This window comes from Aptenodytes patagonicus, chromosome 7, assembly GCF_965638725.1.
Source record: "Aptenodytes patagonicus chromosome 7, bAptPat1.pri.cur, whole genome shotgun sequence".
Taxonomy (NCBI): domain Eukaryota; kingdom Metazoa; phylum Chordata; class Aves; order Sphenisciformes; family Spheniscidae; genus Aptenodytes; species Aptenodytes patagonicus.
Genome location: NC_134955.1, coordinates 27,562,237 through 27,850,530, shown reverse-complemented (window position 1 = coordinate 27,850,530; position 288,294 = coordinate 27,562,237). Strand labels below are relative to the sequence as shown.

The 288,294-nt window shown below is 38.5% G+C and overlaps 2 protein-coding genes across 7 annotated transcripts; one reads left to right on the top strand and one right to left on the bottom strand.

The window, feature by feature from the left end:
* Positions 1–1,302: 1,302 nt before the first annotated feature.
* On the bottom strand, positions 1,303–20,771 carry C1QTNF4 (C1q and TNF related 4). 2 transcript variants are annotated; one of them, XM_076343407.1, is made up of 3 exons: positions 20,697–20,756; positions 6,940–7,017; positions 1,303–2,834 (listed from the first exon to the last, which is right to left on the bottom strand). In XM_076343407.1, exon 3 carries the CDS (start codon positions 2,827–2,829, stop codon positions 1,726–1,728), a length of 1,104 nt encoding a protein of 367 aa, XP_076199522.1. In that variant the 5' UTR covers positions 2,830–2,834; positions 6,940–7,017; positions 20,697–20,756; the 3' UTR covers positions 1,303–1,725. The 2 variants fall into 2 exon arrangements, with proteins under 2 accessions (XP_076199522.1, XP_076199523.1); XM_076343408.1 differs by lacking the exon at positions 6,940–7,017 and having other exon boundaries at positions 20,697–20,771.
* An 87,259-nt stretch (positions 20,772–108,030) lies between these two features.
* On the top strand, positions 108,031–255,429 carry FUT8 (fucosyltransferase 8). 5 transcript variants are annotated; one of them, XM_076344444.1, is made up of 12 exons: positions 108,031–108,100; positions 135,635–135,711; positions 162,229–162,322; positions 176,728–177,157; positions 189,750–189,865; positions 189,993–190,158; positions 196,831–196,945; positions 209,991–210,228; positions 239,775–240,021; positions 241,252–241,428; positions 248,547–248,697; positions 253,012–255,429. In XM_076344444.1, exons 4-12 carry the CDS (start codon positions 176,955–176,957, stop codon positions 253,327–253,329), a joined length of 1,731 nt encoding a protein of 576 aa, XP_076200559.1. In that variant the 5' UTR covers positions 108,031–108,100; positions 135,635–135,711; positions 162,229–162,322; positions 176,728–176,954; the 3' UTR covers positions 253,330–255,429. The 5 variants fall into 5 exon arrangements, with proteins under 5 accessions (XP_076200559.1, XP_076200557.1, XP_076200558.1 ...); XM_076344442.1 differs by having other exon boundaries at positions 189,990–190,158; XM_076344443.1 differs by lacking the exon at positions 162,229–162,322 and having other exon boundaries at positions 189,990–190,158.
* The last annotated feature ends 32,865 nt before the right edge of the window (positions 255,430–288,294 follow it).

Here is a 288,294-nt window from a genome sequence, read left to right as displayed (position 1 = left end):
TAACTTCTAGTAAACTAGTGTCCCACCTAATGTTCTTCTAATCTTCTGCTGTTTTTTTACATACCTCCAATCTCTACCCCTCACCCTTTTCCCAAATATGCCCCCAGTCTCTAATGTCTATGATATTTATGGAGTGGCGGGGGCAGGGAGTGGCTGCTGACAAGTTCCATTTGAGCAGAGAACATCATCAAAAGTCTGAGCTGGGATGGCCCTAGTGCATGAAAATACTGTCTTGCTGGAGAATATATGGTCTGAGCTGTATGAATGTCTGGATAAAGGTGGAGGGGGTTGGCTTGGTGACTCAGGTGCAAATGCACTGTTTTGAACCCAGGATTTTGTTAGGATCAGTTTAAAAGCATTGCCATCTGTTGAGCAGATTATAAACTAAACTCAAGTGATGTCACAAATTTCCGTGCATGCTCAGGATGATGCACATTTGCAGTTTATGTAGTTTGGGAGACAAACCAGAGTTTAGCTCAACTGAAACAGCACCAATCGCACTACGATGAAGCCTCCAGCCTCCTGGTTTCTTCCTACCCGCCTGTGTGGATCCTGCCGCCGGTACCGATTGCCCCATAGGAACACACCAGTGCCCTCTGCAGCCACACCAGTTCTCCCTACAGCAGTGCCACGGCTCGGCGGTACACAGCGCGTGAGAAACCACTGGAACACAGACGCTGAAAATATCACTTAATGGTACCTTTGATCCCGCTTGCACTAGGTTACCGATACAGCATATGGCAGGTTAGCCATACCCTTGTATTCAAGGAGCTAATTTCTGCAGAATCTAATGCCCCTGCAGTCAACACTACCATCACACGGCATGATACTACTCGCACTTCCAAGTTATGAGCCTGCTCCTGACCCAAGTATTAAGAGATTTAAAAATACATGTTTTATTCTTCTTACTTACCTTGCTTCTGAGCTTTTAGATGATGGTCCATTTATAGATTTGAGCCCTCATCCTTTACTACAAGGGCTAGAAGCCTACTTTTTTGTTTATTTCTAAACGTATTATTTTCATTAAATGGAAGCTGAGATTCTCAAACGCAGCTTCTTGACTTCAGCAACTTCAGATTAAGAAAAGCACCAAATATTGTGAAACTTGCAATAAAATCATAAGAGGTACTAACACTTCACACACACAAATGATAAAGAAGAGTGTACACAGACTGGCTTCTGTAGTACAGTAACACATACTGCAGCTCGTAGGATCACCGTGCTTCTTTCTCTCCTGAGCTGGCACCTCAGGCAGTGACAAGCACACAAGTCTCACAAGTAACAACGAATTCCAATCTGAGAAAATTTTACATCATTGTATTTTTATTACATTCATTTTCATTACATTTATTCCCTCCCCAGATATGCAAGGAAAGTCACCACATCCTTTGCTTTCTGGATGCTGGGGATCTGCAGTAACATTACCGCAGCGGTTCTCTGATCCTCAGCATCTCACTATGCAGCCCCACCCCTGCCCCAAAACTACCTCATGCTTTATCCTTAAATCAAACACCAACACAGGACACAGACATACAACCTGTAAAGGCCTTTCTATGCACGAATGGCAGACACAGCAGTGGCCCTGCAGACAGGGCACAAGCGTGCAGCTTAAGGAAAGCACTGGACACATGATAGCATGCTCAAAGTAGAGGATGATATCCGAAGAGGAGCTATACCCAAGTTCATGGCACCTTGGCTTTTCTTATGCTCCTTTCACATCTGCATTTAATTGTTTGACCCTTGGGGTGAGCTGGCACCTGGAAGCCACTTTGGCTGAGCCTCTGAATAGATCAGGAAGCCCGTGAACGTGATGTACTTGCCATGGTTGCTGTAGGCACCATAGCCATCGTGCTGATGGCTGTAGAGCCAAACAGTGTCCCCATATTGCAGAGGCAGCATGATACTCTGGCTCTGCATCTCCCGCCTCTTGGAGTGGTTGTCATCATAGATCATGGCCTGCACCTCATTGTGGTTCTTCATAAGTTTCACTGACATAGTCTTAAAGGGCATTTTGCCAATGGTGAAGGAGAAATAGTATGCACCAGGTATACGGCATGAGAAGACGCCAGTGGAGGAATTGAAATCTTTTCCAATGTTCACAAACTCTGTGTCAAATGTGATTGGCTCATGCTGGTTTTGCTTGTCATCTGTCCCCAGGAGACTTTGTGAGCGGGCAACCGAAAATGCAGAGCGAGGATCTTGTTCTCTGTTTCGCTGATCAGATAACACGTGTCGCTGTGAAGCTTCATTCTGTTCTCCGGGAAGTTGCTGAATAGTGTGATGATGTGGCCCCAGCTCTTGAGAGCTAAGAGCATTCTGGAAGAAGGCAGAAGTGTCTGGATAGATTAGGTAGCCATTGAAAGTTGTATAGGGGCCCACGTTGCTGTAAAGAGCATACTTGGGGTCTCCATGTAAACGGAGCCAAACTGTGTCACCATAGTCAAGCTGCAGCATGGCACTCTGGCTGGCTACCTTCCGCTCCTTGCGGTGATGTTCATCGTACACAATCACTTGCACCTCATTCTTGTTTCTCATCAGCATGACAGACAAGTTTTTCTTTGGGTACTTCCCAACAGTGAAGGAGAAATAGTAGGCTCCAGGGATCCGACAGCGGAACAATCCAGTCTTGGGATCAAAGTCATTGCCAATGTTCACATACACTTTGTCAAAGGTAATGACCATCTCAGAGCTCCCTTCCATGCTGCTGGTTCTGGCCACAGAGAAAGCAGAGCGAAATTCAGTACTGGTGTCTGCTGGGAAGCCATCTGTAGGCAGAAAAATCATGCAGCAAAGGAATCCAAACAGGATCTGAACCTTCAGTGTCATCATTGTATCTGAAAGGAAAAAGAAGCGTATTTTAGCAGGCATCCCATTAATTTCCAGCTCATACTCCAGTTGAAACCCAGATCTGAATCTTGCTAAATAGACACAAAGGTCTACGTCCAAATATTGAGAAGTTTCCAGTGCATTCTCTGATCAGTGTATGGGACCATACCTCAGTTCAGATCCCAGCACTGTTTTGGTATTTTCCTAGCAAGAGCTGGACCTTTTTTCCCTGTACTTGTAGGAAGAAAAAGAATCTTCTCTTTTGAAAGCCTGGTTGTCCTACAGTGTGTCTGCAAAACACTCTGTTGCTTACACTGCAGAGGGATCTCAGAGCTTGCTGGGGCTTTGCCAGAGCTCCCTTTTGTAGTGCTTTTATTCATAAGACCAAGGATGAAACAAAGCCCTACACAGACCCTGTATTATACAACTGAGATACAGCTGAAGGGCAGGGAGAAGAGGACATATGCTCTAGAGATTCCTATGCAGATGCCATTGCCTAGCACTGCACTAGCTGTATCACAGGATGTGGAAGCTGGAAGCCAAGTAAGTTGGTAGACCCCTGTCATGGTTTAATCTCAGTCGGCAACTGAGCACCACGCAGCCGCTCGCTCACTCACCCCCAGTGGGATGGGGGAGAGAATCAGAAGGGTAAAAGTGAGAAAAACTCGTGGGTTGAGATAAAGACAGTTTAATAGGTAAAGCAAAAGCCACGCATGCAAGCAAAGCAAAACAAGGAATTCATTCACTACGTCCCATCGGCAGGCAGGTGTTCAGCCATCCCCAGGAAAGCAGGGCTCCATCACGCGTAACGGTTACTTGGGAAGACAAACGCCATCACTCCAAACGTCCCCCCCTTCCTTCTTCTTCCCCCAGCTTTATATACTGAGCATGACGTCACATGGTATGGAATATCCCTTTGGCCAGTTTGGGTCAGCTGTCCTGGCTCTGCCCCCTCCCAGCTTCTTGTGCACCTCCAGCCTTCTCAGTCGGTAGAGCATGGGAAGCTGAAAAGTCCTTGACTAGTGTAAGCATTACCTAGCACCAACTAAAACATCAGTGTGTTATCAACATTGTTCTCACCCTAAATCCAAAACACAGCACTGTACCAGCTACTAGGAAGGAAATTAACTCTATCCCTGCCGAAACCAGGACAACCCCATTATTCAGACAGAGTTCACCATGAATCTGTGAAAAGTGTGAAGAAACTAGAAGAAGGATTTTTTAGGGAAGGAAGGAAGGAAGGAAGAAAATGGGGAAAATGAATGAAATGAAAAAAAGAAGGAAAACAAAAGGTAAATAAAAGGCAAGTCTCCCAAAGCATGAGAGAGAACTGAAATACCAAAACCAGGGAAACAACTCCCTATCTGGATAACAGACCAGAGAGAAAAAACTTATTTGATCCTTAAAAAAGAGGGAGAAGTTAGGAGCTAATGCGATTTTCTGTTTCCAGTTTCTGTGATTTTTTTTTTTGGACTGGGGCCAAAAATCATCTATTAGTGCTTTCAGGCTGAAAACAAAACTGCCAGTCATTCCAATGAGAAGCTTCTCTCCCTGTCACCTCTCTGTGCTTATTAAAATATCATTCAGGCTGGGAGGCAACTGCCCTGTTTGCAGTCTGCCCCATCTGTCACCCCAGAACTGGTGCCTTGCCAGCCTGCAAACAATGAATTCACAGACCAGCAGAACAGGAGCAAAACATGCTACTCACTGGGGGGAGGGGTGAAGACAAATCCTGAATTAAAAAGGATAAAGGGGTAAATATTTGAATCAACTGGGATGACCTAGTAATAGAAGTAAAGCAGATGAAATCCACATAGAGTGTGAGGTGGCAATGGGATCCTGTTTTGGCAAGGTGTGATACCTAGAATCACTCACCAACAGGAATTCAGCTTGACCTACAGTTCCTGCTCTTTCACACTTGACAATAAAACCGAAATCTGAAATGCAGCTCTAATAGATATGAAGCCAAGAATGAATTATATTCTCACTTAATTACATGAAAGTGACACACTAGCAAAGTCAAAAAGAAATATCCATCCATGTCCTAATTTTACATTAGATCGCTTCTCTTGCAAACATCTCAGTATTTTCCTCCATGCCCCTGAATTCAGAATGTTCTTCCTGACTTAGCCTGCTTCTCCCGAGCACATCCATGGGACCCCATGGGCTGTACTGAAGGGTGTTGAGAAAGCTGACTGATGTCATATTGAGACCACTCTCTATGATGTTTGGAAGGTCATGGAGATCAAAGGAGGTCCCTGGTGACTGGAGAAAGGCAAATGTTGCACCCATCTTCAGAAAGGACAAGTGAGACAACCTGAGGAACTACAGGCCAGTTGGCGAGTTAGCCACTCACTTTGGTCCCTGGGAAAATCATGGAGTGTTCCTCCTGGAACACATTTCTAGGCAAAGGACATGACATTTAGCATGTGTTGATCAATTGAGGGTAGATCATGTCTAACCAAACTGATTGCCTTCTTGTGAGAAGACACCAGTAGATGTCACCTACCTTTTAGCAAGGCTTTTATTACAGTGTCCCAGAGCTGTATCCAAGTTGTGATGTTGCAATCTAGATAAGTGGACTACTAGATGGGTGAAAAACTGGCTGGGTTGTCAGGCTCAAGGGCTAGTGTTTAACATTTAATTTCAGATGTCCTCTTTAATATTTTTTATCAATGAACTGGAGAAGGAGACAGAATGCCCACTCATCAAGGTTGCAGATGACACGAAAACAGGGGGTTTGTCAATACACTTGGAGGCACAGCTGCTATTCAGAGGGACCTAGAGAGGCTGGAGGAATGGATTGAAAAGAAATTCAGCAAGGGTGAATGCAAATTCCTGTACCTGGGAGGGACTAACCCTGTGTGGTGACTAACTGGCTAGGGAGCAGTGCTGCTGAAAAGGATCTAGAAGTCCTGGAGAACAATAATTTATGCCTGAGATAGTGCTGTGCCCTGCAGGTAATGAAGACTAACAGCACACTGGGGTGCATCAACAGAATGTAGCCAGTAACCACAGGCAGTAATTATTCCCCTTTAGTTGACAACTGAGTGACTCCAGAAGAGGGCAGCCAAGATGGTTGGGGTCTGGAGCATTTGCCCTACGAGGAGAGGCTGAGGCAACTGGCCTCATTGGAGAAGAGAAAGCTTCGGGGGGTCTAGTAGCAGCCTTCCAGTACCTATGAAGAGGTTACTGAGATGACAGAGCTAGGTGCTTCACTGATGTGCATGGTGGGAGAATAAGAGACAAAGGTCATAAATCCAAAGGGGAAGGTTCAGACTAGATATAAGCAAAATAATTTAACGCTGAGGGCAATTAAGAATGGAACAGTTTTCCCAGAGAGATTGTGAAATCTCCATCCTTGGAAGTTTTCAAGACCAGACTGGATTAAGCTGTCTGCATTCAGTGTTGGCCCTGCTTTCAGCAGGAGGTAGGCCTAGAGACCTCCTAAGCCATGATTCCTGATTCTGTAACTGATTCCCATAGCTACTGCTTTCTCACAGTTGAAAATTAACTCCTACTAACCCTAGCCATGATGCTTACATGGAACTAACAGCTAACGGCAGGTCTGACAGACAGACTATCTTTCATCCAGCAAATTAATTTAAGAAAGCATTTTCAATGGAACTATTAAGCCATAGCTAATTGCCATGCACATGCTTCTATGCTGTCTTTATTTTTCCTCACTTGGCCATTTAGTTTGTGAGCTCCTCAGGGCAAAGAGTCTCTCTCTTCCCATGTCTGTACAGCATTTGGCCATTGCTACCATTTAAACAATACTAATAGGCCCTAACATCCCATCAAGAACTAAACCCCAAAGTGTCACACTGTGAGCTCAGCCTCTGGTTCAGCAGTATTATTTTTGCAGAGTGGGAAGTGCTACATCTAGCACGGCAGGCTCATTTCAGCTTCCAGCTTAGAAAACCTAGCCCCAAAGGCAAACTTATAAGGGCTATTAGATATTTCTGATTTATTCTCATCCGTTGTTATTCCAATGATCACCATGGTGTGGCCGCAGGAGAACCAGGATGACTGTGACACGGCTGCATGCTCTTGAGACAAGAAATGACAGGAAAGGATTTGGCATTTGCATTTTTAGGCACACTGACCAACCTGGTTCTAAAGCACTGTCTGTGCTCCAGAGCTTCCTCAGTGTATCCGGGAGTCAGGGAATATACTGCAAGCAAGTCACTGCTGGCCAAAAAACCACAAAAAGACAAAACAGTTTAATAAACTCTGTAGTGAATCTGACCTTATGTTCCTTCAAATGACCACTATCCTTGTTTCTGTCCCAAAGCTAATTTCTCTGTAGTAAGGTCACTTTGAAAAAGGTTGGATCACTCAGTTACAGTTGCAAAGACTCTCTGCTGCTGCAGTCCCTTATTTATCAGCTCTTCCCAATAACTTACTGGCAAGCCATTTAAATAAGGCAAGGCAGTTAATTATGCTGTGTTTCCATTAGCAAGTTGTTTCCTTGACAGCTCCCACTCACCACTTTCAGGACTATTTAGGTTCTTTATCTTTTAAAAATAATTTAGAAAGTATCTAATAACTGCTTCTCACACTAATCCAGTCTAAGAATAATTTGCCAATCATTAGGAAGACTCAGCTAGCTACAGGGCTGCCATAAACAGAGGCAACTCATGACAACTCCTGGACTTGAGTATTAGCGTAGTAAGTCTGAAAGATAAGTTTCCAAAATGCTCTGTTGCTCCCCCAGCAAATGCTTCTGGTGCCCAAGTCTTTTACTGGGATAGCTTTCTTCCAGCAGGGAAGAGACACCACCAGGGATGTGACGCTGGCCATGGACACTATGGTACCCACCTTAAGTTCATGCTATGGCGTAAGTTTTAAAACTGCAGTGAGGTAAAAGACCCAGGCCAGAGGTGAAAAGTGGGTCTTCAGCATGGGCCATGCATGTGTCATACATAGCAGCTGTGCTATTCTCATGACATTTATATATGAATCGGGGCCCTTTGTCCCCTACCCTACCATTCTTTATTGTGGTAACACCACAGAAGTATGCAATGAAGCTAAGCAGCCCCAAGGGATAAACAAGGTATGCTACTGCCTTTACACTAGGCAGTACCAACAGGGACAGCAGCCCACAGGGAAGAAGTCAAGAAACTAATTTTGGAATAGGAGGCACAAAACACATGATGGAGCTAAACAGTTCTCAAAGGCACTGACATTAAATTAATGACCTGAAAAGAAGGGGCTAAAATGGTAGTGACTCACATAGCAGAACAGGAGTTGCAAATCTTTTTTGAAAAAAAAGAGACAGAATTCGCCATTTGCATGACCCAGGAAACTTGAATAGCTCTGCTTGTTGGAGGTGATTTTTCTGCTCTGGAACAGAATCAATCCACCAGTGGAAAGACAATTAGCTTTACTCTTTCATTGAAATCCATGGATTTAGAAAAGGACTTTCAATAATAGAAAGGTCACCCCATTTCTAGACTTGCAGGCCAGATCTTCTTGTAAAACTCACACGGGTTTTCTTTTTATTCCAGAATACTAATAAGCTAGATTCCCCAGTTCTACCTCAGGCAAGAGTCCTTTAATTTCAGTGGGAGTTTTACCCAGAAGATCACTGAAGCATGAGATATGAAACAAAAGTGAAGCAGTGCAGTTGGATTAACTGTTAGTAAAAGTTCTTAAAATCCTGTAAGCGGCAAGAGCAAAGCCCTGTTCTTCCTAGGTCTCACTCTAATATTTAAGGACAGCTGCAAATGTTTCAATTATTTGAATCAGTGAAAGCCTGTGTAATGAACAGCCTTCTTGGACTACAGTTAGCAAGATTTTCTCCCCAGATACCACATATTGTCTGCTCCACTCATCCAATACAGATTAAGAGCATCAGATAATGATGCAAATGCATCACTTCTTCCAACATTAAGGAGAAATTAATTGCAGCAGATCCTCAAAAGCAAAATCTGTATAAAGAGTACTGTGTGACAAAATCAGGGATTCACTTACAGCTTTGGCCTTTCCCTGCTTTTTATGAATGTGATTTTCTGAACTCTGGAACAATCCTGAGAGGTAAAATATTGTCTGAAGCATTCAGGATGCTTTTTGGACAATATAAGCCACGCTTTGAATGACAGAACTGTATGGCATTAATATAGAAAGTACTTAATTTTAAATGTTTCCTTTAAACAAGGAGTCAAGGGAGTCCTTTAACATAATAAACCAGCTTCTGTGTACTGAAAGATCTGTGGAGAGAGAAAAATCCTTCTGAAGTGCCTCAACTCCAGGAAAAGGAAATGGAGAGACTGTATTTTGGCATAAGCCTCTAATGTTAGCCTGCACTTCAGAATATTAATTAAACCTGCTATATTTCAGCTGAAGCCCTAGCAACTCTGTTTAAGCAAAAATGATGATATATAAGATGATGTATATTCACTGATCAAAATGGAAACACGATAGTTCTGACATTAAGATTTTTCTTCCTATAACAGCATTCAAAGAAATTTGTTACACACATTTGAAGTGCCAGGGTGACACACTGTGTCTTCTGTTTTGGCTACTAGGTATATTTAAAAATATATTCATTCTGACAGACAAAGTGGTGTTTTAGGAGTGAAGATGGCTGAATAAACCCTAGGTGGGAGCAAGGAGTTATTCTAACAAACCAATGCTTTAAAATGTAATATAATGGTTTTTTTAATATTCTTTTCTAAATGAACAAATTATACAAATCCAACTCTCCACCACATACACACTCCTCAAGCAAACAAGACTAAAAACTGTAAAGCAAATAAACACACTCTAGCACTGATGAGAAGTGGAAGAACAGAAAACATTGTTAGAACATCTGAGTTTAAACTGTAGTTCACAAAATGTGTTGAATACTATAAAGTTGTTCTGTACATGCAGTTAAACTGTTGATAAGCTGTCATTGAAATCACACCAGCAGTAAGTAGTGAAAAAAACTAGCCATTGCTGGGAATGAGTTCAGTGATAAATGGTTTCTGTGAAAGCATAGGTCACAGAAGACTGGAAACCCCAGCTTGAGAAAGCCAGAAGTCTGTTGCTGTACAGTGTTTATTTAACACTGCTACCTTTAGACATAAAACACTGAGACCATTTCAACAGTAGGAATTTTTGCATGGATCCAGTTACAATTACAGTAATGCCAAAGTTAAACCATCTCTTTTCCCACCTCCAAACCTAATTTCCTTTTTTAGCCTGGTTTATGTGTGCATTTCTTTCTCCTGGTGTGCTCAAGAGATGCTGAGCCTGTGGAACAAGGCTTTGTTGAAGCATCCTGTCTCTCCAGGAGGAACTGGATTGCTACCCCAGAAGGCAGATCACACTGGCATGAAGGATTAACAGAGACAGTCTGGCCTGGAATACCAGGAGGTATTTTGATAGGTAAAAGAAAGTAACTAACTGACACTTTGGCAGCATATACCATAAAGGTCTCAGTTAAGACAGAGAGAGAGGAAGGCCCCAAAAGGCAGACTGGCCAGTGCAAAAGCTAGCTCTAAAGAGAGAGAAAGGCACAGAGACCTCAGAGAATGGAGTAGAGGGCAATTTCATTGTTCCAGGTGGCTGGGCTGGAAGCCATGTAGCAGGAGGACTTTTTCACAGAAATCCTGTTTTTTTTGCTTTGGCTGTAGAGGTAAAACCATATGAAGCACAGGGACGCTGCCAGACAGACTGCCCCAGTGACAGACCTACTGGAGTGACAGACTCCTTATGAGGAAGAATGCTGAGAACAAGCAGAACAATTCAGACTATTCCAAAGGCAAATGGGAAATTATTATTTAAAAATGAACACGACAGTTACAGGGATGATTTTATTTTAAACTTCTCACCTGGCTTAAGATACTTAAACTATGGTAATCTGCAAAGAAGTTGATAGCCTGCTGAACTGCACATTGCCAGACTCTGTAGAAGAGCTTTTAAAAGATGCTTACAGTCTAGAAGACATAGGGTAGGGGACATGCATAATAACAAGCAAATGTAGCATAAGATTTCTTACTTTTACTATGCTATTATAATATTATGAAGTCTGGGAAAAAAAAAAACCAACCAAACCCTGCAGGATTAAAGGTGCTAAAATGAAACAGTCAGCAAATAAGACGGTTCCATTTCATCATCTGACCAGCTGGAATCAACAAGCAAGATGCAGTTAGTGCCACAGCAGTGCTAAAGGAGAATGTGAAGAGGAAGGTAATGGCTATACAGACCATGAGAGACTCTCTTAAGAGGCAATGAGGGAGAATGTTCAGAAGTGTTTGCAGAAGACATTTCTGGGTTGGAGACAAAAACTGGGAACCTAAGGAAGACGCAGATGGGTTCAGCATCACAGACTACTCTTGTAATTTTTCTCTTTTAGTAAGAGTTTGGGTAGGAAAAAGATGACCATTTTTCCCAAGAACTAATGAAGCATGGGGACTTTAAAGGGTTGATAAAGAATGAAAAGGCTGTTTAGACACCCCCACTGAATACAAGCTTGTTCTTAGGTTTTCCTGAAGTGGTGGTGTAGCTCACATCCTTAGGGATATTTTGGAAAAAAAAAAAAAAAAATCTCTGCATTATAATCAATAGGGTAAACTGAGCTGTGAGTGACAAAGTGGAAAGACTAGGTGGGCAGAATGACACTAGAATCAGTACTCTGGAATCAACTCAGATTCTAACCCTTTTATGCTTTCTGTTTTATTGTTACATACCATGGCTCAGTTTTTCTATGCCACTTCCTTCTAGTGAAGGAAAGATTAGCTCTCGGGATAATCCCCACTCCTGTTAACAAATGAAAGTCTAGCAACGGTTCAGAGACTATAGGCAAGTGTTTACAGTATTTACTATAGGTAGGTATCTACAGTATAGGTAGTTATTGTTTGATTTTTTTAAACCACACTTTCCTCTATGCATCTAAGCAGCAGTTTCCTTCAATGCAGATGAATGAGTATTTTCATCCTCCAATCATGCAGATCAGAAGAGGATGTTCCTATGCTGTTCTCAGAGTTGATGCCCATTTTGACTGTCTATACATTATGGGAATCGCAACTTTTGTGTTATACCTTCCTGTTGAAGACTGTTGTACATGAGATTGTGGAGATATTATAAGAGATATTAGAACATGTGGTGTACTCTCAAGGTTTGTTCATTGTCCTCTCTGTAATGGTTTTATGTCCTCAATTTTCTTTCTGTGAGTCTGTGCTCCTGCACTTTGTATCAGCTAACATATGATTTTAATTTAACTGCTATGTAAGGTCCTAATCAAAAAAAAGAAGAAGTTTTAGATTTTTTTTGTGTGTTTTCGTCTCTAGCTGCATAGCCACACCTTCTCTTTCTCTCTCTCACTTGAGTGGGCACATAGTTCCCATTTTTCCTGGAACTCTGTGCCTGCAGTTGTTGCTTCCAACCCGTTCCCCCACTCACTGGAATGCTGCCCTCCAGTCATTGCTCTAAGACCTGCCACATCACCCACCTGGGTAAAAGCTAGAGGGAATATGCTGGTTCTTGCTGGTTGATCATCAAATCACAAGTTAGGATGAGCCTGTGGGGTCCAGTAGTTGTCCCCTAAGGGAATTAATGGATAGCTGAGTGCCAGCTGGGATTACATGCAACGACAACAAAAAGCATTTTTGTTTCCTAGTCATGTCTGAGCTCACTGACTGCTAAGAGTTGATTTAGCAATACAACCAAAGATGTTCACAAGTTGGGTAACTCTGGTCCCCCTCTTGATTACCTGCAGCTAATAAAAAACTTTCAGAACGGATGAGATTCAGTTCCCTTTGCTCGATAGATCAACTTGTAACACTATGTTTCATCACTGGAAACATAATTGCTTTGGTCTTTTTATCCATCAAAGGCTGCACTATAACATACTTTGAGAAAATGTCACATGCTATTGACTGGTATTTTCTGACAGTAAGCTTTGCAAATCCATCTGAAAAAACTATCTGTACTGGGGCATTTGCCTACAGGAATACTGCTTTTCTTGGGAGTTTTTTTTTCTTGTCTTGACAGGTAAGGCAGGAAAGCATGCTGTCTTTTAACATCTGCCATCACACTCAGCCAAAAAATCACATTCATTTCTTTTCATGCCCTGCTGTTTCATTACTGTAAAGATACTCAGAGAACACCGTGAATTGCACTGCAGTGCTGCTCTTCACTGCCAACATGCTGCAACATCTCAATTTGGAAATTCACTGAGCTCTATTTTAGTGAAGAAAGTGATAAAAGGCATTAAGATCTGTGTATCTTCCACCTCTGCTCTGGTATCTTCCTTTCTGCTCCTCCTCCTGCTGGGTCAGGACACAGGCCTGGAGCTGGAGAACTGGGAAGAAACAAGCATCATGCACTCAGCACCAAAGCAGAGCCCAGTATTATTCCAGAATGAAAACTCTGCTCTGCCAAACTCTGTTTGGGGAAAGGGAGGTGTCAGTCAAAGTCCACATAAGCTAATGAGTTATTTTTCTGGTCCTGTTGTTTAATTGTCCGACATGACAATCCTGTTGCTTTCATACCCAGTGAATTGGTAGACAGATCAAGAAACAATCATTTAAAGAATAATCATTGCATGTGACTACCCCCATTTTTGTCACCGGCCAGTCTCTTGAGACTCAGACTTCCTTTGGGTGCTACAGAAGTTCTTGATTAACAATGAAAATCCACGATACACATAGTGCTCTTCAGTATCAGTTGCTTTTCATGAATCAGGTGTATCAAATTCTCAGCCCAGTAGCATTCTTTCTTTTATGTCTACAGATCCACAGTTAAAGTAAGTTAGCAAAGTTAGTCATTGTCATGTTTGTTAATACTAACCCTTCACAATCAGCAATGTGCAGTTCCCCATTTCCAGTGGTCTTTCCTGCCAAATCCCTTGTAATGACATCTCTCTGAGGAATGCCTATAGACAGCTGGAACATGGGCCCTTTCAATTTTTTAGCCATTTTACTAACAACTATTTCTCAGAAGGCTATTAGCTGGTGCAAATGAGACATCCCAAGGCTGTGAATTGATAGCCGGTATCTTCAGGAAAACCCCAGTTTCTGCTTCTACTTTTTAAACTCTCAGTATATTTTGGTCCATGAATTTAATCAGTTTGTCATCTTCTTCAACAGGGAGCTATGAAGTTCCTCCCTTAAACCCTGTACAAGTCAAGTCTTCACAGTTGTGCTTTTGAACTTGGATTTTTCTGTGACAATCTGACACAGAGGTACTGCTGCCCACAAGTCAGAGTCTACTGCCCTGGCTGGAGGGACAGAGAGAAGCATTTGCTGAACAATCTCCTCAATACACACATAGTTTTACAAAGTTTTCCCATATCTGCTTTCTGGCTTTATATTGTTTCCAGTGTTTAAAAAATGCCAGTCCCCTCATAATGGCAGTAGAAATGCTTGTGTGACTATTTCTGTAAAACCCCATCTGCAATGGGAAGCTGCTGGTAAAAGGCTTTGGCATTACCATCAAAAAGCGCTGCTGGACACTGCTGTTCACTCATCAGTTCCTCATTCACAGTGAGAAAGCGCTCAGAGCCTGTCAAGTATTCACAGATTCCAGGCTCATCTGTGTGACCAGCCAGTTTCCTCCTAGGCAAAATTGCCTTTAACAGCTTGAAGCTGCTGCCTCTGATTTTTGCTTATAGGAAAAGAATTTTGCTAAAATGCTGAAATAATGACTGCAGCAACTCACTGGCAGGTTTTACATAACTTTTAGACCCTAACTGGACATAATATAAAAGAAAAAAAAAAGAATTAACAGGAAGGATATGGCTGCTCTGAACACTGTTATGCAGATGCTTTATTTAAAGCAGGCTTGGATATCGTTACATTGCATTAAATATGCAGCTCTTTCATACTGACAGAAGTGCCATTTGCAATGGCTTACCCAATTTCCTCACAACCACACTGAGAAATTTCAGCCATGCACCCTAAAACCAAATGTTCACATTCAGTTGATATTTCAAGCCAGTGCTCCCTCTACTCAAATTCTTTCAGCCCCCTACCTTCCTTCTAGCTACTTCTGTCTAACACCTTTCCTTTTCAAGATGATTATCAACAGCTTCCAACAGATTACTGTCTGCAGAACCCCCTCCAGCATGTTCAGTAGTTTTCTGCCCAGCCTGTCTCAGATTTCATCCCAAGTTTCCTAGAGTACAAGCCCTTCGCCTTGTTGCCTCCTCCTACTTGTAAAAAGGAGATTTTTTACATTAGCTATCCTTTGCTTTATCTCCTTCCAGAATCACCTTGTTCCAAAGCTGAACCTCCTTTAGCATCGGGTCACAGTAAGCCTTCTTTTGGATACCCTTTCTGTCTCCCAAATAAAGACTGGGTTTTGTATACTCATATGAGAAGTAAAGAAAGCAAAGGGAAAGATGGGAGAAGGAGCGATGAAATAAACTCAGGCAAAGCAATACAAGCTAATGTGAAGCACTGGTCAGTTCTTGGGTGGAAGGGATGTGAATTTACTTTGAAATATCTGGAGCATCAAGTGACTGGCTTTCTAAGCAAATCATTGTTTTTCCCAAAGTGCTCAAGCAACGATGGAAGATGGGGGCAGGCGGAAAAGCAATCAGAGCTTATACAGTGTCGTAGTTTGTGCTCATATGTCCCAGAGTAAATCAAAATATGAGGATTTCCATCAATTTATGGATAATTCCAGTGTAAGAGTGTTTAAATGACACCAGATTATAATGCTAATATGCTACAGTTCACTGAGCTCCATGAAAACAGTCTGCTAAAAAGCGCAGCCTAGTTCTTCATTTTCTCCTTGTCTTGTTCATTAAACACAGATTGTTTCCAGCAGTTGCTTTGCAGCCTTTCAGTCCCAGAGAGTACCTGTTTTCATAGAAAAAATTCCCTATTGTCTGGTCTTTATAAAAAACACTTCCACTTCTCCCAGTATGTCTTTAACTTCTCTAAGAGCTTTTCTTTTTTTCTGAGTGGAGGGGTCTAAAGCCTGGGGAGAGAGAAAAATCCATCTCCCTTTAGAGGATTAAAAAATTCTTTGGTTGGACTCAAAACGTGTTCTATTCAGGATCTTATGTGCAGCTCTCCACTGCAGCATCCAAAAGTGATGATCGTTGCTCTCTTATTTCTTTCTACCTGTCTCCTCACAGAGATCCAGCATTTTTTCACCAATGCACAGGGGACTGTCCCATTTATATTAAACAATATATGTTAAACCATGAATACTACAGGACCTAGATTTTCTCTCCCTGGAGAAATGCCTAAAAACATCAATTGTAGAATTCTGCTTTATTTTATTCCTATTCTGAATTCCATTATTTTATTTCATTTTATCTCTAAAAAAGCATTTTTGGACTATGGTCTTTCATTCAAGGAGTAAAATACTAGAAGAGTTTGTATTTTCAGTTCAGATCCTTTTGCTAACTGCCAATCCTCATTCATTTTTCTTCTTCCATATCATTGTTTTCAACATTCATTGACGCAGTCAAGCCTCTGCTCCAGGGAAATCAGAATGTCCCATTCCCTATGTCTTCTCCAAAAAGAGAGACCTCTTTTAACCATCTTCTAGCAAGCTCTTACTTTTCTTTCAGGCCCTTTTCAGAAAGAGCTGCACTGTGTTCTTGGTGCTGTGCTACCCTTGGATATCAGACAAACATCAGACCAGGGCCAGCAGACAGCTTTTATTTCATTTATATGAAATGAGCATGTTGCCTTCATAAAATGATAGAAGAATGGTCTAGAAGAGACCTTAAGATGTCAAATAGTCCAAGGTACTTTCCCATGATAGGATCACTAGCCTAATTTCATTCTTCACAAGTAATTGTCTAACTTGTTCTTAAAATGATGGAGTCTTTGCAACCTCCCCAGACCAAATATTCAACAGTTTTTATTATCCTAGGTCCTAGAAAATTATTCCTGCAGTCTAAAATAGTCTGTCTTTCTGCTACTTCTTGCTTTCTGCTCCATCCACCATGAGCCCAAGGAAAAGATCATTCCCTCCCCTATTTTGTATCTGAAGACTCTAATATTCTCCTGCCAGTTTTCTGGCCTTTGGGCTAAATAATTTCAGTTCTTTCAAATCATCTTGCAGGTCACATTTTTCAGACCTCTGATGAGTCCTGCTGCCCTTCTCTGGACTCTCTTTGGTTGAATCTCACCTGTCTCAAAGTGTAATAACCAAAACTTCACACAGCCTCCAAGCTGAGGCTTCAGCAATGCTGAACAGAGCAGGAGGATTGCTTCACATGTCTTCCAGGCTATGTCTTTTATATATCCTGGCAAGATGTTTGCCTTCATTTGCAACAGCATGACATTGACTCATGTTCAGCTTGTGATCTATCATAACACTCAGATTCTTTTCTGCAGAGTTGCATCCTAGTCATTTGCTTCTCACTTGTGCTTATGCAGTTGATTATTCCTGCCTTATTTTAGTACCTTCCATTTATCCCTACCGAATTTCATCCAGTTCTTTTCCTAGCAGTTCTTCCAATTTGTTGGAATAACTAATCTTTCCCTCCAGCATATTTCAAGTCTCACAGTTTTATGTCCCTGGCAAATGTGATACACCCACTCTTTATATTACCATCCAGGTCATCTAAGAAAACACTGAACAGAAGCAGATCCAGGACACACCGACACAGCTATCGTATCAGTTTTAAGCAGCTTGTGGCCTGTCTGAAGGACTGGCACAGACTAAAAGCACACAGATTATGAGCTCTGAATCTTCTGGTATTATTTAAAGAAGATCTTCCTGTTCAGAAAATCATGTTTACCCTGTTTATAGCCTTCTTCGCCTGCTATGCCCTGTGCCTCACCAAAGCAAATATTTAAAATTAATGTACAACCATGATCAAGAATCTCAACTTTTACTTAAAAAACCCAAATTAAGTCTCTCATTCTTGTGCCACAAAAAAAATCTTTTAATATGTAAAATGAAGAAAAGCCAATTCTGTTAGAATCTGTTGGAATACTGAAACAATGAATGGGAAAGGTGTGACCAGCTCTCTTCATAGACTTAAGGGATATATTAGAAATGTCAGCATTTATTACATTCACTGTAGTTACACCAGCAACACACACTGGAAGGGATGCACTGAGGCAGCTAGTTGATTTCAATGGACTAAACGTTTTCTTTGCCCTTGACCAAAGAACTGCAGGTTCCTTTCCTCAGAGCTCAAATGCCAGCCGTGGTGGTCACAATCAGGCACTAACAGATAGTAAGCCTTTGTGTACATAGCAATAAAGATGATCTGGTATTCCTCCTGATAACAGTGGCTTGACTCTCTCATCTGGCTCTGGCTCTCATTCCAGTAACCACTTCCATAGTCTCCCCAGATTACTTAACCCAATATGGACAGTTTTCCTGGCACTGTGGCTGAGGCGCTGGCACAGCAGAAAACATGCATGGGATGAATTAACCAGCTGGATGGTGAAAAGGGAGAAATAGGACTTCATGAATTTGTACTGTTTCCCAATGGGGGCCTAGTAATCAAATATTAGCCTCTGGAGTAGCCACTTACTGCTTGCTTTGTGATCATCTCCTGATTCTGGCTGTGTTACCTCTGCTGGAAACCTCAGATCTTTGATTAGGTGCAGCAGGAATTCCCCCTTTGTTCTCTAACCCATCTGGAGGAAGTATGCAACTAGAGAGAGGCTTTACACGGACAAGAAAGCACTCAGGGGTGGGGGGGAGACAAGGGATTGAGAAGAGAGCCAGCAGCACAGCAGTTGTGTATTACCGGTTTATCTCATTTGAGCATCAGGCAAATTTCCTTTCCTGGGATAGGGGCAAAGGAAAAGGTAAAGGAAAGCTGAAAGCAAAAAAGAAGTCCTGACTTTACTTCAGCTTAGATCTGCTGGGCAATAGGACCTACACCAAATTTCTGGGTGTCAATCAAAAAGCAAGAGCTGAAGCTTTTAATCTCTACTGGGTGAAAATCAGTCAAGTCAGGTAGCTTCTTTCAAATAACGTATGATGAACTATCAAATTGCCAAGCCTTACTGTGTCTTCCGAGACAGTACAAAGATCCTCGCCCCTACAGACTAGTCAGTAAGTTGTAATTCTAAGGCAAGTGGAACATCATTTCCCTTAACTGTGCACCTTGGAGTAGAACATACACTTCATACTTTGGGCATTTAAAAGGATAGGTGAATGGAAGAGTTGAGGAGTAAAACCCACCAAATCCTAACATCTGACCTCAGATGCTGGTAACAAAGCTCTAGACTTCAGCATTTTTACGACTCCAGATTTTTAAGCCCTATTTTTCGCTCTATTCTCATGCCTTTGAGTCAGTGTAGAGATGAGTATCTCTTGGAGGGAGATGCTTCTCAGCTGAGAATATTATATTCTCAGAGGTCCTCTCCACCTTGGAAATCTACCTTCACTATCAGATTAGTTCATTTCAATGCTGTCTACCTATAACTAACCATAAGAATGTGGAAATTTTGGCAGAACGACAGTGACCACTTGGAGGCTCACTGCATGCTCACTTTCCACTAGCACTGGCCTCTTTTTCTTTTGGTCTTCATATTATTGGGTGCTATGCACAGAAGGTTCAAATTATCTTGGCTCTTCACACCTTAGACATACAGTATTTCTCTGTGTGTCTGTGTTCATCTAGATTACTATTTGATACAAGAGCGGGTATTCCAAGAACTGGGGATCAACAATCGGCCTTGCTGCTGTTTGGAAATACGTCTATTATTAAATATAATAGCTATCATACACCTACTTGACTACAGGTCACAGTATAGTTATCCTGTATTTCCTTAAGTATAGCTGCTGCTAACCAATGCTGCTAATGGTTAGCTCCACCAACCATTCAGTACTCTGGTCTCAGCATTTTAGGAATGTAGAGGGTAATGCTGCCCCACTGGGAATCCTTATTCCTCCTTGACATAGCTTTTACTGCTATAAATTAACCCTTAAGAATGGCTAGACAAGCAAACAGCTGCCATATGCCTAGATAGGATTGCAGCCTCACTGGCAAAGTATTTCAAAGTCTTGTTACACATCATGTCCCTGGAGAAGAGAAACTGCAGAAGGTTGCAATAGCATCAGAATGAATAATTGAAGCATGGCTCATTCAGCATGTGCATAAACTGAAGGGTCACAATGCTGCCTTCTAGTCAGCCAGCAGTGCAGAAACTCACCGAGTGTCTGATAGAAACATCATCTGGAGATGCTGACCCACTTCCCTGGGATCTTTTAGGGAGTGGGTTGAGGAGATGACAGTGGGATTGCCAAATACACAGAGAAGGATTAAGCCAGATTATCTGACGGAAAATTGTACATTGCAGAATCAGCAATGTATGCGAGTCTCAGGAAAACCCCTGGGAGTCAGTTCCCCCAGGAAACTAAAGTAGACACCCATGCAAGCTTAACGCTATTTCCCACCTGAGAAACTGCCCCTGTGGGAATTTTCCAGGATGCCCTTCTCCATGGCCGGCTCCTGGGAGGTTCTCCAACCTCGGCTCCATGCTAAGCAGGGCCAAAATTTCATACCCTTTCCTTTCCCACATAAACTCTACCCATTTAATATTGGAAATAAAATGCGTGTGTGTGTGTGTTTGTGTGTAACTCACGCATTTCCCGCTATTGTTCAGCCTCTCAGTGGGGACGGAGAGGGAGCGCAGCCCGCCCGGGCGGCCGTCCGCGACCCACCCGCCGCCCCCGAGGGCCACGGGCTCGGACACCGCAGCGTGTCCCGACCGACCGCCTTCGCAGGAGCCACGGCCGCCGCCGTGAGAGCCCCGACGGCCCCTCTGCCGCCGCCCGGACACCTCTCCGTACCGACGGCCTCCCCACAGGCGCCGCCGCGGGGCAGGCCCGCCCTCGGCCCCCCTCCCACAGCCCCTGTCCGGCCGGGGGATCCCGGTCCCAATCCCTTCCCCTTCAGGTGCAGCCCGGCCCCGCCAGCAGCGGCTCCCCCGGCACGGTACCTGCTGCCGCCCCGCGGTGGCGGCTCCGCGGCGGCGGTTGGCGGCCGTTGGCGGCGGTTGGCGGCCGTTGGCGGCGGTTGGCGGCGCGGGGCTGTGCGCGGGGCCGCGGCGTTGCCTGCGCACTGACAGCTCGGGAGCCGCGGCGGCGGCGGGGGCCGGGGCTGGGGAGGGGGGCTTGGGCACCCGGGGCTCCGGCGCCGAATCAGTGACGGGAGGAGGGCCCGCGGGCGGGCGGGAGAGGGGAAGGGGAGGGGGGCGGCGGGGCGAAGGGGCTTGGCGCCCCTGTCACAGCCGGCAGCAGGTCGGCCTCCGGGAGGCGACGACGCCCGCGGGAGCTGCGGCGGGGGAGGAGTGCGAGCGCCGACACGGGAAGGGGCGGCGGGGCGATGCGGCGGTGTGAGAAAGCCGGGCTGGGCTCGCCGCTGCCTTCCCGGGAGAAGAGAGCGCTGGAAACCGGCGCCGTGGGATTATGCACCAGCCATTCACCACAGCGGCGTCTGCGGTGACAGATGGAGGCGGGGGGAGCGCCCTGCGCTGTTCCCCTCCCGGGGCAGGCCGCCGGCGGGGGCACCGGCCGGGGGACCGGGCGGTGAGGGGGCGACGGCAGCGGTGTGGGGGCGGCCGGGCCGCGGTGGGGTGGCGGGGCGAGAGCGCAGCAGTCCCGGGCGAAACCACTCGCGGAGCAGCGCTCCCACCCCGGCGGTCCTCGGGCAGGTTGATGAGGGAGAGGTAATAGCGTTAGACTAAACGATGTAACTGGGGGAAACGACGTGCTTTTGGCTGCGCAGGGCCATGTCCATGTCTGACCTTCTGCTCTGGAGATTTGCGAGTCCAAAAGCTTGTCTATAGACCAGCTGCGTTATTTGGTCCAACAAAAGCTCGTCTCTCTCTCTAGAAAGCTTGGCTTGCCTTAGATCATCACCTAACAACAACAAGGCTACTACCTGTTCCTTTGAAGGTTGGCACTGATTTTTGCTGACAGCAAAATAGCAGGCTTTTCACATTACTGTTCTATGTTGAAGAGCAAATTTGGGGTTTTGTAAAGCATGTTTATTGTTAGCCCTGTAAAATCTAACGTTGACTTCCAGAAAGAAGATGTAAAAATTTGAATGTTTAAAAAAAGTTCTAGCTCTCCAACACCAAAGGTTTTTCACTCTCCTACACCCACCTGCTTTGGGAGAAATTTAGATGCCAGTGTACTCATCTCAGAGTACAGATTGGGCACCTAGCAATGCTTCTCCTAGGGGATGGTCCAACCTTTGTTGCCCTGTGTTGACATGCTCTGCTTTCCAACCTGTATCTCCACTTACCCATCTTGTGGCAGGCACCAGGACTTCCCCCTGTTGCAGCAAGTGCTGGACTTGTGCACGGACACATTTGAATCAGTTTTCACATAACCCCTTTCCACTCCCCTACCTTCCTCACGGGGTGTCAGAGGACATGTCAGGGTGCACCCATGTAGCAGTCAGGAGGCTGAACCCCACAACAGACAGAGAATGAAAAAAAAAAAAAGAAAAAGGAATAGCTTTCCTCACAGAGGAAGAGGACTGACAGATGGAATGACCAGAAAGTAATTTCCTTTTTAGTGCAAGGATGCAATTTTTGGCATAACAAGAACTTCCTTCCGCTCTTTTCCCCAATAGCATGTCTAACGTGGTGTGCACATCATATTAAATACCTGCCACCATGCAAATCCTCCCTAGCCCTCTACCCACCAGCAGCTGCATCCATCCCTATGTTATATCTTTCTCCTTCTCCCCTCCTACAGAGCAAAACAAAGGGGACGATGACAAGCAGAATGAGACATGAGAGAGTTAGAGACTAACCCTCATGTGGTTCTGGCAGCAGCTGTCAGCTGAACGGAGTATCCTGGATGGGCTCACATCCAGCTGGTACTGCTGGCTAAACATATCTTGTGCTCTCTTAACAGCTTCTTTACACATTTCAAAGGACAGATTACTCAACACCCCATTTACTGCTCCTAGAGGAATGAATGGACCACTGACTCCCAGGAGATGAGAATGCTCATCTTGAGCATAGCCCAGACAAATGCATTCCTTTTAATCATCTAGCAATGATAACAGTGATGAGTAATTTATCAACAGTATGATAGAATTGCCTTTCTAAATACATATGTTGCCACTGGGGTCAAAATGATTGAGTACTAAGATACTACAGTATTATAAACTAGGCATAAAAACCATATATTTTGCATTGTCCTGTGTAATCCAGATGAGCTGTGCTCTGCTCTGCCTCTGCCAGTTGTGCCTATGCCTCCGCCGGTTTTTCTTTCTCACTGGGGCAATACTGCTGCATGCCTTCTCTGCCCCAGCTGAGGGGAGGCAGAGGGCTGAGAAGTGGACTGTGCTTCTACCCAGTAGCAGCCAGTGGACTGACTCCTTTTCCCTGGAAAAGTGTTGAAATAGAGCAGAGCTGCCTTATCTGTAGGTCCCTAGGAATAAGGCAGGAGAAGGTAGAGGTTTTGTGAGGGGAAAGGAATGCACTTCCCAAAAATGGAGCAGGGAAGAAGGAAAAGTGCTAGACCTCCTAGTGCCATCTCATACTGTTGCCTTCACTGCAGGTGAAAGTCTTCCCCACAAGGACATATCCCTTGAAGCTCCATGGGTGTACTGGAATGCTTTTTTGGTGTTAGTATCATGAAATTTCTCCTGGCATAACTCATTAATAAATGGCAGCCTTAGAAGTGTAAGAATCAGTTCAAGACTCCATGGAAGAGGATGCTCATATTTATTTTAAATAAAACTGATTTCAGTCATTTCCACTCATTCACTCCTATTTTACTCACTCATTCACTCATACTCACAAGCACCAAGAGGTGTGTCTAAGTGGTCTGCTCAGGACCATGTGTGTGTGTGTGTGTGTATGCGTGTGACGCAAAGGACAGGGGACACTAGCTATTGAGTCCTTGGTATGTCTCTTAGGTTTTTCTTGATCAGGCACAACAAACTATAATTTGGACAAGCTCTTTATATCCTCTGGGAGTCAAGCAATCATTATGACATGATTATGGCCTCAGTTTTGCGTTCTTCATCCTCCCTAATTCTTAGGCAAGGCTGCTGCTCCTCATCTTTGTTTTCTCATTCTGGGTATCTTTATTGTCGCCTTCCTGTTGAGAGAACAGGAATGGCCCATGTGACATATGAAACCTTGTTCCCATCCTCCTGTTATCAGACCCCAGGCTTTCTGCTGCTAAGTCATCTTTGATGTGGCCTTACTGGAGCGCAGACCTTCTGGTCTTAATGTATGCATATTCCTTATCACCAGTTTTATTGCTGTTGATTGTACCCTTAGTAATCAATATGTGCCATATTTTTAATCCTTGATCTGTATTGTATTGCTATAGAGATAAGAAATGTCAAAGTAAGTAGTGATTCAAACCAGCCTAAGGATTACAAAGAATACCCCAAGAATATGTAAAGACTCACTAATAGGCAAACCAACTTATAGTGGGACAGTATAAGGCTAAAAGAAATAAACCTATATGGTCCATTTTTGATGTGGTAACAGTTAACAGTGAGGTGCCTCAAAATTCTGTATTAGGCTGCTGCTGGTTTGTATATTTATTACCAACCTGGAAATGGAACGATCAGCTGTTAGCAGATGGCATCACTTGACTTACAATGAAATCTCAACAGCAAAGAAAAGATATCATCAATGACTATCATGGGTGAATAACTAACAGGATTTTTTGAGAGCCCACCTGCAAATCCTGTTCTTCAAAATGAAGGGATTTGGTGAGCTTTTGTTTGTTTTTTTTCTTTTCATGGTCTGGGGCCCTGTGATTCTGAATAGTCTACTTTAGAGAGATATGCATGTTGTTTCCTTTAGAAGAATTCAAAGCTTGAGCCTTGGGGTCATTGATCATACCAGGTATCTGGAGCATGTTGTAATGGCAGAAAGCCAAGAAGGGAGATATTCTGGGTTTGCTGAAATCTGGAGTAGGTCTATCTAGAAAGGTAGGGTAAAGGGAAACTATGATTCCTTCTGTAGAGGAGTAGCTCTATGCCATGTGCATGAATGAGGAGGGAACTACAGTTTTGACCAGTGTTGGATGTACTGTGTTTTCGTTTTTTGCTAATTGAAAGAGATTTTGGGTGCATGTGGTGCAAGCCAGTAGAAATGCAGCGTAAGTTATCTTCATGTGATTGAAGTGTAATCCTGGGTACAGTAGGAGCAAATTAATATTCCTTGGATGACTAGATTGGGAATCATTGGCAGGGGTCACAGAGAAAATGGTCAGCAGCGGGAAACCACAGAAAAGCAGAAACCCATGTAGCTGACTGGCAACTTATGACACGAGGTAGAAAAACATCTGGAAAACACTCAATTTATTGAATAGGTGTTAGACTCTCAGCAAGTCACCTACTGAGGAATTTGTCTGGCAAAATGTAACAGAAAATTGCCGGAGATATCTGATGGGAGTTCTTGCAAGAAGGTGAGCAATAGCTGCTGGTGACTCCATGACAAAAAAGGCAGATGAAGCCCACAGCACAGTGGTAACAGGGCAGCATGCTGCAATTTTGCTGTACTTGATAGACACGAATGCTGATCTTTTTCATTGGAGAAGCAGCCAGGAAGACACAAAATTGACAACAGAAGAAGAAGGTAGAAAAAATATTGTTTGAACTCAGTGTATGGCACACATAGGGTGTTAAAGAGTTTAAAGAGAAGAAATATTTCACTTCTTTATCTCCTAATGCTACAGCCTGAGAAACAAGGATAAAAAAATTTACAGTTCTCGATGATAAAAAGAAATTTGATATAACTGACAACACTGAAATGTCAGAACGATTCTCATGACTGCAATGTTGAGGGCTCACATAACCTGTGTAGGAAGGAAGGTGTGGTATAATTCCATGAAATGTAAAGTTCTGCCAAGCATTTCACTATGATCAAATGGGAAAAGAATGTCAAAAATCCTCCTGAAAGAAACTAAGAATTTTCCCTTACATTTGAAGAAGTTAACATATGTCAGAAAGGCGTACAGCTCTGAACTCCACTGGGACACCTACAGGCAAGTATACAGGCCTTGCATGTACTCAACAACAGATTAACTGAGACCACAATCAAATCTATCTAACTCAGGAGAAACAAGCAAGCAAGCAAGCAAACAAACAAACAAATAACAATTGCTTTAAAACAGTTTGCCTAACAACTAATTCTTATGCAACTACCAAAGAAGAAAACAACACCTTTCCAGGTATTGGCTTTCCACTTTCTCTTTCAGTCTTTGTCCCTTTTCCTTACAAATATTCTGGAAAATTTAATCCTTTCACATATCAACAGGATACAAGTGAATATCATAACCAAGTCTTAAATGGTTATATTCTATAGTATTGTCCCAGTATCAGCTTCTAAAGATAAAGATCAGTTAGCATATGCAGGTAGGAAATATTAACAATACCATTGTACTTGCATCCATTCAGAAGCCCAAACAAAACCCCACAATTTGTAGATGTTAACTCTATAAACAGAGAGGTAATTATTTCCTTAATGCACAAATATCTTAACTAAAACGGTATCCACTGACAGCTAAGTTCAGAGTTTTTTTAGTGTTAATAAAATTTGCCTGAAATTATTAAGAACTCATAGATCTTTTTATGAAACTATCTTTTATATCCAAATGAAGATAGTATAATTATAAATTTTAGGCACACAATCAAACCATGCTGAAGTCATCCTGTCCTCAGTGCATACCTATATATATGTACCTTTGGTTTTCCTACAAGTGTCTTGAATTAAATTCTGAATTATGTGGGCATTTACCCACAACAGCTAAAATTACTTTTTAACTCTGAGCTGTTTTCCTGAAAATCCTAATATTAAACACTTCATCCTCAGTCCAAGAGACTAACCAGAACAGAAGAGTCAAAGAAGCTGAGAAAAGCCTTTATAGGATCGATCAACCTTTTCAGTAACTAAGTTCTTCAATATTTCAGTTTGACAACCTGCATATTATCAGAACCCAATCATATTCCTCACACCTACATAGGTTTAAGATTTGATTCTTCTCATTTTTTAAATTCTGTAAATTGACAAATTTTTATTACTATCAACTCTCCTTTAGGCATCCTTGGGATTCAAGATCTCTCCTTATTAGTTGAAACTATAAAACAAACACCCTGCCAAGCTACTTTTACTGATAACAATACACCTGGGAATTTCTGAACCTCTGTGAATATAACTGAACAAAGGTAAGCAGTGCTGGTCTAAGCAGTAACCTTTAACCTTTTGCAATTTTTTCTTGTCCTTCAAATGTATTCTTAAATGTTTCAGGATGAGTATTTAAGCTGTCATGTGGTAACCCACATTAGGAAATGGATTTGTCTGGAAAATAGTCCAAGAAAAAAAAAGAGCACAATTCATCACCTGGCTGAGTTCCCTGTTCCTTGTGCATTTCCACAAACTGTTGTCCTGGCATCTGTCAGAAATCAGGCATGGGCAAGGACAGCCTGAGGCAGCATTGCCAATAGAAGAAATGTTTGTCAACTGGCATCCTCTAACACAAACAGCCTCCTGCAAATATCATGTTAGGTCTCTTCATAAGGCTTATATAAACCTTCTGGATGTGCTAAGGTAGTTTCTTCAGCTGTCTCACATGGCTGCAAAACTCCCCTTTCTCTAAATCTGGTCCCAGGCCAATGATCAGCATGCATAAACACTCCAGCTCTTCAAGATAGCCTTTTTCACTTCCATTCTCAATTTAGCACCTAACTGTGTCTGTTGAAATAAGCTACCAGTCTGCATGTGTGATAAGTCACATTATTTTGAGTGAATAATGACACAACAGAAGTGTCTGCAATAAATCACCCCTCTACACTACCCTGCCCACTCAACAGAACACAGCCATAAAGTCTCATTTCCTGAGTGATGATTTCTTCACTATTTTTGATTTCAAACTGTGCTGTGAAATAGCAGACTTCTCTTTCCCTTCCCTGTTAAAGCTAACTTCAGTTGAACCCCAGATCTCCATAACAAAGTCCAAGGCATTCGCTATATGTATGTTTCTGAAAAGAATTGGCGATCAGAGGGCAGCATCGTCCTCAACTCATTTTTCAAAAAAAATGAACAGCATATTTCTTGAAGACATCTACATTTGGAAACCACCTTCTCTCTCATTCTTGAGACTTTGGTGCTATGGAAGATGGCTCCAAGTCAGTTTTATCACTCAAAAAATAATTTTCCTTCAAAAAATTTCCTACACAACTGCTATCTGTGGTAAGTTATACGTATTTAACTCAAGAGGCAAAAGAAGGTACTTTTGTCTTTCCATCTGTGCCAGTTCCTTTGTCTGCAAACAAAGAACTTCACTATTTGAATCAAAATATTTTACTGATAATCAGATCTCTAATTGAAATCGTAGGGTGAACTTAACACGCATTCCATTCATTATAATTTATGAATAACTTTCTTTTCTTGTTACTCATTGAAGCAAAAATATTGAAGTACAAACTGTATTGCATTTTCTTCTAAATACCCTACATAACTGGACAGAAACTGTCATCATGCCCTACTTTCCTTGCAATTCTGCCCCACCCTCTACCCCTCCCCCCGCTGCCCCCCGCAAAAGAGTACAATGGTTTTTATTTGCTTCTCCATAGGAAAAGGAAGCTTGATCAGATTTCTTCTATTTGGTAGGTTCTAACTCTGTACATAATATTTCCTTGCATTAAGCTGTTTAGAACATTTACAGTTCTTCTCAAGATCCCAAACCTTCACATTCAAATGTTTAATTCCTTACCCAGTATGCTCCAACCCCCCTGAAATCTCACATGTGAATCATGCAGTCTCAGATTGTTAGCTATATTATTTTTTAAGCAATTTAGAGAGGCAGAGATTGCATACAAAGAAATAATAGAAATTATAGTGTGTATACTTTTACTGTGCGCTGCTTAAAATGACAAAGAACCCGATATTCCTTCAGAATGCTAAGTGCTTAATATTGCATGAACTGGATGTTTATTGCAAACCTTTTTCTCAGTAAAAATTCAGTTCCTCTTAAAGAAATAACTAATACCTTGAGAGAAATGTCTTTGCTATTATGGCCATTCTAGATGACATCTCTTGGACATCTGCACTCCTGTTAATTGTTTGGAAATTAATTTCATTTCCCACCATCTATCTTCTTTGGTTGTATCTTTATTATACATAAAGGTTTCTCCAGATCCAAGCATTCAGCCCACAAATTCATGCTTGTATACCCTAAAGGTAAACCATTTTAAGGCAAATCTGTTCTACTAAACTAAAAAATACCCATCTCAATGTATACAATGAAGTGTACATGCAAAGCTACGCATACTACTCCGACCAAAGCTTTATACAGGCTGACTTCAACTATTCTTCCTGATTATCAACATGCTCTAAACCTAGCTTCCCCTATAATACTTCAAACTATTGTTCCAAATTACTTATATACAATGGCCCATAAAGCTCAGCCTCCCAACCCAAATGTCTCCAATGAATTAAAAACAGCCCCCACAGTAGCAGTCAAATGTCTCCTGTGCCTACTCATCGCAGCAAGCAGTCATTCTTGATGAATTCTATCAAGTTAAGCTATAGCAATCAGCAGCTTCTTTCTCATCATCCAGCTGTACTTCTATCTTAAAACCCCTGCCAATTACATAAAAAGTCTGCCCCTCTCCAGGGTGTATCAAAGTTCAAAATAAAACAAAACACATCCAGTTCTTCAATATTTGTCTCTCCAGTTCAATGGCTCTTTTGCCTGCCAGGGCCGAAGGCAACCTCCCTCTAAGGTCTGTGTTTTCTCAATCATTTTCCTTTATTTTAGATTTCTGTAAAATGTTTTTCCCTTTCTTGCTTCACAGAGACAATTGCTGAGCAGAGGAACCCAGGTACTTCTTCTGTTATGCTCTCCAGTTCTCTATATAACAGGACATTGTGGAGAAAAGCAGGTATTTCATGTGGTAGGACCTTACTTGGATTGTGAGAGATAAGTGTTCAACACTTATCAATACAAATTATTATGTACTTCAGTGATTTATCTCTAACATTAATATAGTGTCTTCTGATACACTTGCATGAAATTCACGTCCAAAGGGACTCACACATCACAAAACCAGGTTTGAGGCAGAGTTCCGGCCAGGCAAGTGGTTGCTGTTCAAGAGAAACCACATGTATTGTTGGCTGACGTGTGGTTCTTTCTCTTTCCCGCTCTTACTGTCCCCCCCTTCTCCTTGCACATGGTGACAAAGGTGTGTTTGTTGGTGACTGATGCCAGGGAAACAGAAGAGGTGACTCCTGTGTGTTCTCTGTTCAAACAATTTGCCCACCCACTGACTTCCTGTTTTTCTTTGCTTTAATGACTACACGACAACTAACCACACAACTAAGCCTATATGACTTACATGAGTAAATATGCTTCTGCTGAAGTGTTTTGTGCTGATTTACTTGTAAGTTCTGGAACATTTTCCCCAGCTGTTAGCTTAAGGCACACAAGCTCTAAGGCCTACACCTTGAATCCTGCATGTCCTATCTACTTCACGTTCCAGGTGCTGGTTGGGCAGCCTATTCTTAGATCTCCTCTATGCTGCCAACTCTTGCAACACAATTATCAGTAATGGGTTTTGCCTGTCCTTGAGCCTGCTGCAGAGTGACACAAGAAGCTTCAACTTTCTCATATAACTCAGCCCTCCTGGGGGAAAAAAGTATAAGAAAAGCCAAATGGCCTAATTAGCCTCAGCCTCACAGTCTGGAAAGGACAGACATCAGACCTACTTGCTGCAGGAAGCAAGAAGGTTCTTTCTCCATCTCCTCAGGGGCCCATACTTTTCCCAAGGGAGCAGAGTTTAAAAAAAGAGACAGAGAAAGAAATAAAGGACAAAGAAAGGCAGCTCAATTCCCTCTTTTGTACTTTTTCTTTTCTCCTCAGAAGTTGGGATTTGTTCCTCTTGGCTCGTCTCCTTCTAGTGGTGCAGCAATTCAGCAAGCAGGTAACAGCTGCAACAGGATCCAATGACTGGAAGGACCACAAGTGCTACTCTGCTAGCACAGCAGAAATAGTCACTAGCTGCCTAGCTTCTGGAAAGGGCTGGCTACGATCCCACCACTTCAGAGAATGAGGTCAAGACTGAGGCAAGCCAAGAAAAACTCAGTTTTTTTCTGCATCCACCTTGGCAAACCTGTTCTTTATACCCTACTTTCCTTTCAGCAGCAAAATATAAACAATGTCTATAAATGCCATGCAGGCACTGTCACTCTGTTTGAAAAATCTTGGACTCTGATATATGATTAGTAACATGCTCATTCTGCAAGTAATTCCAAAGGCCTCTGCGGAGGCTTCTTGTGAAATTAGGAGCAAGTCTCCCCGAGTATGAAAATCAGAATCCCTTGCAAAGTAGAAGTGATTATAAAACTTCCTTTCATAGTCTATAATTAAGGTATGCTTACACTAGAGAAAGAGATTAGAAAGCTGAGGATCCTGGAAGATTCATGGAAACTCAGTTCTGTCTTTTTCTTTATATATGTGAATAGTATATTTTATTTCCCCTTCTAGCTTTTGTCATTTTAGTGCAAGGATTTGGCCTCACATATTTACTGCAGACTGGAAACAGGAATAAATGCTTGACATGGCACAAAACCTAATGCTGTATGTCACAAAATATGAGTAAATAGATGGTAAATATAGCCAAGGGACTTCTGAAAATGGTCAAACTTACATGGGTTATGAAAGATCGGTAGGTAGGTACTCGAAAGGGTCAACCTTTAGTAACAAAACTGCTTCAGAAAAACAACACATTCTGAGACTCAGAATTACACATATTAGAAAAGAGAAGAATTAAAGAGGGCAATTGAAAATTTTTTAAAATGTCTGGAATGTGACAAACTACATCTTTTAGCTGGTCATCTTTCCTCTGACTAAAATTGAAGAGAGAACAGTTTGTAATACATTAGCATCATCTGCTGGATAGTGCAGGGAATACAGTTTGGAAACTGCAATACTAAATATGATATATAGCATATTCTATTTGGCAAGCCATCCAGAATAGGCAGAACAGTTCAAACTCCTTTTTTTAATAACATCTCACATTTTCTTTTCTTTCTGGAACTTTGATGTTTCTCTGGTAAAACACGGGGATTAAATAGGGATTTTCTGCCTAAAAAGTCCTAGCTTCATGTAGCAGAAAGTGCTGTGTGATAACTGGAGGAACAGAAGACATTCTGAAATTACAATATTGGCATTTAATTACAAATGTAACATTTACTAAAAGGGGTTTAATTACTTTAGCTGTAGAACAATTTGAGCATCTTTACAAAGAAACCCAGAAAAATAATTCACAGTCAGAAGGCAGCAGTCCAAGTGACCTCAGAGAGGAAAAAGGAAATTGGTTTGTGTCAGAAAAACATAAAGTGTGGTGGGAAATAGAAGTCTTGAATGCCTTGGCTGTAAGGGATGTCAGACGTTAATTTAGCAGATTGAAAGAGGGATGCACTTCATGTGCATGGAAAAGACCGTTGAAAAATAACATCAGCAGAACTCTACAGGGATTGTTCTAAATCTCTCCAAAACTGAACAGATGTTGAGAATCATGAACAGCTATAGCAGACCCAGATCCGTTACTACATTATTACTGGATATGTTTTTTTGCAAGGGCAATGCTGTGTTCTCAGCAGAAGGCCCTGTGCCTCGCAGAAGGGCAGCCGTGCTGTGGACTGAACAAGAGTTACCACCCTGTGGTGCTGCCTGCCCCACTAGAGCACAGCAGGCCCTTCACAAGCTGAGCCTGCTGCAACATGAGGGTCTTCTGACACTACAGAGGAGCCAGTGGAGCCCCTGTACTGCTGACCCTTGTGAGAGGAACTCTCATTCTTTGGGTTTTGCATTAATCACCTGTCTAAAATTGGGTAATTCTGAGGGATGGGGCATTTCCTTCTTCCTCATGCACAGAGTGTCGCTCAGAACTGGGAAGCTTTTCCTTCGACTTTTCCTTATGCCCATATTGCCATGGTTATGGGGGTTCAGGGGGAAGAAAAATGTAATTTCAGGAACACAGGGATGTTACCACAGAACAGATGAGGACATCTTTAGCCTACTACCCTCTGTGACAGAAGACAATTAGTATTGTTATATTTTATACTGTGATTGCATCTAGTATGTCCTACATGGTGTAAAAAAACCATAAAGTGACAATTTATTTGAAATATTTTACTTTCTAAATACAGAAAAAAGAAAACCCATAAATGCTGGAAAGGAAAATGATGTCTTACAAGGTCATAAACTTTCATTATATAACACTGCACCACAGCCCCAGCTACTGATCAGCTGTGTCTTGAGATGAAGCACTGTGGTCCTTTTAAATGCTTATCAATATACATAAGCAAATACATAACCTTTTTCTGAATCTTACAGCAGGAAGTTTGACTATATAAATATATCATGCTTTAATAAAATGTTTTTAACTTTTAATTTCTAGGAATATTTTCTTATTTTTTCTGTGTTTATTTGTATTTATGTATGCTGATATTAGCGGCTAAGACTAAAATCTGTAGGAGTAGAGAATGGTGGGTATCCAAGTTCTGGTCCTTTATTAAGTCCTCCAGAGATCCTTGTAAGCCTTCCCAGCCTTGACTGACTTAAAGAATTTGCTCTTTTTCAGCATTTTTGCCACTCCTTCCATTTATGCCTTCCTCCCAAAGTTCATAGAGGCTTCACAGAGCCTCATTTCTTTTGAGCTGTTTATATACAGCAATATAGCAGGCAGACAGTCCCAGCCTTAAAATACTTAGAGCCCTATTGACAATACAGAAGTGAATTCACCAAACAAATGGTTAGAGGTGAAGAGTGAGGAAGGTCAAGTAATAATAGCACGAGCATGTTCTGGTGACTGCCTGTGATTCTATGTCATTTTCTAGTTGCCTAAATGTACTTAGATGCTGCTGTTTCATATAGGGTGGCAGAGATGAATTGCAAAAAGGGAGCTAAAGGAGATATTCTTTACTTTTTCCATGACCCATCTATCATGTATCAAGGTCAATGTAACAAAGCACCGAGATACCAGTGCAAGTTGTGGAATAAAATAACAAAAGTTGGAGACAATGGTAAAGTGAAGGGGTTGATCAGTGATAGTATATGATAAAAGCACCATTATAGAGAAGGGCACTTAGTTTTAAGTTCATGCAGCTGAGAAACAGAAGTAGAACCTGGCGTAGCAGAGGAAGAATAGCACAAAGGAGTTTAGCAGTTGAAGAAGCAAACAGGGAAGATCATGAAGTCATCAGCATTTTGAATGACTCTGAGCATGTGTGGCCGAGGAGCAGAGACTCTAGTTGTAGTGGAACAAGAGAAGGACTTGTATGACACGTTTTGACATTTGGTCAAAGAATAGGAGGCCAGATCTTAGAGATATTGTGAGGGTAAACAAAGCATGACAGCTTGCATGTCAGAGCCATATAAAAAGCATGGTATATATATAAAATCATGATTGTGTATCTAAATGGCTAGGAAAGTGACTGAATCAGTGTGACTGACAATGAAGGAACACTGAGTCTTGATCAGCTCAGGTTATGAGCAAGCCACAGAGAGGCCAAAGAGAGGACTGCACAGAGGGACGTGGGTGAGGACATGGGAGCTAGATTTTTGAGTCCCTGAGTTGAAACCATGTCACAAAGAAAAGAGGTTGTGTTATGGAAAAGAATCATGTTGGATAATAGCTGAAAAAGAAGGAAAGGAGAAACATTATTCATATGGTTCAGACTGTGAACTAATGGGGAGAAGCATTAGAGAAGGAAATTAAGGTGAACAAGGGATGGAAGGATTTCAAGAAGCAAGGAACAGTGATCTTAAAGGCTCAAGACAAGATGAAGGGGGGAGGAGTTGAGACCCTAAGACTTCCTTAGGATGGTTGATCATTTGAGGCTAGAACACAAAGGGTCCCCTTAAGCACCAACCGACACCTCTCTATCTTTTCTGAGGGCATGACCTAACCATTCAGTCCTTCCTTTTCTTCAGAAAGGCAATTAGCATGAGAGAAAAAAAAGAAAAATAGCTAAAAATATACAGTGAATCATGGAAAATTATATCTACTAAATTTCACAGTGTACTGCTATTGCCATAGAAACCCTGGTCGCTAGATTACTGCAAGCTGTTTCTTTGCTAAATTTTCCTGGAAGCTTTGCCAATTTTCAGTTTGGTTTCAACATGAAGTTTAATAAAGAGTAACTCTGAGAACTCACATCACCTCCTTCTATTTCTTTTTTGCCACCTCCGCCTTTTATTCCCCTTTCTAAGAGAGAAGTCCTTTAGGGAAGAGTTTTCAAAGGCATCTTTTGCCAAAGGTGCAAATGGACTTACAGTAGGATTTGCACAATCTGTTAGGTTTGGATCCTTAGGATCCTTAGGAAATCAAGGACTCCTGATTTCCAGTTCAGTGAAATGTAATCCTTTGTTGGAAAATGAGGTATTACTTACAGCTGCTTGCTTTGTTTGTTTTCCTCATTCCATCTAATAAAAAAGTCTAGCTTGTCAGTGGTACAGCACCATATATCACAAAGTAAGAAAGTAAAAAATAGCATGAGAGGGAACATGAAAAGAGACTTTACCTCTTTGTCCTTCACTACTTTCCAAAACTAACAGCTTCCAACCCTGATAACAATCCCCAACCTGAGAAGGGTAGAAACGATAAAGAAAGAAGGGGACTCAACCGATGGACTTATTTGGTGACAATTTCTTTCTCAGACATTGCAGAGCTGCATTTCATGTGTGCTTTGAGGAACAGAGCTTTGTATTCTGCCTCCAGGTATGTATAACTACTCCTCTTTTTTTTCGTCTTACCTTGTGGAAATTTCAGAAAACTAGCATAAGTAATAGGGCCACAACAGAAGATGATCTGACTAAAAAAGTTGGGAAAACTTTGTGAGTTAAGTTCACCATTGCTGTTGATGCCTGCTTGGTAATGCATAATGAAACACATGCAGTGTCACTCTTGCAGAGCAATGCTGTTTGCCTTTTCCATCCAGAAGTGGAAACATGTCGAAAAGAATGGTATCCTTCTGGCAGATGTACAGGATCACGAGCTAAGTGGCATCCTCTGTTTGGCATCCTTTGGCCAATGAGTCATGAAACCATGATGGTCAGAACCAGACCATACTTTAGATTTTGGAAATAGGCAGATGATAATTTTGCCCATCTGACATAGCTCATTAGAATGTAAAAACCAAATGCCTCTAATTTTTCTTTTAAGAGGAGAAATAGGATGATTGTGGACATCTAGAAGGACCAATAATGTACTCATGTGGAAGATTAAAACCATTCAGGGGAGAACTCTTGTGACAATTGAAATGCCAGCTTGTTGGAGACCAGGGAAAAAAACCTGGGTGTAAAACCAGGAAGTTACTGTTTGGCTTGATTCTTGAGCATCTCAAGCCAAAGGCTGACCAGTCAAAGAAACAACTTTATGAGTCATCAGATGCAGAAGGAAACTTTAATGCTTGCCATGAGCACACACAGAAATGCAAAAAGGATGTACAATGGATACGTAATCTCTTTTGCTTTGAGAGAAAAAAAATAAGTTAAAAATAGAGCTGAAGGCAGTGCTTCTGGTACAAAGAGCTTTTGGAGCCAAAGCTCTTAACCTCTTAAAATATGACTCAGTCATCTACATAAACTTATCTTGGGTAATACAAATTTAATTCTTGCTGCTACCTCATACTTTCAACGAACCTGTGGTTAAATCATAAACTACTGTGTTTCATCTACCAAACGGGTCAGCAATTTCCTTTTGTCGCTGCTCCCTCCTTCTGGATGGTAAAGAGCAACTCAGTAAGTTCTCTGAAAGTGAAGATGTATTTTCTCCTTAACAAATGAACACACAAACATGTACCAGAAATGAGTATCAGGGAAGACCTTGTAGGAATCAAATAGTGTGCAATAAAACAGGAAGAGAGAGCAGCTGTACAAAATATATGTATAGTGTCCCTTGAAAGATTCTCTATACGAGTGCTTCTTTTGGTGAGGGAATTTGGTATCACCATACAGGTGTACAGTTGTAGACTGAGAGAAACTATGGAGAGCAGGAGTGTGACCAGAGACTGACTGAGCTCTGGGATAGGTTACAAAAATTCATAAAATACTGGAAAGGTTTAAAAAAGAAAGATCTCAAAAGTTGTAAGCAAGAAGCATATTCAAATGTGAGCTCTTTCAAAGGAAAATTATGGTATACACCCACAAGTAGGTCAGCTCTGAATCACTAAATTAATTTTCAGTATGGGGTTAGGAAAAAATATTTCATATCTTTTATATTTACAAATATCTCTCTAAACATATTTACACAAGTCAGTTTGGGGTAAGCTATCTCAAATTTCCTCACATCTACTCTCAAAGAAAGTTCAGGTACCCTTGAGCAGCTGATATACAGCAGCTTATTGTTCCAGTGCCTACACACATGCCGTTTCCTAGGAATAAAGTCTAAGAAACATCTCCTTAACACAGAAGTCTAAAATGAGCATTGGATTCAGGTTCCTAAAAGGTGAGGGAGAGGTCATCTTGCATTAAATTCATGTTTCCAACTCCCCTGCACAGAAAGCATCCATTAATGCTGCAAGGCAAAATTAAAAATCCCCCAATCCCTCCCAGGCTTACAGTATGCGATGCAAGACCTGTCCAGGACTACCAGGAAGGCATCCTGAGGTTAAACTTGCAGTTGTGGCCATCTTTTCATAATGAAACATATAAGGAAATTGGAGAAACACATCAGATGTTAATATTTCAAAGTGTGTTAGAAGACACCACTGAAGGCTAAGACTTCAGGAAAGTAGACTTTGGCCTCTTCAGGGATCTGCTTGGCACAGTACCATGGGATAAAGCCCTGGAGGGAAGAGGGGCCCAAGAAAGCTGGGTAATATTCAAGGATCACCTCCTCCAAGCTCAGGAGTGATGCATCCCAACAAAGAGGAAGTCAGGCAAAAAAGCCAGGAGGCCTGCATGGATGAACAAGGAGCTCCTGGACAAACTCAAACACAAAAAGGAAACCTACAGAGGGTGGAAGCAAGGACAGGTAGCCTGGGAGGAATACAGAGAAATTGTCCGAGCAGCCAGGGATCAGGTTAGGAAAGCTAAAGCCCTGATAGAATTAAATCTGGCCAGGGACATCAAGGGCAACAAGAAAAGATTCTATAGGTACGTTGGGGATAAAAGGAAGACGAGGGAAATGTGGGCCCTCTCCAGAAGGAAACGGGAGACCTGGTTACCCGGGATACAGAGAAGGAGGAGGTACTCAATCACTTTTTTGCCTCGGTCTTCACCAGCAAGTGCTCAAGCCACGCCGCCCAAGCCGCAGAAGGCAAAGGCAGGGACTGGGAGAATGAAGAGCCGCCCACTGTAGGAAAAGATCAGGTTCGAGACCATCTAAGGAACCTGAAGGTGCACAAGTCCATGGGACCAGATGAGATCCATCTGCGGGTCCTGAGGGACCTGGCAGATGAAGTTGCTAAGCCACTATCCATTGTATTTGAGAAGTCATGGCAGTCCGGTGAAGTTCCCACTGACTGGAAAAGGGGAAACATAACCCCCATTTTTGAAAAGGGAAAAAAGGAAGACCTGGGGAATGCTCACAGCCCAGAAGGCTGATGGTATCCTGGGCTGCATCAAAAGAAGCGTGGCCAGTAGGTTGAGGGAGGTGATTCTGCCCCTCTACTCTGCTCTGGTGAGACCCCACCTGGAGTATTGTGTCCAGCTCTGGAGTCCTCAGCGCAGGAAAGACATGGACCTGTTGGAGCGGGTCTAGAAGAGGGCCACGAAAATGATCAGGGGGATGGAACACCTCTCCTATGAAGAAAGGCTGAGAGAGTTGGGGTTGTTCAGCCTGGAGAGGAGAAGGCTTCGGGGAGACCTTATTGCAGCCTTTCAATACTTAGAGGGCACACACACTCTATTGCAGCACTAACACATATATACTGTTTTGAAGTTGTTCTCATTTGAATTTCATACACCGAATCAAATCAGTAGCTGACTTCTGAGTTATATTACTTTTTTTATCATGGTGGTGGGTGTTAAATTGATTTTCCTAGTAGTGACCAGTTCCCAATTATATAAAGTTAGTCAATAGGTCTGAAGACAAGCTCCAACAATGCTTCTTGAATTGCTATTAATTTTAAGCAGTTACAGAATTTACAAGGTTTATAGTCTGATTAAATACTTGAAATGCTGACATTTTAAGATCAGTATACAAAAAGGAGCTTATAATTACTACAACTTCAGCTAACAAATTTTAACCTGGAGAGGGCCTTGTAAGTTTGGATGTTAGAAATGATTCAGTATTGGATTGCTCATTTAGAAACTCACCTAACTAGCAAAAGTGTGCTATTAATCAGCTACTTAAAATTTAGTCTGAAATGCCATTTCATGGCAAAGAGAATTCAAATTATAGAGGAAATCAGGAGGTAAGAAATTCTACTCTCTTCCTCTTCCTTAGTCTTGAGAGAACTGTAGTTTATTGGTAGGATTTTCTGACAAGGCTATGTGCAGTAGCAAAGACTTGATGAGCGATTAAGTCCTTTTTTGTCCTATGCTTTTTGCCAGAGCCAGGGGACAACATGGAGCCTTCAACAGAGTCTCATCTCTGCCTGAGGAGAACCACATCTGTAGTTGTTTCCAGACCATAACTCTTTAACTGAATATGTTCTCTAGGGGATGTAGTCAGTCAAAATATTTTAAAATTTCATCCACAGACTTAGGGCAAGTTTTTAGAGGAGGCACCTATGGCAGAGCAGTTAATACTAATAGGCGGTATCATCCCAGAATATTTCCATCATGCATAACATAATTTAACAAAAGGTTAGGTGAGCATCTTCTGAGCTCCAAGTTGAAGAAATCAAGCTTTATTTCTTTCTTTGAACTTTAAAAGGGAGATGCTGGTTTCTCTCATCCCTGTAACTGCTTCCTGACAGGAATGGGAAGCAGGGCGCAGCACAGCAGTTTCTGAGGTCTTGTGCGACCTGCGCTGCACAGCACAGCAAAGCGAGGTGGCCCTTGACCCAGTGGAGCAGTCAGGGCCGCCCGCTTGCCATGGGACAGGGGGAGAGGCACAAACCCACAAGTGGCCCATGGGGCAGAGGCCTCACCAGCCAGGGCCCAGCCCCACAGCACCCAAGCCAAGCAAGCAGGGCAGAGCTAGGGAAAACAGCCAGGGTCAGAGTCAGACCCTGACTGATGGCTGAGAGCCCAGAGCACTGGGCAAACTCACAGTGACAAGATGGGCCCAAAGTTGAGCTGGAAAGTCAGTCTGCCACGTCAGGGCCTTGAACAACAATGCCCATAGGCATAGCTGTGGCAAAACTGGGAAGAGACACACCTACAGCATGGCCCAGGCCAGGACTGAAAGCCCAGGCCTGAGATTAAATGCAGATCCTGGGCCCAGGGCAGGGCTGTGGGTGGAGGCCCCAGGTGAAGCCTGTCAGAGCCATTAAGGCCTATTGGTGCACTAGGCCTAATAGTGCACTGGCCCTGACAGACCAAAACTAACCTCGTCAACACAGGAGACACCTGGATCATAGAATCATAGAATCATAGAATCATTAAGGTTGGAAAAGACCTCTAAGATCATCGAGTCCAACCGTCAACCCAACACCACCATGCCCACTAAACCATGTCCCTAAGTGCCACATCTACACGTCTTTTAAATACATCCAGGGATGGGGACTCCACCACTTCCCTGGGCAGCCTGCTCCAATGTTTAACCACTCTTTCAGTAAAGCAATTTTTCCTCCTGTCCAATCTAAACCTCCCCTGGCGCAACTTGCGGCCATTTCCTCTCGTCCTATCACTAGTTACTTGGGAGAAGAGACCGACACGCACCTCGCTACAACCGTAGTATGGGAATCTAACAAAGATAAGTCTGATCAACTTATTTCCTTCTACCAAAATTGCGGTGAAATTTTTTTGATTGGCTCCTTCCAATCAAAAACCTCGATTTGTAGAGAGGTACAACCTCGCTACAATTATATAGCGTATTTCCCTGGAAACAGATGTCCTTCTATCAGCACTGTGCATACAGGCAACAGAGGTTCTATTGCGTCCTTCTGCGTGTCTGGGTGGTTATCAGTCTACCAGCCTTGGAAACTATCTTGTGTCTTTCACAATCACTATCGGTCAAAGCTGGTTGAAGGTGAGCGGGTGTCACGTAAGGACAGTTATGGAAAGGCTGCTCACAAGAATATGAAAATCTGCTGAGGGGTAGGGTATTAGGCTGGATCACCATTAACTAGATTACAAAAAATTGTTAAAATGAGTCCTGGATGCCTAAGGAGAACACCATTTGTTTTGATAGTGTGGGTCTAAACAGCACACGGATGTTGCCTTCTTTCCTAAAAATAGAATTCACCAGGGCAATGGTTTCCTGAACAAAAAAAAAATTAACTGATCTTACAGGTGCTTCCCTTAATAGTTGACGCATTTCTGAGACAGATAATGTGCAACATGAGAGCTTGCTTAAAGCAAGATCTCTGGAATTAAACTTCATCAGATTGCTGAACAAAAGAAGCGGACTCCTCCCCCTGCATGCTCTGTCTCCAGTGCCAAAAAGAAAAGACATAGCTCCAAGCGGCCTCACTACACCAAAGGCTTCCTATATTCTGCCCTCAAGACAGCTTTGTCCAGACTACACTGCTAATTCACAGTGAGAAGCAGATCAGGTGCAGTCGGTCTGCAAAGCTTTGCACCACGAGCATAATCTGAGACTATTGCTGTTCTCCCTAGGACTTGCGCAGCCTTAAAGACTGCAGACAGTTTCTTACCCTTCCTCAGCCTTTACATGGTTTCACTGAGCTGCACCTCACATCATGGTACCAGAGTGACTCTGATGCACCGAATGGACGAGACACTGGAAAACTATTTTCTGAATCCACAGAGATGGGGAAAGCGTGTCATGAAGGGTATTTAAGATTTGGAAGTGTTAGAAAATAGAGACTATTTCTGTTATGAGGAACCGTCAGCAAATACACTTCGCATGGTTTTCACAGTTCTATGCTGCATTTCCTACACCATGCAGTAGATGGCAGGAGCCAATCAAAAAAATTTCACTGCAATTTTCGTAGAAGGAAATAAGTTGATCAGACTTATCTTTGTTAGATTCTCATGTTTAATTTAAAATAATTTTACAGCAGCCTTTTTACATTTTTGGACATTCTTAATGCACATAATATTTCTCCTGTTGTAAGGTTTATTTCTTTTTAATGTAACTTGTATTATTAAAAGATTAGTCTTTCAAAATTGTGTTGATATTTCAGATTTTTTTGATGAGAGCTGAGATTTGCTAGACAAGTTTCCTAAATTTCTTGACTTAAACTACACTTAAGGTTCTGGTTCTACGACACGTGAAATATTTACTTCTATGTTATTTGCATTTGATTCCATCAGTCATACTACAAACAACAGAAGAGAAACATGCTTAAGACACTAAAAAGAGAGAAATAAAAAACATATCAGAACTAATCATAGCAAGCATAGGTCCAAATAGTCAGCTGCAAAGGATGAACTCCCCCTAAATTAACCCCTCCAAGTTTAATAAAAAAGAAAATATTTTACTTTCTGACTATCAATCCAGATTCCTAATGAAATATTTAATAATTTTTTTAAAAAGTGATGAGCAAACTTGTAACTACGAGGAGTATAACAGTCTATTCTCAGAATTAGTTGCTCATTATGTCTTGCAATCCAAAGGGATCTAGCAGAGAAACATAAACAGGGATTATGAGAACTTCTTTGAATTCAGTATGGTCCAGCTGGCAGTACAGGGATTATGCAATACACTCAGCCCATCTCTGCTTCCTGAGAGGAGACAAGTGTGTTTGATAGCGTGTGCTGTTTGCCCAATCAGGTGAACATACCAGCTTGTGCTTGCAGAAGGTGGGGGCTTCAAAACTGAATTTGCATGGGAGAAGAGAGTGAGGCTGCAGTCATGCCTTCTCTCATACAGGAGCATGGCCCAGCACTTACAACCCCCAAGTGGCCTGTAAAACTGCCATCTGCCCTGTGTTGCTGGAGGAATTGAACCGTGTCGCTTTAAGAATCAGAGAACAGGCGGTTAATTGTGCAAATGTGAAACAAAGCAAGGATTAAAATTAGTGTTACTTTAACTGAACCTGAAAGTCCTGTAATGCCATTATTTCCAGCTATCACTGTCTGGATCATCAATTATCTCAGGTGTGACTCACATAAACACCTGTCTAAAAGAAAGAGCTACCACCACCCCTTTTTTCTGTGAATAAAAAGAAGTTCCCATCAAAGTGGATTACCTGGGGACTGACTGTTACTGTAAATTTGCCAATGCAAGCTTAACTGATAAATCTGGTTTAATGTGAATGAGGAGTTCAAAAGAAACGATTTCCACGTCTAACAATGTGCTTGCTGTTAAACATACTTGCACCCTTGTAGATAAGCAAGCCCACTCTATCAGCCCTCCTGGACTTCAGTTGTCAGGGCCCTGGACACAGCCTTTGCCCCCCACAAGGGCTTTGGCTGCCTGTGCCCATGCCAGCTCTGATACATGCAGCTGTAACCTGGGGTTCGGCTGCTGTGCAAGGAGCTCTGTGAGACAGAGCTGCGAGGAGTCTCACTGGAGGCATCCTCTTAGGCTCAGGCCCTTCCTCGCTCCTTGCCTGAGCTGTGTTGCAGCTATGTAGCCTGGCCGCGTACCTTCCTTAGCCAGATCCACTGGTCTGAATCCCTGGGTTACCTTTGATCTGCTACATCCCTGAAGACTTGTCTGGCAACCACCGGATCGTCGGCTGACCCTGCGTGGTGTCACCGGACCTGCTCGGGTAGGGTGGGACTACACCCTTGTTGGTGAGGGTACTGCCTTGCCTGCCCTGCTGTCACCCTTGGCTCCCAGCTCACCTTCCCTTGTGGAGCAGCCCTCTTCTGCTGCTCCCTCACACCAGGTCACTGTAGCCAATTCTTAAGGGTCTTTTCTAGTAAGACAGTGAAATGTAAATATAATCCCTATTACAGAAGGTGTAGTTACTTATATCTAATAACTGACATAGGTTCAACAATGTACCAGAGCAAACTGGTGTTAATAAAACACTTGGGAAGCTGCTAGAAGTGCTCATCTTAGACTGAGTCTGCTAAACCTTCATCATAAACTGAATAATCCTGGACTGCATTGGTTTCCAACCAGGATCCCAGTACTGTTTTGGTTATTTTGTTGCTCAACTGCTGAAGGCAGAAATTTATTTCATTTACATTCTCTCTGGCATATGAAGGTACCTGTTCTCATTCATATGCTATAAAGAGGCTGTAATATATTTCATCTAGGCAAAGACGAACAAAAGATGAATGTTTAAAGCCATGATTACTCTTCCTCTAACCTTTTCTGGGGGGGAAAGAGGCATTTTGTTTAAATCCCATATGATAAATTTATTAGAGCTTCAATGTATTATTAGCATAATTAGCTTTAGCAAGAGAATGTAGGAGTTTTTGGAAGAGGAGAGAATGATTTGAGGAACAGTTGATAACAACATGATACAGTGGAGTAGAACTGAAGGCAGACCTCAAAAGCCTCTGATACATAGCGATGGTATTTCTCCTGGGATATGTAATCAGTGACAGTCACGTTTATCATACTATCGAATTTCTATTAATTTTTGAATGACTTGTAAGCTCAGGAAGCTATGGGCTACTGCCTGGTACACTGAGTCGTACAGGCAGGCACTGGTTAAAATTTACTTCTCTCAGCTCTGCAGCTCCTCTGTTCTAATGAAGCTGTACAGATCTCGATGGCCATAGTACTTTCAAACTCTAAAGCTTGTCCCTCAAAATCAAGCAAACACATGCAGATTCCCTCGCAGTCTGTTCAAACATGGGAGCCGTCTCCCCAAAAGCCTCACAATTCCTCGCACTGAATCTGTTGCAACTGTAAACATGTACTTGGGGCCACTATGATGGGAGCACCTGTGAGACTGAGGGACCATGGAGTCCCAAAACTCCAACTAGGCAGGTCATCTGTTAACAACTAAAGTTCAAGCACTTATCGAACCTGTTAGATAAGTCTTCAGAATACAATACTGTGCATCTGATGCCATTTTGGCTTGGAGGCCACTGTCTTGGTCGTTATTTTCCAAGATTAAGATAGCCTGGACTGAGACCTGTTTAATGAGGAAGGCTGGAAATGAAGTGGACATCTTGTCCTGACCTCTAGCCCCGGGTGTATCACTGCTGTTTGTAGGCTCTTCAGCATGGGCCAGGACAAGCATGGTCCAAAGGGTTACTTCTTCTTCTCAGAGGTGAAAGCCAGCCCCTTTTGGCCTGACCAGATGGATGTTACCTATTTGCAGACTTGGTGCCAGTCATCTGATTCCTTCTAATAATTGCAGACTGGGTACCATTATCTCAGTTTTACTATTTTTATGCAACTGTTTCAAGCAACCAGGTATTACAAAACCTTTTGTTTCCTGGGCTAAACCAAGCAGTCTTGTGGTATGACTGGGTGTGAGGCAAATAAAATGTTCCACAAATAGGCCTTCACGCTACAGATCCTCCCCAAAACCCTTACATACATATTTAATTTCCTTCCTTTGGCACTCTGTGAAATACCCTTTACTCCACAGTTTCTTCTTCTGCTACTTTCTCAAAACTACAGTTTGCCCGGATACCAGATGTATTTTTAAAAAGCTTTTTCAAATCACTTAGCTTCCTAAAGCCCTAGCGGAAGTGGGGAAAACTGGTTTTTAATGAGTTCTGAAGGCAGCCTAGAGGCTGCGCTGACCAAAACATCACATTTTTAACAGAACTTACTTCCTTAGTTTAGCTGTGATCTCTCTTTCCACCCTGAACCTTCCTCACCTATACTCAGGCTCTCTCCCTGTCTCTCCACCTTGATCTGCCTACATAATTCCACCAATTTCAATTGCAAAACAATACTTACTAATTTAGCCAGATAGGTACAATTTTGTATTGAACAGCCTATGATAACAGCTTTGTGTCAGACTGACAGCATTTCTAACCTTACATCATGAGGAAAATCTTAAAAATTTAGGAAGACATTATTTTGGGGGTTTATGAGTCATTAGGTAGGGCTCAGATCATGTGAACTTGAGAGAAAAAAACAGACAAAAGCAGGGCCATGTGCAATGTATTTGTATCATTGGTTATAGACAGATCTTTGTAGAAGCAAAACTCGAACTCACTACATTCTTTTCAGATAAAAATTATTTCTGATTTAAAATAGTTTCTTAAATCTATGTCTACAAAACTGAAAGGCTAGTGGATGAATTTCACCTTATGCTTCCATCAGGACTGCTATTCACACAGAAGGAGAATGAATAGAAGACTGACTATCTCCACTTCAGACATTTTTTGTATTTCTAAACTATCATTAAAATGTCACAATCCCACTGCAGTCCTGTTCACTTCAGGATTTTCTCTCTTATCACAGCAGTCGGTAGGTTTGGGATCTTTGCTTTTCTTGCCATTGTGCACAATTTAACACCACCATCAGAGGAGGATAATGATTGCACATTACAGAAAGTTTTTGTGTTTTCAGCTTCACATGCCAGAGTGTAACTGAGTCTGTCGGTGATTTAAATTATTCCCTTAACTTTTCGAGGTTTCAAAAAGCTGTCTGCTCTTCCTCCAGTAATAATTACAGACTGTGGCAAATCATCCCACTTTCTCTGAGGGGACCGGAAAGGCCGTATTTACAGACAAATGCAAGAGAGAAAGAATTGATAAATTTCTGTTAAATTTCCACATCTCAATGCTCTGACAGGTCACTGCCCAATTTCTAAATTGAAATCCATCAATCATCAAAGTTGGTATTAATTAGTCATATATCAGCCCCTGGCAGAGGCCAGAAGCTTAACAGATCTTGGAGAACAAAATTCTTTCATGCTCTTACAGGTGATCTCTCCAGATGAGTGCAAAGGCTGAAGAAGACTGGATGTGGGGCCCTGCCATCCTGAGGGCCAAACAGAATAACCTGGGGGAGAGCTGGGCAGGCATATTCAGTGAAACTACATGCACCGAGCTGAGATTCAAGCTAGCTTCCTTGGGGGCAGCTGGAGGAGCAGCCAGAATAATTGTAGGGAACTGGGAGGTATTTGCTTAAATGTTCCCTATGCCATTATCTCGCCTCTGAACTCAGAAGACATTAGACACCCTTCTCAACCCCAGGGTGGCAGGGAGGATCCCGAACACATCAGTACTCCTTCTTACAAGAGTTGTAGGTGCTGTCTTGACACTGTGAGACAGGAACCTCCCAGTTGCTTCTCTGCCCTTCGGAGGAAATGGGAAGTCCTCCTTACCTTGCATAAGTATGGTAGGGAGGCAGCAGCTCAAAAATCCTATTTTCTATTTCAGTGGCAGGGAAAGCCTGGGGCTTTCCTGGTGGGGCATCCTGGAGATGCCATTCCCTCTTCTGTCCTTTTCAAAGCCCTGAAACACTTCCGCCTTTGTCTGTGGTGGACAAACACAGGAGAGCAGCAGCGTGTGAACAGTTTGCAGGACCATACTGTTCTGCAACTTGCTGTCGTAGCTGTACAAAGGCAGCAAAGTGCACCAGAGACCAGAAGTATGTGTATATTGGGGCAAAAGAATGCCACAGTGCATCTGAGAGCTTTTGGATCAGTAAAGGGACTTTTTGTGTCTGTGCTCATGTGCGGTTTCCCATCTCTGAGACAAGGAAGCATGCTGTGACATTTCTTGTCTTGTATCTACACTGTAGATACCTGAAAAACAAAGAACTCCAAGGATTTCTAGCTGCAGCCTTTTTTGGCACCAACTTAATCCTAAATGTCTTGACACTGTGATAGTGTCACAGTGACAAGTCTTGAAATATCACAAATAGTGATATTATTTGTGAAAATAGTGGTATTATCTGTGAAATATCATAAATAGTGATAGTCTTGAAATCATTGGGAATTATTTTTAGAAGTTTAACAGGAATGAGAAGCATTATCTCTGGACCTGAGTTTGGACAGAGACTCCTGATTCTGGACTCAGCTGTGGCCTAGTCTGGATCCACGAGCTCATAATTTTTTCTAACTCTGTGTTTTGCTAGTAAATTTATGTTTCTTTGTGAGTGTAAGGAATACTACTTAGCTAGTGCTTGAAAGCTTTGTTCCTGTGTTGTCAGGTTATCTTCCCTCCACCTCTGAAACTGTCCCATCTATTTGCTTCCCAAGATTTCTTCTCCTGTAAGCCTCTCTGTTCTCCCCAACAGACAGGTCATTTCTGTAGCCAAACTCACTGTTGTCAGAAGACCTTTTCAGAGCTCATCTCCAGTTCTGTTATGATGAATTTATGGTGCAGGTTTACTTTCATTTATGTTTTCTTTCCAATTCCAAGCCCTAACCGATCTCACACAAAACCTTTAGATGCCTAGTTATATGCAAACCACCTCTGTTTGCTTGCTGATACAAAGCTATGCATTATCACTTAGATTATTCTTGGGGTTCTGGTTAATGGAAGGAACCCTCCATTCCTTTACAGCAGTCACTGTCCACAGCTTAGACTGTGACTCCTCCGCAATGAATGCCTGTCATATGGAGGTGAAGTGACCTCTAACAAGTTGACATTTGTTTCCTGTGAGCTTAAACCCTGATTACTCAAAAAGCCCTTGCATTCTTCCGCCCTCATCAAACATTCCTCTCACGTCAGATGAGTTCATTTATTTCCATTAAAGATGAAGCCCCAGCTATATGAGGATCTGGTTCAACAAACTCTTTTACTAATATTTTTTTATCCAATGGGTTTGATATAAATGCACGCACTACAATAGATGCTGTCCCCTTTCGTCTTCCTCCACCTTGTAGCAACTTATCAAAATGGTACAAACCAACCTCTTACTGCACTTTTTTTCTCCCTACTTCCTACTCACACAGAAACATGGGGCCATTTAATTTTTTGTGCATATATTTATGGACACATTTACTTTCTTAATTAAACTATTATTTTATTTTAAGAGGATACCATCACTATAAAAATCATACTAAAATGTTAAAGTTACCAAAGTACTGAAAGAATGAAAATTATTTACTTCTCATCATTAGCAGTGTTTGGTTTTTCACTCATCTTGGGGTATGCATGCTGAAAATAGACCAGTAAGTTTCACTTCTGCTTAAGACTTCACTTTTTTATTCTTTTGCATTAGAACAAGGCCACTTTGAATAGGCTGCAAACACAGCAGAAAATTATATTCGCATTAGATTCTCCATGGAATTACAGAGTAAAAGCTAGTTCCCAACGACTGTTCTGTATATTTTGGGTTTTACGGAACCAAAGACTTGGCGTTCTACCAGAACACTGAGTTTTAAATTATCATCCAAAAGGTGCAGCCAGCTGCCTGTAGCTATTTTATTTCATTGTACCAGAGGAAAGAAAACAAAGGTAAAGTGAAATATATTTTAAAATTCTGTCTGACTTCTTGTATGTGTCTGAGTTGTGAGATTGAGTGTCTACACGAGAAGTTCCACTTCCCTTGGATGCTACTGAGTACAAGCTTGTACCTCATTCAGAATAGTCTATGCCTCAATCCAGGTTGGTATTAATTGTATCTTCAATCTGGCTTGCAAATGATAAACCTTGGGTAGCAACTTGGCTGTGTAGTAGGGGCTTATCCAGCCAAGTAAACCAAAATGGCAATAACACCTGCGAGTTTTGGGCTGTTACAAATGGCTCACCAAATCTCTGTGTTGAAATGCATTTCAGATCTTAAGAAAAAGATGGGACACAGGCTGGTGTTGCAGATATAGATTTGATCTAAACCTAACTATGTCAGGGGCTGCCTGGAGCAGCATCTCTTCTCTTAGGTCTGCTGGCTGCTCTCTGCACGCTGTGAAGGAAAAATAATAGAGAGCTGCAGGTAAGAGAGGGTGATTACTCTTGAAATCTTTTTCTCTGATTTGTTAGTTCAGCACATCTTTTCACTTTCTTCCCTGCTTGTCCTGCAGCTGACCTTGACTTCTTTGTAACTGAGTTGGTTCCCACCACAAGGACAGCACCACAGAAACTATTTTGAATCATCTCCATTCCATGATAGTCACTCTGCCCATGGAATCCAAGGAGCCAAAGTAGCTTTAGAAGCATCTGCGTAGTTGAGCAGCAACTAAATGCCCTGGTGCTCAAAAACTTTTGCTTGTGAAAATAAAAATAACAATCCCCTCACAAAAGTAATATTGAAACAGATTTGTCTGTGCAGTGTCAGTCTTTAATCTTAGCAAGAGTGACAATCTCACATGGCATGTAAACCAATGATGGAAGTGCTGGAACACTTTGCAATTTTTTTTTTTTCCTGGTAAGAATATATATTTGCCCTTCCGTATAGGCTACTGGAAGGGTAAGCTTCACTTATCTGATCCATCTTATGAACTATATGTTCATAAGCACATTTAATAAATTAATTCTTCACATTCTTGCATAGAATGGAGGCATCACATGCCATATTAGGAACTTTGTTGACATTGGGAAGACAGATGGAAGATTTACTTAACACACTAGCAAACAGCAAATGCAAAGGATCTGCCCCTGTCAGGTATATTTTCAGCAAAGGCATCTTCCAGAAACACAGATCTGAGTGTTCTCAAGAACAGTCAATTGTATATCCCTGAGACCTCTTTTGCTGTGGAAGAAACTATTTCAAGTTTGAAAAGGAATTAGTAAGAACTGGTTCCAGTTTCGTTGTTTGAAATGTACCTACCAAGACCTGCAAGAATTCCAGATTTGCTCACATTGAAGAAACTTTTCCATTTACCACCAGCTAAAGTTGTACATATGATGCTGAAGCTACAGGGACATGATTTTTCTGTAGAATATAAATAAGGGAGGAAATATGGATTTCTTGAGTAGGGTGATAAACAGATCAATACTACATGAAAGAAATATTGATGGGTATGAAATTTATGTAGTGAAGCATGTTCCTTTTATAATTTCAAAATTAACAGAATTTCACACTGGAACTTACATAGAGAGATCTTATTTAGCATAAACTGAAATTTTACAAGGATGGTCAAAAGAAAGCAGAGATTTAGAGCATAAACTGGTACGATGTCAGCACTTTAAGGAAGAAATTATTAAAGTGGGCATTTTACTAACAGAAGAGTGAGTGATTATCCTGGTAGCACAGAGAAAAGAAGTAGCTGCTGACATATAAACTAGCCATCTAGGAAAAGAAAAATGTAATCAAATGAGAAGTAGTATTTCATTCCACTTGGAAGGAGCATTCAGATAAGATACAGGGCAATTCAGTATGATACACATAATTGCTTCTGAAGAGAATAAACAAAGAACTGATCTATAGTAATGAATACCTGCACAAATCATAGCAAAAGCTGGAGAGGGGGGCTTATTTTGAGTATGACAGAGAAATGTATTTATGGCTAATTGAATTATATTCTAAAGTCGTGAAGCCGTCAGAACTATTGAATGCTGATTTCTGAGGTAAAATCAGAGTTTGCAAGGCAGGAATACTGGCAGGTTCTGAGGACTGACAGAGAGCACCAACTCACAGGCAGAGTTTCAGATATCCAGTAAGATCTGCCGGTTCCAGCACAGCCTTTCCTTGTCAAGGTGTCCTCAGAATAATCAGAAAGCTGAGAGAAACATCACTGAAAGAAAACTAAGCATGACAATACAAAATTCAGATTTACTACTGTGTAGATCTGCAAGATGAATATGGATTTTACTTTGCAAGACACCTCCAAATATTAGACATGCACATAAAAATGGAGGAAAAAGAAGACACAGAAATCTTATCCTGGCAGATACCAAACATTTTAGTAAAACTCAGAACAAGTTTTTCTGAGAGCTACAGAATAAATAAAGTCTGATTTCTCATGTTTCTATATACTTTGTACCCCTAAGCAAGTACTGCCTCTTCCCTCCAGCAATAGCCCTAGCTGTCACCAGGCTCGGTGTCTGGTCCAGAGACTGGCTGGCTTTGAGCCATTTGCTGACAAACAGAATATATAATGGTTCAGTTCTTCCTGCCTCTCCCTTGGGTTTCTTCTGCCTAGCACAAGACATGTAGAAACATAATTATCCTTGATACTTCCACCATTCTTTTAAATTTAGATGATACCAAACCTGGGTCCCAGTTTATATAATAATTGGTGGAAGATGAGTTAAAAGGCAAACAAACAGCTTAGGGAAGGAGTTGGAAAAAATCTTGGATCATTGTAAATATTGTAACATCAGCTGTTGTTCCTGTTGTTAATAGAGAATGTCAAGGATTATTAGGTACTCAGGGAATAAGAATTGATTCCTCAGATTCCTGACTGTAGGAAAAAAACCCAACAGCCTACTTTGCAAATTCCTGAGATTCTTGGAACAGATTGTAGGAACAGCAGTGAAAATGCTTACTATATAACTGCATAACTGTATGAAAAGCTATAATAAGTGCCAATGGTTTGTGTTTGTCTTTTCACATTCTTGCCAAAGATCATTTTTCACTCCAAGGACATTACTGAAAAAAAGCTGACTACGAATGTTAAGTCCCTACAGCTACTGCTCAGAGGAACAAGCAGAGTAGGAAAGAAAGAGTTTAACATAATCAGTTGATGCCTTGACTGTTACTCCTACAGAAATTTAAAAAATTTTGTAGTGGGATGCATGCATCATCCTACCACCCTTTCATAAAATTGCTTGACTGACCACGTACTTGTTCCAATAAGTAGATTTTATGTTGTTTACCTTCCAGTTATACTGAGGACTCTCATGACTTACATGAATTTTCTGGATGTCAAATATCATGTTAATAAATTACTATTCTACTGCCCACAGGTCAGTAATTGTGAATTTTTTACAGCTGATTCAGTTTCTTACTTTAAAGAATATTTAACTGAAGAAGTCTTTTCTACTAGTCCTGAATTCCCCAAAAAGAAAAAGATTCAGGATTTACCAGATGAGTCACCAGTGAAAATAAAGGAAGTTCACGACTGGTTGACATTATACAACGGAGAGCGATCTGTATTTAAAACTTCAGCCATTAGTAGTTTGTATAAGTGAAGGACCTTGATACCTGAGTTGATAAAGGATTGGTCCCAGGTAGATTTTGTAGAGGTGGTATATGTACTTTTAGATGTCTTGCCGTATATCACAGAGCTAAGCCTTGTATTTCAAGAGCTGGAATTTGACATTGCAATTGTACAGGTGTTAGTAAATCATTGCTTGTCATCTCCAGAGAGAAATAAAGATGACAGCCACCATGGGATGGGGAACAGCCTACCTTACGTTATACATAGTGAATGCACACTGCATTGAAAACTGATTAAGTGGTGCAGGGGTTACTTTTCATTCTCCTTTTTTACAAAGAGTGGTAAATCAATAGGAGAGATGTCATGAGATGTTCAATTCTATAATATCGGCAATTAGAGCAGGGTACCCATGTACCCTGTATAACAAAGCTAAAAAGCTGTTTGGAGCATCCTGAGCCTGCATAGAAGGATACCAGGGTGACATGACAGCTAGGGCTGGCTGGGGGAGAGACTCCCCATGGAAATGAAGGCCATTGTGTTGCTCAGAGCCTGAAAATGGGATTCCCCACCCATGGGAAATACCTGAATAGCTAAAAAAACCCCCAACAATAAATCTCAAATAGTGATAAAGAGTTGCTATTGTATTTTTTGTGCAACAGAAAATTCTGAAAAGTCTCTACACACAAACACTGAAACATTCTGGTGTGGCTTGGCCTGACAGTGAAATACATCTTTTTGGAGTTTAACTCATGCCTCCTTGGTGAAATACAGGACAGGGATCCTCTTCTGCGAACATCACCTTCATACTCATGTGATCAGTTCAGTGCAAAACCCGTAGGCAGCCAAATCAGGGAAGCCAACCCACAGGGGAATGTAAAGGTGTGAGACATGCCACAGGCGCCACGACAGCTCAGGCAGGCGCAGAAGAGACCCAACAGGGAATATTTTCACTGGAACAGTGCAATCCGGGACATGCTGGTGAGGGATGAGGGTAGCAGGGTGCTACTCTCAGAAGAGCACAGCAACTAACGTAACATCAGCCCCTGCCATGAACCGACCTGAGACCAAGTTGTGCCGATCTCTTTATGGTACTGCCTTATAGTGGCCCTTTCATGCTCCTCCCAGCTCTCAAAATTAATTTAGCTTATGCTATGCTGTCCCCACGTCCGCTCAGCTCACGGCACAGCCATTCCTGCTGTGCTGCCAACCCAAACCGCATTTTTGCCTCTCTCCTCCCCATCGGCTGCTTCAGTGTCCGTGGTGCACCTGGAGTGCCCTGTCCCACTCACTTGCCACTGCTGTGGCGGGGCTTCATCCTCCCCAGGACCGGCTGCAGGGCTGGGCTGGGCTGGGCTAGGCTGGGGTGGGAGGGAGGGAGGGAGGAAGGGGAGTGCAGATGCTCCGGGAAGGCCCCTCTTCTCTCAGTCATGTGGCGGTGTGAGGGAAGGAAGAGGCAAGGATGAGGAGGCAGTGAGAGGGAGAGAAGAGCCCAGCCCTTTTCACCAAAGGAGAGAGAGGAAAGCGCTCCCCTGAGCAACAGGGCAGTTTCTGCTTCCCTTCCCTCACCACTGCAGGGCTGGAGCAGGGCGAGATCCCTGTGGAAATGGTAAGACCGCTGTCTAGTTTATAGGGAGATCTGGCAAAGCAGGTGCGTGCACTCTGCACCCCTTCCCTCTGGGGACAGGGGTGGTGGGAGGGGAGAGGGCACCTCCCGGACCCTCCATCCAGCCCCTCTGCCTTGCTGAGCCTCCTGACCCCTTTCCTTCCTGACGGATCTGAAACCACCCTTTTCCTTTGCAAAAATCACAGAGGAAGACAGGGACAGACGTAATTAAAGCCACAGAAGAAGTTTCATTGCTGTACCTCCCCTCGTTGCGATGCTCCTGGAGCAGGTTTCTCTGAGGAAAGCCTGAAACAAGATGTGCCTGGCCACCCTCCTGCCTTTCCGAGTGGCTTGTAGATTACTTCTGGGCACTAGGATTTTCACTTCACAAATTCTGAGGATGTGTCTTTTCATTGCTAACCCTGCAACAATGCAACCGAAATAGTGCCACTGCTCCTGCTGCACTTGTAGCAGGCTAGCAGCATCTGATTGAAACAGGTCACCCTCTCCTGGCTGCTGCTGCGTGCGCTGGGCCAGCATTAAATGAGCTCTGTTGATTCCGTGTGGCACGCATCTTTCCCCAGCTGTGAGGAAAATAGGAGTATATTTTGAAAGACACTACAGAAGTGTGCTATAATAATTTGTGCTAAGAAAGAAATGCTTTGAACGGCCAAAAGTGGGTAGATATTTTGAAGTGGACTTGGTTAGGCTATTGCAAATCTGTGAATAAAACCAGGCCCAGCAAGAAAGTAGTACCGAATAATGTGAGATTAGGAGAGGTAGCTGCTTCTTACTAAATGAGTTTCTATAAAAAAGTAATTGTCATCTGTTTTCTGCTGCTTTACTACAGAGAGGAAAACGTGGCAGTGTTATGGTACAAAGCAAAAAACATTTCTAGACCAAGTTGAAGGTTTGATTGCAAGCTTTGTGCAGCTGATTGGCACAGAAAAGCAAAAACATGTTCAGTGCTGTGTTGGCAAAAAACATGCAATTGATGATTTACAATCCAGATTCAGCCTCTCAGCACAATTTACTTGGCTTGCAACCTCATCCCTAACATTTCCTTCCTGAGGACGCCTTGGATATTGGCATGTGCCCCACCTTATGCTATGGAGAGGTGTACCCACTTGGCAAAAACACATAAGGATATGGGCGTGAATGTTGGTCATGTGAACGGGGTATGTCTGGACTGCGTTCAGTGTGCTGGAGACGCCCATGCTGTGGGAAGACTGGCTTTTAGCTAACGGCGGGAGAGCTTTATATTGATTTCCATTGGTAGAGGCTAGTAATTTCACTATCTGTTTTAGCAAAAAGACCTGATACTGTTAAGGCATCTTGAGTCTGGATGTATAGTGTGAGTCTACATTTGTCTTTGGGTTTCAGCTCTCCTGTCAGCCCAGCTGCAGACACGTATTTAGTTATTTGTGGGGGAGAAGGAGAAATCAAAGGTGACTGGACAAGCTGGTAGCTAAAACGGTCCCTTCTGTGCTGCTGGCTGTAAAAACTAGTGTGTCTCAACTATTGCACTGCTTGGGCACAAGACGTGCCTCCGAAGAACAAGAACAAGTAGATTATGACCTCATTTGAGCCTCAACTGATGGACATTCATGTCTTACACATATGACAACTTAGTCCAATTTTTAGAATTATCTCAAAAAATCCAAAGTCTTTGAGGCACTGTGGAGAGTGAATTGCTGTCTTGCCTCTGAAGCTAGTTATATCAAATGACAGGTGAAGTTCTCTGTGGGGGGCAAACTTAGACTCTTGTAGTTCCTGCTGTGTCTAGAAGCCTGCAATCTCAATTATTTTTTTTCCTGTGTTGTTGATGGTGATGAGGGTGCTCTGTGTGGGTGCAGGAAGACTTCAGTTGCCTTTACCTCCATAGATATAAATAAGCACTACTTTGGGGCTGCTGTCACCCACACTGAGCTTCCTGCAGGCCTGCAGGAACAGGGAATTACTGTAATACCACCTCCTCTCACCTTGGCCACGTTCTGCCTCCCAACCTAGGTCACGGAAGCTGGTGAAGATTTAGCAGGCCAGGCTTACACTGGTTATGGGGACTTTTTACGCAGAAAGAATTTTTGTGGGTTCCTTTTCCACCAATCATTGTGGTCCTACCAAAGATGAGCTGCAGCTGTCAGCAGGTCCCAAAGCTGTGAGTGTAACACTTTCTACCCATTCCAAGTCTCAGCATGGAAAAGTTTAGAGAAGCAGTGTGGTATCCTAGACTTACCATGGTATCTGAGAGACATGGATTAATCTTCTGACTTTGTTTTCAATTAGGGCAAAATCTGTCTGTGAGATTTTGATCCTACTCCATGTGTCAAAGACTTTTTTTTACAACACTTGAAGAGCTGGCACCAGTGTAATGGAATGTCTAACTGAAAAGGAGCTGTATTTCTGTTCTGCTTTTTGTATTTTTAGGCATATATGATTGTTTGCCTAATCTGTATGAAGAGACCCCTGCACGCTCAGCTGAAGGACACGCGAGCACACATTTGCCTGGTCATGCCCACTTGGCAGTAGGAAGTTCAGCTTCCTCAGCTGGGCACTGCCGTGCCACCTGCCTGCCTGCTGTCAGAGTGGCACTCAGGGTGCGGTGCCTCCGACCCTGGTGCCTGGTGGCCAGTGAGGCAGCACGTACAGCAAAAAGATGGCTCGTGGGACCCTGCTGACATGGCGATTTAGTGCAGTGGAGATACAGGGTGTAATTTTGCAACATTTACTTTCCATCCAGTGAATGCGGCAACAGGAGTGTGATCATTGTTCTTTGCCTGACTAATTCTCATCTCTGTGTGCCAACAGCCTATCTTTTACCCATTCTGACAAAAAACTGAATCATTATTTCCAGAACTTTGTCAAATGTGTTTCTTAAAGGTGAATAACTTTGTCATTCGCCCTTCCGATACCTGCCTGTTGCATGACTAAAAAAAAAAAAAGTATCCAGACATTTGTGCTAGAAAATAATACGTTGAGCAAATAAGAGTTCACCTGGACTGACACATATTGCTTGGGAAATCTCTGCTGATGGAGTTTTCCATGTATATATCAGGCATTTTAGCTTCCCACCCCAGTACCGCCTCTTTTGTATCAGTCCCTTGCCCTGACTTTTCAAGGTAAAGGACACAGAAGATGCTAAGGCTAAGCAGTCTAGAAGATAGTAGAGGGTAGAACAGTCTAGAAGTGCTAGCCAAGTAATTGTAAAAAATCTCAATATATTTTATTGAAAATCCACATCAAATTCATATTCCTTGTCTTTGCCTTCAAGGCTGTAAACAACTCTGCCCACACATCTTTCTGCCCGCAAGTCCACATGCTGTTTTTGCCAATCTTGTGTCTCAACTGCTCCTTTTGTGTCTCTCCCACACAGGACTGTGTGCTGGGATTCCTCCCCACCCCGGGGCTTCCAACATCTGTGATAATATATGTATACATATATTCCATATTGTTATATTTTATATATTTATGTATTATCATATGCATATATAAAATGTGATCTCCCTTTCAATTGTTCCTTAAAATTGACATCTTTTCCCAAAGGTGAAGGCTCCGCTTCCCTTCACTTCCTTTGTGATTCATGAATTTATCCCTGAACGAGAACTTGCATGTGTGCTTTGTAACTCTGGAGAAAGGATTGCATTTATTTTTTCTAAAATATCAATCACGTATGCTTAAAGTGACATGTATATGATAAGGCATAATAACAGATGCAAGTGAGTTGCTCACAGTCCCTGAACTTGGAAGGACAACTAGCAGTAGCCTGAAGCTAAAAACCAAACTGCTTAGGCTACCTGTCAGGGAAAGTCCTTAACAGATGTTTCAAAGCTGTATGTAACATTTTGGTAGTACAGAGAACACACTGGCAAGTGCTCCAGGAGGAATTTATAGAATAAGAAACTTGAGTGCAAGAATCTGTGGAGTGCTTTGCCAGTGACATGCTGATGATGCCAATCCTGACGGGGCATACTGGCAGGGAGACTACCACGAGGTGGTCTATATGATACCAGCATTTCCCCACATACACCTCTGGTATGAAACTGGAAGAACTGCTGACTGCTCATTAGTTTTTTTTCTGTTGTGTGGAAGCAAAGTGATCTGGCGTTTCCCACTGCAAGAACATCTGGTTATTGTCCTGGTTTCGGCTGCGATAGAGTTCATTTTCCTCCTAGTAGCTGGTACAGTGCTGTGTTTTGGATTTAGGGGGAGAATAATGTTGATAACACACTGATGTTTTAGTTGTTGCTAAGCATATACTAAGTCAAGGACTTTTCAGCTTCTCATACTCTGCAAGCGAGGAGGTGCACAAGAGCTGGGAGGGAGCACAGCCAGGACAGCTGACCCAAACTGGCCAAAGGGCTATTCCATACCATATGACGTCATGCTCAGTATATGAACTGGGGGGAGTTGGCTGGGGGGTGGTGACCACTGCTCGGGGATGGGCTGGGCATCGGTCGGCAGGTGGTGAACAATTTCATCACTTGTTTTTCCTGGGTTTTGTTCCTCGCTCTCTGTTGTTGTTTTCCTTTTCATGACAATTTATTATTATTAATATTATCTTTTTTTATTTTTATTTCAATTATTAAACTGTTCTTATCTCAACCCACGAGTTTTGTTACTTTTGCTCTTCTGATTCTTTCCCCCATCCCACCGGTGATGAGCGGCTGTGTAGTGCTTGGTTGCTGACTGGGGTTAGACCACGACAGTTATACAATTCTACCTGAACGCTTTCACCTGATGCTAAAACTAATGCACAAACTGACTGAGAGATTATTACTAAAAAGTACTTCCTCTCACTAATCTTTTCCTCTTCCAGTTTGGTAACACTTGAAATATAATTATCCTTACTCTTTGACCTGTACAGTCATTTGTCTTTATGACTCAAAAAAGCCAGTGCTTTTTCATTTGTGTGAGCCTCTTAAAGGTAGTGAGAAAAATGACAGTAAGTCAGACAAGGAGACTGAGGAACCAGTGAAATAGCTGAAATGTATCTGGTCTTGCAACATGAAGTTCACTGGGGGTCAGGATGACAGTTTCCCTTTAAGGGCATTGAGAAATACTCCAAACACTTTGTGTTAGGGAGGATATTGTGGTTTTGGCTTTTGCAGAACTGTAATCGGTTTTATTTTTTGTGAAATGAAAACCACATGAAACTTTAGAGCTGAGCTCCTTTGCATCAGTGCCCTCAAAATTTTTGGTATACTATTTTAAAATTATAGCTTGGTTTTGTTCCCTTTAATTTACATTTCTCCCCTGCTATCACGCTTTACTACAGTTTCATGAGGAGATCTGTGCATATGCAAGCTTTGTTTTAATGTCAATTTTCCATGAAAAATAATTTTAGAGTTGCAAAGCTAAGCATCCAGAATTAGAAAACATAAGATTAAATAAAGAAATTCTTTTTCCAGAATATGAGTCTCCTTCTGCTGTCCCTATTTACTCTCAAGGTCTCTTGCTTTTAAATTATGTGTGAAGTATGCTCTGACTCCGTGGGGAAATATGTGCATCCCTGTGGAGCTGCAGTAAGTCATTGTCAAGAAAAACTGCGCACAGGTCTCCCAAAAACTTGACATCTATTTTTGTATAGGGTAGAGAAATTAGAATGAACTGAAAATGTTAATGTGAGAAAGTACATCACGAAAGTTGTGTCCTTCTTTTTGGGAAGTTAGAGGAAATTCTGGGATAGGTAAAACGATCCTCTGCAGTGTTTGCAGAGGATATTATGCAGCAGTGCATGCTGCGTTTCTGGCACGGGGTGGTTGCTGTAGCGATGTAACATGCTGCAGCTTGGCTCAGTCCAGTCACAGCGGTGCACATTGCAGTAGCTGTGTTATGTAGCAAGGCAAAGGCTCAGTTTTGTACCTGTTGGTTCTCTGCCCCCTGCATTCAACTGTGATGTTTCATGTTCCGCTGTGGCTTAAGGACAGTTTCACTTAAAGAAGCTCTCACGTGTACCGAAAGGCAGTAAGGTAGGAAATGTAAAGAATAGTTATCTAACAGTAGCCAAGCTGTTGAACTGGCATGTTGGGAAGGTTGGTTCCCTTGCATGTGCCAAAAAGGAGAATAGATAAACCTTCAAAGTACTAATCAGTATTATTAAATGATTTGAAAGGACTTAAATTTCCTGCAGACCCAGGCAATGGAAAAAAGGAAACCCACAACCCACCTGATCAGAGCCATCAGGCGTATCAGTTTCTGCAAGGGTAGTCAGGAGAGACTGAAATTTGACTTCTTCCTGGGGGTTTCCACTATCTCTTAATGTATAAATTTATCTCCATCTGGCAGGTGGAAACAGACTACAGGAGCTAAGCTTCAGTACTCTCACCAAGAGGTTTCCACAATTTAAAAAGCTGATACCTTAGGAGCAGATACTAATGTACATATTTCACTGTGGTGCAAAGCAGAAGGCAGTCTGCCAGAGGATGCGTGGCTTGTCGTACTGTTCTGAGAGTAGTAAAGGAAAAATATACAGGTTCTCATAAGAACAATTGTTTTCTTTTTGTCTTGTTTCCTGAGCTAATCAGCGATTGCCTGGAAGGCCCCGTATTTCAGTGACATTTCTGTAGCTAACCAAATATCTCTTCAGGGCCTGCCTTTTGGGGAAAGCATAAGCATCAAATCATAAAGTTACTTTGTATACCTCATAGATAATGCTTTCTTGCCAGTATTTGAAATGTTAGACTGAGAGGTGGCAGATGGAGTGAGACATTTCAGAGTGGCATGAAGTCTGTCCATCTAAAAACTGCAACAGCCAGTAGTGGTAACTGCCACTATGATCGCTGCTGGTGCTGAATCTGACTTCAAAGATTTTACATTTTGATATAGATGATGCTACTACTTTACTATGTGGTTACAGACAGTAACACTCTGTGCCTCTGTTCTCCAACTGTGCAATAGGGTTGTTTTGTACTTTATCAGCTTGTTGTGAACCGTAATTCATTCTTTGTGTGAAGAACTTCGAGAGTTTCTTGGAATAACTGAAGAAATGCCAGGTATTAGAAATACTTCTGTGAAATACTTTATCACACCATTGCACTGCCAGTTTGGTCATTAGCTGTGGTCTATGCCTAATGCTTTGGAGAGAAAAATATAATGTCCCTGTTAAATGGGAATGGAGAACGGTGTGAGATCTGCATGCTTCTGTTGCACAAAATATGCCTGGAAATTATTTAGTTAGTTGATGAATGGTATTGTCAGCTTGCCTTTACGGTGACGTACCTTAAAGCATTCGTTTTCAGTACTCCTTCCTCTCTTTCATCAGGTTTTTCTATAATCAACACTGTCTTAAATGTATTTCTTGCTTCTTACTTGAAATGTCAGTCCATTTGCCTACTCCTTTCTGACCCTGAGGTAAAGGGGAGGTGTCTCAGCTATGAAGTCAGGATGCTCCTGTGTAGTGGGTTTGCTGACTTGGTCAGAAAGCCTGGACTTTTGTGACTTATGAGCTGTGGTTATGCAGTCAGTTCAAGCTAGCACAGGCCCATGCTTGTCATGGAGAGTGGTAGTCCCCCCATCTTCTCTGCTTCTGGAAATGTTTCTCTGCCACCCTTGACAAGGCACTAGCATTTGTGTGGCCACATAAACTAAATCAGGAAAGTCATCTAGTTAAAGTCTTTTCCCTCTCCACCCTCTTCCAATCTCCCCTCTCTCTTCTCTTCTGTCTCCTTTCCCTCTTCCCTTGTTTTGCCTTGCCATGACTTTCTTTGTCCTTCCTTTTTCTGCCAGACCAGGTACGTGATCTAGCTCACCGTGTACCTGCGTGGGCTCCTATACCAAGACAAGGGACATAGTGGGAGTAAGTGTTTAGTGATGTGGAGGTGGGCAGGACCTTCCCATTTAGCACTGGCATGGATTTAGGTTACATTAACGTGACTGTGTAATCACACACAGAATCGTTATAGGACTAATGCTTTTCCATCCCTGATCTCTGTAGAAGAAGCAGAAAGCTGTAGGAAGTGCTGCCACTGGGGACAGGAATCAAGAGGTTCTTGCTTTTGAAACCTGGGAGATCCAGGAGTTTCCACGATGCTGTGGAATATACATATTGATTTAGCCCTGACTTTTGTCGAACTGCAAAAGCAAGCCTGAAAGGAGGGTTTCTAGACTCACCTAGGATGATTGTGACCGTGTGAGGGTGAGCAGCCATTTTAAAACATGATAATTCGATGCATTCAATGTGCATCAACAGGCTTCTTCAAACTTCCAGCTTGAAAGGCAAAGTTGCCTCCTTCCGGGACAAGACAATGACAAAGGCACGTGTTGCACAGGAGAACATTAAATAGCACGTAGAAGAATGTGTTGGAGTCTAATCGTAGCTTTGAAGGATGACACTGAGGATCTGAACCTTCTCATTCCCTTTTATTGCTTCAGGATTATTTATTAAATTTTCAGTGCAGTGTGGTTAAGTATGCATATATTTGCCAAAGGAGTCAAGGACTGAGGAAAAATGAGGGGACTACCACAACAGTCATTAAGGAAAACTGTGAATAATTACAGATCTTCTTGCCCATGAAATGCTGAAACATTTCATGCCCCTAAACTGGAGCACCCAGGATTATAGTGAAACTAATGGAGTAATTAAGAGCTAAGCATGTTGAGGGTGTTTACATACTAGAATGTTATGTATATACAGCTCAAAAGACTAGAACTATTTCCAGAGCGGGAGAGACGTACAGGAGAAGCTAGACTCAATTAAAAAGAGTAATACTTGGGCTGTCTGTCTTTCCTGATGAGCTCTGCTGTGTTGTAAGGAGCCTTTGAAGGGAAGCATTGTTGCTTATACATAGGACTTAAAAAGCTTCAGTGGTCTGGAGGGATCAATTGGAAATGTGCAATAGAGAACAATCTCACAGTAGCAGGGAGCTGGAACGCATCAGCAAGTGAATGTTTTATCACTCTGAAATTACAAGCTGCCCACAAATTTTGGGAGAGATTGTTAAACGATCCCTAATAGAGTAGTTGCTTCTGTAGCTAGTCAGTTTGCTCACCTAATCATGATAAAGGCATGCAGAAATTAAATCCCCAGTTACCCGTCTTAATTTTTCTCAGCTAGCACACAGCAGCATAGGTTTTTGCCTCAGAACTACCGTTGCTACAAGAACTGTAGTGACAGGGAAAAGTCTAACACTTGGGGTACTAATCCCCAATTATTTAAGTGTATTTTAAAAAAAGGAATATCTCTAACTTACCTCACTTTCTCTTGTTCCCCAATCATAATATTTATACCCTGTAATTGGAAAGAAATACTTGAAATTCTACATAATGCTTAAACAACTAATTGACCTGACACTCTGGACTTCCCGTGTGCTTTGCCGAACTATGGTTTTGAATAATTTACCAAAAGAATGGTAATAAACCATAAAATATTAATCAGGCTTTCTACAGAACATAAGTTGAAGGGTTTTATTTAAGTTGCAAGTGTGTTAATTTCTCAGACAATCAGTGTCAACATGACCAAATCTGGTTTGCGAGTCTGCCGTCTTTCATCTCAAAGAGGCTTTTTGCTGATGTAGCGTACTACAGCATGCCAGCATTAATGTTGCTCCTGCTCCACTGGGATGGTGCCTGCCGTGTCTGAATATAAAGTGTTGAGTCTTAATAATGTAAATATAAGAACATAAAACCAGCCATACCTGGTTAGACCAATAGTCCATATAGGTCAATATCCTGTCTTCAACACTGGTCACAAGTAAGTGCTACTTAGGCCAAAAGACAAGGCCAGTGAGCTTGGAGGCAGTAGGTGACTGAACAACATAAATGGCTTACAGCAATAAATTTAAAAAATTATTTCCTCTATTTAAAGAACTATGTTTGGTAGAGGAGCTGGGCATCTTTTAATGTATTTTCCTATTAGGGAAAAAACTGTTTTAATTGTGATCCCAAATGAATTGATCATTGAAAACCTGTACAAATGGTAGATTACCAGAATGTCCCCCTTCAATTCTTGAATGCATGTATACCTCCCATCTTATAGAGAGATAGTAGTCAACTTCCGTGGTTTGAAATAGAGGCTGGATGCTAAGAGCATTTTTGGAGAAATCAGTGAATACTGACTGTTGGAAAAAAGTGCCTTGCAATCCCAACCTCAGCAGTCTGGTTTTGTCCAAAAGTATTAAAGATAGATCCTCTTTATGAATTTACTTTTTGTGTGAATTCCCAAGAACAACAACTGTGAGAAGAATGCTTGTATGTGTTTAGCTAAAAGATAATACTATCAAAAGAAGTCTGACCAACCTTTTGGCTTCCCCTTATCTTGTGAAATTTTGAGAAGGGCACTTGTTTATTCTCTTTCTCAGCGAGATAACTGATCTTATGGGTGGCAGGCATCATAACCTCAAAAATTACTACTCTGATTAGGAGGCTGAATCAGCAATCCTTAGTAGGCATTTCCTAGGACTCTTAAAATTGAATGATACTGAAGAATGTTGAAAGTAATTCTGCTTTTATTTAGTTGGTTTATTATCCATGTCCTTTATGTATGTTTGCTTTCACGTTTCATTTTTGGGTAGTCAGATACATCACCCATGTTCTGTTCCCTGCCCATTCTTTCTCAGACCCCATAGGAACAGAGCTACAGTAGCAACACTATACTAATTCTGAGCTTAGAACTTATAACCAATAAAAATTTTCTCTCTTTTCATACATGTAGCCTGAAAGCTCAGCTTCTCTATCAGTATGTGTATGGAGACATCAGGAAAGGTGGTGAGAGTTTGAAGTCCCAGCATTCTGTGGATGACACCTCATTCTAGGCTACCTAATATTAACTGAAACCATCATGATCTCATAGCTTTCAGTTGCCCTGAAGACATGAGCAGCCGGCTCTGGCTGAAGTTAGATAAGACAGTAATGAAGCTACAGAGAAGAAGTGCTCAGATGGAAACGCTCTTCCCCAATAACAATCACTCCTATTGAATGCAAGCCTTAGGGTCCTCTTAGCCTGTACTGCACAATCAATAGCTGTGGAGGTGAAAAATGTTAATTATCATCTGTGGCTGGCAAGGAGTTTGTGCTGGATCCTATTAATGTAAAACTGGCCAGTATGACTGATGTAGTTCTAAGATACAGACTGGAACTATTGTAAGTGTTAATATATAGGAGTAATTCATCATGGAATGAAACGGAAAGACTGAAAAGGGCACAAATCTTTGAATATGCAAAAATTTGCAAGAGGGGGAGACTGATTAACTGGACTTTATATCCATTAAAATTGGGATAAAAAGTTATTGTGATGGAAGAACCAGCTTAGAGGGAAATTAGTGATGGAGCTTCCGAAGGATCAGTTCTGGGACCAATCCAATTTATAGTTTTCCTTATGATATTGACACAAAACCAAAATTATGCTGATGAAATTACTGGTGGCCCAAAGTAGGGAGATACCGTCAGATGGCAAACTGGGATATGGTACAGAAAAAAACAAATGACCTTAAGGATCTGAGTCTGAGGAACAGGTTGATTTTTAATATTTCAAAGTATTAAGATCATGTATAGAATTAATAACCAGAAATTTTGGGACATGCTTGGAGTTCATGAGTTGGAAATGACAAAGGGGGAGAAAAACGCAGGATATCTGTGAGCTGTCAGTGCTCATGCATGACGATGGGAATGGAGAGTTTATAATGCAAAGGGGATTAACAGTTTGTCTGGTTTAGCCTCGGTAAGCCAAGGGTGAGAGGGCAGAGGTTCTGGAAACCCACAGTGGAGTCTGGGGAAGGCAGACATCAGAGAAGAAGAGGTCTTCCAGCTAAAGGGCAATGTAGGCTTTAGAGCAGAAAATACAAACTCGCCAAGAACAACTGAACTTCCTTCTAATTTCCCGTCTGCTGACAATCAGAGCAGTGACATTCTGGGACAGCCTTTCAAATGGACTTGTGGGACAAGAAACACAAATGGTTTTACGATGGACTGTGATCAGTTTAGGAGAAGGCTGTATTATATGCTTCTTGCAATAACAGGGATCATTAACAGCCTTTTTATCTCTCACCTGACATTAAAAGGTCAAATAAGTCAATACTGCTGGAAACCAGCAGTAGTGGAACCAATGAAATCTGGTTTCCCAGAGGTTTTTGTCTTGGGGTAGGACTCTCCTGTAGACCCTTTGATGTCTGAAAAGAGGCTACTTGCTGCCTATCCCCCAGTAGGGATAGTGCCTAGTTTCACAACACTAGGAAGAAATCCATACCCTCTGGTTGAAACTGGCTAACAGGTTTTTGGAAGGATGTGTAACAGTATGAGGACATTGACTCATTTCCTTTGAAAAACAGGCCAAGAAACCAAAGCTGTTGGGGGAATAGATTTCTTATGTTAGGGGTGATTCAGCTGGAAGGCTTAAGCATCACCAGACCCAATGTGCTTTCCAGTAGAATAAACACCTCACTGCTCTGACAGACTCTCTGGTAATGGGAAATTGTGTAAGCAGCCTACTTGTACTGTCAGCCTGGACTGCAGTTTCAAAGCCTCTATCCATACGACCTGCTCCTGCTCCCACTATAGCTGTGGTAAAAACTCCACTGACTTCATTGCTGTAGGATCAAGGAATAACAATTTCTTTCTGAGGACAATGAGAATTATCAGTAAATTTGCACTCAAACCAATATAACCAGATACTGTTAATGTTTAATTCTGCATGTCCTGTTTACACAGTAGTCCAAACTATTTTGAGATGCTAAGCAGCAACAACAAGCCTTTTAATTATTCTTTTCTGTCATTCACTTAGAATCATGCTGGAGTGCAGCAGTCTAGTTGTGGAAGGCTTTCTAGGAGATACTGAAAAATACTTTACAGACACAACAGACTACACTGGTTCCAGTTGGTGTCAGAGTCTGATGCTGTCTGAATGCCTCTAGCTAAGGCCTTCTCAAGCTCCTTAATTCTAGTACCTTTAATAACAGTTCCAGCTCTTGAATCAGTTTTATTTCCACATTCCGTCCTTGCATATCAGCTCCCCCAGAAATGTGTTTTAATCAAAGTCTCTTCTCAAAAAAAAAAAACCCAAACAAAAAAAATGGTCATTTTTCTTTCAAAGATAATTGCCTACATGTAGGCTGTAAAATGTCACATTACCATACAAAGACCCTTTAAGAAAACACTGAGCCCTGTTGGAAGCACATTCTGTTAAGGAATTCAGCTGTCTTCTGTATTTAATAACATTTAAACCTAGTTCTGGGAGTCTGAAAATGCTTTAGCAGTGCCTAAGTTATAAGCCCTGTCTTGAGATGGAAACAGAACACCCTTGTCAGGAGTACTTCATCCCCGCTTTGCAGCTGAGAAGCCTGAGATACGGCGATGTCAAATGGCTTGGTCAAAGCGCTGTGACAGAGCTGGGTAGACGATATGGGATACTGACTGCAAATTCTGTGGTTTTATTGAAAACACATTCCTTCCCACTGATTTCTCAGCATTCCTCCATCTTTCTAGAAGGACTCTGCATGGAAATAAACTATTCTTTTCAAGTTCATTCATTCCTGCCACTGGGCACTAACCGCTGCCAGAACCTTCCTGGTCATATAATTATCCCCGCAACTGCCAGCAGTGTGTTGCAGAGGATTATCCAGCAGGAGCAGATGAACTGCTAAACAGATCCTGTTTTCCTATAGATGATATCAGAAAGGAAGAAGGACAAGGAGTAAAACGGGAATATCACAGAAAGAGGTGTAGCTGCTCCTGAGCTCAAATGTCTTTCGCTGGTTTTGAGTTGATGGCTACAATGCTGTAGATGCAGCTCAGAATTAGAATTAACTCTCCAGAGCTGTAAATGAACATTAATTAGAGCTCCTTTGCAATAAAATGGGATCTCCTCATCCATTTTAAAACTGGATGAGTCAAACCCCAGAAAAAGGAATGAAGAAAATAATCCCTTCTTTGGCAGACATATAGGCAGGATGTTAATTAATAGGGCTTGCAATTTTTATGATTCTTTGACAGTGTCCTTCAAACGCCTGCAGGATTAATCAGTAAAAGGCCTGTAGTCCTATTGCTTAGGAGTCTTACAGGATACTTTTACTGGGTATGCAGTAGCCAGGAGGAAATATCCAGATGTGAATACTTCATCAGCAAGATGTGAATACTGAACTTTGGTTTTGATTCTGCCTCTGAGTTTTCAATCTGAGGTCAATATTTTTCAAGTCAGAAACTAATGTTAAGCAACCTACATTCATATTCTGAGAAGTCCGCTGCATGGAAATCTTACTTTTGTGTAGAAGCCCTTCACATAGATTTAAAGACCAACAGTAGGTACCTAGGTTTTGTTATTATTGGCACAAATAATTTTTTCCTCACTGTCCACTCAGATTAATGATGACATTACTTGAATAATTGCCATTTGGCCAGATTTCGGGTTGGAGAAATAACCTGCTACCCTGGCTCAGACAACTCAAGGGCATTAGGGGCTTCCACACATTAGGGTCTTCTTCCCCTCTCAAAGATGACCCTCCTTGAATGAATAAACAACCTGCCAGGGATAATGGTACCCCGTGTGCTGTGTGAGGTCCCCTTTAATAAGCTTCTAAGGGTATGTACATACTTCTCAACAGACTGTGATGCAGAAATTCCATTTCATAACAACAACTGTGCTAACCCTGGAACTGGAAGTGGTATAGGTCTGTGCCTCGCCTAATAAAACCTCCTAAGGTAAAAAAAACCTGCAAGGCTCCCCAGTCCCAGAGAGACCTCTCTGCAAACATATGAGGAAAACTTGATTTTCTAGACATACTTGTACCAGACCTCTATCTTGTGGGGCGAGTGGTGTGGAGTGACCCAGGAGGAGCTGTGGAAGGAAGATGGAAATTTCTCAAATCACTTGTGCGTCTGTGTGTGAGAGGGGTGAGGAAGTGAAGTCTCTTTGTCCATTGGGTGTACCCCAGCCAGGATATGTCTACTTTGCGCTCAAACTAGTGACATGTTCAGAGATCCATCCTAGCTAGATTTAAACTGTCTCATTTTGCCATTGGTTCAGTGCAGCACAGAGCCCAGCATAAGCTCATTTTCTTCAGCTCCTTAGCTGGGTTTCACTCGCATTCTGGCCTCCACTCTGTGAGATCAATATTGCAGGCTGTACCCTGCGTAGCTAATTTTAAACCTGGACATATCTCTGTGCTACACAGTAGTCAGTGGGATGGCTGTATACGCAGCATGGCAAGAATACCTTCCTGTTGTCACTCGTTGTGCTCAGACCTCTCCATAAGAACAGAATCTGCCACAAACAGGAGGCAACCCGAGCTCTGTTGTGGTTCATTAGGAACAATGAGCCCCACCGTGCCCACATCCCATCTGATGTGTTGCTGTTGTACTCTTGTTGTTTCCTGCCTTATTTCCTCCCCACTGCTTCCTGCCTCTTTGCTGTACCTAGTGTGGTGTACAGCTGAAATCTCTGGTGCACAGGGTCGGTACTGTAAGATGCCCAGCACAGTCTGGGGCATGATCAGATACTGTGCTTGAGCTAAGCCCTTCTTATGGTAAGAAGCTCTTCTTCTGATCCCTGTTTGTTTGATCCTAGCAGCGTGAACGTTGATCTAGGTAAGAAATCTTTCCACTGGGAAATACTGTATTTCAAAAGTGAATTACACCTGAAAACGAAAAGCCAGATTTTCAGTCCCCAACAAGATCCCTTTGAACAAGAGTAGTGACATGGAAGTGCTCTCCACATCAGCCTCACAGCCAGCTGTGGTTCCTGTGCCATCATTGCTTGCGTAAGCACAATAGACTTGATTTCTGGTTGCTGCCTTTGGCTTGAGGAAAATATTGAAGATAGTAGTGGGGGAGCTAGGACACAATGCACTCTAGCAGTCCCAGGTTAGAAGAATGGTTTGAAAGGAATCTGTGGACAGAGTGCCCTGAAGCTTTTCAGACAGGAGCTGACCCCTGCTCACTCCAGGGTTAAAAGCTAGAAAGGAGATTATTTGCCTTTGATTCCCCTGCCAAAGTGAAAGCTCATGCACTCAGACAGGGCCTTTAATTTCAGAACCAGATCCTATTTTGTGCAGAAGAGCACCTGCAGAGTCAATAGTTTGGCTAAAATGGCAGAGGCTCTCATTGCCTGTACTTGGCTATAAATGTATCATCAACTAGACCCAGGTTATTTCCTAAATGGTATTTTCCTATTACGGGATTGTAAGGGCCCAGTGGGTGGAAGTGATTGTTTAAAAAATGATTCTGATAGGGGGTAGCTCATTGTTTTATATGCTTTAAAAACATCAGGTTGAATGAAAACTGGCATCTGCTACCAATGAAACAAACCCACAAACCTCTTCTCCAGATCTCTTTCTCTCTAATAGAAGCCAGTGTATTCTTTTGTGTACAGCATTTCTGCAGTGAGATAATTCCTAGTTGTTTTCCTTTCTTTGGATCTGGACTGACAGCTGAGATGAAGGTACCTGACTAAGTTATACTAAAAGAGAGAGAAAATCCCTCAAAGGTGATGGTAAAGATGAAGGAGATAGAATAAATCTTTCCTCATAAAGGATTGCACGTATTCTCAAAGAGTTGTGCTAGTGTCTTCTACAAACTAGATTCAGCAATGAATGGGAATAGCATCCTGAAGAGAACAGTACTTTCAGAAACAGCGTATCTGTTACATTGCTATCAGGGAGCTGCAAAAGAGTTGGGATTTTTGTTAAGGTGGATGCTGGAGATAGTTTTGCCTTGACAGTTATACAGTTTAAATGAACATGGAAATCTTGGTCTCACTTTACAGGTGGAGATCATTCAGACATACATGAGGATGAATGCAGATATAGTAACTCTTTGCGTGATAGTACCATGCCATTTGAAGACTCCAAAAAGATGACAGTGTGGTAAGCTACTGTCTGAGAACTTCCCTCTTTTCTACCTTTTCACAGACTGGCAGACAGCATATGCACTAACATTTAACTTTGCAAGAATTAGTGCTTTTAAAAAAAATAAAGCAGATGGCAACATCCACTGTGTTTATGAAGTGCAGTTTGCGAAGACTACAGTTTCCAGTATGCGGTATTACATACATGTTCAAGCGGAGGATCCTTAGAGTATAACAGAGCAGGAGCAGCCACATACGCCACACATTAAGTACAGATGCACTTTTTCAATAACCCCAATGGAAACTTACAAGTTGGTTTCCGAACTGCTGTGTGAGATCTAAATATTGCGTGTGCCAATAGCTTGATGTATTATTGGTAAAGCAGAATTCCCCTGTCCTGCCCTGTCCTGTCCCCGACCTGTTCTGACAGCTTAGCGGTTAAGGCCCATATCTAAATGGGGTTTATATAATATAAGCTAGAAATAACAACATTTATTTTGCTAGAAATAACAAAATAAATCTAGGACTCCAATAGGAAGTCTAAAAGAAACACCTGATGGAGAAAGAGGTTTTCAGCCAAAGAGATTTGCTAAGAGTTTTTCTTTGCAGACAGCTTTCATTGAGGGGGAAAAAAGCAAACAGTTGAACATTTTTTTCAAACAATAAAATGGATTTAGAAAGTTATTTTCAGTCCCTGGATTTGTCTGTCAAACTTGACGGTACCTGCACTATGGAAAAGAGCAAGAAGGGAGGTCACCATGCCTCACAGGAGGTGTAGGCTGATGGAGAGCTCTGCCTCCAGAGGAGAATGTGGGTATGAAGCATGTGCTAGTTTAGGGAGTTATGGTTTGATATTGTGCTGAGACAAAGCAAAATACTCTGCTTCAGCTTCGTGTTTTGAACCTGAGATTTCACTTTGGGAACACTGAAACTTTTAATATTTTCATCTTTAAGGATAAAAAAGCAGGAATATTCTTAGTCTGGCAATTCTGAAAGTCTGAGTTCTCCATGAAAAAAAAAACCCAAACCCCAGTATGTTTGTAGAAAATTATTGAAAGAGGAAACAATTTTCTGTCCAGCCATTCCAGTAGGAGACTGTTATGTTAGCTTGTGTTCAAGTGAGTAAGAAATGAGCTGAAGGTCTTTCAACCATCAGAAAGTGTTTCTGCAACTTGGACAAAAGCACTATGGGGAAACCTCTAGAACTAATAGGCAGGTCTTAGAAAAAAGTCTGGCAACTTTGCATCCCCCCCCCCCCCAAAAAAAAAAAAAAAAAAGGTAAAAGGAAAAAGGAGGCCTGTAATCAGGTTTTGTCTGCATGGGATCAAATCTTGTAGATACTGATGGAGCGCCAGCATAGTAACCCAAACCCAGTGGGGCTGTTTTCCTCAGAACAAAGCTTCTTTCAGAGAGCTATTATTTCTGTTTGAGAATATTGTGCTCTGGCAAAGAAATCTTCATGTGTTTTATGCATTCTGCTGTTTGTCACTGAAAGTGCTTTACCACACGTTTGTCACCTGGCAGGACTCAGGCCCAGCTCTCCTCTAAGTGGCTAATGCTATCACCTTTCAGTCATCTGCGACTGACAAACTCACAATCCCGTATTACTGTCAGCATTGTGGGTATGCTGAAGTATTAAAAGCTCTTTCTTGTTCCATCAAAGGAAGAATTAACCTTTTGATCTACTTTGCAGCATTCTGAACCCTGGGTTGTTTGTTTCATGTTAATGGAATTCAATCTTTGTGCAACAGCAGAGGCTTCTTAAGTCTTACAATTCTTCAGAAGAGGCTGGCAATGGAAACCTGATCTCACAAGTATGGCCTGGAGCCTTGTTGTCAAGGTCATTCAGCCTTTCCTAAACAGAAGGAAACTGCAGGAAAAAGAATATAAACTGTTTTCTATTTTATTTTTGACCGTTTATTGGATAGAAGGGATTTTGTTCCCCCTCATCTTTAATATTAGGTCTACAGCAGCCCTATAAACAGCCTCTTGCCAAACAGTTGTCTTGAAGCAATCCTGTGAAAAGGTCTTCTATTCTTAACTCTGCATTGGAGAATAGCTGGGAGGTCTGTGCTGAATTAATTATATTAGAGATTATCCTAGATATTTCTAAGCTGTGTATGAATTTGGTTTAGCTCTGTATATCAAGAATGTGTGTAGAATAGGATAACTGGTAGCTTTCTTGAAAGATACTGATGGATGGTCTTTAGTGCAAGAGTTGAGGATAACACGGTAGAAGACTGACAATGACATTAGATTCCTTCACTGATCATTAAAATAGTAGAGCTGGGCAGGAAAGATGCTGGCACACTCCAGTTGGTAGTGCAGGGTTGTTTTCCAAAGCATAGTTTGCAGTGTTGTGCCATGCAATATGACATATGAAGTAAAGACACTGGTTTGCTGTTTGCAGCAATTTTCCACAGCCATTTTACTTGTTTCGATCCCTTGCATGGGAGACACGCAACTTCCATGATGTCGGAGCATGTGTCTCATTGCTTGAAGCAGATCAGTTCTGTGCTTAGGTGGGGAATGCAGTACACTTGCAGGATGGTGATCTCATAAACCTTTTAGATGCCTTTTTTATTTTTGATAGGCCATACAGTAGGCAACTTGCAGTTTATGCATTCATAAATCCTTGTGCTTGTAATAAAACTACTGAAATTAAGCTTTCAGAAGATATGGTTCTGATAATCCCAGAAGAATTTGGAAGCTTTTCTGGAACTTCCTTTGGCTGTCAGACTGGTGCAGACAGGTGGCTTAGTGTGCATGCATGTGAGAGGGAGAGAAAGAAAGAGAGGGACAGAGTTTTTAATATGATGCTAGGTATCGCCTAGTTCTAGACAGGCTGGCAGTGCTGAGAGATTTGCTTTCATCCCGGTACATTGGCACTTGCAGTTCAGGCTCTAAGCACAAATACGGAGGCACAGCAGACAACAAAATTCTTTGAATAGCAGCAAGACAAAAATAGGATTGTTTTTGTGTCTACATGAACAAGCAGCAAGACTCAGTCTCTGCCTTACAATTTAAAATGTAATAAATTGTATGAGGTTGGGTATGACTGTCATATTACCCCTTGTGTACAGACGGAAATTGGGGCCACAAAGAGGGAAAGTGATTTGCTCAAGATGATAGAGCAGTTCTTCAGCAGAAGCTGGGAATGGAAACCTGATCTCACAAATACAGTTTGGAGTCTTAATGTCAAGGTCATTTGGCCTTGTCTGAACAGAAAGAAACTGCAGAAAAGAGAACATAAACTATTTCCCATTTAATTTTGAACTGTTTATTGAACAGAACTGCATTTTTTGCCTTATCATTAATACTGCTCCTTCAGCAGTGCTTTGAAACACAAAATACTTCAAGGCATGGAAACTGTCTGAAATTGATAAATATTTTGTTGCCTAGTCCCACACTGCATCACTATCTTTTTCTTCTTCTTGTTTTCTTTCGGTGTGAAAAGAGACATTTAAAAGCTGGTATCGATGCTTAATTTGTAGACTGTAAAAGCAGGAGATATTTGGAAGGTTACATCAATACTGTGTGGGATTGTGTTATTCCCAGTGCAGTTCGTTCTTGTATAGAAAAACTAAACTCCAAATGTGCAGAGGATACCAATTCCTGGTTTCACTGATGACAAGATTTTGCAGCCAGACTAATAGCACAGCATTTAGCCTGCATGGACCAGAGCTACAGAGCAGAGGTGCCTCACCTGTTTTAATTCCTCTTCATGCCTCTGGGAAGCAAATTCACAGGTAGAGAAGCTGGACGTGGTACAAAAGGCTTCCACTCATCTCTGCTCTCATTCCAACCCAGGTCCAGACTTCTGGCTCTCTTGGCTCAAACAAGGCAAGGTCACAGCTGGGAAAGGTTAGTCCTTAAGTGAGAATTTCAACAAAAATTAACAAAAGTTTCTGTCAAATGTGCTTTCTAATGACAGAAATTAGTCTTCTTTCTCCTGGCACGTGTCTAGCTTTTTGGCCAGGCTGTGTTTACTTCCTTATTTTCATCCAACATCACAGAATCACAGAATCACAGAATGGCTTGTGTTGGAAGGCACCTTAAAGATCATCTCCATTTCTTAAATCATTACAGAACTTTTACTGACTTGACTTGTACTAGCTACTTTGAAAGCTTATATACAGCTGCATTTTACACCTACAAATCTCAGAATAAATAAGGATGTTGTGCCTCTGAACAGTTTCACCCATGCGACAATGTAGTCCTAAATTAATCCAAGTAGCCAAGGTGCTGAAGGAAGGAAGCTGGTTTTGATCTGCCCCGCTAAACTCATTTGTCTTTGCATCTCTTTGCATATTAACTGTCTATTGGTCCTCTGTAAATTGAAGCACTTGAGTAGGAAAAAGAAACAGAGAAACCAAGAAAAGAATGCTTTAGTTGAGAAATTAAAAGAAAATGTTTTCAAAATAGAAAGTATATATTTTTAGCCATTTGCAATAAAACATTTCTGTTGTAGTTACTGTGGCAGGCATTAAGACAACTTTCTACATGATTAAGAATAGATAACTGTATGTTGAGTGTAGCTGTCCTCTGTTTTCAAATTATATGAATACTACCATAACTTGGTATGAATATTTCACCTTTTCCATTAGCTTTCTGAGACCTTTATTGTGGAGCTGACTGTTTGCTAGTATGGAGGAGGTGAAAATGCTTTGGAAGAGAGGCAGTATAGAAGATTAGAGAAAGAGGACTCTCCAATTCAACTATTTTTCCCTTGGAATGTTCTTTGCTTCTTTTCATTTCACAGGATTATACTATCTGTATCAAAGCTTCTCCATAAGCTTAGTATTTCTGCTGTGTCGTCTTTTCTTTGCAAGGTATACCACCACTTTTGTCCATTCTGGAGAGTTTGCTTGGCACTATTCTCACAGAATATGTCAAGTCTTCCATTATTAGATACTGTACTAATAGTTTTTTCCAGCAATATATAGGGGGAGCTGTTGCCTGGGTCCATGATTTTAAGATTTTTTTTTCCTACGAAGAGCAACAACAAGAGTATCTTCCTCATGCCCATCTTAAATCTTCTGAATGGACCAAATCCCAATACACATAAGTCCTGTTCAAGTTCTGTCTCTAGCAAATTTTATTGCTTTCAAGATGGAGTTTCAAAATATTTTTACTGTCTAGTATTCCCATATTGTATGTACAAAGGAAAACCAGACTGTTTTGCATTTCATATAGACATCTGGGGCAATATTATGCCTTTTGTGAGATAACGATGGAGAAATACACGTTCTGTAAACTAGATAGTACTGAATCCTGTGTGGCAGTTAGTTTGGGAGCAAGTATTTATCATCTGCTGACCTCCTCTCAGTCTTTTGCTGTTATTTCATATTTATAGTCTAGACTAAATAACTTAATAGTTTTTATGCAGTTTGTCTTTTAAAAACAGCTATGAATCATATATTCTAGACATAATCTTGATCATTGAAACTTCAGCCTTTGCATTATACTTTCTAATGAAGTTAGCCTAGTTTGTTTCTTGCCTGGAAATATTATAAATAACATAAGCAAACAGTATACATTTATATTGAACCTCCCCCTTTCTCCTTCCCTTGCCTTTCCCCTTCCTCCTGGTAAGAAATCATCTATTTACTACCGTTTCTTTCAATCAAGATATGAAAGTATTTTTATTTTCCTTCTGATTAAGACAAATTTCTGAGATCTGATTTTTTTTACTCAATGGCTTGTCTCTTCTGTGACCAATTAGTAAATACAGTTTTAATTACCAGGTGATATTACATGGGTGCCAGAATTTTGGAGGAAAAGTCTTGTAATTGCTATAATGAGAATTAGTTTGCCATTTTATGGTCCAGTCATAATTGCCTCTTAATGCCTCATCCCACAGAGGATCTCATACGCATGGCCCTAACATATTTTTTGAAATATGCTACCACTGGGTTTTCTATCCTATCCCCTCTCCTTTTACGTGTTCTAGGTTACTGTGGTTTATTCTTGGCCATTGGGATCTTTCTGAAAAATGTCTTTTTACTTTTTGGCTTGGTTGGTTTGTTTTGACCAGAAAGGGGCAAGAAGTTCATTTTGAAGTTTCTGGATTTTACCAGATAATTCCACCTGCTTGAGCTACCGTACAGGGTTCTAATTAATGGCTTAATATTTCATTTAACTTATTCTTCACTATAAACAGTGAATTACTGCTTAAATATTCCATTTTATTATCGACTACATTCAGCAAGTGTTCACGCTTTTTTAATTGTTTCATGGACCCAAGATTAGAGTACTGTAATATACATCTGCTGAGGGTTTTTTGTTCAACTATTACTTACAACCTTTTAAGAATGATTTCTGTTCTCATTATGCTTATTTCATAATTTTACTCAGTATCTCTGAATGTTAATGATAATGGTTTGGTAACCAAATCAAACCATGGAGATAATAAGGGTAATTTTTTTCTTCTTCTTCCGTACAATGATTTTTGTTTAGTTTTTCAGCTTTTTTCCCCTCCAGGATAAGCCAGAGGATTTTTATAGATAATTTTGATCCTCATTTGAAAATGTGTCCCAAAATAATTTCTCCAAAATATGAAACACAGCATTGATAGCTAAACTGTTAAAGTTTTCTTCTTCATACTCTAGGTGTACTGTTCCATATAGAGAAATCCCCTTTTATATTAACCAAAGAGCTTCTTTCTTTTATAAAGCTGTTCGGGTGCCGTTTCACCCATTTAAGTATTACTATGTACAATCCTCAACAGCAGCATTTTAGACTCTCTCATTTACATTAAAGAAGGAGGTCTATAAGACTGTGGAATTTAAAAAAATCCATGTTTGGTTTAAGTTTTAAAATTGCATCTTTGTGACAAGTTGATGATCAACAAACCTTCTGTCACCGAAGAGTGAAGTGTTCTTACAACCAGGGAGCTGATTGTATCTCAAACATTTTACAGCATTTACCAGCATATCCATTTATTCAAGAGTCTCCTCTGTTTTTAACAATTTCATTGTCTTCCTGAGGTCACCTAGTACCTCTTTCATTATACTAGAATCAGGACATTTTGAAATCTGTTTCATAGTAGCTCTTGCAGCATAACAAACCTTCTTGATTTGCTTGTTCATTAGAGTTTATTTCCTAAAATGCTCTAGAGTTGTGAATAGCCTTGCTTTTTTAATATCCCATTTTTGTCTTTAAAGTATAGTGTGGTTGGCTGGAGACATTTCTTTGAAATCACTCAAACTCATAACCCCTGTGACTTCTTCCCCACTTACAGAGTCTTTCTTTGCCAAATGGGTGAGCTGTCCGGGATTTTCCTGACATCAGTGTTTTTGATGCTATCTTCACGTTCTTAATCTCTTGGAATAAGTCCGCATCATTCTGTAGTCATCTTGCATTTTTATGCAACCCACAGAGAGGTACTGGGAGGTCCTCAGAGAGCACCCCTCCCCCAGCTAGAGAGACAAAATGGGACAAGATCAAGAAAAGCAATACAAAATGCTAGTATATGTGAGGTTAAAATTAAGCCTTACTGTTTACCTGAGAAATTATTGAGCTTTCTTGAGTACAGACAATGAAATCGCTTTTGTGAATCATTATGCATGATACAGTGGTGAAGCTTTATTTAAGTAGAATTTGTGAGCACCGACAGGGGAAAAAAGTGTTTATGAACAGGAAGCACTCGAGTTCATTGGTGTCTAGTATTTTGGAACAAATATCTGGTTAATCACAATTGACAAAGACCATCAAAAGTATCCAGAAGGCTGAAATGAAAATATTTAGCATTAATCAGTAATCACTGTAGTGGTAATTAAACATGATTCTGTCTTCAAGTGACAGTTAAATGGATATGTGGCAAAAGCTATCCATGATTTTCTTTGTATTAGCTTACCTATGCCTCTTTAGGATAGCTCATATGAATGAAAAATTTGCTTTTCTTAACTAAATATGATTTCAAATGAAAAGTGCAAGCTGCTTTGTTATGCAGCTGTGGGCTTGTCAGTCAGTTACTGTCAGATTTCTTTGGGAAGTTCAAATATGAAGCGCATATTAAGCTTCTAGTAAAGACCAAATCTGAGTAATCAGTTTGGGTAAATCAGCAGAGGTCATTTGACTTCAGTTAAAAATCTTGCTCTCTAGGCCTGATTCCCAGCGATGCCCTTGTATTTACATATTTAAAAACTGGGAGTTGCAGAATCCTACCTTATCATGATAGTAGCATTTTTTCCATGTTAAATGCAAAGCAGTGGAGAATTAGGTCCCAGCTTCCAGTCAAATTTGGAAAATGGCAACAGCAGTGGGAGACAGCTTTTAAATATATTACAAAGTAAAATAACTATAATGCACTCTTCATTTATTTTTCATCACCTTCCTTGTATGTGTGAATAGTCACACTGAGGCACAACTATATTTAATCCTTGTTTAAATAAGTCAGCTTCTGTCAACATAAGCTGTAGAGCAAGGCCAAGGCAGTAAAACCTCACCCAGGAGCGGAAGCGATTGTTGCATGAATTACATCAACCCCCTGCCTTTCAGGGCACAAAAAGAAGACCATTGCTGCAGTGCCTGGGACCTGACCAGGGCCAGGGCTAGGGCAACCAAGGAGGGCATTCTTCAGTGGGCTTTCGGTTCATAAGACAATGTCCTCTCCCAGCAGAGAGTCAGGTAACAAAGCAACCTCTCACTCTTGTGAGGGCAAAACCCTGTGGTAAATCCAGTAAACTGGAATACCGACAGGGTGACTCTGGAGTTGTATTACTGCTGTTCCTACCACAGCAAAGACTCAAAGTGTTGGGAACTGTCGGTCCATCTAGGTCTTAGTAACATTTTCATCATCGTACAGTGGTAAATGCAATAGAGATGTTACGAACTGAAAGTCAGTTAATTCTTGACCCAAATAAGTAAATGATAAATTATGTTGGTATGGAAGCAGTGTAATAGATTCTTAATCTGATGTACAGTTATTATGAGATATATAAAGAATAATTGACTGTCTTAAATTTGTGGCTCTGTTCTTCATGTTCTCCTACATGAAATAGCATGGAAAACAATTACTTGGTGAATGAGAAATTAGCAAAAAAGAAAATTTCATAGGCCTGAGAGAGATGTTTGAATTGCTGGTATAATGCTGCTGCATTTATACAGAGCCTCTCACAAATCCTGAGTGATGTCATTAAGTGACATCATAGTGGAACATTATACAATGTTATTTTAAATGTTGCAAAGTCCCAAACTAGTAGTGCACTAGCTGAGAATAAAACCTCAGGACATCCAGGACACCCAGTCATTTTTTTCCACAGGCTTCCTGTGGAAAGGGTCCCTTCAGCTCTGTTTGTGACTCTCTTTCTAGTTTCCTCTTCTCATAGTGAGGATAATGTTTTCCCTAGCCCACCATGAGTTGGCAAAAACACTACTTAGTGTATTAACATAGTTTTGAGGACACAGAACGGTGAATGTTATTATGCTAATATTACTTTGCATCATCTTGCTCTTTTATTTTTCAGATTGGTGTTTGTCTATTGCAAGACTCTCCCAAAATGGTTAAAGGCAAGAATGCCTCTGTGCCCTTCTGCAATTCTGCCATTGTTTCTGTAAAGGTCATTACATTAAATAGAAGCTGCAGTGATCTTTATGAAGGCAAGAGAACCTGCCTAAAAATGATAAAGGAGCAGCCACACGCACAGCCTTTGGTAACTCTGTCATCCAGTGAATGGGTTCCTTGACCTCTTGGGATTACTTCAGTATATTTTTGCCTTGGAGTGAGGCTTGGTTTAAACCATAAACTAGTTTTGTCAGTGTAGTTACTCAAAATGTAGAAAAACTCAGACAGACATATCCCAGTCGAAGGAGCTGGGCTACTGAAAACCTTCATAGTGGTACACTTTTCTGTAAGGGACAAGGTTGTCAATTCTACTCAGCTGCTGCTAAGGCTGCTGAGATTGTGGTTGTCTTCCCTGAAAATAGCCCAAGGCTTAAAACCACTGGGCTGCCTTACTCCTTGTTCATACGCCTCTCCAGATAGACCAGGAGTCTGCAGGACTGGGTATCTCCCATCTGCCCTGTGAGACTGCTGTGAAATCTAGGACCCTGACCCATGGCTTCAGGCTTTTCAGGCTATGCCAAGCTCTGGCACAGCTTGCTGCTTCCATACCTATGAATCTGGGAGCACTGAGGCTACTTGAAGACCTCCAGGAGTCCAGACATTGATTGGTGCACATCTGTAGATCCTAAAATGTTTACAAGTAACTATTCAGAGATCAATGAATGATAATTTTTCAATTTAAACGTTGTTTTGTAAAGAAAATTCTTCCCTGCTCAAGGGACAGTCAGTCAGACTGCCAGTGTTAGGAGCCTGAGTTGTCCCATGCTGGAGACAGTGCCTAGAGCTCAGACATGTCTGGAGCTTGCTTGCTTTCCTGACATCCCACATTGACCAGGTATTAAGGGGCAGGAAGATAGATACAAGTAGGCAGGAGTAGGTCTCATGAATCCCATCTTGTCTGCCACATGTCCTGACATTTAGACTCTTGTTGACTGTTTGGTCAGCTTGTGTGCACTTTTTAGAGAAGATATGAAGACTGCATCTCTATTCCAGCTGCAAGAGATGCCAAATTTGGAAATCTTCTTCCAAAGAGAACACTAATATTGTTAGAGTTCTGGAATTCGGGGTATTGTTTACCACCTCAGAAGGGTAACAACTTCATGCCTCAGTTTACCTCCAGTACAGGTCGCCTACCTCTAAGATGGGTGCTAACGGGAGTATTGAGGCATACTTCAAATGTAGCAGAGCTGCTACAGAACCAAGGGCTGGGAGCTTCACCATCCTCAGAGACATGTCTGTAGGTGGTAGATGCTCCCCAGTACCTGGATTTGAACTTGGCATGATCATTTGCCTTTAAGAGGCAAAAATGTTATTGAGCTTCTAGTGACATGCCTAACCTCTAAGTTTGGAACAGCTGATTTCAATACAACTAGAAAGCTGAATGGGGATTTCTCCACTTCCATCCAGGATGTGACACTTCACATAAGGATCTGCGAAGTAAAATACCAGAGAAGTCTATAGAAGTATAGAATTGGCCAGAAACTGTAATTAAAACAGCTTGGCAGAAAAACTTTTCAAAAGAACATTTTTTGTGAACTTACTTACAAATTTCAGTAAATACTCCTCAGGAAATTGAATAAAATGAAAACTAGTTTTGAATAAGTTCATTTCAGAATTTTGACATTTCACTTAGAATAGGATGTTTTTACTTTAATACTTTTGTTGTTTCCTAAACTTTAACTACTAGTGAACATTTTATGTTACTACTGCCATGTGTCATGATCTGATAAAAAAGCTGTATTTATTTCAAAAGTAATGAATTGAGGTTGCTACTTCATAATGGTTGAAATATTTTATCTGCTTTCTAGATCAGAGTATCTTCTGTTTGCATCATAATGAAAGTAGTAATAAAAATAGACAGCAGTTTGATCTAGAAAAAGTACTTGTTCCAACGAGTAAGAACTTACTGTTCTTACAGTACAGATCTTACAGATTTTTAAAATGAAGGAGTATCTGTGCTTCTTCAGGAAACATTTCCTGCCTTCTTTTAGAATTAAACTGTAAAATAAATATAATATTTTTCTAGCACGGCATAATGTCAATGAGACAAAAGTTAAGAAGAATTTTGCACCAGTACAAATGCTGCATTTGCAGCTCACTTCAGCATTTCTGCAGGAGGCAGATAGCAGGGAGATGAAATGCCATTGTCTTTGCCTGATCAGATGCATGTGACAAAAGCCCAGGTGTCCTGTGCTTTGACGACCTACCTGCTGTTGTGAGAGACCGCGTGTGCTACACGTCTGACTCTAATGTACTGCCAGCTTTCCTCGGCCCCACAGATGGGTTGTGGAGGGGTGGGGGTTGTTCCATTTGTGACTGCGCACAACCTGGCTGACCACTGCTTTGGGTAAAAAAGGCTTTCTTCTAAGGCTGCTGCAGAGTGCTGCAGGCCAAGAGTTGCTTGCCCCGTACTACTGGATTCTGAATGCAGCCTGCTGCAATATTGGAAAGAGAGCAAGAGGGCTGAACAGGGTAGGAAGGAGAAAGGGAGGACGGATTTCTGAACTGCCCCAAATTGGGGTAAGAGGCAAATGTTACTGTTCTTTTGATGAAGGAGAAAGTCATTCCTGAAGCATGAGCTAGCTGAAATGCAAACCAAGCATCTTGTATGATTCTGGGAAAGAGAATAATATTGCTAAGGAGAAACTTAGCCTTAAAGAGGTTCATGGCTTCTGACGGTGGCTATCAGAGAATGATTAGGTGATATTGTGTGGAGCTGAATGAGATCCAACTAAGCAGAAGAATCACAGAAAGTGCTGATAGAGAAGGTATGTGCAAGATTAAAAGTAAACACTGCTTTTTCTCTGAGTGATTTTCGCCAACTGCTGGGAGTGGCTCCCTATCCCTGCTGGAAAATATTTCACTACATTCTCATCAGCTTCATCTTCTTCCAGCAGGCTAGATTACTTGAGGGCATGTATTTGTCTTGGTATATGATTATGCAATGCATTTTCTAGTGACTAGAAACTAGAAGTAGTAGTATCAAGATCACATGTGGTAACCAAGGAAAGAAGATGGCAAGGTTTATATGTGTATCTTTCACCTGCAGAATTATCTCATGCAGATCAATGTAGAAGAACAATAATGGCAAAGTCTGGAGAGAAGCTTGTACCATTGCTGTCACAGGTTTGTGGTTATGTGGAAGATTTCAGCCTCAGCAACCACCAACTGTCACCACCATCCTCTCTACCATTACACAATACATCTTTTCTTTTGTTCAGACTGGTGTGAGCAAGGTGCTTTCTGCAGAACTGTGTGTGCTATTTGTAGGTGAAGGAATTCTACAGTTTAATCTATTTATAGATAACACAGTCAATGTCATCTCAAAAACAAGGAGAAAAGCAATATAGACAGTAGCAGGTGTGACACTAATATATTTAGCAATCGCATTCTCTTCTAACGTGCTGTTTATTAAATGTCATGGTTGCACACAATTACTCACTTTTTTTTGCTACTGGCTTGTGCGGTCATCTATTCCCTGTTTAATTTTGCAGACTTGTTAATAGTTACTTGTGACTTTCTTCAGGGAGCTTAACCCAGTTTATCCAAATGTCCACAGTCCTAGCTGTATTTAGTTGGGGTTTTTATATTGTTCCACATCTATTTCCTGCACAGCTGTGCGTGCTTCTTGCAGACGAAAGATCTGTACAGTCCTATCTCTTTTATTGATTACACGATTCACACTGCTTGGGAACAGGAAGAAAAACAGCAGTCAGTGGCAGGTGGAACACCTTTGTCCAATTACAGTTGAAAAGTCTTTGTCATTACTGCAGTTATACCCATCCCATATCTCCTTCTCTTAGAGCATTCTGGACTGACCTGCCAGTATAGCTTCCTTGGAAAGTTATCCCATCCAAGGCTGTGTACTGAACAAGATCGTCAAGACTGCCTCCAGCATTGTATGTTTCTCTGAGCTATCTAACCTCTGGTAAATACTGTTTTTTTCTATGATGTTAAACACCTGTCTCCTATATGTATGAAATCCAGAGCTGCAGATTCATTACTAGAATTGACCATGAAACCCATAAGAGAAAGCAGAAGTGGTTATTTCAGCAAACTGATCTCTTTCAGATGGTCCTTTCTGAGCAAGGGACTGTATGCTTGGTCATTATTTCTGTTTTGTCATAGACCAGAAACTTGCTATAAAACTCTTGTCCCAAAGCTCATCTATATATAACACTATACACATAAATAATAAAGGTAAAATGTTTATATCTAGAAGAATGATTATATCTTATAGATAACTGAAATGTGGGATAATAATGGTAGGCACGAGATGGTACTAGTAAAGATAAGCTTACAGTTACATAGTACTCAGTTAAGAGTTGCATATTTTTTCTATATTTTCCATTTTGTGCTTACATCCTAAAAACAGATAAAGAGGGCCATTTTTTCTTGTAATAGAAATATTTCTTTCTAAACTACAACATGTGACATGATAAGATGACATTTTAGACTTGGTCTATGTCAGAAAGATACTGAAAGAACAGTTAAGACAACAGCAAGGAGAGATTGTGTTAAAAGCAGCTAACTTCTTTCTGATAAGTAACAAGGAGAGGAGCTCCTGCCAGCTTGTCGCTACAAGAAACAAACCCTATGATCTTAAACAGTTTTCAACATCTGTGTTTCAGCGGTGGCTGACAAAGAAGCAAATCTGGTTTTTATTGTCCTTGTGCAGACTGCTGTAACGTCACTGTGGCTAACCTCTGATTGTGTCAAGGACAGGACATTCCAGTAACCTCAGGACAGAGAAATATGACAGAGAAAGTCGAGCAATAGGATACTATAAATAGGGAGAGGGAGGACAAATTAGCTGAAGAAAGCTTTTAGAAGAAAAGTAACTTTCATTTTGCGTTGTCTTTTGCATGTTCAGAAAGTTTGTTTTTTAGTGAAGCTGTGTCCAAAAAAGAAGGATTATTTTGCTCCTCCATGCTGTCTCCAAGAAAAGACCCATAAGCATTTTTTGACCTATGTATACATTAAAATTATTGGCATTGCCTCTTGGAGTATAGACTCCTGTTCCCCGTTTACAGATGGTGAAATGGCAGTGCAGTAAGTTGTAGGTTGAAATTTTCAAAACTTCTCTTGAATTGAGGAACAAATATTCACTCACTAAACATCAGTGATGAATGTTTGCAGCTTATTGACGCAGTTTGTAGTTCTGTCTGTTCTGCACTTTTGCTGATATGGCCCAGAGTCAGGCAGTGGGTCTTTTCCCCTTTACATGATCTTCACTTCAGAAGACTCAAGTCATGGCAGAAAGATTTTATGTCCATTATCAAATCAGTGATATGTGTGGGAGGATGATGCACAAATTGCCAAGTGCAAAAACCTTTTAATGATTCAACATGACTAGGAAACCTATGATCCTGCAAGTAGCAAATTTATGTGGCAAGAAAAGTTGGCCAAATCTTAGAAATACAGATAAGTTTTGTTCAGATTGGGAAAGACACCATTTTCTGATGTTTCCTGTAAGCTGGAATTTCTGTTGAAAAGATAGTCTGCAAATACCAACACATGGGATTTCTGAAATGAAGTATGATCCCTGGCAGCTGCTGGCTGAAATTGGTATGGTGCTCATTGGGCTCAGTGCTGCCCACTTCCTGAACAGCAGCTGTGACTTTCACAATCATGTTAATTTTGCTCAGCGTCTGCTCCCTTCCCAGGTCTGGATCGCTGGGATGGGTCTGCCCTCTGGGTTGCCCTGAGGTTTCAGAGTTTCTAGGCCCCTGAGCCAGCTGGCTCCCTTGCTTGCAGGGGCTGGATGCCTGGCTGTCCCCTGGAATCCCGCCCCATGATTCATCAAAGATGCTGATCCCGGTGCTGATACCAGCCTGCTCTGATGAAGCCACGTCTTGTTGGAGAGTCCACAACCAGCTTTGACTGGTACGATGATTAATCAATACTCCTAGAGACACTGATGCACAGACACATCATTATCTTTAGTTCCTTTGCTGTATAATTACCAGACATAATTTAATATTTCTCTCATGAACAAAGCATTTACCAGTTATGCTCCACCTGCCCCTTTGGCAGTGTCCACAACACAAAATAGCTGAGCAGGCCTGCCAGCCCCTTCCAGCCTTCCTCCTCAAGCCCTGGCACGCAGTTGCAAGGCAGAAGTGATCTAATGCCCATTACTCAATTTTCTTCACACAGTTCACCCTTATGTCAGCTTATCCTTTCCCTGTATCCACATCTCTGTCCTTGGCTGCCTGTGCCCGCTGCCTTCTGTCCCTTCAGTCAGATGGCACTACTGTATTTCCCACTGCTGCATATGCTCACTTTTCTTCTCATGTCATTATCTCCTCCTTCAGTTTACTGAGCTCTCTCCTGCCTTCAAACCTCTTTTTCCGTATTGCCTTTGTCAATTGTCATTGGGGAGCCACAGTTTCCTCTTTCCCTTCTTCAGAACGTGCCAGCCACAGCCTTTTCACATCCTATCCCTTCCTCTCCTGCTTTTCAATAAATCACTCTCTTCTGCCTTCTTCCCAGTTCTCTTTCCATTAAATGCTGCCTCAATATATCTTACCTTCTCTTTAACCATTTGTCCTGAAGCCATGACAAAGCCAGCTTTCTCTTTGTCTGCCTCATTCATCTCCTTTCCACTTAATAACCATAGCTCTTCTTCCTCTGGGATTTGTTCCACCCAATTTGTCTTATTTCTTAAGGCTTATTTGATTCAGCTATGTGTATGTTTATGTGAGCATCTAAATCTAATGACCCATTTTTGAACCCATTGGTAAGCTGAAACCTCAGTGATAACAGAGTGAAGGTCTTAAAAATACCAACTTCCTGCAGTTTTCATGAAGATTGATTACTGGGTGAAGAAGAAAGATCTGCACTTGCCTTTACTGCTGGAAAGGCTGCAGCACATGCTCCCTCCAGTGAACGCACAATTATTAGCTATTATTGATGCTCAACACCAGGAAAAACTTCAGTCAGAGTTCACATTTTCCTGGACAACAGAAAATGAAATCACAAGACACAAATTTGTAAGAAACCAGACATCAGGAATTCTGCTGCTCACAGAACTGCTCCTTTTTCACTCTTTCGCGTGTTCTAATACTCAGCATTTCATTATTTAACTTTGAGGTCTCTCTTTTCTATTTCAAATTTACTTTTATCTTGGTTGACTTCCTTAATCAAAATGTCTCATACAAATTTTTAGTCACTCAGGTTTCTGGTTTGACCTCCATTTGTGAACCCATTCTTTCTGCATCTTGACTTCATCTTCTTCAAGGTATCACTCCTCATGTCTCCACGTTCTCCTTTATACAATGTCTTCTCCCTTAATGTTTCTTCCCTTTCTCTCATTTTCTGTCTGAGCACTCTTCTCATGAATGTCAGTTCTTTAGTTTTGTGGCTGCTGGTGACTGCCATCGCCCCTGAGCACTCTGCTTATAAGCTGGCCCTCTGTACTTGAGAAAATTACCTTTTAAATGCAGAACTAAAAAAAAAAGAAAAAAGACTTGATTTTTCTAGAAGGGAAGGGAAGAATATAGTATCTTTCTGAAACTTCATAAAATTAATTCATAGAAACAGTGAAAATTCAGCTGCCCTTTTATCAGCCTTGACAAATTTTCATATAAATGTTCACATTTCTGTCACATACTCAAGAAATCTTTCTCTTGTTACAGGTTGAGATGAAAATTTATTTCTGAGCCACGTAAAGTTATTCTGCACTAGAGTTCATGCAATGAAAAGGCTGGATGGCTTACAAGTCATACAAATCTTATTTTGCTTATTTTATTCTCAATGACCTTTCATTAGTAGCTAATATTTAAAAAAAATAGTGGGCAATGACGCTGGGACCTTCTGAATAGAAGAATACCAACACTTGGCATGGAAATACTTCTAGTAAAAAATAACAAGAACAGAAATGAAAGAAAAAAGCAGGATAAATTGTTCTTTCACCCTAGGCTTTCAGCCGAATTGTTTCAGAAATACCAACAATGAATTAAAGTCAGCATTTCAGAAGTAAGATCCTAAATCACATACTTGCAGAGAGAATTTCTTACATCCCTAAATAAAAATACAACTGATGCAAGAAATCAAGGATGGAAGTCTTTTATAATTGAGTGACAGATAATGAGAGGCAGCAGAGAAGAAAAGTGCTCTCTAGCGGGCCTGATTATGAGGGATGCTCCTCATTTTCAATCCAGGAGCATATAAAGCCATCTCTCCGGCAGAGTTTTCGATCACTGTATTTCATAAATCCCAGAGACCACACACAACTGCCTGCATAGGAGTGAAATTAAGATCCTGTACTAAGTGAGAATTTGATTTTGCCCTGAGCAATTTCTGCAGAAAACTTTGTTAGTAATTTTCAGCCTGTAAAGTATTACAGGTATAGCACTACAACAGACAGCTTCATTTCCACAACCAGTAACAGCTCCTGAGTGACAAGAGGTACAGCTCCCAGTTTCAGACCTAAATCGAGCAAAAAGAAATCAAGCAAATAGGAGTAAGGAAATTGCAGCTTACTTGTATACTATCAGATCAGATCATGACTCTTACACTAACATGAGATAAATGGACACATCATACTTGACAGGCAATAACCTCAGTTCTGACCAATAGGTGGAGAGTTTTGAAATATTATTTTTGTTACCTGGATTTTAGTCTTTATGTCATGCCTAGGCTAGCACAAGAAAGCTTCTCAAAAAATGTTATTTAACATGTGTCAAAACCTATTGTGCAGATAGCAGTTTATGCTTCAAATTTGTAATAGCTGGCTGCCTTGTAGTGTACTACTGTTCATGTAATTGCCATCAAACTTTAGTGTTTTGGTTGAATAGTTATCTGCTGTTAAGTCACAATCTGCTTCTTATGCGTTGCTCAGGGAACTATGAAATTATCGGTCTATGATAAAGTAGCTTAAGGAAGTGGATTGCAGTTGAGGCTAATAGTAATGGTTATATAATTACAGTGATGTCTAGAGAGCTTCACCAGGTCACTATTTTTCTAGATACTACTTCTAGACAAGTAGTTAAAAAGTGCCTACTTCAGTTACAAGAAACATTAAGTATATGAAACATGCAGGAGAAAGGGAAAGCAATAATGGGTACATTTAAACATAGTCCAAAAAAAAAAAAAGTCTACCTATTTTGTCAATGACAATCTTCCACATACGAACATCTCAAGTGAAATCCACCAGACATTGCAGACAGCCTGAATCAACTACTGAGAGAAAAGTGTAAATTGCTTCATATCATCTCAATAGCATTGATTTTGTACCTCAGTTATCACAATGTTCATCCTTTCCTCCAGACCTTTTAGTGAAAACACTTCAGAAGCACACTTGCCCTATTACCTTAAATTCTTAGGTCTCCCCAAAACCTCCCTTGCCCACGGATTAAATGCCAAACCTTCCCTCACTTCATTTATTTTGCTTTTCTTCAGTTGTCTGTTGTTGATTCCCATTTGCTAACATTTCTTTTTAAATATGTGGGATTTTATTCAATAAAAGATCTCCAGGAAATCAAGTGAAATGCGACCACTTAGGTGGAATATTTTCCCCCAGATCTTCAGTAGCAGAAAATAAAAGCAGTGTAAAACTCTGCCATTATCTCATTAAAATCTGTTTCTACTTTCAGCTTATAACCTCACTAAATTAGCATTAGAGGAACAGACCTTTATGTTAAATTCATTGCAGAGTTGTGCCAGCAGGACTAGTTGCATTTTAGTGGTCCCTCATTGCCTGTTTGCACAAAATTATAGCAAAACCCAGAACAATAAATTAAAATGGAACACAGCCTTTTTATGTTGAACTTAGAGTAGTTGAAAGCTTAAGCTTCTGTAGAGCTCCGTTATTATTGCATAAAGCATGTTTTCCAGATTTAAAATTCTGAATGATTGAGTAATTAAAAACACTTGCAATAATTAACATGTATGCTAGAGGAAGCCAGAAATTATTTATACAAAATTGCTTATGGTTTATTTTAGTGTATATACAAGAAAACTTGATATACTGACTCTCTTCCAGGACTTCCGACTCCACAAACTAACACTCTCTGGGTGCCTGATTTTAAATTATTCCCTGCAGTAGGTTTTTCTCTTACAGGCAGCTCTGTCCTGTCTCTTCAAGTAGAGTTCTGCCTTGTGTGTATTTCATCTCTCCTATTTGTGACCCAGCAGTTTGTGACCATGTTCTCCTCTTGCTTACTACCTCTATCATTTTTTGGCAGAGCCCTTCGTCTTCTTCATGTGTATGAATGTATTAATATAACATAATACATGAAGGCACTGTGGGAAACATAATCTCTGTCTAACAACTATTGCTACAAACTACAGTGTAACCCAGTGTCCTGGTTTCGGGACACCACGACACCCAGGTTGTTGAAAGATGTTGCCAAATGTGATGAATTCAACGGCACTTAACAGTATTTAAGCCACAGCGTTTTGCCCTCATCTCTTTGCATGTCATGTACTTCTTTCACAACAAGGGTTCTCTGGGCCATAATCCTACAAAGGGCCATAATACGATGAAGTGTCTATATGTAATTTAGGACTACAAATTGCTAAAAGGGTATATTAAAAAATCAGTTTTATAGCACTGCATCCCTGTCAGCTCCTGTTTTACCTGACAGTCCAAGCAAGAGCAAGGGTTACCCAAGCCCATTTGAATAGTAAAGATATAGTGCTGGTTTGCAGAGTCTTTTAACAAAATCTGCTCTGTAAAACTGATTTTATTTGACAGCTAACCTGCAAATGGACACTGACTGGAAGGTAAAATGACTGAAATGGCTTTAATTTTTTTTATAATTATAAATAATATTATGGACCATATCAGCTTGTACCAGAAGAATGGCAAAGATTTTAATTCACAGTTTCTTTTGTTCTTACTTGTGTCTGGACTGTTCAGGAACACAGGATTGTGTGGGGACCAGGCAGACCACTGAATCTGCTTCAGCATCATCACAAAATCTCTTTGTGTAATCTCCATTTTGAGCTGATCAGTTGATTTTGATGATACCTGCAAGAAACACCGTAGAGTCTGTGGGAGATCTCTTTATTCAGAGTGCACGTGTGTCCGAGCACACATGCTGAATGGAAATTGTCCATCTCATGAAACTGGCAGAAGGCAGATCCTGAGTCTGCAGCTCCCCTGAAAACTCGCCCAGAGTTGCAGAGGCAAGTTCACCCACGAACACTGACTTCGTGGATCTGGTCTTTCTACCTATTCCTAGTGAGGTAAATTCAGTGTGGTGCTGTTGCTAGATGTTCTTGTTATTCTTCTCCCCCAGATTACTAACTAAGGAACCACTGTGTTTGTGCATGGATATGCTACTTGTGGAAGAACGGTCTACAGAAGGCAAGCTCAATGCTTTTAAAGACGTATGCATTCTTCCAGTTAAACCCAGCACAGCCCCCTGGACTTTACAATTAATAGTTGCATATGCATTTCAAAGAAAAATGCTGCTTCTTTACATGCGGAATTTCCTCTTAAAATTACCTCTGCCCAGTGCCTCATATAGGCAACTACAATCTCTTCTGTGCGTGAAGATGGAAAGACTTTATGTGACTAAACATGATTTTTAGGCAATAGAGACAAGGTCTTTAGCAGTTGGAAAGGAGAAATCATGATGTTTCTTGCAGTGTCTGTCATTTACTTATAACTTTGGCAAAGTCTAAGTTGTCAGGTATAAGATACTGTGACATTAGTTTTTTCCTGCATGTGGAAATAGACCATAATAGTTATTGCAAGCTGGCTAGCACATTTTGAATTTATCTCCTGCTTTATTGTGCAGTGATTACCCCTTGTGGACAAGCCCATTAGTCTCCGTTAGTGTGTTTATGGTTTCCCCAGAACACTCTGCAGCCGGACTTGTGATAATGGAGTCACCTCACTTTACAAGTGAAGCAATTTGAAAAATCAGTCCCAGTGTATTTAAACAAAACAAAAAACCCCCAGACCAAAATAAAACAAAACAAAACTTTCCTAGAATAACTATTTATCCCTCCTCACTCTTTTCTCCTGGCAGCACATGAAGACTTACACCACCATGTAAGTTTTTGTCAGTTTGCGTAATTGCATAACTCATAATAATGTAACCAAGATAAACTCAAGGAGATGACACCTTTTAATACTGAACTGTTATGTATTCTGTGTATCATATAAAGTATGATTAACTCTTTGGGGTTACGCAGAAATCAGTTAGCCAGACTGTAAAGGTGTGAGACTACTAGGCTAGGTATTTGCTGGTATTTCAAATTGGCAATTGAAGGTAATTTATTTGAATAAAAAATCAGCATTTCCAAGCTTTGCCATGCTGTGATTGTGAGGGCTGATTTAGCAACAAATTGAAAAACAGGTTTATTTGGTAGTGTGCTGCTCTAGAATAGGCAGGGAGAGATGGTTATGCTTAATATTACACGGAGTGCAGGAGGTAAGGCTTCATTTACTCTGAAATGCATCACTGATGTTTTTCTGTCACCTAAGAACCTGTATTGGGTGTAGTGGGTCAGAAGAAAGGCCCAGCTAGTCCAGTGCTCCATGTCCAGCGCTGGCCGTACAGAGATGCCTAGGGAAGAATAAGAACAAGGCAAGCAGGAATGATACTTCCCCCTAGTACATTCCTGCACTCCAGCTGTTTTCAGCTCCGGCACTCCTTGGGCTGGATGTGGTTTTGAGGTGTTTAGTAACCCTTAGAAGACCTCTCCTTGAGCTCACGTGAACTTTATTATCTACAGCGTCTTTGTGGCAAGAAGTTGCACAGGTCCACCACCTGTCACATGAAGAACCACCTTTCTTGTTTGCTTTGAACCTGGCTGCTGCCAGCTTCTTATCTTTTCCAGACCGAAGAGTCCTAGCTAACTTAAATCATTCTCCGAATGGAAATCTTTCCTTTCACCTTTCAACATTACGGTTAAATTAGACACTTTTGCCCTTTGATAATAGAAAATACTTAGTAGCTTTCCAAACAGTTAACCCCACAACTTCTATTGCATGGAAACATTTAATTTCTGTATATTCCTGTATATTCCTGTATACCTGTCTGTCAGATTCTGAACTGGTGCAAATCTGTAAGTTTGCTGATTTCCAAGAAGCTCTATCTGTTTAGACCAAATGAAGCTGTGATCCAGGATTTGTCTTTCTGTTTATTGCCGGTGGTGTAAATTTAATAGGTATTTGAATTGTAGCCTGCCTTAAAAATAATCAATGATTTAAATGTTCAAAATAATCTCTTTACAGAATTAAATGATAAAGAGAAGTCTGTAAAACAAAGTAGAGCCGTGTTTTTTTCCTTTTTGTATTTAGGCCTACTTCCCAATTGAATTTGGTTCAATACTACTGCTTTAGTGAGAATTGGGATTATGAAAACAGTATATGCCCTAGAAGTGCCTTATATAGCTTATTCCGTGGATAGTATAAGAACACTGAATATTTCAACAGTGAATACTTCAATGCGAGTATGACAGCAATGGCTAGGGTAGACAAGTAACCTCTATAAATAAAAAGTCCTTTAAATTGTGCGCATTTAGGAGGACCATTCAGTAGCATTCAAAGTAAATGTGAACTTTTATGAACTGAAACAAAAAAAGATTGTAAAATAAGCAAAGTGAAGCTAACTAAATGCTTTATACAAGGAGTCTGTGGAAGAAACAGGAAAAGGCGTAGGCGCAGCCTGCCTTTTTAACTACCATGTTAAAAATCAACATGCAAATTGTTTATGCAGAAGTCAAAACCAAACCAAGCAAACTACCTCAGAGCTGGGCAGCATTCCACCCAGGCAAGACTTGTTACACCATGCCTTAAAACTGCCAGCGAGAGCTTCAGGGAATATTAGCTTTGCAGTCAATGTTGCAATAATCCAACTGCCACCTAATGAACCAACTCATGGAGCATGTAGCTGGGCTTACTTTGCTTTGTAGGGTTGGTCACACTCTCATTGCATGCATTCAGTATATAAATATTAACTCTGATCTACACGTGTGCACTTTTTCAATAGTTTGATGAGTCATCTGAGGCAATCATGCAATCGTTTGTTTACAAATTCCGAGCAAGATAGCATTTAACAGGAAGCAAGTCACATACATAGCTGACTTTTACCCTCAAACCTGCCACATGACAAACTGTATTTCACATTTAAGATATTAAACAACTCTACCATTCCTGGTTGCCTCTTGAGTCAAATTTTGTGCCTTTATGAGAGTGGATTCTAGCTTCTTTTTGGCCTAGTAAACTTGGGGCAGAAGGCCTGAAGAATTTGCTGACGTACTGTAGTTTCCTCTCCTTCAGAGATCCAGAGGTCCAGTTTCAACCAGCTGATTTTGTTAAAGCAATAAAATTAAAGGTTGATCAGGGATATAGACTCTCATACTTCACTAATTAAATGCCTTTAATTACTGAAAATTGAATGGAGACACTTGCTGTGGGAGGCAGGTTATTTGGTAACTGCTAGTTGCAGAACCTTCTTAGGCTTTTCTATGAAGTATCTAGTGTACAGTTCCTGTGCTCCTTAGAAATATGAAATATATTTCTGTGTTGGAGAAGTGGAACAAGTATGTTTCTTTACAATACCTCTATTAGTCTCAGCTTACAGGGAACTGTAGAGCCTCCAGCACTGTTTTCAGCAAACACAAGGAATGCCGAGAGGCTACGGCAAGTCACAGTACAGGCAGAGCACTGGATGCTGGATGACACGCTTCCAGAATAGTTGCACTGCTTCTGTGCTATTTGACAGTGCCAGCTTTGGACATTGGTGCCTATGCTGCTGTCCACTAGTTACTTAGACAATCAGCTGATTTATCAAATAATATTATTTTCTACCGGTTTCCCTCAATTCTGCATGGGCACAGGGTGCAAAACTTTTCTAAACTATTTGTCACTCAAACCCCTCAGTGTTTGAGCGTATGGCCCTCTGGGCCATATCTTCCTCTTGAAGTCAAGGAATAGGACTGATTCTTTACGGAAGTACTGCCAATAGCATACCATTAGCTGGAAGTAAGCTGGGTGGCCTCCTGCAATGAACTGCCTTCTGTGCTACCTGACCTTTTAATTTGTGAGACCTTATTTTAAATCGTGCATGGTGTGCCAGGTGAAAACAGCTGCATGGAGCTCAGCGCCTTTCACACTTATATGAACACTGGGATTACACTTACATTGTTCTGCGTCCACATTTTTGCCATTTTCCTTAAGAAAGCTGGTAGCCAGGGAGTTTTCCCTTGGTGTCAACACAGCAGCGTTTTGGGAAGTGTAGCCTTGTATTCTCTTTCAACTTCTAAACCAACCCTGTAGTACCTGAGGTCTATTACGCAATGCCCTCTGTGTAACAGCTAATATTTTCAACTGTTCACCCTGCAGGATCCCAGAGCATTTTCCAAAATAATATACAAGTGTCATTTACTGAGCACTGTATGAGGCTTATTAAATAAGTAACATCTGAATCTTCCAGCTAGGTAAATATTCCACACATTCAATAAAACCTAAAGTCAGTAAGAGTTGAAGAGAGTTGGCATTACCAGAGAATATAAAATCTACTGAAATGAAATTTGAACCAACAGGGCTGTTAACAGTCAGAAAGAGCCCCCAGGAATAGGGTGTGATATGAAATCTTATGATAAAAAAGCAGCTCACCTGTATTCACTGAAGGTTTAAATGTTAAAACAAAAAACTTCAATGCAGTTAACCCCCCCAAGATACCAATAAAAGAAAAAGTTTGTCATGCCAAGAGAGAAATAAAACTTTACAATAACTTCTGACACAAATCCAGTGTCCAATATTATTTAAAAAGAAACTATACCATCAGTACTTGTTACATCCCATTGCCGTCCTCCGAGCACCACCATCTAATGATCTCAGAGCTCTTTTGCAAATGTTGGCTTGCTCCCTTTGAGACAGTGGTTATCCCACCATTCTGCAGGTGAGAGTGGGAAAGGTAGTGATGAACAGACTAAGAAAGCTGATCAAAGTTCACACGACAAATTGACAGCAGAGCTGATAGGAGAAACACCTTCATTCCAGTTCATCTACTGTAGGCATCTTCATCTACATTTGTAAGGTATATCTAACACCGAGTTTATCCTGCCAGGTTAATATGTACAAAATGCGTTGGGTTTTGTGCAGCTGCCCTGCCGGAGATATGGGTTAATCCAGCACAGCTACACTTCTATAGCATAGCATTGTGCACTTCTTCTTCAGAGTAATGAAGTTGAATTTCACTATTTACTTTGTACAAAATTTCAACAGTAGCCAAAAAACGGATTTAAAATCTGGACAGAATAGTTGGAGAAGAACGGATTGAAAAAAAGTATCAGGACAGGAAATCCAGATCAGTTTTACAGTGCTGGTGGAGCTGATAGGCACTCCGGCCGAAGGGAGCAGTGGCTCTTACTGAAAGACAGATTGCGTGAGTATTCCACCAAACTAGCAAAAGCCACTTTATATGTTTATCTTTCAGCCACTTCACATATTTCTCTTTCTTGTAGGAAGGAGACTACTGACACTTAGAGTAACAAAATAGCATGAAGGTTTCTCTCCACTGGCCACCAATCATCAATTGTGGCAATAGTAGCTATTTGGTTCATGTCAGTGGACATTCTGAAACATGTAAAACTATTACAGTAGAGATTTAAAATGTTCTTTTACATGTGCATGTTCTGATTAAGAATATTTAGAAAGTTGCCTGTTCATGACAACAGCCCTACCATTTCAAGAGGTGAAATGCTCAAATGTTTTGTCTATATTTTTATAGCTGTATTGATGTTGAGAGAGTGAGGTACAGCTGGCTGCCACGCAGAACTCAGAGGAAGTCATTGGCAGATGAGACATGACCTGCATCAGTTGTTTAGGTGGGAACAGAAGCTGCTTCGCTCTTCCTGGACATGTAGAATATTCTGTCAGTCCAATGGGCACACGCATTTCTTTCCAAGAGGTGCTGTTGGTCAGCTTCTAAGATGCTGCCTCTAGAAAATACTCCTTAGTTGCTTATGCCTCCAAATCTTTTTTGGGTTTTGACTGATTGATATGTTTGCAGTATGTAGAAATACATGTATATGTACTTCGTAACAATGCAATTTATTATTTAATTCTCTAATTGCATTATTTTATCTGTGTAAAGTTTTGTGTTACACAAGTGTGAAAGAGAGAATAAAAAAATAAAGCTTATAATAATTATTACAGGTTTGAAGCCATCCTGGATAGTGACTATCCTTTATGGAGTGGCTATAGAGGAACCCTGGAATGATTAAAACTTGCTTTATAAATCCTGCTGCTCCAAGATCTGTGTTGCCATTAACACACTTCTGACTTCTCAGTGGTTAAGCTGTATCTACATATGTCAGTTTTCACCAGTTCCCTCTCATGGCACTCCTATTTCTGTTTCACATATGAAATTGGCTGTAGGATCAACAGGAAATAGAAACATCAAAAGGAAATAATGATTTGTTTTAAAATATGTTTGTAAAAGATTATGTAAACTTTTCATCCTTGATGTCTCCAATGACAGAGGAGCTAAACTGTCTTCAACCCTTCCCTGGAGGCAACTCTTAGAGTTCAAACAAATAGCAAGTCTCATTTGAACATGATATAAATATATACCATGTAGACCGTGTAAAATTGCTTTGCTGCACTAACCATGATAGAGGGTAGTGTGAAATATGTTGCCACCTATCAGCTGTTCTGTGGCCACCCCACAAAGGTCAATTCAGTTAGGTGGAATTGGTAAAGCATTTTGGTTTACCTTTGCTAATATAAGACTAGATAAATTATATATGTGTTTCTAGTTCAGTCTACCTACCACCTGCAGTATACATGGGAAGAGAAGAGCACAAAAAGAGCCTCACCCATTTTGAGTCCTTATGAGGTAGGAATCCTTGCTTACATACTGCATGCTTTTGGGCATAACTCTCAAATTAATAAAGCACGTCTCCCTAGATTCCCTGTGCAAATGGAAATTTTGTGCTACCATTTTAGATAAGATGAATTTTAATCTCACATGTGCACCAGCTTCCTATCCAAATTTTACTTCGGAATTGAAAAAAGCTTGCATACAGTAGATAGCTTATTAAATAAAACACTACTACAGTAGTCAAATACAGATTTGCTTAGAAAGCAAAAGTGCGTCTTTTAGCCCTCTTTCAGCAATGGCCAGATCAGTAACTGCCTTTGGCAGTAACCAGGTCCTAAACTGGACAGTACTCTGCTGCTTTTCGTGTTGCTAAAAGGCATTGCAGCAAGTCAGCTTTATCTGGCACAACTGGCAGAAGAGAAAGCCGCCTTAAACAACGGTTAAATACTTCATCTAAGAACTATCAGACTTTTCCAAAACAGTAACTGCACATTATCAATGTTGAAAAAAAATCTGGCTGATTGTCAGAGATGCTATGAAGTCATCACTTGAATATCAATTCAAGAAAGGTGAATGGTTAGTGATGAAAGTCAGTTTCAGTCCTTCATATTATGCAACAAATCATTTTTCAAAATTACTAGAGAAGTCTGAATAATTCAGCTTTTCTAACTATACTGACTCTTATTTTCCTTCTTTAAGGTTAGAAGTAATTGATTATTGAAAGAATCCAGAGAAAATTAAGAATTGAGATAGCCAGTTCCGAAACCCGGTAACAGTGCAGTGGCTCTGAGCCTTACTGACAAAAGCTTTGTTTCTCCCTGCTGGCTGACAGTTTCCTGGTTACAGTGGGACACCAAGGGAGCTCCCACCAAGTGGGAATGGTGGGTGTTAGAAGCAAAACCTTGAACAGCCTTGGCGTTTGGAACACAGACGGGCATACCAGAGTAGCGTGCTCACAACAGCCCTTCGTTCCCAACAGCCCTTCATTCCCAGCAAAGAGCCTGGTATGTTTTGAACCAGCTGGAGTTTTTTCCAGCGATAATGGAGTTTAAGAAGTAAGAAAGTAAGTCCTGAGCACATCTGTCACTGTAGCAAGACCCATTTCCAGAGCTGCAAGTAGATGTTTTCCCTCAATTGCAGGAGAAGGGCTTGTTCCAGTTCCTGCTGGTCGAAGTGAAGGCTGTATTTCTTTCCTGGTAGATACTTTATGACTGCGGGAAGGTTATTTTATTTTATGAGATACAAAGTCATGCTTTATACTTGTTTGTTAGCCACTGTCTTTGCTTTGTGCCAATGCTGCTAGAAACAGGAATGAAATTCAGCTGAAGGCCCTGCATATAACTTTTTAATTTCCAGGTAGGATACAGTATCTGGTTTATCTGGCACTTGCTAGGAGGTAGATCCTTTTTCTTAATGTACTTGCTAATGGAAGGAAAAACTGGTCGTTCAAGTTACATGTGGGACGTGATTTGAGAATGGGCTAAGTAAATGGTACTGATAAATTGATTTTGCTTGCTTATTAGCTGTTTTTCCGTTTGTGCCAAATACTAGTAGATGCAATTACAATTAAACGCCCTTGGGACATTTAAGAACTATTTCAATTGTAGCTACTGATGTAATAATAAATTCACAGAAATTAGTCAAAAGCAAAATAAAATAATTAAGCTTAATGAAAGCCTAATTGAATAAAATGTGTTTGTCTAGTCTAGTTTTGGTTTACGGAAGTATTTATGTCCAGAACTCAGCAGAGTTTCATGTGACATGCCAGGCCGGTGCTACAGACTGTCTTTCTCTGGCAGATCTTTTATTAGCTGATCATCCTTTGAAAGTGTGTGCGTATACCATTTGCCAAGACAATGCTGAGAAAGAAGACAGCTGGGGTCATTATTTGAAGAGGCGATAGTATTTTCCCTATAAGCCACAGATAAGGTGTTCCACATTTCTATTTCAGGCTGTAAACCACAGCAGGCTGTTCTTGAGAGTAAGTTTACCTTCACAGGAAATCCATTGTTTGGAAAGCTAATGGAGCCACCACACCCCTGTGTGCACACAGATGGGGCTCTCCGATAAGTTCTTGTTCTCCAACGGACATGAACACCTAGAAATTATCTGATAATGTTATTGTTAAAGTTCCAATGTTGAAAATCCTACAAGAAATGATAAATTTATTTACATTAATTTATTGGGGTAGGGAACTTGATCTGAGAGAGGAAGCAAATTAGCAAGTAGCAATTGTAATGTCCAGACCAATGCAAAGACAAATCATCAATCTGGAATAAATTACTGGAAGTTAGCAAGAATCCCAAATCCAAGGGCCAAGTTCTTCTTCTTTCCTTCTTCTTAAAGGAAAAGAGTGACCTGGTGTACAAAAATACTGACAAACCAGTAGCTTTACTTATTTGCCTGTGGGTGTATACAAACAAAAAACTACTCCGAAGAAACACTGTTGCACAGTTAAGCATTCAATAATAATCACCACTTTCCCCTTCCCTCTGGTGGCAGAAATAGGAGCTGAGTAAAGCTAGGAAATTTTCATGCAAAAATGTGTTGATGATGAACAAGCACATCTCCTTCGTAGGGGGAAATAGCATCTAGAAGAGAGAATTAATACAGCTTTAATGTACTCCGCAAATAATGTAGATGCCAGAACTCCTTTCAGTGTCATGCATTCGGTCACTATAAAATAAATCTGAACAAGGAAACCTTCAAATATTGTAGCAAGTAACATCTTAGTAATACCACATTAACATATTTATATGTTTGTAATCACTAGTCAGCTCTAGAAATGCTGCCTCTCCTAGTCTTTTACAGTTGAAAAATGATGAGTTTGTCTGTCTGTAAGGTTGTGTTAGCTTTTCCAGGAGTAAGAGAGGCATGGAGACGATCTGAAACATGAGAGAGAAGACTTCCTTCTTTTAGTCTCCATATACACCTAGACCAGAAATTCAGTTTCAGATTAGGTCCTACTGAAAGATCGTATGCAATACCTTGAGCATCTCTGGGAAATTCAGTTGGAAAACATAGCTGCAAGACTCAATTTGTTTATATGACAGTTCTGAGGATGTGAGAAGTCTGATTTTTAAAGTTATATACTCGCCTTGCTCCTTATAAAAATAGCCTGGCTAAATACAAGTAGATTTTTAGAGGAAAAGCTAAAGGCACATTCTTATCACCAGAGTAATCCTGACAAATTTGAAACTCTTACTCCAAAACTTAAGGCACTTGAAAGAAAAGGGATGGAGCTTTGAAAATGCTGGTCAAAATGGCTGACAGTTTATGAAACTAAGTATTTCTGGTACAAGCAACTGACACGGGATCTTGAAGTGGGAAGTGCTGGGCTGACTTCAGGTGGCAGCATCCACACTGCTGCTAGCCTGGCTTGCAATGCAAGTTGCATTGTTGGATTTTAATCTTGAAGCAGCTTTTACTGTGCCTAGTTTTGGATGATCCAAAACACACTTTTTGGATAATTTGTATTTTACTTACTCATCTGCAGGGACAAATGATTGTATTTACATAGCTGTACTACTTGTGGCTCAATTTTAAAAAATATACATGGAGAAGCTCCTTTTGTCTTTGCATTTACAGTACTGTCCAATATGATGAAGGCATCGCCTCTGTTCTGCTGAGATGCCCAGGCTGCTGCTGTGATAGAGGAGCTGTCCCTGCTTCATTCACCCAGCAGACATACCACGGTGCAGCAGTATTTTCCACATAACCACAGGCATCTCTGACGTTTATTGAATAACCACATTGTGACTTTTTGATTACGTGACCTGCCCAGCTCATTTTAATAGTGTTTGCACTTCGCTCCTTTTGACCTTTAAGTCTTTGCTTGCTATAAAACCAGTGTGTGGACAGAAACAAAACCATATGCCACATCAAACCCTGTCAGAATTCAAAAAGTGAAGCATCGTAAAAGTGGCAGTGTCAAGAAAGAATAAATTTACACTGATTTATATAAACACTTTATTCAAATGCTTTGGATACAGATAAACAGTCCTTGTGCAATATTTGTTATGGTTTTGCCTGCTTTAAGCTGGAACTGAAAGTGTTTTGATAAATGGGACAGAAAAGTTTGTTGAGTTGCTTGCAGCTGCAGGTACTTCTGTATGTTATGCTGAAGCGCTATCTTACATCTTGTAACAGCAGTACGTCTCAATAATTAATTTCCCCCCCGCCCCAGAGGAGGAACTGTTACCTTGTACTGCACTTACAGTGACTGGCTGTACCTGCTGGCGTTTCCTGGAAAATGAAAAATACGGGTCTTGATGATATTCTTTAATGGACATAGATGTAAGTCTTAGTTAAAATGTTTTTAAAAGTTTCTTATAATATTACTAACTTGTGTTTTTTTCAATTGTTTGAAATTCTGTTTTACCTGAAACTGTGACTTAAGTGCAAGATCAGAGTTCAAACCAGTGGAAAAAGCAGGAAAAATTCTGCAGGCTAGAAAAGAAATATTTGATGGACCCTTTAAAACATTCTTTAGAATTTAAGAAATTTGGTTTTATATTAAATGATTGATAATATTCTCAGGCATTTTTTAAGAAGTTGTGTTTAACATTGGCAGTTTCTGTAATCTCCCTGCTGACGGTGGCTTGATTTTCCTTTAACCCTAGTGACATGTTTTCTTTAATTCTTATGTTTTGGTTGCACTTCTGCAGATAAAGGCATACAGCTTTCCTGACTGGTACAGTGTCTGGGTACTCATAACAAGTCGACTTCTAAATGGAGGATTAATAAACTGATTTAGATGTCTATATTCTTTCCCAACTCATCCTCCTCCCCAATATATACAGTCTTTATTTACGAGGGAAAAAGGTGTAACACCCCTCCCACCCTGGTTCCATTTTTTCAAATGTAATTTCTACATTTGTTTCTTAAATATACTGGATCTAGAGCTGTTCCTACCCATGCCTTATTCCTACTTTATATGAGAAAATAAAGCTTGGATAAATTATGCTAGAAACTGTATTATTCTTTGTAGCCAGCACAGAAGAAAATGCCCGTAACCCTCTCCTGTTCTGATTTTGGTTGTGGTGGTACTTGAGTTCTACTGTTTTATAGTGATCTGCAATAGATAATACAGAATAGCTGGCATGAAGTAAGCCAGTTTGCACCCCAGAGCTGCATAAGGAGGAATTCAGATGAGTGTGTGGTTTAACTCTGGTGTCACCTGTAGAACTGGACATCTTTATAAGTGAAGTATTTGCAAGGTACAGTTATACTGCAATGAATAAAAAGTGTTCAGAAAACCTAAGGTAACCGAAACCCAAAAGTGACGCTTAATAAAAATCCCCAAATAAATTCCAGAAGTATTTTTTTAAATTTTCCAGCTCTAGTGATTCTTCCTTTCAAGCTTACTATGATAGCTAAAAACTGAATTTGCTTCTAAGTTTTTGAGGCTATCATACAACTCAAAGCGATAAGGATTTAAGAAGTCAGGTATTTTTATAGGAGTTGGCGGTATCCATTAAGACTGCTTTGTAACACTGGGGTTTGGAGCTAGTGAAGAACAGGAGACAACTAACATTGCGTAGAGAAAGAGGCAGTTCACAAAAGCAGAATTTTGTATCCTGTGAGGGTTAAATGTGGACTCCAGTATGTGTTCATGTATTTGGGGGTCAAAGTTAAAACATCTTTACATTTCATTTTAACTCAAGTTGCTACTCAGAGTAACTTCTGAGACAGGTTGTCTCATCAAAGTGAAACTAGAGTTGCCCTGCTGAGATTCCACCTGCTATGTGAAAGTGCTACCACCTTCTTGCCAACTGGTAAGAATTACTGACTCCAGCAGATTTTGAGTCTGTATCAGTTAAAAGTGATTCATTAGGGTTGTGAGATTAAGCACTAGAAAACGTACACTGGACAACTAGAACTAGAAGCCTCCACCTTGAAACTGCAGAATTGTTTAACATAATTTGTTTCCTAATCATAGGAGTGAAAAACCGTCCCATGTTCTAGTGTAAATTTCCCTTCTCAAGGGTTGCAGAGCATCCACAAAACCAAGGCTCCGACCCTTGGTCACTTGATGAAGGAGTTCTTGTTGAAGTCACAGGTGAGGTCCTACACTTACAATGAGCTTTTTGTGGTGAAAAAAAAAAAAGCTACTGGCCTTTTAGTCTGGTTTGGGAAATGTACTTCTAAATGTACGTACCTGCTGCATTTAGCATTTGTAAAAAGTTAGCGCTCTATAAGAGGACTTCCCTCAGTAGCTTTTCATCTCTCACTAGTCATTAAATTTTCTTTCTCCCATTATGTCACGGCTTAGCACTGCTCAGGTCACCAATTCCTCAAAATAAAAATGAGGCCGATAGCAGCAGCTGCTATAGCATGGTTAAAACTGGAACACAAATAAAAATAACTCATAACTGTGCAAGTTATGTGCAGATTGATCACATCTCATCCACCAGTATCTCCAGTGGATGCTGGGTCAATCCTAGTACTATATAGTTTTCTTTGGTTTAAGATAATATGCCTATAGCACATAATATCATGGACTTAAAAGCAAATAAACCAGCAGTAGTATCCTCATTGCATTAAGCAATCACTTGAAATGCATTTAATTTCACACCATAGTAAGTACAACTGAAATCACCACAAGCGTATTAATGAAATAGCCCATTTATTTGAGCCCTGAATTTTGGTCCAGTTTGCGGAGATTGTATCTCAGAACTGTTTGCATTGAAAGTACCCTAATATTTTGAGGGTTAGTAGCCAGATTTATGTCTATAAAACAGTGTTTTGCCACTAGACAGGGAAGATCTATCAGAAGCAGCTCTTCAGTTTTCAGATGTCTCCCTGGACAATTTATTTTCTTTCAGAATCTTTCTTTAGGTGAGATCCTCCAAGCAAAGGCAACATGCAGTTAAACGTGTCATTTGGAAAGCTGTGCCTTAGTTTCTGGATCATCTTGATGCAGCTTAGAATCATAGAATGGTTCAGGTTGGAAGGGACTTTTAAAGGTTCTCTAGTCCTACCCCGCTGCAATGAGCAGGGACATCTTCAGCTAGATCAGGTTGCTCAAAGCCCCGTCCAACCTGACCTTGAATGCTTCCAGGGATGGGGGCTTCCTTCCCTTACCTGCACTGTGTGCACTTTGGGCCTTTTTGCATATATTTAGACTTTTCAAATGTTTTTGATTTGTGGCACTGTTTTTTTCATTTTGGAGGGTTTTTTCTATGAAGGGATGGTAGGATAGCAAGTTTAAGGTTATTAATGATAGTTTAGTTTTTCTTACCTTTTTATTATGCATGCCTTAGCAATAATTCATAGTTAATTTATATCACAAATGGAAAATGTCTCTAAGCTCTTTTGAAACAACAACTGTTTTGTTCTTTTACCTGTGTAAACATTTACCTAACCCAATGGGTTTTGGAATCAAAATGCTTGACTAAATTTGTAGGCATGACCGCAACATAATTCTTAGTAATTATAACAACTATCACAGTAATAGGGGCTACAGCAGCAACTCAATACCAGCCATTGGCAATCTGCTTACGATTTCAATTTCTAAACTAATCTCTAGTGTTGACAGTTCGGAATTAAAACCTTAGGGAAAACAGATATATTCATTATTTTTGCATTTCCAGATCTCTCTGGAAGGTTGCTATGGGCACAGAATATTATAATTCTTCTTTCTGTCCCCCAGACAATACTTGCAGCAGCTGTGCCCCAAGCTCCATGTTAGCAGGCAGCTGACCCATAACATATGAAGTCAAAAGAGAAAAAACAAGAGATACTTCCATAGACCTTATAAGCACATTTGCGAATGTTTACTAGTTCTGGGGAAGGAAAAAAAAAAGAAGGGAAAAAAGAAAGAAGGGAAAAAAGAAAGAAGGGAAAAAAGAAAGAAGGGAAAAAAGAAAGAAGGGAAAAAAGAAAGAAGGGAAAAAAGAAAGAAGGGAAAAAATAAGAAGAAAAAAGAAGAAAAAAGAAGAAGAAAAAAAAAAAAAGGAAGGAAAAAAAAGAAGAGGGCTTGTTGAACAAGCTGGAGAAGACAAGTGTGAACAAATGCATGACAGAGCAGCGATACACAGGACAGCTCTTCTGAAACTGCGAAGTGGTCTAAGAAGGATGTGATATTTACAAAAATTCCATCCCTACCAGCTCTGGCTTTTACACAAATCATGGGATACTGAAACATACGCCTACTGTAATTCCCACTCCACATGCTACCTTCCCATCTCTGCCATTTCATCTCCCAAGAACACCGAAACATTCCCAGTGCATGTTACAAACTTTGAAAATGTGTATAGCTTTCCCATGCGAATGCTTAGGAAATTATATTTACATTAAACGCTCTGAAATTCTGCATCTACCTGAGTTCACCCGTGTTTACGTGCATTTTCAGGAAGCATTTTGATACGCCACAGAAGCAGAACAAGTCATATGTGCCAAAATAGCAGTCAGACTAGTCAGGAGTGCTTAGACAGAGCAGGCCTCCCCCAAGTCCTGCTCTCACTCAGCAGACACAGAGCACTTCTTTTACTCTCTTATCACAAAATCTTGTGAGATTTCCGTCCCCTACAGGGATCATTATTTTAAAAAAATCGAACAAACCATACTGAGCTTCTTGCTCGGGTAAGAGGCAATAGCATTGCAGGCGGGGATCCGCCTGTTGCAGACAGCAGCCCTGGCGGGGGCTGCGGGGCAGCGCCTGCCAGCTCCTCCGGCTCTCGCCGTGCGCCGACCGGCGGCTGCGGCCGACCCTGCCCGCCGACACGGCATCGCTGCCCGGGAGCTAAAGCCGACCCTGGCGGAGGGGTGTCTCCCCAGAGGGCCTAAACGGCAGTTAAGGACTGCCCTGCAACCCCCCTCCCAGCGCCTCATCTCCTCGGAAGTCCCTCTCAGGAAGGACCGCAGCGGCGGCGGTTAAGCCGGGCGCTGCTCCCCGCACACGCCCGCCGCCGGGGCGAACGCTGCCGCTGCCGCTGCCGCTGCCGCTGCCGCTGCCGCTGCCGCTGCCGCTGCCGCTGCCGCTGCCGCCCCCCCCCGCGGGCCCTCGCCGCCGCCCTGCAGCCCCACGCCCGGCAGGGAAAGCGCGGCGCAGCGCGGCGGGCTCTCCCACCCCGCGCCCGCGGCCCCCGCCGCGCAGAGAGGGGGGGATGCCGCCGCCCCCCGTCCCGCAGGCCCCGGGGCGGCTGCTCTCGCCCGGCTGTTGGGGTGGGGGTACGCGGCAGAAGGCGGCGGGGGGGTGTGTGTGTGTGTGTGTGTGTGTGTGTGGGGGGGGGGGGGTGGGGGTGTGTGGGGGGGTAAGCGTTCCCCGACGCGCATGCGCGCCGCGCGCTCGAGCGTTCCATGACGAGAGCGCTCCAGCAGCAGCAGCAGGAGCCCGACTCGCGCTCTCATAGGCTGCCTTCCCCCGGCAGGCGCGCGCCCGCGGCGGAGCTCTTCCTAGTGCGCTCGCGGGGGCGCGCGCGCCGTCGCTGGCACCGTCGGTTGCTCTCGCCGCGCGCTGCCCGGCGTACGCCGCTCCTCGCTGTCAGCTGCTCGCGCGGCGCTCCCCGCCCTCGGCGCGCGCGCTGTCCGCATCTCGCGCTCCGTCTCCTCAGTCCGCCGGCGGCTCCGTTAAGCGGCGGCGGGTTCCTGCTTCCGTCTCCTCACCGCGGTGTCCCCCCCGCCCTCCCCTCCCCCTCGCCACCCCTCCGTTCGTCCCGGCGTCTCCCCGCGCCCGGCACCCTCGGCGACGGCAGCGCGGGCCCCGCCAGCGGCGCCGGCACTCGGGTAAGGGGATGCGGGGGCTGAGCGGGAGCCGCGGCGGCGGGGAAGCGGGTACCGAGTCGAGACCGGGCTGCTCCAGCCAGCGCTCCCCATCCCTCCCCCGGGCCTGGCGCCGCCGCTGTTGCGATTCCGGCGGTGCTCAGCAACCGCCGCCGCCGGGGTGGTGGTGGCGGGGAGGGGGCCGGTCCCCCGCCGTGTGCCGGGGTCCCCGTGGGCTCCCTCACCTGAGGCGCGCTGGTGGGGCCTGAAGCCGCCGGAGAGCGCGGCGGGGGCCCTGCGCCCGGCGGGGGAAGGGGAGGGCCGGGGCTTGGCGGGCGGCTGGGGCATCACCGTCGGCAGCGAGGCCGGGCCGGGCCCAGGAGGGAGGCGCGTGCGAGCCCCGGGCGGCGGCGTTGCCCCGGGGAGCGGCGCGGGCAGCGGGGTTCCCGCGGAGGGGAGCGCGGCTGCCGCCGTCCCGTGCGTCGCGGCCGCAGGGCGCGGGGAGCGGCCTCCAACTTTCCTTGTCCCAGGAACTGTGGCCGCCCGAGGGGACGTCTGGTTTTGGCAGAGAGAAGTACACGGGAAACTTGGGCTTTATGGACGGACCTTCCGCTCTAGGGCCGCCTGGTAGCTCGAGGAAGTGCTTGTCTTACAAGGGTGCAGAGCCATCGGTTGTTGCCTGGGGCTTTTCCCACGGCGACCTTTACCGTATTTCGGCACATTTAACTGCTTTGGTCTTGGATTCTGTTACTGATAAGGCTCCGGCGATTTTTCCTCTAGTCAAGTTTGTGCTTAATGTATGCTCAGGTCTTTCACATCTGTGTGCGGGTGTGTACCCACTGTGTTCTAGATGCTCTCCAAAGACCAGGCTGTGACCCTCTGCTTTCAGAAGCTCGTGACTGAGGGTACAAAAATAGGTAGAGACTATAATGCCGTGGTGCAGGTTGTACCAAAAAGCCTATGGCCATAGACATCAGCTGAAAAATTGCTTGTTGAAAGACTGTAAGTTCCTTGGGGCAGTACCTGCCGTCCTTGCGTCCTCAATGCATGCATGGTACACTGTGATCCACGTGCTGTGCGTACACGGATGGGGAAAACAACCATGTGTTCAGAACATTCTTCACTTTGTGATCTTGTATTAGCACTTTGTGCCTTTTTTGTGTGTGTGTGTGTGTATACTGAAACATACGCATCAGCTGAAACGTGTATGTTTCAGTATACACATGTACATTTATAAACATATATACGCATACTCCCTCTACCCCAAAATGCAGTATTTTAATGTCTAGGCATTAACTGAAAGCTAATGGAGTAAATACTTAAGAAAGAGTGTTTAAGCATGAAAAGGTTCTTTGATTTTATAGTATTAATCTTTTTTCTTTTTCTAAGTCATTCTCCATTGTAAATTGTCAAAAACTTTAGAAAAGTCTGAACTGCAAAAGCAAATAAATGGCCAACATTGCCTGTGCTGCTGCTGCTGGGGTGGTTTTACAGAAGGCTCTGTTACAATTTCTTCCATTATTAAAGAAAGCTAGTTATTAGGAGTTGGTGACTATGCTTTGATGTATTTCCAGTAACGTCTGTTTCTCTGGTTATTACAGGTATGTTTACTGCCAAGTTTTTATTGATACTTGTTAGGGTTTCATATGTATATGTACCTTAAACTGGCAAACTAGCATATTGCAAAGTTTGCATATTTTCCCAACAAGACATAATGAGACAACCTAACCTTTTTTCAGTGTTGAAAGTATAATTAATTATTCATATTTTCTGAGCAAAGCAGCTCAATAATGAGGGAAGGGTAGGAATCAACCTGGAGTGTTGAATCATGCAAATGCACTCTTTTAGTGATGTAGCTGCCAGGACATTTGACAACTGGGAAATACAGAGGGTCAGATTGGAAGTTGTAGTTTTCTTTCTCTTTTACTCTTGTGTCTTCGTTTGTTTAAAATTTTGGCAGTTTCATTAGCTAAGCAAATGAAAAGTTACTAGTTCTAGCTAATATTAGAACAAGAAAAAAATGTTAGCTGTACTTGCTGGAGTAGAAATGGAGCTGATTCACCTTAAGTGAATTAGTAAAGGCAGTACTAAACCACATAGGGGCTTCCTTTTGTTTTGGCATCTGTGGTTTATGATCACTTTATTGGGACTGCAAACAGAGGCTTGATTGTATAATGGAATGTTTATATGTTACAAAAATTGCAGACCATTCATAGGATTAATATGAAAAATTGTATTTTTGGTCCATTCCTGTCTCTCTGTAGCTGTACAGAATTGCTGATTTATCTGTCAGATCTGTTCTAAACCGAATTATTTTCCCAGTTGTGGAATTTATGTACAGTAAAAAATAATAAACTATAATTTTACATATACATTATCTCATCAGTCTGTTCATTGACATTTAAGGGGATAAAGATGAAGAAGATTTGGACTTGAGTATTTAAATCTTGATGCAGAGTCAGAATTTAAAATAAAAAGTAATTACTATAATCTTAGGCTGGTCTGGAGGGGGAGCTAGTGTCAAAACAAAATGTGACTTAATTTTTTTCTAGACTCATTCAAAAGCTTGCTGTTTGGTCACAGAATATGCTTCTAATACAATAAGGAAAACAAATGTAGATGATGCATGCTAGGTATGATTGCATTAATATGCATCTCATATGATGAATATAATCTGCAAGTGAAGTGATGTGTGTGTTTTTTAGGGAAATTGCGCATATGTTTTGCTATTATGCAACAAAAACTATCTTCAAAGAACTTTGAAGTTGCAAGATCAAGCTCTCATAAATCATGAAATGCCAGAATTAGGGATTCTTGTAAGAACTGTAATTTGGCCTGTAAATATATGGTTAAATGTTACACTTTTCCCTACAATGTTTCTTTCAGTATATAGCACAGAATGGCATAGATTGTGTTCAGTGAGCAATATTGAATCTTTTTCTTGGTATGGAGTAACGGGTGGCCTCACTATTTGTTATGTGCTGTTCAGACTGTACCTTCTTAATTTCCTCTTCTGCTGTTTCATTACCTTCAGTTTCCAATGCCTGCATGTTTCACTAGTAATATTTTCACAGAAGTCTCTGGAGATGTGTTATGTGTCCCTTTGTGTTGAATATCCAATTTAGGGCCTTTATGATATGATTTTTCAAAATAATCTTATCAGTGTGTTAATGATTTGCATGTTCTAAAATGTTTCCTCATAAAGGTCTGTTTCCTTATGTAATTTACTAACAATAACCTACCTTTTCTTCGTTATTTTTTATAGATCCCTTAACAGGGATCCATGAATGCATATGCTAGAAAAGACCTCACTGCTTGATTTGTAGTATGGTGTCTGTTGATTTAGACTGCAAGTATAAATACTTAGATCTGCCGCAATGTTAACCCCAAGATACTAAGTCCAAAATTTTGATGAAGAGTGGATTGCCCATTGAAAGCCTTTTTTTTTTTTTTTTTTTTTTTAAAGATGATTTGCTTGCAAGGAACAAGAAGAAAATCTAATTCTCCATGACAATATTAATTCCCCCTCTTTTCCTGCAATACCTATCTTATTAACAGCACACTTGCCAACATTTGCAGTGCATATGGCAAGGTCCTTATATAATATAGTGTCGTTATTTAAATTTTTTTAAACATCTTGTTCAGTAATACAGCAAGAGTACCTTGCACATAAGGGCACAGAGAACAAGATCAAATAATCTTTAATTTTTGTGATGTGACTATAATTTTTTTTTTAAACTGAGGGTTAGGTTTTTTGTACTCATCTGTTTAAAAAAAAGATAATTTTGCACATAAACAAAATGTTCAACATGCTAGATTAGAAAAGGCAGCAACCCTGATGGACAGAAGGGAACCTTCTATCATGTGGGATTGCATTATAGCATATAAGTCTTTAGAAAGGCTGAAATTTGTATATTTTGCCATGAGACTTCTGCCACTTGAGCTAGCAGAGAATATGATACTAGTAATTTGTAATTCATCTGTGGTCCAAATGATATGGTCTGTGAATGGTTTTCTGAGATTTTTAAGTGTTTCAAAGTAGTGACGAAACTCTGGAATCTTGGGTTCTGTTCCAGGCTCTGGGAGTGAGCATGTCCTGGTGGATGCTGATTTTTTTCTGCTTATTCCTTCTGTGGTATCTACTTAAATACCTTCCTGTCCCAATCTTTTTTGCCCTATTCTGAAATTTTTATCACAATCCTACTTTCCCCATGTAAACCGTTTGTTTCTTGCTAAAGGGCTTCTTATATGAGATCCAGAACTGCTGTGCAGGGAGATTCTAACTAAATTGTTATAAAAATTGTTTATCCCAGTGTTCTTTCACTGTTTGAATCCTATCCAGCTATTTGCACTCCTGTCTGCTGGTCTCAGGCTTTTGTCCACTATCCTCAGCTTCACATCCAGTTCTCTATCATGGCTAGGATCTGTCCTCTCTCTGTTCTGCATTTCCACTGGCTCCTGTTCTATCTTCTGAAGTTTTCCAGCTGCAGTGTTGTATTTCAGTCTGGTCTTCCTGCCTAGCTGGTGTCTCATCTGAATTTGTTTTTTTCCTTTCTTACCAGTCTTCTCACCCATCTCAGACTTGGTCTGTATCCCAAATTCGACATTCTGTTCACCGTGTCAATTGTATCAGCTTTTTCCCCCACTGCAGTTCTTTCTTCAGTCAAGTCCTATTGGTCCCCCTCTTTTCTGCCCTTTTGTTCATGTGGATAGCTCACCTTTTCATGCTTGCTGGGTCCAGCAAGATATCACTGAGAAGCAATTTAGATGCCAGTGGTCCATCCTGATACTCAGGAAAACAAGCAGGCCTATCAAGATGAGCTTGGCTCATGCCTGAGCTCCAGTGCAAAAATGGAATATACAAGCAGTGGAAGCTGATACAGGCTACAAAGGAGAAATTTAGAAACATTGTCCTGGTATGTAGGGATGACATCAAGAGAGCCAATGCTCACCTAGAGATGACACTTGCAAGGGAGGTCAAGGGCAGCAAGAAGAGTTTCTTCTAGTACTTTAGTAGTAAAAAGCTGGACAAGTAAAATATGGGCTTCCTTCTGAATGTGATGTGTCATTTAGTGGCAGCCGACACGGATAAGGCTGAGGTACGCAATGCCCTCTTTTCCTTAGTGAGTCTTCACCAATAAGGTCTCCCAGGCCTCTGTGCTCAGTGGCAGGGTTTGAGGAGAGTAGCTACCAGCAGTGGATGAGGATTGAGTCCGGGGTTTATTGAGAGAACTCGAATCATACATGTCCATGTGGCCAAATGGACTGTGTCTGAGGATGTTGATAGAGCTGGCCAGAGTCACAGTGAGGTCCCTCCCCATCATCTTTGAAACATCTTGGCTGTCAGGAGAGCTTCACGATGACTAGAGAAAGGCGTATGTTGTACCCTTCAAAAAAGGCCAAAATACAGTCCAAGGAGCTACAAAGCTGGCTAGCTTCCTTTTCGTCCTTGGGAAAATAAGGGCATGGGTGTTCTTGGAACATGTTTCTGGGCACAAGAAGAAGGAAGTGATTGGGAACAATCAGCATGGTTTTATCAAAGGTAAATCATGCGTGACTAGCCTGATTGTCTTCTATGGTAAAATAGCTGAATTTTTGGATGAGGGAAGAACTGTGGATTTCATTTACCTTGACTTTAGCAAGGCTTTCAACTCTGTCTCCAACAATATTCTTGTATCCAGATTTGGACACTACAGTCTGAGTGCATGGAGAACTAGATGAGTAAAAGACTGGTTGGATGGATGGACTCAGAAAGTAGTGGTTAATGTGTGATATAAGGAGGTTGGTAACACGTGGGGTACTGCAGGGGTTCATCCTGAGAAGGTGGTAGAGTGTGCTCTTGTGCTTGCAGATGACACCAAATTGGGGGGAATAGTTGATATGCATGAGGATGGGACTGCCATTCAGAGGGACTTTGGCATTGTGAACACAAGGCCCATCTGGAGCCTTATGAAATTCAAGGACAAATGCAAAGCCCTGCATCTGGGCAGGAGGAGCACCTTGCAGCGATACAGCCTGGGGACTGACTGGCTGGGAAGCAGCTCTGCTGGAGAAACCTGGGGTCCTGGTAGACAGCACTGGGGTCCTGGTAGACAGCACTCTGATCATGCGCCAGCAGCAGCATGCCCCTGCAGAAAAGAAGGGCAACAACATCCTGGGCTGTATTAACAGGAACATAGCTAGTAGATGGAGAGAAGTGATTATCCCTCTCTACTTAGTGCTCATTAGACTGCATCTAGAGTACTGCACCCAGTTTTGGGACCCTCAATACAGGAAAGACATCGATAAACAGCAGTTAATTCAGTGGAGGGCTACCAAGATGGTTAGGAAGCTGGAGCACTTGCCCTGTGAGGAGACGCTGAGAAGAGGTGGCTTCAGGGGGATCTAATAACAACCTGCTGGTGTCTTTGAGAAGATGGAGTAAGGCTATTTACTGAGGTGTGTGGTGGGAGGACATGAGGCAATGGTCGTAAATTGAAACAAAGAAGGTTCAGACTGGATACAAGGAAAAACTTTCTCTCCATGACCGTAGTCAAGCTGTGGAAGAGGTTGCCCAGAGAAGCTGTGTAGCCTCTGTCTTAGAGGTTTTCAAGACACAAATGGATAAAGCTGAGCAACCTGGTCTGATCTCATAGTTGACTTTGAGCAGGAGGTTGGACTAGGGACATCTGGAGGTCCCTTCCAACCTGTATTATCCTATGATTCTACAACTGCAGATGCTTAGCTCCCAGAAGCCTTATACTGGAATGCAGTCAGTACAGACAGAATGTGTAGGTGACTCAGCTGTAACATATGAAAAAAAAATCAATAACAGTAACGTTACAGTGAGCTTGACAAAAGCATCATTTGTGTGTCAGGATATGCATTTTGCTGTCTCTTAGGAAGATGCATGTGGAGCTTAAAGCATGCAAGTAATTAAACTTTTTAAAGAAAAAATAGCCTTTTGTAATGGGGCAAAAATGTATTTTTCTGTAGCTTTCCTTGGAAAGGGGAAAAAATATGTTTTGCATACAATGAAAACATTGAAATAGCCCAGCTTTGACATGGATGGATACCTGGCACAGAATGGGTCATCTTGGAAAGCCTTTGTCAACTTAAAAGAAACTGAAAAATGAATCTTCTACAAGGAAGCATCTGGCAGCTTTAAAAATAGGTGATTTTTCTGGGTCATTTGTCATGATATGTATGTAAATTCATATTATGTAGCTCATAATGCATCATTTCAAGGTGGTGATTTTCTGACTATCTGTTAAATCAGTTGAAATCAATTCTGATTTCCCCCCCGCCCCGCCCCAAATACATGATATAATAGTTCCCTCACATGATTATTGTTTCTTCGTGTTCTTTTCTCTCCCTCCCTCCCCCTCCACATTTCCAGAGGGGGGAAGGGGAATGGGAAAGGAGGATAAGCAGTCCTAAGATACGAGGAGCCCAGTAACTGTTTTGGAAGACTTTTGGCTACAAGTCTTCAAATCAGAAGAGTTGCCTGTAGCAAGGAGCTACTGTTAAATGACAGGCGGGGGATTTTTTTTTTTAATTAGTTTTTATTTTTGTTATTCAAGTATGAGATGCTACATGAGGAAATCTTTGAATGACCCTTTTCTGAGGTTTTTGCCCCTTTATTTGTATTTGCTAACCTGTAGTCTTTAGGGATCCTCCCTAAGACAAGTGGTGATTTCTATAGCAAAGCATAGTTTCCAGTGAATCAACCATTTTACTTAGTTCCTTCAAATACAGGTATTAATAAAGCATAATTTATATAATTTATTTTCAGGTATAATACATTCAAAATAAAATGAAACACTTCAGGTATTGGTCATTCTAGACTTTGGTGAAGTTTGTGCTGCTACAATTGCGTTACGGTAGCAATATTAATTCTGAATGTAAATGCTTTTTAGGAGTCTGCTTTCATTATATGTTTGCCTCATAACCTTATAGTGGTAAGGTGAATAATTTTCTGTAATATTAGAGAGTTTCTTTTGTGAGACAGTTAATAGTAATGAATATCACCATGGCACTATTAATTCTGTAAAGACTGTTTTTAGAAGCTTGTGGAACATTGCTGTGAAAATCTTATGGAAGTTAATTCTGACTTGCTGTGTGTTAAACTCTTTCTTCAAAGCATTGCTCTTCCAAAAGGTTTTGTAAAAGAACAGTAAGAATTCTGTTCCAACAACATCCCAATGTTCATCTTTAGTTTATTAAATTACTTATGTTGAACTTTACCATAATTTGGTTAGAACTTGCACAGTGTCATAATAACTTTTTATGGTAAGTTTGATTTGCATGGGTACAAATACATTTGTCAAGCTTTTTGGAGGGTTTTTTTTTTTTTGAGGTGTTCATGTGCACGTATGTAATAAATATTACAGTAAGTATCTGATATGCTGTTTATTAAACATAAAACTTATTTTTGAAAAAAAAAATTCTTTAGATTATTAGTGTATTCAGTTACATAAATTTCTTCTTTAAACTCTTTGCCTTTAAGGAGGTTTCTGTTGACCAAGTGACCTGTTTCAAAATGTGAGCTTTCAGATTGTCTGAAACCTTTGTCTTTAGCTCCATGCCTCTATTTATGATGATAAAATATGTAATATACCTGAAACACATACAGGTTTCTGATATGCTGTACTTAGCTGACATCTTGTCTCTTTTTGGGTGTTTGCTAAGCAACTTGCTCTGTTTGACACTCAGTATGGATATTCACACGTTAGATGATAGTGTTCTTGAGACTGAACAGTTTTTGCTGTTGCAGTGTATGTAGTGTGTTGATGGTCTGTTTTCTCTCTCTCTCCTGTTTTTCTCCCACCCCAAGTTGTATAAGACCATTCATGGCAGGGCACATTATGTCTTTAGTTTCTCTCAGATGCCTAGGCAAGCATTTGTTCCCTATTTAGGGCAAGGTTTGAATTCACAGAAGAAAATATTTTTTAAAAAAATATATATTAATTGTTTCCCCTACTTATGGTTTTGTTTCACTGAGACACCTTTGTGGTGTTGTACCATGCCTTGGTATGCTTAGGTAGTCTCTGCACTTCCTTTTTCTATGGTCTGGGATTTTTTAGCTTTTTAAAAGGTTTGGAAAGATTTGCTCACAGTTTACAATCTTCTGGATGCATGTCTTAACATTTCTGTTTGTTAAATAAGTCTGTTTCACAGTTCTGTTGGGATTTTTTTTTTTAACAGTACAACAACTTGCTTTTTGATCTGTCCATTGCTTGGGGTGTTTTCAAGTTATAGCAGTTCGGACAGTATGAATTACACCTTTTTCCTGATGTGGCCCACTGTTTAGGACACAGTGGCACTGAAAGATGTTCTCCTTGAGTTGTTCTTCATTGCAGATGCCTATTCAGCACTCTGGATTCTGGGTTGCACTGCTAGACGTTCTCTCTGCAACTTTTGTTGTCTTTTAACTTCAGTGAGGTGGTGCTGGACTAGTTATCAATACCCTCAAGATTGCCCCACCAGGCTGTAAAGATGGATGGGAATTTGGGTAATATGACAGCTTACATTACACCCTATGCCAACATCTTCAAACTCTGCAGATGTGAGTGTGCTTTGTGTACTTCCTAGGGAGCAGGGGATGCTGTCCCTTAGCAGGTTGTTGATGGTTTCTTCTGATGTAATTTTTTTCCTTCAGTAGCAGCAAGACCCTTGGAATGCATGTGAGAAAGCCCTTTTATCCTTCTCCACTTGATTACAATGGATAGTGTTCTTACAGGATTAGGTATTCAGTACAACCTAGAGCAAAGAAATGTTGGTCTCTCGAGGAGCTAGACATACATATAAGATACAGAGAGTTCAGCATAATTTAAAATGCTTCCTTGATTTTTCTGCACAACATATTGCAGTTTCATGCATAGGTAATGACAGATAATAATTCTGCAGATTCTGTGTCTACAGAAGTGCTGAGAGAACATTGTCTCTATTTAGTTGATTGCTCTTCAGACCTCTCTATGTGTGTGCACAAAATCACTTGCTTGCAGTTTATCCTCAGGCACTCTGAACACGTCTCTGGTATACCCCTAGTTGCTTCAAGCTATTGGGCCAAGAATAGGAAATATCCCTAGTACTGAAATCTGACAGTAAGGTAAAACCATGCCTTGAGATGTAACAGGATATGCTGGTATCTCTCAGCCAGAGACGTTTTGATCCTAGACTGTCCACAGAATGAGTTCGAGATACCATTTTACAGAACATTGATTTTTGCTTACTTCCAAGTCCACTGTTTTCTGAAGTCCTATAGGAGATAAGATCCTGCTGTCCCTGCTTCACAGAGACAGTTCAATTTTGTGACCAACTATATTTTCAGTTAGGACTTCCAGGACTCTGCCTTTCATGGGGCATTTTCTTATGTAGGTTGTGAATATATCTACTATTCCAACTGTATCAATCTTGGGTTCACTGTTTGAATGCTGTGGCTGTTTAGGGTGGGCTTGCTCATTCTTCACAAGTATAGAGGGGGAACTGTCAAATTTGTATGCCTACCTAAGAGGATTAGTTAGCCAGATGCATGTCTCCAGTGTTGGTCCATTCACAGTTACAGTTGATTCCCTGCTGAAACAAACTCAAACAATTTTTTTTTTTTTTTTTTTTTTTTTTTTTTGCTATGTGGCAATTTTTTCTTATTGGTCTTACTCTTAAGGCTGAGGTACTCAATGCCTTCTTTGCCTCAGTCTTTAACAGGCAGACCAGTTATCCTCAGGGTACTCAGCCCCCTGAGCTGGAAGACAGGGATGGCAAGCAGGATAAACCCCCCATAATCCAAGAGGAAGCAGTCAACAACCTGCTACGCCACCTGGACACTCACAAGTCTATGGGGCCGGATGGGATCCACCCGACAGTGCTGAGGGAGCTGGCGGAGGAGCTCGCCAAGCCACTCTCCATCATTTATCAGCAGTCCTGGTTAACGGGGGAGGTTCCGGACGACTGGAGGCTTGCCAATGTGACGCCCATCTACGAGAAGGGCCGGAAGGAGGATCCAGGAAACTACAGGCCTGTCAGCCTGACCTCGGTGCCGGGGAAGATTATGGAGCGGTTCATCTTGAGGGCGCTCACAAGGCATGAGCGGGACAACCAGGGGATCAGGCCCAGCCAGCACGGGTTCATGAGAGGCAGGTCCTGCTTGACCAACCTGATCTCCTTCTATGACCAGGTGACCCGCCTAGTGGATGAGGGAAAGGCTGCGGATGTGGTCTACCTGGGCTTCAGTGAGGCCTTTGACACTGTCTCCCACAGCATTCTCCTAGAGAAGCTGGCAGCTCACGGCTTAGACAGGTGGACTCTGCGCTGGGTAAAAAACTGGCTGGACGGCCGGGCCCAGAGAGTTGTGGTGAATGGAGTTACATCCAGTTGGCGGCCGGTCACGAGCGGTGTTCCCCAGGGCTCAGTTTTGGGGACGGTCTTGTTCAATATCTTTACCAATGATCTGGATGAGGGGATCGAGTGCTCCCTCAGTAAGTTTGCAGATGACACCAAGTTGGGCGGGAGTGTTGATCTGCTCGAGGGTAGGAAGGCTCTGCAGAGGGACCTGGACAGGCTGGATCGATGGGCCGAGGCCAATTGTATGAGGTTCAACAAGGCCAAGTGCCGGGTCCTGCACTTCGGCCACAACAACCCCATGCAGCGCTACAGGCTTGGGGAAGAGTGGCTGGAAAGCTGCCTGTCGGAAAAGGACCTGGGGGTGCTGGTTGACAGCTGGCTGAACATGAGCCAGCAGTGTGCCCAGGCGGCCAAGAAGGCCAATGGCATCCTGGCCTGTATCAGAACTAGTGTGGCCAGCAGGAGGAGGGAAGTGATCGTGCCCCTGTACTCGGCACTGGTGAGGCCGCACCTTGAATACTGTGTTCAGTTTTGGGCCCCTCACTACAAGAAGGACATCGAGGTGCTGGAGCGTGTCCAGAGAAGGGCAACGAAGCTGGTGAAGGGTCTGGAGAACAAGTCTTATGAGGAGCAGCTGAGGGAACTAGGGTTGTTTAGCCTGGAGAAAAGGAGGCTGAGGGGAGACCTCATCGCTCTCTACAACTGCCTGAAAGGAGGCTGAAGTGAGGTGGGTGTCGGTCTTTTCTCCCAAGTAACTAGCGATAGGACGAGAGGAAATGGCCTCAAGTTGCGCCAGGGGAGGTTTAGATTGGACATGAGGAAAAATGTCTTTATTGAAAGAGTGGTTAAACATTGGAACAGGCTGCCCAGGGAAGTGGTTGAGTCACTGGAAGTATTTAAAAGACATGTAGATGAGCTGCTTAGGGACATGGTTTAGTGGGCATGGTGGTGTTGGGTTGACGGTTGGACTTGATGATCTTAGAGGTCTTTTCCAACCTTAATGATTCTATGATTCTGCTTTGAGGGTTTGTCTGTGCTCTCTCACGCTACAGTTCTGATATTTAAGCAGGGAACACTCATGCCGTTTTTCCCAGAAAATGTTCCATATTATGGGTATACGTGAGTCCACTGCCCTTTTATAAAGGCATTTTTTGTGTTTTGGCAACCTGCTCTCTTTCTTTCCTTACATAAGTTATTTTCTTGGCTATATCTAGACAGTATATGGAGGGTCAACCATTGTGAGGCCACTCTCATGAAGTTCAACAGAGGGAAATGCCATGTCCTGCACCTGGGGAGGAACAACCCCATTTGCTGGGCACTGACTGGCTGGAAAGCAGCTTTGCAGAAAAGGACCTGGGTTTCCTGGTGGACATGAACTTGAACATGAGCCATCAATGTGGCCTTGCAGCTAAAAAGGCTAACAGTATCCTGGGCTGCATTGGGAGGAGTGTTGCCAGCAGTTTGAGGGAGGTGATCCTTCCCTTCTGCTTAGCACTGGTGTGGCCACATCTGGAGCAATGTGTCCAGTTTTGGGCTCCTCAGTGCAAGAGAGACATGAACATACCGGAGAGAGTCCAGTGAAGGGCTATGAAGATGATTAAGGAACTGGAGCGTCTCTCCTATGAGGAAAGACTGAGAGACTTGGGGACTGCTTAGCCTAGAGAAGAGAAAGCTCAGGGGAATCTTATCAATGTATATAGATACCTGAAGGGGGGTACCGGAGTGGGGGTTGATGTAAGAGAGAGACAGTGCAGCATACTTTCTGGATCTCAGTAAGAAAGGCCTGACAACAAATGGCTTAATAAGATAACTGCTTTTGTAAGGCAGACTAAGAGGAGAAATACAGATAGTGAGTAAATCTTACATCCCTCCAGGTGCTGGGCACCCTGTGTTTATGCAGCACCAGACGGAGCCTGGATGGATTTTCCCCTGGTGCACTGTGCAGAGCAGAGCAGATCCTGTTTGTGGAGGGAAGCTCTCCCTTCTGGTCATTCAAGCTATTATATAATTCATTCACAAGAAAACAACTCTATTCCTAAAGGATGTTCTCGTGAGAAATTCTTGCTGCACTTTTAGATAAAGGCAAGACCATGCAGGTAGCGTAATCACTGGTACCAAGGGGGAAACTGCTTGCAGGGTCTTCTGTTAACAGTTAGCTGGCTGAGTTTAACTTGCAGCCAAGGACTTTGTGCAGCGCAGCACAGGCCTGTGCCCACTCAGGTTAACTGTTATGTTTATCACTAACTCCTAAACATGCAACTGTCTCTCGGTCAGGGTCAATACAGGAGGGTACAAAGAGGACAGAGCCAGGCTCTTTTCAGTGGTGCCCAGTGACAGGACAAGAGGCAATAGGTCCAAACTGGAACACAGGCAGTTCTGTCTGAGCATATGGAAACACTTTTTTACTGTGAGGGTGACCGAGCACTAGCACAGGTTGTCCAGACAGGTTGTGGAGTCACCATCTTTGGAGACACTCAAAAGCTGTCTGGACATGTTCCTGGTCAACTGTCTCTAGGTGGCCCTGCTTGAGCAGGGGGTTGGACAAGATGACCTCCAGAGGTCCCTTCCAGCCTCACCTATTCTATGATTCATTGCAGTGTTGTGGTTTGATGTTTGTTTTCTCAAGGGAGGATGCTCTTCTGTTGGCATTGAACACTTTTCCCTGTAGTTGAGACTGGATTCCAAAAAGATAGAGTTGTGCCAAAACCAATATTGAGACTACTCATCTCATGAGCGTGCAGGTCACTAGAGTTTAAGCTGTGTATGGGTCTTAATTGCAAAATGGCTTCCTGGGTTTCGGTTATGCTTTCTACAAACATTTTGTTATTTATTGCGTCAGTACTAGGAATGATTCTGTATTTAATTGAATGCTCTTCTGATACCTATCAACTTCTTTCCATTGTCCTGTCTCTGTCATAGCCCTGCCTTTTTTTTTTTTTTTTAAATTTACAGAAAGAATCTGAGGATGTATAATGTTCTTCACCTTATGTCAGATGCAGGATGGAAAGCAGTAGACCTAAGAAAGGGTTAAATGAGTCATGAAGACAGAGGGAGCACAAAACTATTAGTTGAAATGCCTGAGGCATGTAATTGCTGGAGGTCTGAATGTATAACAGAATTCTGATTATTGGTTGGCAATTTTTGCAACTATGGTTAGCTCTTGTTGAAATAATGTTTGATAAATACATTAACATGTAATAGGACTTGATTTTCCTATGCTTTTGTCATCAACTGTAATAACTGTAAAGGAATTTTTATGCTAGGTTAGAAGCCAAGTGAACTGTTCAAGAGTAGTGATAGCTTTGCAAAAAGTAGGGAACTGGTAGGTAGCAGTACAGCATTTCTACAGGGATGATGTCATCTTGTTCAGGTAAGTAGAATGATTGAAATTAATTTTTTAAATGAGGGTGTCTCATTAGTTTACCTGGAGACGTAATTGCAGTGTTTTCTATATTTTCACTTGAGAGTTGTTTATTTTTTAAGGGAGTTTTAACTGAATTCTCAGGTTAAGTGCCTGTGGGTTTATGCTGAATTGTTGAAATTAACTTGCACTCAGTACTTAAGGATTCCATTCCTTCTGGACAGTAATTTAGGCGAGTAAATATTTTGAGTTTCACCTGTCATTAAGATACCCTTTTATCCAACTTTTTATGTCAAGTTGACATCAGTTGTCATTTGGAAAAGATTAAATATAAATACTTTTTATCTGCAGTTTTTGTTGATGTGACATGTATTTTTTTTTTCTTTTCCCCCCCCGAAACTGATCTTTGATTGGTCCTTTAATATAACGTAAATTTTAGTGGTTTGTTAACTTTGGGGATCCCTTCTGTAGTACTTTGACCTGGCAGATTCCAGGTTTGCTCCTGGTTAAATAACATCCTGCTTTCTCCGGCAGAGAGCCCTCTCCTTAAAGTAGAGATTTGTGAAAGAATGATGTATTTTAGAAGACAAACATAAAATTGGCTATGAAACAAAGTAGTAAAGATTTTCAGATGTTGTCAAGGCATGTCATGTTGGTTAAGGCATCCGTATGATATTTTGAATGTGTTTTGCTATGGATTGTTTAGGAAAATAAATGATTAGTTGATGGCTTTTTGTTTTTATAGACTTATATGACTAATCTTTTATGTTTCTAAAAATCTGAGATGGAGATACGGTTTAGTGTCCCATCAGAAATGTTAATGAAGGTATCAATTACATGGTTATTTTTGAAAATAAATGTGAAAAATAGTAAGCAGAATTGTTTCTTGTTAATTTCAGAGTGCTATCTCAAAAGTGCATACAGATTCTGAACAGCCCTCCTCTGACTTTCTCAATGTTTATGTAGCTAATGTAAACACGGAAACACTTTTTCACAGCCTTTAAATGTTTATTTAAATATACTTTCTCATGACACTGATGTGAAAGGTTGCAATATGCTCACACTGTGTTAGACAGCAAAGGTGCATCCTTGGAGTTCATGCAGATTATTGTTTCCTGCTGAGAAGTTTGTAAATAGTGGGTGTAATTCAGTGGCACCTGCAAGTCAAACATATTTAGCCAATACAGTTTTTCATTTATTGAGGGGGTTTCCATTGATCTGACTTCTAGGACAGTAAAGAACTGCTTGTGTACTTAATGTTTCTCTGTGCCATTTCTGTTACTCAAGTGCTCCTCAAAGTCCTAAACAAACAGGGAATCTTTAGATTGATAACCTTTGTTAGTGGCTTTTCTCCTAAAGTCTCTTACAAATATGTAGTATTGTTGTTGCTTAAACATCTTACCTTCCCTGGCAGAAGCAACCACAAGGAGATTGATTATTTCTTTGTCTGGCTTAGACATATCAAAAGAGGTGATAGCTTTAACTGTGCTTTTTGAAATCATAAGTGCTTTGGAATAGAAGCATATGGAATGCTCCTTTGGACAGTTCTTTTCTTGGTTGTTGCTTGAAAATGTTGCATCAATGTGGTGTTTATTAACTGCCATCAGCTGATGTTGAAGGGTATCTAGAGCTCAGAGTCCTTAGATTATGGCATTTTTTAATTTATATGTTAGGTCAAATGTGATTATAGAGAAAAAAGTGCTGTGAACTGTGGATTCCCATCTGAGAATTCTTCAGCTGTGTTTGGATGTGCTATGTGAAGACTTACTGTTATTTTGAGGGTGGATAGTCCCAGGTGTGCACAGTTAGTATGTACTACCATTAAAAATACCCCAAAATACAGTGTGACAGTATTTAAGAATAATCAGTGTAAATACTTTTTGTGGTGTATTAGTAGTACATCTATCACTCTGAAAAGTTTCTGCTGGAATCTGGTAAACCAAAATGGAATATTGTCTTTCGAACTGTGATTTCTAATGTCATTTATACTATTGCAGGGGCCTGTCTTCCCTAAGCTGCACTTATCACATATGTGTAATTGGTGACAGTTACTCGGTCAGCATGTGTAGTGTGTGGAGAAAAGGTATTTGGAAAGAAGAGTCATCAGTTCTTGAGGATGCAGTTTGAGCCTCAACAAAACATTTTGTCTCTCAGCTATCTTTTATCTTGCTCTTTTTCAGCTTTAGGCTTTCTATTTCCTGATGGAGATGTATGAAGTGTAGTGACAAGTTTGTCCTTCTTTATTCAGTAGGCTCTCTAATGAGTTCAATGATGGACAGCACTGATGTCAAACTGTATCTCTGTAAAACTATGCGTACAGTGAAAGCTACTACAAAATGTGCTTTTACATCAGGCTTAAGATTACATCTCAATGTTTTTTAACATTGTCTCAATGTTTTTTCTTTCATGCTTCCCGGCGTTCTTCCATATACTGCCTTTTCCTTTCCTACTGTCCTCTTACTTGGATCAGGATTTAGCAGAAGACCCAATTTCATGATTCCGTATCCCTTGGTGTTTGAGTACCACCTTGTCTTCTTTGCATGGTGTCTGTCAGCACCTCTTGACTGCTGTGGGAAAGGGTGATCTATGGCTAAGTGAAGCTGTTGTTATGAAGGAAAACAGAAGTGGCGCTTGGTGTAATTTATGAAGTTCTTTGCTGTATGAAAACTAGCTTCTACATACAGTATAGATTATACAGATCCATATATAGACATACATATATACAAAACTATATAATTATACTAGATGATACCTGATACTGGTCACATAGGGTAGCTTGTACCACGGTCATTGGATAGTGTAGGGAAACCTGAATTACCACCAATATATACTTGTTTTGGGAATGAATGAAGAACTCTCAGTTGTGGAGCCTTTAACCCACAGTAAATTCATTGCAGTGAGTCTGTTTGCTTTCTTTCATACGTTATAGACTGAAAGAGATAAAAAGATGAAATTCAGCTTGATTAAACTCAACATGTAACTTTAAAAATGATATTTGCTTTTTATCCCTAAGTAGGGAAGACATGCATAATTTCCTAAAAATTTCCTTCATAAATTAAGCATCAGAGGAATAAAAGAGGAATGCAAGATTGCCTAATGGATTGTAAAAGTGGGAGACAGGAAAATAACAGAACCCCTTCAGGAGGAACCTTTGTGTATACATTTAGCCATAGTCTCTTCTTAATATCACAATATTTTAGTCTAATTGTGGTGAAGCACGGTCCAGGAAAAGATGTGTCAAAGGTTATTCAAATACAAGCAACTTAAAAGACCTGAAACCTCTCTGAAATGAAATGTACCATAGTATTAGTACCTGTTTTTTTCCTAACTTTTAGGCTCTATAGAGCTTGGTGTGTAGTATCGAGGAATAGTTTCAAAGGCATTTTCTGGTGTTGTGAAATATATAAATTGCATATTTTTTGTGTAATATTCATGCTAATGGAATTATATTGAATACAAATTTTCAGCTTCCTTCATTATCAGACACCATCAGCCACTTAACAGACAAATTTCAAAAAGGTCTTTCCGATATTTCTTGTTGAAAATCCCTGACCACTTCTTTGATCTTAATTGCTAGAATCTCAGCTTTGATAGTCTTCTTGACCTTTGTTTGAAGATCTACCTTTGATTAGCCTGTGTCTGATAAACATGAAGCTGCAGCGCTGTTTCGCCTCAAGGGAAGCAGTGTTGTATCTTCCTTTTTTCTCGGCTTCCTGGATGCAGAATGCTGCTTGCATCTGTTCATAGCCTTCCCACGGAGCAGCAATGGCAGCAGTATGAAATTGATACCGTCTTTGAAATCTGCACAGCTGCTGGTATGGTTCTGAATCACAGCAGTGAAGTTGACCACAGTCTTATTAATGTCACCTTACTGCTATTTGACCAATCAGTTAATAAAAGCAGAGTCACTCAAGCTGTTTGACGATAGACTTTGGAATAAAATGCTGTGATTTTTATTTGGTTCTTGTTTGAAAAGCTTAAAATGAAAGATGAAATTATGTATGAATTCCTAGTATAATTTCCATAGCAATATCAAACTCTGTGCTCACTGTGGGCAGGTTTGAAGAACTTACCTTTTAAGAAGGAGGAAAAAAAAGAAAGAAGAAGGAACAGGGTAGGCATCTAAGGAAGATGCTGTTTCTTTCTTTTAATCTGCTACTACATGAATTGTTTAAAAACATACATAAAGGATTCTTAGTAATTCTGTTGGTGTTGGTATTTCTCTTGTGTGTTCACTTCTCTTTCAATGAAAATTTCTCTGACTCTAAAAGACTGAGTAATGATATTTGTAGTGGGTAGTAAGGTGTATATTTTTAAAATTTTTTTAAAAACTTTATCTCCTTTATATCTGAAGTTTGATAGGCTGAATTAAATCCCACAGTTTAAAATAATGCCTCATCATTTATAGCCAGGCCCTCTAGTTTTTTTAAATAAGTATGAAATAGAAATAAAATAGATTTTTTTTTTTTTGGCTTACAGCCATGTTCCTTTTTGTTGTGTTTTCAAAATCACAATTGTTTTTCAGTGACATGCATGGTACTGTCTGTCTTGTTCTGTGAAGCTTGCTGATTTAGATCTTACTTTTTTTTGCTGGGACTGTCAAACATTGGTATTCATAGCCTTGTCTTTTGATAGGATAAGCTTTCTCTTTTGAACTAATTACTGTAGCCGATAACAAATAATCATGAGGCTGTACTGCACAAACGATTTTCTTCCTCAAATTCAAACACAGGTTTGTTTCTTATTGAGTTTCTTGACCTCATTTCAAGAGAATAGGTTTTGCCAGCAATTCAGCCTTTATTTCTTCTTCATGTTGTCTGTGTTCTCACTTAACAACTTTCTTAATTGGGCTTTCCTGACAGCTTTTTTCAGTCCTTCCTTTCAGTAGCCTGTGTCTAGAGAGAGTGTTCTCTCTGTGTGATTTCCTTGCCTCTAAATTTCCTCATTCTTTTGGTTAAACTTCTAAAGATGGTTACTACTTTCCCCTTTTCTTAGTTTTGTGTACTCTTCCAGACTTTATCTGCACTCAGTTTTTGTTTTTCCTTAAACTGGTTTGATTTCAAAACCCTTTTGGCTGCATCAACACTAATAAAGTGGACCATTGTCTGGTACTGAGGAAAGCTAGCATGGATTGAGATTTGTCCTTTCTGTTAATCTGTCAGCCTTCAAAACGGGTAGCTGCATGCGCGGTACCATTTGGAAGTTTTCCTGTCCGTGTGATAACCCTCAGACTGTTCCCAGCGGTTGGAAGAGTGCAGTTGGCCTTCATCAAAAGTATTTCAGGGCTTGTTCTAACCTGATGATTTGCATTTCAGTGTCTGGGAAAGTTTCAGGCATTAGTATATTGATGTAACCTTTTAGGTTAACTTTCGTAAATCCAATAGTCAAGCCAGTTACCAACTAGAGGTTAACTCAGTTATATCTATGGTCTGCTTCCTGAAAGGCCTATCCTGTGAATCGTTAATATTAAAACTTGTGCTTTGAATGATTCTGCTAGCTGTCTAGAAAAACAAAACAAAATGAAAGAACCAAAAAGAAACAAACAGTCTCTCTCAGCAGTCCCTCCAAAGCCTCATCCACTTAAATTTTCTTGTTTGGTAATTTATAGGAGATCTACACTTTCCTTCTCACTGTAACTTTCTCATTTTAATGCTATGTGGAGTGTTTGGCTTTTGTTGCATTCTGGATTTGAGAACAAGTATACAAACCTTAGATATTCAGGACAAGATTTCTTGCTCCACCATCTGTATCTGTCCTTCCTGAGCCAAGTATGCCCTCTAACTTTATGTAGCATCCCACTAAATGTGTTGTGTCAGTTGAGTCATATTTTTGTTTATTTTCTGAGACTTCCAGCTACTCTTGTTTTATTGCCCATAGTTTTTGTGTTAGTTTACAGAGATCAAGGAAGCTCTGAAGATAGTCTACTGTTTGCCACCTTTTCCTCCATATGACCCTTTAACTAACCATGCTCACCACTCATCACTTCGGAGCCGTGATCTAGATTGCCATTTGTAAGTCTTGTTGTTTTATTAAAGAGGACAGTCTTTGCCTTTAATTTGATCACTGCTGATGTGAATGACAGCAGATTTTTAGCTTGCCAGGCTGGGAAGCACAGATGGCAGTTCACGTGGCTGAGAAGAAGTGGGACTCTGGGGAAAAGAAACATAACATATGTTTTCCTGGATTTGAGAGAGCTAAGAAAGGTCCAGTGCTTGCAATGTTTTCCCAAATTTTCCCCAAATTTGCGCTATGCATGCAAGTGTGTAATGTATTAGCAATGTCACTGTGGCATACATGAAACTTTGTAAAGTGAAAAATGTAGAACTGGGGGCACTGAACAACAGTGACCTGTCTTCTGGGAATATTTGCATGTGTCACCTAGGGTCACGTATTTTTTAAATAAAAGGGAAAAATGAGTCAAGTGGTTGGGCCAATGTGTCTTGAAGGAGGGGAGCAGGAAAGAACTTAAGAACTGCACAGTGTCACATTGGTTTATTACATTCTGGGTGACCTACCTCCTAGCAAGCGAATAGGTTAAAAATGTGTTTATATTTGGGATGTTATTTAATAACTTAATTCTTAGTTTGACCCTTTAATATGTCCATGAAAGAAATCAGCGGATTATGTACTGTTCTGTGTACTGTATCAGTTTTGTAGACTGTTCTTGATTTATGCCTTGAGAAACCATTATGTGTGAAAATTTCAATACCATGAAGGGACTTTATGCCGTATAGCAACTGTTTTATGTTTTCTTCTGGTAAGGATAAGCACTTAATGATACTGAATTTTACTCCTAATTATTATTTGTGCCATTAAAAATGGTGTACTCTTAGAACAAGGTCAAAGTGGCAAAGTCCTATCTGATAAGGAAAAACAAGTGTGAGGAAATCTCTGTCTTTTAGGCTTGTTTTGAGGAATTTTGAGGAATAATGCTTCCAAATCTGTATCTTGTTTGATTAAAGTAGAATTTCATTGAACAATTGTATGTCCTTCTCAAACCTGCGGTAGTCAAAGCGTGTTTGAAGGGGAACCTTCTCTACAAAACTGAATTGCAGAAAGAATCCTGTGCACTTCACTGCAAAACAGCTGATACCTGAGAGCCCTTCTTCTGTGTGCAGTAGAAGTTAGATGATTTGGCTTTGATCCTTGCATATTATGGATTGAGTATATTCCAGCTTTTCTTTAACTTGTAGCAGTAAGGAATCTTAAACTCAAAAAAAAAAAAGAAAATTTTAAAAAATATATTATATATTGTTGTGGTTTAACCCCAGCCAGCAACTAAACACCACACAGCCGCTCGCTCACTCCCCCCTGGTGGGACGGGGGAGAGAATCAGAAGAGTAAAAGTGAGAGAACTCATGGGTTGAGATAAAGATAGTTTAATAAGTAAAGCAAAAGCCGTTTGCGCAAACAAAGCAAAACAAAGAATTCATTTACTATTTCCCATCGGCAGGCCGGTGTTTAGCCATTGCCAGGAAAGCAGGGCTCCATAGAATCATTTAGGTTTGAAAAGACCTTCAAGATCATCAAGTCCAGCCGTTAACCTAGCACTGCCAAGTCCACCACTAAACCATGTCCTTAAGCGCCACATCTACATGTCTTTCAAATACCTCCAGGGATGGTGACTCAACCACTTCCCTGGGCAGCCTGTTCCAAGGCTTGACAACCCTTTCGGTGAAGAAATTTTTCCTAATATCCAATCTAAACCTCCCCTGGCGCAACTTGAGGCCATTTTCTCTTGTCCTATTGCTTGTTACTTGGGAGAAGAGGCTGACACCCACCTCGCTACAGCCTCCTTTCAGGTAGTTGTAGGGAGCTATAAGGTCTCCATCACGCGTAACGGTTACTTTGGAAGATAAATGCCGTAACTCCAAACATTCCCCCACTTCCTCCTTCTTCCCCCAGCTTTATATGCTGAGCATGATGTCATATGGTATAGAATATCCCTTTGGTCAGTTGGGGTCAGCTGTCCCAGCTGTGTCACCTCCCAACTTCTTGTGCACCCCCAGCCTACTCGCTGGTGGGGTGGTGTGAGAAGCAGTGCTCTGTCAGCACTGCTCAGCAGTAACGAAAACATCCCCATATTATCAACACTGTTTTCAGCACAAATCCAGAACATAGCCCCATACCAGCTACTATGAAGAAAATTAACTCTCTCCCAGCCAAAACCAGCACATATATATAAAATATATATAATATAGATAATCTTATATATATTTTTCTTTTTAATATATGTATTAAAAAGATTACCTTTCCCTCTGTTCCCCTGGATGTTCTTTCTTTCCATATTTGTTTAAGGAAACTTGCTTAGTATCAGCAACTAACAATGATACCAGACAGATGGATTGATGGGTATAAGAGAAATGAAGTTCAGTTTTTCAGCTAAATAACTGTTTCTCCATTAGAAAGCCGCATTCTCTCTTGTCTTAAAGCTGGAAAACACATGTTCTGAGCTTCACTTGGCTTACAAAACGAATAATTTTTCATTTGTTTTTCTTTACCAAACATGAAAAAACAGTCAGTGTAACATTTTAGTTGATTTCGTTGTTTGTTTTAAGCAGTTTTGGTGTTTAAATTGATTCTTTTCTCATAATATTTTCCCTAACATAGGTTCAGTCACTTCTCTGCCAGCTCCTTGAAACTGTAGAGCCAACACTGAAATAAGCAAGTGACTTCACTAAAAACCTGGTCTGTGTGCTTCTGAAATTGCTAATACTAGAGAAGGCAGGATTATCACAATTAGCAGTAGAGGATGTTTTATGTGTTTGGAGTAATAGAAAATGATTTAAGTTTAATTTAAAAAAAAATACATTGCAAATTCACATACTTGAGTGCTGACAAGAACTCCTAGTATAACTAGGCTGGTTGTCAGAGGTAGATTGTTGTATGACCCAGATCCTGATCTGTTTCCTTCTCAGATGACGTGGCTTTGTGAGGGTAACATGATTCTAAGACACACCAGTTGGTTTCCTGCTTTTAAAAAAGTTCGTTAGGACCAGCCAATAAAGCATTGGTTGATTTGCATTTAGGACGGTATATAGCTCTGATCACAGTCACACTACAAAAAGATCGAGTCATTTGGAAAAGAAAGAACTGTTAGTGTGATTATGCTGAAGTTGAACTTGCCTTCTTAAAGGAGAATGAAAGAACTTGGCAAGTAAAGCCTAGAAAGAAATAAGAACAGTCTTTATTGGGTGTGAGGGTGTATATGAAACTGAAAATAAATCTGAGGGATAAATGTAATAACAAATCTTGTTTTAAAATCAGAGGGTGAGATCTAGTCTTACAAAATCAGTAATGGGGAGAAAGAAACTCAGTGGTTCAAGATGATGTTTTATATACTTACGTAAAAAGGCTGTGTAAGGTGATAAGGTTGATCCTGGAGTCAGAAATTAAAAATGAGCATATGAGATTTCTTGGTATTGGAATAACAGAAATCTCTGAGAAAGAGGATAAAGCAGCCAAGAAAATATTTGATTGTTATTTGTCATAAAGTTTCCAATGTTACAAATTCTGTTCTTTAGGGCTACCACTGGTATCCTGTAGAGATCAGAAGGGAATATTTATTTTTTTATTTTTCTCTTCTTGGTGCATAATTTCTCTTCTTCTGAAGCAGAAGCAATTTGCCATTGACTGAAGGTGGGATTTTGAGTGAGGTGTCTGATTCTTCCTGTGGCATTGGGAAAGTCATCCTGGCCTGGCATATGGGTCTAGTGTCTGTGTTCAAAGTTAAATCAGTTTGCCACAGTCAAATGGGGAAGGGAGGGGGGAAGTGCTTCCTTTTTTCTCCCCCTTGCCTCACCCCTCTGTATTCCTGAGTGATGTAAGTATTTTCATCTAACACTTCTGTAGTTGCAGGCACTTTCAGTGTGGCTGGCATCCTTGAATTCTCTTCTCTTGCTGTTGTGCATTCAAGTTTTGCGTCTTTTTAAAACTCGACTTAAATTACATGAAAAGTGTTGATGAAATGTTTTGGACTTTATTTTGAATGGGTTCTTGTAATGCAGGAGACTGGATTAAACACTCCAGGTGGTATTGAACCCTTTATAAGGATATCTTTTTTTAATAAATAGATTAATTTTTCTAAAAATAAAAGGTAGTGACTAGTCCATGTTCACCTAGCAATTCAAAGTCAGAATCGGGCATATAACTAAAATTTCCTATCTGCAAGGTCATTTCATGACCTTTATCTCCAAAAAAATCTCTGCAAGAGGGACAGACTTATCTGGAAGGCACCACTGTCTAATTAATCTAGTGATATTTGTAAATACTGTTGAGGTGATTGAACAATAAATGCAAGGATTTTTTTAAATAGCTGTAGTTTTTACATTATAAATAGAATTCTGTTTTCAGGGGTATATTAGCAATATTAGGCTGGAAAATTGTAAGCTTTTTGGTAGTTTTAAAGTTTGGAATGACTCAGAGTAGGTTGACTATTTTTTCCACAGTTCCATAAAAAGATCCTGGAATAGACAGTCACTTTACATTAGTTGCGATGATCTTAAAACAAAGGGCTTTATTTGTTTCCTCTTAGTAATGGATTTATGGATGGAAAAAAAAAATTGCTGGTCTCCTGCATCTTGATTTCAGTACACCATTTGTTACTACTTTGTGAGTTACTCTGAGCAGACTATGGGCTACAAGAAAATACTCTAAAACCAGTGCATAGTTGGTTGCAAATCAATACTTGGAACTCAGATTAAAATTTCGTTGTCATACAGGTAGAATCTGTTAAGTGGAGCTACAAGTGATTTGACCAGGCTAGGCTGGACTGTTTTATGTTAAACCACTTATCCTATTTCACTGTTTTGTAATTTTTTTTTTTTTTAATCATTCGTGTTGTGGACAAATTTTCCTGGAGCAGAGGTATAAACTACATTGGAACTTTGTTTCTTTCCCCTCTACTTTGTCAACTGTTAAGTAGCTACTTCACTCTGATGGTATGTTAGTGTGGAAAAAAAGACCCAAATATTCATGCTTTCTTTTTATTCTGTGTGTTTTTATATATTTTAGGATACCACAGTTTAAAATTTTTGGGGAGCTTTTTGTAGGGCATGGTGAATTGCGCAGCCTGGTAGGACTCTGGCCTTTTGGTACTGCCTGTAATTCCATTGCTTACAGATAAATCAGCTTGTAAATTTAGGAATAGTTCTTTTCATTACATGAAATGTAAACATTTCCACTTCATGTTTACTATGAGCCAATCTGTCTAAATCTATTTTTCCATACATATGGCTCACGTAATATGCTACCTTCTACCTGTTATTGGGATTGCAAATACGGACTTGTAAGAAGATAGAGCATAATGCTTCATATAAAATTAAAAAACCCCATCATTCTAGATTGTGCTCTAATGGGTTCACTGTAGGGCTAGTTCTTGGAACAGGTGGGCTCCATATTCAGTTTTGCTTAGCTTCCTGACTCACCTTCAGCTGATAGTTTCACCTCTCCATTTTTGTGAAACAGGTACTGTAACTGACTTGATGAGAGGTACAATAAAAGAATTAGTTTAGTTTTTCTGGAAAGCTAAACCCCTGATGTTACTTTTTATACATGGGGTAACAGTGCTGAATTTTTTTGGTTGGATTTCTGAGATCCTTTATCACAGGAAAAGCTGTATCCTTTTTATTGAGTGCTGCCTTAGCTGAAATATACCCAAACTATCAATCGCAAATGGAAATGAAAATAGGCTATCTCACTCTTTCACCTAGGCGTTCCATTTTTCGAAGTTCATGGGCTCTGACCTTTTAGGTGTTGATTATTTTAAATAATTTATTACATGAAAAAGAAACTACAGAATTCAGTCTTTTTTAAATCACTGTTGCTGCTTTTGAGATTTTTGGACTTGCCATTTCACCTTGTTAATTTAACAGTACAGCTGCTGAAGCTTCTCTTCAAAATACAAAATCACTTGATTTTCGTTAAAAATAAGACTAATTTGGCAGAATTCTTATTGCAGTAAAAGAACAATTATCTGAAGCATTTATCATTTTCTCTTCACTCCTATTCTTGGTACTACTGTTGCTTTAATTGGTTTCCTATTTATTTTTCTTCCCCACTTTTATCCCTTTCCTTGAAGTCAGGTTCACAAATTAGCTTTTTCAACATCCAATTTATTGCTGTTTCAGAGTCTGATATGTGCAGCTTTTGATTGCTTTTCTGTTAAATGTCCAAGAATCAACACTTAGTTCAGTAGTATACAGCCATTCTGAATTAGTGAGACCACTGTTATAAAATGATGTAACTCCATGCCTTGATAACCCAAAAGTAAGATGTTGTTTAAAACAATCTACTATGTTATATATGGTCTACTATGTATGTTATGTACAAACATAAATAAACAAGTGGTACAAACCAATTTAATTTGCTTACATCTGTTTTAAAGGTAGAGCCTATTCTTTTCCATGTGGCAACTATTTCAGTTTGAGTTTACTATTTTGATTTTTGGCATCTGGTTTTAGGATCTTGATGCTATGATTTTTCTCCGTGTTTTTTTTCCTAAAGCCTGGCTATATATTTCCCAAGAATGAATCCACTGCTTTTTTCCCCCCTCGCTTTCTTAATTTGTTTTCACAGATGCCTTGAGGGTCTATACTTAACCTTTGTTGGTTTTTTTTGGCAATGAAGCAGACAGTTTCTGTTTTTTTGGACCTCAGTATAAATAGAAGTTATTCTTACGTATAAATTTCTGTTTTCATAAGAGTTTTGCTACAAGTCATCTAATGACAAATCATTTAAAATTCTAAGCAATATTTTTAATAAGAGTGTTTGCATGCATCTCTTGAATGCTGCATATAATAGTCAAAGGATGAAAACATGGATAAAGGTAAAAAAGGATAAAAACTAATGATCTTCTTTTCCTCTTCTACTTTCAGAGAATTACCTAGGCTTCAAAATGAAAGTGAGGAAGAAGAGTCTCCGAAAGTATTAATTGGAACAATAATTGTTGCTGGTAAGTAAGTACTTATCTTCCTCTGTGATGTTGCCTCCACTGGGACAAAAACTAGATGTAAAGAAACTACATGAAGACCCACACTACTTAAAACATCAACTCAAAACTGCCCTTCTGTTGATGAATCCTTGTCAGCTGGAAAAAGCAAACTTTGCAAAAGAGAGGTCAGGTCTTTTGCTTTTATGTCAGATCACTGACAAAATTGAGTCAATCAGAAACACCCGTTTCACTTTTCTCCTTACACCCATTTCTCTCCCTTCTCCTCTTTGCCTCTCACCTCTAAAAAGAGAAATACTTTGACAGCTTCATTACGTATCCTCTGTCTTATGTACAAAGCCCTTACTCTTTGGCAGTATTTTTGGGCCCTTTCATCTGTATTGCAGATATTACATGTATTTCTCAGAGATAAACAGTACTTCTGTATAAGTTGGGCACAGGCCCTATTCCATGAAGTTTCTCTGAGAGTTATAAGTAACTAAGCTGTTGTGGCTGGAAGCTATTGTGTGTTCTGGGATATCCTAGATCCAGTGCTACATTTTCTCAAATGGTGATGAGTATTAAAAACTTAATACTGCAGATTCTTACGTTTATGAAGGTCTATGCAAGTACCATAATACTCATTTAAATAAATAAATGTATCATAAAAGATAAATCTTAGAAGAATAACAACTCTCTTCTTTTTGAGAAGTTGATTAAAGAGTGAAGTGAACTTCACTGAAACGTGAATTCAGGTGTGAACTTGAAAACCAAGCATGTTATGACGTTATTCTTTTTTGATGCAACTGTAGAAAAGACTGTTATGATCAGTATTGTTAATTATGGTAAGGATAAGAAGGTTGTGAAAGTTTCTTCAACTTTCACAATTGAACAAATTAGACTAACAGCTCAAGCAGATTTGTTGCAGATGAGATGCTTTTACTGTTCACCCAACTTCGGTAATGGTTGTCAAGCTGAAGACATCTAAAGTACTCTCAATTATTATGATTTATTTATACAGTCATAACTCTTGAAGTACTTTGTTAGCCTAAGAATTTAATGAATCATTTAAGAAAAAAATAAAAAAAACCTGTGGGATTTAAAATGATGTTCCGAGGACCTCATGGCCAGGACAGGACGAAGAATATGGTGGTAGCTTTCCAGTTTCCAGTTAGGTTTCTTGAAACTGTGTTAGCTGTTGTAACTGCTTGCTCTTGCTGAAAGGGATTGTTTCCATTTCCTGAAGCCTGCTGTCCTCCATATCTGACTCTTGCTGAAACTGGTTAACTGATTTATTTCACAAACTCACTAAAAAGGTGGCTAGTTTCTTTTCTTGGTTTGTGGGTTGGATCAGCTCAGATAAGTGTTCAGAAGGTGGTGCAAAGGAAGAAATGAGACTCTGCAGGCAGGAGCAAAGAGTGTAGGAGCATGACCTGTCCCTGTCCCTATAGGCAGCAGCCAGTCAGTGGGTCTGTCCAGCAGTTTGTGGTAATGCTGTGTTAAAGTTGATAGACTGGAAATAGATTATTTGACTTTGGAGAAGAACAGATGTGGCTGCCTTGAGCGCTTTGGACTAGAACTGGCTAATCTTGCAAGATCCCTCCCAGCCCTTGCTGTTAGTAGGAATGACCTGTCAATACTGAATAGAAACAATGATTCAGAGGAAAAAAATCTTAGCAGGTAACTAGAAAATCTGTAATAGTCTTCCCCCCCACCCAGCCCCATGTGAAATATCTGTGTGCTCCAGGCCCTGGAAATGAATGAAAAGTACATATGAAGAACGTGCATGACTTGTCCAAACCTCACTTCTTGTCAGAACTGGCTGGTCCCTTGTACATGATGTTACATAATACAGCAATCTGTCTGTATCCTAGTTTACAGTTTTGTGAATGAATTTTTTTTTTTTTTTGGTTTAAGTGTGAGCCTGGATGCATGCATATATGCTTGTTTATACTTAGTTTTTATACTTCATTTTGTACTGTGTTCACACTACCTTGATTTGTCTGTAAACTGTGGTGATGGTTGCACTTCTCTAGAGATGCAGTCCTTCCTTTAGCAAGGACAAAGCACAGTGGTTGAGAACTGCATGAAACCACCTTTTGCCTTTTCTGTTCAATTTGTGTGGGAGGATAATTAAGAGGATTTGTGCAGGTCTATAAACTTCAGTGTCTGGAGCACTAGTTAAGCCAGTCGTTTTGTATGTATTGCTCAACTACTAAGGGAGATTGAGCAGTGGAGGAAAGATGATTTGAGCTTAATATCTAGGTAGGATCTAGGTAGTGCTGGTAGGTCGAGGCAAGTAACTGAGTAACAGAGCGAAGGCGATACCTTTCCCATATTACTTGCTTATGCAATCTGTGGATTGTGTTGGATTCCTGCTTCCTGTCAGATTGCATAACAAACTGCATTTGGAACTATTTTCTGCTATCAGAGTCTGTCTAGGAAAAACTGTATTTAATCCATCTACCTATTTAATATTTTTTTCTTGATGCTTCTTACATGTAAAAACATTCCCATGGTAGTCTTTCCCTCTTTTTTTCACATCATATTTCACACTTGGTCTAATCCATTCCATCTATGAACTGCGATTCTGTAGTTTATTGAAAAAGAAAGATCAACTGGGCATTTTTTATTACATTCTAAAACACTTTCTTATCCTTTCTTGGACATATTGTAAGTTACTTTTATCTGTGATAGGCTTTTGAAGATAAAGGCCTTTTGCAGAGATTAGTTTATATTTTGAGTTTTAAGGTTTATTGTAGGGGCACCTGAAATCTTTGGATAGATATTCTTTATTTCTATATATCTAAATAGATCAACATATGATTCCTGATGGAAAAGGAAAATACCTTTTCAGAAGGGTATGTTGCTGATCTAGTCCTGCCCTTTTTATCAAGATCAAAGCTGGAACATCCCTCTGTGTTTCTGGAGTATCTAATATCTTTCTTGCTTACTACTTTCCCCGTCGTCTGAGGATCAGCAAAGTCTGTTTCTTGTTCTAACATTTGGCTTCAGTTCACTGTTTTATTCTGGTAGTCATTTAGCTTGGATTCTTGTTTGAAAGACGGCTTATTGCTTGCTCTCTGAAATATATTCTTTATTAAAAGTGCATTCTATATAAGTCAGTTCTGATGCAGCAGGACAAACAACAGTCTTTCATGTCTTTTTCCTTCTCAAGAAAAGAGGTTTCTGACGTGTCCATTGACTTGCATGTTTACTGCAGTGAAAAATGATACCAGGATGGGAGTGCAGAGAAGTTGGAAGATTGGATTACAATTTAACATGAACCAACAAATTAGAATGACCTGGGAAAAATGGGATACAAGCCATTAAGGGCAAGCTTAAAATACTGCTTTTAAATGAAAGAAAAATAAAACAGGCAAATGCAGAATAAGGAATGGCTGAGAGTTCTGAAGGAAGAAGATTGAGGGTTAAGAGCGGACTTAAGTCAAGAGTATCATGCACAAAAAAAAGGTCTAAAAATGTAACATCATACCAGGATAAATAAATGGAAGCACTGTCATAAAACTAAATCCTTCTGCTCAACTTAGGGTAGAAATGGAGTCAACTAGTTTATTGTGTCCGGTTTTGAGCCATGCACTTAATACATGCAAACAAGTCAAAATTACCTTGCCAAATTGGAGAGTTCAGAAGACAGTAGTACGGATGATTAGAACACTGGATCCATGACCTGTGAGGAGAGGTTGAAAAAATCGAGGCTAATTTAATACAGAGAGTAAATCCTGCTGTTATAGGTCTTTTGGAACACCACAAAACCTGATGAGCTTACATTTTTACTGGTGGAGATTAATTCAGTGTGGCTTGTGAAGCACTGCAATAGACTGGTAAGAGCATATATCTGTCTTTGAAGTTCATAAAAAGCAGTAAGACACATGATCATATGCAATCTCATCTTAGAGGAGAGGGGTGGTCTAATAATCTTCTGATAACCTTATTACATTTTATGATTTAATGTCTAGTTTCTAGCTGGTTTTTTTTTTTTTTAATTAATCGGCTGTTTGTGATTGGAGCATGGGGAGAACAGCTTTTTACAAAAGATGCCCAGAAGCGGCATAGAATCTCTTTCTGCATATTACAATAAGTTTTTTATTTTTAATTTTTTTTTAGCTTAAATATTTTCTTCCAGTGGACCAAGTAACTTTTGATCGTGAATGCATCTAATTTTAAACTTAAATATTCCAATCTAAAACACTGACTGTAAATTTGGCAGAATTAGATATTATTGGATATCTAATGGTGGATATTATTTGGCTATAGATTAGTAATATTTTTATAGTGCCTGAAAAATCACATTTCAAATATCATTGATAATCTATACCATTTTAAATGTCTGAGATTAGACTCTTACACTAAACTAAAACTAAGTGTTGACAAATTGTTTAAGGAGACAAGGTCAGAGGAAATAGCCAGACAAGAAGTCTATTTTGTCTGGAATATGTTTCTTGCTTCACAAATTCCTGCAGTTAAATAGGTAAGGAACTATGTCACAGGGTTTTTTTGTTTTTTAATATGAAATACAGAGACTTGGTATAGCCAATTCTGATGAAAGTATCTGTGAGTTACGAATTTTTATCTAATATTATCATTGTAGATGCAATGATAGACTGGGGGTGTTAGTCTTGCCCACTTTTTGTTTTTTATTAGAAGAAATTGTAGTTGTCATGGAGAGAACAACAGGATGTGGATAAATGCCAAGGCTACATCTACAATATAGAAATATTCTGCAGTTGCTTTGGCTTTGGTTTTTTTTTTTTTTAATGATGTAATCATACTACATTGATAATTCAGTAGATCTTTATTGTGTCTATGTTTGGATTATGTTAAATGGTGGCTAGTAAACACTTCAGAAATTGGCAGAACCTGTTAGCATAGGAAAATCTTAATTTAATTGTTTTTGCACTTCAGTCTTGGGTATTTTTTTGGTGACCTCTTGTTTTTAAACAAATGTTGAAATAACCCAAGTCTGAAGGGAATGAGAAAAATTAGATGCCTTGCCGGTGTGTAGAAAAAACCTGATCAGGACATAGGTTAATTATAGGGTGATTCACTTGAAGTTGATCCTAATGATACTGTCTTTTAATCAGCTTGATTTTTCCTAAAGATATTTGTTGTAACTCATGTTAACTGTATTAAAATCGGTTAATGAATCCAAAAAACTGTCAGTAAACAGGGAACTTTCAAACCCTAAGGAAGGTTCCCTTAAGGCTGCATGGCAGTAGGTTCTTGGTCATTATCTTTGCTGACTCTTGGGGAGAATATATTGCTCCTAATAAATCTCTAAAAGTTGTAGTTTTAAAGATATAGTAATTGTAATGGTAGAAAGAGATCACTAACTGTTAAATTGCTTGTCAAGTTGAACTTACTTGAAGAACTTGTATTTGGATAGAGCTAAATGTGTGATCCCAAGTCTAGAGAGTAATATTGTGGATTGCACTCACAAGGTTAGAGACAGTATTTTTGAATAAAACAGTAGGAGGAACGTAGGAGAGGTGGTATTACTGCTGTATACAATATTAATGGACCATGGTGGGTATATTATGGCTAGGTTGGAGGTCTAGTCTTCAGAAATAATCTTAGGAATTAGGAAGGGGTTTAGAAAAGAGCTATAAGAATAATTCAGATTCTGGGAAAGTGTATCTCATTTTAGACATTTAAGAAGCCTGTTCTGTTGAGGTGTTACTTGAGAAGTTTTGAAGATTTGTACTTTAATCCTATATGAAAGGGCATTGGTAAGAGCTGCAAACAGACATGTTTGGTAACTAACTAGTTGAGCAACTTACCTGGGAATCATTCATTCTCTCTGATTTAATGTGTTTGAATCACATGGATGGATTTAGTAAAAGATATGCATTACCTTGGACAAAATGCGCAGTTCTGATAAAAAAATAGGAAAAAGTTTCAGTGATCATTGGATTTCAGTGATCAATTTGTGGGATGTCAGATTATGTTGGAGACACTACTAATACAGTCTGTATAAACAAATTCCCCCCCGGAAGGCTTTTTAAATTAATCCTAGCAATACGTAGTTCAACAAAAATTTCAGAAAGCATTGCGACTACTGCAATTAGCCTTCATTCATACTATATAAAAATAGGCTTGTAAGTGGCTGAACTTCAGTAGGCTTTTTATTTAAAAACCTCTTTTTGATATGGCCATGATTTTTAAACCAATTTATTGAAATAGGAATAATGTAGATTTATAGCAAAGCCCACAATTCAACATTTTGCTGGTAGGAATAACACTTACTTTATTAAAGTTTATTAAAGCTACCGCTTTGCATGTTTCAGTTTCAAAATTCAGCTTTTGCTGATAAAGCCAAATCTAGTATTTAAACAAAATTGTTTTGTAAATGAAAAAATTCTCCTGCTAACGTTGTTTCACTCTGTAGATGCCACATTCCCTGTCTTGGGAAATAATCTTTCATTGATGTTCCTCACAGTGTGGTTTGTCAGCAATTGGCTACAATTTCAATTGCCTAATGATTACTGTGATTGGAATCAAGCTGTTGTCTTTAAAATTAACCAATGTGTTTTGGGTACTTTTTTCCTGCTGCAGTCTGTGTAATGTAAACTGCACGGGTCTTTTCAGCATGTATGAATTGTAGAATCATGCTGGTTGGAAGGGATTTCCATTTAGTCCAGCCCCTCAATAGCAGCTCCAGTTAGAGCAGCTTGCTCAAGTCTGGTTTTGTATATCTTCAAGAATGGAGATTCCACATCATTTGAGACCTACTCCAGTGTTTGACAGTCCTCATAGGTTTGGATTTTTTTTTTCTTTTGTTGAGGTGGGATTTACTGTGTTCCAAATTGTGTCTGTTGCGTCTTGTCCTTCCACTGTGCAGAAAAAAAAGTGCAACCCCATCTGCTGAGTACTTGCAGGAATACCTCTGTGTATATCATAGTTATACAAGAAGAGAACCAAGAAAAGGATGAAATGTTGGGTGATAAGGTGTCTTCTACCAGAAGAGGAAAAGAGAATAACTAAAATGCTGGTGCTGCTGTCCATGCTTTTTGACTTTCTGATCCAGTTTCACGCTATCTCTGTTTGGAATATGTTAGGAACATTATTACCAGAAAGTGGATTTCTTTCAAGACTCAGAAGAGGGTACCATAGTAACATCTATGAAAATTAATTCATTGAAAGGGGATGTACCAGAGGATACAGACTCTTAGAGAAAGCAAGGAGACTTTGGATACCAACATGAGGCCTGACAAATGGGTGAAGTGAGTTCAGGGAGGTAGCTTGTATTTATTGTTATGTTCTTGTGGAAGCTCAACATTCTCGCTCCCCTCCCCAGCAACATCTTCTGGTTGTAGCTCTGAGTACGTGATAAGAAAAGGAAACAAAAGAACTAACTCTCAAAGCATCTTAAAAACCTAGTCGGCCATAAAAAGCCCATGAAATTAAATAAGCTATTGTGTTCTGGCAACCAGGTAGAATTTCTTGTTATATATTGCCAAATTGATTAATTGCAAACAAAAATATGTCACAACCAAGGCCATAAAAATAAAATACATTGGAGATCTAAAATACTTTCTGAAAGCAAGATAGTAATTAGTTGGCCAAACTAACTGATTTTTAAGCCAGATTTGGGAGGTAAACTGGAAATATGAATGGTACAAAAGGCATTTCTTGATTTTTTTTTTTCTTTTTTCCCCCCTTCTTGTGCTGTTTCAGAAAAGTTTTGAGCAGATGTCTTTTCCATGCCATAGAATCATAGAATCATTTAGGTTGGAAAAGACCCTTAAGATCATTGAGTCCAACCGTAAACATAACACTGCCAAGTCCACTACTAAACCGTGTTTCTAAGCACCACATCTACGTGTCTTTCAAATACCTCCAGGGATGGTGACTCAACCACTTCCCTGGGCAGCCTGTTCCAAGGCTTGACAACCCTTTCAGTGAAGAAATTTTTCCTAATATCCAATCTAAACCTCCCCTGGCGCAACTTGAGGCTGTTTCCTCTCATCCTATTCACACTTGGGAGAAGAGGCTGATACCCACCTCGCTACAGCCTCCTTTCAGGTAGTTGTAGAGAGCGGTAAGGTCTCCCCTGAGCCTCCTCCAGCCTAAACAACCCCAGTTCCCTCAACTGTTCCTCACAGGACTTGTTCTCTAGACCCTTCACCAGCTTCATTGCTCTTCTTTGGCCATGCTCCAGCACCTCAGTGTCTTTCTTGTAGTGAGGGGCCCAAAACTAAACACAGTGAGGTGCAGCCTCACCAGTGCCAAGTATAATGCTGGCCATGATTGCCTTCAGTATCATACAGCAGCCATAATCACCACTGCCTCTAAAATTTTGGCCATTTTTAGTGCACTGTTTCTACATTTGTATCTTCAGCTACTCAACAGTTCACCCTGAAGCCTTTTGGTATCTGTAAGCTATGATGAATGGTATCCAGTTCTCTTGAGGGTGGTGACGAACCACTCCTGAAACAAACTGGTCTAATTTGGAGAGGTTATCATAGGAAAAATGTAATGGTACTTGTGTTCTCCCCCCGACTCCTTCTTGTTTAATGTGAACAAAATAAATCTATGCTTTCTGTCAGTGGCCTTTGGTTGAAGTATCAGATACCTGAAAGACTGACTTTGATTAGAAGAAGGGAAGACATAGCTTAGGAAATGATTTTCCAAGCTTCTCTGGTGGTAAAAAGGCTACCTGGCAAGCAGAGGTGGGAGGCACGATGTATTAGAGGCTGTGCAACAAGACTATTTAGTAGAACGTCCACATTAGATGGAAAAAAGGAAGAAGGATTGCCATTGACTTTGCAGATGGAACAGAGACCTCATTTTATTGCTCAGGGAACAAACACGTTACAGAACGTTACACAGGAATCCCAGTTCAGTTCTCAGTACCATACTCCCCTTTGCCAACAGATTATCAACATACCCTTACCAAAGTCAAAAAATTACTGGTAACATTTTGGTCACAAATACTATGTAAAATACAGTGTGTAACAATAACAGGAATATTAAATTCTGTGACATCCATCCTTGTCTCAAGGCATTACCAGCCCCTTTTCAGCCAGGGTCATGTTGCATCTTCCCCTTTCTCCTCTTTAGACACCGTGTAGAATTTCACTTGTCAGGCTAAAGGTAGAATCCTTCAGAATGAATATTGGCATTGCAATTCTGCCACTGAATATGTGCCTTTCCAGGAAAAATGCTAACGTTTTCACAAAGTCCTATTTTTAAGACCGCTTTTTGCACCTTTCTGCTCAACCGTGTTAATATTGATGGTATTTTTTTTTTTTTAACCACAGAAAAGTACTCCTTTCCCTTCTATGCTTAAGATTGGCTTAGGAGGGCAGAACTCTGCTATATATCTCTTCCCTCCTGATCGATCATGTTTTAGAAATTCCATTGTCTTAAAATGTTCTTTTTTCTGCACGTTACAGTTGCAGTGCTGTACAGGAGGTCATGTTTTTAGTGGCTCTTCATATGTGATGATAGCTATTTACTTTATATTTCCCTTCAAGTAGATGATCTGGTGACTGAGAGTAGTCTGGGATTGCAAACTTCCAGAGGGCAATCGTTCTATTTTGCCGCATTGTCAAATGACTTTGATTTTGTTGTCAGTGGTGTTACGTGGCAGTCGTGTTTGGCATGAACGTAGTCTGAAGGGTGCAAGGAGATTGCTGATTTTCCTATAACTGTAACAGTGAATGATCTTATAACTTGGCGCTTTTTTTCACAGACCCAAAAGCACCACTCAGCACTGTGCAGCTGGTCAATGAATGTTTGCAGCAGTTGGTGGTTTTTGTGCACCATCTGTATCATGCATCCTTTCTTCTTGATTATCTTGTCTTCATTTCAGCGTGTTTTGGTAGTTGTTGAAGTCAAACAAATATGGAAAAATTATGTATGCTATTGTTATATGTGTATTACACTCATCTGAGAAGAATTCACATTTCTCCTGCAGAGTGGCAGAATGAAAACTGGTGTGGTGAGCCACGGGTATTTTAAAAAGGGGACACTAAAAAGCAATGAATGGAGTTGTGGGAAGTGGGCTCTGAGTTTTCATAATTCCCTGAATGCTGTGATTAGCATCCCACAGCACATTGTGAAACAACCCATTAACCGTATCTTAGGCAGTGATAAAGAAGGCTCTGGAATATCAACTGTATTGTGCACCTTTCTGTGGTTACAAGATTTTGTGAACAGGAGTCAGAATATTTACAAAAACAAGTGTATGTATGCTGTGATGTGCCACTATTAGCAGCAGTATGACAACTGATGTTTTCTGGAATAAAACTTTTTCTAGGGTAGCAATACTATTAGAATAGGTTCTTAAGTTATTTTGCTCAAAACATTTTGAGGTTTGTATTTCTCTGTTACTAAACCATTTCTATTTTAAATTAACATCCAGATTAAAGATGCTTACACTAATTTTGTCCTACTGGTTCCATTCACACAATTCATCTAGTTGTTTTCAGTCTGCTGATCTCCATGTTTTCTTACCGTTTTATGTTGTTTCCTGTTTTTCCTGGGATATTCCAGAAAACTATTTTGCATATACCTGGAATCTGTTTTTCAATTCATAATCGTTGCTATTAACTAATAGATAATTCTTAAAATGTGTTATAATATGAAATGATTTGTATGATGAACCTGAATTACTAAGCTCTGTTGGAAGGGAACAGTTAATTAATGCTGATACTTCTGAAGATATTTTGCAAAAACTGAAAATCGAACATTCATTCTACATCAGTGCTTCACAATATATTTGAAACAGTACATTTCTGAAAACTGCTTCTGTTCTGAAGCATATGCTTGTAAGTCAAAAGTAATGGCATTTACATGTACTCTGAACATACTACAAAATCACTAAATCAGAACTATTCAACTGATCTCTAGATTTTTCAGCTAGCAGTTTATATTTAGTTTTGGCTGTTCAGTACAATAGCAGTATTCCAGCACATCCAGTTGCTAGGATGTGACCAGCGTAAAATAATCTCAGAGTTTGGCAGCATTTTACAGCAACATATATTAGAGTGGATTATTATTTTAATGCCTCACTAGAGCAGGGAGCATAGCACAAAGCAAGGTCAAGAAAAAGGAAAACTCCAGCTCTGTTCAGAAAATTAGTGGAATGCAGTTCATGCATTCTAATGGCTTCAAAGAGTGTCTTAATAACATACGCTCTCCACCCTTCACTTTGCTTTTATGTCTTCCACGTGCCTTTTTGGAGCAATGATCTTTCAGGCTTGAACTCCTCAAATCCCTCAAATTTGGCAGTACTTGAGGGTTTTCCCCATTTGCCTTATATTGAAGGATTGCTTATTGCCTGCATTTCACTTATTCCTTTGCATCAACTTTTCCATAATTTAGTAATGGTTGTAAACATATCATCTGGAGTTGGAGTTGATGGCAGAGAGCATGAGATCTTTTCCTAGTGCATGCCAAATATAATCAGTAGGTTCTGTATGATTTCCTAAAATCTATGGATTTTTTCCTGCTCTGTATGTACTGAGACTCAAAACAGGCTGTAAAGAAGCATCAGAAGAATTAACTGATAATTTGATACCGAAAATAATCAGAACTTTGTTGCGATTTAGTACTTCCTTACATATATGCTTCTTCCAAATCTCCTTTCCCTGTAGACACTCACTAAGTCATTGGCAGCTACTTCTGTTAGTGTCTTGTATTTCAACAGGATCTTAATCTATGCCATTTTTTTAGTGACCTTAAAAGCACATTGTGTGCCCATATGCACACGGGAAAGGGTTTGTTGTTTTGCGTTTTTGGTTGTTTTTTTTTTTTCCATTTTTAATCTATATTCTTTTTAGCAGACATAGTATAAACAAATGCTTTTTCCTGTTTTGTTTTTTGTACACACCTACAGTATTTTTTTCTGAAATGCAGTTTATTCTGTTACTCTGCTTAACGCTGTAACTTCTTTTGATTTCAGTCTAATTCCTGGCCTGTTACGATGAGTAATCAAGTGTTTCTTTCATCTAGAAAGACTGTTGTGTTTATGAATTGATTGTCTTTCTTCAGCAGCTAAATTGCTCAGTGTGACTGCTTGTTCAGGGTTCTTCAAGGCAAGAAGAATTTTTCCATTTTTCCCCCTGTTCCTCTGGACCAGTTCATGCAGTCAAATTCTGGAGAGGGTTCTAGGTTTTTCTGTTGTGTGGAGGGTTTTCTTTGTTTGGTGTTTTTTTGTTTTGTTTTGGTTTTAATTTTTCCCCACCTGTCATTTGCATTACAAGATTAAGGAATGAACTATAAAAATACGTTTTTCCTAAGCAAGAAGGGAAGATAAGTTATTTTATAACAAGCTAAGAATGAGGTAATTGCTAAAATTTTGTTTTATTTTTTTTTTTAATATCAAATATGAGAATTATTTTGTGATCATTTTGGTAGAACTGGTTGCAGTGCAAAGTGTTTGGAGGAACAAATGTTTTTCTTTCTTTATTGTCAGAATAAGTTGACTTCCCCCCCCCCCACACTTCACTTTATTATTGGTAATGGTCTCCTGAATATTTTAAAATGATCTTCATTTCTAGAATCATTAGAACTATGAATATGCAAAGAATGTTTTGATGGTGTGTGATTGTAATTATTTATTGGGTGTCATGCCTTTTTATTTATATCCTAACGTTCAGTGGTTTTGGTCTATAATACGCTTTTTTGTCAAGCAGAGAAAATCTGAGAGAATGGGGCAGGAGAGAAGAGAAAGCATAACACTTAAAACAATAAAATGTCCCAAACCAACAAACAAGCAAACTAACAAAAAAAAACCACCAGAAAAAAAGCTTATGCCAAACTGTTCCAAAAGCCTGTATTGCATGTGGGAAAGCTTCCTCAACAGAACTGTGAAATGATGGCCCATACTGCTCCCTGGTAATGTGCTTTTTTCATAGGATATAGCTTTATCTTAGCTGGCTATAGTTCTATACTAGGATGAAATCCTATTCATATGTATACATAGAACTGACTTTGTTGTTTAACTATTGCTTACATTGGTCTCTATACCAGAAAAATATAAGGTGGCATATTCAATAGAACCTTATTGTAGAAGAATTCCAAAGCTGGTCTTTGAGGCAAAAGATCTGTTAAGTTTAACTTCTGTACCAAGCAAATCTGGAGAAACTGAGAGAAAAGAGTTACTGGATATGTGTTTAAGTATGGTATATTGAAGAAGAGCCGATGTAGAGGTGACCTGTTCAATAAACTGTAATTAAATTACCTGTTTTGGCAAAGGTCTTCAACAATCACTTTTAGAAAAATGGAAGTCTGCTGGGAAAAGAGAAACAGTCTTTTTGTGAATTTGTAACTCCATAAGGGAATAGAAAACCAGGAATATATGATTATTTTTCATAATAGAAACAGTGTAAGGCAAGGATTCGTCTTATCCTGCTCAAGGAGCTGTGCTGGGTCATGTGCAGTTCATCATAAGAATAAATTACCTGGAAAGCAGAGTCTCTTGAGTTTTTCTGAATAGAATCTGTATAGGAAACTTTAGCATTGTATTTGGTTCTAATGTTTACATTTTAAGTGTCATTTTTTTGTGCACTTCTCTAACATAGATTAGGAGTGAAGAAAGTTAGAAATGAGTACATATTGAGATGTGGGAAGAGGTCTTCCTGTGGTCAGGTAATGAATAAAAAAAAAAATCTGGTGCTAAATGAACGTGTGCATGTAGCATTTCTTGAAGATATGGCTATTTGTGTTACTCAGTACAGTATGTGGAACCCTTTTGGAATACTATGTGATAAGACTGAAAAAATGATTTTACACTCCATAAACATAAAGCTGAATTTGGTAGTTAAGAAGTTTTTGCATGCCCACAGCTCCCCCCACCCCCCACCTTGTTCTGTATTTGATGGATATTGTTTTATGTGCACTTAAGTAGCTACCAGCAAATTTTTCAGTTTAGTTCAATTTGTTCTGGTTCAGGTTTAACAAATGTCAAAATACTGCTTTAGGTTCATTTCTGGTTCAAGGAAAACTAAGATTTTGTGTGAGTTTTTAGATGGAGTTAAATTCAATTCACTGCATTAAAGGTATAATTCAAAACAATGTCCTTGAATGTTCCCATTTTCTTGGTTATGAACTTAATATGCATTGCTTAAGAAAAAGAACTGTGAAGCATGATTTTTGTCTGGCAGTTGTTGCTGTTTATTGCACATATAATTTTGTGTATTGTAATACGAATATTCTAATAATATTTTTTAAAGTCTGTTCTGGCTTTTGACAACACATAAATGTTTTTATACTTATGCATAACCAAGTTTCCTTAAAAACTTATTTAGTAATCTGAAACAAATGAAAACATTCTTTTTGTTTGTAGGTCTGGTTGTCAGTACACCATTATTTTTGCTAGCATCAGGAATCCCTTTTGCAGTTTGGAAAATGTTAACAGATCCATTAAAAGCAAAGGACAGTGTTTTTTTTTTTTTTAAAAAACAAATACCGGAGTTGAATTTTTGATCACTGAATGCTATTTTATACTTCCATCTATCATCATTGCTATAAAAAGCAAGGTGTACTGTTATATTTAAAATATGTATTCCATTGCATGTGTGTTTTTAAAAGTTTAACTTCTTTTGTATGACTGAAATAAAGAAGGATGCCCAAACTCAAGTTTTTTTGGGTTAATGAGAACTGGATCTGAAATCTTTTATTTCTCTCTGGAGCCGTCTATGCAAATCACAGTGACATAAACTCAGTGTATGTAATTTTTCTTCCATCCATTGTTGCATAGAGAGTTTTTCCTAGAGAAATCTTATGAAATCTATTAATAAATATTTAGACTATTTATAAATGATACTGTATAAAAGTACGAAGCACTGTTTCTTGTATATGTCAATTAAAGGACTTTTTTGTAATGTTATATATATTTCTGTGAAATAACCAGTGACAGTTTGCAATCATAAATCATATGCCCATCACTCCCTTTTTTCCAAAGGAAAACAAAAATACTCTGCCAAATATCTGCTTTTGAAAATAAGTTTCTGAAAATCATTAGCTAATAAAAATACCCTGGGCTAGTACAGTAGTAGAATGTCGTGATATTGTATGAATTTTTTCGTACGTGCCTGGTTACATTTCTCTTCACTCTCTTTCCCTCAGTGTTGCTGACTTTTAATATTGATTTGAAATGTATTTAGTAAACAGATAACAAAATTAATCTGGCTGTCATATACAGGTAGCTTCTTTTTGTTTTATTTATTTAAGAAAGCTTACATCAGGTTTGACCTCCTGGTATATGGACCGTCATCACTTATGCTTCTGAAGACTGATGATCATAGTGTGAAGTAGAATATCTTGCCACCAGTCCTGCAAATATTCTAAACTGCTAAAGCATTACACTGACCATAGCAAAAGACTTAACATTCACTTGTGTTGAGCAGATACCATGGTAGTGGAAGGTAAGATAGCAATGACAGAAGTGATTAGTAGTGCCACTCTAGGTAAAAATAAAAAAGCACAACATTCTCACTTAACCTAGGTGTTATAGTTTAATGAAGGAATTTAGCACTTTTTATTTTGTTCTGAATTTAAAAAGAAGACATGTTATCACAAAATTATGACACATTTTCTGAAAGAAATTCGGTGTGAGTGTTTCTTTTGCCATACAAGATGTTTAACTACATAAAGGGAAAGGCTAAGATTCTACTCCAAATAAATGCAGTGGCAGCTACTAACAGTCTTGAAGTAATTTATGTGGTATTAATCAACACCTGAAAAGGTGGCTTAAGAAACCATAAAACTGTTTTTTAGAGGAACTAATTATCATAGCATTTTCAACCTCAGGTGAAATTGTTATTGCTCAGCATCTCAAAAACTGGATCCAATCTACAAATGTGTTCAAATTAGTATTACGTTTCATTTCAGTTTGATGCTTTTATGAAAAATCTGAAACCAGCAGATGTATGTGGTTCAAGTTTATTCAAGTTTGAATAAACTATGAGCAGAAAAGGCAGAGTTAGAATTGCATCTGAGATACTGTAATGATATGCTTAGATATTTTGATTCTGATGTCTTTACAAGTTGATGTTTACAAGTTATGCAGGTTGAGAACAAGAAGATTGTAAAATACAACTCAGTCAGAATTTTGGTGGCTGTTTGATTCGGTCTTTATAAAAGCATATGTATCTGCAGAAGGCAAAAGCCATTGGAGAACTGGTGTATCTGAAAAGTTCAATTGAGCATAAGGAATCCTTTCTAAAGAAAGAATTCCAGTGCTTGTTATGTTGTTAGTATTGTGTTAAAACTGTGGTGATGGATGGAGAGCGGGGAGAAAATCAGTTACCACTTCATCAATGTTATTTGTCTAATTTTCAGTCTCTGTTTCTCCATGTACTGCACTTCTGGGATATTTGAATAGCAGACATTATGTGCTTTAGATTACAAAAATTCTTAGTGTTCCCTGAACTTTGGAAACAAGTTTTAGTATCTTAATCTACCTTTTTCCCCCCCAACAGACTTGAAATGTAATGCTTTATGATTACTTAAATTTTAAATGAAGTCTGTGGGTTTTGATGTTTTGGCAATCTCAATCTTTTACTCTCTATAACGTGATTAGAAAATAGGCCAGGCACTATTGCACTGAGAATGTGGTGTTGGTATTCTGTGTTTCCCCTCCGCCCCGGTAAGTGAATTTATTAAATAGTTTATTTATTTGACATCACTTACACAAATGCATGTAAATAAAAAAGGAAAAATGAATAGTTCTGCTCCAAATTGATGACTGAATATCATTCTGAAAAGATTAGGAATAACTCAGACCAGTTTTGGAAAAATTAAAATGTGTGAAATTACGTAGGTAGTCAGGGGTTCTGTTTTGTTTGTTTCTGAGAATTCTTGTATATCAATTGCAGCTGACACTTTGGGTATGTATGGATGCTTCTGTGAATGCCAGTTGCAGGATCGGGATCTAAGTTAGGGGTGCAAAGCAGAAACAGTAAGTCCTTTGAATATGGAAGGACTGAATTATACCAGCAGCAGCATGTGAAACCCTGTGAGCACAGTTTTATTTATTATGCTGTTTTCAAAAGTGCAATCTGCCTATGCTTTAAATAGTAAATGTACACATGAAATGGTGTGATTTGTAAATTAAAACATGAACACATGAAAGTGTTCACATGCACAGATTTCATTAGGGTATAAAAATCACAGAAAAATAAGTTTACCTCTTGTAAGTCAGGAGGCCAACTAATCCATCTTTCCTGCTCAAACATGGCATCAATTTGTATGTATGCTTATGTTATTACGATGAACAGAAGTATTTGATTCATCTGCAAGGGACTGCATGCCTGCAGAAAGGACCTTTTAAAGCTGAACATAGGAACTGTTTAGGAAGAAATAGAGATGTTTCAAACATTCAGTATTTATTATAATGTCAGTGTTTTTTCTGTGGTACTTAATGTTCTCAGATTGCTTCTGTGTTTTAAAGGATATAATTTTTTGGGAAACTATACTGGTTGGAAACAAACAATTACAAATTTTATTTGCTCTTGTTTTCTGAATAGCCTGCTTTTTGGAGCCCTTAACTGTGTTTGTCCTAATAATGCCCTATTATTTCACAGAAGAGCATAGTAACTACTGCATTTACAAAACTAATAATTGGGATTTTTCAATCAATTTGCTATGAGGAATGGCTAGCTCTCTGATTAGAACAAAGTTATCAGACAAAATGTGTCTTGTAATAGTTTGTTTCCTGTAAGCCCCGATACTTATAAATAAGCCATTTTATAAACTACAGGTAAAAAGTTATGTTCCATGTTTTATTTTACCATCCAAACAACTTTCATAACATTTCTTCTGTAGAAATGCTTAGGCTGTATGGTATCCTCTCATCTTTCTCTGGTTTCACATGACTGGTCACACATTGTGGCTTCTTTCTTTCTATGGTTTGCTGCTGCTTTTCATGAAAAGAAGAGTGTGAGAGAAAGTGGTCTTAAAAGTAAAATTTATTTTCTCTACTAACTTTTAATCTCTATTAGTATTGACACAGTAAGACTTAGTTTTGCAAAAGTCTGCCCTAAATTCTCCAGCAGTGTGAGTTTGTTGTACCTCTGCAGAATTCCACTCATGCTGCCTACTTCCAAATGCATATACATGCACTGTATATCATTCCAGCCAACTCCCTTATAATTACTTCTGAAATTGTTACAACTAGAACAGTCTCCCTAAATTTGGTGTTTCTGAAGTTCATGATCATTATATTTGGTATCTTGAAGACTCTAAGAACTGTATCAAAGCTCTATCACAACGGGCTGAATTCTGTGGCAGTGTTGATTTGCTGTATTTTGTTGCAATTTCCTTCAATTTTGTTCTTCACTTATCCAAATAGATTTTCAGCAATGACCGTGGCTACAAAAGATCCAGGCAGAAACAGTCAGTTGTAAAATTAATTTGATCTGAGCTTTTGTCTGAAAAGCTTTCTTGTCCTCAAATGTCAGTAGCAGTTATCTGTGGAAGAAGTGGAAGCAAGCAGCCATGATCCTTCTAGCTTACTTTCTGAGCTTCCAGAACCTGGGTTGTTCCAAGACAGATGTGGTATAATATCCATGGATGGATTTTTCTAGCAAGAATATTTAAGTCTATTTTTTAACGTATCCAATTTTTTAAACTCAAACACATTCTAATTACAGTGAATTTCACAATTTAATAGTGCCTTCTGAAAATCCAAATATGTGACATCAACCAGGTCTCCCTTAATTTCATGCTAATTTGATTGTTCATAAAACTTAGTCACCTTCTGAGGCATGACTTCCCTTACAAAACCAATGCTGATTCTTTCCCAGTACCTGGCGTTTATCCATGTGCCTACTATTTCTGATGTGTATTGTAGTTTCCTCTTATTCACCTGATGTAGAAGTCATATTTACTGATCTTGTTGTTTCTCAGGTACTCCTTAGAGCCTTTTTGAAAAACTGAAGGTCATATTCTATTCCCTTGTTATGAAATCTTAAGTGATAAGATACTGTGAAACTTTTAATGGTTTTATGTTACTTTGAGTTCCATTAGAACAGGTATGTGGACACAGTGTTCACAGTTCAGTCCTGATGATTTATTATTGGTCATTTTACTGACATTTCAAGCTGCAAGAATTCTTCTGTTGTCGTCTTTGTGAAGAAAGATTTCAATGTAGGGATCAATTTAAGTTCCTTCCTAGTAACTGCTAATGCATGTACTTCATTTAGCTTTCCTGCTGTGGTCCTGTATTTAAAGTGTGCTTTTACAACACAAACATCATTTGGCCCTACAGTATCTCTGTCAAGTCTTTTAGTTCTAGTGTGTTTTTAAAAAGTTTTACTATAACTTTTATGCATGTAAGAATTTGCTTCTCAGAAATTCTGTAGCGTACCAATTTAGTATCTTCCAATTAAGCTTCATCACCACCTCTCTGCTTGGTTTATGTGTGTCACAGGGAGCAAAAACCAGGTCATGATAATCTTTTATAAAGCAGCTTAAGTTGTACTCCAAAGACTTCTTTTCTGCTACTTCCTGTGTTGTTTCTGGGAGTGGGTGTGGTCACCAGTGCCTTCCCAGCGTTTTCTAAAAGACTGTCTAGTTTTGTTATAAAATCCTCTGTCTTTGCACTCAGCAATGTCACGATAGGGCCTCCACTAGCATTAAACAGCTTGTTATCTTATACAGGTGATATTTTAATGCCTCACTGTTTTAACATGCCTTCTTCTATCCTTTAGAATCCCTGTCATCAAAAAGTTAATTTCCATGTAAGAACGATGTTGGTATCATCTTCTGTCAGATTTATGGGACCATTTCTGTCTCAAAATTTTCTTTCATCTCATTGCCCCTTGACCTATGAGCCCAGAGATGGAGTTGCTCAAGGTCTTCAAAAATCTGTTCAGTGTACTTCTCTGTCTAAAATCTTCTGATTTTAGCAAAGCCAACTTCAAAAAACAGTACTTCACTTCTGAACACCTCAAGGTAGATAATAATGTGTATAATGTTTGGGGCATTAGGAGGAAGCCCCTGCCCTCCACTAGCTTCTGCTGCCATTTGTTTTAATTGTAAGTTTGTAATTTTCAAATGGTGGTAGTAGACTGATTTTATTGTTTTCTTGATTCATTGTTGCTTTTTGATTTTTGTGAATAACTTCAGGAGTAGAGATGTAGATCCTTTATCCTCCTCCCTTCCTGTGGACATGAACGCAAATGCCATCCAGACTCCCCTTTACCTTTCTAGGTTGTTCTGTCCTGAGACTCACTTTGCTGAAACAAGAATCCATCAGACTGGCACTAGATTTATTGTCTGTGGCTGGGCCTTAGCCAGACTCTTCAGCAAAAGCATTCCCAGAGCGGGTGACTCCCGCAGGATGTTGCTCAGAACCATGGAGAGCTCTTTCAAATACCAGCGTGGGGCTTTTTTTTTTTTTTTTTTTTTGGATATGGTTGCTAAAATTAGGCTGAACTATTCAGAAATAGAGGATGTTGAAGGGAAGGGCTAAAAAAACCCTACACAAAGTAGGAACAAGAAGATAATATCTGGTATAAAATAGAGTAGATGTAAGAAGTGTAACTTGCAAGTTCATGGAATTGTGAGATACTACTGGTAGACTGCTAAACATAGGGGCCACTGGCTGCGGTATAGTCACATCCTTATTACAACGTGTGTTCACCACAAAGGAAAATACTGCTTTTCTCTCAAATAATGAGTCTATATGCAATGATTCTATGAATTTAATGGCTTTCTTTGTGGATAGTATTGTAAACTTGCCTAGGAAACAGTAAAAAAACCACGACAGTAGTTTTTTCCTAATGCTTGACCTTTTTAAAAAGGATATTTCAAACCCTGCATTATATTCCTTATTACCAGTCTGAAATACTTGAATGGGATTTCACTAGAATTACATGTGAGAAAATACGCAAATGTAGCTTTTAAATCCTTTTTTACAATACGGTGTTCATATTGTTTTAATAATTACAGACTTTATATGACAAATTAATTGGTCTTATTTTTAGAATTTTTAGTTTATAAAATAAAATATTCTTTGTTAAAAAAAGTCAAACAACTTTCTTTTGTTTCTATTGATAAAGTTATACACCCCACCCCCACCCCCATCTTGCATATTAAAGAAAATAGCTCACTAGTTAAGGCTGATAGTTTCTAACACTCACCATGGTTTGACAGCAAATTTATGAGTTAGTGATAGTTATGTTATAAATAAAAATGGGAATTCTGATTAACAGTGTAATCTTAATACTTGACATAAAAGGAGTTAAACAAAAAGCTAATACCTTCAAAGGTGTTTTAAACTCAGTAAGTTTTAAACTCTTCTGTCATTTTCCCTTAATAATATGTCACACCAATTTTGAGAGGAAAAGCCATTGGCAGCTTTATGTGAGGTTTTGACTTGCAACTTTCAGAGTCCTGTTTTATTCATAGCCTTACTATTGTACAAAGTACTTCGAGTTTTTCAGTTGCTTCACTTTTCTTTAAAAGAATAGGTCTTAGATCAGCAGTGCACTTGAGCCATGGTGATGGTGAAGATCAGATGCAGGAAGGAATCAAGTTTTGGTGGCATGGAGCTCTATGAAAGCTGTAAACCAGTGTAAATTAGACAGCATGGACCTATATGCTAATGCACTTAAGTTGCTTCCAATACTTGAGTTAGCTCATTAGTTATAGATCAGATCTCTTTATTGTGCTTTGTAGTCTCCTAAAGCAAAAGTTTTTTATCTATGAAAACAGAAGAGCATTTAAAAGAAAATTGGAGTGCCAAGGGGAATTATTACAGGTCAAGATACATACATTGTGGCACAGTGGAATTAAACTTATGGCAAATACTTCTTTATCATGTGGCAATATTAGTATTTACAATCTTCAATAAAAATTTTATTATTTCTAATAAAAGTACTGCAGAAAACACAGTTCAATTTAAATTAGAAAAATGGTGATACAAAGCAAGTCTGATTATTTAGATAATGATCACTTCAGACATTCTTTCCCTGATGTGGCACACTCAAAATTGTATTCTGGCATTTCTGTTACTGGGTTGTCAAATCATCCAGTCTCCAAGCCTCCCATGTGTAACAAGGAAGGCTTTTTGCTCAGTTCTGTGACTCTTTTCCAGCTTCTGAATACTGTATAGCCTTGACTACGCTTTGAGTTTGCAAAACCTCCTGGTTGCAACTAGCACTCCAGTTTTCTTATGGCTGCCTGGTGTCATGCATTTTTGCATAACTATACAAACTCAGCAGCTCTCTCATCTGCCTGTTTTTCACCTTGATTTATAAACATCCAGCTGTGTTGTGAAGAGGCTGATGTTAAGTTTCTTGATTATTAGATTTTGCATGTTGCTTTGATGCCAGCCAAAAGAAAGATCTTACCTCTGATCTTGCTTGTGATGTTTGCAGCCATTAAAGAATGACATGGAGAAGCTGGTGGAAGAGAAGATTTAGTGGAAAGCTTCAGCACCCACAAGAATGGAAAGATCAATTATTAGCTAAAGGCTGTTCATCTTCTTTGTCCCACTCTGTTCCTTCCCCAAGGTATCTAGATTTTGCTACTGATAAGAAGCTGCACTTCCCCCAAGCAGAAGAGGCAGCTGTACTTTGGTCTCAGAAAAGCACTGAAACATAAAGCAAAACATTTGTATGTCTGATTCTGATAAATTTGGATTCTAATGCAAAACTGTGGAACAAAGTAACATTTTGGGGGCAGCGGGGGGGGGGGGAACATGTCTTGTCTTTGTGAATTTCTGGGCTGTGGAACCACATGCAGTATGAAAGATGTTACCTTGCTGTTGTGTATTCTAAGTGATGTTAGAAAGTCAGCTGTTTCCTTCTTTAAGCTTCTAATGAGAAGTTCAGCTTGATTTAAAGAGAAATGTCTCATAAAAGAATTAGTCTCTCTGTGGCTTTTGGAGAAAAACTAAAGTTTGGCCATTGTGGCTAAAAGGCTGTCTGAAAGATTAGCAAGATCAGTAAGCTGATGTTTGAATACATTTTAACGAGGTCATGCTAGGGTGCCTTGGGGTCTATTCTTCTAGAGAAGTGATGGCAAATCTGCAGCTTACATGCAGTTTAAATGCAACTCACATTTTAGAATCACATCATGTGACTAGTAGTGGGGTCATGCTGACACAGGGGCTGTTGGTTAATAGAAATCCCCAGCTACTGGAAGAAGTCAGCCAGCAGCAGTGAAGTTCAGCAGGATGTTCCACCAACTCTTGTTCAGGGAAACTTCTGAACACTTTATCTTTTCAGGATATGTGCCATACTATGTGACTATTGACCATGTTAAGATTTAAGTTTGCAGCTCCATGGGCTAAGAAGATTGGCCTTCTTTATTATAGAGTTTTACTGATCTCCAGAAGTATTTAACAGAGTTAGGGGTATTAAGTTCTGTGCTCTATTAAGAACATAATAAGTTCTAAGTTCTGTTAAGAAAGGGATGGGCCATTTCTGTTCATCAACTCTCATCTGACTAACACAGGGCAGAAAACCCAATTCTTTTCAACCTCTTGATATATTTTTTGTAAGCATTTTTGGTGCTTCAATTTAAAGGGGATGAGCAACCAAGAATCCGTTACCTCATTAAATCATCTGTTTCAATGACTGATTCCTTTAGCTGTTACACACTTACAGGTTTAGGAACTCCTTTCCCTTTCCTCATCTGCTGAATTTATCTAGGGTAAACTCCTAATCCCTGGATTTTGTTATGACTTTGCTTGCAAGTGTAAGAAGCAATTCAATGTCAGAAATCCTTTCTTTTTTAACATAAGTTATGTCCTGCTAACTTCCATAGTCTGTTCTTTCACTATATTGCTTCCACAGATTCTCACTCTTCCTATTTTCTTTTGTAATGAGGTTTCTGCAAGGGCTATCAGTATAGTATTAACTTATTACTCTGGAGGAAGATCATGCTTGATGTTAGAGTTGATATTTGAGTTTTTATTATTCGTTCTTGACTGTGGCCATACTAGATTAGGGTTTCGTGGAGTCAATACAGTAAGTAAACAAGAATAAATAAACCTTCTTATATAATTGTCCTGTTCATTTGCTAAGATAATTTTTATCTTACAAAGACATTTGGTTAGTTCAGATAAGACAAAAGGTAACTTCTTACTTTGCTGTGTTTCTGGTTAATGTATTATCTTAATAGTTAAAAGGGACTGTAAAACTGAAGACCGCTTTATCCATTACTTATTAAAATGAGTCCATATATATAATTTCTGTGGAGAAGTGTATTGTTTCTGCAATTGACTCTTTTATCTTTCTGAAAGAAAAATCAGCAGTTAATTTTTGTCTAAGTGTTTGACAGAGAATCTTGCATATATTTGACAGCTACGCTGCTCTTTTCCTTTCAAGGTACAATTCCCTCTTTTGTTTAAAATTGCATCAATTGTCAAAAAAAATTAGAAATTACTGTATCTTTTTTCAAGCTTTCAAATGTAATGTGTTACAAAAATTGTAAGCACTTGTATTTATTACTGTATCTAAAACAACAGAGTGCTTAATATTTTCAAACAGTATTTGTTTTTATATTTGATGTAAGTCTTTTATCTAGTTTAAAAAAGTTCTTACTTCTGATTAGTTCTTAACTCCTGTTAAACTGTTTCAAGGTCAGTGTTCTGTGTTTACCTTCAGCTTAAAAAACCCAAGTGCAATGGGTATGGATCTCTCTGAACCACTGCCATTGTGATAACTGAACCACTAGGTATTCATATAGCATAATCTTGAGAATGTTTGGTCTGTGATATTAAAATTACCTAATTTTTTTTTTCCCCCCTGATCTCTGACTAGAAGCTATGTAGTTGAAGTAGGATTAGTAGTAATACTTAAATTTGTTCTCCATTGCTTTTTGTTTTTTTTTAACAGAAATAAATTTAATAACTACAGGGGCATGGGACCCTGAGTTGGCCATAATTTTGATGTGGTTCTGCCTAGGCTTTCTCCTTATAATTAGCTCCTCAAAGGAGACTAAATGTTTTTTAACTAAAAAAGTGTCAAGTTTTATTAGAATAACAGTTAGGATAATTGACATTTTCAGTATTGCAAACTCAGTGGATAGGGAAGACAGAAGAAAAGTAAAATTTTTTTTTTAAATATGGGCATTTTCCCTGCCCACATTGTCATTGTGAGTATACTGTTGCTTCCACTTGGTTATAGTTAATTCAGTGACTTTAAGCTGTGAACTGCACAGTGCCCTCTGATCAGCTGAAAGTTTTTTCCTATCGTGTGTAAGGTCATACCAAGGCCTGGTCCCTGCTCCTTACTGCAATTTCTTTGCTTGGGCTACAAGCTCCTGTACTGGAATTTTCTCAACTGCCATACTCTACAGTTTCTTGAACCTCCTGGACCTGAGCATAGTCAGGATATCTCCAAGGAATGCAGGTTGTCTCTCTTTCTCTGGGAGGCCCTACCTGACCCAGTCATCTTAAAGAAGCATTAAAATGATGCAAGCAGAATGCTTCCTGCCCCCCCTAATACTGTCTGTCAAAAAGAATGGAGGGCACTTCTAAAAGGTATGAAGCTATATACATCTAAAGGTATTACTAGAATTCACAAAAGGCAGGGCTTGGAACAATATGTATGTTGTCTCTAATATGATTCTATGATTCTAATAAATACTGAAATGAACTAAGAATAATTTTGTTATGAGAGCTGAATTATGTTTTTAGGTTAAGTTATGAAGAGAGCTTATGTTTTTTGCAAGATAGCAGGAATTTTCTTGAAATTTTGGGAGTTGTATTCTTCTGCTATGGAATTCTTTTAAAGGGCCATTCAATTTATTTGTATTTTGTTTTCTCCATATCTCCGGATTTGTGATTCCTCCAGTTGCATTAAGTGATTATTCCAGTGACTTTTAATATTTTGATTAAAAGAAAATTAATTTTCTTTGCAAGGTTTCCTCAACATATTTATACTTTTTATAAACCATAATGTGCATGAAATATATGTGAATACTCTTGTATTCATTTTATAAAATATAGGGTTAAAAATAAATATTCCATCCTTCCCCCCGCCAATTTCAAAGTTTTGACTGGTATTTTGAACAGGGAGTTAGAAATGGGGAAACAATTATTTGACAAAACTGCTAAATGGCTGAATTACTTTAATTGATTATGCAGATGTGTATCTTGCATTCAAAATTTATAACATCTTTCAGCAGCAAATTTGATAGTATCTGTAAATATTAATGAATTCAACTTCAAACCTTATTTGGTGTTGGCAAATACTAACGGGAAACTGGGGCCTGGTGAGACTGGCTTGTACAAGTTACTCACTAAATCAATACAGACCCTAAAATATTCTTTGATTTAATTCTTTGATTGCTAGATCACATTGTATCTAATCTAGGTATAATGAAAGATAGTAGTTAAAAATATTCTGATTAAGTAAGTAATTGATCTTTATGGAAAATCCAGAATTAGTTAAATAAAAAGTAGAAAATGTGATATTTTAAGATGAGGAATTAGGTTCTTTCTCAACGTTATGATACAAGGGCAAATCAAAAGGAAGATGTTCTTATAGAACGTGAAACACTTTTGTTTGAATGTGAAACTAAAGGGACCTTCTTTTTTCTTTTAAACAGTTATTAATTTCACTGGCTGCTGGACTAGTGGAATTACTTGTTAACCTCCAAGCCCATGATGCAGTTGTGTTCATTTCCTGCTGTTGTGGAGAGGGTAAGCTGTTCTTCAGGTCTGTTATGAAGTTAGTATGTTAACGATATTTAAAAATTTATTGCTATTTATGTGAAGGATAGTATACATTGTACATTTACATGTTATTCATTTTAGAAATTATTTTTTTTCGCACCATAAGCTGTAAAAAATGCTGATTAAATTAAATTCCTGAGGAGTTCTGTTATTTCACAGAATCACAGAATAGCTGACTTTGGAGAGTATCTCTGGAGATCTTCTAGTCCAACCCCGCTGCTTAAAGTAGGGTCAACTGGAGCAGGTTGCTCAGGTCTGTGTCCAGTCTCCAGGGATGAAGACTTCACTAACCTGCCCAGCCTGTTCCAGTGTTTGACCACCCTCACAGTAAAAAGTATATTCTTAGGCTTAAATGGAATTTTGTGTTTCAGTTTGTGCCCATTGAATAGAATAGACTATTTCAGTTGGAAGGGACCTACAATGATCATCTGACTGACCACTTCAGGGCTGACCAAGTTAAAGCATGTTGTTAAGGGCATTGGTCCAAATGCCTTTTAAACACTGACAGGCTTGGGGCATCGACCACTTCTCTAGGAAACCTGTTCCAGCGTTTGACCACCCTCTCGGTAAAGAAATGCTTCCTAATGTCCAGTCTAAACCTCCCCTGGTGCAGCTTTGAACCATTCCCACACGTCCCATCACTGGATACCAGGGAGAAGAGATCAGCACCTCCCTCTCCACTTTCCCTCCTCAGGAAGCTGTAGAGAGCAATGAGGTCACCCCTCAGCCTCCTTTTCTCCAAACTAGACAAGCCCAAAGTCCTTAGCTGCACCTCATAGGACTTTCCTTCCAGCCCTTTCACCAGCTTTGTTGCCCCCCTCTGGACGCATTCAAGGACCTTCACATCCTTCTTAAATTGTGGGGCCCAGAACTGCACACAGTATTCAAGGTGAGCCTGCACCAACACTGAATACAGCGGGATAATCGTCTCTTTTGACTGCCTGTGTTTGATGCACCCGGGGATGCGGTTTGCCCTCTTGGCTGCCAGGGCACACTGCTGGCTCATACTGAGCCTGCTGTCGACCAGCAGCCCCAGATTCCTTTCTGCAGGGCTGCTCTCCAGCCACTCCTCTCCTAGTTTATACTTGTGCCCGGCATTCCTCCATCCTAGGTGCAGAACCCAGCATTTTGACTTGTCAAACTTCATCCCATTAATCATTGCCCAATGCTCCAATCTATCTAGATCCCTCTGCAAGGCCTCTTGTCCCTCAAGAGAGTCAACAGCACCTCCCAGTTTGGTATCATCAGCAAACTTGCTAATGGTGCCTTCAACTCCTGCATCCAGATCATTGATAAATATATTGAACAGAACTGGCCCTAGAATTGAACCCTGAGGAACACCACTGGTGGCCCATCGCCAGCCAGATGCAGCCCTATTCACTACAACCCTTTGAGCTCTGCCCTTCGGCCGGTTCTTCACCCAGCGCACCGTGAACCTGCTCATCCAACAGTTGGACGACTTGTCCAGAAGGATGCTGTGAGGGACAGTATCAAAAGCCTTACTAAAATCCAGAAAAACTACATCCACCGCCTTCCCTTCATCCACTAGGCGGGTGACCTTATCATAGAAGGATATCAAATTCGTTAAACAGGACTTTCCTTTTGTGAACTTCTGTTGACTGTGCCTGACGATTGCATTATTCTTTAAATGCCTTTCAGTAGTACCCAGTATAATCTTTTCCGTAATTTTTCCAGGAACTGAGGTTAGACTAATAGGTCTGTAGTTCCCTGGGTCTTCCCTCATGCCCTTCTTGTAAATTGGAATAACATTGGCTAGCTTCCAGTCAGCAGGGACCTCCCCAGACTCCCAAGACCTTTGGTAGATGATCGAGAGGGGTCCTGCCATAACATCCGCTAGCTCCTTCAGTACTCTGTCGTCTCTATTAATTGCCTCTTGAACTGTCACTGGGCACCACTGACAAGAGTCTTGCTCTGTCTTCTTTACTTCCACCCATCAGGTATTTTTATATATTGATATATAATAATATTGATATAGGATATATAGGATATATATCCTGCCTGAGCTTTCTCTTCTCCTGGCTGAACAATCCCAGTTCTCTCAGCCGCTCCTCGCATGGGACATTTTCCAATCCCGTAATCATCTTTGTCACCCTTTGCTACACTTGCTCCAGTATGACCATGTGATGTACTAAAAACAAAGAATTTAATCAAATGTGACATGTTGTATAAAATAAGCTATCATGGGAACTTTTAATAGTAAACTATTTATTTGACCACGAAAAACAAATAGCTAGCAATTGTCTTGTAGTCTTATTTTTCTAGATATCATTCTGGATCAATCTTCTCTCTCTTTTACTTTTTTACTTTATAAAATACTTTGAATCAAATATTTGTATTTGCTATGAACAGCTTTTTTTTTTGGAGGAAACGTTTGCAGTAACACCTCCTGATTGAATGATGTGAAACTTCAGAAGCTTTTTCTTTATGGAGGATATTTAGACCTGTGGTAGATAAAATTCCAGAAAGGTTTTAGGATTTTTTTGTTTTAAACTTATGTTTTGTTTTAAACTTACATTAACAGTGATGGGCTGATGGACTATGTCAGTAATTGAGGTCACTACACAAGATGCTATATAAATACTAAACTAAAAAGCGAGTTCATGTCTTAAGGAAGGGCAACCAAAGGGGTACACAGAAGAGAATGAGGAGATAGTAAAGCATTTTTAACACAGTAATATTTAGTCATGGTCCTTGAAACTTTGATTTCTACTTGCTATGACAGAACTTTGAAAGCGAATAAGATAAGTGGGTAGAAAGACTTAGGCAGTTTGGTGTCAGCTCAAGAAAATCTCATAGGTATTTTTAGAAGAAAGTACTTGTGGTTGGTGCAGGACAGAAGAAATATTAAAGAATATGTCCCTGTCAATGCTAGTAAATTCTTAAAGAAACTAGATAATGAGTAGTTTAGTGAAGAACCTTAAATATCACAAAATGATCTTGCTGGTGGCATGGGGAGCTAGAACCTCATAGGGAGCCTACAAAGGTGTTCAAAGAGCTGAGGTTATAAAGATATAATATAAAACCAGGAGTATATATTTATTGGTTTCTGTTGAGTGTAAATGAGAGAAATATGGACAGATATCAGTACCAAAGGGAAAAATACATTAATTTGGATGCAGTTGGATGAAGACCTAGATAATGTTTGGTGTTTTAAACAGCAAGGAGATAATGTAAAGGAATATAATAAAGTAAAAAGTAATATTAGAAATTCTGTTGGGGTGAAAGCATTAAGACCTTGTTCAGTAATGGTACCAAGATTATTATTCTGGATGACAATTCAGGTGTTTGTAGTAGTTAGAGGTCACTGATGGAGGAGGAGGCTTATAGGAAAGAAAAGAAGTGCATACATTCCTTAGTTACTTTCTTACAGTATTCTGATTGAAATTAGACTTGTAAGGAAGATGGGAAATTACACTTACTGTTCTCTCAGCTTCAGTTTGTCTGCTATACACCTTCTTAAGAACTTCAAAAAAGCAGTAGCAACCTCGGTTTGGTGACTTCTGTCATGTCTTCACTGATCATCAGTCATTTTAGGGAATTTATTGCTGCTACTTGGCTTGCAAGTACAGCAACTCTGGAGCTGTCAATCAGCTCAGTTTATAATCTACATATGTTCATCTTTTGTTGTTGACTTTATTTTCATTGCATCAGTAATCACTACCTATGACTCTAGGATAAAATTAGTTATACAGAGCAACTACCTTTGTTTTAAGCTGCAAACAAACTGTAAGTATTGACTTTCTAAAAGAAGAAGAAATTTGGCACAACAAGATTGCTTACTGGACATTCTGAATATTTGCCTATTTCTTTCTCTGCCTTCCTTTCTGAAGGTGTTTTCATTTCAAAACTCTTCAAAGTTGTTTTCAGCTATAAAATTTTATGCAGTTAAATTGAAAAAAAGTCTCTGTGTTGGTCAGCTGAGCATTTTAGAATAAACACTAGAACCTCAGAAATAATACCAGGATCCTTTAAGGTTCGTTTTTCCTCTGCTTTGAATTTCTTGTCTGTATTATAGTATGTATTCTGTTAATCCTTCTAAATGAATCTTAAGATGAGTCTTCTCAAGTTGATAATCTTGTGTTTTGACACTAGCTTTAATTCCTCAACTCCTGGTAATTTACCTTCTTCGTAAGCTCTGTAAGTCTGCAAAGTCATCAAGCTTCAAAACTCAGTGGCAGAATCTCTCTAACCGAATTTCAGGAAGGATAAATCATGTTGTGTCTTTCTCCTAAGTTTGTTCTTGTTGGTTATGATTTTGTTTTCTAACCAAATGAAATGAGTGGGCCTGCAGCTTTCACATAGTTAAGGAAGTCCCTCAGTACCATCTCTTCCTGCCAGGGAGTTTTCTGTGGTGAAGATCCAAAATTATAGTATTTGAAAGCTTCAGTGTTGAATAAATCTGCACTTGCAATGAAATTGAAAAAGGTGGTGAATTCCATTAAGAAAATGTTTAATTAGAGAATAATCTGCTGATTGTATCAGATGAGCAGATCATATTTATTTATGTAAAATTATAAGGGAGTATATGAAGAGAAAATCACCCAAATTGCTCAGAGCAAGCCGTACAGTTATAAAATTAGGCTTTTACAGAAACAGTAGTAAAGATGAAGGTGTTAGGAGTAAAGTAAAGTAAAGATGTTAGGAGTAAATAGTAAGCAAGTCTCATGATTATGTTTACTTATGTCCTGTGATACATGTGAACAGAAATTAGGAAGAAAAAAGAAGTAAATTTGCACAATAATTAAGTATACATATGGAATACTACAGAATTTACGTCCTTGTTCCAGAAAAAGCAGGGAATGGATAGTTTTTATGGATAGAAAAATAAAATTATATAACTGAAACAGTGAACTTGAATAGAAAACTAAAGAAACTTCATTTTGGATACTTTTAGAATACAAACATTAATACATGTTCTGTGAATGGGTTTCTGTTCTCTGGTTGAAGAAAATAATATATATAATTTGTATATTAATAAAGGTAATTAAAAAGTTATGGATGAATGAAATGCTTTCGAAATTGTTTCCAGTCAATAGTCTAAAAAGTTTGGAACTAAATTGGATAAAGTCTCTTGGGATTAGTATAGATGAGTGCTAGAATTAGAAATAATTACCAGCCCTGGCTTGATCACAGTAGTATGCAAAGCATGGGGACAAATTTTGAAAGAAATGACAATTAACAAAGTACAGCTAGATGAAAATGGAAAATGAGATAAATGCAACACAGGTTCGCCAAAGATTATTTGATCTGGATTATTCTAGGTTTACTTATTAACTATTTCAGTGAGGGAAAGTAAATTTCCTAATTAAATGTAGTTTGGGAGAAACTGTGTATCTGGACTTCCTTTCAGCATTTTCTTGGCACATAGAAAATTATATATTGAGTTAGAGGAAATGTGGATGAAAAGTACAATCATTCATTGGAAAAAAAAGTAGCTGAAGGTATGAAGTGACAGTGACTTGTGCTACAAGGAAGAATATTAGACTGGAGGAGAGACACTATTAGTGCACTAGATTACATCTGTTATTCATCTTGGGGATTTTCAGTAGTGACGACGTCACAAGAAGATAATAGATTATAATGAAATTTAGGTCACAAAGTAGAGGAGTGTTATGATGGGGGTCAGAAAAATGTGCAAGAAGAATTTTTTACTTGGGATACTGGAGTGGTAGAATGGGATAAAATATAATAACACAAAGTTAAAAGGATTAAAAATAAGAATTTCTGTATATAAGATGAGAGCTTGTCAATTTGAAGAGATACAGGTGCCAAAAAGTTTGAAGGTATCCTTGCAAAATGGTTGCTGACTGCCAGAGTAATGTGGCCATGAAAAAGACAAATCCAGTCCTAGGATAAATCACAGAAAGCAGGTCCAAGAGAGAAAAGCAAGTATTCGTTTCATACAAGGCACCGGCAACATCTTATGTGTTATGTATACAATTCTGATTCCTGATGTTCTGAAGAGACTTAATCGGAATGGGCGCTGGTACAGGTTGTGGAGAATTTGTAAGCCTCTTGCAATGAAGTGCTTGTAAACTAGCATATAAGACTCAGACTAACATATAAGTCTCAGAAGGCATATGGCTGCTTTCTGTAGATAGACCACTCTCTACAGAATAGGGCAGTAACCAAGCTCTCTAAACTGAGTTTATACTAGTGCAAGAAAACACAAGTATAAATTAGCAAAATACAAATTTAGTTTGGAAATTAAAGAAGGCTTTTAAGCATTGGAAGAGCGAGTTTTTAAACAGCATTCCAATAATGGGTAAAGGAAATCCTTTTTTTTTTTTTTCAGGTGGAACTTAAAAAGGTTTCTATGGCATGGTTACCTGAAATACTAGGACATAGGATTTGACTGAAGAAATCTTGCCCATATAACCTAGTTCAGATTATGAAGATGGTGTTTCATTAAGCAAATAATATATAAGCCTTTGTAAAGAATGCATTGCATACACCATGAATACTTGCAATGTTTGCTTATTTGTATCAAACACTACAGAGTCATTTGTTATTTTTGTCCTTTGATCCTTAGTTTTATTTTAATATCCTAAAAGGATTATTTCTTTAGGCTCTAATCCTTTGTCAGAGGCTGTGCCATCACATCATTGTTACATAGGAACTGGAATCAGAAAGTTGGGGGGTTTTTTGTGGTTTTTTTTTTTTTTTTAATTTTATTTTTATTATAGCAGAGCAGGTTAGCATTACTTAGGGTAGCATGCTTTCCTAAGAAGATAATTTTTGTTGGTGAAATCTTAAAAATACTAACTTAACTTACTTAAGTTTACTTTACTTTTAAAAGAAACTACCAATGATGTGAAAGTTCACTCTAAGTTGCATGTACAGTGTAACATGCTTTTTGAGTGTTTCACGTTTTTTGACTTTAAGTCAATGTGATAGCCCTTAACAGTGGAGTGAATTTCATGTTTCATACTGTGAAAAAAAGAACTGTAGATAATGTACATGCCATTAAATATAATGCCATACATAGTAGCTATAGCGATGTATGAATTTTGCTTCATGAGTAATTTTTTTTCTTTTCAACTTACATAAGGTACACTTTTTTTTGAGTGAATCTAGATCAGTAGGTGGTTGAGCCAAAAGTAGACTTGCTTAGCTTGCTTTGAACTGAACCGAAAATAACTTGAAACTGTACATTGCCAAGAAAAAGTATAATGCTATTCTGGGGCCATAATTCTGAATAGCAAGGAAGAATACACAAAGAGAAAATCTCCACTCCATCACTGGATTTGTTACTGAAAGCATGTTGGGAATAGTAAGTTAATAAGGACCTTATTTAAGTCATGGAAGATGTCCTTTCATTTGAAATTATGGTATTGGGCTATTCAAGTTTCTGATTTGTAAGTACCTTTTAAGGCTTTAAAATAACCAGCAGGCATTATGGGGGCAAGATGAGGAAATATAGTATATATTTATTTTTTCATTGATTAATCATTTTTGCTATAGCAAAATAACTTTGACATGGATGCACATTATTTCTCCTGATGATGTTGGAGCTACACTTCAGTCTCTTTTTTAATTATCATTTTCAATAAGTTAGTGTTCTCTTTACTATTTCCTTTAGTCATTTTGTAAACATTGCATTGCATTGAAGCAATGGTTTTTAACCAAACCTTCCCTGTTAATTGGACAACAAAACATTTTTATATGCTTCTGATCGATTGTGGCTTACATGTGTAGTATGCACAATTTGATTTCCTGATGAAGGCATTGAAGCAGACCTTTATTTTTATGTAAATATTCTGTCGTCTCTTTAATGGAGTCTAAATAAATTTGTGACACTAACCACATTTTCTGTGCTATGCATTTAGCAGTAAATAAATTTTAATTTGACTTCCTTTCTCACAATATTATTTTCCATTCAACTGGTGCATTAAAGACTGTGTATTCCTAATGATTTATAATAGTAAGTACTTATCAGAACTTTTTTGCTTCATTAAATAATACTGCATATTTTGCATTGACTTCTTATAATAGAGCTACAGGATTAAATTAAACCTGAAAAATAGCTTACTGTAGGTGATACTTTGCTTTCAATTTAGCATTTGCTTTTAACATTACTTTGTTCTTATTCTACAAAACTTTTTCCTGATACTGGTTTGCTTTCTTTACTAGCTGAAACAGGAGTTTGAAATAACAAATCAATTTCTAAAGAGTGACAGAAAACTTTTACATTTAAACACAAAAAGCCTTGATGTTAATTACCACCAATATCTATTTGTTTCGCACTATTTTGAGAAGATTTCATAGCTTGTCTGTAGTCTCTTCATCTTCAGTCTCCTATGGAACCACAAGACCCTTTGCATTCATATGTGGAAGATTTTCCATCATTTATGTAAGTCCAAACTGCTTTATTTCACGGCAGCTAAAAGCTGTGTCTTTACATTCCAGAATCCCTAAAAGTTACCAATTTCACTGTGACATCTCCAGCCCCATGCTGATACTGGCATTAAAGCTTCTTTTGCCACTATACTGTTGTATGCTGCTGCTTCTACTGAGCTTCGTTTTTCAGTCCATGCCTAGCACCTACATCAGTGATGTGACAGGGATTTTTGTGGATGGTAGCTGGGTTCTTATGAATGGGAGATGATTTCCCTGAGAGATCAGATTGAAACCCTTTTAACTGGGTATAGTGATGAAATTTAAAAAGAAAATTAGCTTGAAAGATTGCTGTAGAGATAATTCCAAGAGCTGTTGGGGAGAATAGAGGAATACATGCTTTTTCACCCCAAACACCCAGGGTAAACCCTTTCAAAGAGATAAAAGAGATATCTTATTGCATTAGTTTAAAAGGTGATGTTATAAGAATGTAGTCAACCATTCTTGTGATCCCCTAGAAGGGAGACAGGAACTAATCTAAAATTGCAGGGAAGAAAATGCAAATTAGCTAATAGTCAATATATGGTGTTTTGACATGCTTATGCACTGGGAAATGCAAAGTATGGGAAAATCCAATCGAATGTAAGACAAGAAATCATGGTAAATCTCAGGGGATAATTAGTAAATTAAAATACATGGCTGCTTCTGGGTAAAAGAAATGTAACAGTATTCTTAGATAAAGGATCTTTACTATATAACATAATTTAATAATAACACTAATAATTGTTATTTAGATATTTTCCTGTTTCCTGCTTAATAAAATATATTTATTGGTACTGATTTCCCACACCTTCTAAGTTTGGTGGGCTCTTATTTTGATATTCAGTATCAGACGATGTTAATGACCATGTATGTTATGATTCATCTCAGGTTTGAATTACTGGGTTTGTGGGCTGCTGCTGAGTTTTCTCGAACTTCAGGCTCATACTTTCAGTCTTGGCAGTCCTGAGCTTTGTTTACAGTATGGAAACTCATAAACAGCTATATAAAATTAAAGAGGGATAAATATTGACATTACATCTTGACTTCCTGTCAGGCAGATATCTATGATATACGTCTGCATGTGGAGGTCTTTCAGAAACCTGATACAAGCTGTAGAAGTTGAACAGTTTTAAAAACCTGATCAGTTTTCCTTTTTGTTTCCTTATTTGTTCTTTTATTTCTACTAGTCTTTTATTTATTATAATTTAATTTATTTAAAGGTCTTGTATGGCCTTTGAAATACTGAAATACTTTGACATTTTGCATTCCCAGAACAGTGTGAAATTGAGGAAAAAATGTAAAAGGCACATTACAGTACAAAGCCAATAGTTAAGAGTAGTTAGAACTCATGTATAATTAGATATACCACTTTTTGAGATACAGGCTGACTGTTTAATGTTAGTTCAGAATGTTCTTCCTATTTGTTCAGATAGTTTGGCATCTTTATTTTATATTTAACTGTACTGTGATCTAACTTATAAAAAGACCAATGACATCATCAGAGATTCATAGAAATCAGATAAAACATGCTATTTTTGCATGTTCTATAAAATGTTTAAGAGTAGTTTCAGAACTCTGTTGTTTAAAATATTAAGTCCATTAATTGTTTTAGACATAATTTTATTTATTTTCAGGAAGAAAAAACAGGTTTACTATTAAAGAAAGCTAAATTCAAAGTGTCGGTACTTTAAAATCACTTGTGTAAAAGCAATGTGAAGGTGCTACAGGAACAATGTACTTGAAAATAATTACTGTACACCATTAATTGCTTGAGATGTACAACTTATCTAGCCTGATGTATCTCTCAGACTGGCTAGCAGTGGATGTCCAGGGAAAACTGCAAGAACCAGGATACTATGGTGATACTGCCTCGGTATATTCTCTGGTTTCCAACAATATGTGGCTTGGGATTCGGAGAGTATTGGGTGAATCTTTGTGAGTAGCCTTTGATGGTCTAATGGCCTTTGAAATGTAAACTTTTAATACCTACAGTGTTTGATCAAAATGAGTTTCATGCTGGAATTGCGCATCTTGAGAAATACCTTCTTTTTCTTTTGAATCTGTTCAACCAGAAAGTTTTACTCATTATGCCCTTGTGCCAGAAGCAACAACAAACAATTATATCTTGTTTACTTTCTTATACCATTAATGATTTTTATAGGTTTGCCATGTTAATTTCTGAGTTGTCCTTTCTACTAATCTGTTCAGCCACTATTTGTTACTGAAGGCCATTCTCTCTCTCTGCTAATTTTTGTAACCCTTTTCGGTATAATTTCTATTTCTACCATGTCTTTTTGAGTAGGATGAATCAGAATGATATGAGGTAATCAAAGTCCTGACCCAATGTTTTTATGCAGTGACATAATGATAATTATTTCTGTTGGGTTTTTTTAGGGGGGGAGGTTCTTGGGTTTGTGGGGATTTTTTTTTGTTTGTTTGTTTTTAAACCTGTGAGGACTTGGTTGCTTTTTGGCCAATGCTGAGCTGATATTTTACAGAATCACCTATTACAGCTGAAGTCCATTCCTGAGGGATAGTGATTCAAAGGTCATCTATAACTCTACACACTGATATAAACTGATTTTTCATCTTTCATTTTATTTCTTCATTAGACAGAGTCTTGATGTTCTTCATCGCGGTCAACTTTTGTATAATATGTGCAGACTTTGTTACCTCACTTTCCATCTTGTTTTCCAAATCACTTACGAATATATTAAACTGTATGAACTCTACCATGAGTTCTAGTGAGGTCCCTGATCATTCATTCCACTTAGAAACTGATTGCCTAGTCTTACTGTAAGTTTCTTCTCTTTTAGCAGGGTGGTGACTCATATGATGAACTTTCTTCTTCCATGCAGCTTAGTTTCTCTGAAACATTTTGAGGACCTTGTTGAATGCCATTTGGAAATCCATATTGACTAGATCAACTCCGTAACAATTAGAACTGGTTCTCTCTTGCCTGGGTGTTTGTTTACATCTTCAGGAGGACTTTTATAAATGTATGAGGCACAATTTCTCTTTCCATAAGCTATGTTAGTACACTTTGATTACATTCATCCTTATGTCTGCAGTTCTATTTAATCCCATTACTATTTCTGCCAGTTTGCCTGACATGAATGTCATTTTTTTTCTGGCCTATAGTTGCAGGGATCCCTGCTGTAGCCCTTGCAAAGAATTCAGTTTACTGTTTTCATTTTCCATTCCTTTGCTACAAGATGATTATAAGTGAGAGGTTACATACTACTGTTAATAATTAAACTATTGCGTTCTTGAACTTCTTTAGAACTGTTGGAAGAATATCATCTGTTCCTGACGACTTGTACGTATTTTCCTTGCAAAGTACTCTAAAAAATTCTTATATACTCTGCTCATTTGTTGACCTTAAAGTCTCTAGTAAGCTGTCTTTGGATAAAAGGTTTAGTATTAATTTTTATGTCTTTAACGTACCAGAATTTAGAGTCTTATCTATCTAATAATTTGATTATGATTGTGACTTTTTAAAACGATACTTTCTTTGCTAATTATAATAGCCATCTTTACCTGATGTTTTAATTAAGACCATGATATCTTTCCAGGTGGCATGGAGTCCATTTCTCTTTTAAAATAGTTCCTCTTCTTGAAATTCATCACAGCTGTAGTGAATTTTTTTCTTTGTTGCTCCTAGAAGGAGATCATATCTGAGTATATTATGCAGACTGTTATAAAATGGTCCTCCGGAGAAACTTTTTGATCTAAGATCTGCAAACTGCTTGTGATTAAGTCAAGAGTTTTTCATAGTAGCTTTTCTCTTAAGCGGTAATTTTATAATGTTCATAGCATCTGTTCATTCTCATCACAATTCCCAGCATACTATTTACCCAATCAGTAGAGGAATTATTTGAAGTCTCCTATTATTTTTTCTTTCCCCTGCCTTCACAGACTTTGTGATTTCACTTCGCATGTTGCAGCCAGAGTCAACCATTTTCTGGGTGATTGGTAGTTTAGATGTAAGAATACACTTTCCCACTTAAACCTTAAACTTCAGTCCGTCGGGGTTTTATAGTAATCATTCCTGCAGGTAACTAGGCTTGCTTCGCTTATAGAAACGATCCTCTGTGGGTTGGGCATGGCCTATTCTGTTTCATATAATGTGGGTTCTTTTTCCTTATGCTGTGATCTGTAAAGATTGTTGAAGAAACCACTATCTTCCTGAAGACAGTCCCACGCTTTTGCCAAGCTAAAGCAAAAGCTATATAAAGCTTTCTTAGAGATCTGTAGAAAATGACATGTGGGATTCTGACATTACTTTCAAAGAAAACTGATCCACTTATAACTCACCTTGTCACAGGTACATTAGATGGAAAAGCCTGAGAGAGGTACTACATAAGTTTTCCATTTCATTAGTAATAGTCAATTTTCAAATAGTTTATCTTGTGTACCATCTTACTAGTCTTAAGTGGAATTTTTTTGCCTCTTTCAAGAATATACAAACAAAAACCCTCCTGCAAAATAAGTAGAGAAAATTTTTCAGCATTTTCTAATACTATGTTAGCATTTTAGTAGCTGGAAGTGCGTGCTCCAGGCATATCTTTGTGACTGGGTGAGTTTGGAAGTTATTGCAAGTTGGGAAGCCTTTTCTCTAAACTTGAAATGAGTTGGAACAGAATAAAAAAACGAAATGAAATGAAAAATAAGTTAAAGGTGAAAGAAGGATTAAACAGAGAAGAATAATTTGGGAGAATGTGGGTGTGGGTAGCATCTCAGAGGAAATATGGTAGATTTACAAATTTGAGAATTGGAAATATAGATTATTTTGGAAATTGAGTATAAATGGCATATATATGCCTTTTGCAAAAGATAGAAATGTTACATTGCAGAGAAAGAGGAAAAGAGGTGAGAAGCACTTTAGAAGATTGTGGATGTGCTGATCAGTTAAATCTTAAATTCTGTTCTAGATAGAATGAGAAGATTCTTACAGTCATTGAATCATGTTTTGCCAAGTAGAAAATGAGTTGAGGTGATTTTGCATTTTTTTAAATGATGCAGTGTTTTTAGATGAGAGAAGGTATTACCTTTAGCGCTTTTTTTGCATTTTTGTAGTTTTAATAGTAACACTTGTCAAAATGGGTTTGATAGTTTTAAAGCAGAAGAAAAATATTTCTAAAAAATTAGCTTTCTATACTCATGCCTGATTTTCAAATGTGTGAGTTTAACAGTGCCACATAGGTTCTACTTGAAACCCCCCTCTGTTCTACCTCTTAAATGTTCAGTGTTTCTTCTTACCTGTTTTAGCACATACAGTGGAAGGGTAAAGAGAGAAGTGTTGTCTTGCTATTTTAAGCAAGAAATAAAATTTTGGGTTTAATTTTAGATAGACATTTCAGAGGCCACTATAAATTTAAGAGTAAGATATACAATGGATTGTTTGTTTAAAAATTAGTGCTTATACTCTTTGCCGTGCTTGCAAGTTGCTTAATTGGTATTACAGCTGCTAGTAGGTCAATCTACTTGCAAATAGTGGAATATATTGTTAGAATGGCTATAACTCTTCTGTTACAGGGTGGGAGTCATGATAAAAATGGCGAAGAGAGTTCATAAAAGTGAAGACAATAAAGATGAATTTGTAATTGAATAAAGGCTCTTCGTTAATAGTAAAGGAGACTATTAGGTTTACCACAGAATAATTTTTGAACTATTTTAATGTGTGAAATGACATACAAATTGGTAAATATTTCTCTTACAAAAAGCAGCATTTCTTCTGGCCATTGCAAACCCAGAATTAATTGTGTATTATTTATGTGGTTCATTCTTGAGCTCAGCATATTTATTGTGGAAAGTTAAAAGCTTTTTTTCTTTTTCTCCTTGACAGAAAGTAGTAACATTATTGTCATTAACATTCAGGAATGATGATAGACACATTTAGCTTAATTGCAATCCAATATATTGTTGTATATCAGAATTATAATTTCAGATTTTTTTTATTCTTTTCACAGAATATAAACCAAGAATGATGCGATATTAATGCTTTCTATGTACAGCCCTATAAGGATCTTCTCTAAGGAGTTGCAGTAAGAAAAACACTGAGAATAATTTTTCTCTGATACAATGTGGTGAAGCAGAGGAACTGAAATTGTCCACTTTTGTACAGGCTAAGGACTTAAAATGTTTGTTATTTTGTGAGCAGAAGCAGTTCTGGAGTTTCAGAATTGAACTTCTGAAAATGCGGCCATGGACTGGTTCCTGGCGTTGGATTATGCTCATCCTCTTTGCTTGGGGAACTTTACTCTTTTATATTGGTGGACACCTGGTACGAGACAGTGAGCATCCAGATCACTCTAGTCGCGAATTATCCAAGATACTTGCTAAACTTGAACGTTTAAAGCAACAAAATGAAGACTTAAGGCGGATGGCAGAATCTCTCAGGTAGGATCTAAAAGTAAAACTTTTCAGAAAATGGTTATATGAAATATCAAAAATTAAATTGAGAGTTGTGGGGTTTTTTTTTGTAAAATCATGTTTAACATTTAAAAGTATAGAGAAGTGTTTTAATCAGTGCTATAACTAAGTGAAAATAGATTGCAAAAACCTTTAAACAAATAACGTACATTTAGTTTTGGTCTAATATAGTCATTATTTAACAGTTATTATTTAATGGTGCCCAAGTGTTACTGTCACAATAAGAGTTCTGTAGGTGATTAACTCCTCACTGCCAACTTCAAACAAGTGCAATTATTATGATGTTCAAACCAATTAGAACAGCTAGTGACTTTTCTACACTTCTGCATGCAGTAACCGGAAGAGCTTGTTTTAAAAGTGCTGAAAACATTTGTACAGCTTGTTGAAGATAGATGTGGACTTGCTGAAGATGAGCTGCAGTAGACTGCTGCATTATATGAATTCTTTTAACTAAGTTTTTTTTTTTTTCCTTGCCTTGCTGCTAAACTTGTAGCAATACTTGTAAAGTAGTAGGATCATCTCCCTTTTTAAAATTATTTGTTAAATTATAGATTGGTACAATTACAATTTAAAGTGTTTTCTCTCACCTTTTCAGACAGACAGCTTTTAACATAGACTTCTGGTGTCTCCTTTCCCAAGAACTTGCAAGGGAGAGCTTCTTAGGCAGGATGTGATGCCAGAGTCAGACTGGACCTAAGTATGTGGACATTACCACACACGACCTAAAAGTCCTGATGGATCATGGGGACAAGTGTAGGGGCTTCATATGTTTTAGGAAGCTAGAGAAGAGCAAAGCTCAATACAAGATTTTACAGAATGGGAGGGTGATGTTTATTTTTAGAATATCTAAGTGAGCTGAATTCACTTACTGTCTCTTTCACAACGACATATGCACAAGCACCAGGACATGTGTGTAGAAGTGGTCTGGCCAGGATCACCTGTGTAGAACATGGAGAGTAAGGGGCACTGGCAGTAGAGTCTTCATCATGTCTCTTGGGTGGTTCTTGCTTGGCAATGAGAAACTGATTTTGGACTTGCCTTTTAACATCCTTTAGGAGCAGATGCCATTTTGGATCTTCTACCTTACTATTTTGCTTCATAAATCATAGGAAAAATTACTGAATTGCACAAATCTCTTTGTTTTCCTTACTAGGGTGTTTTATGGTTCTAGTCCTGTTCTTGTTACCTTATCTTTAGGTAAGTTTGTTTCTTCCCTTCATTGGGAAGGGAATGAAATCACACATATGGACTCTGGAGCAGTGAAATGAATACCTTTCCTCTTAACCCTGTTCTGATGTTTCTTCTGGTGCATTCTTTCTCTTTCATGCATAGCCAGGGCTATTTGATCTGGTAGGCTGGGTAGAGTTCCCTGCCTTACTGAAATTTCTTTTCACGGTGCTCTGTTCCTGGTTTCTGGAATGCACTGTAGATATGGCTGCATGCTGACGAGGCTTCTTAGCTTAGGCTCAGTGTTCTGAAAAAGAATGTCTTAATTTTGGACATGTCAGCCCTGAAGAAGTACCTTGGCGTTCATGTGGTGCTGCACAGAAGTGGAGAAATGCTGCTGACCCAAGTGCCCTCTACGCTAAGCATAGATAATCTTCACCTTGAGTAATATGGCCATGAACGGCTGAGTTGGCCGTAGTTTTCTAAACTCAATTTATTCATATATGATAACAACTGCATTGGTAAAAAGTTTAATATATTTTTGTTGACAAAATGGTGTAATGTAGAGTATGCTGCTATGAAGAAACTTAAGCAAGATCCTATATTTGAATAAATACAATGTCTTTAAATTCCTTTAATGTTAGACAATAATAGTCAACCTTAGGGTTTATTGCCTCAGAGGGGGAAATATTTGAATGTAAAGATTACCACCCTCCATGCTTTCAGCCCCCCATGTTTGGCTGACTTGAATCAATGGTAATGTGATGTATTGCACAGTCATTGAAACATGACCAGTTCAAATTACACAGTGACTAGAAGAGAGTAAATGTTCTTGATTTTACTTGTGACAGGGTACTCTTTTCCTCTCAAGAAGGAGGCAGTAGATACAGGAGATGCATAGATACAGGTTAAACTATATTTTAGGCAGTGATGATTTTTCTGAACACCTTTCTCTGTTTCCCTAACCTATCTATATTCAGACATTTGCAGTGGCCAAGTTTTAAATAGTAGCTTATACTGTTGATAGTTTTCCATGATTTATAGAAATAAAAACATTAGTTTAGTTCTGATCTAAACATGTTAGAATAGAACATTCCAACATTCCTTCTCAATGCTTCAGTTAATTGCTGCAAGTTTCTAGAATTAGATTAGGTGATGCAAAACTGTCTTAACTGGACTCTGTTGATCTTCTTTTGCATGAATAAGTTGCTGAAAAATATTTTGGAGACCTTTCTTCAAAGTGGTTGTATGTAACCACAGGAGAATCTGAAACTCTTGCATCAGAAAGCCTAAAATGACTTTAAGTACCAATTTGAACAGCAATGCATCCCCAGGTTCAGTAGTCAGCGCTGGCCAGAAATGAGCCAGCTTGGGACTGGAAGATATTCAGGCATAGTTTTTTGCTGGAAGTGATCTGACATTGATGAAGTACTAGATTTGAGGGAAGTGTTGTATCACAATGTAGAGCCTTTTCATTATTTTTATTGAGCAAAACGTGTGATACTGTTTTTGTAGAAACTTCACAAATAGGTTTGAGAAATATCCTGGTCAACTTGCATCACTAAAGTATTAAATCATAAATGTCATATAGAATTTCAGTATTTCATTTCTTTGTTTGCCAGATAGAACAAGTGGTGTTAAAAATAACTGTTAGCTTTAAAATAGTCACATTTACAGTTTTATAGCAATATGGCTATTTAAAATGAGGCAGTAGCCAACAGTCCATGGATTCAGTATCTGTGTCCTGGAAGAGATCACTGTTGCTATGAACATATGTTAAAGAAACAAAACACCTCTTAACTTCAGAAATTGAATTAGAATTAGACAGAAAAGATTACTTTTGCTCCAGTTAACATCTTAAAGTGAAGACATAATTTGTTTTGGGCTTTACTGATCAAAGGCAGAAAGGCTGGAACTATTATTTGCATATGATTTAATTGCTAGAAGTTTTGTTTTTGTACTGAAAACTCTAATTATTGATACTGGCTGTGAAATCTGAGTGGTTAAGATGACAGTCTTTACATCAGTGTAGCTTGTAAAGGTTGCCAAGTTGGATTTTGTTACACTGAGGTAAAAACTTGGTTTTGCTGCCCTTCTCCACTAAGATTTTATATCTAGAGAACTAGAGATGTTTGGTTTTTTTTATTCCAACAGAAAAGAAGCACACTTTTTGTGGTGAAGATATAGAATGGCACGCAACAGGGTTAAGCTAATGCATGAATTTAAGCATGTTTCAATAATAACTCTAACTTAAGGTTACTTTGGGAGGAGCCTAAACAAGACGAGAGTGCTTACCTGGAAAATTGTAACAATAAACAGGCATCTGATTAACTATGCTAGTTAAAGTATTTTGACATAATTAGATTAAACTTTTGGATGGTAAAAAGCTCCAAGTTAACAGAATTTATCTTAGTGGGCAAAGAAGCTTTGTGAATGGCAGAAAATTACTATAATATCTAGCTGTGCCATTAATAATAGCTAGTTAGGGCAGGGAGGAAGCGACAGAAAGCGGGGATGGTTACAAGAATTCAGTAGTTTAATAAAAGTATAAGTTGTAACGATTTCCATTTTGAAGTTAGAGAAAACTGGTATTTCATCTTCAATTACATCGGGCCCTTAGTTACATGGTAAAATACATTTCAATAGAATACATTTCAGTTGCCTAGCATTTCCCATTATAACGGATTCTTGTGACTTCTCTGACTTCCTTCTCACCTGATAAAAGTGTCAGTCCTCTGGGATGGTTGAAAATAGGAGCCAGGTTGTGCTTAGTTTCTTCCAGCCATCCATGAAGGCCAGCATACAACAAGAAGAAGTGATCTTTCCACTCCGAGATTATAATGCTCTTTTGCTGCTAATTTATGTAGCAGCTCCTCATCCCCAAAGACAACAACAACAACAAAGACCAAAAACATGCCTTATGAAACACACCTTATGTGCATGTAAAATCAACCATTCAAAAGTTGAGAAATGTCATATCTGTGACAAAGCTTTATAAAATCTTGCTTAGCCCTTTTTTGCTGTATGATACGTAAATCATATTTGATCTTGTAATTTTTCCCCGGTTGCTTCTTTTCACACAGGATGCGTGAGGAGTAGAATTAAGGTTTTAGGGCAGTAAGAGGTCTGTTTGTTTGTGGGTTGTTTCCCCCCCCCATCTGTATGTTTGATTTCACAAACTACATCATGTTCTTCTGATCTATTATTATTATTATTATTATTATTATTATTATTATTATTATGTTTTTTAATGTTTTTAATTTATTACCGATATTAGTTAAGAATAGTTCATATTTTTGTAAGGATTTTTGGTGAGGTTATTTTGGGATGCTTTTTTTTAAATATGTACCTTCGCAATAGTGCATGTTGGAACAGTCACATCTATTTGAAAATTGCCTGAAATAAAAATATTCCTTTAGGAACTGAGTACACTTTTGTGGTGCACTTCTGATGACTTTAAATGACTTCAGGCACCACTTCCTTTTTACAGTGCATTTGGAAAGCCTTAGGTGAGAAGTTGCTGTAGTTTTTCTTTTGCCAGTATGATGCTTTGTAAAAACCTTACTTGGGGGCTATAAAGAGGCACAGATGTATATTAGTGATGCAGAAGATAAATGGATTTAAAGATGTTTTGTTGTCATGGTTTAACCCCAGCCGGCAACTAAGCACCACACAGCCGCGCTCTCACTCTCCCCCTGGTGGGATGGGAGAGAGAATCAGAAGAGTAAAAGTGAAAAAACTCGTGGGTTGAGATAAAGACAGTTTAACAGGTAAAGCAAATGCTGCGTGCGCAAGCAAAGCAAAACAAGGAATTCATTCACTACTTCCCATCAGCAGGCGGGTGTTCAGCCATCTCCAGGAAAGCAGGGCTCCATCATACGTAATGGTTACTTGGGAAGACAAATGCATAACTCCGAATGTCCCCCCACTTCCTCCTTCTTCCCCCAGCTTTATATGCTGAGCATGACGTCATATGGTGTGGAATATCCCTTTGGTCAGTTGGGGTCAGCTGTCCCAGCTGAGTCCCCTCCCAACTTCTTGTGCACCCTCAGCCTACTCGCTGGTGGGGTGGTGTGAGAAGCAGAAAAGGCCTTGAGTCTGTGTAAGCGCTGCTCAGCAATAACGAAAACATCTCTGTATTATCAAGACTGTTTTCAGGACAAATCCAAACGATAGCCCCATACTAGCTACCATGAAGAAAATTAACTCTATCTCAGCCAAAACCAGCACATTCTCCACCCCTTATTCCATACCATTTATGTCATGCTCAGGTCCCACACTATCCAATACATCCTCATTAACCATCCCCCCCGCCCCTTCCCATCCTTCGATATAACACGCAGCTATCATTCCCTTAGTCTATGGGCCACCCCTGTAAAATGTCCACAAAATGTCCACAGAATGTCCATTGAGTTAATTTAGTCCATGACTTTGTGTTCCATCTGTTCTGGTGGTCACTCAGAACAGGAGAGATGGTGTGTTGTGTGGAGTTACTGCGCGCCAAAGCCAGCTCAGGTCGGGTCGCTGCTGCACTTGCACTGCTTCTTGTAAGGCTTGTCCTCCATTGGTTCATGTGGTTCTTGCTATAGTAATTCTTATAACATGCAACTCAAATCCTGGGTTACAACAATTTAAAGGTATTTCCATTACAGTCTCCACCCCTGGTCCCTTTGGACCAGACCATCGGGTTTAACATTGCAATGAACTCTGCCCCTTGCCCCTGCTCTGGCTTGGACTTATCCACAGACTGCAGTCCCTCGGGGATGTACCTGCTCCAAGTGGAGCCTTATCTATGAGCCACGGTCTCTCCAGGGCTATACCTGCTGTGGTATAGACTTACCCACAGCCACAGTTGCTTTGAGGTGCACCTGTTCCAGCGTGGCCTTCTCCATGGGCCACAGTGCTTTCAGAGATACCTGCTCCAGTGTGGCCTTACCCACATCCACAGTCCATTCAGAAGTAAACCTGCTCCAACATGGCCTCACCCATGGCTGCAGACCCTCCAGGGCTGTATCTGCTCTGTTGTGGGCTTATCCATGGCCACACGCTTTAAGGTACTCCAGCGTAACCTCATGCACAGCCACTGATGCTTCAGGGTGTACCTGCTGCAGCATGGACTTATCCACATCACAGATGCTTTGAGCTGTACCTTCTCCAGAGTGGACTTGTCCTTGGGCCACAATTCCTTCAGAGGTACAGCTGCTGTAGCACAGACATAGCCACGGCCACAGTCGCTTCAAGATGTACCTGCTCTGGTGTGGACTCATCCACAAGTCACAGTCCTTTCAACTTGAGTTCACACTGGAGTTCCAGCCTGTCCAGTACAGCAGCACAGAAACAGCAGCGATGCCCTCGCCATCTGCCAGCCCAGGCGCATCGCCATCGCTGTTATCAAAATGTTCCCAGGCACAGCACAGTAAGATGATAAGCAGTACAGCAAGCAGCAAAAGCAAAAAGCAGCCACTAACACGCACTAGATGCTAATATACAGTAAGGCAAGCAAGCCCCATAGCAAGCACAAGAGCCTGCCGATTAATAGCTAAACAGCAATAACAGCTATAAATTCCATCTAGCACATTCCAGTCAAATCTGTTGTTATCTCGAACCCTTTGAGCCCCACGTTGGGTGCCAAAAGGACTGTTGTGGTTTAACCCGGCAGGCAGCTAAATGCCACACAGCCATTCTCTCACTCCCCCCCTCCCACCACAGTAGGATGGGGAAGAGAATCGGCAAAAAAAAAGTAAAATTCCGGGGTTGAGATAAAGACAGTTTAATAGGACAGAAAAGGAAAGGAAAGTAGTAAAAATGATAATAATAATTAATAATGATAAAAGAATATACAAAATAAGTGATGCACAATGCAATTGCCCACCACCCGCCAAACGATGCCCAGCCAGTTCCTGAACAGTGGTCACCGCCCCCTGGCCAACACCCCCCAGTTTATATACTGAGCATGATGTCACATGGTATGGAATAGCCCTTTGGCCAGTTTGGGTCAGCTGTCCTGGCTGTGCCCCCTCCCAGCTTCTCGCTGGCCGGGCATGAGAAGCTGAAAAGTCCTTGACTAGCGTAAGCACTACTTAACACACTGATGTTTTAGTTGTTGCTATCAACATTATTCTCATCCAAAATCCAAAACACAGCACTGTACCAGCTACTAGGAATAAAATTAACTCTATCCCAGCCGAAACCAGGACATTTGTATTGCCTGAATTTTAGAGAGTTTGTGCATGAATATTATGGTATAACGAGATTTGGAGAGTTACCATAGTCCTTACATGTTTATAAACAATATTGTGTGAGCAAATCTGGGTTCATTTTAGAAGCAGCCTAGATCCCATTAGTGCAAAATAGTAGTAAAACTGAGTTTTTTTTATAGATTGTTGTTTCACTATTCTATATCCAGTAGAATTGGAAAAGCTCTTTCAAGAACACTTATTACAGATGTCACAGGTCTCACAGTAAAAAGGGAACTCTTTACTACAATTTTTGTAGTTATTTAAGGGAAACTCAATAAGGAGTAATAATCAAATCAAAGTATTACATAATGTTGTTTAATTGTTTGCCTGTAAATGTAGTTTTACCTGAACATTTTATTTACTAGTAGGATTATGGTATGACTGCTAAAGGCTGTCACTGTTGCATCTAGATGATATAACGCTTTTAGGAGGAGGAAAGCTTAAAACTATTTTTGTAATGTCTGATTTTCTTAAATGGAAACTGGAAAAGTTATGTGTATGCCTTCATTTATGTCCTGGACTTCCTTTTTTGCAATACATTAATGGTTCATAGTATTCATGTGCTCCTTTGTGTCTTGGTGGGTGATGGTCAAATTTTTATCTTTTATTGTATATTAGTGGTATCCTCTCCTGGAAGATAAGCCTGGCAGTATGGGAACCAGTAATTTCAGAGTTCTCTTCAGAGAAACAGACAATCTTGTTAAATGTATTCATATTGTTTTCATATTACTAATACATCACATTCCATATATATTTACTTCCTAGAGTCTATTTAATATTACATTTTGTAGAACCTGCAATTCTTTTAATAAATACAATAACCTATCTCTTATCTGAATAGGATCATGTGTTATAACGTAGAACAGGAGTGGAAAAGGGCAAAATGTAATCCAACAAATAAAACCAAACACCGGTATTTATAGACATTATTCTCATAGTTCTGAGTATAGCTTCAGAAAGAAGAGGTAGGATTTTAATTTTGAAAGAGCACTTTAATTGCTTTAATGTAGTTGGCGCTGAGGCTGGGATAGAATCCAAACTCATCATCAATTAATCATAAGCAAATCTATTAAAGTACTTCTATCAATTACGCTGGGCAGTTGTTGGGGCCAGTAAGCCTGTAGTAAGCATTGAAAGGGACTTGGATACAAGAATAGCCTTGGGTTGATAAAAATTTAAGTATTATTTTAAAGTACTGTTTTCTATTACATGTATTTAAAGTGTCTCAAGTTTGAAGATTGGGCTGAGGCTATTGCACAGGCCAATGTGTGAGGGAGGAAAATCATTATATGGTGTGCATCTCTGCCCTTTTTACTGTTTTTTGTGCGATTCTGAATTAAGGGAAGGGACACATCTTCAGTGGATATAAATCAGCACTGATCAGGGCAGTGCTGATTTAAATTGATAAGGGATGCTGCTTGCTCTTTATTTGCAGGTAACATTGAGTGTGTTCTTTCAGTTTTATTTACTGAGGAGGTTTTATCTTAGAAGGGTGAAGTGACATCTTATATTCTTTTTGTTTGTTTGCGTGTGTTAGTGGTCATTAATAATTAAACATAATTTTCTTCCTGGGGGAAAAAAAAAGTGAAAGAAGAAAAGCCAATCATAATGTAGCTTTAGTTAGTTGTAAACCTTCCAGCTCCATACAAAGAACTAGGAAACATATAAATGAAAGAATGAGAAAATATTTGAGTGGGAAGTTAAGAAATCTTACATTTTTCCTTTTGCTGATAAATTAGTGTAACCTTTTAAATACCTTGGAAATAGGAAAAGGTTAGAATGGTTTGGTTTTTTTTTTTGTTTTAAAATTTTTTTACAATTACTTTACACAGTATGGCAGTTCTTCCAGCTAAATTGAATGTCACTGCAATTAATTTTTGAGTGATTCTTTTTGCCTTCAGAGATTCAGATTAGAGATTGCTACTTTGCCATTGCCCCTCTACGTTACGTGAAGGTGATGAGAAAATGATGATATGGATGATATGGATGACGTACACAGAATTCTTTTTCCTGTCTTTAAGTGTAGCTGGATTACTAAACAAGGGACAAAGCAGAAATGGATTATCTCTACAACATAATCTTTTTGCTGTTTAAAGTTATACAGTAATATCTTTATTTTATATGCGTTCATTAAGGAAAAGATCATTTATATTTACTATAAAATGGTAGGAAACAGCATGCAAAAATCACACCTTGTAAGTATTGAGAAAAATAATTCAAACAAAACCACTATTTGGTGTATTGTCATGGCTGCCCATGTAAGTGGATTATAATTTTATTTTGTATTCATAACAATTTACAATGTTGTCATAGCAATAAGTGAAGGATATTCTTTTCTAGATGCTTACTGACATGTTCTTTTATTGTTGATTAGAATCATCATAGTTTACATAAACTTACTTTAAACTCATTTCTCAAATTTTAAGGAGCAAGTCAGTTGTCAGGACTTACTTTGGTATGAAAACTTGTGTGTATGTTTTTCAATGGGAATTCTTATTCATAAGTATGCGTTATTCCTAGGATATTCTGCACTAGACGTTATCTGCATAGATGATGCCATGAGTATAGATAAGGATTTTAATTCAAACACTTCCCTCAAATGTTGCCTTATCTCCAACTCAGTTGATGTACTTGTAGAGGGCAGTAACAAGCAAGCTGTGCTGGTTGCAGAGAAGAACTTAATTTTGAGACTGGATGAAAGCGAGGAAGACAGCAATTCCAAGTCTAATGAGGTAACAGATGTAGAGACAAAACTGCAAAAAGAATAAGTTTTTAGTTTTATCCTAAAATGATGTAATTTTTAAAAGTCCAAACAACTAGGTTAGGAGAATGGCCCCCACCCCCATTCTAGCTCCTGTTATCTAACAGCCTAAGTATAGTAAACATCTTTATTGCAGTATGCCAAAGCAAGTTGAATGTTAAATGGCATGTACTTTTCTTTTTAAAAATCTTAATTATATCAAATTATCAGAATTATTGTGTTTCTTTTGTATCCTCCACAACCATCCTTCTGTAGGATTCTGTAATTGCTACTTTAACAGACTTTCCTCATGTTCAGAGGATGTGTGGGTTGTCTGAAGATTTCCTATGGTAATGATTTTGTATCCTTTTACCTTATTGCTCTTCACAAACTCTACCTTTAGGGAATGTGACTTATACAAGATAAGCCATTCCATTTTTCCTGGTAATTTTGTGGTTAGTTGTCCTGTCACAATCCAAATTGTGATACCAACTTCACAAGGTTGAAAGGTATTTGTGATCTGTCGTTTTAAACTAGTGCAAGAGCTTAAATATGTTTCAGCATGCTTTTTAAAGGTTTGTTTGTATTATCTTGTACCTGGCAATACAGTACCGGATCTCAGTATGGTATCATATTGTGCGTTTGTTGTAGAAACAAGTTCACAGATGGATTGTTCATACAGAAGGTGTATATTTAGGGAGTGCACATATTTAAGATTAGAATATTTTCCTCAGTTTTGTCATGCTTGTTCCCTCAGTGCATAAAAAACCAGACATATGAGCAGTTGTTGATAATTCCTTTCTGTACCATGGTAGCTTTAAAACACAAATAAATATTCTGCAATAATGTAATTATCCCTAATTTGCTTTCAATAGGGAGCTTTAAGAGTGCAGAATTTTTTTACTAAATTTCTGTCAGACTATGTAGCTGCTTCTTCCACTTCTCCCACCCCCCTCTGAAAAAAGGGGCTTAAATGCTGTGCTTCGTGTGATATACCTTTCTGATGCTCACATTAGGTATTTATTCCCTTCAAATGTTCCAGTGAAAATGGACTTTTCCTCAGTTCCGAAATTTTTATTGGTATTTAATTATCCAGATCTGAGAGACATTAAAGATAATGACATCTCAATAGGATCTTTAGAATGCTGTAATTTCTGGTTTAGGGTGAAGATACTCCCTCTAACCACTATTTTCTCTATGCTACAGGCATCTTTCGTCTGACAAAGGGTCTTTCCATATGGTACCTTGAAACTCTGTGTATATGTGTGTGGAGAGAATATCCCTTTCTTTTTATGCTCATATTCCATTATGAATGAAGAATCATCTTCATGTTCTGCAAGAATTCTATATTCTTTACAGTTCTCAAGACTTTTCATTACACATCTGCTTCCTTTTTTCCTTTTCAGGGTCAGCTCTTACGAAAGTCTTATAGAAGGTGGAATAATTTTTAACCCTTGGATCCACCAGAAGTGTCATTTCTCTAGGCATGAGAGGGGTTTTTATTTTCCCTGCATTAATTTCTAATTTGTGAGGCAAATAGAAGATAGCATCTAATTTCTATTCTTTAATAATTTCAGTTTATTAATATGTGGATTAGAGTTGAGATGATGAGCAAACCTCAGTAATACCCTCAGGGCTGATTTATGGCTCATAGATTTCAGGATACATATTTCCATACTTCTACTGTGCTCACATAGCAGAGATTTCACAAATGGATGTTACAGTTTCTAGTGTTGTTTTAGGTGACCAGCAGTTTAGAATGCCAGAGTTGTCATAAAAAATTATCATGATGGTACATTTAAGAAGCTAGGATCTTTTTCTGAGTCCAGAAAATACATTGAAATCATCTTGTGCCAATAGGTGGGAAGACTTAACTTAAAAGTGGAGTTCCAGTGCTGGAGCTCTGGTCCTCTAAGAATATATGGCCAGCATTCAAGACCAGAATGTACTTTATGTGTGAATATAAAAAGTAGGCAGAACTTGAGTCTTGTGAAGGCACATCCCTCGATTAGACTTTGCTTGTGTGCCAGTCAATCCAACAAATGGTCATGGTTTTCCAGTTTCTCACAGGAAATGAGTCAAGCTGCTTCAAATACTATTTTCACAAGTAGACCCTCGGATTGGTCTTGTCAATGAGTGGAAGTCTTGTAAACAGCACAGTTTAACACCAGGTTGAACCTGTGTGCTGCAGCTGTGTTATGCACTGTTTTTCTCCTATGGGATTGAAGTTTTAAAATCTTTATTTATGTTAATATGTTTAATTTCTTCTGGCTTTAAGAAAATGCCAAGAAGGCTTATCAGCAAAACAGTATGGAACAAAAATGGGAGGAGAACCAAATTGTTAATGCAAATAATTTATCAAATAACAATTATAGTTTCAAATCATATAATTTCTTTATTTTCTATATCCTAGGATACCAGATGGTCCCATTGATCAGGGACCAGCTGCAGGAAAGGTACATGCTTTAGAGGAGCAACTTTTAAAGGCCAAAGAACAGATAGAAAACTATAAGAAGCGGACAGGAAATGGTTGGTAGATAAGTTTGCTTTTACTTCTAAAACAAGTTTTGGTATTCGGTATCACAAATGCATTAGTTTCTTAACAAATAATTCAGCTACAAGTGCTGATGCTTTTATGCCTTTTTTTTTTAAGTAGGAGGCCTTGGAAAAGACCATGAAATATTGAGGAGGAGGATTGAAAATGGGGCTAAGGAACTTTGGTTTTTCCTCCAGAGTGAATTGAAGAAGTTGAAAAGTCTAGAAGGAAGTGAACTACAAAGACGCATTGATGAATTTCTGTCTGATTTGGGTCATCAGGAAAGGTACTTGTATTAGTTGATTCTGTATATATGTTGTAAGGATTATGGATTGAGTTAAGTAAACTACTGATATACTGCTTAAAAATCTCTTAGGATAAATTAATGGTATGTGGGCTAAAATATTGTCTGAAGCATGAACATAAAATTATTACTCGTATTCAATGGGAGATAAAGTATATATCCAGCTTATGTCACTACAACTTAGAGTATGACCCTTTAACTTGACATATTTTCATTTTTTTTATTGGAAGACCTGGGTCCTGAATGCCAGTTGTTGCTTTTCAGTTGCATCTATCTATATATGCATGTATGTGCATACTTGTACATATAACAAAACCATTAAAAAAACTTAAAATATTTATTTTAGGTATCTGATTGTGCCTTTCATAAATACTAGAATATAAGTTATATTGATCATTGGGATATTATATAATTGGATTTACTTTAAAATGGGGTAATATCTTAATATCAGGACTAATTGTCATCTGAAAAGTCACTTCTTTTTGTAATTAGAATTACACTGTCATTATTATGTTGTTCAAAGATGTGTTGGAATTATATTTTAAGTTGTTGATCTTCTGGCCTCCCCATTGTTGAAGTGCCTTTTGTATTATACTAAAACAGTCTGTATGAGTTTTGTTCATGCTGAACAAAATTAATCCAGGAAGTGTTAAAAATTCAGTAAAATCTGTCTGTAAGCCTATTATATTTATAACTCTGTTCCCAACAGGATTGCAATGGTAATTTGTGTCTCGTTAGTAAACAGTCATAAGAAAATGGTTGAATTAACTAAATATACCGCCTTAAACAAGTATCTCTCCCAAAAAAGCTGAGATCTGCATGTGTGAACATCAGCAGTAAAGCATGAGCCTTCGAAAATAATACAGTAGTAAAAGGAAAAAATAGTAAGAATTTTCAATTCTTTGGAAATAATGTAAACATTATTTAAAACATAGTTTAAAAATAATATGAATTTGATTATTAATGTGGGCAAATAACTTAGTCCATTAAATTTTGTAATTTAATCTTCCACAATTCCAAAACCCAGTTTGTCACAGATTGATGGAGTTTAAAGTGAGAAGGGACTATTCAATTATCGAGAGTTAATAATAAAATAGGTGATTACATTTCATCCAATTATTTCTCTTCTGAGTGCAATTATGTATGTTTGACTGAAATAAAAGTAGTGCTTGGCTGAAGCAGAATTTTCCAAAAGATTTGAGATCTTCAGTTATAAACAGTTAACTGACAGAGAAACTACCACTTCCCTGGGCAGTTTGTTTCAATAGTTACCTCCACTCAGAAATGTTTGTTCTCCAGAGAAGTTATTTCTGTTTGGGTTTCTTGGATTTCAGGTAATTGATTCTTGATGTACCTTTTAAACTATCTCTGCCAAAACTGGAGCAAGTAGTCTAATGCCAGACTTACTGATGTCCATCATGGGAAGTTATGAGATGAATCCCACTGTGGAAGCCTGAAAGCACTGTGGTACTGGAAGAAGTTCGTATATGATGCAAGCAATCACAGCTGCTCTTTTTTTTTTTCTTTATTTAAGAATTTTCTTGTTGAGTAAAAGTATTCTTTAGACTGACACAAATAGTTATCAAAAGCAGAATGTCCTGGAGTGTGTTGAGTCTTAGTAGTAGATCTGTGTAGACCTTCCTGTGTGGTGAGGTCCCCAAAGAAGACTAAAGTCATTTAGTCTAAAACTGAACAGCCAGGAACTAGGTTTTATTAAAATAAAATGTAGAAATTTTTTTTACAATATGGAAATTCAAAGCAATTACATAAGAGAAAACAGATACAAAAATGTCTCTACAGTATTCAGCTTGTGTTCTTGGTGTATTTACAGCATTGGCTTTGGGCAATAAAATTATCTTATGTTGCAGAATGCTCATCTGGGTTGCCTCTAGTTCCACAGGTGTTTGTTCTTTCACCTTTGAGGTCAGGCTGTCTGCTTCTTTCCCATTAATCTTTCAGTCTTGCTGCGTGAGTTGCAGGAAAACTCCCAGCTCCTCGTGTGCGCATTCTTTGGCCTGTGATGCACTGCTGTCTCTGGGGTGTTCTTTTCCCTTGGGATGCACTGTAGTTCCCGAGGGAAGGAGTGGTCTCTTTTTCCCTCCACACAGTCCATCTGGTCTCTTCCCCTGAAAGGAACATAACCAAGTTTAGAATGAGCAAATCAGATGCTGTCCTTCACTCTGAGAATCACAGCTTTTTGGTGGGGTTTTTTGTTATTGCTGGGTTGTTTGTTTTTTTTTGAAGTACATGTGGACTTGTTGATTTTTTTAAGGGATTTAACAGGTTGCCGAATGCCCTTTTGTTGCCGGTGATGTCTTTAAAAATTGTTACCTGTGTATCTTAGATAAATGGAACATTGCATTGTGAAGCTGGTATTATTTATTTTTACATATTTATTTATTTATATAAAGATATATCTTAGATATTTTAATGTATATTATAATCTAATATTTGGATTAGAAAGATTAGTGTTAATTATAAGTACTTAAGGCAGGTTGTAATGCCCTCCTTGTGTGGAAAAGCAGATAAAGGGATGGGTAGTGATCAAATGATGAGATAGCTATGTAAGGAACGTGGCTAATATTTTTTTCGTTTGTTTGTGAGGAAAGCCTATTGTGTCATAGAGAAGACTTGGTTTTTAAGAGATGATAGACTTAAAGACAGTTTCTGTGACTCTGGATAAGTAGTATTAGAGTTCTTTGTTAATCTTGGTGCTGTTATGCAAATGGTCTACTACTAATATGATGGCGCTTCTCTTGTTGGATGCCTTAGTCACTGTTTCTTGGCTGTGTCCTAGGGGGTGTGTAGATTTTCTTCTGGAGAATGCCAGTCTTAGCAGATGTTTTTGTCCGGTATTTCACTACTGATTCTGTTTAAGAAACAATGTAGCCCAATGCAGCGTTTCCTGCAGTATGGAATGTGTAATTGTATTCTTGTAGTTGCCATAGGGAAGAGAGTTGTTGAGAGTAACTTCATCTTAACAGTGGAAGGACTATTTGGTATAGAGTTAACAAAAAAGAACAGATTAATCCTCTTGTCATGGTTGTTTCCTATGTTGGCATTATGCTTTTTGCGAGTGGCTGTTACTGAGTTAGTTTCATTCCTTCTCCTCCTGGGGAACAACAGCTGTCATCAGGGCTTTTGTGGTAGCTGGCCAAGGTTTGATGCTTAGTGTTTGGGCATATTTTCACATTATTTCCTTTGACTTTGGTCGAACATATCACATTTTTTTTCTTTGAGTTTTTATTTGTTGATGTAAAGTTTCTAGGAGGTTTAAATGTAATTTTGTAATTTGGAATAAATGTCTACACTGATCTTTAAAAATGTGTTAAAAATGCCCGCCTTCCCCTCTTTATTTGTGACAATCAAATGCAAATGAAGTAAGTAGCCAGATTCTGTACTCCATTCTGTTTTCCGGGAGCCAAATGCTTTTAAGAGCAGCCCCAAGATTTAATTTATGATATGAAACAAAAATAACAACAACAAATTGATATTGTTGGTTAGTAACACAATGAAAGACCAAGTTTGACTTACTAAATATCTGCAACGCCACAGACTGAAATTGCATTTCTGCCATTTTACTATCCACAATAGCCTCTAATAATCCTCTGCAGGCTCATCTTTTGTCTGCACTTAGCTATCTTGGGCTCAGGGATCACTGGTCCATCTACTTTTTAGCTCTCCACATGGAGCCTGACTCTGGTCTGTGTCTCTTCTAAATCTGTATTAATAAGCCATCATGATGGTCTGCCACACTTAAAAGAACTTAGCAGATGTAAACCTAAAAAATGGACATTTTGCAGCAGGAGCAATCAAAGAAAGAGGGTCTCCATGACTGAAAGTGTGTTAAAATTGCACTACTCTACAATCATTTCTGTGTGATAATGCCTGTGAATTTTTCAGTTCCTGGTTTACTTCAGAGTTTTATAAGAGTAAATTTTTTTAAAAAAAGATTGTGGATACTACCTGAAAACTCTTGTATGAATTAATAAAATTTCCCACGAATTATTTGATATTCTTTATGGTTTGTACTGAGCAAAGCTGCCTTTCCCTAAAGTGTTGAGTCACTGAGGTTGTGTAAGGACTCTTTCATCATTCCTCTTACCTCAAAAATGATGGAAAATAATTATATTTCATCTGTAAGGCTTATTATTTAAACTTACCTACTGCCTTTGCTTTGTCATGGTCACCATGGCCAACAATGTAAGAAATAAAATTTGGACAACACTTTTTTTCCTTAGAAATAGGAAAAATTACTTAACTGCTGAGAGGGAAAACTTTTTTGTATTGGTAGGCTTTGTATTTTCAGTTATTTTATGCCAAAATTTAATAGAAATACATTTCTATAAAGTAAAAGGAGAATATGCTGATTACTTATATCGCAAGTACAGAAAAGACTTTTAAGGCCAGTGTAAGAGAGCATTTGAAAATTGTTTTCAACCTGGCTGTGGTTGCACAGCTGCTTTTAATGGTAGCACAGGATTTTTTTTTTTTTTTTTTTTAATGTTTAGACCTCAAATTTATAGTTTTTCTTTAAAGATCCAGCATGGTTACATCCTGATTGGGAAGAAAAATGTATTTAAACTGCCAAGAAAATGCATGGGTTTCCTTTTTTAATTTGCCTACTAGCCTGTAACGCTTTCTGTAAATTGGAAAACACTGCTTTAAGAGAAGCAGATTCTTTGTCTGTTCAGTTATTTGTATACAATCCATTGTATTAGATTTACTGCATCATTAATTCTGTTCTAATTGTCCCTAAACTGTGTTTGTATGTTATTTTGAGTATTATGCATCTTTCAAAGTTAGTGATTTGAAACTAGTTACCTGGTAATACTTTAAATTGTTTATTTTTCATACAAAGCCAGAGTAGGGTGTTTCAAGCTCAGTTACCTTGTAAAGAAAATCCAGTTTATATAGTTTGAGATCAGAATGTAAATATGGTACTTCCAATTGATTGACAGAAGGTGATCATTACTGCTGCTGAACAATTTGGATATAATGTTTAATACAGCAACAGTAGATGATATATTAAGTTAGTGTCACTGTTATCCTGTGTAGAAGTACGGGTATGAAAAACAGAATGAGTGTATGAGAATGGAAAGATATGGATCCATAAATCTGGTTATTAGCAAGAGAAGGTTGTCTGATAACTCTGCTGATGAAGACAGCTCTGTCCCAATTTGATTTATCTCAATATTTACTGCTTAAATACTGTGTCATTGGGAGTAGTTACCTAATAGAGATACGTCGTCTGCTCCTCTCTCACTTGCCAAGCTTATTTACAAGGGATAGCCTTAGCTAACTAGGTTTGTGGTTCCAGTACTAGCCAATGCTCCCAACAACAGTGTCTTGTATTACTTCACTGACAAGACCACTTCAAACGTTGTTAGGAAATATGCTTGTCTTCCCCTCACACTCTTTTTTGTCACCTCCCGAATTTTTCTGCCTTTGTTCTGTTGCATCTCTTCCTAGTGATCAAAATTGTGGCTTATCAAGAATTTCAGGCAATAAATTGCAATGTCTGAAGTTCAGATGAAAGAATTAAGAAAAGTGGTTCAAACTTAAAACTTTAGCATTGTTATGGAGAAATGTTTAGGAACTTTAAATATTCTCAGTCTATAAAGCCAACTCTGAAATTATTGGTTCTGAATTGGGCTACCTTTTACTTGTAGAATAGTCATTGATGTTTTTACAAATATTTTGAATAGTTTGCCTCTAGTTTTGAATTTCCTCCCAAAAGCCACAGATATAAAAAAATCTTTTCCTGGGTGTTACTGTTTGGGCTGTTTTTCACAAAATTCCTGGCTAATCTCAGAAAATAAATGTCATATACCATTTTTCTTCTCATGACACGGAGTTCTTTATCCTCTTATTTGGCCATCGAAATGTGATAACCCTAAGAAGAGGATCTCTAGTGTATTAGGTAACCTCAATTTAATATTTGATAGTGCCTCAAAATTAATGTTTTGTAGCCTAGACTTGTAATATGGCCATGAGTCTGTTTTGGATTTCTTATTTTTTAATTTTTTGCCATTTGAGTATTAGTAGCATGCAGTCATTCTAGGCAGGTAGAACGCTTCCTTATTCCAGAGTCAGAAGGAGCTACATGCCATAGAAAATACTGTTTACTAAACCTTGTAATAATATTCTGTAGTTAGTTTTCACTAATAAAAATAGAAGGATTACTGTTGTACCTGTGCTAAAGACATTTGTAAGATTTTATTCTATACAAGCATAGTAAGATGATTGTAGGAGGCAAAGTAACAATGCATTATAATAGAAACTACTATGGAATCACTACTGCACTTTCATCTGGGGCCACTGGATGATGTATCTAGCATGGAACTATTCTTTCTTTTTAGTTTCCTTTAGCACATACCAGAAACAAATGCTTTACAGCAGTTTTTCTAACCCACCTCCTGTTTAATACTGTAATTACTCATTGGTATGGAACATATGTTAAATGGAGGACACAGTCAGTCTTTCTTGGCTACTGTTTGGATTGTGGGGTAGGAGGTAGCATGAAGAAACTGTTTTTGAGGCTATAATTGAAATATCTGTTTAATTTGTCTTTGATTTCATCTAATCCTCCGATTTAGTAATGTTAAGATTGTTTCCCATTTTTTTAAGATTGTTTTCCATTGTTATTTATAGGTCAATAATGACCGACTTGTACTACCTCAGTCAAACAGATGGAGCAGGAGACTGGCGAGAAAAAGAGGCCAAAGATCTAACAGATTTGGTACAGAGGAGAATAACTTATCTACAGGTAAGAGGGTAGTGCTTTTAAATCAAGGTAAACATTTTTTTTTTTATATATATATATATCTATCACTTAACTATACCCTTGTAATAGAATAATTACATGACAGTTTTAAGTGAATGTTTGTACATGAATGAATTACATACAAAAGAAATTAGAATGTTTCAAACATTGTGTTACATGTATATGGAATGATAGTATTTCAAGTAAACCTTTGGTTTTGGGGGTTTTGTTGGGGTTTTTTTGTTTGTTTGTTTTTTTGATCTGTGGTTTTCACTGGGCTGTACTTACCTGTTTGGATTCTTTGTTTTATTATAAAAGATAAGTCTCTGGTTTCTGTTTTTGATTCTTTAGAGTATCAGAATGCATACATATGTTTACACAGTGTTAAAAATAAAAATATGAAAGTCCTTGTATGAAACTTCTGAACAAGCAGCCCATTTTTAAAAATATGAGTATGCAAAATGGAAGTGCTTGTATAGTGTATTGTCCAGTCCTAAAGTGTTTCAGCAGTTGTGTGAGACTTCTCATAGATGCTCATATTTGTGAGTGCATAAAGCCTTTTTAATATATATACTTGTGTGTGTGTCTATAAAATTTAAACAAAACTTGTTCTGAAGGTTTTGGGACTTTTATTCATGTATGAATGCATGCAGCTATTTATATAGCGAGGAAAAAGATATTTGATGTAGTTTGTTTCATTTGTACTTGGTTTGTTTTTCCTTGCATGTGTGCACCTCACTGCTCTGTTTTGTATGGTCACCCCTAACGTCTGATCTTATCTCTATGTAAATAACTGAATTTGTTTCTCAGATTTTCATTATTTCACAGTTCAGCTATTGGAACCTTCTCTTCTGTGACCAAGCTGTGTATTTGTTGCTTGTTAAATAAAAAGGACACCCTTCCGTGGAAAAAACTCCCTCTAAATTATGCAGGAGACATCACTTTATTGTCTTCCTTCAACTCCTTCTTGAGAACTGTTTCTCATTCTTTCATTTTAAAGCTGGAGAGGGACTTTTTACAAGGGCATGTAGTGACAGGACAAGAGGTAATGGTTTTAAACTGAAAGAGGGTAGATTTAGATTATATATGAGGAAGAAATTCTTCACTATGAGGGTGGTGAGGCACTGGAACAGGTTGCCCAGAGAAGCTGTAGATGCCCCATACCTGGAAGCGTTCAAGGCCAGGTTGGATGGGGCTTTGAGCAACCTGGTCTAGTGGAAGGTGTCCCTGCCCATGGCAAGGGGGTTGGAACTAGATGATCTTTAAGGTCTCTTCCAACCCAAACCATTCTATGATTCTATGATTTTTGATGTCACTGTTTGACAATGGTGTAGTGTAACTACTTTTCATGCTGATAAATATGGCCTTTCTCTACCTTTTTCTCTTCTTTCACCCTATCCATTTGTTGTCTTATCTAAGCATGTATACGTTTCTGGAGAGTGATTCACTTCCTACTGTATGTTTTACAGTGTTCAGGGCCTTAGTTCAAAACCAGGACCTCCAAGTACATACAATGAATAACAAAAGTAAGAGGAGTTTAGGAGAACAGCAGCTCAAAATTGAAGCATTAAATAAATGCTTACATTGTTTTCTAGGGAATTTGAAATAAATTTACTTACTGAGCGAGGAGCTGGGAGCCCACTTAGCTCCTCCTAAAACTTTAGATGAGTATAGTCTATGACAAAGGGCTTTCTCTCTATAGAGGTAATGTTTCTTATTTAAAAAAAAAAGTAGAAACAACATTAAAAATGAAACCAGTGCCAAGTCACAACACATCTAGAATCCTAATCTTTCATAGGTGTAGCACAACTAGTTAAAGCCTTTCAGAAAGTGTATTATATCCTCAGGCACTAACAAGAAAGGTAACTTTATCCTTATTATCTTGAGAGGGAAACCTGATGATGAGCATGAGCAGGTGATTTACAGGAAGTTGTGGTATTAGATTCAGAATTAGAAGTAGGTCTAACATACTTGGCTCAATTTCGATCATACAGGCCATTTTTCTTTTTGGTTTATGTATGAATTTGTTAAAAAGGAATCAATAATAAAATTTCTGTCATGGGACAAACTGAGTTTTTTCATATTTATGCATTTAAAATATAAAATTAATCGTTATGGATTCATCCCATAACACTGAGATACACATAAGAAAATGAGTATTTCCCTCCTTTTTTTCTTTTATTTTTTTTAAGTTCTAGTATTTTCTGTATTACAGAGGAAATTACATTGTTGTTTTTAGTAAGTCATCACTGGTAGATTATAGAAATTAGAAACATATGAATGTATTACTGCTGCACATCAAATTCCATATGACTGTTTGACATGGAAGGATCTAGAAACTATAGAGAAGGGACATGTGTTTCCTTAGTAATGGTCTTTGAGGTTTAAGTTGAAGAATGGTGATACGTGTTTTCCAAAAAATGTAATTCTAGCTTTGATAAATGTTGATATTTTTAGCATTATAACGGTGCAGGTCATCAAAAATAGCACTAAATTCTTGGGTTTAGTAAATATGCAGCAACACATTAAAAATTATTTGGGTATTTTATGAACCATAGAATATTACACTGTTTATTCTATATGTCTTTTAGGTTAGTTGAAACATTTTAGCTGTATTGGATGCTCAGTTTTTGTTGTACTAAGATGTGAAATAGAAATATGTGATGAGCCGTCTCACAGAAATATGTGATGAGCCTTCTCTCACTAAACTATTCTTCCTTTCATATGCTTACTGTGTTTCTTTTTATTAATCTCTTTTCAGGCTAAACATACCTAAAATTTTCATTCATTCTTCTTCATGTGTGAGAATTTATACCACCTTTAATTTTTGCTTCCTGATACCTTCCCTTAACACTAATTCTTCACCAGGCTATTAGAAGTGAGCATCCACTAGTTGACAAATGACAATAGACTGTTGATTTATAGAATAGCACCAGAATATATTTTTTTATTGCCTTGTTTTTTATGTAGTCTAAGGTACTACTTAGCTAATAATAGGTCTCCCTTGAGTTCATGTCACTATGGAGCTACTGAAAAAGATGCCCAAGATTTTTAATGCAGCTGAATTTTGAAACTTAGCTATTTTTTCTTCCACTATGCTTACTTTAAATTTAGTTATCAATACAAAATTTCACTTGTCATGCATCATGCTTACTTTGGTTAGTTTCTTCTTAAATTCATGACAATCTTCTCTAGACTTGACTAAATTAAATTTTCTTAGACTTTTAATTTGGTTAGTAAAAGGCTTTGCTTCTTACCAGTTCTTCCATGTTTCATGCATGAAAGTACTAGTCCCGCTAAGATAACTAGAGGCCATTTCTCTGTGTGTTGCCATTTCTTGCTCCTTTTCATAATCTGGTTTTGATCTTTAACCGCACTTCGTCCGTTACTCCATGACTACTTTTGTTTCTTTGGAGGTTGTTTGCTAAAAGACAAAAAAAACAATTAAAAAAAAAATCAGAAAAATTACATTGTAGCAAGAAACTGTGGATAGGATGGTTTAATGCCTACATATGTTTATGGATGATCATGTACCTCGAGGTGTATACTGTAACCATCATTCATAGAAAAGATTCAAACCCCAAGGCATGGAATTCTTAATGTGTGCCACATTGCCCAAAGTTGGGGTGGAAACCTTGCCAACTCTTCAAAGATAGGAAATAGTCTTTCTCATGAGTAGTTACAGTCTTTGAGATGGGTCATTCACGTATACAATTACTACCATCTCTCTTTTCCTTTTTATTGTCATTCTTCTGTCTGAAAAAAACCAAGGATGCAGTGTCCTGCCTACATGCCTGTAAGCCAGACATAAGCTTTTGGAGCCCTTCTGAAGATTAAAATATCTCCTGTCTTGAATGATTGTTGCAAGTAATGTTCCAAAACTGGAATATGTCTGTGACTACACATTTGGAAGTCAAGTTGACTTATTTTCTAGTGTGGGTTTCAGGATTTTGAAGAGTGCAGGGCTGACTGTGAGTATGCAATATAAAGCAGTCCATGGTCTGAAATTACACATATACACCTCTATTCATAATATAACTGTATTAAAAAATAAACTAAAATAAAAAATTCAACAACCCTTGCCCCCCAGCTCCATGCCAAAAAGAACTATCTGGAACATATTTGTAATTTTTTCTTTTTTTTGTGAAGAATAAAAGTACTGTATAGTTTTCTTTCTGGTACATCTTGAACAGTGACAGCTGCATTATTTTGGGACATCTCCCTTGGGAGATCATTTAGCTGAATGATTGTGAATAGTGATGACTGCTACTTCATTTGGATGGTATTACCATAAATTTGATTTAATGAGGCTACATTTAGCTAGTTCCCTGTAGTTAGAGCAACACTTAAAAAGCTAGAAGCTTACATTTAAGCAAAAGACCTTATTTTCAGAGGTGTTCATTATCAAACGATTGAAAAGAATGTGCAGGAGAAGTCAGACAAGGGCTCCTGTAGTACTGTGTATTCTGGAAGTGGTAGAGTGAGTAAATGATTATGAAGGCAGCAGTTTGTTTTCTTCCCCTTTCCTTTTGTGCTTATTTTTGTTCTATTTATTTTGCAAAGTTTGTGATTCAGCACACAGTCTCCCAATAGCAGAATGTTTTTGCCTCCAATTTTACAAAAAATCAAAACATTTTCTTCAACTTTGAAGGTTAAAAATGTAAGCAGGTGAGAAAGTTTACTAAGTACTCAACAACATCATCAATTATATTAGTCATAATTTGCCATATTCATACTATTTAGTTGGGGTTGTGTATGTATGCAAAGAAAAGAAAGTTGCTTACAAGACTTTATTCTGAGGTTTCTGGTTTTCCCAGTATTTTTGGTGATTTAATATGTCACTTAAATTTTTCTGTCTTAAAGTGGATTAAGTCCTCTCTTATATCTTTTCCAAGTTATTCCAATTCAGTCATGAGAAACACATTGTAGTGTGTTGTGGCAGTTGTAGTGTGCTGTTGGTGTTGATAAATTCAAACTAATGTGAAACAATTAAGTGCTCCATCAGCATTTACTTTTTTTATGGGGAAGAAGAACACTAGCCGAAGGACTTCAGCTATGTGTCTGTATGGGCACTGTTCTGGGAGAAGAGATGATTTCTTTAATGGGCAGACCTTGTAGCACTTCAGTTTTCCTGTGGTAGACTCAGTATCCTTAGGTTTATTTGAAAGCTTTCTGACATTTACTCCAAATACGTAGAATCCTGATAATTCACTTACTGAAGGAGAAAAATGTCATGAATGCCAGTTCTAGTTTCTGAATAAATTTAAGAAGTAGACCTAGGAATAGCACACTTTAATAGTCTCATCTTGAAATGATAAAGGCAAGATTAGTTACTGGCAAGGCAAACGGTTGAAAAAGGACATACCCTTAAGCTTAAGCGGGATGTGTTCCTGGCCACAAGTGCTACTTGCTTACTTAGGTAGTATAGCTCCAATCAAGATTTATGGTTATGAATTCATAATATTGACACACTTTGGCTATGTCTTCTAGTTGTCTTAAACTTGACAACTATGTCTATTACTGATTTGGTTAAACTTCAATCATTTCACTTACATACACTCACTCATTTCATTATAAATGAATCAGTGCCACTAGTGGTCAACAGAATTGAAAGGAGATAATGACGGTCATGTGGTTATCTATATCTACGGGGAAGTCATTGAACAGAACAATTAATAGATTCTGTCTCAGATTCAGGTTTACTGACAGACTAGTAAGGCCTAAAAATGTAGCATCTAGCAGATGGTTATTGTTACCTTGTTACATTCTTTTCTACAGCATCATCAGTTTAACTTTTTCTTAATGCAGATTTTTTTGTGGAAGTAAGTGGGGAAGGTGGAGGCAGAAACTCTTAGTGCATCAGCTGGAGAAGACTAAAGTTTGCACTTACCCTTCTTTAGGCACCAAAGAATCCACACAGGAAGGATCCATTAGTTAAAAATGCATAGGAAACTTGTTTGGTTAGGTTTGGTACTTCCAGAATTACTTGAATTGTCTTGGGAAATTATGTCATTTAAATAGTTAATAAAAAATGAAACTGTCTTTAAAACACATTTTGTCACGTAAGGTTTCTGTAACTGGCCTACTTCAGGTTTGAAAGTGTGGCTTGAACTGAAAATCTCTTATAAAGCCCCAGGAGCTCTGTTCACTAGTTGGAGGATTATGCCCCATCCTCCACCCTCCCATGCAACCCAAAACCTACTCATTGAGAGATTTAGTTATACTTTTGACAGATTCTCAGGAATGTTTGTAATTTAATATGCATTTTGTTCTTTTTCTTTCTGTTTTACTACTATATATTTTAATAGTTCTGAATTACCTACTGAAAATCTTTGATGTATTGAAATTTAATTGTGATTATATTTGTAATCTGACATTTTGTCCAGTGAGTGCTCAGTGGATTTTTTTTTTAATAGTTGCGCATCTCTGGCTCTTATTCATGTTTTTGGTGAACAGATTCTTTCATTGTGTATTGAACCATCTTTACGGTTTGATATTGTAAGCTCATCTGTATTTTGCAGTTCTTTTCCCATTTTTGCCAGGTTGCTGAATTAATTGCACAGCACTGGAAGAATGATTTGATTCCTTCCCTGTAACACTAGAAAAGAAAACTTAGGCATATGAATGAATCTAAGCATTTAAAAAGTTAATCTTTTGGACAAAATAGATTTAAAAGTGAAACAAAAGAATTAAAGAGAAAATAGCAGACAGCAAGACAATTTTTCTGAATTTTTTTGAAAGTTTAGGAAGGGACAATACTTTCTATCACATATGAAAATATAAAAATGATTTGACTTTTGAATAGGTCTTGAGACATGTCTTGGGTCATCTTCATTAAGTTACTTAGTAAATTTCAGTATCTGAAAGTATGGTATGAGGATAATAACCACTTAATAAAGTGTGGTCACTGCTGATATCTATATAAGGTTTTCTCTAGAATTTCTGTATAGTGGATTGAAGAGCATAATGTGGTTAGTCCATCTGCATGCTGGGATGTTTTACTCAAGCTGAAGCTTGTGTATTGTAGGAGGGTAGGTGCAAGCTAGAGGAATTAACATTAGAGGCAGATAAGGCTCCCTGTCTCTCAAATCAAATACATAATATTTCTGACTAGGGAAGGAAGAAAATTTTCTTCCAGCAGCTGGAAGAAACTTCTGGGTTTTTTTTTGTTTTTTCCCTCCCAAGTACTGAGGGGAGCTGGTATGAAAAGGAACCAGTACAAGTGGCATCACAAAGAAAGGGGAATAGAAGATGGTGTGAATTACATTTGTGATAACTAGGATGAGAAATACCTTTCCTTGACATCATTCTCTCAAAAAATGGGATTTTCCACAGAACTTGGGTGGGACTGTCTCCTCCAGCAGACTGTGTAGCAGTAAGGAATAAAATATTTATTGAAAATATAAAAAAGAACCCCTTTGTTAATGAGCATCATACTGTGTTTATGATGTTACTTTGCAATTTGTAGCAGACTGCTTGCCCACTCCACTCTAATCTGTCTTGATTCATTGGATGAGAGTACATTTCTCTCTTTCTCTAAACTTTTTAAAATTTTCAAACACCACAGTCATTTCTCTTATAGTAAAATGTATGTTAAGCGGCAGAGTTTACTTTTGCCAGTTTGTCGTGTGTTTTGATGGCTAACTGCACACTTGAAAACAGTGGAAGGTGGTGAGACATTGAAGCAGCACATCTGACATCTTTCCCATCTGATCCTATTGACTCTGTGAATAGGCTAACCAAGAGCCCTGGGGAAAAAGGTTCTTTGAGCACCGAGAGAAGTGGAAGATGGGGGCCTGGAAATATTCTTAAGACTATTTTTACTCTAATCAAACAATGGTAGGGAATGTTCGCAGGCACTAGAACATAATATTCTATACTGTTAAATTGTTAGAATAGTTCCTGGCATGCTTTTGACTCGCATCAAGTAGTTTTCTCCCAAACAATTCTTTGGCTGTGTTTAAGACTTAGCACAAGACACTTTTCATAAATCTGCTGTGTGTGGCTACTGTGTTTTAAGAGGTTTAAAAAGTTTAATAGCATGGATGCAGTCCTTTCTGTGCCAGCTAGAATGTCTCAGGCACATGTGATTTCTTACTATACATTTTGCCTATGTTTATATGATTCAAATTGTCATGTTTCTAACAATTGTGATTTTATTTGATTTTTGTTGCTATTGTTGTATGCTAGTAATCTGAATGTAAAAATATCATAAACTGTAATTTTGGAGCCACACATTACATTAAGAACACACTGTGGTGTTTCATTATCTTTCAGCACCTTATGGAGTTAGTGGAGTGTGTTTTCATTTTACTCAAGAGTACTCAGTCACCCAATAGGAATAAGAAACAAAAATGAACTCATGGTATAAATAAGTGCTAGAGAGCATTATACCTATTGATTCTTTCGTTTAATATGTAGAATTATATGAACAGAGATACAGTCTGTTCTCACCATTCTTGCTGATGGTTCCATTTAAAATATTGCTGTTGGTTTAGGGGACAAATAAATACCCACTCAGTAATGGGTATTTCCCACTATAGCTATAATTTCCCCTCAAAACTTTTTCCAGGTTTTCAGTTTTTTTACGAGACAATACTTATTTAATGTAATACCCCCCACAATTTCAGTCTCTTTTTTTTGGTTGTTTTTGTTTTAATTAGAGATAGAAAATTAAGAGCAAAAACTTGTTGCATTTTAAACAATTTATTTAAAATACCTGGCTTTAATACCATCAGTATTCTGCAAACTTTGTGCTAAACAGCTTGAGACTTTGACTGGATATTAAAACTGTAGATTACAGTCATCTGCACTGAATTTTGAGTTATGTACATGGCAGAAGAGAGTCTTTAATGCACATACACATATATAGTTGGCTAATATCATTGAGTAACAAGATCTTGGAGTTACCACAGATAATTCTGTGAAAATATCATTTCAGCTCTCAACAGTATTTAAACAATGCATCTGCATCAAGGATAGACTGTGCAGTTCTAGTCCCTTAGTGTCAGAAACAACATAATAAAACTAGAAAGCTTGAAGAGGAAAGTAATGTGGATGATCAAATACATGAACCTGGTATCTCTGAGAGTAAAGACTACATAGATGAAGATTTCGGCCTACTAAGAGAACTGAGAAAGGGATGTGACACATAGAGGTCTACAAAATCTTGAATACCCTGGAGAACTTGAATAGGGAATGACAGTCTAGTCTCTTCTAAAGAAGACATACTTCAATACAAGACTCGTACTGTGCTGCTTTTGCAGAATTAAGTTTAAGGTTGAATTTAACAAGGCTTACATATTTGGGGCAGTCAGTCATAATAGCATGGAATCTGCTTCAGTCTTATTAGTCTTCTTGTAAAGATTTATAGTGGCAGCATTCCTTTGGTGAACCATAGGTGCTAAAAATAACTTTTAAATAATTTTACTTAAAGGCTAGTGGTTCCTGTTTGGTATGTCTCAGTGAAAATATTTTTTAAATAGATGCAGGAGAACAATTTGAAATGTCTTATGAAGATAAAGTAGCTACCCAAGTCAGTTATTCAAAAGAAGCCATTCAAGGATATTCCTTCAAATAGGCAAACCAATGAAAGTTAATTAAAGAAGAATTAGGGAGATACATTTCTTGCAGACAAAATCTGGATATACTACTTTCCTTGTAACCTAGGCAGGAGAGGTAATTTGCAGCCTAAAGGACTGTAAAACTTCTTAAGGGAAGAAGGAGCTGGAATCTGCCAGTGCTTGCAAGTAGGAAGTAATGGCATATTGTCTTTATTTGGGTGAGAGTTTAACTGTATCAATATAGTGGAAACCCTGAATTTTGTGAGAGCAACAGTGTATGCCCATGTTATTGGTGATGAAAGAGCACCAAATCCGTTTTGCCAGTTATAAAAATCCAGTTTTATTTTAGGTGATATGTAACATTCTCTTCCACAGAAATACATAATTTTAACCATTTTACAGTTCTGCAAATTTGTTGCTATTTTCAGTTGCAGTGTTCATGTAAGTAATTTTGAGAAAAATAAAAGGTGTAAACTCTGGCATGGCTTCAAAATCTAATCTTCTACATATTAAAGTATGTTTTGTGTGTTTGGTTGGTTGGTTTTTTTGTTTGTTTGTTTGAGTTTTTGGGGGGGGTTTCTTTGTTTGTTTTTTGATGCAGTTGTATGGCTGTTACATTACAGGGCTTAACAATCCTGAAGGTCCCTTCCATCCCTCTCTTGATTATGTAGATGACTCAATTGGATATAAGAGTCTGTGATGAGCAGTGTAGTTAGGGATGAGAACAGAGTGCACTGCTCATTCAAATCAGAGATTTATAATCCTTTTCTGTGACTTTATACCAGGAGGAAAAATCTTCTGTCAGTCTTTGCTGGATTTGAAATTGTTGTTATCCTTTATCAACTCAATACCTTTATGGGTTGCTTTGGTTGGCGGTTTTGGCTTATGAACACACAAACTATTCTGATGCATGCAATGTGATTGTAATTTTTCTTTCTTCTCTATGGTTATTAATTCCACCTTTTTCAGGAAATCCCAGTTGAAACTGCAATGTATCTAAGTATCTCTACTTTCTTTCTTTTTTTTAAAGTTCTCAGTAAATAATTTAAGCTCAAATACTGCCTTGTCTTAAAATTTGAGTATAGCAATTTGAAAAAAACACAGTCATAAAGAAATTAGCTTAACTAGCTTCCTATTTAAGTCACAAACTAATATTAGAATCATAGAATCATAGAATCGTTTCGGTTGGAAAAGACCTTTAAGATCAGCAAGTCCAACAGTTTACACAACTTCAAATATGTCATCAATTAAATGTTTTCATTTTCAAGAGGACACAGGCATTTGAAGGTAATAGAAAGTGTAGAAAACTATCGGTATTTTCTAAAAATTCTCAGAGATTATCCCTTTCAAAATAGTTACAAAAAAGTTAGTTTCAATAAGAATTTTTGCAATGTGGAAAAAAAAATGGGAAGACAGTCTTAATAACATGCTTTATGGCCCTGTTGACATCTCTAATGTATCTATTGTTCCTTTTTGCATGCTTTCTTTACAATCAAGATTTTTTTAAATGTCTCAACAAAAATATATTGCAAAATCATTAATTCATTTGAAAAATAAATTAAATAAATTTCTGTCTAAGCCAATTGATATCTTGTGACAGACTCATATGTGCTACTTTTTGATAAATACATTTTGCTAATGGTTTACTTTTGGCCATAATAGTTCTTTTTACAATCTAGTTATAGTACGTTACACAATGGTATTAAAACTCTTCTGAGATACTCTGTATAAAGTATGAATTATTATTATTAAGTAGCAGTTAAAACATCTAGACATGTCTTTCAAAAATAGAAGTAAAACAGATAAACACAAAATATAAATTTTCAGCTTCTACACCTGAACACTTATGTCTGCTTCTGACAACTCTCTAAATGACGGAAAGAAGCTTCTTTTATTTTTTTAATTAGCCTAATATTTCAGTTAAAAAAATAGCAATATAACAATATACACTATTGTCTTTGTTTTTTGAGCTTAAGTCTTTTCTACACAGTAACAGTTAACAGCAGAAAATGATTCTACTTGCATCTGCTATCATTGTACTTCATTGCGTGGTGTAAATAGGTCTGTAGATTTAGGGAGGAGATATTTTTTCATGGAATTCTTTCTTTGTGGACTTGTACACAATACTAGAAAAACCCTCTTTCTCTCCTAAAAGACTGTGGGAAGTAGATTTGTTATAGTCTCAAAGATACCTGTTAGATTTAGTCTCAAGTTATCCATTAGATTTGTGATAGCAAGGGTATGGGTCTGGGAAACAGAAGTTAGGAATGGAAATTTTATTTAATTTATTGTTTTTCATAGCTAGTTAGGCTTTGAATCAGATGTTTTTTCCTTAAAATTAAAAAAATCAAATGCTGAAGTAACACATGTTGTGGGGTTTGTTGGTTTTTTTCTTTTTTTCCCAGATCTGAAGTATTCTCCCCTCCTTTACACAACTGAATGCACAAATTAAAATTTTCATTAAGTATTTTAGCACTCAGAATATTCAGATTATCTTTAAGATCACTTGATGGAGAGATCTCCGTTCTCCAGACGGTGATTGTTGGTTTTTGGAAAGACCTGATTTGTTGCAAATTTACAGAAAACTTTAAATAAAGTTGTTTAGATGTGAGAGGAACAGGATTTATATTGATGCTCAAATATCAGTATTCTCGCAGCTTAACTGAAAACTAACTTTTCATCCTAGAGATTTTATAAAAAACTTTTTTGGAATGCAGAAGCATGTCTAGAGACACGCAAGTACAAATGTGTACAGCAATGTACTATATTTTACAGAAAGAAAAACTTCTGTAGATTATGTTGTTGTGTTGTCCACATACCTAAAACTATTTATTAGTTTGTACTTTTAAACATCATTCACATCATGTAGATGTTTGCCTCCTTTGTTGTTGTTTCTTGGATTGTGGAAGTGTAATATATTATTTTATTGAGAGTGCATGCAGATTAAAATACGGTCTTTTATCAGTCTGCTCAGGTATGTGTTTTATATTGTGTATTTGCTTTGTGGTCAGTTAGTCTGGGAAGCAGTCCATTAATGAGCATTTGTTTTATTCTGTATATTGTAGACAGGTGGAAATTTTCTTTCGTTGGATGACATGCATGCTCATTGAAAGAGAACTAACAAACTTGGAAAAATGCCAAAGGAAAAAACAGTCCAACACTGAGAATCATGTTGATGAAATGTGAACTCTGAGTCCAAATGTTAGCTTATTCTGACAGATTCACAAATGAGAAAGTAATTTAAAATCTTGAAGGTATTCTATTTTATATTAGGACAGTGAAGTATGTTCAATAACTGTTCATGTTCACGGTGAAGAATTCACATAAAATTTTCATGGAGCTGAAGCTTACTCATTCATTTTAATATGAAATGTATTATAGCAGGATGACTTGTGTGATTTATGACATTTGTCCATTGTTCAGAAAAAAAGTATGCCTTTGTGTATATCTTCTCTTCAGCTTCACTTTTTCATCCATACTTACAGAACCCGAAGGATTGCAGCAAAGCTAAGAAACTTGTGTGTAATATCAACAAAGGCTGTGGCTATGGTTGTCAACTTCATCATGTAGTCTACTGCTTCATGATCGCTTATGGCACTCAGCGAACACTCATTTTAGAGTCTCAGAATTGGCGCTATGCTACCGGTGGCTGGGAGACTGTATTTAGGCCTGTAAGTGAGACCTGTACTGACAGATCAGGTACCACCACTGGACACTGGTCAGGTAAGACTTAATAACTCAAATAATTTCTCCTTGTTTTTTGCAGCTTCACTCACATAGAACTATTTTGATACCTCTTTCTTTAATGTTATGTGGAGCGTAATAGCTATGACTGCAGTTGTATACATAAGCATCTTTTAAATCTTATTTTTTCATTGTATTGAAAAAAATATTATCCTTATTAAGATACCTCTGCTTTGGCGGAGATTTTTTAATACACAATTTTTGTATTTCAGATTTAAATTATAATCCTTCAGCAGTCTGCCACTGTGTTATGTGCCAGATATGAATATAATTTTTATGGGAGGAGAGTATTAAATAGAGGCTGTTGTTGGTAAACTTTTGTCCTGGTTTTGGCTGGGATAGAGTTAATTTTCTTCCTAGTAGCTGGTACAGTGCTGTGTTCTGGATTTAGGGTGAGAATAATGTTGATAACACACTGATGTTTTAGTTGTTGCTAAGCAGTGCTTACACTAGTCAAGGACTTTTCAGCTTCTCATGCCCTGCCAGCGAGAAGCTGGGAGGGGGCACAGCCAGGACAGCTGACCCAAACTGGCCAAAGGGCTATTCCATACCATGTGACGTCATGCTCAGTATATAAAGTGGGGGGAGTTGGCTGGGGGACGGTGACCACTGCTCGGGAACTGGCTGGGCATTGGTTGGTGGGTGGTGAGCAATTGGATCGTGCATCACTTGCTTTGTATGTTCTATTATTATTATTTTATTTTATTTTATTTTATTTTATTTTATTTCAATTATTAAACTGTTTTTATCTCAACCCACAAGTTTTCTCACTTTTAGTCTTCTGATCTGCTCCCCCATCCCATCGGGGGGAGAGTGAGCAAGCGGCTGTGTGGTGCTCAGTTGCCGGCTGAGGTTAAACCATGACAACTTTAAAACAATAAAGCATGTTTCAAATATAAAGCAAAAGCAATACAAAGAAAATGGTATCCAATAGTCATTCACACAGCAACAAAATAATGAAATAATTGAAATAATTTTTAATGTAAACTGAACTAACTCAAAATTCAGGTTGTAAAAACAGTGGCAATGTTACATATCTTTTTATTTGTAGAACAGTAAGTTGATCCTTTCTTATACTAGGCTGAACAATTTTGCTAGAATAACTAGATGGGCATTTATGTTTGGAGGATCAGATAGCTTTGTCTTAATGTAAACAGCATTCATGTTAATGGAATTCTCGCAGTCAACATCTTGAAGACTTATTAAAATCTGCATGGTTTCATAGTTTTTTCTATACATAAAAACATTTTTCAGGTATTTGTCAAAATTGAGTAGCTATACAGCACAACTGGAGATGGCTGGCAACATGCTAACTTTTTGCTCTCGATTTATGATAAATACTAGGAAGAATTTTTTTAAATTAAATTTCTGCACAGATAATTTTTATGTCAACAATTGTCAGCTTTTTAAAACATAGATTTTATTGACTTTTCCTCTTTTGTTAGTGATACTTATTTTTTCTAAGTCTGTAACTGGTATTACAGTGGGAGTTTATAAATGTTACAATAAATGCAGGGAAGGCAGTTGATCAAAAAGTATACAACTGACTGTTCTTACCCAAGACTAGGTAAATTTAGTAAGATGCCTTCATTGATAAAAGGAGTTTCTTGGAAAATACATAGTTAAATAATTGGGTTAGAGAGAGGTGGAACATTAATTTTAGTAATATTTTGTATTATTGACAACTATAGTCCACATAATAATTATTGGATGAGTAGATAAACTAACAATGGGTAGAGAATGGGCTAAGCTGTGGATAAAACCAATTTAGAGTGGGAAACAGTAAGGGAGATACTGTGCCACTTTTCAGGCTATAGCTGTTTTATTTATCAGCACTGATGCAAATTTTGATTGTTAGCATGTGGCACATTAATGTTATCTCAGAAAGGAATTTTGGCTCAGTAACTCTCTGCTTAAGGACAGATAAAAAAGGATGATACTTTTTTTTATTTATGCTAGTTGTGCCTACAGACTCACGAACAGACTCAAGAATTTCTTTCCAGTATGTCCTGAAGGATGTATTTGGCAGCAACAGTAGGGACTTGGATTTCGTTGGGACATCTAAAAAATTTGTAGGGATTTTCAGTAGATGATTGTGTAGACTACACTCATCAGTGAGAGACAGTGCACTCATGAGATGTTATTTTAGCATACAGTTTTCTCATTAGAACTACAGGAGCTACAGCATGACTTTTGCAGACCAGTACTATCCCAGTGCCATAGAGGCAATATACAGTTTCTCTGTTTGGATTAGCAAGCAGAGCTTTTCAATTCTGGGTTAACAGAAACTGGTTTTCTCCCCCACCATCTTCATTCTTCCTGTTCTGTTGGCTACCCCGATACATAGATTTTGGATGGTGTGTAAAGTTACACGCAGGGAAGAATGGCCAAATCTCTAAGTCATCAGAGACTTTACCCTGTACCCTAGAGTCACAAGAAATATTCTCTTCCTTCATTTCTGACAGTTACAGGGTTACACTGTGGTTAGTCACTGGGCTTGGAAATTATGCTGAAAGGAAAAGAAAAATGTAGATGTTCATTCCTTCACTTCATCTGTCTTTCTATCTTTGAAATGGTGGAACATGTGGCCAGTCCCGTAGCTACTTCCAGACAGGGAAAAATTGTCTGTTCTGACAAGTGTCTCAAGTTTCAGTTGTCATTCCATAGTGATTGTGCCTCTCATAGTTTCTTAAATTATTTAAGTCCTCAAGCCTATTATAGGCAGAACTGATACCATTCAAGGATTTCTAGTTACATGTAGTGGAAGTGTCTGTATCTTCAACAGTTGTACTACTTGGAATGATTGCTTTATAGTTTTGTTACTTCCTACTGAAAATTATTGGGAGTTGTGTTATATGCTAGGGTTTGTTGTTTTTTTGAGAGCGGTGTACTATTTTGTTTGTTTCATTTGTGTTCTTTTTTTCCCAGAGAATCAGTAACATTTCTTATTCATGCTGGATCAAATAGTACTTGAAGATCTTTGTTATCTGGCTAATTAGCAGTTTAGTGAGGAAGTGAGCTGTGGAGAATACGTAGAGGAAGGAGAATTGCCTATGCAGTGGACAATTCAGCACAGGGTCTATTTGAGTCCAGTCATAACAAGAATTAAACTTTGCAGAAATTTCCTTGATCCAACACATTGTATGTGTGTAAGTGTCAACCAGATCTCATAGTTTCCACTGTTGTCTCTGTGGAAAACGTTTTACAAATATTTTTCTATTTCAAAATATTCCTCCAATTACTTGTTTGTAGCTTCTTAGAAGGTTCAGATATGATAACCTTGCTGAATTCAGAGGAAGGCAGGGCAGGGTAAACTGTTATAGAGAACTAGTTTAGGATAAAATGCAGAAACAGTACTTCCCTTTCCAAAGCAAGCATACATCTCTAGTTCAGTAAGCTAGTCTTTTGTCTTCTGTGGATGGTAAAGAACATTTCCAAGTCCTTATTTTAGATACCACACCAAGAACAATGCTGATTAAAAGCAAAACCTTTTCATCATGAATATAAGCAAGTTCCCTAGAGAGGGTGTGCCATCTCCATCTTTGGAGGCTTTCAAGACCTGTCTGGCTGATGCCTGAGCCTGCTTTGAGCAGAAGTTTGGAGTAGATGTCCTCCTGACCTATAAACTGTGTGATCTGGACAAACTTAGTAAATAAGTTCAACTGTGGGAAGTATCGATTATGACTAATAATAACCTGGTCTTTTACCCTAACGAACTGACGCTGTCCAGACCAGCTGCTTTAGAAGAGGGTAAAAGTACAAGAACAGCAGGCAAGTAAGGGGTAAGCTGTGTCAAAGAGAAATTCCTACAAAGGTTCAGTTCCTCCTATACATATGGATCCTCATACATGCAGGTGAATCTTACATCTTTCTCCATGTGGTTGATAGTCATAACATATCAAAATCTTCAATAGGACACTGCATACCCAGTGCATATGGAATCTTAAAGAATTTAACTATTAAAGTCTAAGAGATCTCAAATTAACTTTTTCAGATTTACAAAATCCAACTTACAGATTGGTGTGTAAACATACTTGTGTGTTTATGCATTGAAACAACATTTACACAGTGAAAGAATGTCTGTTCTTCAAAGCTGCAGGGTGCTACAAAATTTTTCTTTGAGAATTGTAGTGGTTTTTGTGAATGAGAATTTTTTCCAAAACTTAATTCTTAGAAATGGTTGAATGATTTCTAAAAATAACTAGAAATGGAAAACTGACATTGAAAACTTCAGCTGAAGTTTTATTCATGTTTGGCAAAATTAGCAGCTGCAGCCGCCATCGGGGCATGGTTCTGGGCAGACTGCACTATGTGACCCCAGAACTTAGTTGCAGGCAGTTTTGTGAGCCTTACGTTTAGCATAATAAGCTGTAAACCAGTGTTCTGGAGCATTTATGCACACATGACTTAAAAAGGCTATATATTTTCATGAAAATCTGTTAAAATAGATCATGATTTCCTGCAATATGGGCTCTTGCTGATGAAAGTACAAATAATGTTTCCTTTCAGCTCCCTACAGTTTTCTTTTTTTAAATTAGTTTCTAGATCAGGATGAATAGTTTGAAGGCTGAACGCATGAAATATCTTGGTGTGATCAAATTTTTTTTTAAATTAATGAATGCCACTAATTTGAATTTTGATGTTCTAGAGACAGAAGACATTCAGCTATGAAAGCCAATCTTTCTAAGGTTAGCCTACTGGATAGCCGCTTGCACTATAAACTGTTAAATTCTAATCTTCTGCAATGGCGTGATCACTGAGGAAGAATGATACTTACAAATGATCTCTCTTACTAGCTTCAGTGTGGCTTCAGTAGGAATCTTCACTGCATACTTAAATGCCAGTAAATTTGAAAGACATTCTATCTTGCTGAAGATTTCGATATGTTTTTTATGTCTTTCTAAATTTATATAAGTTTTGATTTCTCTCTTTTTTTTTTTTTTTTTTAGTTCCCTGTACCTTTACAGGGACAAATGAGTCTGAAATTCTTAACTGTAATTAAAAACAGTTTGCAAAACCATACCTTTATTTTTTTTTCCCTACGACTTCTGAAATCAGCATGGGATTTTCTAGATATTCAAAAGAAATGTATAAAAATGCATTGAAATTTATCAATTTCCATTTCTCATAAACAAAATATTTCTCCTACATAGTGTATTTACTATGCTGTGTATATGGGTTTTTAATAAAAATTGTTTTTTAATTATATATCAAAAATACAAAAGTGAATGCTTATATCAGCATATCAGTGTAAATAACAGATGTAGGCCAAAAAGTCAGAAAATTGTATAATCTTAAAGAATTACTTTCATGTAATTTGCAGACGTGCATAGAATAATAATTTAGTAAATTGTGCTTCATGACAAAATTGTTTAAACCTGTACATTTATCTTTCTTCTTTTTAATTAAATTACCTCTGCTTGACATGTTTATTTTATTTGTATTAGCAACATAAAGTTTTGAGGTTTCTGAAGTCTATCTTCAGCAAAACAATTTAGATAGTAATCTCTTCTACCAAGAATTAAGAGGCTTATACGAGCTGAGAATATATATATCTTTAAAATATTGTTGGTCCAGTCCTCTCCTAACTAGGCATAAAAGCTAAGCTTGTCTATTTCAGAAAAAATTAGCATGTTTTTGGAATTTTCCTTTTCCTTCGTTTCGCTCAAGCACCTTCATACTGTCATTCTAGAGAAAAAAAATCTTAATAAGAGATGGTTGTATGCATGGTTTTTTTAATTCTAAAATTATATGTTGCCTGCAATTGTAACTTACTTGCAGTTCATTTTCCCTTGGTATCTATGGCCAAACTATTTATGAATAATTTAGGTAGGAATTGGTATAAGAAGTATGTATGACTTCCTAGTAAAAAGGGTCAAAATATAGAGAACTTGTGAAGACATATTTATCATTAAATTTTTGATTAATTTTCTTTAAAATAATTAGTTATATTGAGCATGAATATTTTTAATTGCTGGGTCATAATGTTCTGTCATCATTACGACATGCTAAAACAGGGTAGGCCTCTTTTTATCAGTTTTTACTTGCTGATTTATGATGTCCTGGTGGCATTCCCCAGTAATACATTGAAGGAGGGCTATAAAATAACTAAATAAAAAAGTGGAACCGTACACTAAATGGGAAAAGAAAGATAAAAAGAAAGATTAAGAGAAAAGACAGTTTAATATACAGTTAGAAGTCATATCTGCATTACATGGTAGGGAATGAAGGGATGTGGAGGTAAAGCAGCCATCTACATGCTTTAAATAACATTGTGTGCTCCTTCCCATAAGGCCTGCAAACCAGTAAGATGAAAGATAACTGGAAAAAGGAAACCTGAAACAAAGTTTCCTGCGGTTACATTTGAATATTGACTTTGCTGCCTCTAGCCATGGTTTGATGAATGAATACTTTTAAGGCAGGGGTACCCAGAGGGGAAAAAATGGCAGAGCTCTTCATTTGGTGGTAGTGCCAGCTTTTAAATATTCATTGAACTGTAATCTTAAAAAATGAATTAACTAATATGTTTGTATGTATAATTCAAGAAAGAGGATACTGTGGGTACACAAAATTAATTTTTAATTTATTAAAGCCAATCAGGCAACAGTAATCAAAAGGACTAAATGAAAATCAGTGCAAACTCAAGCCATGAAAGTTCTACAGAATTAATTGCAATAAATAAAAAAACTTCATTCCATGAACTAGATCCTCCGTGACAGTACTTTATTTTTTTACGTAGATCAGATGAATATTTAGTATTAGCCTAAAAAACCCTTTAACTTGCATACAGATGTATGAATTATGCTTTGCTCCCATACCTCTCTTCTTTATAGAGTCTTACAGAAAAAATTGATCCATTTCTATTTCTTATTCTTAATATCTTTTTTTAATACACTGACTTTCATTATTTACGTTTTAATTCAAGCAAATTTATGTTACTGTGAAGCATACTGGGTAATGGTGATTTGAGGGAACAGAGCAGAACAGCAGTTTGTCTCGTATTTTCCCTTTGTTTCATAGAATCATAGAATCATTAAGGTTGGAAAAGACCTCTAAGATCATCGAGTCCAACCGTCAACCCAACACCACCATGCCCACTAAACCATGTCCCTAAGTGCTGCATCTACACGTCTTTTAAATACTTCCAGGGATGGTGACTCAACCACTTCCCTGGGCAGCCTGTTCCAATGTTTAACCACTCTTTCAGTAAAGACATTTTTCCTCATGTCCAATCTAAACCTCCCCTGGCGCAACTTGAGGCCATTTCCTCTTGTCCTATCGCTAGTTACTTGGGAGAAGAGACCGACACCCACCTCACTTCAGCCTCCTTTCAGGCAGTTGTAGAGAGCGATGAGGTCTCCCCTCAGCCTCCTTTTCTCCAGGCTAAACAACCCCAGTTCCCTCAGCTGCTCCTCATAAGACTTGTTCTCCAGACCCTTCACCAGCTTCCTTGCCCTTCTCTGGACACGCTCCAGCACCTCAACGTCCTTCGTGTAGTGAGGGGCCCAAAAGTGAACACAGTATTCGAGGTGCGGCCTCACCAGTGCCGAGTACAGGGGCACGATCACTTCCCTCCTCCTGCTGGCCACACTAGTTCTGATACAGGCCAGGATGCCATTGGCCTTCTTGGCCGCCTGGGCACACTGCCGGCTCATGTTCAGCCGGCTGTCAACCAGCACCCCCAGGTCCTTTTCTCTGCTGGGCAGCTTTCCAGCCACTCTTCCCCAAGCCTGTAGCGCTGCATGGGGTTGTTGTGGCCGAAGTGCAGGACCCGGCACTTGGCCTTGTTGAACCTCATACAGTTGGCCTCGGCCCATCGATCCAGCCTGTCCAGGTCCCTCTGCAGAGCCTTCCTACCCTCGAGCAGATCAACACTCCCACCCAACTTGGTGTCGTCTGCAAACTGACTGAGGGAGCACTCGATCCCCTCACCCAGATCATTGGTAAAGATATTGAACAAGACCGGCCCCAAAACTGAGCCCTGGGGAACACCGCTCGTGACCGGCCGCCAACTGGATTTCACTCCATTCACCACAACTCTCTGGGCCCGGCCGTCCAGCCAGTTTTTGACCCAGTGCAGAGTACACCTGTCTAAGCCGTGAGCCGCCAGCTTCTCTAGGAGAGTGCTGTGGGAGACAGTGTCAAAGGCCTCACTGAAGCCCAGGTAGACCACCTCCACAGCCTTTCCCTCATCCACTAGGCGGGTCACCTGGTCATAGAAGGAGATCAGGTTGGTCAAGCAGGACCTGCCTTTTATGAATCCGTGCTGGCTGGGCCTGATCCCCTGGTTGTCCCGCTCATGCCTTGTGAGCGCCCTCAAGATGAACCGCTCCATAATCTTCCCCGGCACCAAGGTCAGGCTGACAGGCCTGTAGTTTCCTGGATCCTCCTTCCGGCCCTTCTCGTAGATGGGCGTCACATTGGCAAGCCTCCAGTCGTCCGGAACCTCCCCCGTTAACCAGGACTGCTGATAAATGATGGAGAGTGGCTTGGCGAGCTCCTCCGCCAGCTCCCTCAGCACTGTCGGGTGGATCCCATCCGGCCCCATAGACTTGTGAGTGTCCAGGTGGCGTAGCAGGTTGTTGACTGCTTCCTCTTGGATTATGGGGGGTTCATCCTGCTCGCCGTCCCTGTCTTCCAGCTCAGGGGGCTGAGTACCCTGAGGATAACTGGTCTGCCTGTTAAAGACTGAGGCAAAGAAGGCATTGAGTACCTCAGCCTTTTCCTCATCCTCGGTGACAATGTTCCCCCCCCCCCCATCCAATAAAGGATGGATTTAACCTCAATCTAGTGAACGCCAAACACCACATTGGGTCAAAGGCTCAAGGCCACAAAATCAAAAGGCAACTATGAGCTTACATGTACTCTTTAACCTCAGACCAGAGCCAGTAATGGCCAAAGTCACAGAGGAATAGCCATTTGAAAGGATTAAATATATACATTGAAATATAGTTATACAGTTAAAGTTATGCTTATACAGTGATGCAGTTAAAGTTACGCTTGATCTGTTGGGGATAGTATATTTAAAAAAATATAGAATGAGCACCAGAGATACTTTTCTATACATAAATTACACTGGTTGAGTAATGTTCATAAAAACATACCTTTGATAGGTTAATTTTTATTAGTTTCTTTAGAAAACTGACAAAGAAATAGACAACAGGTATGTATGCATAGACATGAACTGCTGCCATGATCAGATGGCACTACCAACAAAATCCTGTGCATTTCTGCACTTATTCCACTGAAGATCTGAACTAGTAAACTGAAACTCGCAAAATTTACAGCTAATGCCTTCAGTACCAGGACAACACTGTCTCAACATGAAGTACAGGGTTTATCCTGCTCGCCATCCCTGTCTTCCAGCTCAGGGGGCTGAATACCCTGAGGATAACTGGTCTGCCTGTTAAAGACTGAGGCAAAGAAGGCATTAAGTACCTCAGCCTTTTCCTCATCCTCGGTGACAATGTTGCCCCCCACATCCAATAAAGGATGGAGATTCTCCTTGACTCTCTTCTTGTTATTAATATATTTGTAAAAACGTTTTTTGTTGTCTCTAACGACAGCGGCCAGATTGCGTTCTAGCTGGGCTTTTGCCTTTCTCATTTCCTCTCTGCATGACCTAATGAGATCCCTGTACTCTTCTTGAGTTGCCTGCCTCTTCTTCCACAAGTGGTAAACTCTCCTTTTCTTCACTGAGTCCAGCAAGAGCTCTCTGTTCAGCCAGGCCGGTCGTCTTCCCCGCCTGTTCTTCTTACGGCGTATGGGAACAGCCTGCTCCTGCGCCTTTAAGACTTCCTTCTTGAAGAACGTCCAGCCTTCCTGGACCCCTTTGCCCTTCAGGACTGTCTCCCAAGGGACTCTCTCAACCAGCGTCCTGAACAGGCCAAAGTCCGCCCTCCGGAAGTCTTTGGTTGTGGTTTTGCTGCCCCCCCTCCTTACTTCACCAAGAATCGAGAATTCTACCATTTCATGGTCGCTAAGCCCAAGTCGGCCTCCGACCACCACATCTCCCACCAGTCCTTCTCTGTTAGTAAACAGCAGGTCGAGCGAGGCACCTCCCCTGGCAGGCTCACTTACCAGCTGTGTCAGGAAGTTGTCTTCCACACACTCCAGGAACCTCCTAGACTGCTTCCTCTCTGCCATGTTGTATTTCCAGCAGACGTTGGGGAAGTTGAGGTCCCCCACGAGAACAAGGGCTAGCGATTGAGAGACTTTTGCCAGGCGCTTGTAGAATGCTTCATCTACCTCTTCATCCTGGTTGGGTGGTCTCTAACAGACTCCCAGCAGGATATCTGCCTTGTTGGCCTTCCCCCTTATCCTTACCCATAAACACTCGACTTTATCATCATCACAATCATTGAGCTCTATACAATCGAAACACTCCCTAACATACAGAGCCACCCCACCGCCTCTCCTTCCTTGCCTATCCCTTCTGAAGAGTTTATAGCTATCCATTGCAGCACTCCAATCGTGAGAGTCACCCCACCATGGTTCTGTGATGGCGACTAAGTCATATCTCTCCCGCTGCACAATGGCTTCCAGCTCCTTCTGTTTGCCGCCTATGCTGCATGCATTGGTGTAGATGCACTTGAGCTGGGCTATCGATTTCACCCCCAGCATTGGCATGCCACCCCTAGGCTCATCTCTAGTGAGCCTGGTTTTATCCCCTTCCCCCTTCGAACCTAGTTTAAAGCCCTCTCAGTGATGGGCTGAGTGAGTGATGATCAATTCATGAGTGATGATCCTTTTCTCCCTGTGAGACAGCTGGACTCCATCTGTCACCAGCAGGCCCGGTGCTGTGTAAACCTCCCCATGATCAAAAAAGCCAAAATTCCTCTGATGGCACCAGCCCCTGAGCCACATGTTGGTCAGGTGTGTTTTCCTGTTCCTTTCAGTATTCTTCCCTGCCACTGTACGGATTGAGGAAAACACTACCTGTGCTCCCGATCCTTCAGCCAGTCTCCCCAGTGCCCTGAAGTCCCTTTTGATCGCTTCAGGACTTCTCTCTGCAACCTCATCACTGCCAGCCTGTATAACCAGCAGCGGGTAGTAGTCAGAAGACCGTACCAGACCAGGGAGTTTCCTAGTAATGTCTCTGACCCGGGCCCCAGGGAGGCAGCAGACTTCCCTGTGGGACGGGTCCGGTCGGCATATCGGGCCCTCTGTTCCCCTCAGAAGGGAATCGCCTACGACAATTACCCTCCTTTTTTTCTTAGCAGAGGCAGTCATAATGCGTGGGGCTGACTGCCTCACCCTAGGCAACCTCCTGGATGGACCTTTGTCTACATCCTCGTTTGCCTGGCCCTCAAGTTCCAGGGCCCCATATCTGTTGTGTAAAGGCAACCGGGAAGGTGAGGGAGGCTGGGTGGTCATTCGCCTGGCACCCCGAGCAGGGACCTGTTTCCATTCCCCCCCGTCACTTAGGTCCCCTCTTTCTACCTGGTGGCAAGAAGGCAGGGGATCCTCCGCTTCTTGTGGAGCCTCCATCTGCTGCCTTTGCCTCAGGGATGGTAGGGTGCGGCTCCACCAATCTATCTCCCTCTCACACTCCCTGATACTCCTTAACCTTTCCACTTCCTCCTTCAGCTCTGCCACCAGGCCAAGCAGATCATCCACCTGGTCACACTGCACACAGTTTCAGTTGTGTTAATCTTGAAATCAAGCTACTGTTATTGCGTAGATTTTTTGTTGTGAAGGTGCTTTGTAAGATGCTCTATATGAAGACATTTGTGTACATAAACAGGAAAAAAATATTTAGAAAGTGGTAACTCTTAAAAGGACCTTAGAATTCTAATGATAGGTCTGAGTTTTCAGAGCAATGCAGTAGCCTAAGAGAGCAAAGTGTGATCCTTATGTTTAAGTGGAGGGTTATTGAATAGTAGCAAGAAGTTATTTTTGCCCTGCAGAGCAATGGCCAGGCTGCAGCACACTGTTTAGTTTTGTTATCTGGCCTTCAGAATGGATATTGATAAATATGAAAGGACTCTCAGAAAGAGCTACACTGATTCAAGGCCAGAAAAATCTGCATTACAGTGAGAGATTAAAGAACATAATTCAATTTAACAATGAAGCAAGTTTAAAAAGCTGGTCCTACCACATTTTATAGGCATTTTTATATGGGAAATTTCTACTTTTAGACAAAAGCATGTGGCTTTCCAATTCAGATTGGAAATAAGGTCTGTTTTTGCAGAAAGATTGGCTGACTACTGTAATAATGTATTCAGGGTATATGGTAGATTCTCATCAGTAAGTCTTCATCAAGATTATATGTGTTCTTGAGAATCACGGATTATCTCCCTTTCAATCTTGTAATATTTTGCGTGTGTGGCATAGAAGGTTACTGTGATTTCAGTGACCCAGTTGAAGCTGTGGTCTGGTATACAGTAAACAGGCTAGGATGAGGAGGGCTGAATAGAGCCATCAGCAACTCAGTAGCTATGCCTTGGATGAGCACAAGTAGAGTCATTTATTTTAAACAGTCCTTTACCTGCTGTTGTTCAAGAGATTGGAACAACAGAAAAACAAAAGGAAAAATAAGTTGACACATTTTTTAAAATGTGTATTTTACTTTTGTGAGCAAGGTGAGTCAATCCATGAAAAGAAACACAAGGTATAACTAAAGAGTTAGGTGTTGTCTTTGAGCACATGGCAATCCTTTTTCACTTTCAAATATCAGATCAGTGCTTAACTTTATGAACAAAACTGTTAGTGGAATAAAAGAAGCAAAGTCTTAGAGACAAATGGAAGTCAAATTCATTTAACCAGCTCATCTTACAGTGAAGGAAAACACTCCACATATAGAGAGATGGGATGGAGCGGGAGAGAGATTGATTTGTATTATTGAGCCTACTTTACTATACATAATGTCTTTGAGGTCATTGCAAATCTCCTATCAAGAGTTAGAGATGATTATAAATTCTGGAAAAAGATCTTTTCTAATGGATAAAAATTGACTTTACAGTTAAGGTGCTCTGGAACATTTTGAAATCCTCTTCTGATTAGAAATCTTTGAGTCAAAAATATTCTGAGTATATAATATTCAGAAATAAAAATGAAACTGATAGAAACGAATTCAAAATCACACGGGGGGTAATGAGGCAAAGATTTCAGTATATTCCCAAAGCAATTACATTCTTTCCTGGTAGGAATTATATGTCATGAGACATAAGTAAAAGAAATTGCCTTTTTGTTTGTTTGGTTGGTTGGTTTTTTTTTTTAAATTGATGTATGTTTATGCTAATGTTATCACCAGCAGACCAGATAAAAGTACTGTATGTCTTTTTCAGTTTTACCACTTCTTAAGTTAAGAATTAGGCATATAACATTTTTTATCATTGCAAGTCAGTATTTAGTGTTGCTTTTTATGAAATTTGCATCCTTTATAAAACATAAGTCGATGCTTTCTGGATCTCAGAGAAACTGAACAGCATGCTTTGCTGTAGCTTTACAAGTAATTTAAAAGACTATTTGTGATCCTGTTTTGAACTGTGGGTAGAGAAGATTGTAGGCTTTTCCTTCCATGAACCGATTCTCATTAACTTTTATTCACATAGAAAACCGTTTCTGGAAAGGTAAGTTCTTCTCATATATGTAAAAAAAAAAAAAATCTTCAGAATACTATAAAGTTGTATTTAGAAGATATCTGGTAACGTAATTGAACTCAGTTCCAACATCCACATGTAACAAAAAGAAAACTGTTAAATATATTCCTGTTTTTTTCCCTTTGTCCTTCTTTAAAAAGAGTTTACTTATGTAGATCATCTGTCCATTGCAGCAAAAGTGAGGAGTCCAGGCTTCCTTTAATTTTAATAAGTTAAATTGTAGTCCAAAAGTACATTATTTATTTTTAATTATTTTTAAATTCTTGCTACAGCTTTTTGCTGTATGAAAATGTGGCTGTCCAAAATCAGAAAAAAAGTAGAGTTCATCTTAAGAATATATTAGTTATTGTCATAGCTGCACTTGTGTAATATAGATCATTGTCTGAAAATTGGAAAATAGTGTCTGTAATTATGGTTTCTGTTACAGAAGCTCCTAAAAGCCTTGTTGCAACAGGTGTTTTCCAGAGAAATAGTATTATAGACTGTAGAATCTTGCAATCAGAATTAGGACCAATAAGATAGACACAGCAGAAGATATTAGTAGAGTGAGTTATTTTATACCTAGTGAAATCTACATGAAGGCATTTAACTCTTGGCTTAATTTTTAAATATAGTATACAGCAAAGTTATTCATAGATATAATCCAATCCTGCTGTTTAGCAGCCTGGCATTCACTGCAGACATAGCAGAGAAATGAAGATATTTGCAAAAGTAATTTCTATACCTGGTGGGAAGTAGGATCAAGTAATAAAATACAGAAGCAGGTTTTGAAAAGGAACAGCATTGTTCCGTTCAGAGACCTGAGAATAAAAAAGAAATCTTTAGAAGGACTTTTGGTTTAGAGGGACTACAGGCAAAAGGAGTAGAAGTGTCACAGTCAGAAAATGCCTAGATGATGCCACAACATTAACTTAAATGCTGTGAGTATCAACATACAGGTATTGGTTACCTCCTTAACGATTCATAATTAACTTGGTGTTGCTCAACTTGTCCTTTATATGTTGTTATATTATTTGCTGTGTCAGCCTTATATACGTTTCCATCTGTTAAAAACTTCATGCCATTTCAAAAATGAACAAGACTAAAAACTGAAAAACATATACGAAGATGCTTCTGGGGTGTGAATTTCTTACCACTGCTGGGAAGATAATGTTGCAGCAATGAAGTCTTGTCCATGTCGGTTTTTAGATATGAATGTAGTAAGAATTTCAGGAATACAATACATTCTTTAAAAAAGAAAACATAAAAAGGTAGTGTTTATTATTATTATAGATACTCTCTTCAGTTGTTGCAACCTGTACTACAGTTACAGGACTTCACTTCTGGGTATTTTTTTTAGACTCAGTCATCTACATCGCTGCAGTCATTAGCCGGTGTCCAGCATTATTTTTTATGTTACAATTCACTTTGTGCACTTCTTTGCTTCATATTTTGTCAGTTTAGGAAAACTTCTAAGACTGAGGATAGTTTTCCAGCAAATTTTATGGCCAGCATTGCAATTAGGATTATTCTGTCCTTAAAACCCCATCCCTGTTTTCTCCTACTTATGGGATGAAACACTGGGATAAAGGAGAAAACAAGATTACAACTGAAACATTCTTTACTCCATAATAGCATTCTGTTGGGAAGAATATTGCTGAATTAACAGAATAAACAGAACATTAATGTTATGTAGCACCCATTTATTAGAGTAAGCCTGATACGTAATAAATATTACCAGTTGTAGTTAGCTAATTATTTATGGATAGTAACGGCTGTTGAAAGATTTTGTTTTTAGCTATGGGTCTAAAATGTAATTGCTTAGGAAGTCAAGTGTGCTTTTGGAAATTGCATTTTGTTGAAGAATGCAATTTTTTAATTGTTATTATTATTTACATCATTAACATTTGAAATTTGTCTAAAACCCCTATGTACAATGCAAAACATTCAGATATTACTGCAGGATAAACCTTTATTAAAATATTGTATGAATCAATAATAACTTAATATTCTAAGAAAACCTTTATTATGTAGTCTCATATTTCTTGTCATTACATGTCTGTGAATGCCATCTTACCTAACATGTTAAATTGAAGTTCCTTATGCAAGTGAAGATACTGAATTTTAAGTTCTTGGGTGCAACTCACTATTATAATTGTGTTACTTCCCTTTTTTTTTTTTTTAAACCTGTAATCATGCTGGAGAATATGAGAGTAATTTACATGGAAAGACAGTATAGTATCTCTCATGGCACCTCTTGCAACACGCCTTAAAGTTTGGGTTTAATAGTCTGCATTCCAAATAACATTTTAATTTTACTTTCTCCCACTGTTGGACATAAAAACAGCTACTGTTATCTTAAAAAAATAAATTAATCCAGTATATGCTCTAAAGAGATTATATGCAGATTTTAGTTATTTCACAACCTTGATTTTCTTTTTTTAATGCATGTACATACAGTATCTTGTCAATAGTTGACATGTTCCAGTGGAAATGTGTTAAGGCATTTGGCTTTCTTTATTGTTATACTACTCTTAAACATTTTGTAGCTACAGTGGAAGTTTAGTCAGGTGGGAAGACTAAATAGGAGAAACCAGATAAGTGAATTTGGTAGAGGAAAAAAAAATCCGAAGTAACCATCCACTTATCTAAGATAAAATTAAATCTAAGATAAAGATAAAAAGTTATCTTTGCATCTTAGAAATCTCAGAAAGCAGAATTCAAGTAAATCAAATTTAGCTTGCGTGAGTGTACGGATTTCTCAGTTTAGGACACTACGTATCATTTGTAGGGTTATATGCTGTGTGTGCATCTCACAGACCTCTGAAACAACCTCTCTTCCAGACAGAGGGATGAAACCGAGAAAAGAAAGGGGACAGAAACATAGCTGAGACTTTCAGTGATATCATAGAGTTGTTCTGCCTTCAGCTTGCAATTCTGGTATTGTTGTGGAGGAACATTTTCTTCTAGAGTGATAAGAAGGTGCCAGAAGAAACAGAGTCTACGAGCAGAATGGGAGGCTGAAATTCCTGATTTGAAATGTGTGTATAGCCAGAACAGCATATCAGAAACTTACGGGATGTTTCAGTACTCACACTAATTTACCTGAGAAGAACAGATGATGTCATGCAGCAGAGGTATAGCCATGTCTGCTTAAAATAAATAACAGTAAATAAAAAGAATCCAAACAATCCACTACTATGTTTCATTTCAAAAAGGGAGCTACCTAAAAAATAAGTCAGACTGCTTATAAAAAGGGACTAAATGCTTGCAAGCAGCACAGAGATTACATAAAACATGGACCAAACTCATACCACCTGTCAAAAACCCCTTTGTTTTTAAAAGGCAAATATGTTGAAGTTTCTTGATGTTGTTAAAAGGCATTTTAAGAAAAAAAAGCAAAACCCAAACAAATTTTGCACAAATGAGAAAAATAGGAAAGAATATAATTTGTAGCAAATTACATGTGGTAGGGAAGGCCAAAAAAGATTTTGAGGAGAAGCTTGCTGAAGGCAAAAAACCTGATAATAAATCCTTTTTCAAACACATCAGAATAAGGAAGCCTGCCAGAAAATCTGGAGGGCCAATAGATGATCAAGGGATGAAAGGAGTACTGAAAGAAGACAAGACTGTAGTACAAACTATAAAAATCTTTCATATCCACATTCATTATAGAAGAGCTTAGGGAGGCTCCCATGCTGGAATCTTTCTTCATAGAGGACACTTTGGATGCTCTTTCTCGAACAAGTGTCATTAAAAGCATTTTACAACAAAACATTTTGTTTATAATTTCTATTTGTTTATAATTGCTATGTGTTTATAATTGCTGTTCCACAGAACAATGGAAGGTGGCTGAAGGAATACCAATATTCAAAAAGGGTTCCAGCAAATCACTGACTCTGTATTGGACAAATTGACAGAAATAATAATGAAGAATCTATTTAGGGGATACACAGAAAAATATGTTATAGTGGAGAAGAGTAAATGAGAATTTTATAGAAGGAAATAATGACTCATAAATTTAGTGGATTTATTTGAAAGAGGCAAAAAATATGTAGTAGGTATGGAAGACTGAGTTCATTTAATATCTATATTATCTTGAATATTCAATTCAAGAAAGCACTTCAAAAGGCTTCCCCAGATGTAAACTACCATGAGATAGAAGAGAAGCTCCTGGTGTATATAAAATTGGGTTAAAAGGCACTTCAGAGGGAAAGGGTAGAAATTAATGATTAATACTCCTTAGAGGAGTAAGTCACCAGCGGAGACTGATGCAAACTTTACTCTTGAACTTATATCATCTGGCAAAGAGATAGTATGTGAGATGGCAATATTTGTAAGCATAATAAGGTATTTTGGTTAGTGAAGGTGAAAATTCTTTGTGAAGAGTTATAGAAGGCTCTTGCAGTAGTAAGTGACTGTGAAATAAAATAGCAGATAAAAGTCTGTGTTGATAAAGACCAGGTAATGGGGAAGAACAACCCTGAACTATACACTCAGTGGTGAGATCTGGCTATGTATTGCTGTTTAGGAAGTGTGGAAGTACATCCAGTGGCCAGTATACCATAGTAACGTGTTTGCCTAAAAACTTGTGCTTAAACTTAGTGCATGATTAACATTTGCTTTTCAATATTTCACCTTCAGTATTAGAGAGTGCCTATTTAAATGGTAACACTAAAGGAACTAGGTGGCTCAATTCATGTACAGTAAGAATAAGGTTTTTCATTTTCAGATCACAAGTTCATATCTATGGTTCAAAACCAGTCTGACTGGATGTTTGGTTGCGTCTCTGAAATAAGTATAGGATTTCTTGAGCCACTGCTGCTGTTGACCCCTATTTTGGCAGCCTTTCCAGAAGCAGAAAGGCTTGCATGAACAAAGCAAGTTGAATTCTATTGTCCCCTCTCTCCCGAGATCAAAGTAAAGCCCTGTTGATGATGTGGTGTTTTTGCCAATATTTTGCATTTTTTGTGTGTAAGTAGAAAACTACGTACTTCAGTTTTCTGCACAGCTGTTTTCACAAGAATACCATTTTCTTTCAGAAGAATATAAGGAGGAAGTATATAAATAGCTATAACTTTTTTCGCAAAGAATGTTAGGTGTGATCAGGATTAAAATCAGGTAGATGTACACTGTCATTCTGGTTATTCCTGAAGGATCTAATGATCTGAAATCAGAATTATGGGAGATGCAGTCATTTCTTGTAACTAGCTTTATTTCTTTTGTTTTTACATAGAAGAATGTTTGCCTTTGGTCTTTCAGTGGGTTTGGGTTTTTGTTGGGGGAGTTTTTTGGGTTTTTTTTGTGGTTTTTTTTGTAGCAATACTTTTAACATAGTCTTACAACTTGTGACACAAAGTTCACTTGTGCAATCCCAAAATCTGCCATACTAAACTAAGTCTGTTTGTATTTTAATAAGTTCCTCATAAAATACATCTGTGTGCTCCTTCACACTATAATCAATCAAACCCACAATATTGAATGTTGATTCTGATTAAGCCATTTATATAGGCTAAGTGTACTATTGGTTCTCATTTAATTGTATGAAGAATTACATTAAGTCTGTTCTTGATAAAGGAATGGTGTTCTTAGAGGTTGTTTTCCATGTCAGCAGCATTTTTTAGCAGGATGGGAGATAAATAAGGAATACATTGCTTCTAAATACAGCCATTGTTAAGTAAATTTTCCAGTACCAGAATTAAGGATGTATATATTTCTTTAACGTTTGATGTATATAATTACGCTATCTAGCCGATAAAGTTTAAGGGGCAAAAATGTGGAGATTTGATACAACGAGTTCTCCTTATGTCATCGTTAATTTAGATTAAGATTTGATGTCTGCATAAAATGCGATTGACTGTTTGATAATAGTTCCATGCATGGGCAGGACCGTAAGCAGACTAGCAAACGCATTGTTTAATGAGAATTATTTAAGTATGTTGAAGTGAATGAAGGTAACCCAGAACAAGGGATTTTTATTCATGAATAAATGTGTCCACTGAAATAATTATTTTCAAAATAGTAGAGACTTATTTCCCTACATTTCTTGGTTGGGGGAAGTTGAAGCACTACTGTTATTTTGTAGACCTGGAAATCTAAGGAGTGCATGAGGGGAGGAAAAAAGGACTCTTGGCTCTGTTCTCTGCAGTGGTACCAATAACTGATCACATATTTGATCACATATCTTATGCTGTTCATATGAAATATTACCTTTTGAAGCATGGCTTTCCCATTTTCCTAAAAGATTGATGTTGCCCCAATATACTAGCAAAACTAGTAATAGTAGGTTAGTGATTAATTGCAAACTTTTCTCACAAGCATTAAATCATGGATGATTGGTAAACAAATGCCAAGTTTCCATTACAAACTGTAAAAGTTTTTTGCTTAACTGTCACTCTTCTAAGAATTGTTCCATAAGCAAAAAGCAACAAATTGGCCTAATATTAGAGTTTATTGGATTTAAGGTAACCATTCTGTACTTGAAAAGTTGTACTGTAGCTTGTACACTAGGGAAGAATACAAGTGTGTTTTGTGTTCAAATGAAAAAAATTGTTGTTTTTTGAATATCAAGAGCAGCATTAAGCAAATTGAGAGTAAAATTACCTCAGAAATATGTTGGGTCTCAAACAATCTTTACAAAGTTTCAAATGTTAATCCGAGTTCTTTGTTTCGCTGCATAAATTTCAATCCAAACTGAAGCATTCTCAGATTTTGCGGAAATTAACACGTGCATTCAAGTTTCAAATTACTTTCTAATGCATTACACTAGTCATTACAATGTCAGCAATGTTATGTTTAAGTAATATTACTTACTTTTAAGTAATCTTTAAAGAAGGGTAATCCGAACTGGCAGCTGTGGGGTCGCATTCAAGTCATGAAAACATTTCATCCAAACCCTTCCTATGTCTTGAAAATGGTTACCACCATTTCCAGGTGAAAGGCATCCCAGAGCGCCTCCAGCATTATGGGTTATCACTCTGATACTTGGGAATGTATCATTTAATATGAGGTCATCTTTCTATTAATGCAGATACTATTAATTCTGTATAGCGAGGCTGTAGTTCATTTCAGTGTAACTTCACCAAATCCTAAAGGGTTCTTGTCTTTTTGCATTTGACTAATGAATAAAAAACAACCTAAAAATGTCAGCTAATTACTCAAGATCTATTTCCTGTACAGATTCAGAATGTCATACTGAAAAGATGCTTTTCTTGCTATATATTTTGTCAGACATGAAGAATCAACTAAGTAGGCAAATGGTACCGAATACAGTTTTTCCACCATGTGAAGTAACTGAAAGCTATACCAAGACTTTTAAGGCAGAAATAATTTCTTGCATTTTATATTTCTGTTTCTCAATTGTTAGGCCCTCAGCCCACTGATTTCTTCCTAGTGTTGTGAACAGATAAGAAATTTGAAAACCTGCATTTTATTACATTGGTCTTCTACCTAAATTGGAAGACACACATTTATTTTGTTAACATTTCGTATGAAACAATAAATATTTAATATTCCAAGAAAAAAACCTTTACTGTAATCTCATATTTTTGGCATTACATGTCCATGAATGCCATCTGATACGTTTTGTAGAGAAATCATTAGAACCTATTTTCCTTTATCTATTACATAAATCCTGGGACAAATCTCAAAAACATAGGTATTTTGTTTGCAAGTGCCCTTAACTCCTATAAGAAACAGTAGTGGTTTTAAGTTTCTAATAGTGTGCAAATTAATAATACTTTATTACTGTAATAGTTATGGAGAAACTTTTATACTTATATGCAAGTTATATTGTTTTTTATTGATTCTTCCATTACATTTTCCCCTTATTTTCTTTGGAAAATACAAAATTCTGTCTTCAGATGATAGACCACTTGAAAATGGGCATACATGCTATTACTGAAGACCAGAAAAATTTCCTTTTCCATTATTGCAGGGTTACACTCTGTTTTTTCCCCCTTTTATGTTAGTAGACCATATGAAGTAGAGTGCATCCCTGTTTCTCTCAGTTTCTTTCTGATGCACTGTTGAGGTGAAGTGTGCCTCACTGCTATGAATTTCCAACAGCACAGCAGTTTTATTCTCTGCTGTTTTATTTATGGCTAAAACGTCTTTTTGTCTACATGCACCTTGAGGGTTGTGTTCTGTCTGGACTTGAATATGAAGGTATTTTCACTAATTCATTGAAAGAAGAGTCTTCCAAGTCTTCAAATTAGGACAAGACAAGATTAGGAGCTCAAGTTATAAACCACTAGCTCAAAAAGACAGTAAATGTCTAAACCGGGAGCCCTTCTGCACTAGACGCCTGGACAGCCAACTCCGAATATTAAGCTCCATTCTCTTGACCTATTGAAAACTTGTAGGTCTCCTAAAATATTGTCTTGAGGTTGTCTTGGTTTTTGCATGCTTATACATGCTTGTTACAGGCTCATACGTATGCCCAATTAGCATATGTATGCCAGACATCAGTCCCTGCAGATAAGTCCCTGCAGCTGTTAAAGGATTATTATAAAAGTTCTTTAACTCCTATTCGAGAAAAGACAATTTAATATTCAAAGCAAGTATTTGGAAGTATTTTCAGGTATATAGTAATTAACATTAGACTGAAATAGACAATAAGCTTCAGTGGAATTGTTTCAAATCAAATCCAAAATTAGTTTTTCTTCAACATTGCTGTAAAGATCTTTTACATATGTTTTCCTAAGTTATTTCAGCTATCCTTATGTAAGATCTTACTTTCAAATCATCAACTCTGACTACTGTTTGCATGAATGACTAAACCTGGATAACATGGCAAAAACTCTTTGCATTTATAAAAGTGTATTTGCCTTCGCAAATACATTTTATGACATTTTCTGGTAGCCAGGGAGCTGGAGCTCTTAGACAGGTACCGCTTTCACATAGGCTGTTTAGATGAAATGGGGCATTGTTCAAAAGCAGTTTGAATATATAAAGATAAAAGGAAAAAATAAATTACTAGTAAGCTTCTTGATTTCTACTTAGTTTGACAGTCTGCTGAAAATGCCTTCACTGACTGTTATATGAAGTCAATTTGTGCAATCATACACTTCATCTGTAAACTTTCCAGCTGGCATGCTGGGTATCTAAACAATTGAGGAAGGGAAAAATCTTTACTTTTTAATGTTCTCTCAAAGTGATGTGACAATGGCCATACAAAAACTTCTAATAAGTGATGAGATGTTTTCAATAGAGTGAAACAGAAATATAGGTCTTTATAATGCAGCTCACCTGAGCTTACTAAAAAGGGAATGGAGGCCCTAAAGGCATCAGTAGATGCTACTGCTTTAGTTTTGTTAGAGACATAGCTATTTCAAATGCAGAAATCGATACACTCAGCTCATGCTTTCATCAGGTCCAAGAGGGAGAATATTCATTGAAATCTCATTACTTACTAGGACAGTAAGAGCACTGTTTATCTTTACGTTGTAGTTTTGATTATGGGTAGGGTTTTCAAAGAACCAGAATGACATGGGAAAATAAATACTATTGAAAGTCAGTGGAACTTGTGTTACAAAAACATGTTGGTAGTTCAGGAGCTCTGGAAGTTAGGGTTTTTGCTGGAGCAGAAGTAAGACTACCATCAAAGTTTTCTTCTTTTGAGGGGAGCTGATAAAATAGTATCTTTGGCAGAGAATTAATTTAGCCAAGTTTCTTGTGAGAGCAAAGGTTTTGTCATCATACTGTACATTTCCATCTGCTCCTTTTTTTATCCTAACTTAGTACAAGTTCTGAGTATTGGATGAATTTTGACCAAATTTGAGTGAAAGAAATAGGTCTTTTTAAGGTCTCTCACAAGTCCTCAAAAATAGATAGCCTGGGTATGTGTATACAGCTGCTGAAGTCAATATTCAGACCTACCAGCAAGTGAGAAGCAGTGACGACTGATCACAGATGCCACTTTCCAACAGGCAAACAGTACAGAGAGTGGTAAGAGACATGGGAGTCCATGAGGGTAGTTGCAAGAGTTGTGCAAGAGAGGAGGGGAAAGGATGCAGGAAAAAAAAAGCCTTGGGAGTGCTGGGTTGAGAAAAGTAATAGAAAACATGTTGACATGTTTGAAAACATTTTGGTTTATTCCCTCCTGAAGCTATCAAGAATCAGCCTCTTGGGATGACAAATGGGACAACACTACCCATATGGCATATAAAACCTGAAAAAAAGAAAAGACTGACTGTATTTTCAGTTTCTTTAAAACTGAATTGCACCAAATTTATTCAATACCTGCTTGCCTTAAAAGGTTTGATTAGATAAAGGATGATTAAAAAAATTAGTCAGTGGAACACTAGTGAGAAGGTAATCAGAAACCAAGTTCAAAAACTTTGTATTAAAAATACAGAAAGCAAAATCTTGGAGAAAAACCACTTAAATATACAAGTTATATTTTACACTGACTACTTTAAAAGAAAAATAGGATTCTTTATCTCATTTTAATTCAATTTTATAATTCAACTATGGCATAAAGTACTTAGGAGGTGACTAATAATGTTTGGAAATGCCCAAAAGATAGTTGTAGGAGACGCAGTCTGCAGCACAGAACAGATAAAAGCATACTTTTTCTTTCTTCTGAACTAGTTGACAATTCATAAATAGCATAATACACCAGAACTTTGCGTAGTTTCCATTCTTTATTTTGTCTGCTTTGCAAAGAAAAGCATTAAAATGTCATTGAAGTTGATGATCCATGAACCTGGTGTCTTTGCAATACATAACAGTAGCCAGCAAGACAATGAGGAGCCTTGTGAGAATTCAGCACAGTCCCTCTCACCGTATCCTATGCTAATCTAACAGCATTCCTAGCACTCTGACATATCTTGTGTGAATGAATTTAGAATTGTTCACTCAGTTGGGGTGAGGTTTCAAATTGGCAGTAAGTCTTTCAGGTTGTAGAGCTTAGTTAAGTAGAGCTGTGATTAGTCTATGCAAGTTGATATCAGCTTAAATAAGTCTATATTATAAAAACAGAATAGCAATGAAGCCATTCCATTTTTATTTGAGTTTATTCAGTTGTGTTTCTAGCAACACAAACAAATTAAATTGAAGTTCTCATTTATACAACAGGAATGTCCTTAGCACAGTGTTCCTTGGCATATTTTTAAGGACAAATTCTTGAAAGAATACTTTGAAATTAGATGACGAATTTTGAAATAATAGGAGAATGAATAAAGTGCTCAAACAGATTTTCAGTTAACATTAACTAATAGTATTGATTGTTGACATTTTGCTGTTCAAAGTAATGAACACCCAACAAAAATTCCATCCAAATGCAGGTCTGAGCCAATGTTCAGATGGCAGGAAGTAAGGAAAGGTAAAATGACAAATACTCCAAAGGTCGTTTTGAGCCAAACCAACATTTTTCACTCTTCAAAGAAGTTGATATGGAAGATACAAATAGCAAAAGTCTCTAAATGGGCTTTAAATTAGGAGAACAAAGATTAAATCTGAAAAGTAGACAGGCCAAATTATGCCAGACAGACAGATTATGCTAAATCACGAAAAATTAATAAGTTGAGCTTATTATTAATGAGCTATGAAGTAAGTAATTAAGGCACATTGGGATACTGCAGGGAAACAAAGTTACGCTTTTTATAACACACAGAGCTCATTTCAGTATTTAAAAAGTAATCAGGGGGACTCCTGGAAACTGAAACTGCGTTACTGATCTATTAGTGATGAACATATCCAAAAATTGGTGATAAATAAGAAGCAGGTGGTGCAACTGGCATGGGTCACCTAAATAAAAATCAATTTCTTTACAAGTACATGATTTTCCTCCAGAGTATGTCATTATGATAAAAGAGTGTTATCAATATTGCAGTACTTTATGACTATTACAAAAACATTCGATCTTTTGATTACTCAGTGAAGGAAAAACGGATTAAGTTGCAGAACTTTGGAGGACAATTATTTAGGTTAATCCAAACTGAGAAATAGCACCTGGAATCATATGAAACTTAAACAAGCTATAAATAGAATTACAGAAGCAAATTTTGGCAACTGTAAAAGCAAAATAAATCACATTGGAAGAAGTAGCTTGAAGTATTGATGAAATGTAAATGACCTACAACAACTCTAGAGGTGTCTTCCAACCTAAGTAATTCTGTCATTCTGTGATCAAATGTCAAAGTTGGACCTGCCCTGTGCAGGGAATTGGACCTCATTGACATGATGATACTGTGATTTGAACTATCAGCATGAGAAAAAGATATAAGCATTAGTATGGATTATTACTTTTTATGGTTTATCTATTCTTTAACAGAATACAGCTGGGAAGTGGAAGAACTGTGGTATTTTAAAATTCAGAGAATACATAGCTGAAAACTGAAGAAATGTGTGGATGAAAAGATCATTCTTATTTTTAATGCAACTCCACTATTTTCAATTGAACAGCTACAATTCATATCAATCAAGAATGTGACTTAATGTTTTTGTAATGTATATGCTTGCCTATCAATCTGACTGAGTTTTGGTTATCTACTGTATCAATGATTTTGATTGCAGCTTGGTTCTCAGTAAACGAAAACAATATCCTGCTATCCAAAATTTTCATGAAAGTTTTTGAAGCTCTGCCTGTCAAAAATAGGACAAGATCATTGTCTATTAGGAATCTTTCAACAAACACTGAAAAAAAAATAGTGATCAGTAGGATAAGAAAGCTGTCACTTGCCTATATGGCTGTTACAGGGAGTTGTTTACTCCTTCAGGTTACTAAAGAGTTACTCTTCACTGTTTTTGTCCAGGACAAAAGCAAACAGTTGCTGTAAGTTTTCCTTTTACTGCATCTGCTATCTCATACTTTTTAAAGTGAGTGAAGACTACTAGGAAGTTTTTTATTCATTGTTCAGAATGGTAATAAAGGTAATAAAAACTAGAAAGTTGTCAAAAATTTCCTAGAATTGTTCACACATCTGCGTGTTTGATTACACAGATGTTCTAATCACTGATGTCAAATGGCTGTGCTTTATCACAAGTTTTTATGTTTGGATTAAGTAGACTTGCCCACTTCTGATTTTATGTAAACCGTTAACAAAATAGAACATTGTTGAAAATAGTGATGACCATATTGATCGTTTGATTTTTTTATATTTAAAAAAAAAAAACAATTGCATGCATTGCCTTAGCACAACACTGCGTGTGTCAGAATTATTTTGTCAACAATTAGTAATTGGCAAAAGTCCTGAAGCATGAGGGGCTTCTGTAACCATTTCCAAATTTCTAATTATAATAACAACATGTTCTTTGATCTGTATTTGTGAATATTTCATTTTATGACTTTCCATTTGTTACCCATACTTTCAGTGATAGTTCCCTTGTTGGGTCTCAAATTGTGTAGTTTTACAAAGTAAGGAACTCTTAAATCTTCTCTGTCAAATAACCGTATGATATTTTCACTTCCTTCTCAGAAAGCAGTTTTCTGTATCTCAAAGTGCACTCATTAACACTTGACCTAGTAGTTAATTTTGCACAACCAAATTGTTTGTTTTGCCTTAATGAAATACATTTTGTTTCTGATTTTGATTTGCAGCAAGTCTTTTGCAACTTCATTACTATTCAAACAATGTATCACATACAGTTGAAAGCTGAAATCTGTTTGGGTTTATTTGTTGTGTTGTCGTCGTCCGTCCCCCCCCCCCCGCCCCGCTTCTTCGGTATTCTTGTGATTTTGGTATATTTTCATCTAGTTTGATATATGCTGAGAGCTTTCCTAGTTATTGCTGGCCAATCTCGTTTTCTTCAAAACCTTAAGACAGCCTGTGAAATTTTTAGAAGCACACTTTTATCCTTTGAATAGTATGGAACAATGTATTGGGTGCTTTTCAGGGTAAGAATGCAAATAGTGGGTCAGATAGCTCAATCAGCTTTATCAATAGCAAGACTTTCCAAATGGCTGTCTTTACACAACAACATATTTTTTCAGTGATAGAATGAAGTTTAAAAACTTGTCAGCGATACCATACTTAATAAAAATTCACCTTTTTGTATGCACCTTAGCATCTCTGCTTTTTCTCCTCGAAAGAATTGCAGCGAATTTCCTTCTCTAACTTAAAATTGGAGTATTTTCTTTCTTCTCTTGGCTAAGATTGCTAATGCTTCTTCTTTTGCCACTCTGTTCGTTCCCCCACTCTCAGTTGAGGGGGAAGGGGTAAAAAGGATGGAACCTCAAGCATTCTTTCATACCATTCCCAAGCTAAACGTTCTTGTCTAGAATTCTGACTAATACTTCACATCTGCACTAGATTTAGCGCTTACCTGGCTTCAGGCTGCTTTTCTTTATTGCAGCTTTCTGAAGACATACTGATAAAATATTATCCATCTTATAATAAGAAAACTTAAATGCTCAGTATTTTTACTAAATTCATGAACTTTTACTGTATCTTTTCCTGTAAGTGTGATATAACATGATAAAAATATGAATTGGCTTCTTGAATTAAAAAGTATGATCCATACCTGCAGCACATATTCTATGGGAATTTCTTCTGAAAGATCCCTTTATAGTGGTGTTACACAGCGCAGTGATGAGATATTAACATATAGATACATCTATGAAGACAGATTTTCCAAATCTATTAAAAATTAATTGAAAATATACCTGATCATAACAAACATTCCTTATTTAAATAACCATATCTCAGAGAGTTACTGCTGAATTTTGATGAGTTTCGGTAGGCTCACTGGTATTAATGTAGCATTCTGGCAATGTATGACTTAATCATGCAATTGTCATATTTCTATGACTTTGTCACAAATATACTGGAATAGTTTTTAGTGCATGCAAAAGTGTTCTAACCTTAGGGATTTTTAACTGTTCTTAAAATAAGACTCGTTATCCTTGCACTGAATTGATTTTTTCAGCCATTAGATTGACTTGGTCATCAACAGTTACATGAGTTTGATTTGCTTATATTTAAAACAGTTTGCTTTCCTGACTGGTAAGCACTAAACAGAGAACTAGCCGTCTTTGCCGGTAAACACTGCACACAATGAAAATAATCTTTTGGAGGAAATGAGCACACTAGAAATCTTACCTGAAATATTCAATGTTTCAAAAATGGAATTTTGTAGCTTTGTATTATGTTGTCATGTATTATAATTTATTTCAGTCTATGAAAATAGCTTTGAATTATCAGTTATGTAGACACTTATGTTCGTGTAATTTGTAAAAACTCTGAAAAAATGTTTAGTGGCTATTGAGCCTTGAATAAAAGTCCCATCTAAAACATCCGTATATTCCACTATAGTCAGTATTTAAAAGATAACAAATTTTTACCTGTATGTAAATCACATGCTTGTATAGTGCTTGGCTTTTTTCCTTGATCTATTTAATTTGCTACTTATCTTCATAGTTTAAGTTCTTCAAGACAGGAATTGTCTCTCTTTCTGTCCTTTCTTCCCTTCTGTCAGTAGAGTACCTAATTCAATGGTTCTAATGAAGTCTGAAATGCTAAGATCTACTGCAATAAAATGTATTCAAAAGAGCAGCAGGGCTTTATAGTTATTTTTTTTAACAATTTCTTATGCTTAAAATATTTCTTCGTTTATTTTTTAAACAAGTAACTGAATTTTAAGCATTTTAGATAACAAGTCTGTCCAAGTGAGCCTTAGCACACAGTAACGGTGTAGTTGTATATAAAAAGGTATGAATATATAAACAGGAACACTTCTTATATTTTAAGAATTCAAGGACCTTCAACTTTGTTCTACTGGAGTGGATTGTTAGATACAGTTCGTACATAAATCTAGTCTGAAACTATGATTTTTATTAATTTTTTTAATGCTATTTTGAAAAAGTAGAGCAAGGGTTAGGTAGTCTTTTTGAAGTTGAAGATACAGTTTAGCTGATACGTTTGGGATGTTAATTGCCGATGGTAAAGCTTATTAATAAAGTAAACTACTTGACTTATCCTAGTATGTATTTTAAAACAGGTGAGGCTAATGATAAGGATGTTCAGGTGGTGGAACTTCCCATTGTTGACAGCTTACACCCACGGCCACCTTATTTACCGTTGGCTATCCCCGAAGACCTGGCTGATAGGCTAATTCGTGTACATGGGGATCCTGCAGTGTGGTGGGTCTCGCAGTTTGTGAAATACTTGATTCGTCCACAGCCTTGGTTAGAAAAAGAAATAGAGGAAGCTACAAGGAAACTCGGTTTCAAACATCCAGTGATCGGGTGGGTATTAAGTTTTCTTTTTAACTATCTGTGCTTTAATACGTGTATATAGTGATTCCTGTTCAGGACAAATTGTTTAATGATGGTTATCCAAGAGCTTCAAGCATTTTGTGGGGATAGAGGGTGCTTTCTAGATGAAGCTATTATTTTTTAACTGTGCATAATACAAGTTGATTACAAGTACTTCTTCAGCATACTTGCCTACCTATAGTTGGACAGATATATAAAAGGCTCAATAGAAGGTTTTTTTATATGTCCTTCCATATCTAGAAATGTAATACAGAATTTCATTCATGTAATTGCCTTACAGCTTGTATTCCAGACACTTTTCTGTCTGGGTCTTCTTTTCAAGTGCCTATAGCCTTTACATTTGAGGAAAAAAGGCTAAGCCTACATTTTACATGCCACAATCCACAACTAATTTTATTGTTGGCTGCACCTGAACATGGTATGTGCCTTTCCCTTTCCTGCTGATGTTTTCACTATTGTTGTTTCTTAGCAGTAACTATGAATTGGAAAGATCTGTATGGGGAGATATGGGGAGAAGGAAGGAAAGCACCTTTGGGCAATAAAGAGCAGCTTGTGGAAGAAAGGTTTTACTGTCATGTAACGTGAAAAATTTTGCCGAGTCTGCAAATATTACTTCCTTTGCCATAATTTTCCTTCAATCCTTAATCTTTCTTTTTGTAAGGGTACACAATAGTTCTGTCCAAATGTTAGTTGGCTTTTGACCATTGAGTCAGTAGGCCACTTCACCGCTGGCGGATCTGAAGACTTGTTAGGTTTCAAGCAGATGGGGAAGATGCATTTTTAACTACCTTCATTCAAACCCTGCATTGTAGTTGGTGTCCCAATATATCCATGATGCAAATATTCCTATTTTGCTTTTGAACTGTAATGATCAAGCATTATCTAACTACACTGGATAACTTAACCTTCTGCACAAAAGGAATATCTTGTATGCTATAATTAAATCTCCTTCATTCTTTTCTTTCAGTTACCCTTTGCCTTCTTTGCAAGATTATTATATTGCTTTCAAGAACAGACTGACAGCTAACTTCATGTTGTCTTTGTGTCTTGATGGACACAAACTCATGGGAGTTTTAATCCTTCCTTGTTTTATGTAGGGGTTCAATAAAAGCACAGGCATGAAATTTAAAGTTAAAATTTCAGTTGCTAAAGTATGTATTGTATTTATAAATTGAATTCCTAGTTTCTGCCTTTTTCCAGTGTTCACGTTCGAAGGACAGACAAAGTAGGAACAGAGGCAGCATTTCATCCCATTGAAGAATATATGGTACATGTTGAAGAGCGGTTTGAACTTCTTGCTCGCAGAATGCATGTTGATAAAAAAAGAGTGTATTTGGCTACAGATGACCCTTCATTGTTGCAAGAGGCAAAATCCAAGTAAGATGAATTATGTTTATATTACAGTTTGTTCCTTCTGTTAGCTTTACAATTTCTCACTATTGTGTGCACAAATCTTAGTATCTTTTTTTTTTTTGTTATCATTTATATATACAGTTAAGATTGCATTTCAGCTTCCAGTGATTTTGATTTTTCTCTCAAACTTTCTCTTTTTTGGATAATTTTTTTTCCCCAAGAATGCTTTTCAAACCTTAATGTTAAAAATCTAGAAAAGTTGACCAAGATACTTGTGACTATTTAAAAACAAACCAATGCTGTAAAAGGGAAGTAAAAATATAAATAATAAAGACACCAAACTTCTTATAGAACATACATATTAAAAACAAACTATTCAGAAATATTGTAAAAACTAGATAACGTATTTAGAAGTTTCACCTGTCCAAACAATACCTTTCTGTGAATAGTTGCCAGAGAAATTTTTATAAGTTGGTTGAAAAACTTCTTATGGCTCTTTCAGAAAGATTTCTATATTGACAACTTAGAAGACTTTCACCCTACAAGTTGAGTAATTTTAAAGTTTTTCCTTAAATATATGTGGGATTCTCGATCTGTAACATTGTCTCTGTTCCTTTTTTGCTCTTTGTCCTCTTCTAGCTCTCCAGAACATGGGTGTAACAACCTACCGTAGCTATAGGATATCCCAGCCTGTCATAGAAAATATAACTGTGTTCAAACCTGGAAATGCACAGTATGCATCCACTTACTCCTAACATGTCCTGTATTTTCCTGTAAAAACTCATTGTTAAGTTGCGTGTTTTGCAAGGTGTCACTGACATGGCAAAACCTTCTGTTTAGTAAAAGAAAGCAGATGCGTATGGAAGAATAGTATTCCATATTTAACTGTATCTTTCTTGGGTTATGGTGTTTATGGCATATAAACAATTTCACAAATGCTTGTTGCCATGACTATGGAAACTTGGATAAGTATTTCAGATGCATTGAATTTAAGCGTATTCATTACCGAGTACAAGTTAGCATGTTTTCCTTTTGAGTACTAGTTATTTATCTGTCTACTGAATAGCACCTATTTCTGTTTCCAAATTATGTCTCTTGAGCAGAAGAATACGTATTTTTTCATTTAAGCAAGGAAATTAAGACTTTTTAAAATCAAGGTAACTCAAAAATGGCAAATTTTTGAACTGTTTTATTCATGGTAGACATGCTTGGAAAAATATAAGATAACATACTGGATTACAAATTTTCTTTGGCACATACAAGGTAAGCAGAAAATGTTATTTTGTAGTAGAGGAATTTTCTACAGCATTGCAAACCTGTGTATTTCAATTGTGCTATTTCTATTTTTCTTTCATATCTGTAAAGGGCTGCTGTTTAAAATTATGGAGTTTTGAAAAAACTAAATGAACATACACAACTCCAGATGATGGCAATCTAATCCTTCCTTTTTTGTATATGTAGAGACAAGAACAGTAGCAGAAACAATTATGATAACATAACATTTAAAGTGCAAATCTGAACAATGAAAAGACAGGTAATACAAAATTGAGGTTATAATATTTAATTCATTACATTGTCCTAAATAACTTTAATTACTGTTTGTAACATAACAGAATTCAATATTGCTGTAACAATCTTAGTTATGCATTTTTTCTTTATTTGTGTTCAACTTTCAGTCTTTAGCACTGTGTACTTTAGCTTTGTGAATAATAATGAGATGCACTACCTATGTAAACATATCATTCCCAGTTTTCAATAGCAAGAAAAACTAACAGAGAACTTTGTTCAGTAAAACAGTACTGAAATTTATTAAGCATTGCAGTTTCTGTGGCAGTTCAAGGTCCATTCCAAATCACGCTTTTATTGAAATATGGTAAGATACAGCTCATTAGTACAGCATTCATTTTGTACGTTTTCTTAATAAAAGCCATAGAATCTGTAAGTAGTGAAGAATTTTTTTCTGTTGCTGCTGAGTTTTCAGGTCATAGTTTACACTGAAACATAATTTCCTACGTTGCTTGTACCCTACTGTTGCTTGCAATCGAGTAGAATACATTTGAAACTTCCTGTGATTTCATAGAAGGCAGAATGCAATTTGATATTTCAGCATTCAAGGACATCTGAAGGCAGGTTAAGGTCAGGTTTTGGGAATAAAGAACCTTTTCTTCCTCTTCTTGTGAAGAAAACTACAAATTAGTTTACACTTCTGACAAAGAAGTTTTAGTCACATTGAACTACCAAGTTTTGATAGAAACAGCTGTCACATTGTATTGCAGTAGCTTGTGTGGCATTCGTTATTGGATGCAGTAATATTAGTAAGTACTAAATATCTCTCTTTATGTGAGAGTGATTGGCTGTCAAACAATGTTGGCGTTTAATGAAATTTTAGCCAACATTCACATGAATAGGTATGTTGTTTCTATTAAGAGAAGTATTTCAAACTGTTCATAATCATGAAAACAGAAAAATTTTTACTTCAGTTTCAGAAACTTCCCTTGCAGTCAGATGTCTACCAACTGCAAGTACAGTAGTAAAGAAAGTGGAGGCACTACTATCCATTTGCAGTGTGGCTTTGTTTTGTTTTTCTGAAAGAAAGAAAGAAAAGTGATATATTTTCAGAATCAGGATGATATAAAACAACACGATTAGAGAGGAACATGGTTGAGAGTTCAACAGCTGTAATGATTACGGGATTAAAGCACTTGTCAACTTCTGGTAAGCAGAGGTCATGGTATTTGTATTATATAAGTGATGTGTTAGGGATGGTGTAAATTGCTTGTTCTTTGTCTGATTTAATAGTTTTCAGATACAAGCTTGAATTTCTAGTATATTATTTCAGGTCTATAATATTATTGACAGCATCTCTCTTTAAAGTAGAGTATTCAAAATAATGCAGCTGAACATGCACATAAATTCTTAAGAAACCATATCTGGTTTATATATGAATCTATTTAGGTCACTTTCTCATGTATATGAGCACTAAAATTCAACAAATTACATTCTTCCTTTTGGGATGTTTACCTGTAAAGTCATCTGTATTTTGCTTTTTCATTTTTTTCCAGTAATTTGCCTCACTCATGAGGGTTTTTTTTCAGCACTTATGAAAGCTTTTTTCCCCACCCTATTTCACTGTTTATTTACTTCCACAATAGCAAGCTAATGTCTTTTCTCCCTGTGTACTATCTGTAGTTTAGCTGTTGCAAGCCTCACTGCCCTCGAGTCGTAGTATGCCTCATGTATAGAATTCAGTAGTGCTTCAAAGTTCTTGAGTCTGATGAACAGTTCATACATTTTCCGAATTCTTTTTAGAGCAAGACCTGAACAAACACATTATTTCTTACTCCATCTGTTTACACACATGCTCACGTTCTTCTTTCAGAGGGAAGAAAACTTGCATTGCCTGTTCTGGACACATCCCCAGTTCTAGTGAATTGAGAACAGGAGACTGGGACTTGGTTTGCACCTGCTGCACAGCGTAGCGATAAGCTATAGTTACACAACTAGTTGATCAGCTTCTGAAACCAATTGGAACTTGAAATAGTCTCGTAACTGTGCTTGGTTTGTATCCTTATCTGAGGCTGGCAGGTGCAGGAAGGAAAGATTTTAAACTCTCTCTTCCCCACCTTCTTCTGATTTCTTCTTTTCCCCTTTTCCTAGGGGGGGGCGGGGGGGAAATCCTTCCTGGCCTGTATAGAGGTTTCAAGAATCTATTAGGTAGCTTTAGAAGAATTAGATATTATTTAAGATATGTGGAGGAGATACACTACATATATGTAGTCCGATACAAAGAAAACAGTATTATGCCAGTTTCCATTCTTTGGTTTTATCTTCACAGTCTGGTCCTTTCCTGTTATAGAGAAGAGAATGTGTGGGTAGTTTCTTTGGAAAGCTAGGAAGGATCCTACAAAATACTGTATTTAAGTGATTCTGCCAGTAAGAATATGACATCTTATTATTTATTATTCATTTACCACGCATTCAGGAATCCTAAAATAGGATTGTGCCTGAGTTCTGCTTAAAAAGAAAAAAAAGTCCCCAAAAGCTTACAATGCAAGTATTACATTAGTCATAAATAAGGTCGGAAAAGGGAACAGAAGGAAGCAAGAGCTAACTATAGAGCTTTAGAAGTTTCATTTCCTTTATTATTTGTAGTCATTGTGGTAAGAATAGTTTTAAAAAGAATCTAAAGCGCTATAGTAAGTGGGAAGGAGAATTAAACCTCACCTGATGCAGGAAGTCAGTGGGCCACATACGGCTAATCTTGAGAGGAGTATAGGCTTGGCCTTTACTGTATTTTTCTTTATGCTCTGCTTTCAGCCTGAGTCAGGATTCTTTGGTCACACTGAGTATGTCTGCTATTATACTCACATTTTAGGGTGTTTAAAAGAAACTTTTCCCAAGCATGAATATAGCATTGTGTGTGTGTGTGACAATATAAAAGTGCTTGTTTGAAAACTTAAAACATGTGAGTAGATAAATGCTAACCTTGGATCACTGGTTTGAAGAAATGAGTTCTGAAACTGTTGGTTAGGTGAATTTAGATCAACTTTACAAAATGGAATTGAAGACCAGGTTTAAAAGCATCTCAAAGACTGTTTCCAGAATAAAAGGAGGAAGGAGAAAATTTTAAATGTATGCATAGAAGATGTGTAAATAATTCTGATTTGTTTGGTTTTGGGTTTTGGTGGTGAGGGGTTTTTTTTGTTTTTTTTGGTTGGTGTTGTTTTTGTGTGTGGTGGTTTTTTTTTTTTTTTTTTACCAGATCCAATATGACACTTTTTTGGTGTGCTTCATTTGTTAAGTTATTAGACTGATCTTTTGCTAGTAAGAAATCAGATTCTTCAAGAAAGGTTCTTTGGTCTCTACTCAGCATGTGGATCCTGATTTTTGAAGTCTGAAGGAAGTGATTAATTTTAGCAGTATTCCTGATGCCAAGGACTTGCAAAGGGGTGTGCAAATATCTTTACTGTGTTCACTGTCCCTAGAAATTACATCATCTGTTAAATGTTCTTCATGTTGCTCCCCTCGGAGTTGTGTCACTGAAGTAAGACTGATGCCCATCTCTGTTCCTCAGCTAGTTTTCACAGTGGAGTATGACATATTTCTGTTTGGTCTGTACTTTTTTTCTTTTAAAAAAATACTAATATGATTCACACAATGGAAACAAACGGAATATATCACAAATATTGTGTTGTCATCTGTTGTATTTTGAGAGCTGGTTAAATATTGACAAAAAATGTTAGACATGAGAAGTTAAGAAAGAAAATGATCATTGTGATAGAGTTCATCTTGAAAAAACTATTTCTTGATCCATATGCTCCTATAATTTCTCAGAAGAGGTCTTATCAGTTATTCCAAATGAACAATATTTCCACCTTCTCTTCCTTCTTTTTTTCTTGGTTTGTTTGTTTTGTTTTGTCTTGTTTTTAATGTAACATGAACTTCCCCTGACATTCACGATCAGATGCACCCTTTAAAGTTGTCATGCTATCTCTGGGAAATTTACCATACATATATTATTTTTTGTTAGAGCAGGTGTTTCTCTTGGGAACATAAAATTCTATTAAAATCACTATGAAGATAAATTAAAATTCTTCCTCAAATGTCGAAGTTTTGCATACAGCTTTTTGATTCACTCTTGAGATGAATTTCCTGATTTCGTAGTCACTGCTAGTGAATGTTAGATGGAAAAGCCTGCTATATTTGCCCATTTCACCTTTGAAAACAATTTTCCCATAGTTTTAACATTAAAATGGAATAAATTAGGCATATTCTTAGAAGAGGCTGTGGTAATCATGTCTACCATGTGTCCAGAGCGTATGCACATGCTGCGTTGTTGTGTACAAGTGTGTGCTAACTTCAGTAACTTTCCAAGAACTCATGAGTGTAAACCTTATTTTTAGCAATGTTCAGCACAGGACTGTCAGGCTTTGAAGCACCTAGTTACAGGTCTAAGTTATTGTTGCTCCAGCATTATGGCCTGCTCTATATTCTGATTTTCTTTATTAAACAGTATAAGAATGATTAGTTCTTACAAATGTAATATTAGCTGCTTTACTATCTTATGTAATGTATTGCTTTGTAATTGCTATGAAGTTGTAAATTTGAAAAATAGATTTTATTTAAATTATTTTATAATTAGCCCTGTAGTTGAAATTTTGTAGTTGGCAGGTTAGTCATATGAGTTGCACTTCATGATTGAAATATAATTATTGTGTAACAGCAATGTAACTATCATCTTTGTTACATCTACCTGGAATTTTTCTTATAAAACATATTTGTTAGGAGGCTGACTGAAAATTTAATTAATTCATGCTACTTTTCACAGTTTATTTCAGATTTCAGTTCCCCGGTAAAGGGGTACAAATGTTTTGAGAAAGACCATTCTTTTTCAACATTTTTTAAAAGGATTTTTTTTTCTTTCAAAGTCATTGTTACATGTTAAAAACTTTTAATTTTATTTTTAAAATAATATAAAACAAGGTTTTATATTTCAAAAATATTTTGACTTAAAGTATTGCTATTTTGTTTATGATATGTCAGGAAAGGTGTATTGACATGAAATTTTACATTTCTTTTATTTCCTTTTGACCAGTAAATTGCAAAATTTGTTCTTCATATGGCCTTAACTGTGAAAGACTTTTTTTTTTTGTTAGTTTAGTTTATTTAATATGTCCCTTTTACAGATGACTGATTTTCTTGCACTCTCGTAATCAGTATCTAATAGAGAATATGGTAATAAACAAAATGTAGTCTAGTAAAGACACAATCCCATATTCTGTTTATTAGTAGAGAAAGCGAAGTGATCTGAGTATACTTCTTCTAACATCAGTAGCATTAGCGGAATGTGGCATATACTTCCTGATGTTTTTTCCACTTCTTTTACAATGTAAGATCTCAGACAGACTTACAGTGTCTTTTTATTTAATTTTCTTTTTTTTTCTGGATAAAGAGAGGGCATTCTTGGAGGCAGCAGTAATGTTCTAGAGTGTTCAACAAAATTATAATTCATTCCCTGTGAAGCAGAGACTCACTTAAAACAAATTAACAACCTTATCTTGCAGCAAAGATGATACTTCTAAAAAAAAAAAAAAAAAAAAAGAGTACGACTTTGCTGTTAACAGTGTATTGTATTTTCACAGGTATCCAAATTACGAATTTATCAGTGATAACTCCATATCCTGGTCAGCAGGACTTCATAACCGATACACTGAAAACTCCCTAAGAGGTGTTATTCTGGATATTCACTTTTTGTCTCAGGCAGACTTCCTGGTCTGTACATTTTCGTCCCAGGTAAACTGCAATAGAAATACAATATAGAGTATATGTACCAGTTCTAAATCTTAGTTTTCTTCATGCTTCTGTTACCTTATTCTCAGTGCTCTGTCATGAAAGTATCAAGGAAGAATTAAAGGCTCGGTATGCTATGTGAACATTTAGAGGACTGTAAGCACTGGTTGATTACTTCTCTTCAGTTGAAGTTACTGGCTTTTTTAAGACATTTGAAATAAGCAAGAAATAATGTTAAACATGTTTAAGAGTTCCTTGTTTTGCATAAAGTTAATGTATAACTTGTATCCATCCATTTCTATGCAGCTTAGTTAAGGCATTTAAAATAAGTAAAAATAATTTTAAACATGTTTAACACTTCTTAATTTTGCATAAAGTTAATATATAACTTGTGTCCATCCATTTCAACACATCAGTGTACTCTGCTACAGTTCAAATGTCTGCTGTTGCCTTAGTTGATTGTGGGAATGGAAAGGAATGAAGAAAGCAGACATTTAATTTCTCTTCAGTCTGTTACATTTCTAGCAATCCAGCCACAGCGCAATAAATGTGAATTCTGACCCCTGTAATCCATAGAGACTTCTTGTAGCATATAATTGTCTGCAACAAGCTTCCTTTCTCAAGTGGTCTGATGAAGGAAGCTGGAGTCCATTAGAGAACTGAATCATGTAACTGTCATCGTTGGCATTTTCTTCTTTATTACGTCATATCGTGTATTAATTTTGTGTACCATGAAAAGCTGTTTTAAGATTAAAAAAGATCAGAAAGCAGTATTTTGTGACTGATGTACTGATCCACCTAATTCAAGTATGGCAAAATATGATTGAAATCAGAGCGAATGTTTTTTACCTACTGTTGTTATATATGCTCTTAGGGGATGCTCCTGGTTAGGAAAGCATTCAACTATACATGGTGATAGATTATGATCACACATGATTGTACTGTTACATGGAAGTGGACACAAAACTGAAAGTTAAAATTCACTTCACAAAGAAATGTTTTCCACAGCCTCAAATGTAAATTGTCTTCTGCACTGTAATGACAATTAGATAGGTAAAAAGCATAATATTAATACTAATATATGATCAATACAGTGATATATTGACCTTGACAGCCAGAATTCTTAATAACATTACCATGGCAAGAAGACAGCAAAACCAAAAAAGTATAGAAAAGCCTCTTATCCCTCAATCATGCTTGTGGATACATTCCCCCCCCCCCCCCCCCCCCCCCCCGTTCACCAAACCCTGTGAAGAAAATGACATTTTATAGCATATTTAGAAGGTTATTAATACAGGCTACTTCAGACCAAGACATGAATACAAAGTAAAAATCCTCACTAAGAAAAGCTTGTGAGGAGTCATCCACTTTTGTAATAATGTTTGATTCAGCTGAAGTATGTCCACTGAATGCATATCACAGTGAAAGAGGTGATCATCAGCCAAGACCTAGGGCTGGATGTCTTAAATGCCACACATGCATTGGTGTAGAGACAGTTTGTATTCTGAAGGAATAATTAGATGGTCTTGGATAAAAACTTTCTGCTATTACTATATTCAGATAGCTGTGTTAAAAGTGGTAAATGTTTGCTTTAAATAAAACACTGGGTATAAACATAGAAGAAACGTTCACATATAGGTACAAATGGCTTGGACAGAATATATTGTAATTGAATTGTAAGTGTTGGAGTAATTTCAGAAGAAGAATATATGTTAACCCTGGAGGTTTTTAAAAGACGTGTAGATGAGGCGCTTAGGGACATGGTTTAGTGGGCATGGTGGTGTTGGGTTGACGGTTGGACTCGATGATCTTAGAGGTCTTTTCCAACCTCAATGATTCTATGATTCTATGATTCTATGATTCTAAAATACATTGACATAGTTAAGGTGATACAGGTTGATGGGGACCTCTGGAGGTCATCTGGTAGAACCCCCTTTGAGGGTACCTTTGAGGTGCATGGTGTCTTTGAGCTCAGTCTCATTCTGCATCTCCCTGCATTTGACAACAGACATGTTTGCAGGATGATGTTTTCCAGAGTTGCAGAAAATTCTACTAAAGTCTAGGAAATCCTGTATTAGACTGTTACTCTCAATAGCTGGGACTATGAATTTGGTCCAACCATCTGCTTAATTTATTGTGGGCAATTTCTTGTGCTTTAATAATTCAAACTCCTCAAAAGCCATATAGCACCAGTTTTGCTGGTCATGCAATAATGTGGATCTCTACAGTATATTCATATATTGGGCTTTTCTAAGGTCAGTTGCAAGTTTTCCCACTGTTCAGAAGGATTTCTCTTTTATGAGGCTTTAAAAAACTTGATCCTCTGATCTTTAACATTGGAACTACTATACCTGTCCTTTCGTCAGTGAAATAAACAGTTTGGTAGTTACTTTGGCATTGAAGTTAAGCAGAATCAGGCTGTTAATGACCATCTTTTGTCCAATCTGTATGAAGAGAGAGTAAGGATAAGAATGTAGTCTAATTTATTTCCAGTGTGATTTTTTTTTTTTGACTTTCACATCAATCAATTGTATGCTGACTTTTTTCCATTTTCTTTTCCTTGCCAAAAAGAGTCAAAACTTCATTACAGAGGTATTAAGAGAAAATTACACTATATGTCAATAGAATCAGGTGCTTTAGGAAGACCCCTATTTTAATTCTTACTTATGCTACCAAAACTAAATGAATACTCATATAAGCTGAAGAATAGATATTTCATTAAAATACTGTTGTCAAAGAAATTAGGCCCATCAAGTGATGTGGAGTCAAGGGGAACAACCTACCTTGGCACTGTATTTCAGCAACATCGCATTAATTGAGCTGTATAGAAAAGCCACATGATAGTTACACAAATCATAACACAGTAGCAGAATTAAGATTGCATATTAAAACAGAGAGCTTTTTTGTCTCTTCAGTATTCATTTAGATGAAATTGTAGCTCCTTCTGCCTGATGTATTTTTCTTCATAATCTCATTTCCTTCCAGGACTTACTAGTCTTTGTATTTTGCATTGTACATGTAAGTATACAGGCTGCAAAATAAGTGAATCTATGAATAAAAAATGAGAGGCTGGCTTTAACTGTAATTCTGCATGTGGATTCTTTGCCTACTGCCCTCAACAGCTTACAGTTTAGCTACCCAGGTTTGGCGCTACAAAGGAAACAATTGCTGAGAGGAGGCGTTGTATGTTTTATGTCAGGTATGCAGGAAGGAAATCTATTACATTTTTAAAGCAAATGCCTCTCTCAAAGAAGCTAGGAAAGTACAAATATGTCTAGTTTGACTGATCAAAGTTCTATTCACCATATCTTCAGAGAAAGAAAAGAAAAGTAAAATCAAGTTTTACTATATTTACATAGACTGAAAATTATGAAAAAGCTCAAATGCTTCTTCATATTGAAGGTCTGCTGTATTGTTAGTTTATCAAGCTTGATCAAGCTTACGCAAAATCAGAGAAGGATACAGTAATGTAGATTAGAAGTCAGAAAGGTCACAGTGGCCAAATCAGACACCTGACGGAGAAGAGCTTTCTAGCCAATTGTTGAAAAGAGCTTTGTTTAATATAGTGGCAGCCTTTTGTGTATCTGGCAGCTCTGAGAGATACAACACGATTCTGATCTGGGGACCTGTTTTCAGTCTGAAGAAAATTCCCTTCATAAAATGTGATACAATGACACTTCAAAACGCATCTTTCTCCTCACCAGCATCATTATTGTCTTGCTGGAATTCAGTTCCACTTAGCTGTCTTCCAAGTTGCCAACAGTCTCAATTCTAGCACTGTTCTAATATTAACAGCATTTTAAAGCCTTGGACTTCTGGAACCGCTTGATTGTGAATATTGGAGCTTCCTTTAGAAAAGTAAATGTAAAGCCTCATTATTGCAGAATAAATTTTGAAAATGTAAGTTCTAAAGGTTCAAAGGGAAGTAAAATACAGTTTTTATTAGTAGAAAAGGAAGACGAATTTGCTTGTACAGTCGATTGGCTACGTATCATTCATTTTAAAAAGCAGGATGGCTAGTGTTCATATAGGTGTTTTCAATTTTTACTGAAAAGTAGACTGTTGTAATTATTTATCTATTTATTTACCAAATCTGATCACCAGAGTACTAATTAAAATGCTGCAAAATTGTATGCTTCTTGTTAGTAAATATGTAGGTTTTTTGGGTTTGGGTGTGTTTTTGGGTTTTTTTGACCTGGACATTCCAAAACTGGATCGTCTTGTGAAATTTAATTGTTACACATTGGTTGCTGACTTCTGTGCTATATTGCAGGCACACACAATATTTATGACTTCTCTTCTGGTTTTGTTTTTAAGGTTTGTCGAGTTGCCTATGAAATTATGCAGACATTGCATCCAGATGCTTCAGCATATTTCCATTCTTTGGATGATATCTACTACTTTGGGGGACAGAATGCCCACAACCAGATTGCTATTTATGCTCATCATCCACGAACTGCTGATGAAATTCCTATGGAACCTGGAGATGTAATTGGAGTAGCTGGAAACCACTGGGATGGTTATTCAAAAGGCATCAATAGGAAATTAGGAAGAACAGGCCTGTACCCGTCCTATAAAGTTAAGGAGAAAATTGAGACAGTCAAGTATCCTACATACCTGGAGGCTGACAAGTAGATTAAAAGGAAGACATTTGGCAGTAATTCTCAATTTTGATTGGTTTGAACCAGTCAACGCACTAACTAATAGTTTATATGGGATTTGAATTTGCATTTTAACATGCAGTTAAAATCAAAGCCTTTAGCAATGAAACTGGATAAGAAGCTGAGAACAAATGGATGGGCTATTGTCTGAACTTACTCTTAAACATTTTTTTGTTATATGCACTCTCACACATGCACACACAAAACCATATAAAACAGGAAAACTGTTGTTTTATACTTTTTGTCTCTTCCCAGGATTTGTCCCAGTCATTAGTCTTATGTGAGCTTTGGGCTCTTTTCTCTGCCATTAATTGACAGTAATGTTCAGACTTATAACACTGCCACATTGTGTAATTTGAGTGACATGAACATATTTTGTATGTGCAAAATTTAAAACATGGTGCCTATATTTGAAAAATTTGTGACCTTTTTAGAAGAGCCATGCCTATTTCACAATGGGCAAGAGTCAATCTTCAACTGGTGTTACCGTGACCACTGAACTTGCTTCAAACAACAGACTCAGATTTCAGACTAGATTTCTTTACAAGTTTATTTTTAGCATTCCATTGATTACTTCTCATCATTAATAAAATAAAGGATACATCCAACAATAAAATAGTCACTGTCTGTTAGGAACTTTTGTAAAATAATGAACAGATTCCTTAGTACTGATAATGTTTCTGGATATTGCCTTTGATTAAAAACAGAACAAAACAAACCACAAAACCCACAAAGGAAAAAGTAGCTGGAGTTTCATTGAATTTTTAAACACTCATTATGTATTACAAGAACTGCTAGTGGCACAGTGTTTCTCAGTTCTGTGGACAGTGGGTTTCAGCAGGATGACTTCAGTGGCTCAATTTCTTACATTTACTCTCTAGCACTGTTTCTTTTACCTTCTGTGTTTCTCTTCTGAAAATATTTTTCTTAGGGTATTATAGATGGCCATCTATCATTTTGGCATTGAATATAGTTGCTTTTAAGTAAAATACTTCAGGTTATCCCATTTATAGAACCCGTCAATCTGGAGTACTCTGAAAAAATCTAACAAATTACCCCAAAAATAGTAGGTTCCAAGAAAATATACACAAGGATGACTTTTTATGCATAACATAAAATTGTTAGTAATTCTTAGTGTTTTGAAATCTGTTGCTAGTCTGCTCTCTATTAAGAAAAGAGATAATTTACAAAACAATTTTACAAATGAATTTGTAGATTTGGGGGTTGTATATATATATAAAAAGTATGAGATATCAAGAGATTACTTCCAAATAGAAAGAATATTAATAGCATTGTACAGGTTCTAGTGCAATCCAATCTGGAATACTGGAAGTGCAGAAAATGTTTACTATTCAGACACTGAGAAAATGCTATGAGTAAAGATTAAAAAAGCATGGCTGGTTGACCTTAACAAAGCAAAAGTTAAAAGGATGTTTAATTATACTTCTGAATAGACTGAGGACAGTGTTGACATAACGAATGCATGTGCTTGACCATGAATAAATTTTAGGCTGCAAAAGTAAAAGGAAATCTCTGGCGGTGTGAAGTTCAGCAACAGGCTTCCAATTGAAATAGTGGTGAGTAAGATGGAACTTGATTGGTATGTAAAGGAATTAACAAAGTAGTTCTCTCTGACATTACTTGCAGGACTGATCCTGTAGATTCCTTCCAGTTACGTGTTCCTCAACTGAAAAATAATTTTGTGTCTTGAAAAAGAATAACAAAATCAAAGTTGAAAACTGCTGTGGAAAAAAAAGATAAATTTCCTGTTAGTAGTATTAAATAGACATATCAGTAAAAATGAGCATAGATGCCAAATGGGATTTAAAGACGGATTGAAGGATAAAGGCAAATGAGTAAGAGTGGCCAAGAAATGCTAAAGATGATGAATTTTTGTGAACTAAAGATGGCTAGAGTTAACTGGTGTTTCTGTATTTTGGAACTACTAAGGAAGCTGTTCGATGTTAGTTTCCTGTCTAAGTGATTCTGATAAATTTTCTACTAATTTAGCCAAACTTGTGGTATTTCAGAGGCACAAATGTAGGCTAAATTATAACTTTTTTTTTTTACTTAAATTTGAATTGTACATATAAAGCTATTGCTACTTTCCTTTTCAACTTGAAGAAGAAAAAAATCCAAACCCACAAACATTTCTTCCTCAACGATTAGACCAATGCATTTTATCTTTGGAAAAACAAATTTAATTATTTCTCCACAAATACTACATTATCTATTTTGGAATTTTGAAAATACTCTATTTTTGAAGCTTTTTACTTACACCTTCAGAGCTCATCATTTCCAGCTCATTTCTTAGAGTGTGATGCAGAAATAGTATTCATAAATGTATTAACATATGAAAATTCCTCCATAGTCAAGTAACTCAATTGAAAATATCACTAAAGAAGATAAATAACAGAACATTTAAGATGAGCCCAAAGGCAAGAGCAGATCTTCTGATGTAGTAACAAAAGAACTGAAAACACTGATGTTATAGAAGACACATCTATATAATGTGGCAATTCCTCAACAGACTATATCTGACAAAATATTGGCAAGGTTCATGTGCCTCCTTACATATTCTAAGTACCTAATGAATAATTAGCTCATCATCTTTGAGAAAATGATCATGAAATGGTATGAAATTATAAAATTATTGTTAATAATTAAGAAATGTACTAATGTAGATGCTATGACCTTATTCCCCTGGGCCATATGATCCTCTAGTGCTTATAATGCAGTACTTCCCAGAGGAAGAAACCTAGCAATAGGCTGCTTACTAGATGCATCTGTTTCTAGAGATTTGTTTCCTTTAAGACTACCAGTTAGTTATGTCTTGGAATCCTGGGAGCTTGGGACATTAAAACTGAATTTGTTTTATCTTAAACAAAATGAATATTAGAGACTTTATTCTCAGTTACGGTGGAGTCCAGGTAGTATGGAAAGATCCATGAGTAAATGAAAATGAGACTCCCAAATTTTTACTGTAGCTCACAAAAAAGTGAAATAACAGGAAATAAAAATTTTGTCTTAAATACCTGAAAGAAAGCTGAATCTTTTGGAAGTTGTGAACTCATTAAGATACTAGCCAGAATGCTTGCAAGCAAGAAAGCATACATCTTGTTTCTTCCGTTCACCTTGTAGCTCTGCAACAATCCGGTCATGTAATTTTTGCCTCATACCAAACCACCAAGTCTGACATCCGTAAAACAAAGACAGCCCTCATACTCTCTTAAAAAAGCTAATGTTTAATTAAATTTTTCCTCTTTAAGAAGCATTTGTGCATGCGCGTGTGTGTGTGCGTGTTGTGTTCATAAAAAAGAATATGAACAGTACTCTTTCCTTCTTTGCTATTTTACATTATCATCGTCACGTACTCTGTAATAACTTACTTGCCAGGTAAATGTAGTCTCTGGAAACTGAATATTCTACTTGCTTCTTCCCAGCTTGGCTAAGAAATTTATTCTGAGTAGTTCCATTAACTAGTCTTCTGTGACATTGGTGCATCTGGAGACTGGGGTCAGCAGCAGCAGTTTGCTGCTACCACTGCAATTACACCAACCTGAGTTCTGTCCTTGATTTTCAGTCCAGCCTACAGTCAGATACATGGGATTCCCAAGCCTCCTCTACCAACATTCCTGTCCCTGTGAACTGCAGAGTATTATGGATTTGTTCATGAAGGATGATATTTTACTTCAAAATTTTTAAATATGTACCTTCAGATAAGTCTTGTGTCTACCCCTTCTACCACTGAATTTTAAGGAAACTTGCAATTACCAGAAAGATTTCTCTCCTTTACCAATTTTTCAGAAGAGAGAACTGATGATACCTTTCTTACAGAGACGTATTCACAAGCTGAAAGTTCCTCCATAATGGGTTTTATGTTTCTTTGGTATGCAATTATAAAATAAGGGTCTTATCTTCTGAGCTAGGAACATAATAGAATATAAAATAGAAAGTTTTCATTACAAATTCTTGATAAGGGGACGAAGGTTTTCCTTCATGCCAGTGGAATAGCACCTACCATTTGGGACTTTTTCAAAACAGTGAATTGAACTTTTGTTTTTCCAGGTCATAATTTTCTTTGCAATGTAATCTCTCAAGTGTCTGAAGAATCCAGGTAAAAATCATTTGCTTGTTTGGGAGGTGGGAAGGAGAGAGTCTTAATAAGAAGACACGATGTACTTTTAATTTAAGTTTATAAAGCCACAAATAAACCTTTCAATGATGAGTTAAGGACCTCTGCCAGCAAAATCATTCTGCTCTTTGCCAGAAATACTTAAAATTTGCAACCCCTCTTTTGATTTTGCCTAATACCAGTCCTAATCGTGTATAAACATCATACTGGTTATAATTCTGATCATTGGTTGTTACTAATTACAGTTTCATTCATATTTGGATGGCTTGGGAGCAGGCTGTCAAAGGCCACAAACTTTGTTTGGTTTACTTACCATGTTGAATTAAAATTGCATTTAAAACTCACAAAAATTCCATTTCCCTAAGGCACTACTAGAATTCTAATTGTAGTCTACAGACTTTTGTCAAGGTCCCCTGTATGTACCTGCAAGCTTATAGGGAGCGAGAGTGAAGCAAAGAAAGTTATGCATAAATATTAACCGCAAACAGGTTGGGTTAGACTTCATAGTATCCTGTTCATTTCTAAAAAGCATGAATTGTGGCACTGCATGATACAAATAAGAGGATACAAATAAGAGGATAGTATAAAATGTCCAAGCCTACAAAAAAAATTGCTAGTCTGTTTGCCTGTGTCACTGGTTGCATTCAATGTGTACAAGATTATTTCAGAATCAAAGTACATAAGGTAGAGGTCTTCCAGCATTACTACAGGCATCTGAGAATCCCTTCCACTGGTGTGTTTGCTGGTCTTTACCCTTTTTGGTGCCATGTACAAATACCTAACAATGCTGATGATGTTTGCTATTCAGTGGAACCTTCCTTTATTTTGTATACTTATTTCCTTTGACTCAACTTACTTGTCAGCAGAATCCTATTGCCACTGCAATTCAAGCAAGTTTGGATTAATGCAAAGGCATGTCAATTATTTGCACCAAAACGTCTTTACCGTTGCTCAAAATTAACTTCACACCCTTAGGCTGACTCCTAAGGAGACGCTGTTGAGGGAAGGAGCTATCTCCACTGGACTATACTGTACATGTTATATAACTGCTGACACATACATGTACTGGTTTTACTTTCAATTTTGCATGATTTTTCCACTTTATACAGACTCAAGATTTTGTTTTTGTTTTAGTATATTTATTTCAGTATATTTATGAACTATCCTACTGTTTCTTCAACAAGTATATCAGACCTCATCCCATTTCCTCTTATTGTCTTAATGACATCCTCCAGTCACAACATTTTAATAGAATCATCTAGAGTAACGTTTCCTGAAGACTACGACATTTTTATACTCCTCCATTAGCCCCGCTGCCTACTTGCATCTGAGCCTGATGTACCATGGTTGTATGAACCTTCTTCAAACCCTTCTGCTTAGTGTGTTTTGATTTCCTTGCCTAGTGGCTAGTGGTCATTACTTGACCAGGAATCCAAGGGACAGCAAGTGTCTGTATTTGATTTTTCATAATAATGTGAAATTGTATTTCTTGAAGGTTATTTTTATTACAAAATGCATTTTTGTATTTTCCCTAACTGGTATAGTCAAGGATTCAGAGAGAAAACGCCATAATCAGATGTGCCTAGTAAGTGTTTAGGAGGCTTACAAGGCATAGAAGTTTCTTATCTAATAAGATTTACAGCTCACACCATGGCAAGTTTCTTGACCAGATGAAAGATGTGTTCTCATAGCATTCCCAATCCATTTTTGTCTAGCACTTACTATATACTAATGCCTGCAGCTTAATATGCAAGCGATAGAGACACAGTCTGAATACAGTCTCTTTACAGGACCATAAGAGACAGGTCATTTTGTTCTCTTCAGTCTTAGAATCCTTTATTTTAGCTTAGTTTTAGTGTTCCTGCTCTCTTTCTTTGGCAAGTTTTTTTGTATAATACAGCTGCACAATTCTCAATTACTCCACTACAAGTAGAGCCACAAGAATATTACATCTCAGCTGTGAGAATCCACTGAATGTAGAGATTGCTGTCAATTTGGCTGTCTACAAAAGATCTGTCTTTTAAAGAAGCCGAGTATGTTTGCTGATATCTTTCCACAGAGTAGCAACCTGGAAGAATGGAAGGAGACCAAAAAAAAGGACATCCTACTTCCTTCTTTGTGAATGAGAAGGAATTGGGCATCCGTTATGTCCAACCAAGATGCTGGAAAGCAATTGACTAGTTGATGGGACTAGTTTGCTTCCCTACTTCAGCTTATTGGTGGAGAATGAACTGTGATGAGTTTATAATTTTAAATCTGTGGTCACTTTGTAACTATAAAATTTTATTTGTTTTCACTTGAGAATAAAATTCTATACACAAAGAGTAAGTTCAGATTTGTGGGATTAAACTGACAGTGTTTCTCCTTGCCTCAGATGGAGTTCTTTGTGCACTAACGTTTCTTAAGATGATTTTTGCTTATGACTAAACTTCAATTATTCAGCAAAGATAGACAAATCTGGCTTGACCATTTTTTTAACCTGTGCATCACCAGAGATTATACAGAGGCTAGCACTAATGAACCTTCACATAATAGATTTAGGATTGATGGATTCATTTGCTTTTTTTTTCTTTTGTTTATATACAATGGAGAAAATGTCTTCTAAATATTAAAAAATGATAGTTAGGATGTATCTGCCTGCTCAAAATGTATTTCTTTAGGGCTGCTGATGTGTTATGACTGCTCTTTATTACACTGATTCATATTCGCTCATGTTCTCATCTTTCTGAGTGTGTCGCTCAGTCCTTTTGTCTGATGTTTAGATGATAGGATCTATGATCCAGGAGTCTCCTTTTTTTGTGTGTTTCCACCACTCCTGTCACAGTGGGATTCTTGTCATTCAGTAGGATCCCTAGACAGTACAGTAATATGAACAATAATTGTAGTCTTAAAATGGGTTAAGCATTTAATCTATAATGCTAAATCCAATACGATTTTGTAGTGTTTGCTTTTATTTCTGTTGCATTAATATTTTGTTTAGTTACATATATTGCTTATTTGCCATCATGTGCGTGTGAAAAGAAATTATTAAAAAAACCCCAAAACCCAAGCCCAAATATCAGAAGTCGGATTCAGGAAGTATTCTTAGTTCCTTCCTACATGCTGATGACCTTTGTTATTGGTAGTATATTTATATGTTTGGTTCTGAAACAGCACAGTGATTTAAGAAATTACCTTGTGTACTTTGCTCTCATTCCTTCTCTTGGGACTTAGTAACTTACCACATGTATGCTAAATCTATTTCAAAGTGAATTGAAACAGGTTCATATCTATGCCACTGCTGATTGGGTTGGTATATATTAGTCAATGAGAGTTTTGGAAGTAAACATGAATGTTTATCCTTCATTTCTGTGCTTTTAAAATTGAATGTAGGAGAGTAAGTGTAAGAACCATTGGAATAATAGGCTTTTGTCACTTTTTGTTGAACTGGCTAGAGCTTACTCATGCTAGAGCTCCCTTCATTCTCAAGATAACACGTTGCAGGAATATCCTATGGAGAGACAGATGCATACACCATAGCCAGTTATGTATCTAATAGGAAGGGATGAAATCTGTTGAAGAGCCTGAAGAAACCTCTAGAAGATGAGGATGCGACCTTGGTAATGGTTGGCTTGACATGAAGGCGTTCCAGTCTTTGCTTTATCTGCCGATGTGGTTGACTGGAGGTCTTTTCTTCTTCTCTTCCTTGGCTGCCCCTTCAGGATTCACTTAACACATACATTATTTTGTCATGACTTCATGCTGGATGTAAATTATCAACACATGGATATTGGTTCCAGAACATGCTCTTCGTTTCTAATAAGGTGCATCCTGTTAATGCAGGTGCTCTGCTGTACTACCTCTGTAGTAAAATGGTCTGGATTTTCTCAGTGCAGTGTTTAGCTGATGTTGGTCTCTCTTCAAAGTTTCCCTTGAAGCATTTCCTTTTGGTAAAGCCATACACAATGGTTGAAAAAAAAGAAGATAATACCATTCTTTGCTGATTTGATTCTGATGTTTTATTTCTGAGATACCTGTAATTGCCTTGCTGACCTACAAGGTAGATTTTAACTTCTTTTCTGGGGCAAGTAGCTTACTACTGTTGGCTGTAGCCAACAATTTGGTGCTGAAAGTAAGCTTTAAGCCTCTACAAGTATTTCTGGCTCTTATTGCTGTCTGAGAAAGAGTGATGACCCCCCTGACAGTAGACGTATGGAGTCCACAAAAACTAGTTTGGGCTAATTGTATGTGATACGCTTTTTCCTACCAACATTACCACTCTTTTGCCTAAGTCTGTTTTATCCAGCTTTATTTTGTTTTAGAAGTTATCTGGCGGTTGCAGAGGTACAGGGCAGTAGTGTTGTCTGTGCTTGAAAGGCAGTTGTAAATGAGTTTTCTAAGCATGCTGCTAGTACAAGGCACAACAATGTCCATTAATCTCTTCATTTATGCAATTTCTTCTCCAGCAACTTCTCTACCAGTGGTGCCAACTTAATTTCTTTGTTTCCAACTGATTTCCTCCCTGTCTCTGTCTTATTCGTAGAATGGTCTTCCTCTCTGTTCATTCAGATATCTAAAAAACCTGCGCATGTACAAAAAATGAAAACATAAATTAAATGCACTTAAATTATCAACACATTGCTTTTTAAAATCTAATTCTATCTTTCATATATCACATTTTTGAATTTTAAGTTCTCAGAAGCAAAAAATTTATTTTGTTATTGTTCAGACTTCTTAATCCTGAAACAATAAATAACAGATAAAAAGGTTTCTAGGAGGAGTAAAGCTTTTCCAAAAGCAGTAGATCGTTTAGACCTAGTACAAACATAATAAAAAATAGAAACCCCATTAAATTCCTAAAAGTAGAACTGCATGAAAGATTACTCTGAATGCCAGAGTAAGAAATACACAGGATTATAATATTTTTTTTTCCTGGTTTTCCCCTGTTGGTTTAACTAGCTCATCTAAGTTGCTGCTCATCTGTGAGGAATCAGCATTGATTAACATCTGCTGAACTGGACAGACTCTTCGATGTACAGACTGCCTGTCAGAACAACTATATGAAATTTTATCTCAAGACATTTTTAATACAAAATGACCTTGATGTTCTGTTATAGCATTTAATATTTTTGCATCTTGAGGTTTTCAGATAACCACTAGTGGGTGGTATATAACATGAATGATAGAACTTTTAAGTATATCCATCTGGAAAGAGTAGGAACAGCTGTCTATGCATAAGGCAGTACGTTGATATGTCATGTTAGTTAATAATTTTAATTTCAGTTACAGGATGTGCAAAGTGTATCACTGTTTACTGCACAGCAGTATGGCTAACAAATGATTTGTGAAATCATTGTCCATTTTAACTGGGATGTTTTTATTAAAGAACAGTAGCTATGACTAACAACAGGCTTCCATATTGTTTTGGTTTGAGGTCTGTCACTTGTTTATCATGGCACACGCTCAATGACTGAATAATAAAGAATGTAAACTACATTTTACTATTGCAGACAGATTCAAAGTATAGTTGAGTCTCACCCAGCAGCCAAACAAATTGCTTTGGGGAAACTCCCCAAATCACTTAAATTAAGAAAAGAATAAGTTATTAGATAAAAAGGCTTATATATAGTTCAGAGAAAAGTCTCTGCTCTGGAGTCTTAAAACTTTCCATCTAGGGAAGATTTAGTTTTCAAAGTGTGCATCAAAACAGTATACCGTACCCATGTTTTCTCGTTATTACTATTTGTATGAGGATCTATTAATTTTATGTTACTCTGATCTTATGCTTTTTCAGAATTCCTAACATTTGTCAAGATTGCATTTATATACAACAATATAACAACAGAATGCTACATAAGCAAACGAGTTTTCCAAATTTCCAAATGTTTTTTCCTTCTGTATACATTATTATTAGTGCTCTGGAATTGATGCATGCGTGCATCATCAGATTACCGTGTCAATACTGAAGTTAAGTATCTCTAGCATGCTTGCAATTGCAGAAAACTTTTTTCCAGGAATCACAAATGGAAATTCCCTAGATAAGTGATCCTTATTTTCAGCAGTAGTATCATTTAGCTACATATCTGTTTCAATGAAAAGAAACAAGCCTTTTTTCAAAGATGCTTGGAATGTGTGTTTTCCTGAGGACGCCTTTTTGATTCCAAAGTCTGGTGTGCTGATGGATGCATTCCTTACAATTCTCTTGCTTCTAAGACTTCTCAAAAAAATCAGGTAAAGCACTTTATACTGGTGATTTCTACATAGACAAGACAAACTTAGTTCGCAGTTGCCAGTTTTCTGGCAAAAAATGGTGATTTTTTTGACTGACGACAAAGTATTAGTTTCACTTTCTAACCTTTTTCAACTGTACCTAGTAAGATTGCTTTTGTATGCATTTCTGACCTATGCAGGCTATGCTCAATAAAAGGTTAATCTGAATACCAGGAAAAAAATCTACAAAGAAAACTTAGATATGGAAATAAAGATTTTTTTATTTTTTTAATTGCAGCTACTGATGATAATGGCTGTAGTTTTCTTTGCAAGCTTTGGGCCACTCCCAGGATTTAGTCTTCTGTCCTTTAAAAGGCAGTATCCTTTGTCTTTATAGCTTTTAATGAAATTTCTAAAATTTTACCTTTGCCATGTGCTTCATACATGTCTTGCCTTTCTTCATCTTTTTGTAATATGTACGTTTTTTAAGACTGAAACAGCTAGAACAGACTTTTGAGAGTTTTGGTATCAGAACCCCCTGACACACATGCACATACACTCTGTGTTTCATCATTACAAGGCTTCCATTAAATCATAACCAAAGCTCCCAAAAATACTGATAAATATACACAGCTCAGTTGTCATAATGGCCCTAATCTTTACTTGGTTTTGAATTAAGTTATTCAAAATTTGTCTCTTCTGAGAGACTGACAAATTCTCTAGTTTGCACCAGAAGTTTTCAAACTAGACATCTGGTAGAGTGCAATGCTGTGAATGGTCAAAGACACCAATGCTCAGTGTAATCACAGCATGTCCAAAAATTTTCACCAGCTTTGCTCATTGGCAAGTACAAGAAAATAACATAGACTCCTATAGACATTTGCAAAGCGTTTTGAACAAGTATTGTTCTGGGTATGTTTTCTAGCTAATCATTCCTTCCATCAGTACTGAAAAAGGACTGATTTCTTACCTCATTCATTTATTGTTTGGGAGAAAATGACAGTTGAATAGGAATAAACACATGAAGAATGAGAAAAGTTAATTGCCTCTAATAGATTTACCTTTCTAACATGCTGGTCCCATATGTATTCCACTTTTTTTCCAACTTTCCCCTTTGCTTCAGATTTCTTTATACCTTATCAAGTCTGTAATGGAAAAGAAATGAGAGTAGAATGTTTCCTTTACACTGTGTATAAATGGCTGAAGTGTACTTATGAACTGAAGGGTCTCAATTCTCTAACCTTAGGTGAAGGAATGCATGCCCAGCCCCAGTGGAATGCACACAGCAGCAATACATCTGGAAAACATAAGCTGCCATATGGGTATGTATTTTTTAATTATTAAGAGTTTAATATTGCGAGAGTTGTGCATCTGCTCTTCTCTCAATAGTTGTCTTACATATTTATTCTACTCTTCAGTATGTGATCAGTGTCATGGATGTTTTAGTTCTCAGCCGCTACACTCTTGGACTGTAATAGCTCTTATGGCTGCTGGTTTTGAGGGTTTAGGGCAAGAAGAGCAGACCAGTCCTCTGTCAGTTCTTTCCCTCACAGTGTTGGTAAAGAGATGGAATAACTAGCAGTGCTATTCCCCAAATACATAGTTCCCAAATTCATAGTGACATTTTTCTTCTTTAGCCATCACTGACTTAGGATTGTTTATCCATGTTCTAGAATGTGTGTATATGTATAATTCTGTCTTTTATTTTGGGGCTTTTTATTTTGAGATAATGTTGTTAGAGCAGACAATGCTTTTATGATAAACCTTAAGTCACTTGTTTTAGGATTTGTTCCCTTATTGTCCAGATATTCACAAACATAGGTGACCACTCTAGATGTGGAGATGGCACTGTAAATGATGGATGTTTGTTACCATTTAGCCATGATCCTTTTGGTTCCAAGATCCCTATAGCTTTATATTTTGATCTTGCCAGAACTTGGAGCCTGCTCAATTATTTTCTTGAAAACAATATTAGTTTTCCTTCTTCATGAAATTAGAAATAATGCTATCATGAGGTCCTAAGGAGACCTGAACTGCGGGTCTCAAGATTTTGGACTAGATATGAAGTTTAGCTTCAGTTTTTGCTTAGATTTAGTTGTAGCTTAGTTGTAGCTTTAGTTGTAGCTTTAGTTGTAGCTTAGTTGTTGCAGTGATTCTAGCACTACTGCAGAATCTAGTCTACATCAGTATCAGCTAGATATTAGCTGTAGCTATTATTGCAATGTAGTCATATTGCTGAGAGAAGTCACAGAATTCATTCTCTGGCTTAGCAGGATTAAATAATGCATATTAGTGAGACTCAGACAGTTCTCTCTCTGAGAATTTAACTGCTTGGAGGTAAAAATTAGTTTGATCTTTATCCAAGTTTGGGGAAGATGTACTAAATGCAACTCAGCTAGCAGTTTGCTTTGTTGTACAATAAAACCCTCACATCCAGCATAGATCTATATGTTCTTGTGGTTAGAGAAGAAATCCCAGATATTTGTTTTCTGTATGGTTATATCAGTAGCCTGTGCATACATGATGCTAGAATTATAGTCTTTTGATGAAAGACTAGGCTTAGACAGTATGGCATCTGAAATGGTAGTTGAAATCTAGCAATATGTTTAATGAGGGCCTTGGGTTTTGCATGTATTATCAAGAGGTCTACAATAAAAACACAGCATTAAGCAGACTCACTCAAGTGAAGAAAGGGGATAAAGGAACAGGAGGGAGACAGAGGGGTCAGTCACTTAACCATCCCTACCTTTAAGCACAAAGACAGTGTGCATAGCACTCTTGTGACTGAGAGTAAATGTGGCTGAAGCAAGCTGTTAATTTTTAGTGAATAAAATGTCTAAAATAAATCATGATTTATGACATGAAGTATGTATAACCTCTCTATATGCTGAGCTGTTCCTGTAGGTAGAGTATTAACCATCTATTGCAGCTTGTTAATTTCTTTACTGAATTTATCACAGTCTCTCATATTCAGATTGATTCACCACTTTTCCAGTATCATTTTTTCAACTGCATTATCATTTATGCATACTGTGATTCTCTTTATTTCTTATTTTCAGGAACCATGTTGGTCTATAGAAATTGGCACTGATAAGGCTATAACAGCTGGGAAATGAGCCTAATTTGAGCATAGGTATTCTGAACAGAGGCTAATACTAATTGACCTAAGTGTTACTAATAAAATTGTTATCAGGTGATGATCTCTGTTTGCCTTTGCCCTGACATCATTTAGATTAGAGCAATGGCAGGACTAACTCTCAGCTTCCAACCTGCCAGTGTGTAATACAAGCCTTAGAATATGTGAAACATAAGAAACTCGTGCGAGTTCATACTGTGTCGCCATTTATTGACATTAATAGTTTTATAAGTTTTTCATTAAACAAAATATTACTATTTTCTAAGTTTAGTCATGTACATTTAATCTATTTTCAATCCAAATAATTGACAATTTCTTGTAAAAAAGAGGTAGCATTTACATATTAGAAATGAGAATAGGAAATCTAGACTGAATTGCACATCTCAAATAATGGCCAGAAAAAAGAAGAAGGCATTTAAACTACTCTGATATATTTGTATCCTGATTTTATAGAAAATGAAACGTGTCAAAGAAAAAAAGAGGAGGAAGAATTCTGAAACCTGAAGATTAATGACAGCTCACTTTCTTTCAGATAAAAAAAGCTTGTCATTGGTTCTTGATCCTTATTTTGAAATGGCTTCAAGTGGCTCATCTCATTTAGTTTGAAAGAGAACTAACATTTACGTTTCAGCTTCCAAGAGGTGTTAGCTGTTTTTTTGTATTATTACATTTTTCCATGTTAATTAAAGGCACAGATACTCATTCCCATTTCAGCACATATTAAACCCCTGTTGGAGAATGTTTCCCCACAACATCACAGCTCAGAGAAACAGGTGTTTGACTAATGTTCAGTGAGGATGAAAACATTTCGTGACAGATGTTCAGAGAAAAAGAAAACATAATCATTATTGCTGGGTAATTATAAATTAATTGAGTTTTGCTTTAATTTTGCCTTAGTCCATAAGTGCTGGAAGATGGTAAAGCTGTAGGAAAAGTCCTGATCATCATGTATGTCCATATCTCAATGGTCTGCTGCCTGTACTCCAGTGGAATATAGACAGACATACTTCAGATAGTTTTAATACACCAGTGAGGGTAACAGCAGCAATCTGACCATAGTAAAGTGAAACTGATCATAGCCTAATTAAACCTTCATTCAGTTTAACCCTAGATTAAACATACCTACACAACACTGAAGCCCTAATTGTAGATGCACTTGAAAAAAAATTACCGTTAAGCTGACTCTGCATTCAAGAGCCTGCTAGTTGCTCTTTTGAGAATATGTCTTGAAGACTAAGATTAATGTAAGACACTTTTTGTTTTTCAAACTCCCAATGGCTGTCAAACCTAATGAAAGCTGTTTGGACCATCCAAATATGGCTACCAAATAGTGCTTAAATGCTAATTAAAGATACTTATCATCTGGAATGGGGAACCTTATTGAAATCAGTTCACAATTTTAGCCTTTTCTGCTGGCAAGCTATTATATTCTAGAAATAATAGGTTAGTTAACATATCATAACCATGGAGGAGGTTTTTGTTTGCTTTTTTCCCCTGGAAAGAAAAACGACATCTTAGCGGATGAACTTGGCAAGCAGCATTGTGTCCTGTGAAGAGATCATAAGTCAATGTTCTGTCAGAAAACTGGAAAGTTTCTCAAGTCTGTTTACTTGTGACAACTGTCTCTCTAGAAAATAAATTCTAAGGGAGGAGTTGAGGCTATTTAATGGATGTTTTATTTTGGATTGAGTAGAATATTTCTCCATGTTTGTACTTCATTCTCCTGTGACTCCTCCAAGGATAAGGCTTGATAGAATAAAATGTTTTCTTTTTGTTTGCTACCTGTCATTTTTGAACTGTTATGCCTTGATGGTGGATCCCTTGTAAGACAAAACTTTTCAGCATGCTCCATTATCCCTGGTTCTAATTGCTCAGATGCTCGCTATTTGAATAACATTAATTATGCTTATTCTGAGAACATGAAAACAATTTCTGCTGCAGAACAGAAATCCCTATAGAAGGAATCTTTTTCTTTTTTTTTTTTTTTTTTGAGACAAAGGCTATTTTCCACTTTGCCAGTACAGAAGGGATCTGAATTCTGACACACTCTTTATTTTGTAAATACTTACTTAATTTTTATTTAAGCCATACAACTTTCCTGCAAAATACTGCTATATTACTTTCCTGACAAGGACAAGATTCTTCTTTTAGTGATACTCCTCTCCACAGCATAAGTGGGGAGCCCACGGAGGTAACATAATTTGAGCGTGATAATGCTCTCTGCACTATTAAACACTGAGGGTTTAATTCCTGATCATAATCTCCTCAGTCCAGAAGAAACAAAAGCGCTGATCAATTTTCCTTTATTCTTATCCACTCAAATGGTATTGCAATGAACATATTTCAGAAGGTTCACTGAGACTGTGTTTGAGTTTCTGATCATTGTATTCATCATTCAGATGAATCTGGCATAAATAAGATGGGATTAGCAAAATCCCCATTCAAGGTTAATTCAAACAGCTACTGTGAGTACTGGTATCTTCAGTCATCTTTGACAGGATCAACAAAGTCATACCTTCTTGAATTTAAAATGGAAATGTGTTCTCTGGGACTGGTCTCTCTCACTGGCCTCTGAAACCAGTGGGAAAGTTTGGGGCAAGGAAGGCTTACCCTTGGTGGAGAGTTGGGGAAGATTTAAACAAACTGGGCATACACGAGTCCATGAGTAGACCTGACTCAACAAGTGCTGATGGAGTTGGCTGATGTCATTGCAAGATCACTCTTAATTGTTTTTGAACGGTCATTGTGTTTGGGGGAGGTTCCCAAGGACTAGAAGAAAGCAAATGTCATTCTTATTTTCAAGAAAGGCAAGAAAGAGGATCTTGGGAGCTACAAACTGGTCAGCCTTACATCAGTCCCTGGGAAGCCATGGAGCAAATGATGAGGGAAACCATTTCTAAACATATTAAAGACAGAAGGTGATTTGGAGTAGTTGGCATGCATTTATGAAAGGAATGTCATGCTCGGCAAACCTGACAGCCTTCTGTGAAAGGTTGACTGGCTCAGTAGATGAGAGGAGAGCTGTGAATGTTGTTTATCTTGATCTTAGTAAGGCTTTTGACACAGTCTCCAAATTGCATCCTCTAGACAAACTTATGAAGTAAGTTATGACTAGAGAAGTGGACAGTGGGGTGGACTGAAAATTAGCTGGACTGCTGGGCTCAAAGGTTTTTTATTAGCAGCATGAAGTCCAGCTGGAGGCCAGTCACTGGTGGTGTACCCAAGGGCCGATACTAGGACCAGTACTGTTTAGCATCTTCATTGATGACTTGGCTGATGGTGCACCCTCAAGTTTGCAAGTGACACAAAACTGAGAGGAGGGGCTGACATACCAGATGGTTGTGCTGCTATTCAAAGGCACCTTGATAGGCTGGAGAAATCGGCTGACAGGAATCTCATGGAGTTCAACAAAGGGAAGTGCCAAGTCCTGCACCTGGGGAGGAACAACCCCATGCACCGGAGTAGGGCTGGGGACCAACTGGCTGGGAGAGAGCTTGGCAGAGAAGGACTAGGGGTTCCTGGTGGACGACAAGCTGAATATGAGTCAGCTCATGCAGCAACAAACGTCAACAGCATCCTGAGCTGCATTAGGAAAAGCATTCTCAGCAAGTCAAGAAAAGTGATTATTCCCCTCTACTCAGCACTGGTGAGGCTACATGTGGAGTGCTGTGCTCAGTTCTGGGCTCACCAGTGCAAGAAAAATATGGACGTGGAGCGAGTCCAGGGAGGGCCACAAAGATGATTAAGGGATTGAAAAATCTGCCATGCTGAATGAGCTGGGATTGTTCATCCTGGAGAAGACTCAGGGGGGAGCTTGTCAATGTGTATAAATAGGTGATGGAGCAGACAAAAGGAGACCCCTCTCAGTGGTGTCCAGTGATAGGACAAGAGACAACGGACAGAAAGTGGAACACAGGAAATTGCATTTGAACGTAAGAAGCAGCTTGTTTACTGTGAGAGTGGTCAAACACTGGAACAGATTTCCCAGAGAGGTTGTGGAGTCTCCATCTTTGGAGATATTAATAACCTGTCTGGACACGGTTGTGAGCAACGTGCTCCAGTTGACACTGCTTTGAGCAAAGGGATTGGACTAGACGATCTTGAGAGGTCCCTTCCACCCTCAGCTACTCTGTGATTCTGTCTACTGATCTAAATACTGTGGCCTTTGTCATCTTATATTTAGAAATATCAATGCAGAATTCCAAGTTCATTTGCCAACGTGTGCCATGTTAAGTTGGATCAATTTGTGAATAAATGATGAAACCATTTTGGAGGTAAGAATTACAGTTGCTTCTGTCTGATGAATTAGTTTCAGTAAGAAGGATTTGGTAACCAAAATGCTACCCTGAATTACCCTGTGCAACGCTGTATTTTTTGAAAACTTGCTTTATAGCTATGTGCTAACTCTGTTGATGTTAGTGACACCTCAAGTAGCATAATTTGAAAAGGGTTTTTAAATGTTCCAATTATGTTTACAGGTCAATAGAGAGTAGGATTTTTCTCTTAAAGTTGAATTGGCTCTGCAAAACTGATAATAGTAAAAAATGTTAAGATATTACTTTAATAATTGAGACTGGTATGTGAAACTGATTATACACTGGCAATTAGAGGAAAGGACTATTTTTTTACTTAGTGACTTTTCATAAATAAAACTGAAGGTAAAACTATAAGTTAAACTTAAGGAAAACAACCTACTCAGTGGTTTGAGTATGAAGGAAAAAAATTAGCACAGATTTTTTTTAAAGCAGAAAGAGTATCTTCCTTAACCAAGAGACACACATTGAGGCCTGCCTGTGCAGGTATAAGAAAGATCTTAAGAATCCGGAAGACCTTCAAAAACAGGCTGGAAAGGTTGCTGAATCATCATAGGACAGTTGTTGAGAACAATGTTTGTGGTGGCTTGTTCCTGCTCTGTAAGCATAGCAGCTCCTTGTAAGCCCTTGTGTTTCAAAAAAGGTCACTTAGGAGCTTTACCTTGCTGTTAAATCTCCTTTTGATGCCAGCCAGCCTAGAAGAAATTGTCACTGATGAAGACTTGGATAATGCAGTCCCCAGTATAGTCCTGAAAAACAGTCAGATAGTAAAAATTATTGTCTCTATCCATGGTTATGGAAAGACATCAGGCAACCAAAAAAATTGTATATAGCCAGATCGGTTTGATAATTTGTGTAGCCTGATGACACGTTAACTGTATATAGTTCCACATTAGGTTGCTTCTGAGTTTAGCTGAACGATGCAGCTGACTATCTTTCTTACTCTGTGGATCTGCAGTGGTTTTTATGCTTCTGATACTCCTGACCACAAGAGTATTGCCCTAAATTTCCTTGTGTACTAAACATAATGTATCTGAGAGAAGACATTTAAGCAGTTCTGACATTTCTTGTAGCATATTTTTTTGCTTCCCTGAGCCAGAAATTCTAAGCTCTTAAATCATTATCTAAAGCTAGAGCTTTTACATAGACTCATGGAGCTGCTTCTTTTGTTCCATTTCACAAATTTTGCTTCTTCAATGGTATTAACATATGCACTCACCTTGCTATTTTAGTCAGAGTAAATGTTCCAGCACTAACTGTCTTCTCCCTGTCTGCTTTCAGCTAAAACTTAAACTGATCATACAAAAGAAAGAGCGAGCTCTCTAGCATGCATTTTCGTGTTTAAGTCATTTTCACTTAAACATACGACTTGGGATTTAATTTGAAAAACTTCAAATATACTTGTTTTTTCCCGTAATAGGAGCCAGAACAATTGCCAGGAAGTATAATTAGAAAATGCAGAATGATATTTTCTATCATTCTGCATGATGATAACTGAAGTAACAACGTATTAATAAATGGTGATAATGGCATTTGTGAGGTTACTGAAGGGAAATGGAAAAGGCTTTGTGTGATATCCATGTGTGTTCATAGAGCTCATTGAGTATAGGCTTTTTAAAATTTTTTTTACCATTGTAAGAACATCTAGAAGTTTGCCTTCAGGGTTTTGGGAACTGTGTACCCATGCAACAAAAATATATCAATGCTTTGGAAAGCTTTTAGCTAGTTCAAAGAAACCTCAAATAAACCCCATCGATAAGTATAAAGTAACACAATTTTGTTGGGCAGTTATAATGACAAAAAGCATTTTTATTACACCAGATGCATGTTTAACTGTTGGATCAAAAAGCCTGAGTTCTTTCTGTCTGTACTGTAAGCATATGCTAGGAGTTGAAAACTTACATATTCTGATAAGGCCTCTAAAGGACTTTCAATTTTTTTAACTGCTAGGGAAGAATAGACCTTATTAACCAGAAAGTAAAAATGAACACTGGACTCCTAATTTAGTTATGAAAGAAACAAAATAAGAATTGTGGAATCATTATTAGGAGAGCTGATAGTGAACCCTCTCTTTAGATTGCCTAACATTTTCCATTTTCTAAGAGTTTTGTAATATGTTGGGGTTTTTTTCCTCAGAGCTTTAATACCTTATTGTTTTCACCAACCTTTGAAGTTTGTCAGGGTCAAAGACCTGCAGCTAGAGGCAGGTCTTTTGTAAATCTTTTGACATTCTCACTGAATTATAAAATGTTACAATTTACTATTTACCTTCTTTCATTTGCATTTCTGAAAGAGATTTTTGTAGGCTGCCAAAAATGACTGAATATAAAGCCTGAAAGTCCATGCTGCTGCTGTGATGGAACAATGTGTATTGGGAACATTCAGGACCTGCAGGAGCACCTACAGGAGAAGGGAATGATGCTGAAAGCAAAGTGTGATTGATTCATGATTGATCACATGACCCAACAATACATCCATTTTTCCTGAGGCTTCTTAAAGGGTAAAAGAGGAGGGGAGAAAAAGTTCTATATAATTCCTTCTGTTCTACCAGACCAAGCACAGGACACACTATCCCATCTCCCATTCTAGTATGAAAACCTTTGTTCAAAAGCAAACATTATTTTGATTCTAAAGTCATGTTCTCAGACATTATACTACCTTTGTGGTTGCTCATGTGAATTTTATTCTTTCACCTTGAATCTCTGTATTGTAATACAGTTGTTAATTACATGAGCACGTTATTGTTATATGAGTTGCACATCATTTAATACATGAGATTTTTACATGAGGGAAAAGATTAAAGCTTGATGAGGAACTTTTTTTGTAATGTTTTCTTTTTAATACGACATTTAACGTAAAGATGGGGCAATAATGTAAATGGAATATTACTCTGTGTTTAAAATACCAATTCTAAAGGAAGAGGCAGCATGAGGAAAATAATAGAATAACAACCATAATATTTTTCTAGGAAAAATAGTCACTGTTCAGTTGGAAGGTTTACTCCTTTCCAGAAGGAAGTAGTCTAGAGATGTAGTGACCTGAGCTGGTAGGGATATCATTCTGTATAACTTATATGCTACTTTTTCAGTTTTAGAACTGTGCAGAATATTTTCACAAAGTAGTGTGAAAAGGTAGAAAGAGGTAGGTGGGCTAAGGGAAACCTGTTGGGTTTATGGAAAAAGTTGGAGGCAAGGAAAGGACATAATGAGAATTAAGATAAAAGCAGTCAGTGAGCATTTAAAGAAAAAGGGATGTGATAATAGGGTAAATTATTATTATAAACATTTGCAAGTACTCAGACATTAGCTAAAATAAATATCAGGATCTTAAATTTTTAATGAATATAAATAATAAGTGCAGGTAGTTAGAAATTATAGAAATTTACAGAAAAATTAAACACAGACATGTATATGATAACACTTTTATGCTATTTATTTAAAAATGTGTTCAATGAAATACTTGCAGGAGCACAGTCAAATTTTTTTTTTTCCTAATAACCCACAGCTACAAAGCATAGAAGACTGAGACCGTGACTGGTAAGGCTGGAGAATCCTCAGGAGGTAGGTGTGGTCACTGGGTAAGACCAGTGTGTGATGGTGTCTGGCACTTTAATCTTCAAGTTCAGTTGTTGATATTAGTGTTTATGAAACAGAGAATGCAAGCAAAGCAGTGGATTTGGAAGTCAGGATTCCCATATTTACTTACTTGATCTTACTTGGACCTACCAGTAATGAAAGATACCTGCGAAACACCTGATGGAATCTAAGCAGAGAAAGCATACATATGGAGAGGCTTGGTGTAATATGCTGTTTGCACTAATTAAGGCAAATTTACATGTACCTCTAATTTTGACACAGATGCTGTGAAGGTTGAATAATTGATGCATAAATTCTTTTTTCTTTCTATTTTGCAGCTCAGAATGTGAATGCTAAAGCATTTATGACAATGACCTGAAACTATATCACAACATTGTCTTATTCAGCCTTCAGTCTCTATCGTGAACTTTGGAGGAAATACAGCCCTAAAAATGGACAATGTTTGAGAGGACAATTTTTTTTTTCCTTATTTTGTTAATAATTCATGATGTATAATGTAAATAACAGCAAGTTATAAAAAATGTATGCTTTGATGACACTGATTAGGTCATCATTTGGAGTGCACTTTGGTGAGAAACAAAATCACAAACTGCATAAATACCTATGATGCACACCTTTCTCCTTTTCTGGGAACTATGTTTTTCGCGTTTATTCTGAAATATATAGAAGGTATGACATGATAGAGGTCAAAATTGCAAGTAGGTAAACGGAATGAAAACACTTCCTGATACAGTTAGTAACGTAAAGCAAGAAATGTGTACGGCTAGTAAATCAGACATGCAATTAGCACTTGCATACACTGATATGCAGCTATGCTTATTTTAGCTGTGTCTACTATGCTGTCTCTGCAGCTTGGTCAGGCGTAACTGAAGCAACACTAAGCTATATAGGAAAGAAAGTGGACAAGAGAGGGGCTGCAGAAGCAAAGAATGCAGTGTACACTAATGGCCGAAGTATTTGCACAGCTCCTTAAGTGGGTTTTTAGTCATACATTTTATATTGGAATTTGTTTTATCCTCAGCAATAGCAAGGGCCTGTTTCAGAGTTTTATTCTTTAGTGTTTACTAATATGCTGGTATTAATACAGAGCTGTTGATGATTAACTGTCTGCCTCTGAGGATCATCAAGTCATTTGTTAAAACTGACTTACACATTCTGGAATAGTCCTAGGATTTGGATATTAGCGTGTCATGGAACAAAGCTGTGTGTATAGTTTTCAGCTGGAAGAGAGGAGGATGTACATGTCATTTTTGAGGTTCATTTGCAGAGTCTCTGTGAAGAAGATCTATAAATTTGTCAGAACACAAGTATATGCATTGCCAGGGCTGCATAGAGCTGTGGTTTGAACTTCGAGAGGAATAAAGACATGGACTATAGTAGCTCAGTAGCTCAACATGTATTTATGTGCTATAAAAGTTCCATAGGTTCTGCCTGTACATGATTCTAGATAACACTGTCACATGATTATATTTTCTAAGTCTGTTCTGGTCCGAAAAGTAATCCATTGGTACTCTTCATGTAAAAAAACAAACCCAAACAAAAAAACCCTGCTAATTTAAAACATATTATATTTACTTTCTAAATGAAATCAAAGGTACAGCTCTATGTGTATATATTTCTATGCAAAAATGCTTGGCATGAGCACTGGCCTGAGAGGGCATAATAATTGAATATGTGAGATTGTTTAAAAATAAACAACTGTTAGGTAGCCTTCCTAACATTAGTGTTATAAACTGCTGCTGATACTGCAATGACGTGTGTATTTCAAATGAAACCCAGTTTAGGATAATTTCTTTTTGTACTGTTCAAACCCATCAAGTCAGTGTAATTGTTGCAGCAGAGTACTAGTGATATGGTAAGAATGCCCAGGCTCACTTTCTCTGGAAGGAATAAATGACAAATAGAAAAATTCCCAGCAATTCTAATATAATCCACAGATTTTGAAGAAAGAACATTTTTAATAGGATCCACTTAATATTCTGCCCTTTGGTCATCCTCACTGGATTAAAATTTAATCCAATTTATTGATTAGCGTATATCATAACAATATCATGCATAATACATAACAAATATATACACTGTGTAAACAGTATTATGCTCTGTGTTTCTTTGTGTCTTCCACTTGAGGATATCAGAGACCTACAAATGTTAAATGAAAATAGACTGGTTAAATTCTACAGGATTTTTAATTTATACCTGAAAATCCCTTATTCTGTCCACAAGATCTCATGTTATTCCCTTTTATATTCTCTCATATAACAAACAAGATAATCCTGGGCACAGTCATATGCAGATACTATATTTTCTGATGTATCAATGGGTGAAATCCTGGCTTCATTAATATCAACAGGAATACATTGAGTAAAGCCAGGTTTTCACTTAAGTTCTTTTTTTGGATGTCCTTTCAACTGTTTTGTTTGGGATAATAATAGGGATTTTTCTGTTGCATATCCCAGTTAAAGTGTCAAAGATGCTTGCAAGGTTGCTTCTGATGTGAAATGAAGATAAACCTCTCCAGGTAAATACCTCTAAGTAAAAATAAATATAATTTACTTTTCTTGGCTTAGTATCTTGTAATCAAAGATAATACATAAGATTAGGCACGTTATGCTTGCATGGGAGCTAAAATGCTGGTTAAATACAGTTCTTCTGTCAGTCTGTGTATATAGGACAGTCCCAGCAGTGTTTTTCAGCTGTATGGACAGACTTTTCCAGCCCTAAGCCTGAGAATGGGGATGCTTCATGCATCAGATTGATATGAGAAGAAAGCTTTTTTAATCTTCTGATTTTAGTTTTTCTTGGATACCTGTTAACGTGCCATTTTTGAGATCGAGCATTATGATATCAACATTTGGTCTTTTAATCCCCCTGATTTTTATAACCATAACATAATAAATAGCTGTCCCCTGAGCAAATGTCACTTTCGTCTAGGTTATTTAGACTGCAACAGCTTCGTTTTCAGTCTTTAGAGGATGTAAAGCATCTGTAGTAGCTGTAAAACAGAAGCCAGTTTGTTTTGTCCATATCTGAATTGATCCTCTTCTATCTGAGATACTATAAATGTGAAAATTTAATGAAGTGTAGAAAGAACAGTGGTACCATAAACATCATTACCTACCTATACCTGATGCATCTTCTCTGTTCTTGTTACAAAACTGTTCAGTTTTTTTCTGAAATAAACTAGAAATTTTCTGTGAGTGAGTTGAAGACAAGTCAGAAAGTAGCAATGTTGATCCAACAGCCTGAATTTTAGACAAAGGCTCTGGTAAGTACCCACAATAGTGTGGTAGTGCCAAAATATTTCTGACCTTTTCAAGTTAATTGTCTTGAAAGTCATTGGTGTTCTGTTTTTGTCACTAAATCTTTCCCTTTCCAGTGTTCATAATGTAAATGTTTTCTGAGTCCCGTAGTTTAAAAAATTAGAGATTGTACAATGTGATAATACAGAAAGGACCTTGATATGAAGCAAAGGAATGATTAAGTAATATCTGGTTACCTTTCTTTTCCTCTGACTGATCTGTTTTCTGATTATTTCTATTACCTCTCTTCTTAAAAATGTAAGTAGTGGGCTGTTCTACCTGGGGAAAGTTTTGTTAAGGAATAAGGCAATAACTAAGACTATGGTAAACAGATATAACTTAAAATGTGGGAGAGTATGGAAAACTAGATTTAATGCAGCCCAGAATACTGTCAATCTTTGTTTCAAGGGCACATTGCTGGCTCATGGTTAACTGTCTGTCCAGCAGGAACCCCAGATCCTTTTCTGCAAAGCTGCTTTCCAGCTGGGTGGCCCCCAGCATGTACTGGTGCCTGGGGTTGTTCCTCCCCAGGTGCAGGGAGGTCCCTCTGAATAGCAGCACAACCTTCGGGTGTATCAGCCACTCCTCCTAGTTTTGTGTCATCAGTGAACTTGCTGGGGGTACACTCTGCCCCATCATCCAGATCATTAATGAAGACATTGAACAGTTTTGACCCCTGGGGTGCACCACTAGTTACTGGCCTCCAACTAGACTTGGTAACACTGATAACAACCCTCTGCGCCTGGCCATTCAGGCAGTTTTCAGTCCACCTCCCTATCTGCTCATCTAGCCCATATGTCATCAGTTTCTCTATGAGGATCTTATGGGAGACAGTGTCAAAAGCCTTACTGAAGTCTAGATAGACAATGTCCACTGCTCTCCCCTTGTCTACCAAGCCGGTCATTTCATCATAGAAACTCATCAGGTTGGTCAGACATGACTTCCCCTTGGTGAATCCATACTGACCACTCCTGATCACCTTCTTGTCCTTCATGTGCCTGGAAATGTTTTCCAGGACTAGTTGTTCTATCACCTTCCCTGGGATCAAGGTGAGGCTGACTGGCCCTGTGTCATCCTTCTTGCCCTTCTTGAACATTCACTTTCCTCCAGTCCTTGGGCTCCTCTCCCGGTTGCCATGACTGTTTGAAGATAACTGAGAGTGGCCTTACAATAACATCAGCCAGATCCCTCAGCACTTTTGGGTGTATCCCATGAGGGCCTATGAACTTACGTAAGACCAGTTTGCTTAAGTATTGTTAAGTGTTGCTAACCTGATCCTCTTCCACCAAGGGTAAATATTCCCTGCTCCAGATTTTCCTACTGGTTTCCGGGTCCCTGGATTTCTGAAAGCTGGTCTTGCTAGTAAAGACCGACGTGAAGAAGGCATTCAGTACCTCAGTCTTTTCCATGTCCTGTGTCACCAGGGCCCCTGCCACATTCAGCAGTGGGTCCATGTATTCCCTAGTCTTCCTTTTGCTACTTATGCACTTGTAAAAGGCTTCACCATGTTCAACGTCAGGTGGGCTTTGACTTTCCTAACTGTGCCTCTGCATGCTCGGGACAGTGTCTCTGTATTCCTCCCAGGTTACCCATTCCTGTTTCCACCTTCTGTATACTTCCTTTTTGCCTGAGTTTTGCCAGGAGCTCCTTGTTCATCTGTGCAGGTCTCGTGAAATTTTTTGCCTGGCTTCCTGCTCATTGGGATGGACTGCTCTTGAGCTTGGAGGAGGTGATCCTTGAATATCAACCAGCTTTCTTGGACTCCTCTTCCCTCCAGGGCTTTATCCTATGGGACTCTGTCAAGCAGATACCTGAAGAGGCCAAAGACTGTTTTCCTGAAGTCCAGGGCTGTGATCTTGCTTTTTGCCATGCTCCCTCCTCTCAAGATCCTGAACTCCACCACCTCACGGTCGCTGCAGGCAAGGCAGCCTTCAACCTTCACATCCCCTTGCTTGTAAACAAGGTCCAGCAGAGCACCTTGTTGACAAACAGTGTCTGTACCAACCCCGTTAAGAAGGCAAGATGTGCAGTTTATTGTTTAAAAGAAACAGCTAAAGTTGAAAGATCCCCACCTCGAATCCACCATAAACTCTTCAGACCCCTTTATTCCAATTCCGTTGTAATTTTCAGACCTGTGTGTGGTTCACAGGGCTGCGTAATGAATACATGTCCAATAGGACATCAGTTGACAAGACAGAGATCAAGTACACCTTCTGGCTACTGTTACCAGAGCCATACTGAAAGGAGCTATTCGTTGGGGCTTTTAGTGCTCTCTATGTAAGAGTAGGAGAAGATTAATATTTATAGGTCACATACACACCTAAAGTTACATTTTATGTCAAATCAACAATTACAAGATATGTAGATGAGAATTTTTCAAGTCATCCAAAATCAGAGAAATATGTAAATTTTTTCAGAGCTCTTTTTCTATGGAGTTTTCAGGGAACATTGTCAGGTTGTACCTAAAAGATAACACGTGGCCATGTTTTTTTCAAGAAAGTTCAGATAGAATAAATATTCACTGTACCAAGGAGAAAAGCTAAAATAATGGAGCTGAGACAGACATGCTGGACATAATATGAGATGTGGATGGGGAGGAACCTGTACCTGACAATGCAATTTGAACAATGGAAAGCAAGATGAACTTCAAGGAGGTTCATCTACATGTCAAATTGTGTGCGCTTAGTGAAGCTATGAGAGTAACCACTGCCTGAATAACTGTTGTTTTTGGTTTTATATTTAATTCCATTTAATTCCATTTAATTCATTTCCAAAATAAATTTCTCCTGAGTGGTTGGTTGAATGTTACTTAGTTTGAATGTCTCATTGATAAACAAATCCTTCCAGGTATGGCTAAGTGCTGCTTGCTCAGAACTATCAACCAGTAGTATTAACTTCACAAGTTTGGGTAGGATACAGTGCTTGCTAAGAGTAATAGGAAATTAGAAACTGGAAAGTGAATATCTTTTGAAACTTCTTTTTACTGTACAGAGGAGCGGAAGCCAGACAGACAAGTGTTCATCTGATTCAATCTTCAGGACTGTTGTGGTTTAACCCGGCAGGCAGCGAAACACCATACAGCCATTCACTCACTCTCCCCTCCTCCCCCTCCCTCCCCCCCCAGCAGGATAGGGGAGAGAATCAGAAAAAAAAAGTAAAATTCATGGGTTGAGATAAAGACAGTTTAATAAGACAGAAAAGGAAGGGGAAAATAATAATAAGAATGATAAAAGAATATACAAAATAAGTGATGCACAATGCAATTGCTCACCACCCGCCAAACGATGCCCAGCCAGTTCCCGAGCCGTGGTCGCCGCCTCCCCGGCCAACTCCCCCCCCTTTATATACTGAGCATGACATCATATGGTATGGAATATCCCTTTGGCCAGTTTGGGTCAGCTGTCCTGGCTGTGCCCCCTCCCAGCTTCTTGCTGGCAGGACATGAGAAGCTGAAAAGTCCTTGACTAGTGTAAGCACTACTTAGCCACAACTAAAACATCAGTGTGTTATCAACATTATTCTCCCCCTAAATCCAGAACACAGCACTGTACCAGCTACTGGGAAGAAAATTAACTCTATCCCAGCTGAAACCAGGACAGGTTCATATATTAAAAAAAAAAAAAAAAAAAAATCATTCATTGATTTCCTCCTCCCCCTCCCCCACTTAAATCTCTAGTAGAGGAAAATGAAGAAAAATCTAGAAATTAATCTAGAAATTAGTTCTTCAAAGATTTCATCATAAAGAATATGGAGAAGAAAGAAGTAGTATCCATTGTCGTAGTTTCTAGGATACCTCTGCCCAAGGTCCTGAAGGGCCGTCAGGATGGGTAGGGTATGTAGTGTTTCATTTAGCTGTTGTGAAGTTAAAAGGACACAGTTCTGCACAATAAACTTTCTGACAATCTTGGTCTAGCCTGACATGCTTCTGTTGAGTAAGCACAAAATATGTTCACAGTTTCATTTATGAAGAGTGACAAAACATGTTTGAGAGAGAGGCAGACTCAGATGTAGCTATATAGTTCCTTAAAATCTACAAAACAAGCAGAAGAGAACTTGTGGTGTACTTGATTTATTGACTTTAATCTACAGTGAATTGTCAGAACACTTTTGTCCTGCAGTGCACCTGTTAAAGAAAATATAATTGCAGAGAAGTATATGAAATAGATCATGGAAATGTTTCCTTCTGGTGTTTCTTCTTGGCAGATGTGCTAAATGGTTATTCCTTTCTTCATATGGTTCTCACACTAAAATATGACCTGCTTTTTCTCTACTGCATAAGCCAGGCAAACTGCCCGTGCACTAGCAGAAGCAAAATAGATGACCTTTCTGAAACGTTGGAATTTATCAGAGCTGGCACTTCATTTGTGTGTGCCGTAGACATTTGAATTGGCACAGTTTTTGTGACTTCATACTTCTCTGTTCTCCACATCAAATATAATTTATGTTGGAAATGAGCAGTCATTGAGAATTAATACTCAGGCTTTATTAATCTTTAAAGTGATGAGATCCAGGATTTTTTTTAACTGGGGCAACTATGAATTCTCTAATTGAAGGCATTGCAAGCCAATTAGAATCACAGCAATAATTCTGCAGAGGCCAATGGTTCTAATAAGGAAAATCATGGGAGTGGAACACGTCTAAACAATACCATTAGGGTTCTTCTAACAGGACCCAGTTAATGATATGGAAAGAGGACAAAAATAGATGTTATGTTAGACTTGGGAAAGTCCAAAGCTGTGCGAAAAATAGTATACGCACACGCATGGAGATACTGGGGACATAGTCCTCTTCCCATCTCCTCCTTCTCAGCGATATTTTACTGTTTTGAGATACTGATATAACTATTTAATAAATAAGCAGCTGTGGAAATAAAAAATAACATTACCCTGAATATATTCTTTGGAATTTCAGTTGAGGGAGCTAGCTTCTTTTTCTATCTAATTCAACCCTGTTTCTTATTCATTAATACTTTGGAATTTGTAGCTGAATGAACATAGGCATAATAACTTAGAGGAGTTTGTTCATTTACATTTCTAAATGGGACTGTGTGTGTTGTTTACTCTAAAGATCAAACAAATCTAATAACATGAGTCTGAGTGATGACAAAATATTACTCTTGCATTGTTGAAGCCAGATATTCTTTAAAAAATATTCAAGGAAAAAATAATTAGCCCACGTCTAGGGACTGCTGCACAAACGTCCTTCAGTGAAAAATTACTTATGCATTCACTATGTCTTGAAAGGCTTTATTAAAGCATAATACAAACTTCTCTCAGAGCACTGACACATGCCAGAGGGCAGATAAATGAGAACTGGATAGCCAAGCCACCTGCCTGATTTCTGTACTGACAATTTACTGGAGTTTTAAGAAATTGCTGAATGAGTCTGTAATTTTTCATTGCCAGAAGTACAGAGTCTTAGACTTTCCTTTACTTCCTGTTCAATATAAAGGGTAACAAGAGAAAAGCAGTCTTAGCTGCAGGGACACTTGTACCACTTCTGGCTGTAATATCGATATAGCTGTCACATTTGTCACCTGACATGGCAATTACGTGTATCTCAAAGAGGACACACTTGGTTTGCTGTAGAGTATTGTGGCTCCATATTCACAGCTGCTTAGGTAGAGTCAGATTATGATAGAAAATTGCAATTAATTACAAAATTGACGCATAGCATATTGTGATCAAAACTGATATATCTCTCACTAGTTTTCTGAGCTCTTAAATAATTAATAAAGCTATGCTGGTTTGAAGAGGTACACTAGTAAAATGCTTCCTCTGCTGTGGTTGGTTGTATCATAATATATTCCATTTCAAAGAAAGAAAAAAGGACTAGAAGTCTTGCAGGTTTCAGTGATGCTTATTTCTCAACTTTTCAGAGGGGTCTCTGAAAGGTTAATTTCCTTCCCAGAGAAGCACTGTGTTCCTTTCTTGCATTTACCCTGTTCTTCTTAGTTCTGTTGTTGATGGAAGGGCCCTTTGACATCTCTCCTAGTTATTGACTAATGCTAACTGGTTGCAATCCATAGTAAAGAAAGATAACTCTGGTGCTGCTTGTCAGACTGTCAAAATCAGCCATCTTCAGTCCTGCTGCAAGGTGCAGGCTGTCTCAGTATCATCATCTGGCTGTCATGGTGAAAGGTTTGTCTGAGGCAGAAGCTTTATCTCTGGTAACTGGTCTTGGAAATGTTTTGACAAACTAGCAGCTAATGTCTGTCCACTACTTCTGAGTGTTTATAGGGTTGTTACTGTAACAGGAATGGCAGTAGCTATCCAGGTCTCAGTCTAATTTATGTAGTGATTATCAGGTGATAGAGGTGAACAGGCTTTTAAATAGAAATATTTGGGGAGAGATAGCTGATGAAACTTCTCTGCTGGATAGTTAATGAGACTCCTCAGAGTATCTTATGGCAGTTTAAAGTACTGAGAATGACAAATATGATAAATTTACCTCTAAATCCACTGATTAGAGGTCTGGTCCTCATTTCGTCTGACTTACAGATATGATGGCTTGTTGAATATTCTATATAGAATGATCTGGGGAGAGTTATAACCTGTGTCCTGCTACACAAGTCATCATACTGCAAAAAACCTGTAACTGGAATGAAGTGCTGTCGTAGACAGCTGTCTCAGTAGAGGCTTCCAGAGGAAAGGGAGACTAAGCTCCCTTCTCAATTCAAGCTGCAGTTCCTCTTTGCATCTACATTATTGGCATATTTCCATATCTTTATTTTAAAACATGAAGTCAACACTGTCAGCAATTTCCTCATACTCTGGACTTACAGATCATTTGCTGGAACCATTACTTCACCAACATTTTTGAATGGCCTTGCTTTTCTACTGGGATTCCATTTTTGTGTGATCCTCTCTGTGGAGTTTTCCTGCATGATTTTTGTCATCCCCCTTTTTATTTTACTACTGCTACCCCCTTTTTTTTAAAGAGTGGAAGAAGATCCCGATGCCCATAGTTGTTGAAAAAGGTTTGATTGAGGTGAAAATACCCAGATTGTTTGCTAAAGACATCTCAGTGGCCAGAAATCAGACAGATAACAGAAGTTGCCACCCCTTCATAATTCAGTTCTACAGTATGAAATCAGGGTATGGCTCCCTACAAAAGGGTGACATTCTATCTGGAAACAGATGCAAACTCATGCAACCTTAGATACAGACTTTTAGAACAGAAAGGAACAGAACAGAATAGAATATTTCAGTTGGAAGGCACCTACAATGATCATCTATTTTGGCCAACTTGAATTTGAAATCATTTAAACTCAAGTAGGTCATCATTGCCCACAGGCTGGATTAGAGTGTGCCAAAGGTTTAGTCTTCCAATTTAAGAACTATTTAGGTGTGTGCCCAGCGACAACTTTCAAAAAAGAACTCATTTCCTATCCCAACTCTCCAGAAAAGTTGGCATCTTTCATTCCTTAGGTGCAGGAGATTCATAACAGGTTTCCTCCCAGGGCTATAAGTCTGACTCCTGAATCTGGAGGATTTTTTTACTTTCTTTTCAGGATTGTCTGTGATTTGGTGCAACCGGGCTTTTTCCTCACTTTGCTACCTCTATTGAATTCACCACTTGATGGGGAACAGTTGTGATTGAATACAGTGTAGGGAACTCAAACTGAGTCATAGCACATTCATTCTCACCATAGGGCAGGGTGAGAAGCTTCCATCGTGCAGACCAAATCTGTCATACCAGAACAATTAATCTGGCTTGCTCCTACCAGTCTCTTTCTCACGGGCCCCTCAGAAGATGAGTCAATGGGCTATAGGCAGGATAACTTGTGCTGGCAGTGTATTGCCTGTCACCCTGTTCCTCAGTAACCTTGCTCTCTCTACTCCTCCCATCCCCATCACACAACTGATGGGTGACATGACAGCCATCCTTCAACTGCAGTTCAGGTGATGGGTGCAGATTTGGCTATGTGAGAAGACTGGTTGTCAAGCCATGACATAGGGACATTCTCAATGCACCATTAGATGTATGCCTGTTACAAGATCAACACGGCATATTCTCCATCGTGTGATCAATGTGGAATACGCTGATGTTTTTAGCGTAATTGTGGCGTAACTTCAGCTATGTAAGAGGGGATGGATGGGGAGATCTGGCCCCAAGTGCTTCTATCACAGCCTATGTGGCTTGCTTGCTTCAAAAATAATTCACCCTATTGTAGAATATAAGGTCTGCAGAAACTGTTTTCTTCTTGTATTTACTAGGAGATCTGAAGAAAGTGGCTTAAAGGAAGCAAATTTATTACTGTTCCTCTCAGCTCAGCCAGAGAGATTGCATCTAGTTCAGTTCTTGCCTACAGAACTTGTCTCAGGTCAATGCATACACAAATTAAAATTCCCAAATGTGACAGATGGTATTTGTTTTGTGTGCGTGTTCTCAGTTGCACGCTGTATCCCTTCAAGAAGTAGCTGGAAAAGGAGAGCCCTTGGAAAGGACAGCAGGGGGTGGGTGCAGGTTTGGGGAGCTACGGGACCTGTTTGGGGGAGAAGGTTCCAGGGCTGGCAGGTCCGGCAGGAGGAGAGTCACAGTGCAGCCTGGGAGGCTGCAGCCCACAGGGACACAGACTGCTCAGAGGAGCTGTCAGCAGGACCCAGAGATAACTGAATAAACTTCCTTGGGATCAGAGGAGACTGGCAAAGTTTGATGCAGTTCAGAAAGCCTCTGAGCTATCCAAAGCTATGCCTACAAGCAAGGATCTGTCTCCAAGGACACAATGGGCAGGGGGGAGAGCTGTTTATGAAACAGTTTTATTTTCATTCTGTCTGATATAGTCACTTTGAAGTTTTTACACTTTAAAAGCTGGGTTACTTATATTTTTTTATATAACCTGTCCCTTCTTCAGTTTAAAAGTCTTTTGTCTTCTTAGGTTATCTTGCTATAGAAAAAGGTAAATCCAAATCAAAGTTCTAACCAGTACTAGCTTCCTACAGACCAATCATTTCTGGGCATTTATTATTTTTATAGTTCCTGTCTGTAAAGGACACCCTCAGCTAATCTTTGTTGTGACTTTCTGTTGTTTTTGGCATGATGGTGGAGCTAACAATAAGTTCCTGAAAGTTAAATCTTTGCTCTGCAGCTTCTGCTATCTTAGTGCTTCGTTCTACACCAGCACTGTGTCTTGTTTCAATGACTTCTACAGAAAATGCATATTTTTTCCTTTTCTGGCCTCTGTATTTTTCTTAGCTACTCTTCTGCTTATGTGCTTAAGTCTGTAAAACATTTGATGACTCAGCTTGTTTGAAATATGAAGTTCTTCTTTTCTTCATGGTGCTAATAGGAAGAAACCTAAGGAATATAGTTGACTTTGACTGATTACGGGCAGCAGGGTTCTTCCTGTGCTTCACAAAATCTGCTAGGATGAGTGGATAGTGAGAGGAAATGGAGTCTAGTGTCTTGAGGGTAGATTTCTCAGCCATATGTGGGACTAGAGAAGTATTTATATTGTCACTTAGGACTAAGATGGATTTTTTTCCCAGCTCATTCCAATCCTTGCAGCTCAGCTCTGGGTTTTCTGACACCCCCTCGTAGCATTCAGACTTGCACAATCACCCACAAGTGAGACAATCTGCATGAAAAATTAATAGTAGTTTTTTAGATCATGACATTATTTAGGGCTTTAGGGAATGTGTTACGGTCACTTGTTATGCAGCAGTGCATCTTATCAGCAGGTGCCCTTGCCGTGTTCAGCAAATGATACTTCTATTCTTTTGCTGGCAGGTGGTCTCAGAACTACATGTGTTCGGTGCATCTGGCCCTAGTTCTTGGGGACCACATCAGCATAAAGACTGCCATTTCTAATTACTAACAAATCAGAAAGTGCAGCGGGAGGATCCTTACAGTCCTGACTTCTTTCGAGTCATGTGCTACTCCTGAGCTGTAGCAATGTGTAATTAGCCAGTTAGTGTTTGTTGTTCTCTGCAAATCTCCCTTCATAGGACCTTTCAAAAAAGGCTCTGACTCATCTTTAAGTATATTCTTGCTGGGCTTTTCTCATCTAAAGAAAATATGGCAGGAAGATAAAGAATTAGAGCTATAAAATACCCAGATAAGGAGACGAAAGACAGTGAGTAAATCACCAATGTTCCCTGTTGATTCAGACAGGTAGGACAATACGAAGAGACACTGTTTCACAGTCATTGTCAGTCTTAAGGCTGAAAAGCCTTAAGCCAAGGGTATAAAAGGCACATCCAAACATTAGACCATAATCTCCAGTGAAAGAAGGACCTGGAAGACATTATGAGGACTTGACAACTACT

Excerpts from the sequence above, each read along its gene's own strand:
- C1QTNF4 (XM_076343408.1), bottom strand. The coding sequence starts at position 2,829 with ATGATGACACTGAAGGTTCAGATCCTGTTTGGATTCCTTTGCTGCATG.
- FUT8 (XM_076344443.1), top strand. The coding sequence starts at position 176,955 with ATGCGGCCATGGACTGGTTCCTGGCGTTGGATTATGCTCATCCTCTTT. Across the intron at positions 177,158-189,749 it reads CGGATGGCAGAATCTCTCAG|GATACCAGATGGTCCCATTG; the intron begins GTAGGATCTAAA and ends TCTATATCCTAG. Across the intron at positions 240,022-241,251 it reads TTCAAACATCCAGTGATCGG|TGTTCACGTTCGAAGGACAG; the intron begins GTGGGTATTAAG and ends GCCTTTTTCCAG.